This window comes from Balaenoptera musculus, chromosome 19 (assembly GCF_009873245.2).
Source record: "Balaenoptera musculus isolate JJ_BM4_2016_0621 chromosome 19, mBalMus1.pri.v3, whole genome shotgun sequence".
NCBI lineage: Eukaryota > Metazoa > Chordata > Mammalia > Artiodactyla > Balaenopteridae > Balaenoptera > Balaenoptera musculus.
Window position 1 is genome coordinate 2,023,758 of NC_045803.1, and position 205,542 is coordinate 2,229,299.

General features: G+C 45.7%; 4 protein-coding genes and 1 pseudogene across 4 annotated transcripts; 4 read left to right on the plus strand and 1 right to left on the minus strand.

The window, feature by feature from the left end:
- Positions 1-40,742: 40,742 nt before the first annotated feature.
- On the plus strand, positions 40,743-171,051 carry ZIM2 (zinc finger imprinted 2). The gene is given in 14 exon segments (XM_036832241.1): positions 40,743-40,942; positions 44,440-44,510; positions 54,776-54,854; positions 55,464-55,526; positions 57,272-57,751; positions 58,273-58,356; positions 59,039-59,167; positions 59,250-59,359; positions 63,112-63,214; positions 63,934-64,026; positions 166,113-166,214; positions 168,137-168,307; positions 168,503-168,599; positions 170,193-171,051. Coding segments are annotated over 10 exon segments (2,142 nt in total). The 5' UTR covers positions 40,743-40,942; positions 44,440-44,510; positions 54,776-54,854; positions 55,464-55,526; positions 57,272-57,357.
- On the plus strand, positions 118,913-132,544 carry LOC118884578. Its single transcript, XM_036832279.1, has 7 exons — positions 118,913-119,075; positions 121,755-121,844; positions 122,487-122,578; positions 125,590-125,695; positions 128,073-128,162; positions 130,154-130,245; positions 132,343-132,544. Exons 2-7 carry the CDS (start codon positions 121,775-121,777, stop codon positions 132,523-132,525), a joined length of 633 nt encoding a protein of 210 aa, XP_036688174.1. The 5' UTR covers positions 118,913-119,075; positions 121,755-121,774; the 3' UTR covers positions 132,526-132,544.
- On the plus strand, positions 137,162-149,371 carry LOC118884581. Its single transcript, XM_036832284.1, has 7 exons — positions 137,162-137,324; positions 139,766-139,855; positions 140,483-140,574; positions 143,356-143,461; positions 145,821-145,910; positions 147,878-147,969; positions 149,066-149,371. The coding sequence occupies exons 2-7, from the start codon at positions 139,786-139,788 to the stop codon at positions 149,246-149,248; spliced, it is 633 nt and encodes a 210-aa protein (XP_036688179.1). The 5' UTR covers positions 137,162-137,324; positions 139,766-139,785; the 3' UTR covers positions 149,249-149,371.
- Positions 171,052-187,133: 16,082 nt separating the features above from the next.
- On the minus strand, positions 187,134-188,052 carry LOC118885357 (olfactory receptor 12-like). Its single transcript, XM_036833978.1, has 3 exons — positions 188,043-188,052; positions 187,856-188,004; positions 187,134-187,676 (listed from the first exon to the last, which is right to left on the minus strand). The coding sequence occupies exons 1-3, from the start codon at positions 188,050-188,052 to the stop codon at positions 187,134-187,136; spliced, it is 702 nt and encodes a 233-aa protein (XP_036689873.1).
- Positions 188,053-188,749: 697 nt separating this feature from the next.
- LOC118885358 lies at positions 188,750-189,721 on the plus strand (annotated as a pseudogene).
- Positions 189,722-205,542: the final 15,821 nt, after the last annotated feature.

The window sequence follows — 205,542 nt, forward strand, 5'->3', positions numbered from 1 at the left end:
GCGATATGGTTACTGGAGCCAAGAAATTCCCCCCCCCTTTGCCTAAACTAGTTTGAGTTGGGCAGAGGTCTGGTGGGGCTGGTTCAGTGCTGCCTCTTGACTCCGTCGAGAAGGAAGGAGTGATAAACTGTCAGGTGCTTATGGGAGGTGAGACTCAACGGTTGGGTCTGTGAACATGGAGATTGCTGGAGGCCTTTCGGTAGGACAGTAGAGATGAAGGATCGGAATGGGGTGAAGGCGGAGAGGGGGATTTGGAGGCGGAGAGGGACTGCAGAGCTAGCTCAAAGGGAGGGCAGGGCAACAGGGCAGCAGCTGAACAGGGGTGTGGGGTCAAGGTGGGCTTTGTGGGCTGAGGTCTACTATTACAGCGTGTCTGTGGGCTGACGGGAATGGTCCAGGAGAGGAGGAAGTCTCAGTGATGCAGGAGAGGGGGAGAGTGCGAGAAGGATGCCCTTGAACAAAGAGGAGGCTGGGGTCCACGGGGACATGGTGGCCCTGGAGAGGAGCACAGCACCAGTGGAAGGAGGGCTGCCGGGGCCCAGACGCGGGTACAAAGGCAGTGTTGGAAGAGTGTGCAGTCCCCTCTTGACTTAAACAGTGGGTAAGGAGCCGTTGCCACACCTTCAGTGCTGGGCTTCCAGGAACAAGGAAGCAAGCACTGTGCAGGGGCCGGGAACCAGGGCTCTCCCTCCCAGACCACCCGGCCCTGCTGTGTACAAGCTAGTGGACAAACTACCCCCTCCCTTCAGGACTCACTTTCCCTACATGGAAAAAAGGGATCTCTGAAGGCATCCCTCCCAAGGATTATTGTGAAAACACATTGTGAGAATGCTTACTTTGGTACTTATCGTTTTTATTTTTATCTTAAAAACCATTTTTTTTTTCTAGTTTATTTTTTGGCCATGCTGCTCGGCATGTGGGACCTTAGTTCCCCTACCAGGGATCGAACCTGTGCCCCCTGCAGGGGACGCGTGGAGTCCTAACCACTGGACCGCCAGGGAAGCCCCGTTTGGTACCTATCTTTGGTGAATGTTACTTATTGCTAGAATGAAACAGTATTCAATGAAATTCAGGAGGAGAGAGGTATCCGCAAAGTGCAGGGCTTACAAAAGGACTATGTCCCTCACCTATTGTATGATATTATTATTATAATAATCTTATATATAACGTAGAATTAAATATATAATACAATGTTATACATAATAATCATATACATGATTATATATGAATACACTGACCTTAACATATAATTATGTAATAACACTAACGATACATGATGAGCTTATTGTAGACTGCCCATCACCTGCTGTAGAATCCACAACAAGGTCCTCATTTCAGCTGACCCTGTGGAATAGTGCTTGGTAGGAATAAACTGGCGGGGAAATGATTAACAGGGACTTGGATATTTATTTGGAATCTGGGAGATGGGGCTACAATATGCAATCATCTTCCAGCAAAAGCTAACAGAAGGCTTTCTCCTAGACGCCCGGGAAAATGGAAGACACTGCGTTATTTCCAATATATGCCTTTGGCTTGATGCATTAACCTTAATTCTGGCATTTTTACTCCCTCCTGCCTTAAACAGTATTTCTACTGGTCTCTTGGCCTGGGGATCCCAAGGGTTTTCTTAAGCCCCAGGACAAAGCGCCTCGGAGAGATTGGGATGGGGAGCCTTTTATGTGCAAAGTGGTAGAAGAGGCACGGTGAAAGGAGAACCCTGGGGCGCCTCTCTGGGAAACCGCTTCTCTCTCATTTTTTTTTTAATTAATCTTTTATTGGAGTATGGTTGCTTTACAATGTTGTGTTAGCCTCCACTGCACAACAAAATGAATTAGCCAAACACACAGATATCCCCTCCCTTTTGGACTTCCCTCCCATTCAGAAAGAGAAAAGCAACTATCGTATAATATCATTTATATGTGGAATCTAGAAAAGTGGTATAGATGATCTTACTTGCAAAGCAGACATAGAGACACAGACGTAGAGGACAAATGTATGGATACCAAGGGGGAAAGGGGTGGGGTGGGAGGAAATGGGAGACTGGGATTGACACATATACACTACTGATACTATGTATAAAATAGACAACTGATGGGAACATACTGTATAGCACAGGGAGCTCTAACTAATTCACTGTGGAAACCGCTCCTCTTCAACAATCCACCTCTCTTCAGCCTTTCTTCTCCGCTTGGAGGGCGTGCATGCCTCTGGGGTTACAAGTGACCTAATTTGAAGGCCACGGCTCTACTGACCTTAAGGTCCCCAATTCCTCTGGGAGCCTCCAGCCCCGGGCCCCCTCCGTCTTTCCCGGGACACTCCCAGGCAGCTGCGCCAGACTGCGGGGCGCCAGAAGCCTCCTCTCCTTAATCCCTCTGGCTGGGTCTGGAGGCCCTTGGAGGGGCCAGAAGGCTTGTTGTCTTGTCTTTTCCCTCTGCAGAGGGGCGCTGCCTGAGCCCCCAGCCCAACACCTGAGGTACAGACTTTCTTTTTTTCAGATTTCAATTTTTAAAAAAATTTTTATTGGAGTATAGTTGCTTTACAATGTTGTGTTAGTTTCTACTGTACAGCAAAGTGAATCAGTTATACGTACACATATATCCCCTCTTTTTCGGATTTCCTTCCCATTTAGGTCACCACAGAGCATCGAGTAGAATTCCCTCTGCTATACAGTAGGTTCTCATTAGTTATCTATTTTACACATAGTATGAATAGTGTTTATATGTCGATCCCAATCTCCCAATTCATCCCACACCCCACTTCCCCCCTTGCTGTCCATACGTTTGTTCTCTACGTCTGTGTCTCTGTTTCTGCTTTGCAAATAGGTTCATCTGCACCATTTTTCCAGATTCCACATATATGCGTGAATGTACGATGTTTGTTTTTCTCTTTCTGACTTACTTCATTCTGTATGACAGTCTCTAGGGTGCATGTATACAATGCAAATGCATATATACAATGGAATATTACTCAGCCATAAAAAGGGATGGAATTTCTACACCAGTGAGGTCTAGGGAATGCAATCTGGCAAGGAAGGGAAAGAAAGTGTTACTCCTTCCATATCCAGGAGTGGAGGGTGCCTTGACCCTATTAATGTTTCCATATCCAGGAAGGGGGTAAGCACAGGCCCTGTAAATGTTTGCATGACCAGGAATGGTAGACAGAGCCCCTGCCTCTACTCCCATCCCCTTCTGGGGCAGGTGACCCAATAAAGCTTGTCTCCAGAGACCGTTAGAAGGAGTCAGGCAACAATGGAAGCTTCGGCCATCCTCCCTCCCTTGCAGCCCCACTCAGCTTCAGCCTTCCCTAAGCCCCCACGAGGCCTCGGGTTCCTGCAAACCAGAGGAGGGGAGTTGGGGGTGGGGGCAGAAGGGTCTCAGCCCATTCACCCTGCAAACCGAAGGGCAAGAAGGCTTCCAGTTTCCAGCCCTGGTGCAGAGCCCTCTGGGGCCCCAGGAGCTAGGGTCCGTCCCTTAGATGCCAGATATCAGGACAGTGACAGGTGGGTCCCCTCTGGAAGCCCCTGTTCTCCCTCCGTGGTGCCAACCAGAGGAATTCTGAGACCTTGCCTGCGACAGTCAGATGTGAACTATAAATAAAATTCTATCAGACACCAACAATGGAGCATTCACTCATCCAACAAGTATTCTGCATGCCTAAGTCCCAGGCACTGTGCTAAATTCTGGGGAGTCACAGGAGCTCAGGAAGATGTTCCTTTTCCCCTGGAGGGGGTGGAGTAGGGAGTGGGGGCTCCGACAAAGTCAAGGTAATTTTTTAAATGAATGGAGATGGGTGACAATTTCTTGGACACGACGCCAAAACCACAGGCAACAAAGGCAAAAAGTAGACAAAGTAGGACTATAGGTAACTTAAAAACTTTTGTGCATCACAGGAAACCATCAACAAAGCGAAAGGGCGGCCTATGGAATGGGAGAAAATATTTGCAAATGATATATAAGGGGCTAATATTCAAAACATATAAAGAACTCCTAAACTCAACAACAAAAAACAAATAATCGCGATTTTAAAATGGGCAAAGGAAAAGAAAAACACTTTTTATGGCGCACACAGCTTAAAAGTAGCTGTCACTCAAACATGCGCTCACAACTGAGCTGCTTTTGTTTTATTCTAAATAAATCGTTGCTTTTGAGGAACAAAAAAATGGGGGCAAAGGACTTCCATAGACATTTCTTCAAAGATCATAAACAAATGGGCAAAAAGTACATAAAAAGATGCTCAACATCATTAATCATCAGAGAAATGCAACTCAAAGCCACAATGAGATACCATTTCACACTCATTAGGATGGCTGTTACCAAAGGGAAGGAAAGAAAGAAAGAAAGAAAGAAAGAAAGAAAGAAAGAAAGAAAGAAAGAAAGAGAAAGTAACGAATATTGCCAAGGATGTGGAGAAATTGGAAGGCTTATACGCTGTTGGTGGGATTATAAAATGGTGCCACTGCTGTGGAAAACAGTATGGAGATTCCTCAAAAAATTAAAAATAGAACCCCCATATGATCCAGTAATCCCACTTCTGGGTTTATCCAAAAGAATTGAAAGCTGGGTCTCAAAGAGATATTTGCACACCAGTGTTCATAGCAGCACTATTCACAGTAGCCGAGAGGTGGAAGCAACCTAAGTGTCCATCAATGTAGAATGGATAAACAACAAAAACAGATATGGTCTATCCACACAGTGGGGTATTATTCAGCCTTTCTATCCCTTCAACATTGTTCTCTCAGGGGTCTTCACACTTGCTCTTCCTCTTCTGGGTACATTATTCCCACAGGTCTTCACCTGACTTCTCACTGAGGCTTGAGCTTCAATGTCACCTCTTTAGAGGGGCCTTTTCTGAGAATTCCAGCTAGAAGAGCCCCTTACACCCTCCAAAGTTGTCTGTTACCCCATAGGTGGCCCCACCACCACGATTAGCACCCATTCTTTGATGGGATGACTGATGTCTTTTCTAGGTTATTTATAAAATGGTCCACAAACCTGCTTCAAGATCCCTCTTCCCCACCCATCGGAAGCCTGTCCTATGCAGAAATTCCCAAGGAACCAGACGGTTACCCTGTTCTATGATCTCCATTCATTTTGTGTTATTGCGATGAAAAAAAACAGCACACAACATAAAACTTAACCATCTTCACCATTTTGTAACATTAAAAAAAATTGAAGTATAGTTGATTTACAATGTTGTGTTGATCTTAACCATTTTTAAGTGTACAGTTCCATAATGTTAAGTATATTCACATTGTGAAACAGATCTCAAGAACTTTTAAAAATTTTTTATTTTATATTGGAGCACAGTTGATTAACCATATTGTGTTAGTCTCAGGTGTACAGCAAAGTGATTCAATTATACACAGACATGTATCTATTCTTTTTCAAATTCTTTTCACACTTAGGTTATTACAGAGTACTGAGCAGAGTTCCCTGTGCTATACAGTAGGTCCTTGCTGGTTATCCATTTTAAATATAGCAGTGTGTACCTGTCAATCCCAAACTCCCAGGCTATCCCCCACCCCAACCCTTCAGAACTATTTCATCTTGAAAATCTGAAATTCTACACCAGTTAAACAATAACTCCCGTTCCCCCTTCCTCCAGCTCCTGTTAACCACTGTTTTACTTTCTGTCGCTATTCCAGGCACCTCATATAAGTGGAATCGTACAGTCCTTGTCTTTTCGTGACTGCCGTATTTCGCATAGCATCATGTCCTCAAGGTTCATCCGTGTTGCAGCAGGTGTCCAAATTTCCTTCCTTTTTAAGGCTGAATCATTCCTTTGTATGGATGGACCATATTTTTTTTATCTATTCATTCATCAGGGGACATTTGGGTTGCTTCTACCTCCTGGCTATTGTGAATAACGCTTCTAGGAATGTGACTGCACAAATATCTCTTTGAGGGATATCTCTTCCCTGGTGGTGCAGTGGTAAAGAATCCACTTTCCAATGCAGGGGACGCGGGTTCGACCCCTGGTCGGGGAACTAAGATCCCACATGCTGCCGGGGAATGAAGCCCGCGTGCCACAACTGTTGAGTTCGTGTGCCTCAACGAGAGAGGCCGCATACCTCAACAGAAAGATCTCGCATGCCGCAACTAACACCCGACACAGCCAAGAAAATAAGGAAAATAAATAAAAAATTTTTTAAATAAATAAATATTTTAAAAAACCATCTCTTTGAGATCCTGCTTTCAGTTCTTTGGGGTGCAGACCCAGAGGCGGGAATGCTAGATAGACACTCAGTCTGTTTTGCACGTTCCTCTTGCCCCAGCACAGTGTCTGGCACTCAGGAAGGTCTTCGGAGGTAATAGCTGTGCCTAGAAAGGGTCTTGGAAAGAGTCCTGCTTCCTTGGCTCTCCCTGTATACCCAGCACCTGCCAAGAACTCCCAATATATGATCTCTTTTGAGGTAGGAACTGTTATGACACCCATTCCACAGGGGCCCAGAGCAGTGAAACCCCTTGGCTGGGAAGAGCTGCAAGAAAAGCAAGGTTGGTGGGGCATAGGCTGGGTCTACGGGAACTTCCAACAAACGCTAAGGGGTGCGGTCTTCATCCTAAGGGGCGCCAGCTGCTTTTTAGCAGGGAGGGTGCTGTAGTTAGGTTTTTCTCTGGCGAAGACCCCTCTGACTGCAAGCCCGGAGTGCATCCGAAACCATCAGAGCGGGGAAGATGGGTTCGGAGCTCTTTGCAAAATCCAGGGAGACACGGGGAGACCCAGGCCAAAGATGTGGCCAGGGACTCAGGAGGAAGAGGGATGGCTCGAAAGGCATCTAGATGGACCGCTGGACGCGACTTAACTAATGCGCAAGGCATGGGGCTGGAGAAGCCGTTGAAGACACCCAGGTTCCTGCCTGGCACACCGTGTGGCTGACCGGTAGCTCCCCTCCCTAAAAATGGGAGCACGCTTAGGCCGAAAAGGATAGCAGGTGCTGGGCAGGGATCTCCCCAAGGAGGGCCGGCCGCGTGTTTCCCCACTTGCTGGGCCCGCAGGTGTGTCCGTGGATCAGATGACGGCTGTGGGGGTGGAGAGGGCTGAAGGCAGGAAGGGGCAGGGAGAGCTGGGGCCGCGGAGCCCAGACTTCATCGGACACAGCTGTCTGGCGGTGGAAGGGATCGGTCGTCTGGCCTGGCCTGTCCCCTGGTTCTCTCTTTTGGAGAAGATTGTTTAGTTCTTCTCGCGTCGAAAGGGATATTGTGGCTACTTAAGAAATTACATACTCAATACCTTCCAATAATCTATAAGGGAAAGGAATCTGAAAAAGAATATGTATGTATATGTATTTGTATACGTACTACTGAATCACTTTGCTGTACACCTGAAACTAACACAACATTGTAAAGCAACGCTACTTAAGTTAAAAAAAAGAGAGAGAGAGAAAAGACTAATAAAATAAAAATGCAAAGAAAAGAAATTATAGAAAAAATATATTAAAGGGAAAAAAATGAAAATCACCTACAAGCAGACCGACGAGAGATGAACCCCAGAAACATTTTATTGTTTTTACAGATTTTTTTTTTTGGATGTGGACCATTTTTTTAAAGTCTTTTTTGAATGAGTTACAATATTGCTTCTGTTTTATGTTTTGGTTTTTCGGCTGCGAGGCATGTGGTATCTTAGCTCCCCGACCAGGGATCGAACCTGCACCCCCTGCATTGGAAGGCAAAGTCTTAACCACTGGACCGCTAGGGAAGTCCCTGGAAACATTTTAGAGTATTTTCACCCATTTTTTTCAATGCAGATATACTCGTGAAAACTACTTTTAATGAAATTGTGAGGTACCATTCATTCCCTCATCCAACAGTTTTTAGCTGAGTGCCTATTATGTGCAAAACATCGTTGTAGGTGCCAGGGATACAAAAGCAAAAAAAACAAACGAAATTCCCTGCTTTTGTGGAGTTTACGTTCTGCTTTTTTTCATCTAAGATTATCTCACAAGCCCTGTCCCTCCTCTCAGTAAACACTTTTTAGAGACATGACTTGTAATGACAGCTTACATCTTCATCCTATGGATATACTAAAATGCATTTGCCATTCAGAAATAATTGGACTTTCCAGTCATTTCCATTTTTTCATAAATGTAAAAAAAAAAAAAAATAAAGGAGTGAAAATCCTTGTGCATGCATTGTTTTGTGCCCTGCCACTTCCTTTCTTACAGAGAATCCCCAGGAGTAGAATTATAATATTTGGTCAATGGGAAAATAGTTGAAGATTCTTGACAGAAGTTAAAAAAATTCTCCATCATCAGGCAACACAGAGATAATAATGACTCTTAAGGTTTGGGGATATTTATTCCATTAGTTTTTCTATGCATACCTGCCTATGTGTCTGTCTGTCTGTCTGTCTATCTGCCTATCTATCTGCCTATTTATCTACCTATGTACGTAGACTTTGCCATCATCGGAAACTGCATGTCTGAAATCTCCATATTAACTCATCTTTGCTCTTATCGCTGGCCCCGGTCCCTTTAGGTCTTCCCTCCTCCCACCCCCCACACAATTCTGTGACTTATTGGCACATTCAGTTCACTACAGCCGACTTCAGCCCCTCCTGGTCTAACTTAAATTCCACGGTCCATTCTGACAATAACTGTTAGTGTTTTATTGCTCTGTAACAAACTACTGCAAACCTGGTGGCTGGAGAAGGTGCCCATTTATCACCTAACCATTCTGTAGGTCAGAAGTCCAAGCAGGCTCAACTGGGTCTCTGTTTAGGGTCTCACGAGGCTGAAATAAAGCTGTGGGCTGGGCTGAGCTCTCCTCTGGAGGCTCTGGGGAAGAATCCACTTCTACACTCTTCCTTCACCGTTACTGGTCGTGGTAAGCCAGCCTCCACCCTGGAAGTGGCTCTCCACTAGTCAAGCCTTCAGATGACTGAAGCCTTGCCTGACATCTTTTTTTTTTTTTCTTTAAAAAATTGGGACTTCCCTGGCGGTCCAGTGGTTAGGATTCTGCACTTTCACTGCTGAAGGCGCGGGTTCAATCCCTAGTCGGGGAACTAAGATCCCGCAAGCCGCGCAGCACAGCCAAAAAAGAAGAAAATTGTAGTAAAATACACACAACGTAAAACTAACCATGTTAATCATTTTTAAGCATACAGTTCAGCGGTATTGAATACACTCATAACGTTGTGCAACCATCACTACCATCCATCTCCAGAGCTGTTTTCATCTTGCAAAACTGAAACTCTGTCCCCATTAAACACTAACTCCCCATCCTCCTCTCCCCCAGCCCCTGGCAACCCCCATTCTACTTTGTCTCCAAGAATTTGACGACTCTATGGACCTAATATAAGTGGAATCGTGCAGTATCTGTACCCTCTACAAGGGTTCCAATTTCCCCACATCCTTGTCCACATTTGTTATTGCCTTTTCTTTTTCCTTTTCTTTTTCGGAGCGTAGCCATCCCGATGGTGTGAGGTGCTTGGGGCGGTAGTTTGCCGAGGAAGGGTTTTAAGCTAGGAGAGACACGACTTGTGTTTTCACGTTTGTCTGATGGCTGTTCGGAGAACGGTTGTGCGGGAGTGAGAGAGGATGCCATGATAGAAATTTACTGCCCTCGTCGAGAGACAGATGGCAGCCGGCTCCAGAGCAGTACGATGGGGATAGAGAGAAGTGGAGAGATTTGGGATAGATTTTGATGGTGGGGATAGAAAAAAGACGGCAGTGAGGAGGGAAATTTATGCCTGGAAATCTCACTACAACACTCACACAAGGCCCAGTGTGCAGGTGAAAATTTCAGGCCAACAGCTTTGCATGGAATTTCCCCTGATTCGTGAGCTGAAAGCCCACCTAGAGTCCAAGCTACGAAGTTAGCCTAGGTACCCCGCTAACACAATCGGCTCTATAGTACTGTACTGTAATAGGTTTATAATACTTTTCACGCAAATAATACATAAAAAACAAACACAGGACTTCCCTGGTGGCACAGTGGTTAAGAATCCACCTGCCAATGCAGGGGACACAGGTTCAAGTCCTGGTCCAGGAAGATGCCACATGCCACGGAGCAACTAAGCCCGTGCGCCACAACTACTGAGCCTGCGCTCTAGAGCCTGCGAGCCACAACTACTGAGCCCACGTGCCACAACTACTGAAGCCCACGCACCTAGAGCCTGTGCTCTACAACAAGAGAAGCCACCGTGCACCACAATGAAGAGTAGCCCCTGCTCACTGCAACTAGAGAAAGCCCACGCGCAGCAACGAAGACCCAATGCAGCTAAAAATAAATAAATAAATTTTTAAAAAACACAAAAAATAAACATTTTTAATGTACAGTGCCTTGAAAAGTACAGTAGTCCAGTACAATAGCTGGCACACAGGGGCTGGCATCAAGTGAATAGGCAAGAAGAGTTACTGACTGGAGGAGGGAGAGGAGGTGGGAGATGGCAGAGCTGAAGGATCGTCAGCAATAGGAGACAGAGGGCAAGCTGCAATTTCACTCACGCCTGACGTTGATGGCACAGGTTCTGGTTCCTTGCTGGGTTCAGTTCTATCTACCCTCTTGAAAAAACGATCCAGTGATGTTTAGGTAGTAGTTCTTTTTTTCTTGTCATAGATGACATGGAAGCACTGGATTGCATTCTGAACAGCTGCTGCAACCTTCGTGTACTGTTCTACATTTGGGTCCTGTGCCTCAAAAACTAACATTGCCTCCTCAAATAAAGAAAACCCCCTTGCCATTTCCTGCGTTGTGAATCTCTTCTTAGCAGTACCAGCTACATCACCACTGCTTGCTTCGAACAACCTGGGCTTGAAATAAAGATACTGTACTACTGTACTCTATACAGTACTGTACAGTAAAGTACACAAGACCACAACCACTTGTAGAGGATGCATGCACATGACAATGTACGCCAGACACGTGGACTAACTTACGTGATTGGACACGCGAACGCACGTTCGCATCTTTGAAGGTTCGCAACTTGAAGGTTCGTATGCAGGGGACTTACTGTATATGGAGACTGTGGCCGGGAGAGGCTTGTGTTGACATCCATGCTTCTGCCTGTGATAGGTATTTCCCTTCCCCAAGAGATGTGTCGGTGGGGCTTGGATTCCCAGAGACTTTGGAGGTTAATGACCAGCCAAAGGCCTTGCTCCCTGAGAACAAGAGATCAATTCCTTCCAGGGGAGGAATGCCAGCTTGTCTAGGATAAGTCTGGGAGCAGCACGGGGGGCATTTCTGCTTCTCTCATTCTCCTAAGCTCCCCTCTTGAAAAAGGATTGGGGCCCCAGGAGGCAGATTTGGGCAGAAGATCGGAAATGGGCAAGAACAAATCTCTCCTGTATGTGCGGGCTGGGCTGCTGCCCCGTTTGCTGGGTCACAGAGAGGCCAGGGTTCCTGCTGCTGCCCTACCCGGGCCTGAAATGCCTGGGAATCCCAGCGTGAATCGTTCATCATGGATTGTTTTGCAATCTAAAAAACATTGTATTAAAATATTGTATATCTTTAAAATTTTTTTTTCAATTTTTATTGGAGTATATAGTTGCTTTACAATGTTGTGTTAGTTTCTGCTGTACAGCAAAGTGAATCAGTTATACGTGTACATATATCCCCTCCTTTTTAGGTTTCCTTCCCATTTAGGTCACCACAGAGCATTGAGTGGAGTTCCCTGTGCTATACAGCAGGTTCTCATTAGTTATCAATTTTATATATGTCATATTTTATGACATATATATAAAATATATGACATATTTTATATATGTCAATCCCAATCTCCCAGTTTGTCCCATCCACTCCTCCCCTTGGATACTTGGTATCCATAATTTTGTTCTCTACATCTGTGAGTCTATAATATTGCTTATATGTGGAATCTAAAATATTATACATGTTGATTACTGAGTTTTTTTTTTGGTGCCTCCTTAAACTTCGGGAGACTCGCCTAACCCCAGCCTGGGCCCTTAACTGGTGCGAAGTGCAGGGTGCTGGTTCCAGCCCTGTGGAATTCGCCGCATGGGTCTTTACTTTCCAACTGGGAGGACAGGACACGTAGGGAGAAGTGACCCCCAACCCTGTAGGGCTAATTAACACCTAGAGGCAGGGGCTAGAGTGTGATGCATCTATACCTTCACTATTCTCCACTCTACTTTTGCTCAAGGAACATTAGATTCCCCAAGCTGAAGCTGACCCAGGTGGGAGGGGCAGGCAGGCAACCAGTGCGCATTCCAGGAGAGAGAGAGAATTTATGGGAAACGCATTTGGCTCCTATGGAGAACTCATGGCATGCGTCCAAAAACCAGGGATAAGAAGGACTTCGTATCTCCCACTGGAGGAAAGAAACATGTCCCCGGAAAGCACAGAGAGCTTAGAAATGCAGAAATCACCTGTTACCATGTATGTAGTTGTGCGTTTACTCTGTCAAAATACAATGAGACTACGACTCTGTTATGGGCTGAATTCTAATCCCCCCAAATTCATGCACTGAAGTTCTAACCCCCATCACCTCAGAAGGTAACTGAATTTGGATTTAGGGCCTTTAAAGAGATAGTTAAGGTAAAATGAGGTCATTAGGGTGGGCCCTAATCCGTTGATCAGTGTCCTTATAAGAAGAGTGAATAGGGACGCACAGGGGGAAGACCGTGTGAGGACACAGGGAGAAGGCGGCTGTCTACACACCAAGGAGAGAGGCCTCAGGAGAAACCAACCCTGCTGACACCTTGATCTCGGACTTCCAGTCTCCAGAATCATGAGACAATGCACTTCTGTTGTTTAAGCCCCCCTAGTCTGTGCTGCTTTGTTACAGCAGCCCTAGCAGACTAATACGACTTAACATCTGAAATGAAAGGACAGTGCCGAGTTTATTTTTCACCATAATAAGGGAGAGCTGTGATAGTCAGGCAGTCTCTCTGCACAGAATGGACTGATTTCATGTAGGGTTTGGCTTTCGGAGGTTGGCGGGCCTTTGGAGGCATAAACAGCTTCACGTTGTCTGTAGGACTGTGGTCCCTCAAGTGAGACCCATGTTGATTGGTTGGCACCCAGAGGCGTGTTTATCAGAGTCAGTCCGTCCTTGATAGGCTCTTCCCCTGGCTGACTTTCCAGAGCACGGTGGTGACACGTATTGTTTGGCTCGCAAAAGCACGTTCGCTGAGGCAAGTTGCCACGGATCAGTCGAATGGGTTTAAAACGGATTCTGATGGCGGCTTGCTCTTCCCTGGCTGGGGAACCAGTCTGCCTTTTTTTGAAGCTTGTGGGAACTTTCTTACACGCTGCTTGCTTGCTGGATGACGGTGGCCCACAAGGCCGTCAGCTCCCTGAAAACAGGAACGTGATCTGAATTGCTCATCTAAACGCATGCCGGTGGGGCTTCCCTGGTGGCGCAGTGGTTGAGAATCTGCCTGCCAATGCAAGGGACACGGGTTCGAGCCCTGGTCTGGGAAGATCCCACATGCCGCAGAGCGGCTGGGCCCGTGAGCCACAGCTACTGAGCCTGCGCGTCTGGAGCCTGTACTCCGCAACAAGAGAGGCCGCGATAGTGAGAGGCCCGCGCAACGCGATGAAGAGTGGCCCCCACTTGCCGCAATTAGAGAAAGCCCTCGCACAGAAACGAAGACCCAACACAGCCATAAATAATAAAATAAAATAAAATAAAATAAAAATTAAAGAAAAAAACCCAAAAAAAAAAAAAAAAACCTTATAAACGCATGCCGGTGACTGGCAAAGAGTAGGCACTCAGTACATGTTGGAAATTATGATCATTCCCTGGTCAGTGTGTCTTCCGGTGTGCATCTAGGCTCCTTGAGTGAGAGCGGCCTGGTGAAGACGTGCACATCTTGGGAATTCCCTGGCGGTCCAGTGGTTCAATCCCCCATCGGGGAACTAAGATCCCACAAGCCGAGAGGTGTGGCCAAAAAAAAAAAAAAAAAAAAAGTGCACATCTTCAGTTTCTATACCTAAAAGCAGAAGAGGAGGAGCTTGAAGGAGAAGGCAGGGCCAGGAAGCCAGGAGAACAGAGGTTCAAAGAAGGCAAGGGAAGAAAGTGTTTTTAAGGAGGAGGAAGAGGCCGACGGTGTTGACGGCTCTGATGAAGCCACATAACGGAGGACAGACAGTGACAGCTGGATCTGACTACAATGGTGGATTTTGAGCAGAGCAGTTGCAGGGGCGTGGGGGTGGGTGGAAGCCTGTTTAGAAGGAACTGGTGAGAGAGTGTGTCCTAAAATATGGTGTATTAATAGAAAATCTGAGGTATGTGAAGGCCAACGGGTCAGAAGATGACTTGTCATTAATGAGAACCTACTGTAGAGCACAGGGAACTCTACCCGGTGCTCTGTGGTGACCTAAATGGGAAGGAAATCCAAAAAAGAGGGGATATGTGTATACATATAGCTGATTCACTTTGCTGTACAGCAGAAACTAACACAAGATTGTAAAGCAACTATACCCCAATAAAAATTAATTAAAAAAAAAAGATAGTTTGTCAGAAACAGACTCACAGAAATAGAAAACAAACTTATGGTTACCAAAGGGGAAAGGGCGGGGGAAGGGATAAATTAGGAGTTTGGGATTAACAGGTACACACTACTATGTATAAAACAGATAAACAACAAAGTCCTACTGTATAGCAAAGGGGACTATATTCAATACCTTGTAATAAACTATAATGGAAAAGAATCTATAAAAGAATGTATCTATATGTATATCTGAATCACTTTGCTGTACACCAGAAACTAACACAACATTGTAAATCAACTATACTTCAATTACAAAAAAAAAAAAAAAAGATAGTTTGTGACTCACAGATCCCAAGAGGAGGGGGCACACCGGGCCATGGCAGGCCACACAGGGAAGCACCGAGGTCGCCCAGCAGGCGGAGGGAGCGAGGGGAGACCGTGAGCAAGAGCCTTTGCTGTGGTTTCCGAGGGCGGGCGGATGGTGGGGGGGGGGGAGCGGGCGACTAGAGGAAGTCAGCTTAGGAGTGGCTAGTTGGAATGACTTCAGCGGGCTCTGAGCCCCAGGGGACGTCCCCAGTCCTCTGGTACCTGGCTCTGGGGTGATGAGAGCAGAGGAAGGTGGCCCAGGGTGTGAGAGGCGGACAAGGGAGCAGTTAGGGGTGTGTGGACCCTGGATTGACCGGATTGTATTTGAAGAGCATGCCCCCAGGGAGAGGACTTCTCCTGGGGAGGGCGAGGGGGTGCAACGAAAGAGGGAGGAGCCCAGCAAGGGGACCCAGGCATATCACTGGGTCGTCCAGAGCAGTGTGTCTCACTGGTTATCCTTGGATCCTACTTTTCACCAGTTTTATTCCCATTTTCAGGGGCTGATAGTCTTTTCCCTTCATGTTCTAATAAAACAGCTCAGTGTCCTGAAGCTCTTTGACCGTGACCAGCACAGAGGAAGGGCCTGGTTATTGCCGTTTGGAACTAAATTCCAAAATATATCCTGAATGTAACCATAAGAGAATGGGAATATTTCCAGTGTTATTGTTTGTCAGCTCACTGTGTCTATACTCTCTCTCTCTCTCTCTCTGTGTCACACACGCATGCACACACACACACACACACACACACACCCCAAAACATAAGTACGTATTGATGAACATTGTCTATTTTTTGGAATGGTAATAAGATGTAGTCATTCATAAGAGGATGCAAGTGTAGCTTCCAGTAGCATTCAGGCACACCCTGTGTTCACCTATTTTTAAGCCAGTTGCCACCCCATGGATCTTCCAAACAGAACTTGGAGTCTCTGCTCCATGCAAGCCTTGGTGAGGAGTTGAGTTTTCAGTTCAAGAACTATAGGAATCTTTTGGAGGATTTTAGGTAGAAGAAAACACAGTCAGATTTTCATTTTAAAAAGGCTATGGAGAACCTAGGCAAAACATTCTCTGACATAAATTGTAACAATATTTTCTTAGATCAGTCTCCCAAGGCAAAAGAAATAAAAGCAAAAATAAGCAAATGGGACCTAATCAAACTTATAAGCTTTTGCACAGCAAAGGAAACCATAAACAAAACAAAAAATAACCTACAAACTGGGAGAAAATATTTGCAAATGATGCCACTGACAAGGGCTTACTTTCCAAAATATACACTATCAAAAAACAAAAAACCCAATCGAAAAATGGGTGGAAGACTTAAATAGACATTTCTCCAAAGAAGACATACAGATTTCTCCAAAGAACACGTAACAAAAAGCACATGAAAAGATGTTCAACATCACTAATTATTAGAGAAATGCAAATCAAAACTACAGTGAGGTATCACCTCACACCAGTCAGAATGGCCATCATCAAAAAGTCTACAAATAATAAATGCTGGCGAGGATGTGGAGAAAAGGGCCCTCTCCTACACTGATGGTGGGAATGTAACTTGGTGTAGCCACTATGGAGAACAGTATGGAGGTTCCTTAAAAAACTAAAAATAGAATTACCATATGATCCTGCAATCCCACTTCTGGGCATATATCTGGACAAAACTCTAATTCAAAAAGATACATGCACCCCAATGTTCACTGCAGCACTGTTTCCAAGACATGGAAGCAACCTAAATGCCCATCGACAGAGGAGTGGATAAAGAAGATGTGGTACATATATACAATGGAATACTACTCAACCATAAAAAAGAACAAAATAATGCCATTTGCAGCAACATGGGTGAACCTAGAGATTACTATACTGAGTGAAGTAAGTCAGAAAAGACAAATATTATATAACTTATATGTGGAATCTAAACAACAATACAAATGAATTTATTTACAAAACAGAAACAGTCTCACAGACATAGAAAACAAACATATGGTTACCAAAGGGGAAAGGGGAGGGGTAAATGAGGAGTATGGGATTAACAGACACACACTACTATATATTAGTATAAAATAGATAAGCAACAAGGACCTACTATATAGCACAGGGAACTATATTCAATATCTTGTAATAACCTATAATGGAAAAGGACCTGAAAAAATTATAACTGAATCACTTTGCTGTATACCTGAAACTAACACAATATTATAAATCAACTATACTTCGATTTGTTTAAAAAGGCTATGGAGAATGGATTCTAGGGGGTAAAATGCCAGGGAGATAGGATGTGATTTCAGGGACCCAAGCTAATGCAGTGGTGGCCTTTACTGTATTGGAAACAATGAGATCAGGTCTGAGGAAAGAGCTATTTCAGGAGGCAGAACTGGCGGGGCTGTCGGGTGATGGTATATGCCAGGTGTGGAGGGGAGACTGACAAGGACATCACCCACATTCCTGCCTTGGCCCCTGAGGAGAACTGCCGTACAGTGTCTGTGGAGGGCGGGTCCCCTGTAGGACCAAGATCGTGTCTAAATGTGCCTTTCTGGGCAGAGAAATTCTAGAAGGAGGTACAGCCAATTGTGTCCACCCTCTGGGAGGAAAGAGGTTACCTCCTGAAAGCAGGGCTGGCTACACAGTTTGTGGGACCCAGTGTAAAATGAAAATTGTCCGAAAAGCATGAAAAAATGTGCATTGAGGGTATTAAAATATAATGTTTCCTTCCTTCCTTTCATGATCTCGCTCATGACCCGTTCTGCTATTTTCCCTTTGCTAATTGATGCCCTGCCCCCTTGGGTACAGGGATAGTTGTGGGGTGAGTGCAGACCCTCCCAGGCAGCTGGGAGCCCTCTCCGTGATTCAGATGTGTGTGCAGAGCCCACCAGCTGCTACGTTCCTCTTCCCATCTGAGCCAGAGTGAAGCATCGTGCCCTGGTCAGGGCAGGGAAGCCAACCAAGTATTTCCCCTTCTCATCCATAACTGGATGGATGGACCATTTCCAAAGGTCTGAATCAGGGGAGGGTAAGAGTCTTGCCCCGATCTGATTGCCCATTGAGGGCACCCTTCCTCCTCCTCCCCATCGCCTCCCCTTCTGTCTATCTCATCTCTCTCTGTCTCACTCTCATAAGGACCTTTGCCTTTGGATTTAGGGTCCACTCAGGCAATCCAGGATGACCTCGTGTCAACATCTTTAACTTAATTACATCAGCAATGACCCTTTTTCCAAAGAAGGTTAACATTCACAAGTTCCGGGGATTTGGACGAGGATGTATCTTTGGGGGGTAACCATTGGACTCTCTACACTGGCCATGCCTGAGAGAGAAAGTGTTGGGGGTACGTGGGGGTCATATCCTCCCCCCTTCCCCTGCGCCCCCCTCTCAAAGGAGAACTGGGTCCTTGAGAAGGAAGAGCGAGGGGAGGAGAAAGGAGACAGGTAAGAATAAGACTCCAGCAGGCTCCTTTTTATAAAGTTGCTGCATTTTATAAAGTTCATTCTTGCCCAGGTTGGGGAATGAATGGAAGGAAGGGAGACCAGCAGAGGGGCTGGTACATTGGCTGTTATGGGTTGAATTATGTGCCCCCCACTGGCAATTCCTATGTTGAAGTCCTAACCCCCAGCACCTCAAAATAGGACCTTATTGAAAATAGGGTTGTTGCAGATGTAGTAAGTTGAGTCACACTGGAGGAGAGTGGGCCCCTAATCCAATATGACTGATGTCCTTATAAAAAGGAGAAATTTGGACACAGAGACACCCGCACACAGAGAGAATGCCTTGTGAACATGAAGACAGAGATCTGGGTGACGCACGTACAAGCATGCATTGGTGTTCTACAGGGGATGCCAAGAATTTCCAGCAAAGAACCAGAAGTTAGGAGACTGGCACGAACAGTCTCCTTCACAGCCCTCAGAGGAAACCAAATGCCAACATCCTGGTCTCAGACTCCTGGCCTCCAGAACGGAGAGAGAATAAATTTCTATTGTTTAAGCCACTCAGTTTAGGACACATTTTTTAATGGCAGTCCTGGAGAACTAAGACACTTGCCTATGCAAGAGAAATGAGGAATCGACCAGGGAAGTGGGAGTGGATGAAACAGAAGTGGCAGGAAGCAAGGGTGATTTAGGAAGGAGGAGGGGAAGCTGAAGATGCATGTTGGAGACAGGACGGATGGATTTGATGCTGGAGTTGAGGAAGAGAGGAGAGTCAAGGATACCATCCAGATTCCTGGTCTTTACAGCTGGTGGCACCATTTTGTGAGCTTGAGAAAATTGGAAAAAGTGGATTTGGGGAGGGGTGCAGTAGGCGGGATGGGCTTGATGAGATCAATTTTGAATTTTTCTTGAGTCTGAGATATCAGATCCACCTCGGAAGAATGCCCAGGTCATAAGTGGATATACAGTTTAGGAGCCCAGAAGAGAGTTTGTGGTTGAGGATAGAGATGTGAAAGGCAGGTGGCCCTTGAAGCCCTATGGGTACATAAGATTTCCCAGGGAACTAGTGTGGATGGAGAAGAGCCGGTCCAGGATGGAGCTGTGATGAACTCAACATTAAGGTTTTTACCATCTAGTTGGGAGGAGGAATCTCAATGAACAAGACATTATAGAAACCACAGAAGTTATCTAACATCCTGAGACAAAGGTCCTTCTTGAATCATTCATTATTTCATTGTTTTCTCCTTCACTCTTGCCCAGTAATAGTACCTTTTTTTTTTTTTATTCTGCACCACGTGGCATGCGGGATCTTAGTTCCCCGACCAGGGATCTAATCCGTGCCCCCTGCAGTGGAAGCACAGAGTCATAACCACTGGACTGCCAGAGAATTCCCTAATAGTACATTCTTAAGGTCATGAATTTCTCAGGCTGGTGATGCAGACATTCAGCAAGGGGGCACATCCAGAAGGCAGAAACCAACCCAGTAAGACATAAGACTGTGTGTGCTCAAAACTGAGTATTTATAATACTCAGTTTATACACAATGTCTGTCCATCCGTCCATTTATCCCTCCATACAGGAAATACCAGATACTTCATGAAGGGAGTGGTGAACCCAGAAAGGCAAGAGAAATTTGCAACAACGTAATTAATTGATGATTTATTTGTCTGTTAACTGTGTTTCCCATGAGGCCAGCAGGTAGCAAACTAATGGCCTATGGGTCAAATCCAGCCCACTTGCCTGTTTTTGTATGGCCCATGAGTGACGAATGGTTTTAATATTTTTAAATGGTTGAGAACAAATCAAAAGAAGAATATTTTGTGACATGGGAAAATCATGTGGAATTGAAATTTCAGTGTCCCTAATAAAATGGAAAACAGTCACGTTCATTTACATACACATTGTCTGTGGTAGATTTTGCACAAAATGTCAGAGTTGTATAGTTAAAACAGAGACTGTATGGTCCACAAAGCCTAAAATATTTATCTGGGCTTTTTGTATTTGTATTTCTTTTCACTGAAAGTTTGCTGACCACTAGATTATAGGTTCCAATAAGAAAAAGACATCAAGTTAGTTCAAAACAAAATCTCCAGCACCTAGCACAATGCCCGGCATATTACATATGGTAAAAAATATTTCTTATGTAAATAAATGTGCAGATGGGGCTTGCCCCATCTTCCTCCAGCCTTATAAATGGAGGCTGTTGTAGAAGCTCAGAGGACCTGCATTGTTACTGGTTCTTGCCTTCTCTGCTACCCTATTCAGTGTAAAATCTTTAATGGCTGGGATCAAGTCTTATGTATCTTTTCTTCTGTAGAATCTTATCCAGGGAAGACGTCTGCTATGGATTGAATGTTTGTCTCCCACAAAACTCGTATGTTGAAACCCTAACCCCCAAGGTGATGGTATTAGAAGGGACCTTTTGGAGGTGATAGGTCATGAGAGTCAGAGCCCTCATAAATGGGATTAGTGCCCTTACAAAAGAGGCCCCACAGAGATCCCTTAACCCTTTGGCCATGTGAGGAAACAGCTAAAAGATGGGCCCTCAGTAGACACCAAATCTGCTTGCACCGTGATCTTAGACTTCCCAGCCTCCAGAACTGTGAGAAATAAGTGTTTGTTGTTTATAAGCCATCCAGTTTGCGGTATTTTTGTTATAGCAGCCTTGATGGACTAAGACAGTATCAGTCAAAGTTTGAATGGGTTGGTCCAAGCATTTTGCTTCCAGGCACCTGTGCTCTGCAGTGAATCCTGGACGGCTCATAAAACCTCGTCACGGCCTGGAGGAAATATTCCTCTGTACAGTACCTCTACATTTGTTTCATTCTATGCTCTCCAAGAAACCTCCTGATTTACTTTATTTTGAGGTGGTCAACAAACCCACAATCTTCCAGTCCCTACAAAGAATTTCTTCTCATGCTCCCTTTGTAACTCACTCACAACACTGGCTGACATTTATTGAGAGCTTACTTTGCACTAAGTCCATTACAGACATTATCTCCTCTAAGCATCAGAAGAGAGAGTGGGGGGGGGGGAACCCTAACTCTCTTGCTTTTTTCCCTAATAGGCAGACAAGACCAGTTTAGCACCCCAGCAAAGAGAATGTCATTCGTTATAGCCCTCAGGGAAAAGTTCCAGGTGAGTCTCTGAATGGCTCACCTGGAGTCATGTGCTCATCCCTGAGCCAATCACAGTGGTCACAGCAATAGAATAGAGTGACCAGGCCTGGGTCAAACAATAACCAGTTCTCCGTAGAAACAGAGGGCTTCTGTGGCAAGAAGCTGGGGGAGGGAGTATTGGGCAAAAAAAGCATAGAATCTGCAATGATATAAATTATGTTTCTAAATAGATGACACCACCTATACCTCTGGCATTTTCATTTAATTAGGCCAATAAATTCTCCTTTTTATTTAAGTCAATTTGAGTTGAATATCCTGTATGTTGTAACTGAAAGAAAAAGAACACCACTTGATTCATTTACATACATTTCCCTCTTCCTACCATAATGTAAACTCCATGAGAACAGATACCAAGTCTATTTTGTTCATTGCTATAGTCACTTTGCCTAAAACAGTGCCTGGCACCATAGTAGGTACTTAGTAAATATTTGCCATGTTTGTGATTATCTGTTTAATACCTGACCTCAATCCTACCAGGTTTGTTTCCATGCAGCACAGCATCTTGTTTTGCTTTTTAAATTCACTCTGTATCCCCCAGACTCTAATATGTCTCACACATAATGGGCTCTCAGAATATAGTGATGAATGAACAAATAATAAAATAACAAAAGGAACAAATAAATAACAAAAGAACACAAATAACAAAGGTTGGCAAGGATATGGGAAAAAGGGAACCCTGTATACTGTTGGTGGAAATGTAAATTGGTACAGCTACTGTGGAAAACAGTACAGAGGTTTCTCAAAAAACTAAAAGTAGAACTACCATTTGACCCAGGAATTCCACTCCTCAGGTGTACATATCTGAAAAAAATGAAAACACTAATTTGAAAAGATACATGTATCCCAATGTCCACAGCAGCACTATTTAGAATAACCAAGATATGGAAACAACCTAAGTGTCCATCAGCAAATGAATGGATAAAGAAGATGTGGTACATACATACAATAGGATACTCTCAGCCATAAAAAAGAATGAAATTTTGCCATTTGCAACAACATGGATGGAATTGCAGGGTATTATGCTAAGTGAAATAAATCAGACAAAGACAAATACTGTATAATATCACTTATATGTGGTATCTAAAAAATATAACAAACTAGTGAATAGAGCAAATAAGAAGCAGACTCATAGACAACAAACTAGTGGCTACCAGAGGGGACAGGGAAGGGGGAAGGGGCAAATATAGGGGTAGAGGATTAAGAGGTACAGACTATTACACATAAACTAAGCTACCAGGATATACTGTACAACACAGGGAATATAGCCAATGCTTTATAATAACTATAAATGGAGTATAACCTTTTAAAATTGTGAATAACTATATTGTACACTTGTAACATATAATATTGTACATCAACTATACTTCAATTTTTTTTTTTTTTATCACAAGGGCCAAAATTACTATGTGGCCTTATTCTTTTTTTTTTTTTTTTAATTTTATTTTTTTTTGGCTGCATTGTGTCTTCGTTGCTGCGCGCGGGCTTTCTCTAGTTGCAGTGTGAGGGCTTCTCATTGCGGTGGCTTCTCTTGTTGTGGAGCTCAGGCTCTAGACACGTGGGTTTCAGTAGCTGTGGCGTGTGGGCTCAGTAGTCGTGGCACACAGGCTTAGTTGCTCTGCGGCATGTGGGATCTTCCCGGACCAGGGCTCGAACCCGTGTCCCCTGCATTGGCAGGCAGATTCTCAACCACTGCGCCACCAGGGAAGCCCGTAAGTGTTTTGATAGCAATTGTATCTTCAGGATCTAGCACTGTTTGACACATAGAAAACCAGGTCCCTTCTGATCATTATTGGTTGATCAGACTAAATGATCAACCAATAGACTAAATGAACTAATAAGTGTTAAACATGAGAAATGTTAATCTCCCTGTTGCTTGCAGCAGCTTCTGAACTGAAAACCTATGACTCTGTGGAGTCTGCAGAGGTTCGCATAGCCAACTTTTTGTTTTTCTGCAGAGACCCCATCCAAGGACAGATTTTAACACATACATACATATTTCATAAACCACTAAAGGAGGCGGCTTTAGGGCTTCAGGAAGTCCTCCGCAACCCCCAGCCAGGTTAGGTTGACGTCAGTGGTTCCGGCTCGTTCCCCTTCAAGAGCTCTCATCTCCAGTTAGCTATAGAGGCAGGTTCAGTCTGTTACCATGGAAACTGCAGCTGGAGTGGGGAAGCGGGGGAGCCTAAGGAGTGAGCAGAGACTGAAATTTTCAAAGACTGTGTGTGGAATAAAAATACCAGACCAGCACACAAAAATATTCTCAATAACTATTTTTGGGGTGACTGAATGAAAATGTGGGAACTTGGACAAGCAACCTCTTTCTTCATTTGTAAAATAAAAATAATAATTATCCTACTGCATGGGACATTTCAATTAAGATAATGTAAATACAATCTTTAGCACAGGGCTAGGCACTTTTATATCAAAGTTTCTCAAGCACGGTCTTCAGTCGTGCTTCATAATTGTAGGCATTTGTTTATAAATTCCAGATGCGCCTTTTTCCCCCTTCTCCAGTTCTCTAAGAGGAATGAAATCATCTTCTCTCCCCACCTTAACACGTTGCCTTCTCGCTAGGGTGCCAGATAAAATATAGGAAATCCAGTATGGGACATACTAAGGCTAAAAAATTATATGTTGTTTATCTGAAATTCAAATTTAACTGGGTTATCCTGTACTTTTATTTGCTAAATCAAGCAACCCTACTTCTCACACTAGGCTACTTTGTGACGAATGAAAACGTGGTTTTATCAGCCAATCTAGCGGATGGTTCACTTACCCGGAACTCTAACTTTCGGTGCAGCACGCCCTTTTAAAGACTTGTGTGATCTGAGAACTATTCACTGAGCATCCATTCTGTCCCAGGCACCGTTTAGGTGCAGTGGATACTCGTACTGACAAGTGCCTGCCCTCTCAGTTTTCATTCTATCATGCAATTTCTCTTTTCCCCAGAACATAATGAAACTATTCAAAATATGATCTCATGGAATTCTAAAATTGAAATTTATTTTTAAAAGATTAATCCACTGCCTAGATCAAGATATGAAAGTAATGTGTCTGAAAACACATCTCACCAAGCTCTATAACAGACGCTTGAGTATAGCTAACGGATACCCTACATTCGCCCGTTGCTTTTTATCTGCTTCCGCTTCCTCCGTGAGCTCCTTGAGGGCAAGACTCGTCTCGTTTTACTGACGGTTTCCCAGGCGCCCTTGCGTAGGGGGCCCGAACGGCGCGTCTGCGCACAAAGTTCGTACTCATTGACCAAGAAAACGCCCGTTCCTGGGTCCTGGCCCGGTCCTCATCCGTGAGCAGGGCTCGACTTAGAGACCTGCGACTTTAAGACAGTAGTGGCTGGCGGTCATAGTTCTACTGACCGTTCTCTACCGAGGGACTGGGCAACTAGTCCACAGCCATAGGAGAACCCCGGAAACTCCGACGCTCTGGCGTGGGCCCAACAGAAAGGCCGGCCCAGGGCGCAGGCGCAGAGGGCGTCGGGCCCTCGGCACCATCTCGAGCCGCCGTGGGAAGTGATAGGGCCCCGTCCTGGGCGTTCGGGCCTGCGAAGTCGGTGAGCTCGCGTCGTGGGGCCTCTCGGGACGTGGGCTTCCCCTCTTTTGCGGCAACTTTCCTGGCGTCCCCGTCAGGCCTCGTGCTGGACTCAGGCCGTCGGAACTGCGCTCCCCGGTGACCGCACAACCTCGGTTCCCTCACCCTCTCCGTTCTGCGGGGTTGCTTCTCGGCTGGGCCCAACGAAGACCTCTAGCCTCGCCCCCGGGTCTTTTAAACAGCGAGAAACCGTCCACGAGCAGCTGCTTAAGTCCGGGGCCGCCTCCCTAAGTCTGTTACACCGCAGTATTTTCTCTGAATTTGGGATTTCCAGTGATTACCATTGACTTGAATAAGAGGAAGCTTGTGAGACGCGTAGCACTGAGTCTAGGAAATGGCCTTCGATAAGAATCGGTTTTTACATAATATTGAGCATAGTTTCCTGTGGTATACAGTAGGTCCTTGTTGGTTATCCATTTTAAATACAGTAGTGTGTATATGTTAATCCCAAACTCCGTAACAATTCTTCCCTCCCCACCGTAAATTCGTTCTCTAAGTCGGTGAGTCTGTTTCTGTTTTGTAGATAAGTTTGTATCTTTTTTTTTTTTAAGATTCCATTATACACATTTGTCTTTCTCTGACTTACTTCACTCAGTATGACAATCTCTAGGTCCATCCATGTTGCTGCAAATGGCATTTTATTTTTTAATGGCTGAGTCATATTCCATTGTATATATGTACCACATCTTCTTTATCCATTCCTCTGTTGATGGACACTCAGGTTGCTTCCATGTCCTGGCTATTGTAAGTAGTGCTGCAGTGAACATTGGGGAGCATGTATACTTTCGGGCCATGTTTTTCTCCTGATATATGCCCAGAAGTGGGGTTGTAGGATCATACGGTAGCTCTATTTTTAGTTTTTTAAGGAACCTCCATACGTTCTCCACAGCGGCTGTACCAATTTACATTCCCACCAACAGTGTAAGAGGGCTCCCTTCTCTCCACACCCTCAGATCAATTTGTGGCACATAATTATTTGCTCCCTGAGAGTTGGTAGGAAGTTTATATATACCCCCCCAATGGTATTTTGATAGTTTTGGTACTTTATATTTTCTCAGGAAATTGTGCATTTCCTCAATATTTGCAGATTTATTAGGTTAAAATTAAGTGGTGTCTTGTTAAGAGTGTAGTCTCTGAAGGCAGAAGCCAGGGTTAGAGGCCTGAGCTCTTATCAGCTTTAGTTCCTTGGGCAATGTGCTTAACCTCCTGAGGCTCCAGTTCATCCACAGAATTGGATAACAATGGCACCCTACCTTCCCCGGTTGTTGGAGGATTAAATGGAAATCTTTTATTTAGTACAGCACCTGGAATCGTAGGGATAGTTCTATAACTATCAGCTGTTGTTATTTTCATTATGCAAAGTTCTTTCCAATTAAAACAGCTTAGGGATTGTAAACCTCTGTGAACCAGTTAATTCAAAGGAACTGGGAAGCCCTCCACTGTTTTTTAGGCCTTGGAACACGTTATGGAACAGAGAAATTTGTTCCTTGAAAGTTGGAAGTTTCCAATCCTACTCCAGTCACCCTTTAAAGCCATGCTTTTTCTTCCTTTTGGGGAGTACTTTTTACATACTCCCCCTCCATTTCACTAAGAGTTTTAAATTTAATACTAAAGAATGGGTGTCCGTAAACCTTTTCTGTAAAGGGCCAAACAGTAAATACTTAGGCTTTGTGAGATATGTGGTATTTTTCAGAATTACTTAGCGGAGCCACTGTAGCGTGAAAGCAGCCGTAGACAGTATATAAACACGGACGGATGTGGCTGTGTCCAATAAAACTGTATTTATGGACGTTGAAATTTGGATTTCATATAATTTTCATGTGTCACAAAGTATTATTTTGATTTTTTTCCCATCACTTAACCACTTTTTAATTCAACTATTTTGTGTGTGGACTGTACAGAAACAGCGGGGCCAGATCTGGCCTGAAGGCTGTAGTCTGCTGGCCCCACAGAATTTCATGACACAGTGACTAGTGGTATGATACGGAGTGAGAAAGACTTGGTTCTGATATGTATTAATTGGTTGTGTTTGGGCAAGTTAACCGGCATTCTAAGCCTCGTGTTCCTCATCTTGCAGACAGGTATTATGCTAACATACCTACCTCCTCAGGTTGTTAAGTTGATACAATACATGTGAAAGGCCTTGCATAATGTTGGGTGTCTAGTGAATCAAATATTAGCTATCTCACATTCGTTTTTGAGAATCAGTCAAATAGAATAAGTGCTAGAGGGTGGAGCTAGATGACTTGGGTTTAAATCCTGGCCATTTATTAGCCATGTGACTTTGGGCTGGTCACCCAACCTCTATGCCTCCCTTAACTCATCCCTAAAATAGGGATTATAATAGTACCTACTTCACACAATTGTCTTGAAGATTAAGTAAGCTAACACTTCATAAACTGCTTAGAAAAATTTCTGGCACATATAAATTTTCAATTAATATTAGCTGTCACTATTTCACAATAAGACATATTTGGGGTTAAAACTCCTGTGCTATGTTGTTAAAATGAAAGACTTTTGTCTCTCTTCCCTGGAGTGGTACAATTTATAAAGCATAGGATTTGTTTCTTGGAAATGAAAAGAAAGTTGCCGGTAAATGGCAAGGGCTTAGAGCACTTTTTAAAGAAAGCACTCCCTTGATATTTGCCAAGTTTTTATTATCTGCCTTTCTCTCAAGAATGATCCATTTCATTATGGCTTTCAAATTTAATAGCCTAGAAATGTATCCAGTGGTAGTGAGAGCTCAGGCGTCTAACAGATTTGGGTTTGATTCCTGACTCTACCAACTACTAGCATGTAACCTGGGACAAGATACTAACCTCCCAATGCTCACTTCTGATCTATGAGACTTGGATAATAATAGTATCTACCTCATAGAGTTGTTACAAAGATTAAACATACTAACGCACATAAAGTGCCTGGTGCCAGGCCTTGCCCATTGTAAAAGTTTAATAAATGATAGCTATTACTTTTACTGTCCTCCAGGGCACTCTTAAAGTAAAATCCATTTGAGATGGAAAACCATTTGCCAGGTTTTTAAATGGGCAGCCTTCTCTCTTACTGTAGGTTTGGAATGCTTAATAATATAGGAATTTTTTTTGTTCTTAGGAGATTGCCCTTGTGAACCTGTTAGCCATCAGTTTATGTCTTCACAAAAAAGGGGGCCATTTTTTGAAGATTTTCACTGTATTTGCATTAGGATTGTGTTGGGAATAGTAGGCATTGTAGACAGAAAGACCTAGGTGTGAATCTTGGCTTTCTCAACCAGTTAGATTACGACCTTGAGTAAATGACATCCTCTCCGAGATGCAGATTTCTCATCCATAAAACAAGTATATTAGTTCTAGTTTCATTAAGATTATTGGGAGAATTTACCCAGATGCATAATTTTAAATAACAATTTTATCTAGGTGTAATTAATTCACATACCATACAATTCACCCTTTTGAAGTGTATAATTCAGTGGTGTTTAATATATTCACAGAGTTGTGCAACCATAACCACAATCAATTTTTAAACATTTTCATTACCCTAAAAAGAAACCCTCACTCTCCATTCCCTTCTGCCCCAGTCCTAGGCAACCATTAATCTACTTTGTCATTGCCTATTCTGGACATTTCACATAAATGGAATCACACAATATTGTGGGCTTTTATTACTGGCTCCTTTCACTTAGCGTAATGTTTTCAAAGTTCATCAGTGCTGTAGCATGTATCAGTACTTCATTCTTTTTTATTGCCAAATTATCTGTTGTATGGATATACTACATTTTATTTATCCATTTATCAAACAATGGGTCCATCAAATGACGGGCATTTGAGTTGTTTCCACTTTTTGGCTCTTATGATAATGCTGTGAACATTCACGTACAAGTTGTTATGTGGACATACGTTTTCATTTCACCCAGAAAAGGAATTTCTGGGTCTTGTGGTAACTGTTTAACCTTTTAAGGAACCGCCAGACTGTTTTCCAGGCAGCACCCAGATCATTTTTAAACTTTTTTTTTTTTTTTTTTTTACTATTTGAAATGCATCCTCTTTATTTATTTATTTATTTATGGCTGTGTTGGGTCTTCGTTTCTGTGCGAGGGCTTTCTCTAGTTGTGGCAAGCGGGGGCCACTCTTCATCGCGGTGCGCGGGCCTCTCACTATCGAGGCCTCTCTTGTTGCGGAGCACAGGCTCCAGACGCGCAGGCTCAGTAGTTGTGGCTCACGGGCCTAGTTGCTCCGCGGCATGTGGGATCTTCCCAGACCAGGGCTCGAACCCGTGTCCCCTGCATTGGCAGGCAGATTCTCAATCACTGCGCCACCAGGGAAGCCCCAGATCATTTTTAAAGAACTTAACCCAAAGCCTGACATAGAGCAAATGCCTCATACAAGAGAGCTATTTCATTGTAAGAACTTTGTTCTTGAAGGCCACTCCTAATTTAGTTGAATAAACTGGCAAGCCTTCTGTCTTTTTAAATGCTCTGGAACAATCTGTACAGACTAAGAATAATTTGCTCCTTGGGCATCTGAAGGACATTTCCAGTCAAACTGAGATTTCAAGTAATTTCTGCTTCCCTAGAAAGTGATACGTTTCTTTAAGGTTTTTCCAATTTGTTGGCATAAAATTATGTTAGCACAGTGGTTGAAGAGCCTGACTCTGGAGTCGTTTGCTAGGTATGCAGGTTTGAGTGAGACTCCAGGACCTTCAGTTTCCTTACATGTAAAACAGGTCATGAGGTCACGTATCTCAGAGGTATTTTATGAGGAGCTGCAAATACATATAATGCTTGATGCTGTATCTTGCATACAGGAAGTGCTCAGTAAATATTAGTTTTTACTCTCATAGAGCCTGTGGGGTTGAAAATCCCTGTGCTAGGCTATTAAAATGTTCTAGAGAGTCTCAGTACATAGGAATTCTTTGTAAGGTTTTTTCCTACTTTTTTTTTTCCTATTCCTTTGCTAGTCGGTTTTGGTAATTTTTATTTTCCTTGACAGTGTTCATTTTCATTAAAATCTTCATATGCGTTAGTCTAGAACCTTGACTAATATTAATCAAGTTAATATTAATGTGTTTGCTTTAACTTTTAATAGGTAATTCATTTGTGTGGCTCAAAATTCAAAAAGGAGAAAAGGGTATACACTGAAAATTTGCTTCCCATATCCCTTCTCTCAGCCACCAGTTTCCCTCCCTGCAGATAACCAGCATCACTAATTTTGTGAATTATCTTTCCAAAGGTATTTCACGCATATGGAAGCAAATATGTATATACTGCGTTTGCCTTTTTGTTTAACAAATGAAGCATACTGTGTTCAAGGTTCAGCACCTTGGCTTTCACTTAACAATGTATCTTGGAAATCATTCCATAAGATATTTCTCATTCTTTTTTATGGCTATTGAATATATATGTATTCTACATATATGTATATATATATGTAGAATTTATAAAATGTGTCTCTCTTATCTCCAGCTCTTTTTCTGCTTTCTGATTCATGTTTTACTTTAATCTCAATGATTGTCTTTTTTCCTGTTCTCTTTAGATTTATATTTGAGGGGCCTTTGGCAAAACGAACCAGATAAGAGTTCATGTTCTCTCCTGGCCTGATGATCTGCATTGCGGAAACCAGATCACCTCTCCATAACATTCTAATCACGTTCTGAGGTGTTGACATGTGAGTATGTGTGGAAATCATGCCACTTCTCAGGAGGCGTGCGTGAGATTTGAGTGCTGGCTGGTCACCCCTGCGGGGAATTCCTGTGGCATGCCAAAGGTTGCGACTGTCAGGGATCTCCAGTCCTTAAATGGCCTACGGGGCTTTGCAAGGTCTGACTTCTTGCTCCATCCTTTGTCTTAAGCCAGTCTGTATTCTAGCTGCATGGTTCTCCATACTCCTCTCTGCCTCCTAACCTTTGTACGTACTGTTAATGAGGCGTGGAATGTCCTTCTTCAGCACCTGGTCCAGATCAGATTCCCTCATTATACATGCTTATAGCACAGTGTATCTTCATCACATTTACTGCTTGTCACTCATTTGTGTGGCTATTTATAATTGTTTGGTGTCATCCGTGAACCGTATACCCCATGAAAGCAGCGACTGCATCTCCTTTATCATTTTATCCCTAGTGTCTGGATGTATTTGATAATACCTGTTTATTGAATGGTTGAATAAATGAGTGTCTGCCATTTTGCCAGTTCAGGATTAGAGCTTTCTGGTTGGCAAACCAATGTGAGAAAAAAGTGTGTGAATAACCCTGTATTTTTTTAAATAAGTATTTTGATTAGCATGTGATAACTTGACTTCTGAGTGATTTTGCTTCCTGTGAGAGAAGGTGCCTAGTGTCCTCTTGGACAGGGACATGTGAGCAGAATTTTGTGTAGATGAGCCTTCCTGGCATACAGGAACTCTTGTAGTTCTGCACCTTAACCCCATCTGCCAGACTTGACATAGCATTTTTCTTTTCTAACATCAGACTTGTGACAGGGTTCTCCTTTGCCTATCTTTAGTCTTATGTGTAATTAACTGTTTGTTTAATATTTGAATTTAGAAGCAGTTTTTGTGAAATAGTTGGTTGCCTTTAATGTGAATGTTTGGTTTTCTGTTATCTTGAAATTCCTTGAGAGGGTTAACAAATAAAAGTAAGTTTACTCTTAAAAAAATTGGTTAGATTTGCATTACTGAGGAACTGTACAAATTTGTATACTAAGATAATTACCTATCCAGCACTGAATGTGTACGCGAGAGTACTAAATACTGAAGAACTGATTTTTTAATTTATTTTGTAAAGTAGCGTTTATCTTAACCTGACTATTCATGCAACAAAGCAGCTCTGTGCGGAAAACTTCCAGAGTTAGAGCTCTAGCAGACCTCTCCCGAATACCCACTCAACATCTTCACTTGCTTGAACATAAGCATTTCAAATATAACATATCCAAAAGAGAGCTCTGGGTTTTCTGCTCTTCCCCTGCCCAAACCTGAGACTCAGAGACTCACTAAATAACACTTGCATCTACCCAGTCACTCAACCAGAAATGTAGGAATCATTTGCGATACTTTTTTCCTTTGCCACACATACGCAAGTTATCAGCAGTTTTTGTCTCTCTTGTGTCTTGTATTTGTTCACTTCTCCTTGTCTCCACTGCCACCGTGCTAGCTCAGAGCACTGCCATCCTGCCTGGACAGCTGCCTCCTGACTGGTCCTCCTGCTTCCTCTCTTTCCTATCTCTAGTCCTCTAGTTTTCCACACAGCTACGTGAATCATCTCTCAGTGGATTATGTCAGACCTTATTTAAAAGTCTTTAATGGCTCCTTATCACATTTAGGATGAAATTCAAGATCTTTATCTTGGCCTACAGTTCCTAAAGAACTGGTTTTTGCATACCTGTAAAACCTCATTTTATGCCCTTCTACCCCATTCTTGCTATCCTCCAGCCATTCTGGTGTCTTTTCCATTTTTTTCCTTTATGGTCTTTGTATATTGCTATTTTATCTGTCTAGAATGTTCTTCCCCTTGCTCTTCCCAGGGCTGGCTCTTTCTCACAATTTAGTTTTAGCTTCTTGTCCTCAGAGAAGCCTTCCCTGACTGCTCTATCTAACCACCATATATCACCCTCCCCCTCCCCACCTCATTTCAGCATCCTGGTTTTTTCTTCAAAGTCCACACCGCAATTTTTAAAGGTGTATTTTGTCAACTTAATGTATGTATCTTCCCAGCTAGACTGAAGCTCAAAGACATATATATCAAATAAATGAATTAGGGCAAGGGCTATTTCAATTTTATTTGCAATGAGCCAAGAACCTGGCCTAGCACTGGTCCTTATATGTAGTAGGTAGTCAAATATTTGTTGAAAGAATGGATGAATAAGCATTCACTGAGAGACTTACATGTATTAAGCTCTGTGCTAATCCATGGGATCATACCACCCAGATAGTAGCCCAATCTATTACAGATTTATTGTAGACCAGAGGTTCTCAAACTTTTTTGTCTCAAGACCCATTTACACTCTTGAAAATGATTGAGGACTCCAAAGAACTTTTGTTTATGTGGATTATACCTATCAATATACATAGTTTTAGAAATTAAAACAGAATTTAAAATGTATATTAATTAATTTAAATGTAGGTAGTCCATTACATGTTAATAGAAGCAACATTTTTTAAATTAAAAAAAGACATAATTCCCCAAACAAAAGATTACTGAGAAGAGTGGCATAGTTTTACATCTTTGCAAATCTCTTTAACATCTGGCTTAAATGAAAACAGCTAGATTCTCAACTGCTTCAGCATTCACTCTGTCATGATACCACATGTCATATAGCCCCAGGAAAACTCCATTGTACACTTGGGAAAGAAGCGAGAACTACTGCTATAGACAATTTAGAAGATAATATTTTTGATTGAGATGGTGCTGTGAGTTCTGCATTCACACTTCAAACCACCCTCTTTTAAATATAAACTTGTAATGATCTAGATATATCCAACATCTGTATGGATCAAAAACTGAACAGAAAAACAAGGATTTGTGGGGTTAAAGACATGAACCTGCTGGACTTCTGATCTGGATTAATGAGGTCCAGAAGCACCCTGTGCATATTGAGGTCCCAGGCTCATTGTGTCAAACGGGCTGGGGTGATATTCTCCTGACATGAAATGAGACTGCAAAAAGCCAGTAATAGTTACTCAGGGCTCCAGCTTATATTATGAGCAGTGGCAGGAGATAAAAACATGGCCATGCAGAGTGGACCCAGTCTAAGCTTAAATTTTGCTCAGTGACTAATATTACCCCTTTATCACATGGCACAGAGCCCCCAGTTGATGATATAAGACTTGTCTCACGACTAAGTTTCTCAGGGGCAAAGCAGACACTACCAAAAAAAAAAAAAAAAAAGGCTAGATATGGAGGGAAGAGATGGGTGGGGTGGGGGGGAGATATCCCATAGGAGAAACACTTAGAAATTAAAATTGCAAAGCACTCAGTTAAACATAGGAAAACTTATAATAAATAAGACAACAAAGTCAGTCAGGATATGAATTCATTCCTGACAAAATGCCATTCTAACAGTTTTAGTTTGACTTTAAGATTCTTGAAAGATAAAGAACAGTATTCATAAAATGTTCATCCATTTGAGAAAGGTGGATATAAAAAAGTACTGATTAAAAATCTTAGACATGAAAAAAAAATAGCCATTGTAAAACACATCAAGGGAAACAGTACATTGGATGCAGTTAGAAAGAGGAGTTACTCAGAAAACAACCCAGAAAAGAATATGAAAAGTAGAGAAGATAAATGGAGGATAGATTAAGAAGGGCCAATATACTCTAATAGGTTGAGAAGAATAGAATGGAGTTGGAATGACAGAATATATTGGCCAAGAATTCTCCAGAATGGAAGAAAGACCTTCATTGGTCACACAACTCCTGAGCAGGATAAACAAAAATAAATCCATATGTAACACGTTTTGAAAAGCTACAGAGGGAATAACCAATGTTAGGAACATTTAGATTATAGCACACCTCATCAGCAATGTTAAATGTTGAAGACAATAGAATAATATCTTCAAAATAAGGAGAGAAGATAAGGGTCACTTTAGAATTCCATACCTAGGTAAACCGTCATTCAAAAAATATCTTTTAAAGCCATCGTTAGAAATACAAATAGACTGCCTGAAAGGCTTATTTAAGGATTTATTACAATGAGAAAAAAAAGAACCTAGAGGGAAGGAGTAAAATTCAAGAAACAAGAATAAATTATCAAAATATCAATAAATATAATTAATCATTGACTGTAAAAATTGTGCTTTTAGTTGTTTTAAAAATGTATAGCTAAAATTCTAGACAATAACCAGGAAAGTGGGAATAGGAAATTCAATGAATTGCTAAGATAGGCCAGGATCCTTTATTATTTTATACTCTGTTAAAAAATATGTACTTGTATATACATTAGGAATTTAAAGATAGACAATAAAACAACTGAAATATAATTCAAAGCTTGCAAATTAGCAAAGGGAAAAAAGAGAAGTAAAGAAAACTTGATCAACTTAGTAGAAGGCAGGAAAGGAGAAAATAAGAAGCAAAGGAAAAGGCACATTTAACAAGCAAATATATCAGAAATTTTAAATGTGATCGATTAACTCCCCTATTAAAGGCAGACTTCTAGATTAATTTCTTTGATATCTGATTTAGAGGAAATCATGGACTTGTTCCTACCTAAAAACATGGCCTTGAAATATATAAAGCAAAAGCTAAAAGAATTACCAGGAGCAATGGATGAAACCATAGGCATAAAGGGAGATTTTATTATAATTATTTAGAACTGATACATCAAGTAGACAGAAGATTAATAAGAATACTGAAAATGTAAACACAAAGAAAGCTTGCTCCTATGAACATAAATAGAAATTGGTACCTGATAGTTAGAGAATGCTTATTCTTTTCTAATACACTGAATAATTAAAAATTGATTACATCCTAAGATCACAAAGGAAATTTTAACAAATATCCAGTAATAACATATAGGCCATATCATTTGGCTATAATGCAGTTAAGTTAGAAATCTATAATCAAAAGATTTTTAAAGAACTTGAAAACCTAAACATATTCCTTAATGTGACTAAGAGGAGATCTAATTGAAACAATGGAATATAGTACCAAACAACAATGAAATACATGGAATGCAGTTCAAGTGGTACTTGAAGGGAATGTTACAGCCTTAAATGTACCTGTTAAAAATTAAGAAAGGTTAAAGGTAAATGAGTTAAATATGCAACTTAAGTTGCTAGGAAAAGAAACTCAAATAGGTAGAAGGAAGGAAATAATAAAATAACAGAAATTAATTAAATGGAAAAGAAGAAAGAATATGGTCAAAAGACCAAAAGCACTTTAAAAGACATAAAATTGTCAAATCTTTAGTGAAACTGATGATAAAAACAAGAATAGATTAAATGATATTAGTAACAGAAAAGAGGACAAATTATTAATTACCAATGAGGACTAGATTAAAAATCAAAAGAATACTGTGAATAATTATGTGCTAGTAAGTTTAAGTGAGGTGGACAATTTTCTTGGAAAATATAAATGACTAAAATTGACTCAAGACAAAGCAGAAATATAAGTACAAAGCTAAGGAAACTAAGTCAAAAACATTCCATGCAAAAAGACATCAGATTTAGACAACTTTATAGTGAGTTATATTAAACTTTCAAAAATCAGAGAATCTCTATTTTTTATGAACTGTTGTAGAGAATATAAGCAGCAAGGTAATAATCCAAATAATTTTATAAGGCTAGTGTAACCTTGATACCAAAACGAAACAAGTATAATAAAGTAAGAACTTAGGTGCAAAAACAAAAGTAAAATATAACCCAGTAGTATCCTCCTGTATGTGTATATAAATCAGACCCTCATAATCATGATTAAGTAGGGATTAGGAACGCAACATGTTTCAACATCAGAAAATTTACCTTAATTCTCCACATTAACAGATTATATAAAATAAAGTATAATCTTCCCAATAGATAATAAAGTCATTCTATAAAAATTAAACTTATTCATGATAAAATTTTTAGAAAACTAGAACTAAAGGGAATTTCCTTAACCCCCAACAAAGAGGCTCTACAAAAAAGCTTATTGTGAACATTTTTACTTGATACTGAAAGAAAAGTATCCCCTTTCAAGTCTAGAACAAGACTTATTCCATATCACCCCAGAACGCATTATGATAGAAATGAGATATAATTGTCAATAAAAATTAAAAATTGTCATTAATAAACAGTGTTAAACTGTTTATTATTTTATTTATTTAACATTTATTTATTTAACATTTGTTTATTTATTTAACATTTATTTAAATGTTAAATTTAAAAAAATCCAGGAAAATCTGAGAGAAACTATTAGAACTAACAAGGAGAGGTCAGCAAATTCACTGGATTAAAAAAATCAGCATATAAAAGGCAAGAGCAGATAATTCTTCTCAGAAACTCATAACCCAAGACAAATCATGAGAAAATATTAGACAAACTCAAATTGAGAGATTTCGTACAAAAACCTGACTAGTACTCCTCGAAACTGCTAAAGTTATGAAAAACAAGGAAATACTGAGGAGCTGTCACAGCCTGGAGTTGTCTAAGGAGACATAACAACTAAATGTAATGTGGCGTTCTAGATGGGATCCTGGGACAGAAGGAAGACATTTATGGAAAGTTTGTAGTTTAATTACTAGCTTTGTACTAATGGTAATTTCTTCATTTTGACAACGTACCAAAGTTAGGTAAGATGTTAACATCAGGAGAAACTGGGTAAGGAATGTTTACACTATCTTTGCACCTTTTCTGTAAATAAGTTATTTTTAAAAAGCTATACTACTGTTGTAACCCCAAAATAACCAGTTAGGTAAGTAATAGGAAGAAAGACCTCCTAAAGTCAAATAAGATCTTAAAGGGAAAAAAATTACAATGTACTGTTGATGGCTGTAGATGACATGAATAAATGGGTAGCACAGACCATAGGCAAAGATGGGAGGTCTTGATAAAACGTTTTCGGTTCTCTTTAAATTTCTCTATGGATTTAGTAAAATGTCAGTCGAGGGCTAAGAATAGCCAAAGACACTTTTGAAAAACAAGCTAGGGCAATTGTCCTTCCAGATATCAAGATACTGTAAAGCTCCAATAATTAATATGATGTGTAAATGCATACAGATAAACAGATGGGCCAGTGGGACAGACTGGAGAGTTTAGGAACAGGTCCACTTATACAGAAACATGACATTATGTCAGGAGAAAAATTAGATCCATACCACAGAACATACATAAAACTAAACCTAAAAACTAAAACTTAAGGCTATTATAATATCTTTATGACTTCAATGTGGAGAGGGATTTCTTAAGGTATAAAAAGCAGAAATCTGAAGGAAAAGATTATTAAATTTTACAGCACAAATATTTAACATTCTTCCATGACAAAAGATATTGACGCCTTTTAACCTTATATGGATTTTAGACTTATATTGAAGTGTGACTGGGGTAGGGAACAGGAGGTAATTCAAGCTGCAACACGATGTCTTATTCTCAGTTAAAGAAGATCACCCTGGATGCTGTCTAGAGAATATTGGAGGGAAGGGTTTGGAATGGAAGCAGGTAGTCAAATGAGTGGGCTAATATCTAGGGGAAATCATGGTAATTAGGACTATGATGCAGAGGAAAAACGGGACAAATTTGGGATGTATCTTGGATGTAGAGTCAGCAGGACTTGCTGACGAATTGGATGTTGATGGTAAGGGAAAGGGGAATCGAGAACAATTGCGAGATTTTTGGCTACTGCAACTGGTGCTGTTTATGGAAACGGGGAAAAGGGAAATTACTATTTGTTTTCAATGTTTTGAGTTGCCTATTAGGCATCCTGGTAGAACAGTCGGCTGTTAAGCAGATAGTTGGATATATGAGACTGGGCTTCTGTGGAGAGTTCCGGGGCAGAGGGAGCTGTTGGCATGCAGGTGCTATTTAAACCATACGGCTAGGTGAGACTGCTACCTAGGGAGCAGACGTTGATGGAGAAGGCTAGTGACTGAGTTCTGAGCCTTGGGAGGTTGAACAAAGCAGAAGCCAGCTAAGAGGACATGGGGGGAAAACCAGGGCAGTATAGTGTCTCTGAAAATAAGATAGTTTTTGTTATCATTGTTTGTTTTAATGAGGATGTTGAGTGTTACTGAAAGATCAAGTGAGATTAAGAACAAGTTTCCTAGCCACATGGAGAACTGCTGAAATTGCCAAGCAGTTTCAGGGGTGTGGAAAGGATGGAAGCCCGTGTGGCATGCCAGGGGGAGAGAATGTGCGGTAAGGCTGTTGAGTCGGTGACAGAAGACCACTCTGTCAAGAGGGCTTTTTTGGTGGGCAGAGGGAGGGAGTGCTGAGAAAAGGGGTAGTAGCTGGAGAAGCTCTGGGAGCATGTGGTATCTGATGGGAATGAACGACCTGGGATCCAGAGAAAAATCTGTATTGCAGATAGAGGTCTTTGAGAAGGAGAGAGGGGATGGGGTCCCTAGATTGCATTAAAATCACCTCCTAAACCATAACCAGACTTTAGGATCCCCTGAGGAGCTCCAAAACAAACACCTCTCTGGGACCCTGGGCACCTGCAATGTTTGACAGCTCCCCCAGGGGATCCTAATGTGTGGCCAGATTTGAAAACCTCTGACCTAAGTGTAGTACCACATTCACTTCTAGTGGTGCCTCTAGAATTTCTATAGAAGCTCCTGGGGAATACTTTTCAAAGGTACAGAGCAAACACAATGTTTTCATTCAGATTTTATGTTTATGTGGCACTGCTGGGTGAGAAGAGGCTGCTGAAGACTTGGGGAGTTTCAAACATCCCCCACCCCAAAAGCCAGTAGTTCCTAATGTACCCAGCAACCACTGATTTATAAATATTTATACTTATTAAGTATAACATTTTAATTTGGGTATCATGTTCTTTGTGCTTAGGTAACCTGCTTTTTGTAAATAACTGTATCTTATGAATCTTTTCCTTAAAATTAAAATCTTACATTTTAATTGGCCACATAAAATTGCAGTGTATGGCTTTGCCAGAATACAATTTAATTCTTCCACAGAGTACAGTTTTCTAGTAAAAAATGATGCTACGTGAATATGCCTGCATATAATCTTTCGTACCTCTTAGCTTAGTTCGTTTCCCTTAGCTCCTGGAGAGTGGAATGGTTGGATCAAAGGGTGCATCAGTGAGCTTTTTGTAATTCATTGATTCTACTACTGGGAAAGAAATGCATATTTCTGGCCAGGAGATTCCAACAGCATGGACTGGAGACGGGAAAAATCCCTCCTCCATCTTCCTTCCCCTCATCCCTTTTCCCTAGAGGTAACCGGCTAACAGTGTCTTGTACGCTTTCCCAGAGGTTTTACCTGCGTGTGTGTTCATCCTTAACGAACAAATGAAAACACTTACCGGGTCGTGTCTACAAACTTCGGCCACTTGAGTGCTTGACTAACTCTGTTGAGTCCTCGGCCCTCGTTCGTCCCGAGCGGCGCTACCTCGTCGTTTCCCGCCGCACACGGGTTTCCTCACGCGTCTGTGTGCCCCGCACGGCCGACGGTCTGGGTGGACCACGGGGGGAACTGACCCAGCCTGTCCCAGGCGGCGGCGCGCGAGGCCGCCTCAGGAGAGCGTCCGCTAAACTGTGCTGGTCCGGGCTCTCGCTTTTACGTTTCTTTGGGAGTCAGGTCGTGAGTTTTGTCCCGTAGGTCTGTCAGCCATTTGTATTTTCCTGTGAATTGCCAGTTTCCTCCCTTTTTGCCCATTTTTCTGGCTTGGTTTGGTCTTTACCGTATTGGTTTCCAAGAGGTCTTCGTTTATTAGGGAGTTAGCCCCGTGTCTTTCATGTGTCCCAGGCGGAAAAGTCTCGTCTTCCACTTTCTCGTTTGTCTTTAACTTCAACATACATATTTTTGTCCGCCGGATTTTCATTTTCTTAGACAAATGTATGGGTTGTTTTTTTTTTCTTTTTCTTCAGAGGTTTTGCGTTTGGGAGTCGTTAGCGGGCCTTTCTCCGCGTCACCCCCCTTCTTTGTTTGGGGGTCGCACACCCACTCCCCCTCCCCCTTTTCCAGACCCTTCCTCAGGGCCCCTAGCGTTGGCTCCGTTGACGTCAGCCTCCTGCGTTCGCGCCAAGCCGTCGCCACGGCAACCGCGGCCTGATTGGCAGGGCTTGGGGGCGTGGCGAGGGGGCCCAGGGCGCGTAGCGCTGCCGCTGATTTGCCCGCGCCGGGGCCCCGCCTCTGCGGAGAGCCTGACAAGGAGTCGCGGGCCGGGGCTCGGTGCAGACGCCGGGAGCCACGGGAGGACGAGGCCGGAGCGGAAGAGTGGACATGTCCACCGTGGGCTGGTGGCGCCGCCGGGTGCCCGGGGCCGTGTGGGGGCACTAGACTGTGCGCGGGCTGCGCCGTGGCCGACCTGTTGGCCTGGGGCGGGGCGGTGCCTTGAGGTGCGGTGTGGCGAGGTGAGTCCGGCCGCCTCAGCCCGCACCTCCGCATCTGGACGGTGCGCGGGGATGGGACGCCGCAGGTTCGGGACCCTGATCAGCGGGCGGGGGCTGCCGCGCTTGCCGCAGCAGCGCCATTTTGCGCTGCCGGCCGGAGTCTGCGGTGGGGGCTCCCGTGCCACCTTTCCTGGGCGTAGTGGGGGACAGGGATGGCTGGCCGTCCTGGGCAGGGGGCGGGAAGGCCGCGGGCTCCTGTCAGCGCAGTCCGCTGGGGTGGGTGCCGGAGAAGTGGCAGGCCATCCCTAACGAGCGAGGGAAGGCTCAGCGCGCCGCCCCCCCCCGCGCCCCGCCCTCCCGTTTCCTCGGCTTGGTCGGGGGGCTGCAGAGGACACCCCATCCTACAGGGTCCCAGATGGGCCAGGTCCCCTCCGGCCGCCCTGCATCCTTGCCGGTCTTTGGGGGCGGGGCTTGCTTGCCGCAGTGGCGGTGGGAGGAGCTGAGGGGCGGGGCCGAGGGCCGTCGTGCCTGCGGGATGTTTTTCTCTGGGCGGTGACAGACTGCGGGCCCGCCCACCCTGGCGTCACTTTTGATTGTCGGATAAGAGTGGCTGCGCAGGCGTTGTCCTGATTGGTTGGTGCGGGCTGGGGTGGGGCCAAGGGCTGTCTTGACTGCAGGTCTCAGAAGAGATCGACTGGTTGAGCCCCACCTACCTCGGCGCCATCTTTGATGGGGGCGGCTGAAGCTCGCTGCGCATGCGCGGCCTGGTCTCGGCTGGCTGGCCGCAGGGGCGGGGCTGAGGGCAGCGGTGCCTCTGTTCTTTGCCGTGATTGAAGGCTGCGGGGGTCAAGCTACCTCACACTTTCTTTGCTGGTCACGGGCCTGGCTGCCGACGCTTGCTCTGGGCGCTTGCCGCGGACGCTTGCCCCGGACGCTTGCCGCGACGTGCCACCCTGACTAGCGTAGGTTTTGAGGTCTGACGAGATTGGGCGACGGCTGGTGACTGGGGGGCTGTTTCATCGGCTGGGTCCATGTGGCCCAGAGTTTGCCGACACTGTTGTTGCTGGAGAGCTGTCTGTCCTGAGGGACAGGGCTACGGGCTGTCATTGTGCCCGCTGTTTCTCTTTGGTTGGTTTGGGGGTTGCAGAGCATCACCCCTTCCCCTGTCGTTGCCTTCCTGGAGTGCTTTCACCTTGGGATGTTTCTGGCTGCATCTTTTGGCTGGGGGGGTGGGCTGGAGCGGGGGGTGCCGCGCAGCCGTGTTTCGCAGGTGCCCTGTCAACTGGGCTGAGGGGGTGGGGCCGCGGGCCGTCTTTGGGGACTGACAGCGCTGCAGAGCCCTGCCCACTCTGATCCTGTGCTTGTTGGCCGACAGGTGGCGCCGAGGCTTATTGTGCAGGCGCTGTAATGAATGAGGGCGGAGCTGCAGGGGGCGGGCCGGGGGAGGGGCTGCAGAGCCCTGCCCACTCTAGCGCTGTTTGTTGGCCGTCAGGTGGCACCAAGGCTTACTGCGCAGGCGCCATCTTGAACGACTGTGGGGCTGCAGGGGGCGGGCCGAGGGTGGGCTGCAGAGCCCTGTCCGCTCTAGTGCTGTTTGTTGACTGACAGGTGGCGAGCGAGGCTTACTGTGGAGGCGCCGTCTTGAATGACAGCGGGGCTGTCTGCTGGGGTGGGCCCAAGGGAGGGGCTTTTATGCTTTGTGTGACTAATGGGGGACTGCAGACCATTTCCCATGTAGCGCTGTGTACTTTGGCCTAGGGGTGGTAGCTGAAGCTTACTGTGCAGGCGCCATCTTGAATGACAGTGGTACTACAGGGGCAGCACGAGGGAGGGGCTGCAGACCCTTGCCCACCTAGTGCTCTGCCTGCCGACAGGTGGTGGCCGAGGCCTACTGCGCAGGCGCCATCTTGACTGACACTGGGCCGGCTACAGGGGGCGGGCCTGAGGCCGGGGCTGCGGAGCCCTGCGTCCTTTGCTTGCTGCGCATGCACCCTATTGAGTGCCAGTAGGACTGCGGGGCAGGCTGCGTATGGCGTCCTGGGAGACGGAACCCACCCCGCCGTCTCTGCTGCACAGGCTCCAGGTGGACCGCTGCTTGCCGCTGCGGCACATCTTGGCGGCCGCGCGACGGCACCGTGTTCCTTGGAGGGCGTGCAGAGCCTTGTCCCTGGAACTGTGGGATGGGTTTTAACTGCGCATGGCCGGGGGTCACATAGGAAAGTGGGAATTTTAATAGATTTGGGGAAGGGGGGGATCTAAGTGAGAAGGCGGAGGAGAGGGTGGCAGGCTGTGAGGGCGGTGGGAGGTGACGTGAAGGAAAAGGCCCCAAGCCCGTAGACAGCCTGGAGAATGCGGAGCGCAGATGGTTATGAGGGAGGCGTGGCGTGAGAAATGATGGGACGGAGGAGGGTCTGGCAGGTGGGACGGGGCTGGGAGGGGTGGCCCCAACGGGGAGGGGCGGGGCGAGAGGGAGCAGCCCTGGATTCCTTGTTTGTGGGCGGGACCTAGTTATCTATCCGCTCATGACTGATAGCGTTAACATAAACCAGAGCCATAGTCTTGAAGGTGCGTCCCCTAGGGGCCTCTGATTGATTGAACGTATGCTTTGAGGCACAGTGGGACTTGAAACATGTAGTGTTGTCCACGAGGATCATGTTGACAACCTCAACTATTGTGTAAGGTTAAATAATGATACCATTATCTACTGGTAATGTTGATGATAATAGCATTAAGATTGTAATATAAGCTAGTCTTTCATGCTACTTAGGGGTACAGCACAGTAAAATTTCTGGCATTTCATCACTGGCTATCGCATGGCAGAACTGGAGTTTTACTCACCTTTCTAAGGGGTGCCTATATCATTATTCCACAAGGTTTCCATGAAAAATGTCTGTAGATGTACTGTTTTCCAAAATGACGTTAGTTGATCTGTAATTGCCATGAGTTCTGAGGTTGAGTTCTCTGAGCCTCTGCTTTTTTGTGTGTGAAATAAGTAGAAAATAATGTTGTGGTGGGAATTAACAGAGATGCTAAAAGTAAGGTGCTAATAAGCACTGTATGAGGCACGTAATTAGCAGTAAATAATACTACCTTCTTAGCCATTTTTTCTCTCCAATTTGTACTTGCAGTGTGTGTCCCTTGCCTTTAGAGGGATGGCCAGTGCAGCATAGCTAATAAGTGGGAGATTGGGGACTTAAATAGGATTTCTCAATCCCAAGTCTTTACTGTTTTGCTCTGCTTATTAGAGAAGTTTCTAAGACACTCAGAGATTGGCTTGCACACGACTGACATAACCTCACTGGAAAACAGCTATGATTATAGCCAGGGTACAACATACACCCCAGTGAGCAATGCCAAGGGTCCTTCCACCCTGGGAGGAAAAGCTGTTCTTCTTGGTCTCATTTTACCTCTACCACTGTAGGAGGTAAAGATGCAGCTGTGTGGGGTCATTTCCAGCCTGGGAAATTCAGTAATTGGGAAGTAAGTTCAGTGTCTCACATTTTCTTTTCCTTCCTCAGCTTTACCCTCCTCTGAGACGACTTGCAAGAGGAAGAGGGACTAGATCCAAACGCTAGGTGGCGGTGTCCAGGTGAGCTGAATTCCCTCCTCACAGTGCCACACCCATCCTTGGAGTGAGCACATCCTTCCTCAACCTGACACTTTCCTACTGTACACGTGTTCCCATGGCCACACGAGCACCCTGTGTGCTCTGAGAATGCACAGGCTCTTCTGGTAGATCATGTGTTCACCAAATTCTCCTTGGTCTTCGCAACATTCAGCTACTCCTTCAGGCGTGCCCTTTCTTTCTTATTGGGTGAATAAAGAAACATGAGAAATTCATTGATTCATCTATCAAACATGGCCCCAAGTGGAAAAGGAAGTGTTTTCCTGGAGCTCATAGTCTTTTGGGTAATGAAAGACATTGAAAAAATAATTGTGTGATTCATGCCTTTGAAAGAGAACGTTCACTTCAGGCAGTTAACTAAATCTGGGAGAGGCCATGTAGGGTCTCCCTGAGAAAGCGAGGGACATTAAGGCTGAGCCCTGAAGCGTGGTGGATGGTAGTATGTCGTGAGAAGAGCAGTCTTAAGGGAGCTAGGAGTCCAGGATCTAGTCTAGGCTAGAAGCCTAGAACAAAGGAAAGAAAAGAGTGGTGTTTGAGGTGAGAAAAAGGTAAAGTGGGGCTGCACTGTGAAAGGCTTTGCAATCCATGGTAGGTAATTGGGCTTGATCTGAAGCACCATGGGAAGCCACGGAGGTACCTAACCATGGCAGCACCATGATAATCAGATTTGTGTTTTAAAAATATCATCTGGTTGCAGGGTTCAGAAGGGGAGGGTAGAAACAGTGGGTCCAGGAAGACCACCTCGGATCTGGGTGAGAGATGGTGGCTTGGGTTAGGGTCACAGAAGAGGGGTAAATGAATTGGATGGATCTGAGAGAGGTACTGAAGAAAGGGACTCAGTAGGGCTTGTACTCTTTGTTCAAGGTTTGCCGACTGATTCAGACCATACTCAGTGAATCATATCATGGGGGGAAGTGAGCAAAATAGCCAAATATTGCTCATTCCGTCAGCAAGCATTGATACTGTGCCTAATCTGGGACATGATCATGCTGGACTTCGGGTCTCCGAAAGTGAGTGACATAATCCCTGGTCTCAGTGTCTATTGAATGAGAACTCTAATTAAGTGGAGAGTAGGAAAACATGCTTACCAAGATTGGTGGCCATGCTGATGGCATATTACCACCCAGGGAAAGACTAACATGCTGTCCCAATGAGCCCCCGGGGGTGGGTTGGTTTTTTCTGGCCTTGGTGAATGCTCCAGACAGCGGTCCAGTGTCTGGCGCTCAAGTCTTTGGAGACTCAGAGGCCCTACTTCATCTGAGGACTCATGTTACATCAGTAGATCAACGTTAACGAAGCTAAGCCATAATGAATTATTGGTTTATGTCGGAAAATAGTGTGACCAAATACGACGTTCCTGTTTTCTCAATTTTGGTAATAGATTTATGGTGGGAGAGCACTGCCTCCGGAACCCAGATATTCAAAAGTACGCATGACCAGCACATTCTCTCCCTGTAGGCAGACCTACATGGGAAAGGAAGCCATAGTGAGAGCTCACTTGGTGAGTATAGAATCAGAATGAGAGGATGTGGAAAAGCTCTGGGAGCCCTGGCCTGTGAGGTCGCCTGGGGATACCATCTGGTTGCAGTGAAGCTCTTGCTAGGGTCACCAGGACACCAGAAGCCCTTTTCTGCAGCCCCCGCCCTCCCCAGTCTCCATTCACATTAGGTCTGACCAGAGTAGCATGCGCTCTCCTGTAGATGCTTAAATGAACCATGCTTTGTGGTCTGCCTTTTCATGCCCTCACCCCTTTAAAAAAGAAGTCTGATCAGCCAGTCCCTGATGTAAATATTGGTCGGAGATGTCCTACTGGCACAGAAGAGGTTTTATCTCTTTAAAGGGACTCTTTTTCTTGAATCATTTGGGGGCTGACCATAGAACTAAACTCTTAGTTACTGTTTCCTCTTCTTTGAAATTTTTGGGGAAATTCCTCCAGAATGGACAGCAATAAGGAACTTTTGCTGCAGAGTGGTAAGTGCTCAGTTTATATAATGGAGGCAAGCCCAGGGCGGCGTGGCGATTGTCTGCGAGGAGCCACCTGGGAGTCCCGAGGGTGGAGTCACGGCTGGTATGGTAGGGGTAGTGGTGGTTTACTTCATGCTCACATCCCCCTGTGAAATTGTTACCCAAACAGCCTCCGTTGTCCACATGTACCTGTTCATGGTTGACTGGACCAGACTGGACGCATCAGCCTAGAGCAGTGGTTCTCAAAGTACGGCTCCTGGCGTGCTTCCTGGATGGCTGTTTCCTGGGGAGCCACAGACCTCCTAAATACCCACCCCGGAAAGGCTGGTGCATTTCTCCCAGGCACCCCAGGCTTGAGAACCACACCCTAGAAGGCATCGAGCTGTAGTGTGCACTCGTAATGTCGGCATGGGGGGTGAGCAGAGGCACGGGCTGGCCCAGCTGCCAGTGTTGGTACCTGAGCCGGGAGGTGAGGCGGGCCTAGGCTGGGACAGCACTTTCCTCCACATGGTGCTGAAGGAGAGAATGTCGGTCTGCAGAAAGAGGCAGGAGAAAGGAGCAAACAAGAGCAGAGAAGAGACCGCACACCCTGCTGTCCCTGAGAAGCGAAGAAAGTAACTTCCTCGGTTCGTGACTTTAAAGTTCTCAATTCCAGCCCCCTTTAATGAGGTAGGTAGAATGAGAGAGGGGCTGAATCTAGGTGCACCGTGATGAGGCACCAAATTAAGTAAGTAGAAACGGGCTTGGAGAAGAGACCATGAGCTTCTCTCACTCCTGGTGGGATCTGGGGAACCTGAGGTCACACAGGGGGCCACAGAGTTTCTTTACCTCTCCTCACACATCCAGCCACATTTCCAGCCACCACTAGTTGAGTTCCTCCCAGTTCAGTTGAACACTTGACCCACTGATCCTTCGATTGAGGCCAAAGACCCACCCCCCACTTGTGGCAGGGGTGCCTGATGACTTCCATCTTTGTTTCAGATGAATTAATTGTGAGACCGTGCTTTTGTTTTCTATGCATTTTTATGAAATAGAAGTAAAGGGCTGTAAAATACTCAGAATGGCATGAACACCTCCACACGGACCACAGTGGCAGCACTCGTCCAGCAGGCGGGACCACTGCCCTGTGGTTGGAGGCCAGCTCTTGCCCGAAACTAGCTGCATGCAGTGCTTACGATGCACACGTTTCATGCTTAGACGTCCCGTGTATTTAAGAACAGGTCTTTGGAGGTTGAAGAACAGCTGGAACCCCGTAAGCCCCTCTGCCGGGTGTGGAGGGTGAGACCTTTTTCTGACCAGCTGTCCTTGTTTGTCTCCTCTCCTTCCCTCTCCTTGGAGTTGGTGGCCTCCCTTGGCCCCTATGACCAGAGTCAGGCTGGGTCCCTGTGCGTCCCTGTCCTCTGAACGTGGTCAGACCTTTGGCTTTTAAAATCCTGCCCTTGGCTACTACTTGACTCACGCTGGGACTCGTGCTGCAGAGACAGTGTGGAGGGAGATGTGGGAGCTTCAGTAACTAGGGTGTGTGAGAGCCCACCTCCAGGCCTGGACACAAAGCTGATGGGTTTGCCACGTGGCCAGAATTGCGTGTGAACAGTGAGACCGAGAGGACAGCTGGCAGTGAGGTCGGGGTCTAGGTGTGGCGCCCCTGCAGTGGTGCTCTGGCCCAAAGGGTGTGTGGGGAGTGGAGGACTCCACGGGAGCACTGTGAGTGGTCGGAGAGGGAGAGCCACGCAGGGGCGGGGGTGCAGATGCGCGGTGACTGGCGCAGAGAAGAGGACGGACAGACAGCAGCTGAACTTCCAAATTTATATTCAGTTTTTTTTTTTCTGATGGTGAACTTAAAATGACATTCTAAGTTGAAATGCAAAATGAAGTATCTTTTATTAATCATTTATTTTTTCGGTTTTCCCCGCTTTACGCATGGTCTTCATACAAGTTTTTATGGAAGTTTTCTTCCAGTTTGGTTTTGTATGTACTTCCATACATTTAAGTACCTATGTAGTTTTTTGTTTTTTGTGTGTTTTTTTTTACGTAAATGAGATCATGCCCAATTCACTAATACTTCAAACTCAGGCTACCAGAGTGAAGTATGTGGGGTGTTAGGCAGTAATATTTGGTTGTGGGGGAGTGCGCGGTGTGCCATCTGGCGAGCTCATATCACGTGCCCATCACGTTTACAGTCTCCATTATATGCGTGTTTCTGTGCGTGTGAACGTAATACTGTGCAGCTATTTAACAACATCTACAATAACTTCTGTATAAATACATCTCCATCTGCAGCTTTGCTTTCTAAAACTTCATTTTATTCCGTTGTGTGGACTTCCTCATTGTTTTCTGTGTACATATAAATGAGTATATTTGCAGTAAGAATGCCACATATGCTGTATAATTTTATGCCCTTGTATTTTCATTTAATGCTTTAAACATTTTTTACATTGGTCATTTCCATCAAGTGTAAATAAACTGGTATATCCGTAGAATGGAAGACTGTGGCCTTTAGAAAGAATGATATAAATCTATATGTACTGGTTGGAAAGATGTCTATCAAAAATTACTGGGTTTAAAAATACACACAGAACTCCTGGTATGATCTCATTTTGGTAAAAAGATGTTATATGTACAGACTTTAAAAGGTTTAGTGTAGGAACAAATGTGATCAATGGATGTGGCTTGCAGTTTCTACATTGGATAATCTGTAATGTTTGAATGTTGTACTGTTTTGTATGTTTGTAATCAGAAAATAAAGCTACAAAGTTTCTTGGCAACATGACTTAATGTTACATGACATTTTCTTAAAGATTTTATCTGTTTTCATTTCTTCTTGCATGATGAAATTTCGGAGGAATGCTGTCTTTTGAGGGCAATGATTTGTTTTTCTGAGAACAAAGGATGTTTGTCATTGGCCTTAGTGGCCTTTGCCTTCTAGAGGTGAGATACCGAATTTCTTGGAGGAGACGCCAGACACCGGCACTGATGTGACTGGTCTTTCCTAATGTCAGACAGAGGCCTGCTCCAACCTGCTTAGAAATCCGTCCTCGAATAGCTGGTCAGAAATGGAAGTGCTGGCTGTCTCTTCTTGCCACTTTCCTTAAAATGACCCTTTATCATTTACTCCTAAGGAAGTTCCTAGTTAGTATTTAAGCAGTTAATAACTTTTCTTGATTTAAAAGTCTTCCTTTACTATAAACTAAATTCCCACATGTGTATATACTTTCACACGAGTCAGATTCTGGAGTGTATTATGTTCCATCAGTGTATTTGTCATGGCACCCCCATCCTTGTGTTGGAAAGAATACTTAATGTTCTCATATGTTTGGGTCACTTTACAGACAATCCCCCACCCTTGCTGCACACATACCTTCTTGTTCAGAATTGTCTTGATATTTCTGTACATTTAGTCTTCTGGCGAAACTGGATTCTCAGTTTGTCAAAGCTCCCACATTTTGTTGGATTTTAACTTATACTCAAGGGAGAATTGACAACAATTTTCATGGTCCTGTGCAAAAACATATGTCTTCATTTATTTAGGACCTGCTCTGTGTCCTTCTGTACATTAAAAAAATTTTATTTGGAGTTGCAAATACTTCACTGAATTTATTAATGAGAATTGGTTTATTTATTTTGCTATTCCTGGAATTTTTTTTCTTGCTGTATTAACTGACAAGGTTTTGAATTCAAAATAATGCTTTTTCCACATCTATACCTTTCACTTCTTTTTGAATCAGTTGCATTAGCTAGGACTTCCAAAATAGTACTGAATGGTGGGTATGGTGGAGGGCTTCCCTACCTTTAGTGTTTAATGCTTGCTTGCACTTGAGATAAGTCTTTATTGTGTTTGGATGGTCTCCTAGTCTTACTCTTTGCGAGGGACATACAAGGAAAGGTTGAGGTTTGCAGATGATTTGTAACGTGCAACAGTGCTCGAGGAATCCCCTCCCCCTCTAATCCCTTATATAACAGCCTACCCTATTGGGATATCATCCTTGTATTCCTGGAATAGCCTTTCATGGTCAAGGGCTACTATTTAGACTTTTCTAGATTGGATTTAAATGTTTTTGCATCTAAGTAGAAAAAAACCCAAACACACAGTTTATTGGAACACCCTCTACGTGCCAGTCCTGTGAAGGTAACAATACAGTGATGAGAAAGGCGACGTAGTCCTTGCCTCAGGGACTTTGCGGCCTGGCGTAAGTACAGGTGCTCCCTTTCTCTGTTGGGCTGTGCGTCCCCCAGCACATCTTGATTCTGTGATGGCCTTTCTGGGCCGTCCTTGGACAGGCGTCCCCCCTCAGCCTCAACACTGCCTTTGGTCGTGCCAGGCAAGCCCGTGGATGACTCTTCCCTGATGCTTTCTTCCTCTCGGCCACCCCCGACACATATCTTCTGTCCTCTTCAGTGGTAGGCATGGCTGTTGCCATGGAGGCAGAAGCTGGACTGGGGAAGTGGGGGCGAAGTGGGCAGAGCAGTTATGCTTTCGATTGGCCAGAGTCGCTGTCACAGGAGTTCCCCTGGGTCTTCCCAAGGGTGAGGTGAGTATGGGGCCCTGGCAGGTGCTAACTCAGCACCTGGCCTCACTCCTGGGTGCCCTTTGGGCTGCCAGCGGAGGACAGGGTGAGTCGGGGCTGAGGGCTGGGTCACTCGGCTCCTCCTGAGGGGCCACCTGCAGTCAGGTAACCCTGTAGGAGAACGTTGACCAGTGTTTCCTTTCCCTGCTTTGCCTCTGGTTGCTGTGCAGGGATCTGCCCTGTGTTAGGACCGCCATTGCATAATAGCACGTTCCCAGACGTGCTCCTTGGGTGACGTGATGTCACCTGCCATCACTCCTGCAACATATTTGAGAGTAGATGTACGTACAAGGACTTAGTGGTGTTGGGCAGCTGACTTTGTAGCTTTTTTTTTTTTTTTTAACTTACATTTTTATCTACTTGACTGTCTTTGTCCTTAAGTGGAGACTTGCTGTTTCAAAAGGAATAGGCATTGTTAATGTTTTTTAGATATATGCCAAAATGATATCCAGAAATAGGATTCACACTTGTACCAGCCGGCTTCCCACCAACACTGATCTTTATTTTGAAATAGTTTCCCATTTGGTAAGCGTAAAAAGTGTTCACTATGATATTTTACATTTCTTTGATTTCTGATGTAGATATTGGCTCTTATCACTAATTTTATGAACTGTGTATTAATGTTCTTTATTTTCATGTTGAGCCACTTACTTTTTTCTCACTGCTTTCTAAGACCTATTAACTGTCATCTATGTTGCAAAATATTTTTCCCCCTCCTTTTCTGGTTTGCTTTTATTTTGATTGGTTTTTATAGTGTGGGAAATGTGTACCGGTTTTATTTTTGCAGTGCTTCTCTGAACACCCTTGTGAACTGTGTCTCTCTGCTCATGGGCACATAGGTCTGTCAGTTCGAGTTCAGAAGTGGAATCGCCAGGATAGGGAATGGCATTGCATTTATGTACTAATAGTTGCTAGAGTTGTGAGGGCTATTTCAGCTTGGAGCTGCAGTTTCCCTAAGTACTTCTTGGGTCTGAGGAGTTTCAAAGTTGATTCTTCGGGGTTTTCTAAATTGCCTATCATATCGTCTGCAAACGGCCAGTTTAGGGTGTGACCTTGGACTCAGACCAGGGTGGGGGTGGGGTGGGGCGGGGTGGTGGGCAGGGAGCGAGGGAGACCCCTCAGCGTTAAGGTGGTCGTGCTGCCAGCACCCACTCAGTGGGCAGCACAGTCTCGAAAGGCCTCCACTAGTGCTTTTGTTTATTGTTTTGTTTTAACTGTGAATTTATTTTTTTGACTAGGTAATACATGTCATGATAAAAATAAATAAATAAAAACGAAAAACAAAGGGGAATATACAATGAAAAAGTTAAGTCACCCTTCCTTCCCTGGCCCCCAGTTCCCTTCCCCAGGGGCAATCACTATTAATCACTATTAATAGTCTCTTCTGTGTCCTTCCAGAAATCGTCTAAGTAAATGACATCTGTTTTTATAGTTCCTTAGAATGCTATGCACATTGGTGTGTCCCATTTTGCACTTAACTACCTTAGAGGTCGTCTCATACCCATTTATTTACAATTGCCTCATTATTTTAAAAGGTTTCATAATCATAATATAATAAACATACCATATTTTGTCCATTGTCATAACAGTACTTCAATGAATATATTCTTGCACATATGTCATTACATATCTCTGGGATAGATTCATAGAAGTAGAATTAATAGGACAGGATATTACATTTTTTAATTTTGATAAGTAACCGATTTGCCCTTTATAAAATTTGCAGGATATGTATATGCCAGTTTTTTCTTCACACGACATATATGTTATCTATCTTTATGATTATTCTGTTCCCAAGGCCCTTTCTTACTCTCAAATGAATTTCCTCTGCCATTGTGGGAAGGAGTAGGTAAGGTCCAACTGTTTTTCAGGTTTTTCTATTAAAAATCTTTTCTTTTTCAACGCCCTTGATGACCAAGGGCTGTTTCGTTGGCCTGGTCAGAAAATCTTGAGCACGTTTAACAAAGGTCACATTTGTTGACTCTAGTCCTGAATTTCTTGAGAAAAGGAATAGGTGAATTTTCGGCATAGAAGTTGGCATCTACCTTGTGACAGGATATTTATGGGTGTTCACATGGTCATATTATCAATGAGCAGGAAGTCCTCCATCTCTTTTCTGTGCTCTGAAAGGGTTTTTATAACATGGTAAATACTTCGCTCATGGAAATTTTATGGGAAGTTGCTCCTTTGATCATTTCATCTTTTTAAATTTCTTCCCTAGATTTTCCTCTGCTTCCTGAGTCAGGTTTGCCAAATATTTATATTTTCTTAGCAAAATTGTTGCTTCCTTATCAAACTTTTTAAGCCTACAGTTCTTAAGTATAGTTTTTACCTACTGGTGCTTTATGCTTCAAACACATGCCTAGTGGGAAGAAAAATTAATGTGATTAGAGAAGTATGTATACAAAGTCAAAGTTGTCCCTGTTTTCCAATTTTATTGTCAGGTTAGAAGATCCCGTCCCTGCTACAGAATTATAAAAATTAATCTTTTATTTATTTTATTTTGATTTTAGTTTTAGCATTTTCATATATGTTATGACCTTTTTCCGCAAGTGAATGATTGGCTAGATCTCCTATTACCGTTATTATTTATTGAAGTAATCTATATACATTCCTTACTATTTTTTAGTGCCACTTTCATAGAGTTCTACATACTCAGTTGTGTACATACAGTAAACTTATATTACAATTCTTAAGTGAATCCGTCTTTTTGTCTTTTTTGGTGTTTTATTAGGTGGTTAAATTATTGCTTTGGCTTTGGTGGTATAGACAGGAACATCATTTGTTACTTTTATGTCGTCTTTCTGCCTTTAGGCATCATGCTAGAAAAGAACTTTCTTAACCCTGAGATTATATTAAGATACTTCTTTTTTGTGTGTGGTTTGTTGGCCTTTTGGTGTATGAACTTTCAAAATATCGATCCAAGTGAAATTCTTCCAGGTCAACTTTAGAACCATTGTCAAGTTCCCCAACATTTATATTCTTTGAAATTCCACTAGGTAGTATAGGTTAATTTGGGGGGGTATTTAGAGCTTTCATATGCTAGATCCATGTATCTCCCATGATTATCCTGTGTCTCTCTGGTTATTGCCTTTTCTATTACTATATCATGTATAAGTTTGTTCCTATGGGTGCTGTCTTCTTCTATTAAATCTTTTGTATTTTTACAATGGAGTTCTTCCCATTTTCTCAAATTGGTTATTGTCGGTACATATTTAGAGAGTCTGGTATAAATGGGTTTCTTACTAAATTATTATTCCTATTATAAGGTCTGTTTCCACTGATTTGCAGTATTTGAGTTGGACGGTCTTACATAACAGAGTGATAATTTTATATCTTTGTTCATGCCTCAGATTTTCTTGTAATTGGCTGAAACTCTGTAGAATGATGTTCGTTAGTCATAGTGTTGAGACTGTTATGTCTGCTTTTGTAAGTGAGTTTGGTCTGCAGTTTGCTAGTGCTCTCTGTGTCTTAGATGTTTTAATTATTCTGGTTTCATAAAGAAAATTTGAAAGCTTTCTGCTTCCTGTCTCTGGTTGGTTTATGTGACATGGGAATGGGCCTTTTCTTGAATATGGTATATAAGGCCTCACCCCCAATGCTCTCTCAGTCCACAGCCATTTGGAGAGTGAATTCTCTGACACTGTTTACATTTCTTCCACGTTTATTTGTCCATGTATTTCTTTAAAATGTCTGCAGGTCCCTGGCATTTTGACTCTGTTCCTGTGGATAAGAACACTTGTTCTGAAGTTCCAGAAAGGATCCTATTCCCAAACAGGTGATTTACATACCCAAGGGTGTCGTGTGGCCTCTGAGAGGTGGGGCTGCTGTCACCTAGGGGACCGGAGTTCTCTCTGGAAGTGGATGCCCCAGAGCAGGCTTGGGCTCCCTGCCCGCCCCTCTGTCCCGCACAGGCCTGCTGGCTTTTGAGGGCCCTGCTCTTGTCACGGCAGTCCCTCTTCGCCAGTTGCTGGGTGAACTCGACTGTGTTCTCTCGTCCCAGCTGTCTCACCAGCTCTCCAGAGCCCGGACGCTTGCCCTTTCTTTCCCCTGCCCAGCAGGGTGTTACCTAGTGTCCTGTCTGTCATCGAGGAGGGCAGGGCAGGCAGGGCGGGAGTGGCAGGGTCTCCAGGGTCTCCGAATGGAGGTGCATCTGTGTGGTTGGTTCTGAAGCTCCAGAGGACGCTGCAGAGAGAGTGGGAGGGCAGTTTCCACGGGGCGGAGCGGAGCCCACCATTGCCTGGAGAGAGTCCCCTGCATTGAATCATGCCCAAATGATGAAGGCTACTTTGAGACTGAATAATTGAAACAACTTTTGTTTTCTCTTTAGACATTAAAAAAAAAATTTTTTTTTAACTTATTGGTTTTTCCTTTTAAAACAAAAAAGAATTTTTGCTGCATGTGGTTTTGTTCTTCTCTGGAAGTAAAGCCAGAAGTACAAAACTGTCAGGTAAGTTAATTCACCCAAACCTAAATTTCCTTCCTGTATTGCCTACTTTCTTGCTCCAGTTGTGGCTGACCACTAATAACAAGGCTACCTAATAGGAACCACATGCAGCTAAAACCGTTCAGGTGAAGGGAAACGTATAGCCTTAGTTGGTCACGTGAGAACAAAAGGAAGATGGAAAATCAGCTTTTATACTTGGTCTAAAAAGTTTTCTTAAGAAGGGAGGGGGCAGATACTAAAATACAGACAAGTAAGGAAATAAATGATACAGAGGATTATCAGAGTAGAAAGCTGGTTCTGTGGAGGCAAGCTGGATACTTGACAAGATTGATCAAAGCAGGAGGGTGTGCAGGGGTGTGAAGAAGCCTGATGGTCGCTTGATCACGTTCGCGCCATTGGTGTGAATCCTAGGTGTTCATCACCTGTGTAGGGTTTCTGTGGACTCACGGGCACTTCATTTAACCATCCCCCTCTGTGCTAGGCAGCCCTGTAAGAGAGCTCCGCAGATACCTCCCAGCGCTCCCCATGCCTGTTTGTCGGGAATACCGGGAAGGGGCTGGTAGAAGAGTGGGCAGGTGAGGGTAAGTGACATGCCAGGGTGTTCTTTTGGAAACAGTGCCGCAGAGCTTAACCCAGAAACTGCACTGTGCGTCTGCAGGCCTGTAATAAGAATGCATGCCTGTGTCTAAAACCAATTTTAAAATGGGTTTGCGTACATTATTTTCAACCTGCTCTATCAGTGTCGATACCTGACTTTTCCAGTGATGGAAAAGTTCGTCTCTCATCCCTTTACCAGAGTTTACAGTGGGGGCATAGGCAAGTGAGCTCAAATATTTAAGACTAAATGCAGCAAGTGCTTGGAACACTAGTAGAGGAAGTGAGTCTCAGGGAGGCCCCTAGAGGCAGTGGTGTTAGCACGAGCCCAGGGCTGGGCTGTGGGGCAGACACTCCTCAGAAGGGTGGGCACTGCTGCCGCAGGAGTCCTGAGCTTTCCTGCAAACTCAGACGCTGTCCAGCCACTCTGGCCAATAGAACTTTCCCCCACGAGGGAGATGTTCCGTGTTGTGCCGTAGGGTAGCCACTGGCGCTTGGAATGTAGCTGGTGTGACAGAGGAGCTGAACTTTTAATTTCATTGAATTTTAACTTAACAGCAGCGCGGGTTCAGAGAAATTATTAAGAGCACTTGCATTCGCATTACCCAGAGCTGAGCACTTTTAACATTTTTATGTGGTCTTCTACCTTTCACGTGTTGTATGCTGTTTTAACAGCCATGTTAGGGGAAGAAATGCTCAGAAATGGCAGGATTGAGCCCCTCACGACCCCCTTTCCGTTTTTGCTAAGAAAAAATATCGACCTCCCTTTTTAGTAATGGCCAGCACCTTGGGCATCCCCATGTGCCGTGTGCTGGGTGCTTAGGCCTTTTAGGGGTATTGGCTTCTTAAAGCCTCACAGTTGTAGAAGGGGTGTAGGTCTGTTGGTCCCATTTTGGAGATAAGGGGACAGACTGCAGGACAGGGACCGAGTGGCCTGGGGTCAGAGCCGGTTAGTAGCAGAGCTCACGCCTCACACGGGTGTGCGTGGTGCTTGGAACGCCTGCCTGTGCATGTGTCTGTGTGTTGGGGTTTGGTGCCTCTCTTCTGCCCTTGGCCTGTTCACAAAGCGTTGTTGGTGCCCTTGTCGGGCAGCCCCACACTGCTGCCTGGTCCTCGACTTCTGGGACATGTGTATGTCTCCTTACGATCCGCAGGTCCCTGAGTACTGACTGTCCCAGGCTGCCGCGTCTTTCCTGTTGACTCATGTTGGGTTCCTCCAGTGAAAATTTTCCTTAGAGAGATGCTGCCTCCAAAGTACTTGTCTGCCACCAAACCCAAGAGGTCTTGGGCCCCAAATCTGTGTGAGCTAGACAGTGACTTGTCTCAGGAGCCGGATGCCGCCATAGGAGAAGCCGCCACTGACTCTGAATTCTTTCATCAGAGGTTTCGGAACTTCCTCTACGTGGAATTTGTCGGGCCTCGGAAGACCCTGCTCAAACTCCGAAACCTCTGCCTCGATTGGTTGCAGCCGGAGACTCGCACCAAGGAGGAGATTATCGAGCTCTTGGTCCTCGAGCAGTACCTGACCATCCTTCCAGAAAAGATCAAGCCTTGGGTGCGTGCAAAAAAGCCGGAGAACTGCGAGAAGCTCGTTACTCTGCTGGAGGATTACAAGGAGATGTACGAACCGGAAGGTGAGCGGAAGAGGAAGGCGGAGCTCCCTGGGGTGCCCCGCACAGTGCCCCTGATGTCCCAGGCCGACCATCCTCTTCGCGGGGGTGGGGGACTGCCCTGCCGTAGGACGTAGGTGGCCTCCCGGCCTTGCTGCCCACGACGTGCCAGTTGGACCTCCCTCCCCAGCTGTGACAGCCTAACGAGGGCGGTGCCCCGTGTCCCCGGGGAGCAGACTCCCTCCTGGTTAGGATGCCAGAGGGAGGGAGACCGTGGCCTCCGATAGGAAGGGAGCCTGCACACACCGCGACCCGGCCCAGGCTCCCCTCTGTGGAACCGGGGCGGGGGCAGGGGGCACCCCAGCAGGTTGTACTTGGCGCTGCCGTCGGGAGGATCACAGCCTCGTTCCTGCCCAGCAGGGGCGGAAGGGAGGGGCGAGAGGGTCTGACCGCTGCAGCAAGGGGCGGGGGCCGCCTGGGGGGGCTACTTAGAGGGGACCGGCGAGCACGGCTGAGACCCTAAGTCGTGTGTGGTGCCCTCTCAGACGACAGCAGCAGTGACGCCCACAGCGAAGGCAGCATGAGCCGGAAGGCAGCAGAGTCCCCGCCACCCCACGCCGCCTGCTGCGGTGAGTAGCCCGGTCGCCGCGCCGTCCAGGCCGCGCAGGACTGCCCTGGGGCAGGGCTGCTGCTCAGAGGTCAGAGGGGGAAGGAACTCAAGTGAGGATGGAAGGAGTCGTTCTTACGTCAAAGCAGACACGTGTGTGGAGTGAAATACAACTGTTTCTCTTAACGATGAGAGAAAACGTTTAAAGCTGTGTGAAATTTGCAGTAGGCTGTTTCAGGTTGTGTCCACAGCCTCCCAGGGGGGGCAGAGTTCATCACCCCTTTGCCTCCAAAGCTGTTTTGTTTGTTAAAGGTTCTTCGGTGAACTTTTTGAAGGAGCGTTGCTTTTGGGGCAGGTGGGTGTTTCATTTCTTTGGGGTAAAGTTACGTGCACGTTAAGACTGACCGGGGTAAGCGAGGCGGTGGAGGGCCTGCAGTCCGTTCTTCCGAACGTGGACCTGACCACGTGGGAGCTGGGAGACCAGGAGAGCCTGAAGGGGGAGCCAGCCCCTCAGCTCAGCGTTGGCCCTGACTGAGACCAGGCCCACCTAGGCGAGGCCCCCAGAAACAGTGGTCCGGGGCCCGGGTGTCGGGTTGCACTTGGGACCCCGGTTTGGGATCCGTCTCCTAGCATCCCTTCCAAAGGCGTGTGAGCGCCCACGTGTCCGGGCACGTGGTCAGCTCCTGAAATGTCTGCTTCCTCAGGTGGCCGGGACTGGGCCCAGGACTGGGACGGAGACTGGGAGCGAGCCCGGGAGCGGGAGCAGCGCAGGGGCAGAAGCAGGGACCTGGAGTCCCGCGCCCGCTGGCCGTACGCCCGGAGCCCCAGGAGCAGTAGGTCCTCCTCCGACTGCTCCCCCGTGCGCGTGGCGGGTTGACGGTGCCTTGTTCCGGCATGACGCCTCTTGTCTTGCAGGGTTTCAGCAGCGGGATCTTTCCCTTCCTCTGATGGAGAAAGTGGCTTTTGCAAAGGAAAGAGAGCACAAACGTCGGGGCTCTGTGATGGATTACGAGACGAGGTCGCAGGTAGGCTGAGGTCTCCTCTCATTCTGGGAAGGCTGTCTTCATGTCATGGCAGAGAGGCCTTTCTTTCCCGAGAGGCTGAGTTATCTGCCCACTAGAATCCTGCCTGGGTTGGGGAGAGCCCCAGCGACTCCCCAGGAGCCTGGCCTGTTCCCAGGGGTGACTGGTGGCTGGGGAACTGCTGCCTGTTTTCTCGTTCATCCACGGGGTCAGAGGAGCGCTTCTCCGCGCAGCGTTGGTGCCATGTGGTGGGCCGGCCGCAGCGGCTGCTCCTCCTGGGCCAGGGAAGCCCATCGACCCGGCAGGGGTTTCTGGTCCTCAGTAGGGAGCCAGGAAGGTTGCACCTCCACGGAGCAGACTAGGGGGGAGAGCAGAGGGCCCGGGGCCGGGAAGAGCTGGGTCTGGAGCCCGGCCCTGTCACCTGCTAGCTGTGCAGCCTCAGACCATTAGCGAAGCCAAGCCTTGGTTTCCTCGTCTGTGAAGTGGGCGGGCTGTTGTGAGGAATGGGTGAGAGTCACACGTAGGTACAGAGTGCGCAGTGCGATGCCTGGCACGAGGGAGGCGCTGTGGGCATCAATGGCTGTGGGTGCAGGGAAGACAGGCCTTGAGAGAGAGGGTCACGTGTGACGTGGCCGCGTGGAGGAGGGTGCGGGGCCCGCGGCCCTGGGCGCGCGGTGGTGACCAGGCGGGGCCCGTCCTGGGAGCCTCCTGTCTCGTAACAGGAGGGTGTTCAGCAAGCATGCGGGGAGTCTCTGTAGAGAGAGGTGCTGTGCCTGACGCTGGCATCCAGCTCGCTCTTAAGGAGGAGCCAGGGTAGCGGACTGTCACAGGGACAGGAGCAGCTGGCCAGGTGCCGCCTGGGGCGGGGGATCCCAGGTGTTCAGGAGAGCCCGGCGCAAGCCCCGAAGCGGCACCAGATGAAAGCCGGAGTGTGTGGAAGGCAAGGGCAGAGGTGCAGTCTCTCCCCAGTGCCCCGAGGTGCGGTAGCGGTGCTCCCTGTGGTGGGGTTTGAAAGGTGGGGTCAGGCGACAGAGGGCTCTGAATTCTGCCCCGAAAACCCTTGTCGTTTGTCCTGTGTCCTGGAGGCAAGCCAGAACGCGCAGGTGTGTGAGGAGGAGAGGGATGGCATCCCGTGACTGAAAGCAGAGCTTCTGCGGCAGCAGTACCGACGGGGGAGGGGATGTGGAGGGTGGGCAGGGTCGGAGGTGACCCCGGTGCTCCAGATGTGCCTTATGACCTTGTCCCAGGGAGAGGCCCCTGTGTGTGGGACACACTTAGTTTGTCACTAATTTTGGTTTCTTACTTGGAGAAACCAAATTGACCGAATTTTAGGAATCCAGATAAAAACATTAAATTATACAAACTTTGAAGAAGAAACCTTTTTAGTGTTCATTTGCCCCCACGAAGTGATGAACGTCAGTGGTTTCCAGTTAACTGCTCTGTGAGCCTGGGACCAAGCGTTCACTCATCTTCAGGGAAAACAGGAACTGCGGGTGTCCTTATTTGGGGGTGTTAAAGTACTCTTACGAAATGAAGGTGATAGCAGATTGGCAGTGGGATTGTCTTATTTTGCTTTTCAAATGCCCGTCCTCGCTACTGGAAAGCGTTGGTCCCCTGTGTGTGGTCCAGAGGTCTGGGAGCCACTGGTTCCTCCTACCTTGGTGTCATAGAAATAACAAACGACGTTCTCATCTTCCTTCAGCATGCATTGTTCGTGTGTGTAGGTCATGTGAGGATGCAGCAGTGTGGGTGCTGTTCTCCGGACAGCATCTGTCACGGGGAGCGTGGCGGCGGCTTGTGCCACCTTAGATCCGTGGTTGATCACAGATGCAAAGAAAACAACTGCTTAGGGCTACCCACTTGAATAGGTCAACTTAATTTAAGTCAAAGCAGCATTTTTCTTTGCTAGCGACAACGTAGTCCAAAATTTAACATACATTACATTTATGTTACTCAGATTAAGCACACGGAGAGAAAGATATGAAAAATGCCCCTTCCCTTTTGCCATTGCCCTTTGGGGTCTGTTAGCACCAGGGATGGTGTCCTTCTGGCACCCACAGTCCCCCGGGTTCTTGACCTCATCTGCTCTCTGGCAGCCCCCAAGTTAGGAGTTCTGGTTCCCTCCCTCTCCCACCGCAAATACATCTGTGCTCCCAGCGGGCTTTTCCTGCGTTGCAATAATCCAGGGCTGAGGCCTTAGGATGGAGGCACTGTCGCCCCCGAGCACAGCGGGGTGCCCGCTCTGGGGAGCCGCCCTCTGACGGGAGGAGACTGACGGGAGGAGATGGGCTCCCACCAGAAAGGGTGCAGTCTAGCTTTCTGGCCGGTGGTGGGACCAGGCGGTTTTGCAGTGAGTGCTTCCTGATCTTTTGTAGTGTGTTGTCCTAAAAATCCTCAGCCCTGGCCTTGTAAGAGTTTTCATTTTTGAAGTTCTGCTTAGTTTTGGTGGTGGTTTTTTGCTTTCTAATCACTGCACGTTGGCAGTTGTATTACAAATGAGGCTTTCCTCTTAAACCCCAGTGCCTGTGCCTGTTTATCTTTTTCAGTAGGCGATGCACCTGATTGTCTTTTTTTTTTTTTTTTTTTGCTGCATTTGCGCATGGCTGTGATATCTGTGCCACTTCCCAGAACTGTAGCAAATTTAATATCAAAATATCTTTACATAATAGTTCAGTAGTGACAACAATTTACATTTCCTTTACACCATTTTTCTCCATGCTTAAACAACAAATCACATCGCAGCACATCCACTCCCACAGTGCTACAGGGCAGGCTGATGCCCTTCTCTCCGTTTCATAGATGAAGGACCTGAGGTTTGGAAAGACGTCTGCTCCCAGGGTTGCTCGGTCGTAAACGGTGCATAAGCTCCTTTGACCCTGGAATCTTCTCTGGCCCCACAGCCTGAGGGCTTCCCACGGCTCCACCTTGCTCCTTGAGTCTGTCTCCAGGCCCCCTGGGACCACGACTCCCCGAAACTAGTGGCGTTCTAGTGCGGCAGTGAGAAGAGGTCCTGTGAGGTCCTGTGCGGGAGGCTCTCCCGCGTGATGTGGGGACTCCTAAGATGCTTTGCAGGGGAGTGTGCATCGAAGCAGAGGAGGCAGCTGGGAGAGGAAGGTGCTCCGTGCTTAAGGTCACCCCCGGGTTCTTTGGAACTTGTCCATACCTAGAAGGGCCCACGGAGCAGCCACAGTGTACGGCGGAGGTGGACACAGGACACAGCGGGCCTGGGGATGGAGGCTGGTCACTCTGCTGACCAGGTGTCTGGAAACGCTGTGTGCGGTTGACACTGAGCCTGTTGAAGCTTCCCACCCCACCCCCACCACCCCACCCCCATCCGGGCCGGAGTCCCACCACCACTTAGCACCCCACCCACGGCCTCTGCGGTCTTTGCTCACCGTCCCAGCCCACCCTGAGCTGTCCCCCTGCTAAAGCCGCTTAGCACTGACTCTCTGCACCCCACTTTATTGTTTACTGTTCTCTGATTGTTTCTCTCCAAACAAATGATAAGCTGCATGAGGGCAAGGAATATGTGTCCTCCGTCTTTGGGAGCTTCCTCAGAGTGTAGCACCAAGGTAGGTGCCAAGTAGGTCCCTGGTAGAACCTGACTTGGGTCATTCGGAACCCCGAGTGGTGTGGGCACTTGCTGCACACCGTGTGCGCGTGCGTGTGTGGCTGCCATGCCGCCAGCGTCGTCCTGTCCTTGTCGCCCACGGGGGTGAGCTCCCCTGAGGAGAGGTGTGCATTTGCTGTTGCAGGATGCAGTGTCGTACCAGGATGTGGTGGCCCTCACTGAGGACCGGAAGCCCCAGAACCCGGTTCAGGACAACATGGAGAACTACCGGAAGCTGCTCTCTCTGGGTGAGCGCTGCGCCCCCGGCCTGGCCCTGCAGGCTGCCGCAGGGAGTCGGGGTCCGCAGCGTGTGTGGACTCGGGGGGTCGGAGGCCCTTGAGCGGCTGCCAGCAGAGGCGTAAACGATGAGGCTGTGTTTTACCAATCCTCTGGCTTTGGGGGAAGAGTGTGTGGTGTGGGGTCAGGGAGCCCAGGAGACGACTCTTGCCCCCAAGGGTGCTGACCCTGGAAACTTAAATATTTCGAATGGGGTCCCAAGTTCCAGTTTGGATTCCCCTGGAAGACATCTGGCTCAGGTCCTAGTAGGCGGTTGGCTCTGCAGGAGTGTTGTGTGGGCAGTGGAGCCTTGAGGAGCTCCCGTGTTTGGAGAACAGGTGGGGAAAACAGGCACGAGTAGGAGGAGAGCCAGGAAGCCCAGTGAAAGGATGTCAGGACTGAGGAGGTGGTTACGAGAAGGGGAAGACTGAAAAGAACGCACTGAATTTAGAAGGCACTCGGAGGTCTTTGTACAAACTTCTAGGTGGAGTCAGGAGAATTAACTAAAATTCAGACCAGCAGAGGCTAAGGAATGAATACTAAGGAAATGAGACTGCAAGTAGAAGACGTGATAGGGCTTGGATATGGGCCCCTTCACACTTCGTGGCTGAGAGAAAGACAGACATCATTGATAGTGATGAGTCTTGGTCCCCAACTCGAGTGTGAGATGTTGTGTTCTTCCTCTGGACAGGGGTTCAGCTTGCCGAGGACGACGGCCACTCGCACATGACCCAGGGCCACTCGTCAAGGTCCAAGAGAAGTGCCTACCCGAGCACCAGTCGAGGTGAGCGCGTGAGGCCCTGCGGAGTGGCGCTTGCACCAGTGAGATGGGAGCCGTCCGTACACACTGTTACATGATGATACACAATTGATGCACAGAAATACAAGCATTTTACAGTTTTATCTTCACACCACCATCACGGAGGTCCCAGTGTTACTTTGCACAAGTACAGGGACGAGGGAGCACTTACATTTGGGATTTCTTTTCAGGTCTGAAAACTATGCCTGAAACCAAAAAGTCAGCCCATCGGCGGGGGATCTGTGAAGATGAATCTTCCCACGGGGTGATAATGGAAAAGTTCATCAAGGACGTTTCGCGCAACTCCAAATCGGGAAGGGCAAGGGAACCTAGCGATCGGCTGCAGAGGTTCCCCAGGAGGCCAGACAGTGCCTGGAAGGAAGTTCCATTCAACAAGAGGGAGTCGGTGATTCAGGAGAGGGGCCACGAAGGGAATGCCTTTGGGGGAGGAGGCTTTAATCTGAACTCAAACCTTGTTTCCAGAAAGAGAGTTCTTGAGAGAAAAAGGCGCTATCATTTTGACACAGACGGGAAGGGCTCCGCGCACGGTCGGAGAGGTGGTGCAAGGAAGCGGCCCTTTGAGCGCAGCGAGGTGAGGAAGGCCGTGAGTGGGAGCAGCCTTAGCGCGCCGCCCGTCCCCCAGTCGCAGCCCTTCGACTTTGGGGCGACGCCCTATGTGTGTGATGAGTGCGGGAGGTCCTTCAGCGTGATTTCAGGGTTTGTGGAGCATCAGATCACGCACACCAGGGAGAACCTGTACGAGTACGGCGAGTCCTTTCTTCATAGTGTGGCCGTCAGTGAGGTTCAGAAAAGGCAGACCGGAGGGAAACGCTTTGAATGTAAGGAGTGTGGGGAACCCTTCAGTAAGAGCGCCGCCCTGGCCGAGCATCGGAAAGCTCACGCTAGAGATTGCCTTGCGAGGTGTAAGGACGAGGAGTGCGAGGAGCCCTTCATGCCCAGCCCAACCTTCAGTGAGCTCCAGAAGATATACGGGAAAGATAAATTCTACGAGTGCAAGGTGTGCAAGGAGACCTTCCTTCATAGTTCCGCTCTGATTGAGCACCAGAAAACCCATGGCCGAGATGACAAAGATAACGAGCGTGGGGAAGCCTTCAGACCCAGCCCAACGCTTAACGACTTTCAGAAGATGTATGGGAAAGAGAAAATGTACGAGTGCAAGGTGTGCGGGGAGACCTTCCATCACAGCGCATCCCTGAAAGAGCACCACAAGGTCCACACCCGAGGAAACCCATTTGAAAACAAGGGCAAAGTGTGTGAGGAAACCTTCATTCCTGGTCAGTCCCTTAAAAGACGCCAGAAAACCTACCCAGCAGAGAAGCCCTACGACTTCAAAGATGGTGGGGATGCCTTTAGGCAAAACTCAGACCTCATCGAGCATCAGAAAATTCATTCTCGGAAGAACCTCTTTGAAGGCCGGGGGTACGAGAAGTCTGTCATTCACAGTGTGTCCTTCCCCGAATCTCAGAAGAGTCACACTATAACAAGGCCACCGGAGGACGAGGAGGACGAGAAGGCATTCACTGTCAGCTCCAATCCTGATGACAGCCGGGAAGCCCTGTCCTGCGAGAGGAACCCCTATGAGAGGCCTTTCATTCACAGCTCAGCCTTCCCTGGGGCTCAGAAAAGTCACAGCAAACCGAGAGTGATCGCAGAGGCGACCGTACAGAGCTCGGGTGCCACCGAACATCGGAAAGTCCACGCTGGGGAGAGTAGCTCTGAAAGAAAGGGGTATGAGAGGTCCGTCATCCACAGCCTAGCCGCTTTCAAGCCTCCCCGTGGTCGTCGTGGAAGTGAGCTCCTTGGCTGTGACGAGCAGCGGGAGTGCTCCGCTTACCGCTCAGACCCTCGTGGCCAGCCGCAGAAGACCCCCGCCCGAGAGAGCCCCTGCGCAGGGGGCAAGAACAACGCCTTCAAGGGCTCTGTTGTCCACAGCGCGCCCCCCACCGTGCCTCAGGACAGTCTCGCTGGGGAGGGCCCCAGTGGATGGAAGAAGGGTGGTGAACCGTGTGTGCCCAAGTCCGATGTGCGCGAGCATCAGAAGGCCCGTGCTAAGAAGAAGAACATCGAGCGCGGGGTTTACGAGACCTCTGTGATCCACGCCCTGCATTTTGGGGAACCTCAAACGTTTCGCCCGAGAGAGAAGTTTTACAAATGTCCGGAGTGTGGAGAGTCCTTTGTTCATAGCTCCGACCTCACTGAGCATCAGAAGATTCACGATAGAAAGACGCCGTCTGGAAGTGAAAGCTACATGCGATCCGTCATTCGCAGCTTAGCCTCGGCGGATCCTCAGACCAGTTACGCGGGCCAGTCCGCACAGATGAGTCGCGCTGAAGAGCCAGCTCAGAGCAGTTACGCGGACCAGTCAGTGCAGACAGCTTATGCAGGACCACCAGCTGAGACCAGTTACCCTGAAGCACCAGCTCAGACCAGTTACGCTGAAGCACCAGCTCAGACCAGTTACCCTGAAGCACCAGCTCAGACCAGTTACGCTGAAGCACCAGCTCAGACCAGTTGCCCTGAACCACCAGCTCAGACCAGTTACCCTGAAGCACCAGCTCAGACCAGTTACGCTGAAGCACCAGCTCAGACCAGTAACCCTGAAGCACCAGCTCAGACCAGTTACGCTGAAGCACCAGCTCAGACCAGTTGCCCTGAAGCACCAGCTCAGACCAGTTACGCTGAAGCACCAGCTCAGACCAGTTACGCTGAAGCACCAGCTCAGACCAGTTACCCTGAAGCACCAGCTCAGACCAGTTACGCTGAAGCACCAGCTCAGACCAGTTACGCTGAAGCACCAGCTCAGACCAGTTACCCTGAAGCACCAGCTCAGACCAGTTACGCTGAACCACCAGCTCAGACCAGTTACGCTGCACCACCAGCTCAGACCAGTTACGCTGAAGCACCAGCTCAGACCAGTTACCCTGAAGCACCAGCTCAGACCAGTTACGCTGAAGCACCAGCTCAGACCAGTTACGCTGAGCAGCCAATCCGCAGTGAATGTAAGGAGTGTGGGGAGTGTTTTGCCACTGTTGAAGGCCTTGGCATACATCAGAAAATCTATGCCCGAGAGAAATTCCATGGTGGGGAGCTGTTTGGAGACTCTGTGATTCAGGGTGTGGGCCTTGATGGACCTCGACAGGAAGAGCCTCGGCAGGAAGGGCTAGACGAGCCGGATGAGCCTGAAGACACCATCTATGGGTGTAAGGACTGCGGGCTGGGCTTCGTGGATCGCGCAGACCTCAAGGACCACCAGAAGGTTCACGGCAGAGAGTACCTCATCGACAGCCGCGAGTACACGCATTCTGTGATGCACACCCATTCTGTCAGTGAGTATCAGAAAGATTACATTGGAGAGCAGCTTTATGAGTGCCCGGCATGTGGGGAATCTTTCGTTCATAGCTCATTCCTTTTCGAGCATCAGAAAATCCATGAGCAAGACCAGTTTTACGGCCACAGGAGGTATGATGAGCCCTTTATGCAGCCCTTGGTCATTAGCCCACAGCGGCCTCGGGCCCCACAGAAGAGTCCTCCTGCTGGGACGGCCCTGCAATGCCAAGTGTGCGGACGAGACTTCATCCACGGCTCTGTCCTTAACGAACACATGAGAGTCCACGCTGGAGACGACCTGCTAGAGCAGGGCCAGGGAAGCACAGATGCGGTCAGCCCAGGCTCGGCCCCCACAGACCTTCAGAGAGACCAGGCCAAGGACAAGCACTACGAGTGTAAGACCTGTGGAGAATCCTTCCTCAGCCAGGCAGACCTTCGGGAGCACATGAGAATTCACGAGAAGGATGAGCCCTATGACTATGGGGCCACCTTCGTCCACACCTCCTTCCTCACTGAGCCCCCCAAGAGGGATTCACCCTTCTATGAGTGCAAGGACTGTGGGAAGTCCTTCATCCACAACACAGTCCTCACGAAGCATCAGAAGCTGCACCTCGAGGAAGAGGAAGCAGCAGCAGCCGCCCAGGAAGTTGAAGCCAACGTCCTCGTTCCGCGGGAAGTTCTGCGGATCCAGGGATCAAACGTGGAGGCCGCAGAGCCAGAGGTGGAGGCTGCCGAGCCAGAGGTGGAGGCTGCCGAGCCCAGCGGGGAGGCCGAGCAGCCCAGCGGGGAGGCCGAGGGGCCGGAGGGGGAGGCGGCCGAGCCCAGCGGGGAAGCCGAGCAGCCCAGCGGGGAGGCCGATGAACCGGATGGGGCGGGGATCGAAGACCCAGAGGAAAGAGCCGAAGAGCCAGAGGGAGACGCGGATGAGCCGGACGGGGCGGGGGTCGAGGACCCAGAAGAGGAAGGTGACGACCAGGAGATCCAAGTGGAAGAGCCCTACTACGACTGCAGGGAGTGCGGAGAGACCTTCACCTCCAACTCGGCCTACGGTGAGCACCTGAAAACGCACGCCAGGGTGATAATATTCGAGGCCGGAAGCGTCTACGGGGAGAGCTCCCGCTACACCGAGCACGCCAGCACCAGCAGCAGTGACAGCGGCAGGGCTGATGACAAGTACTTCAAGTGTGACGTCTGTGGGCAGGTCTTCACCGACCGCCTGTCCCTGGCCAGGCACCAGAACACCCACACCGGCTGAGGACTCGGGTGTCAAGGCTGGAAAACCTTCACTAGGACTGGACCCTTACTAAACCACAGAGAATTGGAACCAACCCACGATGATGTCGGAAGGAGGCTTCCCTTGGCGTGTACACACCTGACTTTGAACATCAGACAGCTCAGCCTGGAAAGAAACTGAAGGTGGAGACTCCTTCGGACGTAGCTCTTCCCCATCAGACATCGGCGTATGCATGTGGGAAAGCCGTAGCGCACATCTTCCCTTCCACCCGAGTAATTGCGTTGACGGAAAACTGGAGGGGCTTTCAAGGCTACAGAAGTCGCCTCCATCTGTAAATGACACTCCTGGAACCTATATATAATGAGTGTTTCCTGAGATGTATGTAAAATAGCGAATCATAGCAAGCAGTGTTCATATTTGGACTTAATACGGTATCCAGTTACAGTACACTTGCAGCGGTACCTTCCTGACCTGGTACTCTTTGATTTTTTTTCTTTTTTTTTTGGAGGAGGAAGAGAGCAACAAATTAGAATATATTTGTAAGCATCTTAGATCCTTAGAAAGATTTATTGTGCGTTATTTGAATCCCATCCATATTTTTTTGAGTAATTGACTGTGTTGTTCCTTACTCTTAAATATTCCTGTAAAGGTGTAGGCATGAAAGATAAAATGTCTTTTCCGCTTTGCTGTTTGAAAGGGGAAGTACTTGGAGCTTCCTTTTCAGCCATTTCGTCTACACTAACACTTTGGAACCTAATGCTGTGTAAGCCTTTACGATACGTGGATTGGCCTTTTGTAACCCCAAATTGATTGGTTGCCACCTTGTACTTTGCAGTGGTTCTCATGCAAAAAATAGTTACAAGTTTTGTTATTTGTTCGTAAACCAACTTGATGTCTGTTGGATAGCGAATTCACAAAAGCTGAGGCTTCTCCCTGTGCATCTTGCGTCTTTGCCTTTCAAGAGTGGTTGCAGCCATGCCTAGATCGCGCGCGTGCCTGACGAGGTTGAGAACCGCGGGGGCTCTCATGTAAGTTAGGACAGGGCTGCCGCCTCATCACTCCCTTTGCGCGCTCCCTGCCTTAAGCGACAAGTAGCAACGGGGCTTCGTCCGTGTGTGCCGCTACAACTCAGTTTTTGCACCCTGGGCGCCCAGGGGCGAGTATCCTTAGAGCTTTCTAGCGTGAAACTTAATTCTCGTCTTTACCTGTCTGACCCTCAACCCCGTGTCTAACTTGCATTTTAAAAAAAAAGCTTTCTTTACAGTCAACTCAAGCTTAACATGGACTCAGGTTCCCCAGCAGCCTTAATTTGTTTCGTTGCCATCTGTCCCTTCCTCTTAAAGAGTGGCCCCCTAAATAAGCAGTTGTCACCTATCCTTCAGAGTGTCATGTCTGTCTAGGCGCCTCGGTTTCCCGTGTGATCACAAGTCGACCTCACAGCTCGAGGTTTCCTGTGTCCTGTTCTGTGGACCACCTGTGCTCCCTTTGCTTCCCTGCCCCTCGCATAATGACTATTAAGAAATCTTTCTGGCTTTGAGTTGGCTGGAAAAAAAAAAAATTTAAAATTAAAAAAAAATGTTTAAAAGAGGATCTGGTAGATTAAGGGAGCAGAAGATAAGAGCTAGATTATTTGGGCGAGCAAAGTTAAAGTACCTGCTGGGGAAATGTGTCTAAATCTCCCTCTCCTAGGTCCGCACGGTTAGGGCTCGGGGAGAGCGTATCGCAGCTGGAAGGAATTCCAAAGTCGAAGGAGGTTGGTAGGGTGAGAGCAGGAAGCAGAAAGGAGTAAGCCAAAGAAGGGAGTCCTGATACCGTCACCAGACCTAGGAGGATGAGGAAGCAGACGGAAGCAACATCAGGAGCAGGGATGGGAAGGCCAGGATGGGCAGAATGAATGAGCAGGATATCCTGGGCCTCTGAGAAGAAGGGGCCGTTTCGACGGCATGGTGTAGGCGAGGGCCAGCTGCATAAGAAGGCCCGAGGTTGGACACCTGGGAGAGCTGAGGGACAGTGGGGCACGGCCTCAGAGGAGGACCCCTGAGGTGGGGGCCGGCGTCAGCGTGGGTGGGGTGAACCCGCGTTCATCAGTGTTGGCAGTATTAACTGGTAGAACCCTTCAGAAAGCGACTTGCCAAATGTCAGGGTGTCCGTTCTGGCCTTTGGTTAGTAAAACATTAGGAACAACTTAATGCCAAAAATAGGAGGACAATTAAGGGAACTTGTCGGTGGACTCCTAATGCAGCTGTTTAAAGATGATAATCATGGAGAGTTATGTAGCAACATGGAAATATATTTACGGGATGCTAAGTGGAAAAAACAGGACACAGAATTATATTTATACTACAGTTATAACTGTTTAAAAATGTATGCTTATAGTCAAAAGCTGTCGTGGTGGTGGTGGCGTAGGCTTATAGTCGAGCATTATTTTCTTAAATTCCTTGGATGTTCTTCATCATAGTGTTACTAAAAAGTTTATAATCACGTTTCCATTGTGAACATAATTTGAACTCATTATCAGGCACTTGGAAAATACAGAAAAGTGGAGGAAAAAAAAAATCCATATACCCCCCCATCCAAAGACAGATATACTCCTCACTATATTGTTCATCCTTGTTTCTGTGCACAGGTTTATGATTATAACTGTGTCAAAATGTGTACTCAGAATAACTGTTACCTTTGTGGAATTATGGTTAAACACTTTCATCTTAATGTTTTCAGATGTTCCCTATAGTAGTGTCCTGATAACAAAGTTTATTATGTTTGTTTCCATTACAAGCATAATACGTACCCAGAGGAATAATTGGAAAATACAAAATAAATTAGAAAAGTCGCCCATATCCCCATATCTGTTTTCTCCATCTCATGTCAAATAGATATCCCCATATCTATTTTCTCCATCTCATGTCAGTGCACAAGCTTGTGATCATGACAGTGTTGAGTATGTGTGCATAAAGTCTAAAATGAAAAAAATATGGAAAATAATTAAAAGAGTGTTGTCATTGTGGGATTATGGTTAAACATTTTGTCTCAAATTCCTTGAATGATCTTTGGTGTTTTGGTACTAAATCTTACGTATGTATTTTTCCATTACATATATAGTACATACTCATGGCAGACTTCGGGGAGATTCAGCAAAGCAAAAGAAAAGAAATTCACCCATATTCCCGACACCCAACAACCATTGCTGTTGACACCTTGACCTGTGCACAGTCTGATGACTGCGGTGTTTGTGATGAGTATGCAGAGGGTCAAAGATGGGAAGAGACACACAAAGCAGTGAGGAAATGGTGTGTGGTCATTGTGGGATTACAGTTAAGTATTTTGTCTCGGTTTCCTGGGACAGGCTTTCTCACAGTGTTTTGGGAACCTACCTTTATTACGTGTATGTCCATTATAAACACGGTGTGTGTTCATTACAGAGACTTGGAAGTTACAGAAGTGTAGAAGAGAAACTCGCCCATATTATCATCATCCAAAGACTGTGGTTAACATCTTCATATATTTTCTTCATCTTGTTTCTGTGCACAGGTTTTTGGTTTGTTAATATGGTTGTGGTCGTTCTATCTATCTGTAATAGTGTCAACAATAAAAATAAAAGTTAAAAATAAGATACTTCTCAGTCTCTTCTTTTGTCCATTTTGAGTGTTTGGGGTGGTTAAAAATCCAAAAACTTAGCGTCTCCTTAGGCCTTTAGGGTTAGTTTACAAATCTTATTCCAGTTTTAATGATTGCATATTTCAAGAGTTACTTCTAAGGGATCTTTTAGTACTACACGATCGCACATTTTTAACTGCACGAATAAAATTAAAACGTATATTCCAATAGTGTTTTAAACTTGATAATAACCGCAACAAGTATGTTTCAGTTACTTGAGTCTGCGTTTAAAATGTTAATCTCATTTAAATATAATATTCTCTCAAACACAAACAAGAATGACCCCGTAACATGGAAAACATGTTGCTGTTATGGTTTGGAGTCTCTTTAAAGTGTCCGTCCCTCACTCTTCCGTGAGGTTAGATGGTTACCCCTGGTGGTGCCTGACTGACTCAAGGGTGGTCACAGTGTCGGTGATCCTTCTACGGTAAGGGGCACCAGCGTCGGTCAGGGTGCGAGGGTCAATTCTCTTTTAAGACTACGAAAGGAAGTCTAGGAAGGGAAGGAAGTGAGGGTCGTTGGGGTTGCTTGACGGGCACTTAGGGAATTCTTTTCTCCACCCGCACCTCACTTTGCAGGGGTAACTATGCCCCTGCCATGTTTATTTCCTGAGGTTTGACCCTTCCCTGGCCTCAGCTGATTGGTGCCCATGGGTTCCCCGTGTCCAGTCAGACTTGGACTGAGGGCCACCTGGGTGGTCACACAGGCTGGGGCTGGGTGTGCTGGTGAACAAGGCCACGTGCCAGAGGGAAGCTTGGTTCCTGGTGCTTCACCCACCCCAGTGCCTTGGGGATCCTGGCTGAACTGCCTACCTTTGGGTTCCTTAAGAACTCCTGCCTCATTACAATAATCCTCCTTGCGCTTGAGCTGGCTTTGTTATTGGTGTAGTGTTCTGCTGTTTTCAGCAGCCCCAAATCCTTTCCCCTTTCTGGGAACCACCGAGTCTTGTGGGAATGCCACAGTGCCCTGCCCCTTCCCTGTTCAAAGGCTGAGCCCTGTGCCAATCAGGCTCTCTGAGCAGAAGTGCACACACAAGTCATCCCAATGGCAGCCCTGACCATACATGAGTTCCTCCTACAGAGATAGCCAAGAGCTGTTCTGGTAACTGTCCTTCCTGAGGCCTGATTGTTTAGTTCTTCCTTTGATTCTCTGAGTACCCATTATCCTTCCAGGCTATTCCTTACTTGCTTTACTTGGCCATAGTTACTTATTTATAACCCAAAAGAGTCCTAACTGATACAGAAATGGATACAGAGAATGGGTTGGAGATAATAAACCCTGAGGGAAATTGGGATACTTGGAAACATTCAGTATTGGGCCTTGGAATGGGAAACTCAAAGACCAAGGCACGTGGCAGTAAAATATTTAAGTACTGCCCATGGTCGGTCATCTGGAGTCATCTGCTTCCTGGGGTGAAGGGCTTGATAGCAGCTGTCACAGACAAATCCAAAGACTATGAAGGATGTCGTCAGGGAGCTCAGCTCTGTGCTCTGTGGTGACCTAGAGAGGTGGGATTGGGGGGTGGTTAGGGTGGTGGGAGGCTCAAGACAGAGGGGATATATGTATACATATAGCTGATTCACTTTGTTCTACAGCAGAAACTAACAATACTGTAAAGCAATTTTACTCCAATTAAAAAAAAAGAAGACTATGAAGAGTGTCGAGATCAGAGGTACAGGTGGGTTTCTACAAACACCTTTAACCTGCAGGGCTCTGACTTTGGTCAGTTAAACCCATAGCCTTGCCCTATTCCCAATGTGAAAAGGTGGGGCAGCCCTAGGGAAACACGATCCTGGCAATCGGAATGGTGGGTCTAGGAGACTCGGAAACAGCGAGACCACCCTGAAGCTCCAAACCCTTGAAAACTCTCCTCATTCACCACTTCCATCCCACACAGAGGAAGTCGAGGGGGCTGCCCGAGGGAGGGGCAGCCGTTGAAATGCTCTCTGATGTTCTTGGCAATGGGAAGAACCTGAGTATTGAAAAGGGGGCCACTTCTCAGAGGAAGCCTGGCTGGTGTAATCAGATCTTGGGGGGGATGGGAGTCCTGACACAGATTCATGGATGTGATGCCCCTGCAAAGGATTTATATAGCAAAATAAGCCAAAGTCTAAGTCCAAAAGAGGCTGACTAGGGCCACCATACTGGAGTCACAACGTCCTTGAGTCTGTTTATAGACAGACAATGTCACTAGAGTCCAGGGACCCTTGAGGAAAGACTCTGTTAAACATAACACCTGTGCCTTACAGAGATAATCCATTTGTTGATAAACAAACCTTCCAAGGACCAGTGGATGTTGCATCTAAACAAACACTCATCCTTGGGGTTGGGAGCATTGCAAGGTGAACAGCAATTAAGATGTGACATGCTGTCTGCAGGCAAACCAGCTCCTGAGAACTGGGCTCTGCATCTCCTAGTTGTACCTTCCTAATTCTTCACTTGGTTTAACTCACTCCTCCCCTGGGAAGGCACGAGGGAGGATGAAGCCAGGACTGGTACTATGTCCACCCTCCAAACAGCCAGACATCTTGGGGGTAGGTTGACCACACCAAGCCCCTTTCATCGCAGAGAGGGCAATGTTTCATCCTCAATGGAACAGTGATGTGTTCTGGATTTAGATTTTCCTTTCCCTCCCCACCAGCCTCTTCTCAACATCTGTGGGCTTACTGTGTGTTTCATACACCACTTAGGTACCATATGTAGCAGTCATCCATCAGAATGATGCTCAGAACAAGCAACCACAAAACCTCGATGACACACAGTAAATGTTTATTTCTCACACACCTAGGATCAGCTCAGGATCGGTGAGATGGCTCTGCTTACCTTGGCTGGGCTTGTTCACGTGCCTGGGGATGGGCTGGCTGTCAGCTGACGTCGGCTAGTTATAGCTGGGGTTGGGAGACTCAAACAACTCCCATCCTCCTGAGACTAGTGGACCACCTCCTTATGGTGGTGGCAAAATGCAAGAGAACAGGTGAAAATACCCAAGGCCTCTTGAAGCCTAGACTTGGAACTAGTATACTGTCACTTTCACCTCATTCTGTTGGCCAAAGCAAGTCACTTGGGGTGGGGAATATACTCCACCTTTAGGAAAGGAATTAAAGCCACATGACAGAGAGGAGTGAAGAATCGGAGACATTAATGGAACCTCAATACCTTGCTGTTAACCAAGGAATTCTCTTCCCATGATTTATATCCCACACACCTGTATAATCCCTAAAAAACATCCTAGGTATATCCTAAGGAAAACTAAGCCATGGTCTTTGATGAGAGAAACCACCATCTGACTTTGGAAAGCTGTTTTGCCAAATGTGATATATGCCCCAAACCTACTGTCCGTAGTTGGAAGACAAAAGTCCAGGAACAAAGAATTGAAAACAGAGGTGTACTTCCTTCCATTGAATCTCATTACCCACTCTCCAAATTCTTGTTTCAGGGAGTCTGTTGATTTAGAACTCTTACTACCCAAGGGAACTTGTACAGCTGGAGACACAGTAGTTCCATATAACTGGAGCTAGACTGTCCCCTAGCCTTCTGGGGTTCCCTCTCCGACCACTAGACAAATAGGCAAAAAGAAGATTATGATGATAACTGAGGTTGGCCCTAATTAACAAGTAGAAATATGGTCGGTCACTGCTTATTTTGATTATCTCTTATCATGTAACAATTCCAAAACTTAGTGACTTAAAATAACAACCAACAATCATACATTTGCTCACAGTTCTGCAGACTGGATTGGACCCAGCTAGGATCTTCTGCTGTCTTGTCTACGGTCACTCATGCATTATAGTCATATATCTGGAGACTCAACTAGGACTCCCTGAAGGGTTGGCTTCTCTCTTGCCTCAAGTTGAGAATTGCTAGCTGGTGAAGATCTCTCTAAGTCAAATCCAGCCCACAAAGACTGGGAGAGGTAGCTGCTTGTTCAAATGTACAGAACAAAGCAAACCTACAAGGAACATGAATAATCAAGAAAACACAGCACAATCAAAGTAAGAAAACAAATCTCCAGTAGCCAACATGGTAGAAATGGAAATCTGTGAACTGTCTTACAAAGAATTAAAAATAATCATCTTTAAAAAGCTCAGTGAGTTACCAGAGAACGTGGGTAGACAACCAAATGAAACCAAGGAAATTATATGTGAACATAATGAGAATATCAACAAAGAGAAACAAATGAGCAAAAGAACCAAGTAGAAACACTGGAGCTGAAGAATACAATAACTGAACTGAAAAATTAATTAGTGGGGTTCAAAAGCAGACTTAATCAAGGAGAAGAAAGAATTAGCATACTTAGGGGCAAGTGATTCAAAATTTTCAGTAAACAAAGCTACAGTCATCAAAACAGCATGGTACTGGCACAGAAACAGACACAGAGATCAATGGAACAGAACAGAGAATCCAGAAATAAACCCACACACTATGGTCAATTAAACCATGATAAAGGAGGCAAGAATACACAATGGAGCATCAATAAATGCTGCTGGGAAAACGGGACAGCTACATGTAAAAGAATGAAATTAGAACATTCTCTAACACCATATACAAAAATCAACTCAAAGTGGATTAAAGACCTAAATGTAAAACTGGAAACCATAAAACTCCTAGAAGAAAACATAAGAAGAACACTCTTTGACATAAATCATGGCAATATTTTTTTGGATCTGTCTCCGAAGGCAAAGGAAACAAAAGCAAAAATAAACAAATGAGACCTAATTAAACTTCAAATACTTTGCACAGCAAAGAAAACCATTGACAAAATGAAAAGACAACCTACTGAATGGGAGAAAATATTTGCAAATAATATGACTGATAAGAGGTTAATATCCAATGTATATAAACAGCTCATACAACTCAACATCAAACAAAAACAAAAACAAAAAACAAAGAACCCAATTTAAGAATGGGCAAAATACCTGAATAGACATTTTTCCAAAGAAGACATACATACAGATGGCCAACAGGCACATGAAAAAATCCTTAACGTCACTAATCATCAAAGAAATGCAAATCAAAGCCACAAAGAGATATCACCTCACAATTGTCAAAATGGCTATCATCACAAATGTTGGTGAGGATGTGAAGAAAAGGAAACCCTAGTACACTGTTTGTGGGATTGTAAATTGGTGCAGCCACTATGGAAAACAGTATGGAGACTCCTCAAAAAATCAAAAATAGAACAACCATATGATCCAGCAATTCCACTCCTGGGTATACATCTGGAAAAACACGAAGACTCTAATTCAAAAAGATACATGCACCCCAATGTTCATAGCAGCATTATTTACAATAACCAAGATATGGAAGTGACCTGAGTACCCATCAACGGATGAATGGACAAAGAAGATGTGATATATATATATACAGTGGAATACCACTCAACCATAAAAAAAGAATGAAATTCTGCCATTTGCAACAATGTGGATGAACCTAGAGAGTATTATGTTTAGTGAAATAAGTCAGACAGAAAAAGACAGATACTCTATGTTATCACTTACATGTGGAATCTTAAAAATAAAACAAATGAACGTATATAACAAAAGAAACAGATTCACAGATATAGAGAACAAACTAGTGGTTACCAGTGGGGAGGGGGATGGGGGAGGGGGTGAGATGTGGGTATGGGATTAAGAGATAAAAACTACTATGTATAAAATAAGCAATAAGGATATATTGTACAGCATGGGGAAATATAGCCATTATTTTCTTTTTTTATATATAAATTTATTTATTTATTTATTTATTTATTTTTGGCTGTGTTGGGTCTTCGTTACTGAGTTTGGACTTTCTTTAATTGTGGCGAGTCAGGGCTACTCTTCATTGTGGTGCATGGACTTCTCATTGTGGTGGCTTCTCTAGTTGTGGAGCACGGGCCCTAGGCTATTGGTAGGTATTGTGTGCGCTTCAGTAGTTGTGGCACATGAGCTCATTAGTTGTGGCTCATGGGCTTAGTTGCTCCACAGCATGTGGGATCTTCTGGGACCAGCACTGGAGCCAGTGTCCCCTGCATTAGCAGGCGGATTCTTAACCACTGCACCACCAGGGAAGTCCCAGCCATTATTTTCTAATATCTTTAAGTGGAGTATAATCTATAAAAACATTGAATAACTATGTTGTACACCTGAAGCTAATATAATACTGTAAATCAACTATACTTCAGTTTTTAAAAATTATCCAGTCAGAGAAGCAGAAAGAATGAAAAAGAATGAAGAAATCATAAAGGACTTATAGGACTTCATAAAGCAAAGAAATATACACATTATGGGAGTCTCAGAAGGAGAAGAGAGAGAGAGAGAGAGAGAAGAAAGCCTATTTAAAGAAATAATGGCTGAAAATTTCCCAATTCTGGCGAAACAAATGAACATCCAGATTCATGGAGTCAAAGAATCCCAAATAGGTTGATTTTTAAAAGTTCTACATCAAGACACAAAATAATCAAATTCTCAAAAGTCAAAGACAAAGAGAATTTTGAAAGCAGCAAGACTGACCACAAACAAGATAGCCCTGGTAAGACTGTCAGCAGCTTTCTTTGCAGAAACTTTGCAGGCCAGGAGATAATGGGATGATATATTCAAAAGTGCTGAAAGAGGAAAACTGCCAACCAAGAATACTATACCTGGCAAAGTTTTCCTTCAGAGATGAAGGAAGATAAAGGTTTTCCCAGACAAACAAGATCTGAGAGTTCATCACCACTAGACCTACCTTACAAAAAATGCCAAAAAGAGCTCTTCATGCTGAAATGAAAAGACACTAGCAGCATGAAAGCATATGAAAATAAAACTCACTGGTAAAGGTGAGTATATAGTTAAATACAGAATACTCTAATACTGTTATGATGGTGCACAAATAACTTTCAATTCTTGTATAAAAGTTTAAAGACAAAGCATTAAAAATAGCTATAACTACAATAAATTATTAATGGATACACAATATAAAAAGATGTAAATGGTGATATCAATAACAAAGTGTGTGGGGGTGGTGGAGGAAGTGTAAGTATAAAGTTTTTGTGTTCAGTTGAAGTTATCCGTTTAAAATAGATTGTCAAAGCTATAGGATTTCTATGTGAGCCTCAGGATAAACACAAATAAAATTAGTAGATACACAAAATATAAAGAAAAAGGAAATCAAAACAGACCATTCCATAAAATCATCAAATCACAAAGGAAGACAGCAAGAGAAAAACAAAGAAACTACTGAAAAAGTCAAAAAACATTTACCAAAATGGCAATAATATGTCCTAATTTATCAATAATTACTTTAAATGTAAATGGATTAAATTCCTCATTCAAAAGACATAGAGTGACTGAATGGGTAGAAAACAAAACAAAACATGATCCAAATACATATTACCTACAAGAGACTCATTTTAGCTTTAAGGACACATATATGCTGAGAGTGAAGGATTGGAAAATGATATTTCATGTAAATGAAATGGTAACCAAAAGAGAACAGCAGTGGCTATTCCTATATCAGACAAAGTAGACTTTAAGTCAAAAACTGTCACAAGAAAGTCATTATATAATGATAAAGGGGTCAAATCATACAGAGGATATAATAATTATATATGTACCCAACATCAGAGTCCCTAAATACACAAAGCAAATATTAACAGAGCTGAAGGGAGAGATGGGTAGCAATACAATAATAGTAGTGGACTTCAATACCCCATTTTCAATAATGGATAGATCATCCAGATAGAAAATAAACAGCAGATTGGATCAACACTATCCAAATAGGCCTAGAGACATATAGAACATGCCATCCAGCAGTAGCAAAATACACCTTCTTCTCAAGCACACACAAAACATTCTCCAGGATAGATCATATGTTAGGCCACCAAACAGGCTTAACAAATTTAGGAAGATGGAAACCATATCAAGTATCTTTTCCAAACACAATACACAACAATAGAAAAGATCAATGAAACTAAGAGCTTTTTTTTTTTTAAAGATTTTTAAAAGCTGACAAACCTTTAGCTAGACTAAGAATAAAGAGAAAACTCAAATAAATAAAATTATAAATAAAATAGGTGACATTACAACTGATACCACAGAAATGCAAAAAACATATGTATCATAAAACCCACCATGGAACAATTATATGCTAGCAAATTGGACAACCTAGAAAAAACAAATACGTTCAGGGGAACATACAACCTTCCAAGACTGAATTACGATGAAACAGAAAACCTGAAATGGCCAATAATGAATAAGGAGATCAAATCAATAATAAAAAACCTTCCAACAAAGGAAAGCCCAGAATCAGATGGCTTCACTGGTGAATTCTATGGAACATTTAGCAAGGAATTAACATCAATCTTCAAACTCTCCCAAAAATTATAACTGGAAAGAACACTTCCAAACTCATTTTATAAGGTCAGCATTAACCTAATACCAAAGTCAGACAAGGACACTATAAGAAAACTACAGGCCAATATCCCTGATGAATATAGATACAAAAATTCTCAACAAAACGCTAGCACACTGAATTCAATAGCACATTAAAAGGATCATACAAGGAATTCCCTGACCATCCAGTGGTTGAGACTTGGTATTTTCACTGCTGGGGCCCAGGTTCAGTCCCTGGTCTGGGAGCTGAAATCCTGCAAACCATGTGACACAGCCAAAAAAAAAAAAAAAAAGGATCATTCACCATGATCAGGTGGGATTTATTCCTAGGTTGCAAGGATAGTTCAATCTCAACATAATAAAGGCCAAATATGACAAGTCAACAATTAACACCATACTCAACAGTGAAAAGCTGAAAGTTTTTGCTTTAAAATCAGGAACAAGACAAGGATTCCCACTTTCACCACTCTATTCAACATCCTACTGGAAGTCCTAGACAGAGCAATCAGGCAAGAAAAAGAAATAAAGGAATCCAAATTGGAAAGAAGTAAAAGTCCTTTTTGCCATGGAAGGTAACATATTCACAAATTCTGGGGATTAGGATATGGACTTCTTTGGGGAGCTATTATTCTACCTAACCACCCCCTTTCCTTAATTTGGAAAGAGGTAAGGGACAGGATGTTGCCTGCTTTGTTTTCTGGAGTGAGAAGGGGAGGAGCTCTCCTTCTGAATGGGTCTCCTAAGGGCAAATATCACCTAGACCAGGGGTGAAGAGCACCCACACTTGAGCCAGGCTGAGTCTTGGTTCATATCCCAGCTTCGTATTTTCTAGCTGCTCCTTACCAACTCTGTACTTTCATTTCCAGCAAAACAGAAATAATAATAATATCTATCCTGGACCAGCTGCATAATTTGGGGGACCCACTACCAAATTAAAACATGGAATCTCATGTTCAGAAATTATGAAGAATTTCAGACATACACAGCAGAGCATTAAACCTACCTGGGGACACATCTCCAATCACATCCCCCACACCCAGAAAGGGGGTTTTCTGGGCATGGTGGGGGTTAGGGCTGGTGACACAGTGAGCCCAGGTTTTCCTTTCTGTTCACCCTCTCAAACAACCATGGTCAAGGAGTCCCAGTGGCCTGCAACTACCATCCAATCGACCCCTGAGAGAGGAAACAGGAATCGCTCCCCACCCCTACTCTGGGCAGGGTCCTCCTGGGTGAGTGGCACAGACCTCTCTGGGTCTGAGTGACTCTAGCCTGGACCTGAAGGGTTGCCCACCTCCACTGAGCCTGTCAGATCTGGAGAAGTGGTGGAGGAGCCCTCTCAGACCAAACCCCCAAAAGACTTCCTAGGGTCAAATGTTTTCTGCCCTGGGTTCCAGCCACTGTCCTCCTTGCTATTCTTAGACACATTACTCATGTCGTCATCTCATCTCTTTGCATTGGCTGTTCCCTCTGCCTGGAACACGTCTCCTCCAGATATCAATAAGTCTTGTTTCTTGGGATCCTTCAGAGTTTTGCTCAAATGTCATCTTTGGGGGATACCTTCCTTGGCCACCCTGAAATTTCAGCACTTCTCAAACACACCCCCTGTTTGATTTTTCTCCATAGCACTATTTTCCACTATCTGATTCACCACCTACCCTACTTATTTTTCATTGTCTCTCTTTTCCATTAGGAAGGAAATGCCACAAGGTCAGAGACTTATGTCTATTTGATTCGCTGTTTCCTCAGCGCCTAGACTGGTGCCTAGCATAGTATGTACTCAATAAATGTCAGTTAAATGAGCAGTCAGCTACTTAGGCTCTGGATCTAGATTTCCTGGGATCAGATCCCAGCTTTGCCCACTGGCCAAATGTTGCCTTGGGCACATATTTTATACACCCTGACCTCAGTTTTCTCATTTGTAAAATGAGGTTGTTTTCATGATTCAAATGAGAAATGCATTACCCTGGTTACTCTTCCATAAATGACAGTTATTTTTGCTATTATTACCACAGCTACATCCCCAGATACCCACTGAATTAGTTTCTTTTGTTTGTTTGTTTTAATTTTTTCCAGCTTAATAGAGACAATTGACAAATAAACATTGTATATATTTAAGGTTTACAATATGATGTTTTGATAGCCATATACATTGTGAAATGATTATCACAATCAAGATAAATAATATATCCTTCACCACACATGGTTATCCCCCCTTTTTCTTGGTAAGAGATCTACTCTCTTAGCAAATTTCAAGTATATAATACAGTGTTATTAACTAAAGTCACCAAGCTGTACATTAGCACTCCAGAACTTATTCATCCTGCATAACTAAAACTTTATACCGTTTGGCCAACATCCCTTCATTTTCCACACCTCCCAGACACTGCAACCACTATTCTACACTCTGTTTCTAAGAGTTTGACTTTCTTAGATTCCACATATAAGTGAGATCATGTAGTATTTATCCCCATATTATTTTCCATAGTAGCTGTATCAATTTGCATTCCCACCAACAGAATAAGAGTTCCTTTTTCTCATATCCTCACCAGCACTAGTTATCTTTTGTCTTTTTGATAATAGCCATCCTAACAGGTATGCAGTGCTGTCTCATTTTTGTTTTGATTTGTATTTACCTGATATTTAATGATGTTGAGCAGTTTGATATATCTGTTGGCTATTTGTATGTCTTCTTTGGAGAATGTATATTCAGATCCTCTGCTCATTTTTTAATTCGGTTGTTTATTTTTTGCCATTGAGCTGTATGAGTTCCTTATACACTTTTGATATTAACCCCTTATCAGATGTATAGTTTGCAAATATTTTCTCCCATTCCACTCATTCCAAGAGTGAGTTCTCTTCACTCTCCTGATTGTTTCCTTTGCTATACAGCTTTTTAGTTTGATGCAATCCCATTTGTCTACTTTTGCTTTTTTTGCCTGTGCTTTTGGTGTCATATCCAATAAAACAATTGCCAAGACCAATGTCAAGGAGCTTTCCTGTTATGTTTTCCTCTAGTAATTTCATGGTTTCAGGTCTAATGTTTAAGTGTTTAATCCATTTTGAATTGGTTTTTGTATATGGTGTGAAATAAAGGTTCAATTTCATTCTTTTGCATTTGGGTATGCAATTATATCCAAAACTGAGTATTCCAGCACAATTAATTGAAGAGAGTATCTATGCCCCATTGTGTGTTCTTAGCACCTTGGTTGAAAATCAGTTGACTGAAGATGCATGCATTTATTTCTGGCTCTGTATCCTGTTCCATTGCTCTATGTCTGTTCTTATTCCAGTACCATACTGGTTTTATTGCTGTAGATTTGTAATGTATTTTTTAAATCAAGAAATGTGATGCTTCCAGCATTGTTTTTCTTGCTCAAGATTGTACGGGCTAGTCAGATCTTTTGTAGTTCCATCTGAATTTTAGGATTTTTTTTTTCTATTTCTGTTAAAATGCCATGGAATTCTGATAGGGATTGCATTGAATCTGAAGATTGCTTTGGGTAGAATAGACGTGTAAACAATATTAATTCTTCCAATCCATGAACATCGTATATCTTCCCATTTATTTGTGTCTTTGATTCCTTTCATCAATGTTTTATGTTTTTCAGTGTACAGATCTTTCACCTCTTTGGTTAAATTTATTAGTATTTTATTCTTTTTGATGGTATTAGAAAAAGAATTGTTTCATAATTTGTTTTTCAGATAGTTTGCTGTTAGTATATGAAAATGCTATTGATTTTTGGTGTTGATTTTGTATCCTGCAACTTTATTGAATTTGTGTATTAGTTCTGTTTTTTGGTGGAGTCTTTTGGTAGGGGTGGAGTCTTTAGGATTTTTGTTTGAATATCATCTACAAACAGAGAAAATTTTACTTCTTCCTTTCTGATTTGAATGCCTTTTATTTCTTTTTCTAGTCTAATTGCTCTGGCTAGTGCTTCTAGTACTTTGTAGAATAGGATTGATGAGAGTGCGCATCCATGTCTTGTTCCTGATCTTAGAGGAAAAGCTTCCAACCTTTCACCATTGATATGATGTTAGCTGTGGGCTTATCATATATGGCCTGTATTAAGTTGAGGTACATTCCTTCTATAGCCAATTTGTTGGGAATTTTTATTTATCCATCATGAAAGGATGTCGAACTTTGTCCAAGGGTTTTTCTGCATCTATTGAGATGATAATGTGGTTTTTATCTTGTCTATTAGTGTCGTATCATTTATTGATTTGCATATGTTAAACCATCCTTGAATCCCAGTACATATCCACCAAAGATAATGACTCTTTAAAAAAACTAGTCCCAATACCACTATTACACTTAAAATAATTTCTTAATATCTCCAAATACCCCATGTTCAAATTTCTCCATCAGAAACGACAATCTATTTTAAAAGTACTATTTTAAATCTATTTTTTAAATTACTCATATAAAATGAGCATAAACTTGTGATCTTGTTGAATGCAGTTTTTTTGTTTTTTGCTTTTCATTGGATGCACATAGCTCTTGGCTGCACAAGGCTGCCGAGGGGTGCTGGAAGTTTTGAGGCAGGGTCTCCAGGGACCTCTATGCTATTTAATACTTTGCCTCCTGGTAAGGGGATGAGGTGCAGAGCGTGAAGCCCCCTGCCCGCCATGCTCCCTCCATCTGCAGGAACCCAGGGCTGGGATGAAAGGAGTGAGGCATACCACCTCTTGCTCCCACCTCCGCCACTCTGGCGTCCCTGGACCGCCCCCTTCGGTCTCGGGACTACATTTCCCAGAGGTCCTCGAGCGCCACCCGGGCTCGAGCTCCTTAGCAGACACGGAGCGGCTAGCGCGGCGAGGCGCGGTGCCTTCTGGGACAGGTAGTTCGGTGGGCGGTTCTCAGAGCGCTTTGGTCCAGGTTTGAATTCCGCCCACCCGCATTCGGCTCGGAGGGAAGGCAGAGAGTGCGCCGAGCGGTGAGTTTTCGGCAGGAGAGGATGGGAGGTGGCTTGGGAGAGGGACTGTGTGTGTGTGTGTGTGTGTGTGTGTGTGTTGGGGGGAGGGCTCTGTATCTGCCAGTGGAGGAAGCGGGGGTGGCTCGGCTGCGCGCTAATGGGGGTGACAGCGGGAGGGTCCTCGGCCGCCCCTTCCTGACCTGTTGTGCCTCCGAGGGTGAAGGGTCTGGGCGTGGGTGTGAGTGAGTGACTGGCTCGCCAGCAGGTGACTGTGTCAGGGTGGGAGTGTGGCTCTGCGGGGGTCCGGGGAGTGTGTGGCCTTGTCTGTCCGTCCCAGGGCGGGAGATTTTAATGGGATTCCACACAGCACGAATTCTGACTTTGTGAGGCGTCTGTGTGAGTCTGCGTCTGACTCTGCGGAGTTGTGCCCAAGGGTGTGCATTTTTGTCTGACAGGTGGAGTCGATGGGTACTTAGGTGTGTGTGTGTCTCTGTGCGGGTGTGTGATTGCAGCAGAGTCTGATTGTGTGTCTGAATTTGGGGAGCTCATGTCTTCACTATGTGAGGGGCATGCTAATCTGATGGCGGTGGCAGGCGGTTATTCAGGGGCCTCCAGGACCCTGGAGGGGTCAGTTGGGAGTTAAGGGAGCCAGTTACGAACTTGGCCGGCTGGGGGCATGGATGAATGATTTGGAGGGAATACCTGAAGCAGTTTGGGGGGCGTTGGAGCTGCGGAAAGAGGGTTCTCGGAGGACGCGTATGAAGTTTTGGGAATGAGAAGGGCTTTTGGAAAACGGCTTTTGAGACAACAGTGGTTATGCGCGTAAGTGCCCGGCTGTCGGGGGGCGCTGGGAGCATGACTGGCCCGCACGTGTGAAAGGGGGCGGCTTCTGGGCAGCGGGACCTGGGTCTGTCCTGGGTGTCAGCCAGAGGGAATCATGTGTCTGGAGGGTGATTTTGAGTTTTGAGATGTGGCCGCAGGTGTGTTTGTGTCTTTATGCCCCAGTGTCCAACGTGTTTATCTGAAAACTGTGTGTGTGTCTGTGTGGGTGTGTCTGCGTGGGTTACCTGTGGTTTGAAGTTGTGTGGATCTGAATCTGCACATTTGTAAGTGGGGAGCAAGTGGGTTTTATTGTTTTTAAAAGGCTTGCAAGGCTGAGGGGGTGACTCCGATTTTCCAGGTGTGTGTGTGTCTGTGTCTGTGTGTCTGCATGCCTGTATTTCTGTGGATGGATTTCCGCATATTTGTCTGTCTGATCTGCTAGGAGGTCTCAGTGTTTTCAAGCTTACAAGGCTGAAGGAGTGATTCTGAGGTTTAATGTGAGCCATTGTGAGTAGGAGCTGGGGGGCGTCCAAAGCGGAGTAATAGGGGGCGTCTGAGAGGGGGAGGCCTCTGGGGGGATGGGTCCCCAGGTGAGACTGAGGGTGGACCCTGGGGTGTCAGGCAGAGGTGGTCTGAGTATCCCATAGGGTGCCCTTTGAGTTTTAAGTGTGCAGATGTGGGTGTCCTGCGTGTGTGTGTGCCTGGTGTGCCCAGTATTTGAAGCTGTGTGTATCTGCACATTTGTGTGTGTGTGTGTGAATGCACATGCCTGAGTGTTACTGAACCTCAGGATGTGTTACTGCCCATTTGTGTGTATTTGAGGATCTAAAGTGGGTCTTAAATTGTACAAGCAGGACACTGAGGCCAAAGTGGTGTCTCTGAGATTCTGAAAGTATCCCACTGTGAGCAGGAGTGTGAGTCCTGGGCAGGAGGTCACCTCGTGGGAGGGATTCATTGTGTACCTGATGATCCTGCAGGACCCACCATGTCCCCCAACCACCCCCAAGGGGTCCCCAGGCCCCAGTGCCTCTGAAGCATGAGCCTCTGTGCCTTTCCTAGGAAGGCCTGGGCTGGGCAGTGGGGGAGGAGCGCTGGGGGAGGGGACGGATTCTGAGGCCCAGCAGGAGCCCCTCAGTAACAAGGATAGTGATGCTGGCAGGCTGGGGGGCCTTCGTGGAGGAAGAGGCCCCCTGACCCTCCCCCGTAAAAATACAATTGCAGCCAACACTCTGACGCCTGTGCTGGTGTCGGAGACTGTTTTAACCACCTGACTTGTGTTCGGGGTTGGGGGTGGGGGGTTTGTGCGTGTCGCTGAGCAACTCATTCCCATTCATTCGCGCAAGTTTGTCCACCGCCTCCTCGGGCATCTCTGGAGCCAGTGCTGCTCGGGCGCCAAGGACAAGCACTGAGCAAGCCCGCCCGCTCCTGCCCAGCGGCCCAGGCAGAACCGAGGTCGGGAGGTCAGTCCCAAGGCCACAGCTCTGAAGGGTCCCTGTCATCAGGGCGGGGGCAGTTTGGGGCCAGGGCGGCGCGGGATCGCGCTGCAGAGTCTCCTCGGGGATGTGCGGGTGCGTTCGCGGCAATGGGGCGCAGGAGCTGCTGCCTAGGAGCCCCTGAGACCCGATGGTGCGCGCGGTGGGGCCCCTTGAGGAACCCGCGTCTCCCCTGAGGGCGGTCGGGACGCTCAGGTCCTCGTGAGCCGCGGGGCGACTCCAGGTCAGGATTTCTCTGGCCACTGGGAGGAGGGAAGAGTGGAGGGGACAGAGGAGGCTGGGGTGTCAGTAGTAGGGGTGGCGGGGACTCCGTCCAGGACAGGTGGGGGAGGCGCCCGGGTCCTGGTCCTGAGGTGTTAGGGGGCAGGAGGGGCCGACGGGGGACTTTGGAGTTGGATGGAGGAGGCCGGGGTATGGGGGGAGGGGATACTTTGGGAGAGGTGTTTTCGGGATCAGGGGACCAGGTACGGAATTGGCCTAAAAGAACATCCAGAGGGCCATTTGGGGGGCGTGGAGCCCCTCCTGGAGGCTTTGGGGGGGCGCCTGAGGAAGCTTATGAAGATTTACTTAAGAGACGGACACTTGGCAAAGGGCTGTGCAGGCTCCAGTGATTCTGCGCCTGCACTTGCTTGGCTGCGGGTGGGGGCTGGGAGCTTGCCAGGGGCGTGCATCATAGAGGGGCAGCCTCTGGGGGATGGGCCATGGGTGAGACTGGGGGTCGGCCCTTGGTCTCGGCCAGAGGGGAATTGTGTTGGAGAGGGTGACTTGTATTTTCAGGTTGTGCATCTGCCTTTGTGTGTATCCCAAGCGTGTGTGTGTGTGTGTGTGTGTGTGTCTACTGGTGGGTCTCAATTTTTACAAATAGGTCTGTGGGCTCAAAGGGCGTCTCAGAGGTTTTCAAGGAACATCTTGGGGTGTTGGAGTGTGCGTGTGAGTCCCTGATGGGGGATCACCAAGTTCCTGGGGGGTCATCGTGTGTCTGATGGTCCTTCCGGGCCAGCCCTAACTCCCCAGCCACACTTGAACGGGCAGCTAGGCCCTTGTGCCTCAGCTGCTCTGAAGCATGAAGCTCTGTGACCTGGGGATCTTCTTCCATGAGGTTCTGTCTTCCCTGGATGACCTGGCCCAGAACCAGGGCCTGCACGGGTGGGGGAGGGGCGCTGCGGGAGATCAGAGGTCAGAGGCCAGGTTGGAAGGTCCTGGCAGGAAGGACAGTGAGGCAGGGAAGGTGGGGGCGGCAGAGGAGGCGGAGGAAGAGGCCTCCTAACCGCCCTCCCCCCCACCAATAACAAGAGAGTTGGATCCAACACATAAACTGCCTGACTCTGTGTCAGGCTGTGTTCTCAATACCTGACATGTGTTTAATCATATTCAACCCTCAGGTTTAATCATTCATTGTCCTTCTTTTTGCGGAGGGGAAATCTGACAGTACAAGAGGTTAAATACCCGCTGAATCGGGGCTTGTTAGGTAAAATACAGGATGCATACTTAAATTTGAATTTCAGACAAAGAATTACCTTTCAGTGTAACTATGTCCCAGATATTTCTTGCCTATACTTAAACATAACTTGGCAAAATAAATAAAGGGTGATTTTTTATGTAGACACGTCCCATGCAGTGTTTGGGAGCTACTTATCCTAAAAACTGATTTGTGTATCTGAAATTCAAATGTCAGTTTGCTGTGTATTTCTTGTAATCTTGTTGTTGTTAAATCTGGCGAGCTTGATCCTTGAGATCTCTCAGCTAGTGACTGGCAGGTTGGAATACCCCCAGTGCACCCTCCAGACACACAGGCTGAAGTTCTGCCGAGGGTAAAGCGAGGGTGGGGCGGGTCCCAGGACCCCACAGCTGAGCCTGCTGCTAGGCACCGTTGCAGCAGTGCTGGCCGCTCCCCGGGGGCTGTGGTGAGGGGTCTGTGGACCGGCCCCCTCGTCTTCACAGCAGTCCTGAGAGTCAGTCACTTAAGCATCCTGTACCAGAAGAGACCCCCGAGGACAGGGAAGAGAGGTCCTGGTCTGAACCATTTGGTCAAGCTGCAACGTAGCCTTAGGACCGGGCTGAAATACAGCACTGGGAATGCTGGCCATGAGTGTGCTTATTTAGTGCCTGCTGTATGTCAGACACAACAGGCCCTTTTGATATAAAGTTAACTGAGCTGCACCTTCAGACCCCAGCACTTTGTGCCATAATATTTCTATTCTTTTCTTAAAGGGACATGAGACCCAGGCATCATTAGCCGTGGTCTTGTCCTTGGCAGGTGCCATGCCAAATGCTCTCCCCAGATCACGCACTGGGCCTTGGAAGCCACTCTAGGAGGGAGGCATTGCCAACACTCCCCTTGGATGTTGGGGACCTGGAGACTTGGGGAGGGGATGGAGCTGTCTGAGTCCACCTGACATCTGAGAGCGGTGCTGGGGTTCACACCCGGGCCATCTGGGTCCCCAGCCCAGACACTAACTGCTCTGGTCTCCTGTCCATAGGGAGCACCTGTGGTGTCACGATGCTACCTCTCAGCACCATCGAGGGCCAGGAAACGGAGGAGGTGCAGACCAAGCCGCCGGAGAAAGGAGGTGAGACACACATGGGGTGGAAAACTGTGTGCAGGTGGCAGTGGGGAGGGTCTCCAGGGTAGGGCTGATGAGGAAAGGTTGACCCTGAAGACTGATCCCAACCCCAAATATCTCCTAGTTGCTCTTCCTGGGGAGGGAGGGCCCTGAGGGGCACCCAGGATGGAACCTCCCTGACATCCCCTCATGTCAGTAGGTCCTGTCTCTCCCCTGTTCAGAACCTACAGCGGTGTCTCCTGGGAGCTGAATGAATTGGAGCTTCTTTTTGTGGCCTGGACACCCCTGTTGTCTTACCCCAGCCCCTTCACTCACTGACATTCCCAGTCTGTTCCCTGTGAGGCTTCAGGATGCAATTTAATGCATGTCTGCAGGCACTGCTGTTCAACCTCCCTAACCTTTCTGTGCCTCAGTTTCCTCATCTGTAAAATGAGATGATAATAGTAGTTATTTCAGGGAGTTATAATGAACAACCAAACAAGCTAATACTTGTAAAATGCTTAAAATCGTGCCTGGCACATAGCAAGTAGTCCGCACATATTAGCTCTTGTCAAGGGTTCATGATGAAGATTTTATTATTATTGTTTCTCAAGCCTCAGAGGGCAAGATGGCCTCATGCCTCTTTCCTCCTCCCTCAGCCCTGCCTTCTGAGAACCCTGATGATCTGCTGAACAATCCCTCCAAAAAGGAGGGAAGGATGTCAGCCAAACTCCTGCCGATCTGTCCCTTGGTAAGTCTGCTTGTTTCCTCGCTTCACCAGAGTCCCCTGGGTTCTGAGAGGAAAGGCACATCCACCACCCCCTCTGCCCAGCAGAGACCCTTGGGTGGCTTGGTGCCCCTTGCACCCTTGAGGATGTAGCCCCAGCTCTGGGGGATGGTTTTCTTGGAGATGCTGCCCTCTTTCCTGCCTTCTTTTCTTTCCTAATTCCTGCCTCTGCTCCAATGTCACCTCCTCCATGAAGCCTCCCTTGCTCACTTTTGCCTCATTTCTCCCTAACCCCTTGCTTTGCTCAATTTCTTCAGCGTTATTATTGCTACCTGAGAGCGTACCTGTATCTGTGTGTTCATCATCTGTGTTCCCTACTAGAGCGGTTCTTGGGGAGCAGCAACCTCCTCTGTTGTTCAATGGCATATCCCCCTGCCTAGAACAGATGTAACCAGCGTTAGGCACTGTATACACATGGGCTGATTAAGTGAGGGAATGAATTACGTAAGGGTCTCTCCTGCGTAGGCAGCTGTGGCTTTGTCCACCTGGATACCATTCCTCCTTCTCCTACTAACACCCTTGGTTTTTCTTGGGGGACCACCTGTCTCCATGCCCTTCGGATGGATCTGATCCCATCCTCAGACCAGCTCCAGGTATGCCCCTGACCAATCAGAGCCAGCAATGCCAAGGTTCCCTATGATTGGTTCCAGGCTGGGCAGGTGACTCAACCTTAGCCAATGAGGCGTCTGCTCTATCTCTGGGATTCTTAACAGGCAGGAGCGGCGCTTGGGGTGGCCCTGATGGGGAGCCAGGGGTGCCGCGGGGAGAGGTCAGGGGAGGCACAGGGTCAGGATGCTCTCAGGAACACCCTTCCTATTAGTGCCTGCAGCAGTCCCAGGGAGGACTCTCTAGAAATGTTATTAGAAAAGAATGTAAGAGTCACAGATTTTGCAAAGCAGTACAAAGATCATCCAAATTCACCAATTGTTAATATTTTTTATTTTCATGTTCTCTCTAATATATATATTTATATATACGTTCCGCAGTCTATCACCTTAGATATAGAATATACTCTTACATAAGTGTGGGACTGTTGTAACATTCAGGCTTTTACCCTTATGCACACTTTCATCGAATCTATGTCCATATTCCTGTTTTGTGAATTAGCTACATACTACCTTTTTTTTTTTCGTTCGTTTCCCCACAGCACAAGGTCCATTCTGGTCCAGGTATTGTGCTTAGTAATGTATCTTTAGTCCTCTTTAATCTGGAAAATCTCCTCAACTTTTCTTTGCCTATGACAACTTTGAAGACCAGAGTCACCACACCCCATATTGTTTTATTTATTTGTTTGTTTGTTTATTTATTTATTTTTTAACCATTTCCCCGTGAATGAGATTCAGGGTAGCTATGATCTCTGGAATACCACCTAAGTGATACCCTGTCCTTTTCTAGACATCACATCTAGATGCACACGAGGTCTGTCTGCCATCATTGCCGATGTACTCGGAAGAAATGCTCGACCGATTTCTCTACTGAATACTTTCTGATTTTGTTTTCTCCATGCAGCTAGCTAATAAGAGATCAGTTGGGACACATTTTTCATGAAGCAAAAATCTTAGAAGTGGAGAGCGTTCTGTTTGGCCCATTTTGGGTACTTTGCCCACCACTGAACCAATCATCCGCTGAGGGGATGCAGGACCCTAGTTGCCCCAGCCTGGGTCACATGACCATGGGAGCATATGGGGTAGATGGTCCTTGCCTTTCCCCAAACTCAGAGAACAGAAGTATGGATGAGGAAGTGATTCTCAACCAGAGGCGATTTGTCCCCCTGCAGACACCTTCAGTGTCTGGAAACATCTTTAGTTGTCACAGCTGAAGGGGCGATGCTGCTGGTGTACAGCAGGTAGAGACCAGAGATGCCGCTCGACATCCTGCAACGCACAGCACGCGCTGCAAAGGAAGATCCCGCCCCGAAATGTCCGCAGCGTGGATGCTGGGAAACCCACACTAAGGACATTCTGGGGAAGAACTGTTTTGCAAAGATGAGGGCACTGAGTAGAAGAAAAACCCTCTCACGAAGCAGCAAACATTGCTAAAGATCCTTTTCTTGGATTATCCTGTTCAATCCTCACACCTCCCCCCCTTTGAGAAAGCACTTATTTATACTTCATTATACAGAAGTGTAAACTGAGGCCAGGGAAGGTCAGGTCGCTTGCCCCAGGATCCCCAGCTGTTTGTAGCCAAGTTGGAATTCAGCCCCACGTGGGCTGCCCCTGAGTGCACGTGCTCAGCCCTCACACCTGGGAGAGCGGACGCTAGCCCGGGCACTAACGTTCTCCTCTTTCTTCTGTGTTCTCGTTCCTTTAAGCCAACTGTTTGCTTCGCCTATTACTTGGAAACGGATGACTCTGACTCTGATTCCCAATTTCCTCCTGAACCTTCGAAACCTGACTCGAACTGCACCTCCCCTTCCAAGCCTGGTGCAGAGTACGAGGAGATCCAGGCGTGGGAGTGTCCCCTGTGCTGCCTCAGCATCCTCTGCCTTTCCTAATACCCGAGGACCCTCTGCTTCCCGCTCTAGACCCCGCGCTCCCAAAACATGCATGCTGGGCTACTGTGATGTAAAATTCCAAAATACAGCTGCTTAAAGATGCCGAAATTGATTTGTCCTCCATGTTGGTGGTCTGTGTGTTAACCTCTCGGGGCGAAGGTGTAGACACTCCTTGGATTTGGGCAGCCAGGGTCCTTTGACTTTGGTGCTCTGTGCCACGTGGCTGGAGAGGGCTCACCCCCCACATCCCATCCACATTGTGGCTCAGGGGAAGGGGAGGAGGATGAGGGAAGGGGAAGACACACTTTAGTCCTTCAAAGGGCAACTCCTACAAGATGCCCAGATCACTTTTCCTCAAACCTCGTTGGCCAGAGCATAGTCGCATGACCACATCTAGCTGCGAGAGATGCTGGGAAGTGCAGTCCTTAGCTGGGCAATCCTGTGCTCACCTAATTGCTTCTATTATTATAGGAAAGGAGAATGGCTATTGTGTCCCTACTGACTGGCTCTGTTAAGTTAATTTATCCTCAGCACCAGGCTGTGATGAATACATGAGTGAATAAGTGTATTCTTCAGTTCTGTATCTCTCTCCCATTGACTAGGATCTCCTCCACTTTTACACAAATATTTAGAATAAGGAATATTTTGGGACTTCCCTGATTAAGACTCCAAGCTCCCAATATAGGTGCAACGGGTTTGATCCCTGGTCAGGGAACTAAGATCCCCCATGCAGCATGGCATGGCCAAAAAAAAAAAAAAAAAGGAATGTTTCTTGAGCACTGACCATGTGGTAAGCACTGAGCTAATTTCTTTACACTTTTTGATTCCCTTAATCCTCACAACCACGTGACAGGTTCTGTTATCTCTCTTTCCAAGACAAGAGAACAGAGGCACAGAGAGTTCATGTCACTTGCTTCAGGTCACACAGATCATAAGTAGCCAACCCAAGATTCAAACCCAGGCAGGCTGGCTCCAGAGTCTATGCCCTTAACCATCATGGTAATAACCTCACACATGTGGACACTGGAACTTTCCCAGATGGTCACACAACTGTGAGTGGAAGAGCATCTTCCAACATTCATACCTTCCAAGAGTCATAGCATCCATTCACTTACTTCTTCAAATATTGCATAAATACTTGGAATATGCATGTAACACTTATCTTTAGACACAATAATGCCACTTAACTACAACAACAACAAAATCCACAGAAATTGTCGATTGAAGTGAAAATGTACAATGTGAGGGCTGTGAGTTTCCATTTTGTTTGGGGTTTACCGAGGACTATAGCCCAGGAAGCAGCCTCTCAGAGAACTCTGAGGAACTGATCCAAAAGGTAGGTAGGAAGTCAGGTTCTATGTGATTTTGGAGAACGTGTATGTGCAATGAAGCACACAGCTTGGTAGAAGGGTACTGTTAGTCACAAGGAACACATACGTCACTTATGATTTTAGCACTTGTCTAAGTATGAGAAGATACAAGAATAGTGGTTTTTAAAATTTTCTCCTGAAAACATTTAACTATCTGAAAGCCTTTCTGCTGGTTTTCCCAGAGCATAGAGTACCTCAGCCTGATCTTCACTCTTAATTACTTTCCGGATGTATTGTTGGTGTCAAGTGCAGTGGCTAATGACTTCATTTTTGTAGAAGTGGGTGGTGGGGAACCTTCTTTTGTTGGCAGTGCCCTCCTCTTGGCCATAAATTCAACCAAGGTTTGGGAGGCATTTTATAGCCAATTTCTCCCTCGGCGCTAGTAAGGTTTGTTGCTAGCTCAGGCGGGTATCTAACTGATAGGCCATTCAATGTGTTATTGCTGGACTATGCCCTGTTAATGGTAGCGTTACATGTCTGTGGACCACCTATCTTACTAATCCCTTATGGTCCAGGAAATGGTTCCCTCTTGTTGCTTCTTCCCATATCTAGAATTACACTATTACGATCATTGATCTCACGTAGAACTATATATTTGATCAGTTGTTTCAAGTCGCCTAGGCATCATTATATTTATTGGAGGCTCAGTCACACAATTCTTTTTTATTTTTTTAAATATTTATTTATTTATTTTGGCTGCGTCAGGTCTTAGCTGTGGCGCATGGGATCTTTGTTGCAGCATGCAGGCTTCTTAGTTGCAACATGCATGCGGGATCTAGTTCCCCGACGAGGGATCAAACCTGGGCCCCCTGCATTGGGAGCGTGGAGTCTTACCCACTGGACCACCAGGGAAGTCCCAGTCACACAATTCTTAATGCAAGAAATAACAATATTGTAAATAGGCAGAATACAAGCAATATAGCTAGTAGCGTCATAAGTAAGTGTTTAAGACAAGAAATTTCATTAGGTGCAGCCCAGTATATCCCAGGTCGTTTGTCCCTGTCTATTACATACCAATCACTAACTTTAAGAGAAATGATATATTAGCATTGCTCATAAAGCACCCAGCCCAATTCCCTGTAGTCATTAGGCTGATTATCCTTAGTATGATTTAATTTTCCTCCACATAAGGGAAACCCTTAAATTTCAATGACCATACCCTGATATTTGCAATATAAATTCATCCTGTAACTGAGGGACAGTCCCTCCTAAAAACCAGAAAGTTATATTCTTTGACTGAAATTTCCCTCATTGCTCTGATTCAGCTTGAGTAACTTTTAAAGATGATTCATTTAAAAAATTTATTTTATTAAAGTATAGTTGATTTACAATGTTGTGTTAATTTCTGCTGTACAGCAAAGTGATTCAGTTACACATATATATATACACACTTTTTCATATTCTTTTCCATTATGGTTTATCAGAGGATATTTTTATTTATTTATTTATTTTTGGCTGCGTTGGGTCCTCATTACTGCAGGCGGGCTTTCTTTACTTGTGGTGAGGGGGGCTACTCTTCACTGCAGTGCACGACCTTCTCATTTCAGTGGCTTCTCTTGTTGCGGAGCACGGGCTCTAGGCGTGCGGGCTTCAGTAGTTGAGGCATGTGGGCTTAGTTGCTCCGTGGCATGTGGGATCTTCCCCGACCAGGACTCGAACCCATGTCCCCTGCACTGGCAGGAGGATTCTTAACCACTGCACCAGCAGGGAAGCCCTATCAGAGGATATTGAATATAGTTCCCTGTGCTATACAGTAGGACCTTGTTGTTTATTCATCCTATATATAATAACTTGCATCTGCTAATCCAAAACTCCCAATCCATCCCTCCCCCAACCCCCCACCTTTGGCAACCACAAGTCTGTTCTCTATGTCTGTGAGTCTATTTCATAGATAAGTTCATTTGTGTCATATTTTAGACTCCACATATAAGTGATATCATATGGTATTTGTCTTTCTCTTTCTGACTTACTTCACTTACTTTGATAATCTCTAGGTCCACCCATGTTGCTGCAAATGGCATTATGTCGTTCGTTTTCATGGCTGAGTAGTACTCCATTGCATACAAGTACCACATCTTCTTTATCCATTCATCTGTTGATGGACATTTAGATTGTTTCCATGTCTTGGCTATTGTGAATAGTGCTGCTATGAACACTGGGGTGCGTGTATCGTTTTGAATTATAGTTTTGTCCAGCTATATGCCCAGGAGTGGGATTGCAGGATCATATGACAACTCTATTTTTAGTTTTTTAAGGAACCTCCATACTGTTCTCCATAGTGGCTGCACCAATTTACATTCCCACCAACAGTGTAGGAGGGTTCCCTTTTCTCCACACCCTCTCCAGCATTTGTTATTTGTAGACTTTTTAATGATGGTCATTCTGACCAGTTAGAGGTGGTACCTCATTGTAGTTTTTATTTGCATTTCTTTACTAATTAGCGATGTTTAGCATCTTTTCATGTGCCTGTTGGCCATCTGTATGAAATATGATTCATTTTTATGGCTATGGTCAGAGCAAGTAGTTTGATTGGCTAAGTGAGGGGTGTAATATGTAATATGAGTAGTGGCCCAAATAAAGCAAAGACACTACAAAAAAGAAAATTACAGACCAATGAATAAAGGTGTAAAAATCCTCAACAAAATATTAGCAAATTGAATATGATAATATATAAAAAGTATCATACACCAGGATCAAGTGGGTTTTATTCCAGGGATTCAAGGATAGTTCAATATCTGAAAATCAATCAATGTGATACACCACATTAACAAAAGGAAGTCTAAAAGTCACATGATCATCTAATAGACACCGAAAAAGCATTTGGCAAAGTTCAACCTCCGTTCATGATGAAAACTCTGATGAAAGCGGGTATAGAGGGAACATACCTCAACTGAAAAAAGGACATTTATGACAAACCCACAGGGAACATCATACTAGATGGTGAAAGCTGAAAGCATTTCCTGTAAAATCAGGAAGAAGACAAGGATGCCCACCCTCACCACTGCTATTTTACATAGTATTGGAAGTCCTAACCACAGCAGTCAGACAAGAGAAGGAAATAAAAGGCATCCAAATTAGAAGGGAAGAAGTAAAGCTGTCACCGTTTGCAGATGATGTGATACTATATACAGAAAACACTAAAGTCTCCACCAAAGCTATTAGAATTACAACAAGGTCCTACTCTATAGCACAGGGAACTATATTCAATATCCTGGGGTAAACCATAATGGAAAAGAATTTTAAAAGAACATATATATATGTGTGTATAACTGAGTCACTTTACAGCAAAAATTAACACAACATTGTAAATCAACTATACTTCAATAAAAAATGAATTAAAAAAGCTATTAGAACTAATAAATGAATTCAGTGAAGTTGACGGTTACAAGATTAATATACAAAAATCTGTTGATTTTTATACAATAGTAATGAACTATCGCAAAGAGAAACAAGAAAGCAATCCTGTTCAAAATGGCATTAAAAAGAATAAAATACCTTGGAATAAAATTAACCAAGGAGCTTAAAAACCTATACTCTGAAAACTATAAAACATCGATAAAGGAATTGAAGATGATAAAAAGAAATGGGGCTTCCCTGGTGGCACAGTGGTTGAGAATCTGCCTGCCAATGCAGGGGACACGGGTTCGAGCCCTGGTCTGGGAAGATCCCACATTCCGCGGAGCAACTAGGCCCGTGAGCCACAATTACTGAGCCTGCGCGTCTGGAGCCTGTGCTCTGCAACAAGAGAGGCCACGATAGTGAGAGGCCTGCGCACCGCGATGAAGAGTGGCCCCCACTTGCCGCAACTAGAGAAAGCCCTAGCACAGAAACGAAGACCCAACACAGCCATAAGTAAATAAATAAATAAATAAAATTAAAAAAAAAAAAAAGAAATGGAAAGATACCCCATGTTCATCATTGGAAGTATTAATATTGTTAAATGTCCATACTAAACAAAGCAAACTAGAGATTCAATGCAATCCCTATCAAAATACCAAGGACGTTTTTTCACAGAACTAAAACAAATACTAAAATTCATATGGAACCACAAAAGATCTGAATTGCCAAAGCAAGCTTAAGGGAAAAGAATAGAGCTGGAGTAATAATGCTCACTGACTTTAGACTATACTACAAAGCTACAGTAATCAAAACAGCATAATACTGGCACAAAAACATACACATAGATCAATGGAACAGAACAAAGAGCCCACAAATAAACCCGCACACGTATGGTCAATTAATCTATGACCATAAAAGGGCAAGAATATGCAATGGGGGGCTTCCCTGGTGGCACAGTGGTAGGGAGTCTGCCTGCCAATGCAGGGGACATGGGTTCGAGCCCTGGTCTGGGAAGATCCCACATGCCATGGAGCAACTAGGCCCGTGAGCCACAACTACTGAGCCTGCGCGTCTGGAGCCTGTGCCCCGCAACAAGAGAGGCCGCGATAGTGAAAGGCCCGCACACCGCAATGAAGAGTGGCTCCCCCTTGCCTCAACTAGAGAAAGCCCTTGCACGAAACGAAGACCCAACACAGCCAAAAATAAATAAATAATCCTTCCCTCTACTTTAAAAAAAAAAAAAAAGGAATATGCAATGGGGCACAGAAAGTCTCTTCAATAAGTGGTGTGGGAAATTTACACACTACATGTGAAAGAGTAAAATTACAACATTTTCTCACACCATATACAAAAATAAACTCAAAATGGATTAAGGACCCAAGTGTAAGACCCAAAACCATAAACTTCTGAAAGAGGACAAGGCAGAACACTCTTTGACATAAATCAGAGCAATATTTTTTTTGGATCAGTCTCCCAAAGCAGAAGAAATAAAAGCAAAAATAAACAGATGGGACCATATTAAACTTAAAAGCTTTTGCACAGCAAAGGAAACCATCAACAAAATAAGGACACAACCTACTGAATGGGAGAAAATATTTGCGAATGATGTGATGGACAAGGACTTAATTTCTAAAATATACAAAGAGCTCATACAACTCAATATCAAAAACAAACAAACAACCCAATCAAAAAAAGGGCAAAAGACCTAAATAGACATTTCCCCAAAGAAGACATACAGATGGCCAACAGGCACACGAAAAGATGCTCAGTATCGCTAATTATTAGAGAAATGTAAATCAAAACTACAATGAGGTATCACCTCACACCAGTCAGAATGACCATCATCAAAAACTCTATAAATAATAAATGCTTATTATTATAAATAATAATAAGTGTGGAGAAAAGGGAACCCTCCTGTGTTCTTAGTGAGAATGTAAATTGGTGCAGCCACTGTGGAAAACAGTATGGAGATTCCTTAAAAAACTAAAAATAGAGCTACCATATGATCCTGCAATCCCACTCATGGGTATATATATATATATATATATATATATAAACAAAAAAAAAGGAAACACTAATTTGAAAAGATACATGTACACCAGTGTTCATTGCAGCATTATTTACAATTGCCAAGATATGGAAGTGACCTAAGTGTCCAACCCCACATGAATGGATAAAGATGTTATACACATATAACATCTTACACACACACACACACACACACACACACACACACAATGGAATACTACTCAGTCATAAAAAAGAATGAAATTCTGCCATTTGCAACAACGTGGATAGACGTGGAAGATATTAGCCTTAGTGAAATAAGTCAGACAGAGAAAGACAAATACTCCATACTATTACTTATATGTGGCACCTAAACAATAAAACAAACAAATGAACATAACAAAACAGGAACAGACTCACAGATGTAGAAAATAAACTAGTGTTTACCACTGGGGAGGGGAGGAGGGGCAAGATAAGGGTAGGGGGTTAAGAGATACAAATTACTATGTATAAAATAAATAAGCAACAAGGATGTATTGTACAGCACAGGGAAATATAGCCATTACTTTGTAATAACTTTAAATGGAGAATAATCTATAAAAATATCAAATCACTATGTTATTCACCCAAAACTAATATATATCAACTATACTTCAATAAGAAAAAAAATAATGGCCCCAACAGAAGTATAACTTCTTTCTTCTAGAATAAATTTCTTAAGGGCTATCCAATTAGAGTCTTGCAGAGGAGAAATCCACCAAGATAACCCAGTAGTACTGGACGTAGGTAACTGACCATAAACCCAACAACTGGAATAATCTTTAAACTCTGCATAGGATTGTGCTAATGATAGCAAAACATTTCATTCACATGCAAAAGTCCTCACAATCAAAAAACAGTATAAATAATCATACGGGTCAGGTCTGGCATCTTGGGATAACCGTCTACTTCTGATGCCATCTTCTTTTTGTCCTGGTCTGAATATAACTTCTCCTGTGTTTGAGCATCGCTGTGAGATGAGGTTGAGGTCAGCAGTCCTCTCCATAGACGAGTCCTATTCCACCTGCGATATCTACAGATTTGGGTGGTTTCCTCTCTTCTCAAGGTCTCCAACGTGTCTTGAGATCCCTCCATCTACCAGGAAGTATCCTTCCTTATTTACCTGGTAGTGTTGCTGGGAACTCTGAAGCAAGGTGCCAGGTTATTTTTCCAAGGGGCTTTATGGCTCCATGAAGTTCACCTTGGTTCTTTAAAGCTGTCTAGCCATATCTGATTCTGTGTATATTCTTAAATATGACACACCAGTCAAAGCAATGGTAATAAAGCGAGTGTTTCCATTTATGTCCTGTTATAAGGAGAATAGATTCTTATTGAACTTATGCAAATAACTATGTTGTCATAAAAATAAGAATACTGAGAGTTTCCAAATTCTGGAAGGATCAGGTAGAGAGATAATATAAATGTTTCAATTCTGCTTACAAAGGTGTAATTTACCAAATTGCTGTCATAATTAGTTGAAAGTGAAATGCTTCCTTATGTCTAGAAAACAAAGATGAAAAGCCAGTGATATTTCAGACAAAAAGCCATAAAAATTAAAAACATATTCATCCCTTCACTGAGTCCTGTGGAACTAATCCTTGTTGATCTTAGTCTTGTGTTAACAATTGATGAAGTCATCAGGTTTTCCATTTGAATTCTTTAATTTCTTACCCAGTTCAGTGGTATGATTCGAAAGTTATCAGAAATCTGTATCTGTCAAAAAGACATTTCAATGTAAACAAATTAAACATAAAGTTCAAAACAGTTTCTCAGCCCCGCCAGGCACATGTCAGTGGCCAAATGTGGCCAGAGGCTACCGTACTGGACACTGCAGATACAGAACATTGCCATGGTCACAGAAGGGTCTGTCTCAGGACTGCTTTAGATCTCTTACATTATCAGAATTATTACACACCGTAGCCCCCAGAAAGTGAGGATGTGGGCTTCGTGCTGTGAGAGACTGAAGAAGCACAGCCAGATGGAACATCTTATCAATGGCTCTTGGAGACTCTTGGCTCCATGCACGGTCCTCTGAGCAGTTTGAGTCTCAGGGTGGCCAGTGCCCTGCCCGCAGGACAACCCCTCTGCCTGGGGCAGATTAACCAGTCGGTTACTGATAATGTTGGATAAATGCTAACATTTCCTGGGCACTTTCCACCTGTCAGGTATGGTGCTGAGCACTTTACATAGATGATCTCATTTACCCTTCACCAGAGTTCTATGAAATAGGAACTAATATGATCCCCAATTTGTAGGAGAGAAGACCAAGGCTCATGAGAGCTTTTTAAAAAAGATTATTATTTCAGTTTTTGAACATAAATCAAGATTCTATGGCTATTTTTTATATTACACTTTTCCAACTTCATGGGATTCAAATTTTCACAAACTATATCTTTAAAAAATAAAGTATAGCTGTTTTCATTTCTGCTCAAACTGCCCCTTTTCCAGGAGCAGCTTGGCCTTATCTACTGCAGGAGCTGGCACAGAAAATTCTCTTGGTCAAGGGTGGGCAGACTCTGGCCATCCAGCCCACAGCCTGTTGTATAAAGAAGGGCTCACTGGCACAGCCATGTCCATTCCTTGGTTACTGTCTGGGCTGCTTTCATGCAAAGTCTTTTAGCTGCGACAGAGACTTATTGGTTCAGGAAGGCTAAAATATTTGCTATGAGACCTTTGACAGAAAAAGGTAACTGGCTGCTGCTTCTGAATAGCTTCAGGATACATAAATAAGATTGAGCCAAAGGGTGTGCTAGGGATTGGATGTGGAGACCAAGGAGTGGTGGGCGTCCTTTTATTTTCCTTTTGGCCACACTATGCAGCATGCAGGGTCGAATCCATGCCCCCTGCATTGGGAGCGCAGAGGCTTAACCACTGGACCACCAGGGAAGTCCCTGTGGGGGGGCATCTTGAATGACTTCATGAATTCTGGCTTGAGCCACTGGAGGTGCTGGGTTCCAAGTTGAGGATGACTTGGGAGGGACAGAAGTAGGATGATAAGGGTTCATTTAATTTTGGACGTGTTAAGTTGAATTATAGCCAAATAAGCCTTAGCAAGCGCAGGGAGTGTGCATTTAATCTACAAATATTTAATTGACCTTCGTGTCTGTCTGGTTTTTCAAATTACCTTAATATTCACCCATTCCCTCTTGTCCAGGAATCTGGCACTGCCCAGTGCATTCTGATCTGCAGGTCAAGCTTGAAACTTTTTAGTCAATTAAGTTATTCATTCATTTATTCCAAACTCTTTTACTGACACCATAAATAAAGTCAAAATTTGAATAAGAAACGGATCAAAAGTACATTCAGTACACATTACAGAGGAAAGATCAATATCCTTAATAAGTAAAGAACACTTACAAATAGATAAGAAAAAGACCAATGACCCAATCAAAAATTGGTGAGATATATGAAAAGATAATTCATAGTAAAGAAATGAAACTGCTTCTAACCATGTTTTCACCCAGCAGTTGGTAAAGATTAAAAAATGTGTTCAAAAAAATAATAATAAAAAATGTGTTCGTATACTGACTTGGCCTCTCCAAATGCCTTGTTAGTTGGGTTCTCATCTGGCACTCTTTGCGTAGAGCACTTTGGCAATAGCTGTCCCCAAATTTGAAATGCACATATGCTCTGATGCAATTCTTTCAGTTCTAAAACCTGTCCTGAGAAGCTTCCAATTGTGTGCAATGACACATTTTCAAGGAAGGTCATTCCAGTAATGTTAGTAGTAAGAAAAAAACAGAAGCCACCCAACTATCCAGTCTTAGGAGACTTGGTTAAACAAATCATGGTAAAGTCATTCAGGGGAATAGTCTACCACCATCAAAAAGAATGAGGCAGGGCTTCCCTGGTGGCGCAGTGGTTGGGAATCTGCCTGCCAGTGCAGGGGACACGGGTTCGAGCCCTGGTCTGGGAAGATCCCACATGCCGCGGAGCAACTGAGCTCGTGAGCCACAATTACTGAGCCTGCGCGTCTGGAGCTTGTGCTCCGCAACAAGAGAGGCCGCGACAGTGAGAGGCCCGCGCACCGCGATGAAGAGTGGCCCCCGCTTGCCACAACTAGAGAAAGCCCTCGTGCGGAAACAAAGACCCAACACAGCCATAAATAAATAAAAATAAATAAATTTTTAAAAAGTGATTTGGGGTGCTCAATAATTAAAAAAAAAAAAAAAGAATGAGGCAGTTCTGTATGGACTGATATGGCAAGATTTCCAAAATATATTCGTTAGCTAAAAAAAGAAAACAAAAGCAAGAGTGTGTATAGTAGGATGTCGTTTATGTAAAAAAAGAAACAGGTGGCTAGTGGCAGATGAAATATATTTGTTTATATACACACATGCATATATATGTATAATTAAACCTATAAATTAACATATAATTAATTAATTATATAATTAAGCATACAAATAAATGAATAAATATTTATCTCTGAAAGCATAGATAAGAAATCCATTAATGCCAGTGGGGATTAGTCTAAGGAGGGAACACAGTGGGGAGAGCTGGAGGGGAAGGAGACATACTCTTTTCCATATATTTTATCCTGTTGGAAGTTTTCACCACCCTTGCAGAAACCAAAGTTCCCCTACATCCATTTCCCCTTTCTTCCAGGACATTAGAACCCTGAATCTCAGCTGGGATATTGCTACCTGAACGAAGGACAGCATTTCTCACCTGTTGTGCTGGTATTCTGTTTGATTAAGGCCTGGCAAGTGAGGCATAAGGGTAAGGACCATCCTTACCAGACAGCCCAGGTGGGCTGTGTTTCTGCACCTGTGTGCCCATCCGCAAGTGGGTCTCAATTGTTACCAGCAGGCCTGGGAGGCTGAGGCGATATCTCGGGGGTTTTGAAGGTATGCCATTGTGAGTAGCAGTGAGTGTGTGGGCGTCTGGGAGAGGGGTCACCGCTTGCCTGGGGGTCACTGTGCTTCTGATGGTTCTGCAGGACCAGCCCCCAGCCCCCAGTAACCGCTTCCCCCGACCCAAGCATCCAGGCCCTTGCGTCTCTGCTGCTCAGAAGCATAACTTGCGGCTCTTCCCTGTCAACCCGCACCTCCCTTCTCCTGGAAGACCTGGTCCAGGACAGAGGGCTAGACTCGTGGGGGAGGGGCGCTGGGGGGAGGACGGCTATCTGAGGCCCAATTGGAAAGCCCAGCAACAGAGACAGTGATGGAGGGAAGCTGGGGTCAGAGAGGAGGTGCAGGACCGGGATTTCCAGTCCTTAAACCCTGACAACATTGTACTTTGTTTCAGGCACTGTTTCACTCACTGGACCTGAGTATCTATGTGGACAGGGGAGGGGCGGTGGTCGTGAGCGGCTCCTTTCGCGCTTTTGTCTTGCGCGTCCCCGGGCACGTTTTCTGGACCCCCTGCAGGATGCCAGGGACCAGCACTGAGCTAGCCCGCCCCGCCCCTGCCCCCCGGGAAGCCCGCGCCAAGTCACAACCCGGGAGGGGAGGGCAGTCCCGCCGCCGCAGCTCTGAAGGGTCTGCGCCATCAGTGCGAGTGCGCAGTAGGGGGCGCGGGGCGGGGGCCAGCGGGATGGCGCTGCGGGGTCTCCGCGGGGAGGGCGGGGGCGCCCAGCCAGGATGCGCGGGTGCGTTCTGGGCAGTGGGGCGCAGGAGCTGCTGCCTAGGAGCCCCTGAGACCGGATGGTGTGCGCGCTGTGGAGCCCCTTGAGGAACCCGCGTCTCCCCTGAGGGCGGCCAGAGTCCTCAGTCCCTTCTGAGCCTCGGGGCGACTCCTGGTCCGAGGATTTCTCGGGCCACTGAGAGGAGAGAAGACTGGAGGGGACCGAGGAAGACTGGGCTGTCCGGGTTAGGGGATGGCTGGGTCTCCTTCCAGGTCAGGTGGAGGAGGAACGGGGTCCCGGTCCCGAGATTTTAGGAGGTAGGAGGGTCAGATCTGGGGACTTCGTAGTTTGATGGAGGAGGCGGCAGGTATGGGGGTGGGACACTGGAGAGATCAGTTGGGGGTCGGGCGCTAGTTACCGAATAGAACGTAGGAAAATGACTTGGGTGGGGGGAGTCCAGAGGGCATTTGGGGAGTGGGGAGGGTCGTGAAGCCCCTCCGGAGGCTTTTGGGGGAGCCAGAGGAAGCTTGTGAGAAGGGCGCTTGGAAAAGGGTTTTCGAGCCTCCAGCGATTTTGCGCGCCCGTGCCTGCCTGAGGGTGGTGGCCGGGAGCTTGCCGGGGGCGTGCATCTTGGAGGGGCAGCCTCTGGGGGATGGGCCCTGGGTGAGACCTAGGCTCAGTCCTGGGTGTCAGCCAGAGGGGATCATGTGTCTGGAGGGTGATTTTGAGTTTTGAGATGTGTCTGCAGATGTGTTTGTGTCTTTATGCCCTGCTTTCCAAAGTATTTGTTTGAAAATATGTGTTTCTACAAGTTAGTGTGTGTGTGTGTGTCTGTGTGTCTGTATGTCTATGTCTGCCTGGGATGTCTGCTGTTTCGAGCTCTGTGAATCTAAATCTGCACGTTTGTGTGTGTGGATCTGTGAGTGGGTCGTAGTTTCTAAAAGGCCTGCAAGCTGAGGGGGTGTCTCTGATTTTCTAGGAATGTCTGTGACTGCAGTGTGGGTGTGTGTCTGCAGTGTGTGTGTGTGTGTGTGTGTCTGTGTGTGTGCACGACTGGGTGTTGCTGAGCTTTTGGATGGATTTCCGCATATATGTCTGTCTGATCTGCTAGTAGGTCTCAATGTTTTCAAGCTTACAAGGCTGAAGGAGTGATTCTGAGGTTTAATGTGAGCCATTGTGAGTAGGAGCTGGGGGGGCGTCCAAAGCGGAGTGATAGGCGGCATCTGAGAGGGGGAGGCCTCTGGGGGGATGGGTCCCCAGGTGAGAGCAGAGTGATAGGGGGCATCTGAGAGGGGGAGGCCTCTGGGGGGATGGGTCCCCAGGTGAGACTGAGGGTGGACCCTGGGGTGTCAGGCAGAGGTGGTCTGAGTATCCCATAGGGTGCCCTTTGAGTTTTAAGTGTGTCGATGTGGGTGTCCTGCGTGTGTGTGTGCCTGGTGTGCCCAGTATTTGAAGCTGTGTGTATCTGCACATTTGTGTGTGTGTGTGTGCGTGCACATGCCTGAGTGTTACTGAACCTCAGGATGTGTTACTGCCCATTTGTGTGTATTTGAGGATCTAAAGTGGGTCTTAAATTGTACAAGCAGGACATTGAGGCCAAAGTGGTGTCTCTGAGATTCTGAAAGTATCCCACTGTGAGCAGGAGTGTGAGTCCTGGGCAGGAGGTCACCTCGTGGGAGGGATTCATTGTGTACCTGATGATCCTGCAGGACCCACCGTGTCCCCCAAACACCCCCAAGGGGTTCCCAGGCCCCAGTGCCTCTGAAGCATAAGCCTCTGTGCCTTTCCTAGGAAGGCCTGGCCTGGGCAGTGGGGGAGGAGCGCTGGGGGAGGGGACGGATTCTGAGGCCCAGCAGGAGCCCCTCAGTAACAAGGATAGTGATGCTGGCAGGCTGGGGGGCCTTCGTGGAGGAAGAGGCCCCCTGACCCTCCCCCGTAAAAACACAATTGCAGCCAACACTCTGACGCCTGTGCTGGTGTCGGAGACTGTTTTAACCACCCGACTTGTGCTTGGGGGCGGGGGTTGGGGGTTTGTGTGTGTTGCTGAGCAACTCGGCCCCGTTCATTCACGTGAGTTTGTTCACAGATTCCCCGGGCATCTCCGGAGCCAGCCCTGCTCGGGCGCCAAGGACAAGCACTGAGCAAGCCCACCCGCTCCTGCCAAGGGGCGCAGACAGACCCGGGTCCGGAGGTCAGTCCCACGGCCACAGCTCTGAAGGGTCGGCGCCTTCAGTGCGAGTGCGCAGTAGGGGGCGGGGTGTGGCGGCCGGATGGCGCTGCGGGGTCTCCGCGGGGAGGGCGGGGCACCAGGCCAGGATGTGCGGGTGTGTTCAGGGCAATGGGGCGCAGGAGCTGCTTTCTAGGAGCCCCTGAGGCCCGATGGTGCCCACGGTGGGGCCCCTTCAGAACCGGCGTCTCCCCTGAGGGCAACCCGAGTCCTCACCCCCTTTGAGCCTCGGGGGAAGTCAGGGTCCTATGATTTCTCTGGCCACTAGCTGGAGAGGAGACTGGAGGGGACAGAGGAGGCTGGGGTGTCCGAGGTAGGGGATGGCGGGGACTCGTCCAGGACAGGTGGAGGAGGCGCCCGGGTCCTGGTCCTGAGGTGTTAGGAGGCAGGAGGGGCGGACGGGGGACTTCGCAGTTGGATGAAGGAGGCGGGAGGTATGGGGGGGTGCTGTAAGGACACTGGAAAGGTCGGGGGGGTCAGGGGGGCCAGGTACAGAATTGGCCGAAGAGAACATAGGAAAATTATCTGGGGGGAATCCAGAGGGGAGTTTTGGGGACAACTTGGGGCAGGGAGCATTGTGGAGGCGTTTGGGGGTCCGCTGAGGACACATATGATGATTCGCTGATGAATAAGGTGATTGCAGAAGGGTTTTTGAGCCTCCAGTGATTCTGGGGGCTCATGTCTGGCTGCAGGTGGGGGCTGGGAGCGTCCTGGTGGCTTAGAGGGGCATCTGCGTGAGAGTAGCGTGGGCCCAGGGTGTCGGCCAGAGGGGAATTGTGTTGGAGAGGGTGACTTGTATTTTCAGGTTGTGCATCTGCCGTTGTGTGTGTCCCAAGCATGTGTGTGTGTGTGTGTGTGTATCTACTGGTGGGTCTCAATTTTTACAAATAGGTCTGTGGGCTCAAAGGGGGTCTCAGAGGTTTTCAAAGAACATCACGGGGTGTTGGAGTGTGCTTGTGAGTCCCTGATGGGGGATCACCAAGTTCCTGGGGGGTCATCGTGTGTCTGATGGTCCTGCCGGGCCAGCCCTAACTCCCCAGCCACACTTGAATGGGCAGCCAGGCCCTTGTGCCTCAGCTGCTCTGAAGCATGAAGCTCTGTGACCTGGGGATCTTCTTCCATGAGGTTCTGTCTTCCCTGGAAGACCTGGCCCAGAACCAGGGCCTGCACGGGTGGGGGAGGGGCGCTGCAGGAGATCAGAGGTCAGAGGCCAGGTTGGAAGGTCCTGGCAGCAGGGACAGTGAGGCAGGGAAGGTGGGGGCGGCAGAGGAGGCGGAGGAAGAGGTCTCCTAACCGCCCTCCCCACCACCAATAACAAGAGAGTTGGATCCAACACATAAACTGCCTGACTCTGTGTCAGGCTGTGTTCTCAATACCTGATATGTGTTTAATCATATTCAACCCTCAGGTTTAATCATTCATTGTCCTTCTTTTTGCGGAGGGGAAATCTGACAGTACAAGAGGTTAAATACCCGCTGAATCGGAGCTTGTTAGGTAAAATACAGGATGCATACTTAAATTTGAATTTCAGACAAACAAAGAATTACCTTTCAGTGTAACTATGTCCCAGATATTTCTTGCCTATACTTAAACATAACTTGGCAAAATAAATAAAGGGTGATTTTTTATGCAGACATGTCCCATGCAGTGTTTGGGAGCTACTTATACTAAAAAACGATTTGTGTATCTGAAATTCAAATCTCAGTTTGCTGTGTATTTCTTGTAATCTTGTTGTTGTTAAATCTGGCGAGCTTGATCCTTGAGATCTCTCGGCTAGTGACCGGCAGGCTGGAACCCCTCAGTGCACCCTCCAGACACACTGGCCCAAGTCCTGCCCAGGGTAAAGCTGGGGTGGAGGCGGGGCCCCAGGACCCCACAGCTGAGCCTGCTGCTAGGCACCGTTGCAGCAGTGCTGGCCGCTCCCCGGGGGCTGTGGTGAGGGGTCTGTGGACCGGCCCCCTCGTCTTCACAGCAGTCCTGAGAGTCAGTCACTTAAGCATCCTGTACCAGAAGAGACCCCTGAGGACAGGGAAGAGAGGTCCTGGTATGTACTACTTGGTCAAGCTATCTTGTAGCCTTAGGACAGGGCTGAAATATGGCACTGGGAATGCTGAACATGAACGCACTTATTTAGTGCCTGCTGTATATGCCAGACTCCAGAGGCCCTTTTGATACTCAGTTAACTGACATTCACCTCCAGGGTCCCAGCACTTCGTGTCATAATTTTTCTCTTCTTAAAGGGGCATAAACCCCACAACCATGATCCCTGCCCTTGCCCTTGGCAGGTGCCATGACAAATGCTCTCCCCAGATCACACACTGGGCCTTGGAAGCCACTCTAGGAGGAAGGCATTGCCAACACTCCCCTTGGATGTTGGGGACCTGGAGACTTGGGGAGGGGATGGAGCTGCCTGAGTCCATCCGACACCTGAGAGCAGTGCTGGGGTTCACACCCGGGCCATCTGGGTCCCCAGCCCAGACACTGACTGCTCTGGTCTCCTGTCCATAGGGAGCAGCTGTGGTGTCACGATGCTACCTCTCAGCACCATCGAGGGCCAGGAAACGGAGGAGGTGCAGACCAAGCCGCCGGAGAAAGGAGGTGAGACACACATGGGGTGGAAACCTGTGGGCAGGTGGCAGTGGGGAGGGCCTCCGGGGCACGGCTGATGAGGAAGGGTTGACCCTGAAGACTGATCCCAACCCCAAATATCTCCCACTGGCTCCTCTTGGGGAGGGAGGGCCCTGAACTGCCCCCAGTAGTTCTATCTTACATGATGATAGTACAACATCAAAACTAGCCCATGGATATTGGCACAATCCATGTGTATTTTTCCATGTATTTTTTCACATGTGTAGTGGCCTGTAACAATCATACAGGAGACAGAAAATACCTGACTATTTCCTGCAGAGGCATCCCCACAGGCAGCTGCATATCAGCTGTCCCTTCCTCCTGGACACGGGCTCCCCAGGGTGCCACTATCTCCAGAGCCCCCTGTTGTCTTACCCCAGCCCCTTCACTTGCTGACATGCCCTCTCTGTTCCCTGTGGGCCTTCGGGATGCAATTTAATGCATGTCTGCAGGCACTGCTGTGCAACCTCCAGCAAGTGTCCTAACCTCTCTGTGCCTTCGTTTCCTCTCTAATGTTGGATTAATATAGTACCCATCTCAGAGACTTATTATGAAGAACCAAATAAGATAATCCATGTAAAATACTTAAAAACATGCTTCACACATAGCGAGTACGCCACACTTATTAGCTCTTGTCAATGGTTTCACAACGAAGATCTTATTATTACTGCATTTCTCAAGCCACAGAGGGCAAGATGGCCTCATGAGTCTTTCCTCCTCCCTCAGCCCTGCCTTCTGAGAACCCTGGTGAGGCGTCAAGGAAGCCCCCCAGAAAGAATGCAAGAGTGTCAGCCAGACGGGTGCCGATCTGTCCCATGGTAAACCTGCTTGTTTCCTCCCTTTGACCAGAGGCCCTTGGGTCTGAGCTAAGGCACATCTGCCACCCTCTCTGCCCAGCAGAGACCCTTGCATGGCTCGGTGCCCCTTGTACCCTTGAGGATGTAGCCCCAGCTCTGGGGCATGGTTTTCTTGGAGATGCTGCCCTCTTTCCTGCCTTCTTTTCTTTCCTAATTCCTGCCTCTGCTCTAATGTCACCTCCTCCATGAAGCCTCCCTTGCTCACTTTTGCCTCATTTCTCTCTAACCCCTCGCTTTGCTCAATTTCTTCAGCGTTATTATTGCTACCTGAGAGCGTACCTGTATCTGTGTGTTCATCATCTGTGTTCCCTACTAAAGTGGTTCTTGGGGGCAGGAACCTCCTCTGTTGTTCAATGGCATATCCCCCTGCCTAGAACAGATGTAACCAGCCTTAGGCACTGTATACACATGGGCTGATTAAGTGAGGGAATGAATTACGTAAGGGTCCCTCCTGCATAGGCAGCTGTGGCTTTGTCCACCTGGATACCATTCCTCCTTCTCCTACTAACACCCTTGGTTTTTCTTGGGGGACCACCTGTCTCCATGCCCTTCGAATGGATCTGATCCCATCCTCAGACCAGCTCCAGATATGCCCCTGACCAATCAGAGCCAGCAATGCCAAGGTTCCCTATGATTGGTTCCAGGCTGGGCAGGTGACTCAACCTTAGCCAATGAGGCGTCTGCTCTATCTCTGGGATTCTTAACAGGCAGGAGCGGAGCTTGGAGCGGCCCTGAAGGGGAACCAGGGGTGCCGTGGGGAGAGGTCAGGGGAGGCACAGGGTCAGGATGCTCGCAAGAACACGTTTCCTATTAGTGCCTGCAGCAGTGCCAGGGAGGACTCTCTAGAAATGTTATTAGAAAAGAATGTAAGAGTCACAGATTTTGCAAAGCAGTATAAAGATCATCCAAATTCACCAATTTTTAGCACTTTTTCTATTTTCTATTTTCGCGCATTCAACCCTGATACACACTTTCATCTTATCCCTGTGCATATTCCAGTTTTGATAATTTGCTACATGCTGTCTGCTTGGTGTTCTTTTTCCTCCTACACAAGGTCTGGTCTAGGGCCAGGTATTGTGCTTAGTAATGTATCTTTACTTCTCTTTAAGGTAGAAAATCTCCTTAGCCTTTCTTTGCCTCTTATGACACTGAAGATTTTGAAGTCCAGAGTCACACCCAGCTCCATATTCATGGTTTATTGGGTTTATTTTTTACCATTTCCCCATGAATGAGATTCAGGGTAGCTATGATCTCTGGAATACCACCTAAGTGATGCTGCGTCATTCTCATGACATCACATCTAGATGCACCCTAGGTCTGTCTGCCATCACTGGTGATATGAATTTTGATCCATTCAGCCAAGATGCTTGTCCCATTTCTCCACTGAATAATTTCTGATTTTCTTATTTCTCCATGTAACTAACTAATAAGAAATCATTGGAGAGACACTTGTAGATGAACCAAATAACCTAGAAGCAGAGACCATTCTGATTGGTCCTTTCGGGTCCTGTGCTCACCACTGAACCAAGCATCAGCTGAGGAGATGCAGGACCCCAATTGCCCCAGCCTGGGTCACATGCCCATGGGAGTGTGAGGGGTAGAAGGTCCCTACCTTTCGCCAACCCCGAGAACAGAAGTATGGGATGCAGCAGTGATTCTCAAACAGAGGCAATGTGTTCCCCAGGGGACACCTTCAGTGTCTGGAAACATTTTTGTTTGTCACAATTGAAGGGGTGATGCTGATGGCATCTAGTGGGTAGAGACCAGGGATACTGCTCAACATCCTGCAATGTCCAGGAGGTCCCGCCCGACCCCTGCAAGAAGGATCTGGACCCACAGCGTCACTAGTATGGAGGGTAGGTAACCCGGAAATAGGGGGAAGGACAATTCTGCACAGGTGAGGACACTGAGTGGAGGGAAAGCCTTCCTGTGCACCCGAAGCCTCCCAGCTGGGAATGCCAGCCTGGTGAAGCTGAGAGCCCAGACTCCAGAGTCTCAGTGCTGGGTTCAAATCCGGCCTCAGCCACTACCAGCTGTGGGACCCAGGACCAGTTCCTGAACTTCTCTGAGCCTCGGTTTCCTCATCTGTGAAATAGGGCAGTAGGAACACCCCCCTCACAGGGTTACTACGAGGATTAAGTGAGTTCACATTTGTGCTGTGCATACAACAGTGCCTGGGATATAAGTATCTGTCACATAAATGATGGGAGATTTCTGTCCCCTGAGGAGGTTATATACTCACTTATAATCCTGACTGCCTCATATCCCCCACCTCTATGTCTGATCATAAAGAGTGAGAAAACTTACTGGTCCCTCCCCACCTCCGTTACCTCATCTGTAGGATGGAGAAATAAGAACAGAGGCCACCTCATGAGGATTAAATGGGACCTGACATGTCATTCATGCAGCAGAGTAAATACTCAATAACCACTGGGTAGAAATAATAGTCCTCTCAGAAATTACTGCAGCTACATACTGCCAGCACCGTGGGAGATGCTTTATATTGAAAGGAAGTGTTTAATTTTTTTAGCAAAGCAGATGGTTTTAAGAAAGCAGCAAAGCAAACGTTGCACAGCTAACGGGTTTCCAGCTCTCAGTAAGTGGCAAACATTGTTAAATTTAAAGATCCTTTTCTAGGATTACCTTGTTCATACCTCACACTCCCCTATGAGAGAGCAGTTATTTATATTCCATTATACAGAAATGTAAACTGAGGCCAGGGAAGGTCAGGATGCTTGCCCCAGGATCCCCATGGCCAAGTAGGAATTCAACCCCAGGTGGGCTGCCCCTGAGTGCAGGTGCTCAGCCCCCAAACTAAAGGTGACTGGACACTACCTAGGCACTAACATTCTCTTCCTTCGTCTCTGTTCTCTGTCCTTCCAGCCAAGTGTTTGCTTCACCTTTTACATGGAATCGAATGACTCTGACTTTGAATCCCAATCTTCTCCTGAAACTTCGAAACCTGGCTCAAAGTGCACCTCCCCTTCGAAGCCTCGTGCAAAGTATCAGGAGATCCAGGCGTGGGAATGTCCCCTGTGCTGCCTCAGCATTCTCTACCTTTCCTAATACCTGAGGTCCCTCTGCTTCCTGCCCTAGACCCCGTGCTCCCAAAACACACTTCCTGGGCTACTCTGGTGTAAAACTCCAAAATACAGCTGCTTAAATATGCCAACGTTGATTTCTCTCTGTTGGTGATCGTGTGTAAACTTCCAGGGGGAAGTGTTACAAACTGGTGGATTTGGGCAGCCAGGGTCCTTTGACTTTGGTGCTCTGTGCCACCTGGCTGGAGAAGGCTCACCCCCCACACCCAGGCCACATTCTGGCTCAGGGGAAGGGGGAAGGGGAGAGGGAAGGGGAAGACACACTTTAGTCCTTCAAAGGGCAACTCCTACAAGATGCCCAGATCACTTTTCCTCAAACCTCATTGGCCAGAGCATAGTCACATGACCACATCTAGCTGCAAGAGATGCTGGGAAGTGCAGTCCTTAGCTGGGCAATCCTGTGCTCACCTAATAGCTTCTAGTATTATAGCAAAGGGGAATGGCTATTGTGTCCCCACTGACCAGGTCTGTTATGTTAATTTAGCCCCAGAATCAGGCTGTAATGAGTACATGAGTGAATAAATGTATTCTTCAATTCTGTATCTCTCTCCCATTGACTAGGATCGTCTCCATTTTTACACACATATTTAGAATGATGAACCTTCGAGCACTGACCATGTGGTAGGCACTGAGCTAATGTCTTTACACATTTTGATCCACTTAATTCTCACAACCATATGGCTGGTTCTGTTATTATCCATCTTTCCAAGATAAGAGAACAGAGGCACAGAGAGTTCATGTCATTTGCTTCAGGTCACACAGATCATAAGTAGCCAAGCCAAGATTCAAACCCAGGCAGGCTGGCTCCAGAGTCTATGCCCTTAACCATCACGGTAATAACCTCACACATGTGGACACTGGAACTTTCCCAGATGGTCACACAACTGTGAGTGGAAGAGCATCTTCCAACATTCATACCTTCCAAGATTCATAGCATCCATTCACTTACCTCTTCAGATATTGCATAAATACTTGGAATATGCATGACACTTATCTTTAGACACAGTAATGCCACTTAACTACAACAACAACAAAATCCACAGAAATTGTCGATTGAAGTAAAAATGCACAATGTGAGAGCTGTGAGTTTCAGTATTTGGGGACTTACTGAGGACTATAGCCCAGGAAGCAGCCTCTCAGAGAGCTCTGAGGAACTGCTCCAAAAGGTAGGTAGGAGGTCAGTTTCTGTGTGATTTTGGAGAAGGGGTCCTTGCAGTCAAGCACACACCTCAGCACAAGGTTCCTGTTGGTCATGAAGAACAGATGTCTCAGTCAATGATTTTAGTGCTTTTCTAAGTATGGGAAGATGCAAGAATCTTGGTTCATAGTAATTTTTTTTCTGAAAATACCTAATTATCTGAGGGCCATTTCTGCCACTTTCCCCAGAGCATAGAGTGCCTCACCCGGGTCTTAACCCTGACTTCCTTTCAGGGTGAACTGTAGGTGGTACGGAATGGTGGGCAACATCCTTTAGTTGGCAAACTTCAGGAGCAACAGCCACAAGGGGTCGTGGAGGTGGCTCTGCTGAGGTTTCTGGGCTCCTCCAGATGCCTGGTGGACGCTGGTCTTCAGCTCACCTAGGCTGGCTTCTCTTGGGGCACTGGGGAGACCTGGCCCTACTCCAAGTATCTTTCATCCTCCAGCTGGCTTGCTTGGTCATGTTCATCCTCATGGCAGGGGTAAAGACACAAGAGAGAAACAAATGCCAGTTTCATAAGCACTTTTCAAGCTTTTGCTTAAATCACATTTTACCAGCATCCCTTTGGCCAAAGCAAGTTCCATGGCCAAGTACAGATTCAGAAGAAGAGGGCACTGCACACTTAGGACTAAGGGTATGAACATGGGGGAGGGTGGAAAACTGGGGCCATGTTTGCAACCTAACACAAGGCAGGATTATGATCATATCCGCAACATGCATCGACTCTCACCTGTCACAACACAAGAGGATTCACCAGCCAGGCACCTGGGAGGGAAGCCAGGAATGTGGGAGAGCCTCCACCTGCCAGGTGGCCCTTCTCAAGAGTCAGAAAAGTCTCTGGGATGATATGTTATCAGTGTGAGGGATGAGGAAAGACCTTCTGTGTAAGTCAAGTGTTCAGAGACATCAGAGCATGCTTCCCAGATAGAAACCCTACAGGTGTCCTGAGTGTGGGAAAGCTTTCACCGAAGGCCCAACTGTTAATAATCACGGGAAATTCCACACTGCAGGGAAGCCGTGTGCATGCACCAAAGGTGGGGTCCTTCGGGCAGGTCTCCTCCCTGACGCACCACCAGAAAATTCATGTTGGAAAAGACTGTAAACTCTTCCAGTGTGAAAGGGCCTTTAGCTGGAATGCACGCAAAATCCCCCAGTGCAGGTAAAATGAGGGAACCTATGTGAGTGGAGATTTCCTTCAGTTCTGCTCAGAAGTTTTCTGGTAGACCAGACGTTCTCATTTGGGGTGATACTCCACTGCCCCTCCTGAAACTTCTCCACAGTGTAGGGATATTATGGTTGGTCCAACTTGGTGGTGCTACTAGGCTCTAATGGGCAGGGGCCAAGGATCCTCTACACCTCCTCCAATGCACAGGCACACCCCCTGCACAAGGAATGTTCTGGCCCCAAATGTCAATAGCGATACTATGGGAAACTGCATTTGAGAAGGAATTCAGTTTAATTTTCTTGCCCCCAGCAAAGTAACCATGAACTTCATGTGGCTACTTCAACATAAAGGAGTCAAACATAAACAAAATTCAGAACAGAGTTTCTCAGCTGCTCCAGGCAAGTTTCAGGGGCCAAATGTGGCCAGGGGCTACCATACTGGATACTGCAGATACAGAACATTTCCATGGGCACAGAAGGGTCTGTCTTAGGACTGCTTTAGATCTCGTAGGCTAACAGAATTATCACAAAGTGTATCCCCCAGAAAGTGAGGATGTGGGCTTGGTGCTGTGAGAGACTGAAGAAGCACAGCCAGATGGAACATCTTATCAATGGCTCTTGGAGACTCTTGGCTCCATGCACGGTCCTCTGGGCAGTTTGAGTCTCAGGGTGGCCAGTGCCCTGCCCGCAGGTCAACCCCTCTGCCTGGGGCAGATTAACCGGTCGGTTACTGATAATGTAGATAAATGCTAACATTTCCTGGGCACTTTCCTCCTGTCAGGTATGGAGCTGAGCACTTTACATAGATGATCTCACTTACTCTTCACCAGAGTCCTAGGAAATAGGAACTAATATGATCCTCATTTTATAGGAGATAAAAGCGAGGCTCTCATGAGCTTTTTCAAAGCACTATCATTTAAAATTTTCTACCAAATTCAAGACTATGTGCCTATTTGTATACTATGCTCTTTCAATCCACAGGATTCAATATTTTTTCAATATTATTTTCATAAAATATTTCTTTTCTTTAAAGACATGCCCGTTCAGTTTTCTGCCCAAACTGCTCTTTTGCCAGAGAGCAGCTTGGCTTTATCTACTGCAGGGTCTGGTACAGAAAATTCTCTAGGTCAGGGATGGGCAGACTCTGGTCATCCAGCCCACAGCCTGTTGTGTAAATAAGGGCTCGTTGCCACAAGTACACCCATTCCTTACCTAACGTCTGGGCTGCTTTCATGCAAAGCAGAGTAGCTGCTACACAGACCCGATGGCCCAGAATTCTAAAGTATTTGCCATGACATCCTTGACAAGAAAGGTGACTGACCTTGCTTCGAATAGATGCCAAACTGAAATCAATACGGGTGAAGGTGTGAGAATGGTTAGAAAAAGGAGGGAAAATCGTGAACTATTGCAACTGTGATGCACCGTGTAAAAGATATTTTGTGTCTGAGTCCAGGGCACATGCTACATACATGTGTTCCTCCGTGTGTGGCGTGTGTTTGCTCATATTCGAAGAACAAGTTTAGAAATACTACGTACTCTTATTACCTGCACAAGTAATTCTCAACCACTAAAAACCTGCCCAGGGCGACCTCCTAAATTGCTTTCCCTAACGAACGAGGCAAAGAGGCCCCCGACCCTCCCCACTAACAACGGAATCGCAGCGAACACTCTGACGCCTGTGCTGGTGTCAGAGACAGTTTTAACCACCTGACTTGTGTTTGCGGGCGGGGGTTGGGGGGTGTGCGTGTCGCCGAGCAGCTCAGCCCTGTTCATTCGCGCGAGTTTGTCCACCGCGTCCCCGGGCATCTCCGGAGCCAGCGCTGCGCGGGCGCCAAGGACAAGCACTGAGCAAGCCCGCCCGCTCCTGCCCAGCGGCGCAGCCGGAACCCGGGTCCGGAGGTCAGTCCCGCGGCCGCAGCTCCGAAGGGTCTGCGCCATGGGGCGGGGGGCGCAGCGCGGGGCGGGGGCGGCGGGACGGCGCTGCGGGGTCTCCGCGGGGAGGGCGGCGCGCCCAGGGAGGACGCGCGGGTGAATTCTGGGGAGTGGGGCGCAGGAGCTGCTGCCTAGGAGCCCCTGAGACCCGACGGTGCGCGCGGTGGGGCCCCTTGAGGAGCCCGCGTCTCCCCTGAGGGCGGTCGGGACGCTCAGGTCCTCGTGAGCCGCGGGGCGACTCCAGGTCCGAGGATTTCTCTGGCCACTGGGAGGAGGGAAGAGTGGAGGGGACAGAGGAGGCTGGGGTGTCAGTAGTAGGGGTGGCGGGGACTCCGTCCAGGACAGGTGGGGGAGGCGCCCGGGTCCTGGTCCTGAGGTTTAGGGAGCAGGAGGGGCGGACGGGGGACCTTGTAGTTGGATGGAGGAGGCGGGCGGAACAGGTTTGCTCTGCACACCGGAGAGGCCGCTCGGGTATCGGGGGGTCAGGTAGCGAACCGGCCAAGTAGAGAATCGGAAAATGATACTGCAGGGGGTCCAGAGGGTAGTTTGAGGGATGAGGAGCGGGGGGAGCCCCTCCGGTTGTGTTGTGGGGTTCGCTGAGACGCATAAGAGCTTTGCAGATGAGAAGGGCGCTTGGAAAACAGCTTTTGAGCCGCCAGCGCTTCTGTGCGCCTGCGTGCTGCGGGTGGGGGCAGGGAGCCTGTTTGGGGCGCGCATCTTTGAGGGGCAGCCTCGGGGGTATGGGCCCTGGGTGTCAGCCAGAGGGAAATTGTGTTGGAGAGGGTGATGTGTATTTTCAGCTTCTGCGTCTGCAGTTGTGTGTGCCCCGAGTGTGTGTGTGTGTGTGTGTGTGTGTGTATGTCCAGGACTGCCTGTGAGGAGGGCATTCAGTACTGACGAGCACGCCTGCCCACGGGGGAGGCGGGGGTCTCTGAGTTTCCCTGGAGCGTGTCTGCAGGTGTGCTTGCGTGGTCATGCCCTGGTTTCCCCAGTGTTCATCTGAAAATGTGTGTCTCTTACAATTGTGTGTGTGTCTATCTGACCGAGTGCTCCCGCCCTTTGACGCACCTTGTATTTGCACGATTATGTGTGAGAGTCTGTGATGGGTCTTATTCTTTAAAAAGGCTTAGAGGGAGAGGTTTGACTCTAAGTTACCAGACAGTGTGTTCTGAGTGTGGCTGTGTATTTAATCATATTTAATCCTCAGGTTTAGTATTTATAGTCCTCATTTTCATGAGGGGAAAGCTGACAGCACAAGAGGTTAAATAACCCCTGAATCAGGGATTGCAGGTAAAATACAGGACACTTGCTTAAATTTGAATTTCAGATAAATAATGAATTACCTTTTAGTATAAGTATGTCCTGAATATTTCATGGGACTTACCTATACTTAAACATAGTTTATCAAAATAAATAAAAAATGATATTTATGTAGACATGACCCATGCAGTGTTTGAACATACTTATGGTAAAAAATGATTTGTCTATCTCAAATTCAAATCTCAGTTTGCTGTGTATTTCTTGTAATCTTGTTGTTGTTAAATCTGGCAAATTTGATCCTTGAGATCTCTCGGCTAGTGACCGGCAGGCTGGAACCCCTCAGTGCACCCTCCAGGCACACTGGCCAAAGTCCTGCCCAAAGTAAGGCCAGGGTGGAGGCGGGGCCCCAGGACCCCACAGCTGAGCCTGCTGCTAGGCACTGTTGCAGCAGTGCTGGCCCCTCCCCAGGGGCTGTGGTGAGGGGTCTGTGGACCGGCCCCCTCGTCTTCACAGCAGCCCTGAGAGTCAGTCTTAAGACTTAAGACTTAAGCATCTTGTACCAGAATGGGGCCCCTGAGGCCAGGGAAGCAAGGTCCTGGTCTGAACCATTTGGTCAAGCTGCCTTGTAGCCTTAGGACAGGGCTGAAATATCGCACTAGGAATGATGGCCATGAGGTGCACCTATTGAGTGTCTGCTGTATGCCAGACACCAGAGGCCCTTTTGATACTCAGTTAACTGACATTCACCTTCAGGGTCCCAGCTTTTTGTGGCATAATATTTCTTCAGTTTTACTTATCTACAAAACAGAAACAGATTCACAGACTTAGAGAACGAACTTATGGTTACCAGTGGGGAAGGGATAGTTGGTGGGTTTGGAATTGACATGTACACACTGCCATATTTAAAATGGGTAACCAACAAGGACCTACTGTATATCACAGGGAGCTCTGCTCAATGTTATGAGGCAGCCTGGATGGGGGGGAGTTTGGGGGAGAATGGATACATGTATACGTATGGCTGAGTCACTTTGCTGAGCACCTGAAACTATCACATTGTTAATCGGCTATACTCCAATGTAAAATAAAAAGTTTTTTTAAAAAGGTTATATTTCTTCATTGTTTAAATGGTCATAAACCCCAGACCCATGACCCCTGCCCTTGCCAGATGCCATGGCACTCGCTCTCCCCAGATCACGCACTGGGCCTTGGAAGAACACTAGAGGGAGGCATTGCCAACACTCCCCTTGGATGTTGGGGACCTGGAGACTTGGGGAGGGGATGGAGCTGTCTGAGTCCACCTGACATCTGAGAGCGGTGCTGGGGTTCACACCCGGGCCACCTGGGTCCCCAGCCCAGACACTGACTGCTCTGGTCTCCTGTCCATAGGGAGCAGCTGTGGTGTCACGATGCTACCTCTCAGCACCATCGAGGGCCAGGAAACGGAGGAGGTGCAGACCAAGCCGCCTGAGAAAGGAGGTGAGACACACATGGGGTGGAAAACTGTGGGCAGTTGGGAGTGGGGAGGGTCTCCAGGGTAAGGCTAATGGGGAAGTATTGACCCTGAAGACTGATCCCAACCCCAAGTATCTCCCACTGGCTCTTCCTGGGAAGGGAGTGCCCTGAGGGGCTCCCAGGATGGAACTCCCAGACATCACCTCATGTCAGTAGGTCCTGTCACTGCCCTGCTCAGACCCTTCAGAGATCTCCTGAGAGCTGAATGAATTTGAGCTCCTTTTTGTGGCCTGGACACCCCTGTTATCTTACCCCAGCCCCTTCACCCACTGACATTCCCAGTCTGTTCCCTGTGGGTCTTCAGGATGCAATTTAAGGCATGTCTGCAGGTGCTGCTGTGCAACCTCCAGCAAGTGTTCTAACCTCTCTGTGCCTTGGTTTCCTCATCTCTAAAGTAGGATGATGAGAGTAGCCACTTCAGAGAGTTATTATGAAGAACCAAGAAAGATAATACGTGTAAAATACTTAAATGCATCCCTGGCACAAAGCAAGTACTCCACATATATTAGCTCTTGTCAATGGTTTCATGATGAAGATTTTATTATTATTGAGTTTCTCAAGCCTCAGAGGGCAAGATGGCCTCATGCCTCTTTCCTCCTCCCTCAGTCCTGCTTTCAGAGAACCCTGATGATCCACCAAAGAAGCCCATCAGAATGAAGGGAACAATGTTATTCAGAGTCCTGCCGTTCTGTCCTGTGGTAAGCCTGTTTGTTTCCTCCCTTTGGCCAGAGGCCCCTGGGTTCTGAGAAGTCAGGTACATCCACCACCATCTCTGCCCAGCAGAGACCCTTGGGTGGCTGGGTGCCCCTTTGTCCATCTTTCATCCCGGACGTGGCCCCATCTTGTGGGGGATAGTTTTCCTTGAAGATGCTGCCCTCTTTCCTGCCTTCTTTTCTTTCCTACTTCCTGCCTCTGCTCCAATGTCACCTCCTCCATGAAGCTTCCCTTGCTCACTTTTTCTCCATTTCTCTCCAACCCCCTTGCCTTGCTGAAGTTTTTCCAGAGTAATTATTGCTACCTGAGAGCATACCTGTATCTGTGTGTTCATCATCTGTCTCCCCTACTAGAGTAGTTCTTGGGGGCAGGAAACTCCTCTGTTCTTCAATGACATACCCCTGTGTGTAGAACAGATGTAACCAGCGGTAAGCACTGTATACACATGAGCTGATTAAATGGAGGAATGAATTAGGGAACGGTCCCTGCTGAGGCAGGCAGCTGTGGCTTTGTTCACCTGGATACCATTCCTCCTTCTCCTACTAACACCCTTGATTTTTCTTGGGGAACCACCTGTCTCCATGCACTATGGATGGATCTGATCCCATCCTCAGACCAGCTCCAGGTATGCCCCTGACCAATCAGAGGCAGCAATGCCAAGGTTCCCTATGATTGGTTCCAGGCTGGGCAGGTGACTCAACCTTAGCCACTGAGGCATCTGCTCTGTCTCTGGGATTCTTAACAGGTGGGAGGGGAGTTTTTGGAGTGGCCCTGATGGGGAACCAGGGGTGCTGCGGGGAGAGGTCAGGGGAGGCACAGGGTCAGGATGCTCTCAAGAACGCCTTTCCTATTAGAGCCTGCAGCAGTCCCAGGGAGGACTCTCTAGAAATCTTATTAGAAAAAAAATTTAAGAGTCACAGATTTTACAAAGCAGTACAAAGATCATCCAAATTCACCAGTTGTTAACACTTTTTCTATTTGCATGTTTTCTCATATATATATAATATACATTATATATAATATACATATGTATTCCTCAGTATGCATGGCCTTAGAAATAGAATATTCTCTTTGGTAAGTGTGAGACTGCTGTAACCTTTGGGCTTTTAACTCTTACATGCACTTTCATCTAATCTAATGTCCATATTCCTGGTTTGTTAGTTTAATACCTAATGTCTTTTTGACGTTCTTTTTCCTCTTAACACAAGGTCTCCTCTAGGTTTCTTAGTAATGTCTTTAGTCTCTTTAAGCTGGAAAATCCCCTCAGCCCTTCTTTGCCTCTTATAACACTGACGATTTTGAAGACCAGAGTCACACCCCGCCCCATATTGATGGCTTTTTACTTTGTTGTTTCTGTTGTTGTTTTGACCCTTTCCCCCTAATGAGATTCAGGGTAAGCTATGATGTCTTCAATACCACCTAAGTGATGCCCTGTCCTTCTCAGGACATCACATCTAGATGCACATGAGGTTTTGCATGTGAGAAGGAATTCAGGTATAATTTTCTTGCTCTGCAACACAGTAATCACTAACTAACTGCCTGAGGCTACTTCAATGTAAATGAATCAATCTTAAAAAAAATTCAAAACACGGTTTCTCAGCCACTCAGGGCAGGTTTAAGTGGCCAGATGTGGCCAGTGCCTACCGCACTGGACACTGCAGATACAGAACATTGCCATGGTCACAGAAGGTTCTATCTCAGGACTGGGTTAAATCTCTTAGGCTATCAGAATTATCTCAGAGCATAGCCCCCAGAAAGTGAGGTTGTGGGCTTGGTGCTGTGAGACACTGAAGAAGCACAGCCAGATGGAGCATCTTGTCAATGGCTCTTGGAGACTCTTGGCTCCATGCACGGTCCTCTGGGCAGTTTGAGTCTCAGGGTGGCCAGTGCCCTGCCCGCAGAAAAACCCCTCTGCCTGGGGCAGATTAACCAGTCGGTTACTGATAATGTTAGATAAATGCTAACATTTCCTGGGCACTTTGCACCTGTCAGGTATGGAGCTGAACACTTTATACAGATGATCTCGTGTAACCTTCACCAGAGTCCAAGAAATAGGAACTAATATGATCCCCAATGTATAGGAGAGAAACCCAAGGCTCATGAGAGCTTTTATAAGGTTGTTATTTCAAATTTTGTACATAATCAAGACTCAATGGCTATTTTTATATTACACTCTTTTGATTCTCAGGATCCATATCTTCATAAAGTATTTCTTTTTTAAAAGAAAAACAACGAAGTGTATCTGTTCACACTTCTGCCCAAACTGCCCTTTTGCCAGAGAGCAGCTTGGCTTCCTCTGCTGCAGGAGCTGGCACAGAAAATTCTCTAGGTCAGGAGTGGGTAGACTCTGGCCATGCAGCCCACAGCCTGTAGTGTGAATAAGGGCTCATTAGCACAGCCACGTCCATCCTTAGGTAGAGTCTGGGCTGCTTTCCTGCAAAGTCCAGTAGCTGTGACACAGACCTGATGGTGCACAAAGGCTAAACTATTCGCTGTGACATCCTTGACAACAAAGGTGACTGATCTTGCTTTGAATAGATGCCAGACTGAAATCAATACGGGTGAAAGTGTGAGAATGTTTAGAAAAAGGAGGGAAACTCTTGAACTACTGTGAGTGTGATACAGTTTATAAAAGATATTTTGTGTTTGGGTCCAGTGTACATGCTACATACATGTCTTTCTAGGTGTGTGCGGCATATATTTCCTCATATTCAAATAAGAAGTTTAGAAACAGTACTTACCCTTATTACCTGCATAACTGATTCTCATTCTGTTAAAACCTGCCCATGGCGACCTCCTAAATTGGTTCCTCTAATGAATGAGGCCCCCGACCGTCCCCCCTAAAACTAAAATTACAGCCAACACTCAGATACCTGTGCTGGTGTCAGAGACTGTTTTAACCACCTGACTTGTGTTTGGGGCCGGGGATGGCGGGGGCTGCTTTGCGTGACGCTGAGCGACTCAGCTCTGTTCATTCCTGCGAGTTTGTCCACAGATTCCCTGGACATCTTCGGAGCCAGCGCTACCCGGGCGCCAAGGACAAGCACTGAGCAAGCCCGCCCGCTCCTGCCCAGCGGCCCAGCCAGAACCCGGGTCCGGAGGTCAGTCCCGCGGCCGCAGCTCCGAAGGGTGTGCGCCATGGGGCGGGGGGCGCAGCGCGGGGCGGGGGCGCAGCGCGGGGCGCGGGGCGGCGGGACGGCGCTGCGGGGTCTCCGCGGGGAGGGCGGCGCGCCCAGGGAGGACGCGTGGGTGAATTCTGGGGAGTGGGGCGCAGGAGCTGCTGTCTAGGAGCCCCTGAGACCCGATGGTGCCCGCGGTGGGGCCCCTTGAGGAGCCCGCGTCTCCCCTGAGGGCGGTCGGGACGCTCAGGTCCTCGTGAGCCGCGGGGCGACTCCAGGTCCGAGGATTTCTTTGGCCACTGGGAGGAGGGAAGAGTGGAGGGGACAGAGGAGGCTGGGGTGTCAGTAGTAGGGGTGGCGGGGACTCCGTCCAGGACAGGTGGAGGAGGCGCCCGGGTCCTGGTCTCGAGATTTTAGGAAGTAGGAGGGGCAGACGGGGGACTCTGTAGTTGGATGGAGGAGGCGGGAGGTATGGGGGTTGGTCTGCACACCTGAGAGGCCAGTTAGGTGTCAGGGGTTCGGTTATCTCACTGGCCGAATAAAAACATAGGAACATGACTCTGGGGGGAGTCCATAGAGCATGCCTTTTAGGGGTGAGGAGGAGCGGGGAGCCCCTCCGGAAAGGTTTGGGGGTTCACTAAGAACGAATAAGAAGATTTGCAGATGAGAAGGGCGCTTGGAGAAGAGCTTTTGAGCCTCCAGCGCCTCTGTGCGCCTGCGTGCTGCGGGTGGGGGCAGGAAACCTGTTTGGGGCGCGCATCTTTGAGGGGCAGCCTCGGGGGGTTGGGCCCTGATTGTCAGCCAGAGGGAAATTGTGTGGGAGGGTGATGTGTAATTTCAGCTGGTGCATCTGCAGTTTTGTGTCTCCCGAGTGTGTGTGTGTGTGTGTGTGTGTGTGTGTGTGCATGTGCAGGATTGCCTGTGAATGGGGCGTTCAGTACTGACGAGCAGGTCTGCCTGCTTGAGTAGTGAGGGTCTCAGATTTCCCTGGATGTGTCTGCAGATGTCGGTGTGTCGTTATGCCCTGGTTTCCTCAGTGTTCATCTGAAAATGTGCGTTTCTGTGTGTGTGTACCTGGCCGGCTGGTCCCACTATATGATGCACCTTATATTTGCACGATTATGGGTGACAGTCTGTGATGGTTCTTAAGCATCTTAAAAAGGCTTCGAAGAAGAGGTTTGACTCTAAGTTACCAGATAGTGTGTCCTGAGTGTGTGTGTGTGTATTTAATCATATTTAATCCTCATGTTTAATCATTTATTTTCCTCATTTTCATGGACGGGAAAGCTGACAGCACACGAGGTTAAAAAACCCCTGAATCGGGGCTTGCCAGGTAAAATACAGGATGCTTACTTCAATTTGAATTTAAGACAAATAATGAATTACCTTTTAGTATAAGTATGTTCCAAATATTTCATGGGACTTGCCTATACTTAAACATAATTTAGAAAACTAAATAAAAAATGACTTTTTATATAGACATGCCCCAGGCAGTGTTCGGATATGCTTATACTAAAAAATGATTTGTGTATCTGAAATTCAAATCTCAGTTTGCTGTGTATTTGTTGTGAAGTCGTTTTGTTAAATCTGGCAAACTTAATCCCTGAATTCTCTTGACTAGTGACTGGCAGCCTGGAACCCCCCGCAGCCCACCCCTTCCAGACACACTGGTCCAAGTCCTGCCCAGGGTAAAGCTGGGGTGCAGGCGGGGTCCCAGGACCCCACAGCTGAGCCTGCTGCTAGGCACCGTTGCAGCAGTGCTGGCCGCTCCCCGGGGGCTGTGGTGAGGGGTCTGTGGACCGGCCCCCTCGTCTTCACAGCAGTCCTGAGAGTCAGTCACTTGAGCATCCTGTACCAGAATGGGTCCCAAGGCCAGGGAAGTGAGGTCCTGGTCTGAACCACCTGGTCAAGCTGCAATGTAGCCTTAGGACAGCCCTGAAATACAGCACTGGGAATGCTAACCATGAGCGCACTTATTTAGTGCCTGCTGTACATGGCAGACACCACAGGCCCTTTTCATATCCAGTTAACTGTTATTCACCTTCAGGGTCCCAGCTTTTTGTGTCAAGATATTTCTTCTTTTTCTTAAAGGGGCATAAACACCAGACCCATGATCCCTGCCCTTGCCCTTGCCAGGTGCCATGCCAAATGCTCTCCCCAGATCACGCACTAGGCCTTGGAAGCCACTCTAGGAGGGAGGCATTGCCAACACTCCCCTTGGATGTTGGGGACCTGGAGACTTGGGGAGGGGGTGGAGCTGCCTGAGTCCATCCGACACCTGAGAGCGGTGCTGGGGTTCACACCCGGGCCATCTGGGTCCCCAGCCCAGGCACTGACTGCTCTGGTCTCCTGTCCATAGGGAGCAGCTGTGGTGTCACGATGCTACCTCTCAGCACCATCGAGGGCCAGGAAACGGAGGAGGTGCAGACCAAGCCGCCTGAGAAAGGAGGTGAGACACACATGGGGTGGAAAACTGTGTGCAGGTGGCAGTGGGGAGGGTCTGCAGGGCACGGCTGATGAGGAAGGGTTGACCCTGAAGCCTGATCCCAACCCCAAATATCTCCCACTGGCTCTTCCTGGGAAGGGAGGGTCCTGAGGGGCACCCAGGATGGAACATCCCCGACATCCCCTCATGTCAGTGGGTCCTGTCTCTCCCCTGCTCAGAGCCTGCAGGGGTGTCTCCTGGGTCTCTTGGGAGCTGGAATCAATCTGGGCTCCTCTCTGTGATCTGGTCACCTGCCTGGACTGGCCCTGCATCCAGTTGCCAGGTCTAGGGGCTACGAGGTCATTTGTTTGGGATATGATGGAGGCCTGACCCAAGGATTTAGCTGAGGGGCTGGGCAGGAGTGGGGTAGGTTGTGGAGCCTGCTGGTGGCTTGGCCTCATGAGTGAGGGATGCTGGGTCTGTTGTCACGTTTCCTTTCTGAAACATCTTACTTTGCAATAATTTTATATTCACAAGAAGTTGCCATAATAGTACATAGAAGTTCCATGGACACTTCATCCCATTTCCCCCAGTATTTTTATTTTATATGATGATACTACAGCATCAAAACTAGCCCATGGATATTGGCACAATCCATGTGTGTTTTTACTTGTATTTCATCACATCTATAGCTGTGTGTAACCATCATACAAAACAAGATACAGGCCACTTTTTTAGCTACCTACTCCCTTACCAGAGGTGGCTACTTTCCAGCTTCTTGTCCAATCTTTCAGAATGTTCTATGCTCACGCATACAGACAAGGATGTGTATGTACCTGTTACTATGTATTTATGTCTGATGTACTGTGTGTACTGTATACGCCACTGCCAGTTCCCATTTTGTCTTGTTTCATTTAATTCTGACCTGGCACTTAGTATCTTCCAGTCACCATCCCAATGCTTTCCAAGCACCCAATCACTCGTGCTTCACAACTCTGTGAGGTAAGGACAGTGATTGCCCCATTTTGCAGATGGGAAATCTGAGGGGTGACAAGGATGAATGATTAGCTCATGCTGGGATTTGAAGCGTCTGGCCTCGGGGTCTTTGACCTTAAGCCCTGTGTCCCCTGTCCATCTTGGGGACTCTTCCCCACAAGATGACAAGTTTGTGTTCCAGCTGCCTGGCATTCCATGGTCTATCTGTCCTGTACTGTAGTTTATTTAACCTGGTTCCTGCAGGTGGCCGTTCGGGTTATTCCCAGTCTTTGAGGAAAACAATAAATGCAAGTAGAAATAAGATTATAGTTGGGTCATATTGCACACAGGGGAGTATATCCAGGACAATATGTCTAAAAGGGGGAATGGCTGCATCAGAGGAGGATGTGCATTTGTAATTTGGTGACTTTGACTGAATGGTCCTCCATAGAGAGGCGGATTTCCATCCCCAGCAGGAGTGTAGGAGTTTCTAAGAAAATATCTGGATTTGTTGGTAGCTTTGAAATATCAGGAGATTTCACTCTAAATCAAGACATCTGTCTTCTGTGGGGAAACTAGACAACTTTCTGGAGAGGCATCCCCACAGGCAGCGGCATATCAGCTATCCCTTCCTCCTGGACACGGGCTCCCCAGGCTGCCACCATCTCCAGAGCCCCCTGTTGTCTTACCCCAGCCCCTTCACTCACTGACATTCCCTCTCTGTTCCCTGTGGGCCTTCGGGATGCAATTTAATGCATGTCTGCAGGCACTGCTGTGCAACCTCCAGCAAGTGTCCTAACCTCTCTGTGCCTTTGTTTCCTCTCTAATGTTGGATTAATATAGTACCCATCTCAGAGAGTTATTATGAACAATCAATTAAGCTATGATGTGTAAAATACGTAAAAGAGTGCCTGACACATAGCAAGTACTTAACATATGTTAGTTCTTGTCAATGATTTTATGATGAAGATCTTATTATTATTGAGTTTCTCAAGCCTCAGAGGGCAAGATGGCCTCATGACTCTTTCCTCCTCTCTCAGCCCTGCTTTCTGAGAACCCTGATGAGCCACGAAAGAAGTCCACTGGAATGAAGGGAAGACTGTCATTCAGAGTCCTGCCGATCTGTCCCATGGTAAGCCTTCCTGTTTCCTCCCTTCAACCAGAAGCCCCTGGATTCTGAGAGCTCAGGCACATCTGCCAGCCTCTCTGCCCAGCAGAGACGCTTGGGTGGCTGGGTGCCCCTGTTCCCCCAAGGATGTGGCCCCATCCTCTGGGGGATGGTTTTCCTTGAGGATGCTGCCCTCTTTCCTGCCTCCTTCTCTTTCCTAATTCCTGCCTCTGCTCCAATGTCACCTCCTCCATGAAGCCTCCCTTGGACACTTCCTCCCCATCTGGATCTAACCCCCTGCCTTGCTGAATTTTTTTCAGAGTAATTATTGCTACCTGAGAGCATACCTTCTATCTGTGTGTTCATCATCTGTCTTCCCTACTAGAGTAGTTCTGTGGGGGGGGGGGGCAGGAACCTGCTCTGTTGTTCAATGACATATCCCTGTGCATAGAACAGATGTGACCAACGGTAGGCACTGTACGCAGGTGGGCTGGTTAAATGGAGGAATGAATTAGGGAACGGTCCCTGCTGAGGCAGGCAGCTGTGGCTTTGTCCACCTGGATACCATTCCTCCTCCTTCTGCTAACACCCTTGATTTTTCTTGAGGGACCGCCTGTCTCTATGCATCTTGGATGGATTTGATCCCATCCTCAGGCCGGCTCCAGGTACGCCCCTGACCAATCAGAGCCGGCAATGCCAAGGTTCCCCATGATTGGTTCCCGGCTGGGCACGTTGACTCAACCTTGGCCAATAAGGCATGTGCTCTGTCTCTGGGATTCTTAACAGGCAGGAGCGGAGCTTGGAGCGGCCCTGATGCGGAATCAGGGGTGCCGCGGGGAGAGGTCAGGGGAGGCACAGGGTCAGGATGCTCGCAAGAACGCCTTTCCTATTAGAGCCTGCAGCAGTGCCAGGGAGGACTCTTTAAAAAATCTTCTTATTAGAAAATAATATGACAATCAAAGATTTTTTTAAAAAAAACAGTACAAAGATCATCCAAATTCACCGATTGTTATCATGTTTTCTATTTTCATGTTTTCTCATATTATATATATTCATATATATTCCTATAGGAATATATATATATAAAACTATTCTCCCCTGTGTATCACCTTAGAAATAGAATATTCTCTTACCCTACTGTTGGTATGTTTTCACCTCTGGGCTTTTAACCCTGATACACACTTTCGTCACATCTGCTGTCCATATTCCAGGTTTGTTAATTTACTACATACTGTCTGCTTGGTGTTCTTTTTCCTCCTACACAGGGTCCTGTGTAAGAACAGGTATAGTGCTTAGTAACGTATCTTTAGTCTCTTTAAGCTGGAAAATCCCCTCCGTCTTTCTTTGCCTCTTATGACACTGACGAGTCTGAAGATCAGAGTCACACCTCGTACAATGTTGATTGCTTTTTTGGTTCTGTTTCGTTTCATTTCTTTGCTTGTTTGTTTTTTACGCTGTTCCCCCTAATGACATTCAGGATAAGCTATGATCTCTGGAATATCACCTAAGTGATGCCCTGCCCTTCTCAGGACATCACATCTAGATGCACCCTAGGTCTGTCTGCCATCGTTGGTGATACAAATTTTGATCCACTCAGCTGAGATGCTTGTCCCTTTTCTCCACTGAATACTTTCTGATTTTTGTTTTCCCCATGCAACTAACTAATGAGATATCAGTGAGGAGACACTGTAGATGAACCAAATAATCTAGAAACAGAGAGCATTCTGATTGGTTCATTTCGGGTCCTGTGCTCACCAATGAAGCAATCATCAGCTTAGGAGATGAGAACCCTAAAACTCTCAACCTGGGCCACATGCCCATGGGCAGTAGAAGTTCCCTACCTGTCCCCAACCACAAGAACAGAAGTATGGGGTGAAGCAGCTATTCTCAACCACAGGCAGTTTATCCCCCAGGGGACACCTTCAGTGTCTGGAAAATTTTTCTTTGTCACAGCTAAAGGGATGGCGCTGCTGGCACCTGGTGGGTAGAGGCCAGAGAAGATGCTTAACATCGTGCAATGTACAGGATGCCCCCCTTCCCCGAAAGAATGATCTGACCCCAAAATGTCACTAGTGTGACACTAACGTTCTCTTCTTTCTTCTCTGTTCTCTGTCCTTCCAGCCAAGTGTTTGCTTCACCTATTACTTGGAACCGGATGACTCCGACTCTGATTCCCAATTTCCTCCTGAACCTTCGAAACCTGACCCAAATTGCACCTTTGTGCCTCTGCCTGTGTTAGAGTTTCGTGAAATCAAGGTGTGTGAATGTCCCCTGTGCTGTCTCAGCTTTGTCACTGCTTCCTAATACCTGAGCTCCCTCTGCTTCCTGCTCTTAACTCAGCACCCTGGAATCATGCATGCTGAGCTACTGTGATGTAAAATCCCCAAATACAGCTGCTTAAATAAACCGAACTTGATGTCTCTCTCATAGCTGTGGTCTGTGTGTAAAACCCCACCGGCCGGGGTGTTGCATTCCCGTTGAGTTGGGCAGCCAAGGTCCTTTGACTTTGGTGCTCTGTGCCACGTGGCTGGAGAGGGCTCACCCCCCACATCCCGTCCACATTGTGGCTCAGGGGAAGGGGAGGAGGATGAGGGAAGGGGAAGACACACTTTAGTCCTTCAAAGGGCAACTCCTACAAGATGCCCAGATCACTTTTCCTTAAACCTCATTGGCCAGAACATAGTCACATGACCACATCTAGCTGCAAGAGATGCTGGAAAGTGTAGTCCTGTGCTCACCTAATAGCTTCTATTATTACAGCAGAGGAGAATGGATATTGTGTCCACCACTGACCAGGTCTGTTATGTTAATTTAGCCCTGGCACCAGGCTATGAATACATGAGTGAATAAATGTATTCTTTAATTCTGTATCTCTCTCCCATTGACTAGGATCTCCTCCATTTTTACACAAATATTTAGAATGATGAACCTTCGAGCACTGACCATGTGGTAGGCACTGAGCTAATGTCTTTACACATTTTGATCCACTTAATTCTCACAACCATATGGCTGGTTCTGTTATTATCCATCTTTCCAAGATAAGAGAACAGAGGCACAGAGAGTTCATGTCATTTGCTTCAGGTCACACAGATCATAAGTAGCCAAGCCAAGATTCAAACCCAGGCAGGCTGGCTCCAGAGTCTATGCCCTTAATCATCATGGTAATAACCTCACACATGTGGACACTGGGACTTTCCCAGATGGTCACACAAGTGTGAGTGGAAGAGCATTTTCCAACATTCATACCTTCCAAGATTCATAGCATCCATTCACTTACCTCTTCAGATATTGCATAAATACTTGGGATATGCATGTAGCACTTATGTTTAGACACAGTAATGCCACTTAACTACAACAACAACAAAATCCACAGAAATTGTCGATTGAAGTAAAAATGCACAATGTGAGAGCTGTGAGTTTCAGTTTATTTGGGGACTTACTGAGGACTATAGCCCAGGAAGCAGCCTCTCAGAGAGCTCTGAGGAACTGCTCCAAAAGGTAGGTAGGAGGTCAGTTTCTGTGTGATTTTGGAGAAGGGGTCCTTGCAGTCAAGTACACACCTCATTACACGGCTACTGTTGGTTGGGACGAACGGACATATCAGTTAATGTGTTTAGTGCTTTTCTAAGTATGGGAGAATCAAAGAATCTTGGGTTATATTATTTTCTCCTGAACATATCTAATGTCTGAGGTGTAACCAAACCCAGGTTTGGCCACTTGCCGCTCATAAGCTAATAATTAAAGAGGCAAGTGTCAATAGAAAGGAAAGGTGCTTTAATCAGGAAACCCGACAATCTGGGGAGATGGTGGACTCATGTCCAGGGACCAACTCCAAAGATTCTGTTCAGCCTTGACAGTTTTAAAAGGAAAAAATGGAGGAATCTCAGTGAATCATCGAGGCAGGAGGTTGGGTTCTGCATCATTCTCCATTGCATGCAGAACTGGCTGAGTCTCTCTTCAGATGTTATCTTGCCCACGTGATCTGCCTGCAGGATTGCTTAGGGGCACTATTGGGGGTAGAGAGCTAGTCATACTTCTTTTCATCTAGGAAAAGAATCGACAGGTTAGACAAGGCATGATGTGCATTCAGGAGAGCATAAGTCAGGAGTTGGTTTCAATTGCTTAGTGATCTCATTCCTATAGTTAGGTTCTTTTAAGGTTAGAGGGGAACAGAAATGGACAAACAGGAAAGGGCCAAAAAAGCTGCATTCAGAGGGACCTTTCTGCCACTCAGAGTGCCTCACCCAGATCTTCACCCTGAATTCCTTTCAGGGTGAACTGTAGGTGGTACGGAATGGTGGGCAACATCCTTTAGTTGGCAAACTTCAGGAGCAACAGCCACAAGGGGTCATGGAGGTGGCTCTGCTGAGGTTTCTGGGCTCCTCCAGATGCCTGGTGGACGCTGGTCCTCAGCTCACCTAGGCTGGCTTCTCTTGGGGCACTGGGGAGACCTGGCCCTACTCCAAGTATCTTTCATCCTCCAGCAGGCTTGCCTGGGCATGTTCATCTTCATGGCAGTGGTAGAGGCACAAGAGAGAAACAAATACCAGTTTCACAAATACTTTTCAAGCTTCTGCTTGAATCACATTTTGCCAGCATCCCTTTGGCCAAAGCAATTCCATGGCCAAGTGCAAATTCAGAAGAGGAGGGCACTACACACTTAGGGGGCAACAGGTTTGGACATGGGGGAGGGTAAAAAACTGGGGCCATGTTTGCAACCTACCACAAGGCAGGATTGTGATCATATCCGCAAGTTGCATCGACTCCCACCTGTCAGAACACAAGAGGATTCACCAGCCAGGCACCTGGGAAGGAAGCCAGGAATGTGGGAGAGCCTCCACCTGCCAGGTGGCCCTTCTCAAGAGTCAGAAAAGTCTCTGGGAGGATATGTTATCAGTGTGAGGGATGAGGAAAGACCTCCTGTGTAAGTCAAGTGTTCAGAGACATCAGAGCATGCTTCCCAGATAGAAACCCTACAGGTGTCCTGAGTGTGGGAAAGCTTTCACCGAAGGCCCAACTGTTAATAATCACGGGAAATTCCACACTGCAGGGAAGCCGTGTGCATGCACCAAAGGTGGGGTCCTTCGGGCAGGTCTCCTCCCTGACGCACCACCAGAAAATTCATGTTGGAAAAGACTGTAAACTCTTCCAGTGTGAAAGGGCCTTTAGCTGGAATGCACGCAAAATCCCCCAGTGCAGGTAAAATGAGGGAACCTATGTGGGTGGAGATTTCCTTCACTTCTCCTCAGAAGTTTTCTGGTAGACCAGACGTTCTCATTTGGGGTGATACTCCACCGCCCCCTCCTGGAATTTCCCTGCAAGTTTGGGGATATTTCTGGTTGTCCAAAATTGGTGTTGCTACTAGGTTGTAATCGATAGAGACCAAGGATCCTCTAAACATGGTGCAATGCACCAGGAAACCCCCTGCACAGAGAATGTTCCGGCCCCAAATGTCAATGTCAATAGCATCATTACAGAGAACTGCATTTGAGAAGGAATTCAGGTATAATTTTCTTGCTCTCCAACACAGTAATCACTAACTAGCTACATGAGGCTACTTCAGTGTAAACGAATCAATCTTGTATAACATTCAAAACAGAGTTTCTCGGCTGCTCCATGAACACTTCCGTGGCCAAACGTGGCCAGTGGCTACTGCACTGGACAGTGCAGATACAGAAAATTTCCAAAGTCACAGAATGGTCTGTCTCAGGACTGCTTTAAATCTCGTAGGCTAACAGAATTATCACAAAGTGTAGCCCCCAGAAAGTGAGGTTGTGGGCTTGGTGCTGTGAGAGACTGAAGAAGCACAGCCAGATGGAGCATCTTGTCAATGGCTCTTGGAGACTCTTGGCTCCATGCACGGTCCTCTGGGCAGTTTGAGTCTCAGGGTGGCCAGTGCCCTGCCCGCAGGACACCCCCCTCTGCCTGGGGCAGATTAACCAGTCGGTTACTGATAATGTTAGATAAATGCTAACATTTCCTGGGCACTTTCCACCTGTCAGGTATGGTGCTGAGCATAGAAGATCTTATGTAACCTTCACCAGAGTCCTATGAAATAGGAACAAATATGATCCCCAATTTGTAGGAGAGAAACCCGAGGCTTATGAGAGGTGTTTTTAAAGGTTGTTATTTCAAATTTTACACATATATCAAGAATCTATTCTTATTTTTATATTACACTCTTTCAATTCACAGGATTCAAATTTTCATAAAATATTTCGTTTTGTTTTTTTTTTAAGTATATATGTTCGCATTTCTGTCCAAACAACACTTTTTACAGGAACTTCTTGGCTTTATCTACTCCAGGGTCTGGCACAAAAAATTCTCTAGGTCAGGGATGGTCAGACTCTGGTCATCCAGCCCACAGCCTGTTGTGTAAATAAGGGCTCGTTGCCACAAGTACACCCATTCCTTACCTAACGTCTGGGCTGCTTTCATGCAAAGCGGAGTAGCTGCTACACAGACCCGATGGCCCAGAATTCTAAAGTATTTGCCATGACATCCTTGACAAGAAAGGTGACTGACCTTGCTTCGAATAGATGCCAACCTGAAATCAATACGGGTGAAGGTGTGAGAATGGTTAGAAATAGGAGGGAAAACCGTGAACTATTGCAACTGTGATGCACCGCGTAAAAGATATTTTGTGTCTGAGTCCAGGGCACATGCTACATACATGTGTTCCTCCGTGTGTGGCGTGTGTTTGCTCATATTCGAAGAACAAGTTTAGAAATACTACGTACTCTTATTACCTGCACAAGTAATTCTCAACCACTAAAAACCTGCCCAGGGCGACCTCCTAAATTGCTTTCCCTAACGAACGAGGCAAAGAGGCCCCCGACCCTCCCCACTAACAACGGAATCGCAGCGAACACTCTGACGCCTGTGCTGGTGTCAGAGACAGTTTTAACCACCTGACTTGTGTTTGCGGGCGGGGGTTGGGGGGTGTGCGTGTCGCCGAGCAGCTCAGCCCTGTTCATTCGCGCGAGTTTGTCCACCGCGTCCCCGGGCATCTCCGGAGCCAGCGCTGCGCGGGCGCCAAGGACAAGCACTGAGCAAGCCCGCCCGCTCCTGCCCAGCGGCGCAGCCGGAACCCGGGTCCGGAGGTCAGTCCCGCGGCCGCAGCTCCGAAGGGTCTGCGCCATGGGGCGGGGGGCGCAGCGCGGGGCGGGGGCGGCGGGACGGCGCTGCGGGGTCTCCGCGGGGAGGGCGGCGCGCCCAGGGAGGACGCGCGGGTGAATTCTGGGGAGTGGGGCGCAGGAGCTGCTGCCTAGGAGCCCCTGAGACCCGACGGTGCGCGCGGTGGGGCCCCTTGAGGAGCCCGCGTCTCCCCTGAGGGCGGTCGGGACGCTCAGGTCCTCGTGAGCCGCGGGGCGACTCCAGGTCCGAGGATTTCTCTGGCCACTGGGAGGAGGGAAGAGTGGAGGGGACAGAGGAGGCTGGGGTGTCAGTAGTAGGGGTGGCGGGGACTCCGTCCAGGACAGGTGGGGGAGGCGCCCGGGTCCTGGTCCTGAGGTTTAGGGGGCAGGAGGGGCGGACGGGGGACCTTGTAGTTGGATGGAGAAGGCGGGCGGAACAGGTTTGCTCTGCACACCGGAGAGGCCGCTCGGGTATCGGGGGGTCAGGTAGCGAACCGGCCAAGTAGAGAATCGGAAAATGATACTGCAGGGGGTCCAGAGGGTAGTTTGAGGGATGAGGAGCGGGGGGAGCCCCTCCGGTTGTGTTGGGGGGTTCGCTGAGACGCATAAGAGCTTTGCAGATGAGAAGGGCCTTTGGAAAACAGCTTTTGAGCCGCCAGCGCTTCTGTGCGCCTGCGTGCTGCGGGTGGGGGCAGGGAGCCTGTTTGGGGCGCGCATCTTTGAGGGGCAGCCTCGGGGGTATGGGCCCTGGGTGAAACTGGGGGTGGGCCCTGGGTGTCAGCCAGAGGGAAACTGTGTTGGAGAGGGTGACGTGTATTTTCAGCTTCTGCGTCTGCAGTTGTGTGGTGCCCCGAGTGTGTGTGTGTGTGTGTGTGTGTGTGTGTGTGTGTGTGTATGTGTGTGTGTGTGTGTGTATGTCCAGGACTGCCTGTGAGGAGGGCATTCAGTACTGACAAGCACGCCTGCCCACGGGGGAGGCGGGGGTCTCTGAGTTTCCCTGGAGCGTGTCTGCAGGTGTGTTTGTGTCATTATGCCCTGGTTTCCCCAGTGTTCATCTTAAAACGTGTGTTTCCGACAATTATGTGTGTGTCTATCTGACCGAGTGTTCCCGCCCTTTGACGCACCTTGTATTTGCACGATTATGTGTGAGGGTCTGTGATGGGTCTCATGCTTCTTAAAAAGGCTTAGAGGGAGAGGTGTTGACTCTAAGTTACCAGATAATATGTTCTGAGTGTATGTGCGTATTTAATCATATTTAATCCTCATGTTTAATCATTTATAGTCTTCATTTTCATGGAGGGGAAAACTGACAGCACAAGAGGTTAAATAACCCCAGAATCGGGGCTTGCCAGGTAAAATACAGGATGGTTTCTTAAATTTGAACTTTAGACAAATAATGAATTACCTTTGGGTATAAGCATGTCCCAAATATTTCATGGGACTTGCCTATACTTAAACATAATTTAGAAAACTAAATAAAAAATGATTTTTATGTAGACATGACCCATGCAGTGTTTGAACATACTTATACTAAAAAATGTTTTGTGTATCTGAAATTCAAATCTCAGTTTGCTGTGTATTTCTTGTAATCTTGTTGTTGTTAAATCTGGCGAGCTTGATCCTTGAGATCTCTCGGCTAGTGACCGGCAGGCTGGAACCCCTCAGTGCACCCTCCAGACACACTGGCCCAAGTCCTGCCTAGGGTAAAGCTGGGGTGGAGGCGGGGCCCCAGGACCCCACAGCTGAGCCTGCTGCTAGGCACCGTTGCAGCAGTGCTGGCCGCTCCCCGGGGGCTGTGGTGAGGGGTCTGTGGACCGGCCCCCTCGTCTTCACAGCAGTCCTGAGAGTCAGTCACTTGAGCATTCTGTACCAGAAGAGGCCCCTGAGGACAGGGAAGAGAGGTCCTGGTCTGAACCATTTGGTCAAGCTGCAGTGTAGCCTTAGGACCGGGCTGAAATACAGCACTGGGAATGCTGGCCATGAGTGTGCTTATTTAGTGCTTGCTGTATATGCCAGACACCAGAGGCCCAGTGCCTGCTGTATATGCCAGATACCAGAGGCCCTTTTGATATCCAGTTAACTGACATTCACCTTCAGGGTCCTAGCACTTCGTGTCATAATATTTCTTGTTTTTCTTAAAGGATTAGAAACCCCAGACCCGTGGTCTCTGCCCTTGCCCTTGCTAGGCACCGTGGCAATTGCTCTCCCCAAATCACACACTGGGCCTTGGAAGAACACTAGAGGGAGGCATTGCCAACACTTCCCCTTGGATGTTGGGGATCTCAAGACTTGGGGAGGGGGTGGAGCTGCCTGAGTCCACCTGACATCTGAGAGCGGTGCTGGGGTTCACACCCGGGCCATCTGGGTCCCCAGCCCAGACACTGACTGCTCTGGTCTCCTGTCCATAGAGGGCAGCTGTGGTGTCACGATGCTACCTCTCAGCACCATCGAGGGCCAGGAAACGGAGGAGGTGCAGACCAAGCCGCCGGAGAAAGGAGGTGAGACACACATGGGGTGGAAAACCGTGGGCAGTTGGGAGTGGGGAGGGTCTGCATGGTAAGGTTGACCCTGAAGACTGATCCCAACCCCAAATATCCCCCGCAGGCTCTTCCTGGGGAAGGGGTGCCTTGAAGGAAACCCAGGATGGAACTCCCTGACATCACCTGATGTCAGTGCATCCTGTCACTGCCCTACTCAGAGGCTGCAGGGATCTCCTGGGAGCTGAATGAATTTGGGCTCCTTTTTGTGGCCTGGACACCCCTGTTATCTTACCCCAGCCCCTTCACCCACTGGCATTCCCTGTCTGTTCCCTGTGGACCTTTGGCTGCAATTTAATGCATGTCTGCAGGCACTGCTGTGCAACCTCCAGCAAGTGTCCTAACTTCTCTGTGCTTTGGTTTCCTCATCTCTAAAGTGGGATGATGAGAGTAGCCATCTCAGAGAGATATTATGAACAACCAAATAAGCTATGATGTGTAAAATACTTAAATGCGTGCCTGGCAAAAGGAAACTACTCCACACATATTAGTTCTTGCCAATGGTTTCATAATGAAGATTTTATTATTATTGAGTTTCTCAAGCCTCAGAGGGCAAGATGGCCTCATGCCTCTTTCCTCCTCCCTCAGTCCTGCTTTCTGAGAACCCTGATGATCCAACAAAGAAGCCCATCAGAATGAAGGGGACAATGTTATTCAGGGTCCTGCCGTTCTGTCCTGTGGTAAGCCTGTTTGTTTCCTCCCTTTGACCAGACTCCTGGGTTCTGAGAGATCAGGAACTTCCTTTGCCCAGCAGAGACCCTTGAGTGGCTGTGTGCCCCTTGTCCCTCCCTCATGCCAGATGTGGCCCCATCCTGTGGGGGACAGTTTTCCTTGAAGATGCTGCCTGCTTTCCTGCCTTCTTTTCTTTCCTAATTCCTGCCTCTGCTCCAATGTCACCTCCTCCATGAAGCCTCCCTTGCTCACTTTTGCCTCATTTCTCTCTAACCCCTTGCTTTGCTCAATTTCTTCAGCGTTATTATTGCTACCTGAGAGCATACCTGTATCTGTGTGTTCATCATCTGTGTTCCCTACTAGAGCGGTTCTTGGGGAGCGGCATCCTCCTCTGTTGTTCAATGGCATATCCCCCTGCCTAGAACAGATGTAACCAGCCTTAGGCACTATATACACATGGGCTGATTAAGTGAGGGAATGAATTACGTAAGGGTCCCTCCTGCGTAGGCAGCTGTGGCTTTGTCCACCTGGATACCATTCCTCCTTCTCCTACTAACACCCTTGATTTTTCTTGGGGGACCACCTGTCTCCATGCCCTTCGGATGGATCTGATCCCATCCTCAGACCAGCTCCAGGTCAGAGCCAGCAATGCCAGGGTTCCCTGTGATTGTTCCAGGCTGGGCACGTGACTCAACCTTGGCCAATGAGGCGGCTGCTTTGTCTCTGGGATTCTTAACAGGTGGGAGGGGAGTTTGGAGCGGCCCTGATGGGGAACCAGGGGGGCCACGGGGAGAGGTCAGGGGAGGCACAGGGTCAGGATGCTCGCAAGAACGCCTTTCCTATTAGAGCCTGCCGCAGTCCCAGGGAGGACTCTCTAGAAATGTTATTAGAAAAGAATGTAAGAGTCACAGATTTTGCAAAGCAGTACAAAGATCATCCAAATTCACCAATTGTTAATATTTTTCTGTTGGTATGTTTTCTCTTTTAAATATAATATGTATATTATATGTATATAATACATATGTTATATATATATATATATGTATATATTCCTCAGTGTGTATCACCTTAGAAATAGAATATTCTCTTATATAGTGTGGTTTTGAAGACCAGAGTCACATCCTGCCACATACTAATGTTTTTTGTTGTTGTTGTATGTGGTTGTTTTTTACCCTTTCCCCCAATGAGATTCAGGGTAAGCTATGATCTCTTCAATACCACCTAAGTGATGCCCTGTCCTTCTCAGGACATCACATCTGGATGCACATGAGGTTTTGCATGTGAGAAGGAATTCAGGTATAATTTTCTTGCTCTGCAACACAGTAATCACTAACTAACTGCCTGAGGCTACTTCAATGTAAATGAATCAATCTTAAAAAAAATTCAAAACACAGTTTCTCAGCCACTCAGGGCAGGTTTCAGTGGCCAACTATGGCCAGTGGCTACCGTACTGGACACTGCAGATACAGAACATTGCCATGGTCACAGAAGGTTCTGTCTCAGGACTGGGTTAGATATCTTATATTATCAGAATTATCACACAGTGTAGCCACCAGAAAGTGAGGATATGGGCTTGGTGAGAGCTTTTTTTTTTTTTTTTTTTTTTTTTAAGAGAACTGCTTTTAATTTAGAAGAGTGTCTTCAATTATCCACTAATATATATATATATATATATATATATATATTTTTTTTTTTAACAAAGTAACTTTCTCTACCTTATTTCTTTTTTTTTTTTTTTCACACACACACACACTGTATTTTATTTTTACAAGACATAAATAGACTGACACCAAGCATTGTACATGGATGACCACAACAAAAGCAACAATGATTGCAATTACCAAACATGAAACACACTCATACTATGTCATAATATTGACATTCAGTCCAGTAATCCTTGGTGAGAGCTTTTTTATTTTAAGGTTGTTATTTCAAATTTTGTACATAATCAAGACTCAATGGCTATTTTTATATTACACTCTTTTGGTTCTCAGGATCCATATCTTCATAAAGTATTTCTTTTTGAAAAGAAAAGCAACAAAGTGTATCTATTCACATTTCTGCCCAAACTGCTCTTTTGCCAGAGAGCAGCTTGGCTTCATCTGCTGCAGGAGCTGGCACAGAAAATTCTCTAGGTCAGGAGTGGGTAGACTCTGGCCATGCAGCCCACAGCCTGTAGTGTGAATAAGGGCTCATTAGCACAGCCACGTCCATCCTTAGGTAGAGTCTGGGCTGCTTTCCTGCAAAGTCCAGTAGCTGTGACACAGACCTGATGGTGCACAAAGGCTAAACTATTCGCTGTGACATCCTTGACAACAAAGGTGACTGATCTTGCTTTGAATAGATGCCAGACTGAAATCAATACGGGTGAAAGTGTGAGAATAGTTAGAAGAAGGAGGGAAACAAACTGCTGTGACTGTGATGCAGTGTAAAAGTTATTTTGTGTTTGGGTCCAGCACACATGCTACATACATGTGTGTCTATGTGTGTGGCGTGTGTTTCTTCATATTCCAGTAAGAAGTTTAAGAAACACTACTTACCCTTATTACCTGAACAACTGATTCTCTTCCACCTAAAACGTACCATTGGCGACCTTTTATATCGGTTTCTCTAACCAATGAGGATGAGGAGGCCCCCGACTTCCCCCAATAATGAAACTGAAGGGAACACTCTGAAACCTGTGCTGGTGTCAGAGACAGTTTTAACCACCTGACTAGTGTTTGGGGGTTGGGGGGTGTGCGTGACGCTGAGCGACGCAGCTCTGTTCATTCCTCCGAGTTTGTCCACAGATTCCCTGGGCATCTTCGGAGCCAGCGCTGCGCGGGCGCCAAGGACAAGCACTGAGCAAGCCCGCCCGCTCCTGCCCAGCGGCCCAGCCAGAACCCGGGTCCGGAGGTCAGTCCCGCGGCCGCAGCTCCGAAGGGTGTGCGCCATGGGGCGGGGGGCGCAGCGCGGGGCGGGGGCCGGCGGGACGGCGCTGCGGGGTCTCCGCGGGGAGGGCGGCGCGCCCAGGGAGGACGCGCGGGTGAATTCTGGGGAGTGGGGCGCAGGAGCTGCTGCCTAGGAGCCCCTGAGACCCGACGGTGCGCGCGGTGGGGCCCCTTGAGGAACCCGCGTCTCCCCTGAGGGCGGTCGGGACGCTCAGGTCCTCGTGAGCCGCGGGGCGACTCCAAGATTTCTCTGGCCACTGGGAGGAGGGAAGAGTGGAGGGGACAGAGGAGGCTGGGGTGTCAGTAGTAGGGGTGGCGGGGACTCCGTCCAGGACAGGTGGGGGAGGCGCCCGGGTCCTGGTCCTGAGGTTTAGGGGGCAGGAGGGGCGGACAGGGGACTTTGTAGTTGGATGGAGGAGGAGGCGGGCGGAACAGGTTTGCTCTGCACATCGGAGAGGCCGCTCGGGTATCAGGGGGTCAGGTAACGAATTCGCTTAATGGAACATAGGAAAATGATTTGGGGGACAGTCCAGAGGGTAGTTTGGGCGGTCGGGAGGGGCGAGGAGTCCCTCCAGATGGGTTGGGGGTTCACGAAGGACGCATAAGCAGGTTAGCAGATGAAAAGGGCGCTTGGAAAACAGGTTTTGAGCCTGCAGCGCTTCTGTGCGCCTGTGTGCTGCGGGTGGGGGCCGGGGGTGTGCTGGGCGCGCTTATCTTAGAGCGGCGGCCTCTGCGGATGGGCCCTGGGGGAGAATGAGCTTGGACCCCGGGTGTAGGCAGAGGGAAATTATGTTGGAGAGGGTGATGTGTGATTTCAGCCTGTGGGTCTGCGTTTGTGGGTGGCCGGAGGGGGTGTGTGTGTGTGTGTGTGTCTGTGTCTGTGCGCGCGCGCACGTACGTCCAGGACTTTGTGTGAGGAGGGCATTCAGTACTAACTAACAGGCCTGCCCGCCTGAGTGGCGGGGGTCTCAGAGTTTCCCTGGAGCCTGTCTGCAGGTGTGCTTGCATGGTCATGCCCTGGTTTCCTCAGTGTTCATCTGAAAATGTGTGTTTCCAACAATTGTGTGTGCGTCTATCTGGCTAGGTGTTCCCACAAATTGATGCATCTTGTATTTGCATGATTACAAGTGAGAGTCTGTGATTGCATCTTACGCTTCCTAAAAAGGTTTACAGGAAGAGGTGTTGACTCTAATTTTCCAGATAGTGTGTTGTCAGTGTGTATGTATGTGTGTGTGTTTAATCATATTTAATCCTCATGTTTAATAATTAAGTTTACTCATTTTCTGGAGAGGAAAGCTGACGGCACAAGAGGTTAAAGAACCTCTGAAATGGGGCTTGCCAGGTAAAATACAAGATGCTTACTTAAATTTGAATTTCAGACAAATAATGAATTACCTTTGGGTATAATTATGTCCCAAATATTTCATGACACTTGGGTATTCTTAAACATAACTTCGTATATTAAATAAATGATTTTTATGTAGACATTTACCATGAGGTGTTTGGGACCTATCATGCTAAAATATGATTTGCCTGTCTCAAATTCAAATCTCAGTTTGCTGTGTATTTGTTGTAATATTGTTGTTAAATCTGGGAAACTTGATCCTTGAGATCTCTCAGCTAGTGACTGGCAGGTTGGAATACCCCCAGTGCACCCTCCAGACACACAGGCTGAAGTTCTGCCGAGCGTAAAGCGAGGGTGGGGCGGGTCCCAGGACCCCACAGCTGAGCCTGCTGCTAGGCACCGTTGCAGCAGTGCTGGCCGCTCCCCGGAGGCTGTGGTGAGGGGTCTGTGGACCGGCCCCCTCGTCTTCACAGCAGTCCTGAGAGTCAGTCACTTGAGCATCCTGTACCAGAAGAGACCCCCGAGGACAGGGAAATGATGTTCTGGTCTGAATCACTTTGTTAAGCTGCCAAGTTAATCACTTATAGCCTTAGGACAGCCCTGAAATACAGCACTGGGAATGCTGACCATGAGGTGCACTTATTGAGTGCCTGCTGTATGCCAGACTCCAGAGGCCCTTTTGATACCCAGTTAACTGACCTTCACCTATGATTCCCAGCACTCTGTGTCATAATATTTCTTCTTTTCCTTAAAGGGGCACCATGGCAATCGCTCTCCCCAAATCACACACTGGGCCTTGGAAGCAGCTCTAGGAGGCAGGCATTGCCAACACTCCCCTTGGATGTTGGGGACCTGGAGACTTGGGGAGGGGATGGAGCTGTCTGAGTCCATCCAACACCTGAGAGCGGTGCTGGGGTTCACACCCGGGCCATCTGGGTCCCCAGCCCAGGCACTGACTGCTCTGGTCTCCTGTCCATAGGGAGCAGCTGTGGTGTCACGATGCTACCTGTCAGCACCATCGAGGGCCAGGAAACGGAGGAGGTGCAGACCAAGCCGCCGGAGAAAGGAGGTGAGACACACATGGGGTGGAAACCTGTGGGCAGGTGGGAATGGGGAGAGCCTCCAGGGTAAGGCTGATGAGGAAAGGTTGACCCTGAAGACTGATCCCAACCCCAAATATCTCCTAGTTGCTCTTCCTGGGAAGGGAGGGCCCTGAGGGGCTCCCAGGATGGACCTCCCTGACATCCCCTCATGTCAGTGGGTCCTGTCTCTCCCCTGTTCAGAGTCTTCAGCGGTGTCTCTTGGGAGCTGGAATCAATCTGGGCTCCATTTTGTGGCCCAGATACCTGCCTGGACTGGCCCTGCATCCAGTCGCCAAGTCAGGAACTGCAGGGTCATTCAGGTGGAAGATGAAGGAGGCCTGACCCAAGGAGTTGGCAGAGAGGGTTGGCAGGAGTGGGGTGATTCCTGTGAAGCCTGTGGATCCTGCGGGTAGCTTGGACACATGAATGAGGGCTGTTGGTTTTGTTGTGATGCTTCCTTTCTAAAACATCTTACTTTGCAATAATTTTATATTCACAAGAAGTTGCTGTAATAGTACATAGAAGTTCCATGGACACTTCATCCCATTTCCCCCAGTATTTTTATTTTATATGATGATAGTACAACATCAAAACTAGCCCATGGATATTGGCACAATCCATGTGTGCTTTTACTTGTATTTCATCACATCTATAGCTGTGTGTAACCATCATACAAAACAAGATACAGGCCACTTTTTTAGCTACCTACTCCCTTACCAGAGGTGGCTACTTTCCAGCTTCTTGTCCAATCTTCCAGAATGTTCTCTGCTTATGCATACAGACAAGGATGTGTATGTACCTGTTACTATGTATTCATGTCTGATGTACTGTGTGTACTGTATATGCCACTGCCAGTTCCCATTTTGTCTTGTTTCATTTAATTCTGACCTGGCACTTAGTATCTTCCAGTCACCGTCCCAATGCTTTCCAAGCACCCAATCCCTCGTGCTTCACAACTCTGTGAGGGAAGGACAGTGATTACCCCATTTTGCAGATGGGAAATCTGAGGGGTGACAAGGATGAATGATTAGCTCATGCTGGGATTTGAAGCGTCTGGCCTCGGGGTCTTTGACCTTAAGCCCTGTGTCTCCTGTCCATCTTGGGGACTCTTCCCCACAAGATGACAAGTTTGTGTTCCAGCTGCCTGGCATTCCATGGTCTGTCTGTCCTGTACTGTAGTTTATTTAACCTGGTTCCTGCAGGTGGCCGTTTGGGTTATTCCCAATCTTTGAGGATGACAATAAATGCAAGTAGAGGTAGGATTATAGTTGGGCCATATGGCACACGGAGGAGTATAACCATGATAATGTGTTTAAAAATTGAAATGGATGCATCAAAGGGGTGTATTTTGTAATTTTGACAGGTTGACTGAATGGTCCTCCATAGAGAGACCGATTTCTATTCCCAGCAGGAGTGTAGGAGTTTCTAAGAAAATATCTGGATTTGTTGGTAGCTTTGAAATATCAGGAGATTTCACTCTAAATCAAGACATCTGTCTTCTGTGGGGAAACTAGACAACTTTCTGGAGAGGCATCCCCACAGACAGCTGCATATCAGCTATCCCTTCCTCCTGGACACGGGCTCCCCAGGGTGCCACCATGTCCAGAGCCCCCTGTTGTCTTACCCCAGCCCCTTCACTCACTGACATTCCCTCTCTGTTCCCTGTGGGCCTTCGGGATGCAATTTAATGCATGTCTGCAGGCTCTGTGTGCAACCTCCAGCAAGTGTCCTAACCTCTGTGCCTTGGTTTCCTCATCTCTAAAGTGGGAGGATGATAGCAGCCATCTCAATTTAGCTATGATGTGTAAAATACTTAAATGCGTACCTGGCACATAGCAATTACTCAACACATGTTAGTTCTTGTCAATGGTTTCATGATGAAGATCTTATTATTATTGAGTTTCTCAAGCCTCAGAGGGCAAAATGGCCTCATGAGTCTTTCCTCCTCTCTCAGCCCTGCTTCCTGAGAACCCTGGTGAGCCGCGGAAGAAGTCCACTGGAATGAAGGGAAGACTGTCATTCAAAGTCCTGCCATTCTGTCCCATGGTAAGCCTGCTTGTTTCCTCCCTTTGACCAGAGGCTCCTGGGTTCTGAGAGGTCAGGTACTTCCACCACCCTCTCTGCCCAGCAGAGACCCTTGGGTGGCCGGGTGCCCCTTGTCCCCCCGAGGAAGTGGCCCCATCCTGTGAGGGATGGTTTTCCTTGAAGATGCTGCCCTCTTTCCTGCTTCCTTCTCTTTCCTAATTCCTGCCTCTGCTCCAATGTCACCTCCTCCATGAAGCTTCCCTTGCTCACTTTTGCCCCAACCCCCTGCCTTGCTGAATATTTGTCAGATAATTATTGCTACCCGAGAGCATACTTTGTATGTGTTTGTTCATTCTGAAGGGGTAGGAACCTGTTCTGTTGTTCAAGGACATATCCCCCGTGGCTAGAACAGATGTAACCAGTGGTAGGCACTGTACACATGTGGGCTGATTAAATGAAGGAATGAATTAGGGAACGGTTCCTGCTGAGGCAGGCAGCTGTGGCTTTGTCCACCTGGATACCATTCCTCGTTCTTTTGCTAAAACACTTGATTTTGGGGGGGACCATCTGCCTCCATGCACTTTGGATGTGTCTGATCCCATCCTCAGACCAGCTCCAGGTATGCCCCTGACCAATCAGAGCCAGCAATGCCAGGGTTCCCTGTGATTGGTTCCGGGCTGGGCACGTGACTCAACCTTAGCCAATGAGGAGTCTGCTCCGTCTCTGGGATTCTTAACAGGTGGGAGGGGAGTTTGGAGCGGCCCTGATGGGGAATCAGGAGAGGCACAGGGTCAGGATGCTCGCAAGAACACCTTTCCTGTTAGTGCCTGCAACAGTCCCAGGGAGGACTTTTGAAGAGGTTTTCTTATTAGGAAATGTGAGAATCAAAGACATTATAAAAACAGTACAAAGGTCATCCAAATCCACCGATTGTTAACACATTTTCTATTTGCATGTTTTCTCTAATATGAATATATATAATATATGATGTTGCTGGTGCTCAACATCCTGCAATGTACAGGATGCCCCCCTTCCCCGAAAGAATGATCTGACCCCAAAATGTCACTAGTGTGACACTAACGTTCTCTTCTTTCTTCTCTGTTCTCTGTCCTTCCAGCCAAGTGTTTGCTTCACCTATTACTTGGAACCGGATGACTCTGACTCTGATTCCCAATTTCCTCCTGAACCTTCGAAACCTGACCCAAATTGCACCTTTGTGCCTCTGCCTGTGTTAGAGTTTCGTGAAATCAAGGTGTGTGAATGTCCCCTGTGCTGTCTCAGCTTTGTCACTGCTTCCTAATACCTGAGCTCCCTCTGCTTCCTGCTCTTGCCTCAGCACCCTGGAATCATGCATGCTGGGCTACTGTGATGTAAAATCCCCAAATACAGCTGCTTAAATAAACCAAACTTGATGTCTCTCTCATGATTGTGGTCTGTGTGTAAAACTCCCAGGGCTGGGGTGTTGCATCCCCGTGGAGTTGGGTAGCCAAGGTCCTTTGACCTTGGTGCTCTGTGCCACGTGGCTGGAGAGGGCTCACCCCCACATCCCATCCACATTGTGGCTCAGGGGAAGGGGAGGAGGATGAGGGAAGGGGAAGACACACTTTAGTCCTTCAAAGGGCAACTCCTACAAGATGCCCAGATCACTTTTCCTTAAACCTCATTGGCCAGAACATAGTCACATGATGACATCTAGTTGCAAGAGATGCTGGGAAGTGCAGTCCTTAGCTGGGCAATCCTGTGTCACCTAATAGCCTCTATTATTACAGCAAAGGAGAATGGATATTGTGTCCACCACTGACCAGGTCTGTTATGTTAATTTAGCCGTGGCACCAGGCTGTGATGAATACATGAGTGAATAAATGTATTCTTCAATTCTGTATCTCTCTCCCATTGACTGGGATCGCCTCCATTTTTACACAAATATTTAGAATGATGAACCTTCGAGCACTGACCATGTGGTAGGCACTGAGCTAATGTCTTTACACATTTTGATCCACTTAATTCTCACAACCATATGGCTGGTTCTGTTATTATCCATCTTTCCAAGATAAGAGAACAGAGGCACAGAGAGTTCATGTCACTTGCTTCAGGTCACACAGATCATAAGTAGCCAAGCCAAGATTCAAACCCAGAGAGGCTGGCTTCAGAGTCTATGCCAACAACCACAAAGTCAAAGTTGTCGACTGAAGTAAAAATGCACAACATGAGAGGGGTGGATTTCAATTTTATTTGGGGACTTACTGAGGATTAGAACCAGGAGATAGGCTCTCAGAGAACTCTGAGGAACTGTTCCAAAAGGTAGGTAGGAGGTCAGTTTCTGTGTGATTTTGGAGAAGGGGTCCATGCAGTCAAGCACACACCTCAGCACAAGGTTCCTGTGGGTCATGAAGAACAGACATCTCAGTCAATGATTTTAGTGCTTTTCTAAGTATGGGAAGATGCAAGAATCTTGGTTCATAATATTTTCTCCTGAAAATATCTAACTATCTGAGGGCCATTTCCACCACTTTTCCCAGAGCATAGAATGCCTCACCCAGATCTTCACTCTGAATTCCTTTCAGGGTGAACTGTAGGTAGGACTGGAGAGTGGGGAGCATCCTTTAGTTGGTAAATTTTAGAAGCAACAGCCACAAGGGGTCGTGGAGGTGGCTCTGCTGAGGTTTCTGGGCTCCTCCAGATGCCTGGTGGGTGCTGGTCCTCAGCTCGCCTAGGATGGCTTCTCTTGGGGGACTGGGGAGACCTGGCCCTGCTCTAGGTATCTTTCATCCTCCAGCAGGCTTGCCTAGGCATGTTCGTCCCCACGCAGTGTTCAGGGCACAAGAGAGAAACCAATAACAGTTTCTCAAGCACTTTTCAAACTTCTCCTTAAGTCACATTTTGCCAGGATCCTATTGGCCAAAGCAATTTTCATGGCCAAGCACAGATTCAGAACAGGAGGGCACTTCACACTTAAATGTCAAATGGTATGGACATGGGGCAGGGTGGAAAACTCTGGCCATTTTTGCAATCTACCACAATGCAATTCTGAACACATTCCCAACTTCCAGTGGATTTCCATGTCCTCTCCTGGGCCGCGTGGGGGACCAGTCCCTTGGTGAACAAGGATGCTGTCTGGCGGTACAGGAACCAGTGATCTTCAAGGACGTGGCCATGTCCTTCACCCAGGTCCTGCTGGAGCTGGCTCAGAAGGACCTGTACAAGGACGTGTTACTCGACAACTATGGGAACCTGAGCTCCCTGGGTAAGGACAGCCTCCCCCAGTTCAGACAGGGCTCGCCAGAGCTTGGTGGTCTGGTGATTCCAAAAGGCTATAAAGTTTCCAGAAGACACGGATGAGCTCCAGCCCAGAACTGGCCTCTAGCACTGGGGTTTTGATGGTGTTGGCTCTGCTCCTGGTCTCAAGACAGCTTCCAGGAGCCCCAAGAGCACCAGTGTTCTAATTCACTTGCAACAGGAATGGTAGACTATTTTGGTGCCTGTATTCCCCCCAGGAGTCTGACCTGATCTGATTGGACCTGGCTTCATCACATGACCACAGCTAACCAGTTACAGTGGCCAAAGAGACGAGGTATGAGCTGATTGGCTGATGTACTCAATGGGGTGGGCTCTGCTGCCTGGGAACTACTTGGATCTCCATCCTTAGAAATTTGAGCTGGTGGGGTGGAAGGTGGGGGTAGGTCAAGGTGGATGTGGAGGCTGGAGAGGGAGTTTCCCCACGTTCTCTCTGGAGGTCCTTTTTTAATCACATGGTTGGTCTTCTTTCTTTGCAAACATTTGGTCTGGGTTGCATGCTGGGAGGTATCTCACCCTTCTTTCCTTCTTTGGAGCAGGGCATCAGGTTTTCAAACCAAAGTTGACCACCAGGTTGGAGCAAGGAGATGATCCTGGTGTCAGGGAGAGAGATGTCCCTGGAGCCCCCCAGCGAGGTGATGTGGAATCAACGTGAGACACACCTCCACATGTGAGCCAGAGAGATAGCACCGCAATCTCCGTGGGAAACCCTCCCTGTACGCCCCTGGGGAGGTGGGACTAGTCTGCAGGACAAGTTTCCTTCCAGAAATGCTTTTCCATTCCTCCAGCCCGAGAGATTCTTCCACTCTCACGTTCTCATCCCCACCCTTCTTCCTTGTCCTGCATCCTCTGTATCAGACTCCTTGGGTGGCAAGCGACAGAAACCCTGACTCAGGGCCTTGGCACTGGCTGTTTCCTCCATCTGCAGTGCCCCTCCTCCAGGGTTTTTCTGTTGCTGCTTCAGCCAGCATCTTTTCATTTTCCTCCTTGTATGCATGTATTGGTGCCTTCATAGTTTAAAAGATATTTATGGCAGTTCTTTCGTGCTGGCTGGTTTTAAGATTATCACCAGTTTACAGCCCTCTGTTACTTAGGAAAGCATCCACCCATTTCTGAGTAGTAAAATTATCACCCTTCAGCTTCTTCACCTCAAGAATATAGGAGGACATATAGAGAGTTTTCTCTTTCAGATAATACACACATTTCATAAGAATCCCCAATAGTAACAAGGTGTATTCATTATAAAAACAAACAAACAAACAACCTCTTTCTCACTCCAGCTTCTACTTCTGAAGTTCTAATTTTGTTGATATTTATAACCTATCCAGCTTGAGAAATTTCTTTAAATTAAAGTTTTGCTTTCCAAAACCAGATTGCAGTGGTACGAGTACACATCCATCAGAATGACTAGAGGAGAAATATGAGAGTTGGTGCGGCTGTGGAACCCCTGGAACTCTCATGCATTGTTGTGGAAGGGTAAATTGGTGCAGCTCTTCAGAAGAGAAAACTGGTGGCCGGCATCTAGGAGAACTGCACCTATACATGCTCCGATCCCAATAACTCCACAGTGTGGCTGGGGGTCACTGTGTGTCTGATGATTCTGCAGCCCCCCTACCCCCCCCCGCCCCCCCGTGACCCGGGCATCCAGGCTGTTGTGTCTCTGCTGCTCGGAAGCATAACCTGCGGCTCTTCCCTGTCAACTCGCACTTCCCTTCTCCTGGAAGACCTGGTCCAGGGCAGGGTCCAGGTGGGGTGAGGCGGGGAGGGGTGCTGTGGGGAGGATGGCTATTTGAGGTCCAGCTGGAACGCCCAGAAACAGAGACAGTGAGGCAGGGACGCTGGGGTCAAAGAGGAGGTGCAGGACCAAGATTTCCAAACCCTAGTAACAATAAGTTGTAGCCAGCATGACAACTTTGTATACTTTGTTTCAGGCACTGTTTCAGTCACTCGACCTGAGTATCTATGTGGACAGGGGAGGGGCGGTGGTCGTGAGGGGCTCCTTTCGCGCCTTTGTCCTGCGCGGTCCCCGGGCACGTTTTCTGGACCCCCTGCAGGATGCCAGGGACCAGCACTGAGCTAGCCCGCCCCGCCCCTGCCCCCCAGGAAGCCCGCGCCAAGTCACAACCCGGGAGGGGAGGGCAGTCCCGCCGCCGCAGCTCTGAAGGGTCTGCGTGTGCTCGGGGCTGGAGGGCTGATGCGGGTCGGGGCGGCAGTGGGATTGCGCTGAGGGGCTGCAGAGGGAAGGGGAGGAGGCTCCCTGAGAGCGCGCGCCAAGTGCGTTCAGGGTCTGGGGGGGCTCAAGGGGCGCTGCCTAGGAACCCGGGACCCGTGTGGCGGGCGCGCCGGGTAGTCACGTTGAGGACCAGGGAGTCACCCCAGGACGGCCAGCAGTTCTTGGTCCAGTTGAGCGCACAGGCGACTCTGATTCCCGTGGATTCCTCCTGCCACCTAGAGGAGAGAAGACCGGAGGGACAAGGCAGGACGCAGGGTCCAGCGGGGGGGGGGACAGCGAGGGCTCTGTCTTCCTGACTGGTGAGGAGCACGGGTCCAGGGGGTATGGGGACAGCGACAGCGACAGTGATGCAGGGAATCTGAAGCCGCGGCGAGGAGGCGAAGGAAGCCGTCTCCTGATACTCACCCCCTAATAACAATAAAATTGTAGCCAACCCATAAATTGCCTGTACAGGTCTCATACACTATTTCAATCACTTGACATGTGATCTGGTTCAGGATACCCTACCCCCAAATGTGGCACCTGGCATATTGAAGCCGAAGGGGTTTGAGAAAACAGCCAAAGCAGGAAATTAACTCTCAGCTCGCCTTTCCCCTTCTTCCCTGAAACAGGTCATAAATCCCTCATGGGAGACGTTCCCTCCCTATACCAGGAGGAAAGGAGTATCCTTACCTCCAAAGAAAAAGGAACGCTTCCAAGAAGAATCCTAACACACAGGCCTTGCTAAGTTTCCACCAAGTTATTACACTGACCTCCTATTCCTTAACCTATTATAGTCTTCCACAACTGTCCACGCCCTATCAAACCTAGCATAAAATACTCAGGTCTGTTTCTTTGGGTCTTCATTTCCTTAGGAAGGCTCTTGTGTCATGTAAAAGTTATATTAAAACAACTTGTAAGCTTTTCTCCTGTTAATCGTCTTTGTTAGTTAATTTTCAGACCCACCCAGGGACCATAAGAGGGTAGAGGAAAAAATTTTCCTCCACTACGCATGTATTTAATCATATTTGATTCTTATATTTAATAAGTTACTGTCCTTTCACTCTGGAGAGACAAACTGAGGCTCAGAGAGTTTAAATGACCTCTGAATTGTAGATTTCCAGATAAAATACACAGGAGGGCACTTCTGGGGAATCCCCCCACCAGGAGTTTGTGTGTTCCGACTTTGTGAGACTAGGCTTGACTCTGCAAGAGTCTGCACGTGTATACCTAAAAAGTCATCGCCAAATCTCAGGTCATAGGTTTTTCTCTTATGTTTTCTTCCAGGAGTTTTCAAGTTTTGGTTTTACGTTTAGGTGTGTGATCCATTTTGAGTTCATTTTTGTGATGGGTACAAGGTCTGTGTCAAGAAATATTAACCATTATGTCATCATTATCATCACTACCATGAACATCATTATGCATAAAATAATTATTGCACGTTTCAGTATGCTTTTCCCACATACCTTGAGCCCCCGCCCGATAAATATTCTTTAGTTAAATACAAATGGCTCCTAAACACAGGAAAACATGTTCTACCTTGCTCATGAAAAAAGAAACATACACTAGAACTGCCTTGGGTTTCTCAACCTTGGTTTTGGAAAATATGAAAAAGCATCATATAACACTGAGAATGCAGGCTTGCTCACACAGGCTGGTGGGGGAATCTAAGCTGCAACAGTGTCTATGGAACGCAATTTAGAAATCTCTATCAAAATGACACACACATGTGCACTTTGCCTCAGCGATTCCACTCCAGGGGATTTATCTTCCTAGCAGATTTACACACCGCGGAATCGCTGAAGGTCAAAGTTATGCACTGAATACTGGTAGCAAAGGGCTGAAAACAACTCAACCACCCAGTAGTCAGGAATGCGTTAAATAAATCAAGTCACAACTATACAACAGAATCCAAACAGCTGTTCAAGAACAGTGAGCAAATTCTCTTTGTACTGATATGAAAAGCTCTCCAAGGTATACTGGTAAGTAAAAAATGAAGGCACAGAATAGTGTGCAAAGTCTGCCACCTTTTGTATAAAAAAGGGAGGAAATAAGACCATGAGTATTTTTGCAAACATAAAAATATATGTATTATTTTTGGACAAATATATAATTATACGTAATAGTGAATCTATGTATCATAATGATAGATGTATTATATATTACTTAAGTACACATTTTATGTTACAGTATATATCATATTGTGCAAGTGTCATCTTATACATTGTATTATATCTTTACATTTTAAATTTATTTATAAGATATATATTATATTTATATTTTAAAAATATTTTATATTTTAAAATATATTTATTTGTATTACAGATATATATGTACAGAACCTATATTATAGTACAGATACACGTTTATAATATATATCAATGATAACCAGACGCATCTGTGTGTATAATGCACAAATACATACACATATATATCTACTTATATATACATAAAGAAATTGTGGAAGGACGCTGAAAACATGCATGCTTTCATAATTATTCAATATAATTATTCATAAATATTTAAATAATTGCACTGGTTATCTGGGTGTATGTGGTTTATGGCATTAAAGATTTGGTGGGTGAACACCACACACAAAAATAAACTCAAAATGGATTAAAGACCTAAATGTAAGGCCAGACACTATAAAACTCTTAGAGGAAAACATAGGCAGAACACTCTATGAGAGTAATGGAAATAAAAACAAAAATAAACAAATGGGACCTAATGAAACTTAAAAGCTTTTGCACAGCAAAGGAAACCATAAACAAGACGAAAAGACAACCCTCAGAATGGGAGAAAATATTTGCAAATGAAGCAACTGACAAAGGATTAATCTCCAAAATTTACAAGCAGCTCATGCAGCTCAATATCAAAACAACAAACGACTCAATCCAAAAATGGGCAGAAGACCTAAACAGACATTTCTCCAAAGAAGCTATACAGATTGCCAGCAAACACATGAAAGAATGCTCAACATCACTAATCATTAGAGAAATGCAAATCAAAACTACAATGAGGTATCACCTCACACCAGTCAGAATGGCTATCATGAAAAAATCTACAAACAATAAATGCTGCAGAGTGTGTGGAGAAAAGGGAACACTCTTGCACTGTTGGTGGGAATGTAAATTGATACAGCCACTATGGAGAACAGTATGGAGGTTCCTTAAAAAACTAACAATAGAACTACCATAGACCCAGCAATCCCACTACTTGGCATATACCCTGAGAAAACCATAATTCAAAAAGAGTCATGTACTGCAATGTTCATTGAAGGTCTACTTACCACAGCCAGGACATGGAAGCAACCTAAGTGTCCATTGACAGATGAATGGATAAAGAAGATGTGGCACATATATACAATGGACTATTACTCAGCCATAAAAAGAAACGAAATTGAGTTATTTGCAGTGAGGTGGACGGACCTAGAGTCTGTCCTACATAGTGAAGTAAGTCAGAAAGAGAAAAACAAATACCGTATGCTAACACATATATATGGAATCTAAAAAAAAAAAAAAAAAGGTTCTGAAGAACCTAGGGGCAGGACAGGAATAAAGATGCAGACATAGAGAATGGACTTGAGGACACGGGGAGGGAGAAGGGTAAGCTGGGACGAAGTGAGAGAGTGGCACGGACTTATATACAGTACCACATGTAAGAGAGATAGCTAGTGGGAAGCAGCCGCATAGCACAGGGAGATCAGCTCGGTGCTTTGTGACCACCTAGAGGGGTGGGGTAGGGAGGGTGGGAGGAAGACGCAAGAGGGAGGAGATATGGGGATATATGTATATGCATAGCTGATTCACTATGTTATACAGCAGAAACTAACACACCATTGTAAAGCAATTATACTCCAATAAAGATGTTAAAAAAAAATTGGTGGGTGGCACGCGCACACACACACACACAAACGGTGAGCAGACTTTCCACTGCATACTGCTTATTTAATTAAAAAAAATTTAAACCATGTGTTAAGTATTGAAAACATTACTAAAGCATTTACAGGAAGCAGGTCTTCCGTCCCCTCCAATCCAGCCTGGTTCTCGCGCGCCCCCCAGCGGAGCCTGCCGGAAGCGGCCTGCGTTTCCCGCGCAGCCCTCCGGCCGCCCCACAGGGCGCACGCGCAGACCGCACAGAGCGCATGCGCCACGGGTTTGGGCGCCAAGTCCGAGGCGGAGCGATTCAGTCAGGCGGCGGCGGCGTCGGGCGAGTACGGTGAGCGCGTGGTGTCCCGGGCCCGGACACGGCGGGAGGCACGGAGAGGGCTCGCGGGCAATGGAGGCGCGGGCCTACCTGAGGCGAAGCTGGGGCGGCCGGGCCCCTTCACTGGGAAGTCGACGGGAAAGGAGGCGCTAAGTAGCGGCCCTGAGGGGAAGAGGCGGGAGGCCGCGCGGGCGGTTGTCGGCTCTGAGGAGGACGCGGCGGCCTCCCTGCCCCTCATACCTCGGCCTCCTGCTAACGCCCTCCTCAGCCAGAAGGCTTTCCGGGCCGGACGGATCCGCCCGACCCCGCCCTCCCCCACCAAACACCCTCCTTTCCCCCTGAGGACCTTCGCGCATCCCCTCCAGGGCACCCCTCCCCTTCGAGGACCCCCCCCTTTCCCTCAGAACACGCTCCTTCCCCCTTGAGGACCCCCGCCCTCCTCCTCAAGGACCCCACCCCGGTCCTTCCCCCCGGAACACTCTCCTTTCCCCTTGAGGACCTTCGCGCATCCCCTCCAGGACACCCCTCGCCTTCGAGGACCCCCCCCGTCCCCTCAGAACGCGCTCCTTCCCCCTTGAGGACCCCCGCCCTCCTCCTCAAGGACGCCACCCCGAGTCTCCCCCCCAGAACACCCTCCTTCCCCCTTGAGGACCCTCCCCCGCCCTCCCCCCAGAACCCCTCCTTCCCTCTTGAGGACCCCCACCCTCCCCTTCGAGTACCCCCCAGCCCTCCCCCTCCAGGACCCCTGCCTTCCTCCTCAAGGACCCCACCCCGGCCCTTCCCTGGCCAGAACACCCTCCTTCCCCTTGAGGACCCCCCTCCTCAAGGACCGCCTTCCCTTTTGAGGACCCCCCCAGTCACTTTCCCTCCCCCCCGTAGGCCCCCTCCGCTCCGCATCGAGACCCCACGCCCCCTTAAGCCCCCACCTCTCCCCTCAAGGCCCAGCTCTCGTACTTGGCCGTGCCTTGGTCCCGCCCCTCTGCCCTGTCCCTGACTGTCTCCCAGCTCCGCCCGCTTTCTCTACCGCAGCTCAGCTCCTTCATTCTGCGCCCCCCCACTCTGTCCCGCCCTTCCTCTCTGCGTTTCTCCCCCGTGCTCTGGTTCCACCTCTCCTCTCCCAGTCCCTTACCTTCCCTCTGCCTCAGCACTGCCCCACTCCTGCGGCTCTGCCTCAGTCCCACTCTGCGTCTGTCCCCTCTGCCTTGGCCCCGGCCCCCCCCCATCTCAGTCCCACCCCTCCTGTCTGTGTTCCTTCCCCTTGCCCCATGTCTCCGTCTCCCTCAGCCCTGTTCCCCCTTCTCCTCCACTTGTGTCCCAACCCTCCTCTCCGTATCCTTCCCCTCTGTGCTGGCTCTCCGCAGTCCTGCCTCTCTTCTCTGCTGCTCCTTTACCTGAGTCCTGCCCCTTCTTTCTGTGCGCCTGGCCCCTGCCCCGGCACACCCCTCCTTTCCCAGACTGGCAGCTCTCTTCTGCGCTTCCTCCTTAGCCTGCCCCACTCCTGCTCTGCTCTGCTCTGCCCCTGCGCTCTGCCGTGCCTTGCTTTGCTCCCTTTCTCTTGCCTCGCACCTCTCTTCTGTTGGCTCCCTTCAGCCCCTGCTTCCTCCTCGCACCACAGCCTCTGCCCGCCTGGGATCTCTCCGTCTCCGCCCCCTTCTCCCGACACTCTCATCCCCGTTTCTCTGGAAGTTCTTCCCTACTCAGAAATCAAACAACCTACCACCTCTCATACATTTTTTTTAGGAACTCTTGAGCTTTTTTTAGTGTTTAACGTATTAGCTACTTTTGTCACTACTGTCTAGCATGCTTCCCTGGAGAACGGGGTGGGGGGGCGGGGGTGAGATAGAAGGGGCTAATTGGGTAGAAAGGATAGAAAGTATAAATATTACCTTTCTCCTTTCAGGAAATTTACTTGCCCTGTTTCGTTTCAAAATTCATAATATTTTTGCATTAAATTACATAATACATCTATTTTCGTCTTACTATAAAACATGTTTCTTAATAGTAGACTTAAAAATTGATTCTTCAGGGCTTCCCTGGTAGCGCAGTGGTTGAGAATCTGCCTGCCAATGCAGGGGACACGGGTTCGAGCCCTGGTCTGGGAAGATCCCACATGCCGCGGAGCAACTGGGCCCGTGAGCCACAACTACTGAGCCTGTGCGTCTGGAGCCTGTGCTCCGCAACAAGAGAGGCCGCGATAGTGAGAGGCCCGCGCACCGCGATGAAGAGTGGCCCCCGCTCGCCGCAACTGGAGAAAGCCCTCGCACAGAAACGAAGACCCAACACAGCCAAAAATAAATAAATAAAATTTAAAAAAAAAAAAAAAAAAAGCAAAAATTAAAAAAAAAAAAAATTGATTCTTCAGGATGGTATGCCTCGTGATTATCAGCTCCCACCTTATTTAAACCTTACAGCAACATGAGAAAAAAGGTCTTCTTTTTCCTTATTTTCACAGATGAGAGAAGCTAAATTTATTTATTTAGTTATTTATTTATAATTAATTAATTTTTGGCTGCGTTGGGTCTTTTTTGCTGCACGTGGGCTTTCTCTAGTTGTGGCGAGCAGGGGCTACTCTTGGTTGCAGTGTGCGGGCTTCTCATTGCGGTGGCTTCTCTTGTTGCGGAGCATGGGCTCTAGGTGTGCGGGCTTCAGTAGTTGTGGCACACAGGTTCAGCAGTTGTGGCTCGTTGGCTCTAGAGCACAGCCTCAGTAGTTGTGGCGCACAGGCTTAGTTGCTCCGCAGCATGTGGGATCTTCCCGGACCAGGGCTGGAATCCATGTCCCTTGTATTGTCAGGTGGATTTTTAACCACTGCACCACCAGGGAAGTCCCGAGAAAAGCTAAATTTAGAAAGGTGCTATTAATTACCCACGTTTCCACATCATTTTGTGTAGATGGCTAATGTTCCAAAATAAAGAAACCATTTACTTCCCATATGTCAAGTAAATATTTAATAATGAATGTTTAAAGTGGAAATGAAATTATATTCTTCTAAGGAATTTTTGGTGAATGGAGAAATCAGAAGTGCAATTATGAATAATTTTAAAAATAATTGAAATAGGAGTGGTGACATCCCCTAAATTTTGATATATAACCAAAATTAACAGCTTTCAGTAGTCAAGAAAGAATGAAATAAATTAGGCATTTGTTTCAGGAGATTCCCAAAGTCCCACAAACAAACTGATAAAACTCTAAAGGAACCAGGAGTGAGAAAATAATAAAGATAAGTGAAACTAATACATGAGAAAACAAAAATAATGGCATTGGAACTAGCAGCTGGTACTTGGGATGAGTGGCAATAATGAAAAAAACAATAGCAGTAATTAACAAAAAAGACAAACTAGGAATAAAGCAACATTGATTAGAGACAGGATAAAGTTGTGTACTTAGGAGATTTCATATTCTCAATCATGTGTTAATATATTTCAACTTCAAGAAAATGGATGATTTTCCAGGAAAAGTATTTTTTAAAAATTGGATTCAAGAAATAGAAAACCTGAGCAGACCAATGAGCATTACAAAGCACCGAACAAAGTCATTAATTGGTTGACATCAGAGAGCCTTTTGCCCAGATGGTTTTAGTGGTATCAAGAGTTAAAAAATAAAGTTTGAGTAAAAAATTGTTAGGAAGAAAAACAATGTGCCAAGAACTACTGAGGTATGTGGTTAAAAGTTGGATGATAAGGGATGTAGGATTAGGATAAGACTGAGCTCCAAAAGATAAATATTTAAGGGAAGCAGAATCAAGAATTTATGTAAAAGAGAGAAAAGGATGGATGCTGAGGGTGCCCTCTGAGGAGACAGAGCCATGAGCCTGGAGGGCCTTGACTGTTCAAGGTCTTGCTTTCTCTCTTTGGGCCAGGAGAAAGAATTGTGACTCTGTTCTAGCTTTGGACCTGGCTAGTCTTGGGAGGCAGGCTGGCAGGATTTCACAGTCATTTCCACTACTCCTTTCTCAGGATCCTTCCCTGGAGGCTGCAGACCTAGAAATTCAATGCAGGGGGGCCTCACACATCCCAAGAAGGAAGCGATAGCAAATTTAATAATTGGTGGTAGGTGGGAAAGTTTTTAGAAAAAATTATACTCTTCTCATACCTTATCCCAGACTAAATTCCAGCTAAAGAATTAAAATGAAATGTTTAAATAAAGAAATAAGAAAATATATTTAAATATTTAACTGATCTCTGAATGGGTAGTGATAAATTGGACTTTGAAATATTAAAGTTCTGTGAAGACTAAAGAGAAAGTGTGGCATGGTTGGAATTTTTTTTTAAGCAAATAGGTCAAAGAGTGAATATCCTTTATTTATATGGAGCCTTTACCAATTAGCAATAGGAACACCCTGGTGGAAAAAGGGCAAAGGGTAGGAGCAATGTATAATTGGCCAATAAATCTGAAAAAAGTAGTAAGCTCTATTATTAATCAAAGGAAATGCAAAATTAAAGGATAAAATATATCTTTCATTTGTCTTATTGGCAACAGATTTTGAGAAATGATAATGTTCTTGGCTGGCAGAACTAGTTACATAATTTGCAGGGTGGAGTGCAAAATGAAAAAGTGGGGCCCCTTGTTTAAAATATGGAAAGTCTCAAGACAACAACAAGAGAGCATTAAATTAAGCTGGAGCCCTTCTGAGGCTCTGTGTGACTGCACTGGTTACATGCCCATGAAGCTGGCCTATTGACTTGCAAGGTGGGTATGTAATCTTATATATGGAGATTGGAAGAAGAAATTGGTGGAAGCCTTTGGGAGGAAAATTTGGCAGATTGTGTTAAGAACTTTTTAAAAAGTTCATACCCTTTGTCCAGGTAATTTCGCTTTTAGGAATCTGTCCTAGAAGGGAAATATCAGAGATGTGGACAAATACTTAGTTTCAGTGGTGTTCATGCATTATGATTTATAATAATGAAAAACAAAAATGTCTTCAAACAGAAAAACTGCTTGTCATATAAATCACAGATGCATGTTTTTTAGTGGAGAGGAGAAAAGAAAAAAGGAAATGTTTCCCCCAAGTGACAGTTTTGGTCGTGATTTCATAGAGTGCAAATTTTATAGAAGAAAAGTATTTTTTATTTTCCTGATCATAGAAGATAGAAGGTTCATTGTAGGACATTTGAAATTAGGAAGTAGTTTTGAGGGAGAAAGTATAAAATCACCAGTAAAAATAATTTGTAGTCTCACTGCTCATAGATAACCCCCTTGGTGTGGTATTTTGGTTTACTTTCCAGTTTTTTTTCCTGTGCTTTATATGGTTGAGTATACATTCTATATTCAAGTTTGTTTCCTGCTTTTTCACTTAATATTACAACCTAGATATTTCCCCACAACTATAACAAAGCTAAAAATTTTTTAGTCAAATATAATACAGAAAAAGGCACAAACCATTAGTATATAGCTCAGTTTTCACAAAACGAACACACTGTGTCCATGTCATGAGCTCCTGGATTAAGAAAATAGAACATTACCAGCTTTCCGGAAACCTCTTATGTTGTCCCCTCCCAGTCATTACCACTGCCCCCCGAATCTCAGTCCCAACTTTTACCACCATTCTGACTTCTAACACCTTAGATTTGTTTTGCTTCTTCTTGACCTGTGTACAAATGGACTCATATAATGTGGACCTTTTTTTGAGCCTGGTTTCTTTTACTCAACAGCAAGATGCCTCCATATTCTCAGTTCTGTTTAGAATTCCAGTGTTATGAATATACCATTCTACTGTGGCTCTGTCTCCTCTCGAACACTTAACTATCATCTGATTTTTTCATTTTGAATATTCTGGAGGGTGTGTAGTGATATCTCATCGTGGTTTTAATTCAAATTTCTCTGATAACTAATGAAGTTGAGCCCTGTTTCGTATATTTACGGCCATTTAGCTGTCTTCTTTTATGCAGTACCTGCTCAGATCTTTTAACTTTTTTGCTCTTGTTTTGTTTGCCTTTTTCTTACTGATTTGTATGATTTCTTTATATATTTTGCATATGAATCCAGTTCTTTGTAGGACATATGTTTTGTAAGGATCTTTCCTCATTCTGTATTAACTCATTTAAATTCACTTTTTTAAGTGACATTCTTCTGTGATTCATCAGTTAGTTCAGTTCATTGTGGTTTGGGGTTCAAGCCTCTTTTCCCTTCACTGCCATTTCTGAAATTTTACTAGCCTGTGCCTGTGGATCTTCTAGACCTGGTACTGTGACTGAGGCAGCATCCTGTCTGTAGATGTGCAAATCTATGTGAATGTTCATTTAGACATTTGTGTGAAAAGAGCTAACTTCCTTTGCTTCAAATAACCTTTACTGTCCAGTCCTAACTGTGGAAGCCATTTGTGAGTCTCTCTATGTAATTTCTGCAGGTCCTGAGGTTTCTGAATCCTTTCTTCATCTGGTACAACTCTGCACACCATCTTCCACAGCAGTGTCTTCTGAAGCAGCCTGCCTTTTAGAGTATTTTCATCCTTTGAAGGGCCAAGCTGTAAAGATGCTGCATATGGCAGAGGTTTTGGATATCTTGAGGAATCCCCAGCTCATTCATCTACGTGATCAAGAAAAAAATCCAGAAACCATCCGCATAAGAAACCCAGGGGCTCTGAAAGTTTCTCACCAAAAGTTTAGGCATTTTCAATACCTGTCAGTGACTGAGCCTCACCAAGCTGTGAGCCAGATCCAGGAGCTCTGCTGGCAATGGCTGCAGCCAGAGACCCGCACCAAGGAGCAGGTGATGGAGCAACTGGTGCTGAAGCAGTTTCTGAATGCTCTGCCAGAGGAGGTTCAGACATGGGTGAGATCAAAACAGCCCAAGAGCAGCAAGGAAGCAGGAAACCTGGTGGCAAACTTGATCCAAGCGTGTGAGGAGGGAGGTGAGAGAGGAAAGATGCAACTGGCTGTTTGTATTTATTGAACATTTGCTGTATGCCTGGCATGTAATAGGGAGCTTAATAAAGATTTGTTGAATGACTGAACAAATGAATTTTATAATCCAGTCTCATCTGCCTAATCTTGTGTGAAATGGAAGAAATTAGGGGTTTGGCTTTTGCTTATTTATTATTTCTCTAGGAGTACCCCTTCTCTCCAGCTTTGTTCCCCCTCCCTTCCACATTTCTTATTAAGCCTAAACTTTAGTATCAACACAAAAGACCACACAACCAAAAAAAAAGGCATAAAATGTGGGAGATATGAGGCCTGGAAATTTAACTTCTGTTAAAATTTGACTTGTCGCTTAGCAACTCAAGTTACTAGATTGGAACTAAGGGCATTTCAATAATGAGAGAAGAAAGCTGTTCACTCCTAATAGTCCTTTGAATAAAATTGATACTAAAAACAAAGTATTGTTTGGGTGTATATAGAGAAAGACAAGGAGAGAAAGGCAAGGGAACAAGACTTGGGTGTGGACCAGTGGGATGGGTTAATTACATTTAAAAGTATAAACAAATAAATCTGAAATAAACATGAGGGTCATGCATGGCTGAATACTGATGTGTCATGAATTAAGGATTCTGATCAGTCCTGTGCACCTGAATTCCTTAAAAGAATTTTGAAGATGTTAATAGTGAACATGTTGGACACTTAAAATGTACTACATTCTAGGTATTTTATAATATTCACTTACTTCTCTTAATAGCCCTTGAAAGAGGTATTACCCTCCTTCCATAAATGAGGAGACAGAGGCACAAAAACGTTGACTGACTGGCCCCTGGTCCCACGGTTAGTAATTGGCAGTTAGGATTCAGCTGGGAGGCTGGCACCAGCGTCTGTGCTCTTAATCATGGTGTTACACTGCCTCCAGTGGACATGGGGGATATTGTCCCACGTTGGTTTTAAACTTGGCCAAAGGCACAGCCTTTGATGGAGCTGGAATTCAGGGGAAAGGAAAGCGCTCTCTAGGATATGAGAAAGAAATTACAGATTAATGAAAGGTACACTTAGAGACTGCAGGCAAGGAAGGCCTTCAAGGTTCAAGTTTCTTTAGGGAAGGTGGTGGTTGTATTCTAGATCAGTGAGTGAAAAAGATGTAGGGAAAGCTTAGTAATAAGAGTTGCCATTTTTAAAAAATTCATGCTGTGTGCTTTACATATGTAACGTTTAATCCTTACAGGAGCCCTTAGAAGTAGAGGTCTTATCATTTGCATGTTACAACTGGGAAACTGAGGTTCCCTGGTGACTGAATGGACGATGAGGCTAGGACCACTGATATAAATAAAGAGGAACTTCTGCTTTATTTGGACGGCACTGAGAAGGAATGGAAGGGTTTAGAGGTGGGAGATAACCAGAACTCTTTTCTGGAACTTGCCATATTGAGCTGAGAAATGACTTCTGTGGTCTTTTTCTTGTCATAGGAAGTCCAGGACTGCTGCTCCCTCCCTTGGCAGGACAGGGTGGCGTGGGGGTGGCAGGCTACTCTCTGCACCTGTGGGTGCTGCCAGACTGGACTCAAGCCCATGGTCATTTCTGCTCCCTTCTAGGTTTCCCTGCTCGGGACTCTGTCCTTACAGAAAAGAGAAGCACCGAAGAACACCAAAAGAAGGACACAACGATGTTTGACAGTATGCCATCTGCTAGATCTCAGGTGAGTCGAGCTTTCTTCTGATTTAGTTCTCCATTATGGGGACCTCACCTTCCTGATTTCCAGACCTTCCCCGTCTAATTAAACCACATCCTCATTTCCTCAAAGTCGTTATATAAACATTACCTAACTGAGCCTTTGCCTGGCTTTTGTATAAAAAATGTTCTGACTCCTCGTATTCCCCTTCCCTGCTTTATTTTTCTGTGTCACACTTATCACCACCCCACATACTATATCTTCAACGTTGTCACTCTTTTCCTGTCTTTTGAATTAATTTTTCGTTGTTTCGTATTCCATTTTATCTCCACTTTTGGCTTAGTCAAAACCACCCTCATGTGGTTTGTACTATTATTATGCTCCTTTTTATATATGAAATAAATGGCAGCTATTACAGGGACATGATACTGTTGTGAGGTGTTTTTTTTTTTAATTTGCTCCTTAATCTTGTTAAATCACATTTTGAAACCTAGAAGAAATTAATATGCTGCACTTCCTTTAGAAACAGAAAAAAAGTCATGGGAGGGGATGACGATTAGGAAAAAAATTGTCTAAAAATGCTCCTTGAGGGAGAGATGGGGGGAAAAGTTGAGAAACACTGTCCTAGATGATCTGTTCCTGAGAGTAGCCCTCTGTCCTTACCGTGTCCGTGTCAAGGATCCCAAGTGAAGATGCCCACAGGGACTACTGAGGTAATATAAACGAATACCATATGTAAGTGGGTGGATTATGACAAACTGGGGGGGCACCTGCCCCACCTAAGGGGCAGCTATGACTCAGCTTCAGCTGATGGCACCGTGTGAGAATGTGGGTCCAGATCCCCAGATCTTCTGATTTTTTTTAAAGAGAAACTAAAAATCCAGTTAATAATTTGAAATATACAAATTTTTTGGTGTTGGCAGCTAATATGAATTTTGAAGAAAGAATTTAAAAAAACACATGTGAGCCAAATAAATCCCTCTGTAGGAGCTGGGCAGCCAGTATATGCCCTCTAGTTTAAGTCATATGTTCATTGATCTGCATAATGTTTCCATAAAAACACAAAAGATGTATATTAGTAAAATGGGTATCATAGTCTTATGTAGTCTTCTAATATCTGCTTTTTAAATTCGCCCTTCGGTTACCAAAATTGTTGCATGTAACTGTAGTTAATTAGTTTGTATTGCTGGAATACTATTCCATGGTATGACTATACCATAATATATTTATTTCTTCTACTATAAATGAATGTTTGGGTCTTTTCCATATTTTGGATGTTATAAGACAGATGTTATGAACATATCTATCTCCAAGTACACATGAGCAAATATACCTAGGAACAGAATTTCTGAGTCCAAAGTGGTTTACTAATTTACATTTCCCTTAGCATCTTATAAGAGGCGCCAAAGGTCCACATTTTAGACAATATTTCGTATTGTCAGACTTCTTAATTTTTGTCAGTTGAATGGGTATAAAATCATACTTTGTCATTTTGAAATGTATTTTCTTATTTATTAATAAGATCGAATATCTCTTCATATTTATGAGCTCTTTGTGTTTTATGGATGAGTCACTGAGGCTTAACCTATCCATTCTCATAAAGCTTGTTAGAAAGAACCAGACCCAGAACCTAAACCCAACTGTCTCTGATTCCTGAGGTTGAGGTATACTGCTTAGCTTTTAATTATTTGCATTTTTTCTTTCTTTATAAAGTGACTTAAAAGGATTTTTCTCCTGCAACCCAAATCTTTCAAAATTAGCAGCAGGAACTATCTCAGAAATGTTCTCACTTCTCTCAGACTATAAGACAAAAAAAGGTATCTTTCTAAGTCCCTAGAAATAATCTAAGTGGATTAGAACACTTGGATTAGAAGCTTTCTGCTGGTCTGAACATCTGCTTCATGGTCAGTCCCCCTCTCATCAGGCACCTTTCCCCCTCCTTGGGATAATTCCTGGATTTCGATCATTTAGGAGTGTGTCTGGTATTTTAGGAGCTGGTGACTTTCAAGGATGTGGCTGTGGACTTCAGTCCAGAGGAATTAACCTACCTTAGTGCTGCTCAGAGGAAACTCTACCAGGAAGTGATGCTGGAAAATTATAGGAACCTGGTCTCCCTAGGTAAGCTGTGATGCCCAAAATTGTCTCCAGACATTGCCATATGTCCCTGGTGGCAAAATCATTGGAAACAGCCTTTATTTTTCTTCTGTTTAAATTTGCATCTTCCTTATTATCTCACCGTCTTTATAACCCAGGCTAGGAGTTCCTGTGGGTACAGGACAGAACCCCCAAGTTATGAGTCTCCTTCTTCAACAGGGTACCAGTTCCCTAAACCTGACATTATCTCAGGGCTGGAAGCAGAGGAGTCACGTGCAGTGGAGGAAGACAGCAGTACAATGATATGTCAAGGTGAGTAGTGAGACAGGAATCGTGGGAAGACAACCCTGGTCAGCCAGGAGGGGCCTGGGAGCTGTTCCCCAAAGCCGTCTCAGCTCAGGGAGAAGGTTGGTAAGTGCTCTCACCTCAGGGGTTCATGCCGCTTCCCCACATCACGTGCACTCGGTACTTCTTTCATCTCCTCTCTGAAGCTCATCTCTTCCTGCAGCATGAGTTCCTCTCCTGCGCAGCTCCAGGGAGGCCAGTTTCCCTTTTCTCTAGTGTTCCAACTCCTGCATTCATTCATGCCTTTCCCCTGGCAGCTAGAAATCAGAGGTCTTTCCTCTTTAACTGAGACAAGCAAAAAACTTTGGCGTGATACCACTCCTCTTTCCAGCCCCACTCAGAGAGTTGCCTTTATAAAGCACAGACTTTTGACCAGCTTCTTACCACCCTCAAAAGAAAATCCAAACTTTTAGCAAAACATTTAAATCCGTCCCACTCTGGCCTAAAATTCACATCCCAGCCTCCTCTCTCACAGATATTCCAAGTAGAAACCTGTGTTGCTGGCTCCCCAGGACTGTGCACTTTCACAGTTCAGTGTCTTTGCTCAGGATGTTTCATAAGCTTGCCACCCCCTTCACTGCTTACTGAGCCCTGATGCCATCCCCTCCGGTGAGTTTTTCCTGTTCCTAAATGGAATCAACCCCCACCCCCATCTCTTCTCCTGTAGTCATTTATTGCCTGATTGGGGTCCTTTTTACAGACTTATTATGACCATCTGGTTGGATAATGCTTTGCTCAAAATAGGCATTTAATAAATGGTGCATTGAAGGGAATGGGGTAAGATTAGAGATTGGGAGCCAAGAAAAGAGTTAGAATCCTTTTGCTTTATTCTGAGCAAGAGGTTGTTGACCTGTTTACTCCAGCGTTTCCCTAATGGTCCTGTAGAACTATGGTAATAGGCGTTCTTTAAAAAAAAAAAAAAAAAAAAGTGTTCCATGACAAGATCAGTTAGAGAAATGCTGCCTACTATATTTCCCCTCTTTGGAATTTGAGATGCTGATTAAAGGTTCTGAAGAGTCCTACAGGATTGAAAGCTGCTTGACTTGCATCCTATGGTATCTCCCAAATTGACTTGACAGTGGAATCCCTTTATCGCCACAGCTGTTAGTTTCTCAGAATAGTAGTAATTTGCCAAGCATGGTCTGGATGCAGACAAACCCCAGTCCCAGCTCTTTCTCTGGTTTCCTCCTTGTTCTCCTGTCTGTGTCTCTGGCATCTTTGTCAACATTCCGTCCTCCTGGATGGTCTCTTTTCTGCCTCATCCTCACCCTTCCTTGCTTACTGTCCTTTGCATCCTCCCATTCTCTCCTTAGGTTCCCAGAAAACTCTCAAACCTCTTTAAGAACTGTTCTGCTATGTTTGGTCTCTTTTTTCTCTTTCTACTGTAATGATGTGTCTCTCTGAGTAAAAATAGTAGAGGAACTTTTACATTGCTTTTAGATTGGGAGAAAAAACCTGAAACCAAAGATCTAACTCCAGAGCAAAGCCTGCCTATAGAAAAATCATCCTCAGGGGCAGGAAGACAGGATCTGGAGGTAGGTAACTTCTGGTGTGTCTATGTAAGAGAGTCTTCTCCTGATGATGCATTGGGTTTGCACCAGGTCAACCAGGAGAAACTTTTGAGTCCGGTAAAAATGAATGACCCCAAGACCCTTGCTCAGGAAAGAAGCCATGACAGTGATCAATTTGAGAGACGCTCAGATCTTACTAAACAGTCAGAGGGTCTTCTAGGGAAGGATCCCCAGGAACGCACTCCTCCTGGAATTTGCACCAGTCCCCAGCCGGTGGACAGCAGGCCTTTCGTCCAAGAGAACAAACACAACAGAAGTGAATTTTGTGAAAGAAGCTTTAGTACCCAGTTGGCCCGTGAGAGACACGAGCAGATCCATACAGGGAAGAAACCCTTTGAATGTAAACAGTGTGGAGAAGCCTTCTTCTTCATGCCACACCTTACCAGACATCAGAAGACTCATTCATGTGAGAAGTCCCCTGGATGCAATGAAGGTGGAAAGTCTTTCACTCAGCGTGCAAATATCAACGGCTGCGTAAGAATTCATAGTCAGGAGGACTACTATGAATGTTTCCAGTGTGGCAAAGCTTTTATCCAGGATGTGCATCTTTTTCAACATCTCAAGGCCCACGAGTCAGCAAAAGCCCTTCCACCCGCGTTGCCCCGAAACAAGACACATTTAATTCGATATCAGCGGAAACATGACTATGTCGGAGAGAGAGCCTGTCAGTGTTGTGACTGTGGCAGAGTCTTCATTCATACTTCACATCTCATTCAGCACTACAGAATTCATGCTCAAGAGAGGCCTTACCAGTGTCAGCTGTGTGGGAAGTGTTTCAGCCGACCCTCCTACCTCACTCAACATTATCAACTCCATTCTCAAGAGAAACTGGTTGAGCGCAGTTACTGTTGAAAAACCTTCACTCAGAACATTCTCAACACTTTTGACTTTCCCCTGGAGAGAGACCCTTTGAGTGCTCTGAATATGAGAAGGCCTTCGACCAGCCCTCACACCTTGTTAACGACTTGAAAATTCATCGTGGTGTGGTCAGAAACCAGAATGGTTGCAAGAGGTTAGAACAATCTTTTTGCAAAGGAAGAGTCAGCACGTGTGTCAGTCACCCAGGCAAAAAGCCTTACAAAGAATATTTTTGTTGCATACGAAAGAAGCTAATAGATTTTGCCCTTCTTTGGTGTTATCCATAGAATGGAGAACCTTGATTTTGACATCCTGACAAAAAACTTGCGACTGGCAGTTGGGCTCCAGACAGGAACTCTGTTGCCTAAATTTCTACAGAAGTGTTTACATACAGTATCTTTACCACATGGGATGTATCAGCAGAGGGCATGGTAAAAAGATTTTTGAGGTGTACCTATGTTGATTCATCCACAAAGCTGAAGTAATTGGTAATATGCTTACACAGTACTTGGTAATTTACAAAACATTGCCAAATGTATTATTTGATCTTTTAAGGAATGCTGCATTGTACCTAGTATGAGGATATTTATTTCATTTTTACAGGTATAGCAAACTTGAAACTCCAAGTTGTCATTTGATTTGACCTGGGTTGTAAGTGATGGGGCAAGAACTGAACCCCAGTGTGGTTTGGTTAAGTTTGGCTTTTGAGATTCCATGAGATATTTATTTTATATCTTGATGCTCAACCCAGGTTTGTTTTATTCTTGCCATATCCCCTCTGAAGAAAAGGTACAGTGCTATACTGACTGCAGCCGTCTTCCTTTTTAGTAATCCCAACACTATTTCACATTAAATCAGATGGGGACACTTGTAGTATAAGGGGTTCAGAAAGCTTTTTTAAGGTGAAGTTCTGATAGCCATTTCTCTTACAATTTAGGGTTAGATGAATTTTTGAGACACTGATCAAGGAAGGATATTTTTGCTAACCACTTTCTTATAATTGGTCTTGGAGATCGTAAATCTGCTACTAATTAAGTAGAATTTTTGTAGTTTTCTGTAGTTGTTTGAAGGTTTGAGGTTTCGTATTTTTCTTTTTTTCCCCTCTCCTTCCTTTTAAAAAATCCTGTTTGAAAACAGTATTTCTGCTTTTCTTGGGCACTGGCATCATCAGCACGACCAGCTTCACCTAAAATCCTAATTCTTTGCTGGGCACACTTCACTGTTTAAAAGTATGAGCCCTGAATTGCACTAAAAATTTCTTTTATACCATATTGCTATAATGTAAAAGTTTTCCATCACTGACTTGGATGGTGGTCAGATACAAAGACACATGAGAACCAGTTGGATCCGGTGTCTCAGAACTTGACTCCTTGCCTGGAAGGGTGGGTTGTTGCTATTGTCATTCACTGCCCTGCTTTTTCTCATCCTGCCATTTTTGAGGTTGATCTATGATGTGTGGCTCCAAAGTCATGAAATTAAAAACAAACATGAACCTATACCAGCCAAATGAGTGCGAGCTACACATCCCCTCTTCTTCATTTCCCAAGTTCTTGACGAAACAGTCCTCACTGGCTGGTCCTGTTTTCTCACCACAGTCCACCCTCCAACCCACTATAAATTGGTTTCCGATTCTGCCACCACTACTGCAGAGGGACATAATGTCAAGATGTCTTATTGTTGACGATGTTAATTAACCTTTATTTGTTTCTCTTTGTAATTAATAAATATCTTGCAGGAGAAGCTTTGAGATCATGCAAGTATCTAGTTTCTCCTCACACTTTTACCTACTAAATTCTAGCATCTAGCAAGTGGATGTTACCTACAGCCATTTTTACTGTGTAGTATTGTAATGGTGATTTTTAATTTTCCTCATTCCTTCTACATTTAGTAATTAGAATTCTCCTTTGAGGAAGAATTGTCCTCCCTATTTATTTATTCAGTAATTTATATATATCAGTATGGATTCATGGGTGTTTATTTTATTCTATGGGCTGTAATTCAACACTACCATTACTTATTTTGTTCAGATTGTTCCAGCTCTGGCCACTGGGAGTCCTTTCAAGTTGGCTCCTCTCATCCTTTTCTGAACACTTCTTTTGCGCCCTGCTTAATTTCTCTCCCTTCACCTGCAGGAAAACGCCATGCCTTTATGATAGCTTCTACCTCATCACTGTCTTGTGAAATCTGCTGCTTTCCCCGGAGTCATAGGTTTACTCACACCCTTCTCAATATGTCATTTCATTTCTTCCTTCACCATTTTTGCTAAATCTATATTCTACCTGGTTTGTTATTTGCTTAACACTTTCTTTCAATTGTGTCATCTCTGTTTTTTTTAAAAACTTCAATACATCTACCTAAAAAGGAAAATTTTAAATCAACTCAAAGGATTTTACCCAGACCATAATCAGATTTTCCCAATCATTTTCAAGATGTCCTTTAACAGTTGGCTTGTTTGAATCTGGATCCAAACATGCATTTGGTTGTCTGACCTCTTGATTCTCTCTCAATCTAAAGCAATCTCCTCTCACTTTTTTAATGCCTTGTGTGACCCCAAGAATAATGTAGAAATGTATTTCCCTCCTCTCTCCACCCAATTCCTAATATATCTAACAGTCTTGGTACTCCTTATATTCAGGTTTAATTTTTTTTTAATTTAGGAGCACTCATTTTTAAATTCTTAAATTTTTAATTGTGGTAAGAAACACATAACATAAAATTAACCATCTCAAACATTTTAAAGTGTCCAGTTCAGTACTGTTAAGTAGAGTCACATTGTTGTGCAATAGATCCCCAGGACTTTTTCATCTTGCAAAACTCAAACTCTGTATCCATTAAACAGTAACTCCCCCTTTCCCCCTCCTTACAGCCCTGGCAACCATCATTCTAGCACTCTTGTTTTTTTTCCTTTAAAGCATTGTGTGATTATGCAGGTAATACCGGAAGAAACTGGGTCGGTTGTCCTGTGGAATGTCCCCCCTTCTAAATGTGTCTGTTTGCTTCCTGTAGTATCCTTAAGCTTGTTCCTCTCTCTATATTTTCTGTAAATGGAAGTTAGCTCTAAACTCTGGAGGCTTAATTAGATTCATCTTCAACTTCTTTGGCAAGAACACCTCATAGGTGGTTTTGTGTACTTTATATCATATCCCATCAGGCTTTTGGCTCTTCCCAAAGGTCCAGCCTTTTAAAGTCATTCTCCAAGCCACTGCACCATTCACACGCAATGAGGTTCCAAAGTTTTCACCATCACTCATGGTCCAGCTGCTTTAGTTCCTTCTTCATTACCTCTTCTAGACTTTTCTCAATGTGCCTCCCTCCATTACTCCACCCAGGTCTTTAGGTACTTGAATTAAGAGGTGGTGGAGACTCCTTGAGGGGTCTGGTGTGGGCCATTTGTTGAGGACCCTGGGCCAGGGATTCTTTTTTTTTTGATATTTATTCATTCATTCATTCATTCATTTATTCATTTATTTAGCTGCACCAGGTCTTAGTTGCAGCATGCGGGATCTAGTTCAACCAGGGATGGAACCTGGGCCCCCTGCATTGGGAGCGAGGAGTCAACCACTGGACCACCAGGGAAGTCCCTGAGCCAGGGATTCTCAAGAAAGTCAGGGAACATCAGACTTGACTTTGTTCTAATGCTTCTTTCATACCACAAAGGGCAGTGGTGACAATATGGAGAGCTAACTCTGCCTGTCACCCCTGGAGTATTTGGAACATATAGAATATGCACAAGCCACTGCCTCCACATTTTACAAGCTAAACTTGAGCTGACTGCAATGGCAGGTGTCTCAGCCTGTTACTTTGACTTTCACCTTGCTGCTTTTCTTGATGCTGTCCTAGTGGGCCCCCAAGGATAATGCTTTTCTTCTTCCCTGCTTTTCCCAACCAATTTGCAATATATCAGACAATTTGGGCACTGCTCTTATATTCAGGTTAATTTTTTTTAATTAAAAACACTCATGTTTTAAGCTTTGATGATTATGCAAGTAGTACATATCTGTTGAAGAAAATTAGAAAATACATCTCTGGGGTTTTTTTGTTGTTGTTGTTGGAATATTTGTATTTCTGTGTCTCAGCTCAAATAGACTTGCTGCTAAAAGGGGTAGACATTGTCCAGATGTTTTTTCCTATGTATAGGTTTATATAGATTTTTAAATAAAATATATTTTTATGAAATAGAGTCATACCATTAACATTGTTTTTTTTTCACTTGCTTAAGTAATTTTACTCAAATGATTTTATTTTTAACATCTTTATTGGAGTATAATTGCTTTACAATGGTGTGTTAGTTTCTGCTGTATAAAAAAGTGAATCAGTTATACATATACATATATCCCCATATCTCTTCCCTCTTGCGTCTCCCTCCCTAACATTGTTTTAAAGGCTGCAGTTTTCATACTAATATATCATGAACATCTGCCCATATTCATAAATATATCTCTCAGTTTCATCTTTTAGGACTGCCTGGTACTTGGTTGCATAGATGTGGCCTAATTGATTTCACTAGACTTCTAGGGTTGGAAACGGGGGTTACGGTAATTTATCTCTTTTTTTATTCCATTGAAAACCTTTTTTAAATTTATTTATTTTTATTTAGTTATAATTAACATACTATATTATATGAGGAGATGGGGGGACAGACCAAATAGGTGAAGGGAATTAAGAGGTACAAACTTCCAGCTATAAAATAAGTAAGTCAGCATCTTTATTCCTGTCCTGACTTACTTATTTTATAGCTGGAAGTTTGTACCTCTTAATCTCTTTCACCTATTTGGTCTGTGCCCCCATCGCCTCATATAATAAAGATGCAGACATAGAGAATGGATTTGAGGACACGGAGAGGGGGAAGGGTAAGCTGGGACGAAGTGAGAGAGTGGCACTGACATATATACACTACCAAATGTAAAACAGATAGCTAATGGGAAGCAGCCGCATGGCACAGGGAGATCAGCTTTGTGACCACCTAGAGGGATGGGATAGGGAGGGTGGGAGAGAGACGCAAGAGGGAGGAGATATGGGGATATATGTATACATATACCTGATTCACTTTGTTATACAGCAGAAACTAACACAACATTGTAAAGCAATTATACTCCAATAAAGATGTTTTAAAAAAACAAAAAAATAAAATAAGTCAGAGGATTGTAATGTACGAATGGGGAATATAGTCAGTAATATACTGACAACTTTGTATGGTGGCAGATGGTAACTGGGTGTATTGTGATCACTTCATAATGTATAAGAATATTGAATCACTATGTTGTACACCTGTAATTTATCTCTTATGCATGCATTGCTGCTGTAGTTACCCTTTCCCTTTATCTCTTGGGTCTTGGAATTTCCCTTAGCAATTTGCTCTGATGTCTTTGCATATGGTTTTGTTTCCCAACGGGAAATTCCCAGCAGTAGAATTCCTAGGCCAAACGGTATGTGTATCTTGAAGGCTTTGGAAACACTCCTGGCCTCCTCACCTCAAGGTCTAAAAGTTGTGCTGATTTTTTTCTCTTGGGAACAATTAAACTATTCAACTCTCCCTACACTCGTTTTCTCCATGAAGAATTTGCACTCTGAACCCATCTTAGGGAATAACAGGACTGACATCAGGCCTGGAAAGAGCCACAGATGAAATAGTTTGTTCAAACCCTCATTTTAACAGTTCTATTAGGTTTATTTTCCTCATTAAATAAGCAGTATTTAGCATATTAAATAAAATTTCAGAAAGCAAAGAAGGCTAATAAACTTCCCAAGGATGCTCTCAATCACTACAAGCCCAGGATTGTAGTTGTGTTCACTGGTAGAAGAGCCCCTTGGCAGGGAAGGGAGAGGGTGGGCTTTGGAGCCAGGCTGACCTGAAGCCAAATCCAGACCCTTCCTTAGAAGCTGATTAAACCTCATTTTCTTAGGAACTGAGGTAACAGTGCCTCCCCCTGGAACTGTAGAAAGGCTGGGAGCTCACCCGTGTAACAGAGCCTAACACTGCCTGGTACATAGGAGGCGCTCAGCAACCATTGGCTGTTCTAAGAGTTTTCTTAGTGACAATTAGTAAACTACAGGATTGTAAACCACAGCCGCACATCAGACACAACCACATTTTATCATGTTTCAGTAGTCTCTGTACTTACAAGCTTTTCTGTAAGGTTTTTCATATAATTGCAAATTTGAAGTTCTTTTTTTCTCACCTATTTTGTAATGACAATTTTAAAATGACAATTATATAAAGGTTTGATTAACAGAGCATAAAGCATTGTATTTATAGTTGCTTTCTTAAGATAGATTTCCAAAAAGTGATATCACTAGATGAGACGTAAAAAACATCTCTATGATTCTCGAAAGATGGTGCTGAATTTGTGGAGGGGCATTCGCATCCCCCAGCTAAGGGGGGCCCAGGGGTGTGGCAAACGTCTCCCTCCTAAGTCAGTGACAGGTGTTGCTAATCAATCACGCTCTCTCTGGGTCCACTGAACCTGAAGACAGGCTTGTAATGGTTCTCAGCATACCACCCAGGTAAAACAAACTGAGCAGTTTGTACATGCAAAGAAATGTCTTTGCTACGCCTGGTATAAATAAGCATTTGAACAATTTTACCAGCATTGGATATTTATTACTTAAAACAAACCAATGAAAAAGTTTGCCTATTTGATAAGCCAAAAAAGTGCTTCTTGCTTACTAATGAATTCTTCCCCCATATTTTTTTTAATATAAATTTATTTATCTATTTATATTTTATTTTGGCCGCATTGGGTCTTCGTTGCTGCACGCGGGCTTTCTCTAGTTGTGGCGAGCAGGGGCTGCTCTTCATTGCGGTGCGTGGGCTTCTCATTGCAGTGGCTTCTCTTGTTGCAGAGCACGGGCTCTAGGCATGTGGGCTTCAGCAGTTGTGGCACATGGGCTCAGTAGATGTGGGTCGCGGGCTCTAGAGCGCAGCCTCAGTAGTTGTGGCACACAGGCTTAGTTGCACCGCAGCATGTGGGACCTTCCCGGACCAGGGCTCAAACCCGTGTCCCGTGCCTTGGCAGGCGGATTGTTAACCACTGCGCCACCAGGGAAGCCCCCCCCCGCCCGCCCATATGCTTTTAAAGTTCTTTGTGTGTAATCTAGGCCTTTTGCCCATTTTGGCTATTGTGTCTTTGTGCTTGTTCTTTCTGATTTGCCTGAACTCTCTCCTTTTCTTAAAGTATGCATTTCTGAAAGATTCATGTTTTTCATTTTAAAGCAATACTTAGCTCATTAAAAACAATTTCTATTTTACAGAAAGGTAGATCTCCTACTCCTTCTGCCTTGCTGCCACTCGTGCCCCCAATACACCATGAACACCATTAACGTTTTGGTTTGTTTTTTTATAATTTAAAAATAATTGCCAGATTTATGAAAGTGCTTGCCTCTAGGGAGTGGTGGGGAAGAGGTCTAGTTCTCACGGTACCTCTGTTCTTTTTCACCTATTTATGCATGTGGCTGTAAGGTGTTCATAGTTTTCAAATAGATGTGATCATTCCATGTGTGCAGTAGCATATTTTTTCCACCCTGTTGTACACCTTACAGACTGCTCTATCACCCCCTTGTCAGTCGTTTTCACTTTGTTAATAGCTGCACAGTATACCCAGAGCTTTATCTGTGTGGCCCGCCCTCTTGCGAGGGTCCAGCCACCGCAGGGGGTCTTCCAGGTCCCGACAGAGAGAAGTAAGGGACTGAATAGCACCGAGAGTATGGGGTCAGAAGGACCAAGACAACTGATGGTTGCAAGGCGCTTTATTTAGAATCTACTGAATCTTATATAGATAGAAGAGGAACTCATTATTAGACAATGAACCCATAGAATTGCTTATCATCTCAGTTCAGTCACCACCATGGACGTCAACAAGTTTACAAAGACCATCCTTGAACATTATCTTCCCTTAACCAGGCTCACACACAGCCCCCAGCCATAAGGAACAACCAGGACTCTCAGCTCCCTGAGGTCTCCTGGCCTGAGATAGCTTTGCTAACCTCTTTTACATTCCTCAGGCCTGGGACAAAGAGTGCGTTCCAAGTCAAGGGTAAGGGCTTTGCTTTTTGTGAGAGACATACTGTCTCCTCCAGGAGTTACCTCCGGCTAAGACTGCATGCCTCCCACACCCTCTGTTGTTTGAATGTTTAATTTAGTTCTGATTTTCCATAATTGTAAATGATACTGTAATGAACATTTTGGTACTTAAAATATTTTTTCTAAATTTAGGATTCTTTAAGATTTCGCCAATGGGGGATTACTGTGTCAGAAGGGGAATAATTGTTTTAAGGTTCCTGATACACACATCTAAGTTTTCCTTTGAAAGAGCACCAGTTTGCACTGCTGCAATTAACACATGATGGATGGTGCGTGTTCCACACATTCTCGCTAACATTGTGTATTAAGATCACTTTTCACTTTTGCTAATTTAATAAGGGAAAGGGCATCTAATTTTAATTGCATTTATTTAGTTTTTAAGGACGTTGAACATTTTCCTCTAAGCTTGTTAAGCAATTATATTTCTTCTCTTTGCATTGTCTATGTGGCTTTAATATCTTCCTATCAATTTGAAGTCTCTTTATGTAATAAAGATGTTATTTGTCTTCATTTTGGCCATAAATGTTTTCCCCAGTTTGGCCTTTTCTTTGAATTATTTTTTTGACAAGGTTTCAATTTTTATATAGCTCAATTCTGATATCTTTTTTAAACCTAAAAAATCTAACCTTCTCTAAACATTAGTATTTTTTTCTGCAGTTTTTATTATTTGTAAAATATACTTTAACTATTATTGAATTTACTTTGATGTATTATGTGAAGATAAAAATTATCCCCCATTGTTAATTGCCCCAACATCAATTTTAGTAAATGATACATAGTCATAATATTTTATTTTATAATACAGTTCTGTATCTGGATCATCCACTTTGTTTCATTGTTTTGTCACCCTATTATATCATAGATCTGTATTCTTTTTAACTTTTATAGCCTCATATGAGTTTTCTATCACTGTGCCTTTAAGAAGTTTATTTATGTGTGTGATATTTATATGAGAAAAATGAATTTTGTTACTCTTCCAGATGAAAATTTGTTTAACAATTAAAAACAGCCTTTTGATGATTATTGAAGTGAATTTATAAATGAATTAGGAAGAATTAACATTGTTACATTTAAACTTAGCATCCGGGAATATGATATTGTTCTTTTATGTACTCAAGCGTTTTTATCAGCCAGCAAAGTAAGTTCCCCTTAGTTATTCCTACATACTGTTGCAGTTGTAGGTTTCTTTGTGTAGGGTTTTTCTTTTTTGTTATAATTCTCAAAAAGCCAGCATCCCAGAAATGGGGTTACTTCAATGTTGCTCCGCTACATGCATTCAAGCTAGCCAAACCCTACACTCCAGCAGTTGGGGGCCGCAGATGCTCTTGAAGGAAAATGCAGAGAAGCATAGCAGTAAGTATGTGCATGCGCGCGCACACACACACACACGCACACACACACACACACTTATGAATACCACCACCTCAGAAGGGTCAGCCAAATGCCCACCTGGGCCCCAGCTTTGAATCTCCTACCACTCTGGGTCTAGGGCTGGTGCCCAGACCATCTGATAGTCAGGTCTCCTCCAGGTGGGACCCTGAAGGAGGGATGAAGTACAGGTACATTGCCATGGTACCCAACCCACTTCAGCCTTTCAGGTGAAGAGACCCATTTGGATTCATTGACTATAGGTGTGTGGGTTTTGTTTTTTTTGTGTTTTGTTTTGGTTTGCATATTTTTTGTTGGTTTTTTGTGGGGTTTTTTTTTTGGTTGTTGTTTGTTTGTTTTTTGGCTGCACCATGCAGCTTGCAGGATCTTAGTTCCCCGACTAGGGATCGAATCCACTCCCCCTGAAGGATTGCCAGGAAAGTCCCCCCCCCAACCCCAACCCATAATTTCTTTTTTTTTTTTTTTAACATCTTTATTGGAGTATAATTGCTTTACAATGGTGTGTTAGTTTCTGCTTTGTAACAAAGTGAATCAGTTATACATATACATTCTCTTTTTAATATGGTATAAGATGTGTGTTTAATAAACCCAAAATCTTTAGTGTTTCTCTAAAGATGACAAAGTAGGTAAATTTAGACACGTTTAGCAATGAATGTTTCAGTATTTTTATCTTAACTGGAAATGATCTGGATATTCAATGAATTCCCATCATTTAATTTAATTTAGGAAAACTCTAAAGTTTCAAGTTATCAAACATCTGGAGAAACTAATTTTAGGTAGACATACCATAAAACAATCATTTTTAAAGAATTCATGTAAAAATTTTAATCCCATTGATCTCTATTTCATTACCTATGAAAATATCATCATACCAAGTTAATTTTCTTGCCGACAAATTTTGTAACAAAGATAACGTGAACTTACTGACTTTTAGTAAACCTAGGAACAATTAAAGTATTAATGCTGATGACCCTAAAGACATGTCTGTATTAATCAAAGCAACAACTTAGGCTTGTTTTCATTTATTAAAGAGTAATTCTGTATCACATGATCCTTTAAACATTTGGATTACTTTTTTGTTACATTTAAAAATATCTAATTCGTAAGTGCTTACTTTTAAGTCAGTAGAGCTCTTCTACAAATTCATATTGATAATATAATCTGTAGGTAGAAACAGATCACATTTATAACATACACAAACATACATACATCCAGATAGACACAGAGATCTCATAGTTTTCCTGCTTGAGTTTTAAAAGTCCATTTTTTTTTAAGGTTTTAGTTTCTACTAATTGAGCCAAGGCTGTAGTCTCAGGCAGCGTGGGCTGTGTTTGCATTTCAAGGACATGATAAGAGTTACAACTTCAAGCCTTCTCCTAGGAGTACTTTTCTCTCTGAGGGTCAGAATTTTGAAAAGATGTTTTATCAAGCCAGCTGTGTTTAACTGTGCATGCAAAAATCAGTTTTGGAATGTCAAAAAAAATTTCATCTTGGCCAATTTAGGGTTAGGTGAGTATCTAAGTATTGGCCCCATACCAGTTGTAGAAGCCAGCCAGAGCTCCAGTGGGTGGCTGCCTGTCCAGGAGCTGGGAGGCTTCAGAAGCACAATCTCCTGCTTTCTTTTAGTTTCATTTTACTATAAGGTGCACATCTAAATTTAAATTTCCAATTTTAAGCCACATTTTAAAAGTCAGCCAACCCATTTCACTCCAAAATTCCTTCCAGGCCTTCCTGCCTGGAACTTCCCCCAGGTCCTCTGCCTAGGAAACGTACCGGCACCCTCTTAAGACTTCCAAGTCTTAAGATAACAGCTCAAATAAAAGTCGTGGACCATCACTTAATAACAAGGAGATCCAGGTATCAGGAAAAACTCACCAAATCACTTGAAGGGTGCTGTGAAGCCAGAGGGGCTCAAGGGGCCCATGCTTGTTACAAGCGTGGTCTAAAGTAGACTCCAGGTGACCTCAGGTGGGTTCTTCTGATATCCTGCTGACTACGCCAAAGCAATGTTAATGAAAATAAAAATCTATAAAAGAATAGAAAAGTTTTATTTATTATAGAAAAGAGTTATTTTTATAAGCCAAACTGAGGGCTAACCTGAAAGCCATCTTCCCAGATTACTCTTGAGAAGCTGCTCCAGTTTTCAGCACAGTTTTATATATTGTCAGAACAAAGAACATTAAACAAGTCAGGGTTATATTTCTTCAATGTTTCAGGGAAAAAAAAAAAGATCAGCACATACACCGAGTCAGTATGGCCTTGGCACCTGGGAAGGGAGTCTTTTATCATCAAAGGAGGACAAGGAAGAGAGGCACTTAATCTTTATTTTTAACATGGACATTCTTTACTTCTGGTCAGTGTGCCCTTAAATAATTAAAGCAGATGTACAACGTATATATGACAGGCCACAAACAGGCTATTTTAAGTAGCATAACATTCAAGTTAACTCAGGTATAAGCCTGAATGACTTCCCTGTATCTCACTGTGTGAACATTTCTTTTATCAACAGCCACCACAGGGCCCCGCATACTAGTGGACAGCCACCCCGGGATTTCCCCTGCAACATTCGGGATCACCCCTGGAACCTTTGGGCCCCACATGCGAGCGTACAGCCCCCACAACTTTCCATTTCCCATCCTGTATTTCCCGACATCTTGGTGCTCACAGGAGTTTCCTCGGTCTGCTGGCTGGCTCTGCCAGTTGTTGGGCTGCACCCCACAGGCCTACAAGGCCTGGACTTGCCCGGCCTCAAGACCGAAGAAAGCCCGAAGTCAGCAACAGAGACATCAATGGTTTAATGGGTTGGGGCGCTTAACACGTCTGAAGCAACACCCCACCGTCTGTGGCAGACCGCAGGCAGGCTATGACATCTTCACTCCCTGGCGAGGAAGGGGAGATTGCCAGTTATGGGGGAATTAACATCAGGTGGGCTCATTGGTTACCAGGGAAACCAGCAGAGCCGCACGCCCCTCACGGCCCCTTTGATAAGAACAATCACCAGCTGGGGCTTGGGGCAAGTGTAGGAAAGTCAGTCATGTGCGTGAGTGTAGGTGATGCAGGCACTGGTCCAGCAGGGATGTAGAGAGAGCAAGAAAACAGCCACCTTGAGTGGCCTGACCATACAGTATACCTTCTAGGATTCTGTCCTGATTCATGGATGACAATGCCACTAAGTGGGGTGAAAACTGGGGAAGATGCAGGTGTGGAGGATTAATGAAGAGCTCTGTGTAGATGTGTGAAGTCTGAAGTACTTGCTACACGTCCATTCAATGTGATTCAACGACAGTCTACCCATTCACTTACCAATTGTTTATTGAGCTTCTATTATGTACAGGGAGAATCTGGTCTGGGTCAACTGTGTGCTGGAGCATGCTAGTACCAGCTCACAAGAGCTAATTGTTAAACATTCAAGAATGTTGCAAATCAGTCATTAAGCTATCAGTAGCTTGGCATTAGCTGTGGTGAGATTGTTTACACCATGGAAACTGGCAAATGCTATTTTTATTTTCCAGAGAGTTGATTTATCAGCACCACAGTAAACAAGCCAAAGTAATATCTACCTTCATGCAGCTTTCATTCTAGTGTCGGGGACAAATTTTAAACAAATGATTACACAATAATTAAAATTGCAATGCATATTTTGAAGAAATGAGAGTATAGAAGGAAAAATGGTCTAAGTTGGCCAGCAGGGGGTGATAAGGAAGTGATGCTTGAACTGTGATCTGAAGGCTGAACACGTTTTAACACAGGAGATCAGGATGTGTTCTATTGATGAGGTGTCATGGTTTGATTGGCAGTATCTTTTTCTTCCTTAGTGGAACATAAAATAATGGAGTATCTTTCAATGAATGGTGGTTTAGATTCACTAGCAGGTATTAATCTGATTCAGGAAGGGGTGTCTGAACTGGGTTTGTGGAGCCCAAAGATTCCAGGCTGGTGCTGCAGAAATGACCATGGAGATAGGAAACCACCAAGGCTCAGGGATCCCAGCCCCCGGACCCCAGCTCACACCAGAGAAGCTCTGATTTTTGTGTTTTGCTGTTCTGCTTCATATTCGTTCAGAAAAATACACATTGAACACCTAGTGTGTGCCAGACACTACGACACACAGGGGATACAGTACTGAGGAGACCAGAGCGCTGCCCTCATGGGGATTATATCTGAAGGAAGGGGATGGGGATTCGGGGCAGAACAAACAAACTGAATAACTTAGGTAATTTCAGAAGGATGATAAATGCAATGGAGGTAACAAAACAGGATGCAGGCATGGTGAGTCACCCGGAGGGGATCTGCTTTGGATGGCAGGGCCACAGAAGGTCGTTCGGATGAGGTGACCTTGGAGCTGATAGGGAGTTGGCCACTCAAGGGTCTGGGGGTTACACCAAGCGCCTACATGTTTTCTGCCTCACACAGTATATCTCAGGTAATCGTGGGAGTGACACCCATCACCTTTGCTGTATTCTATTTGCTAACGCTAAATCACAGTTTCCTCCCACACAAGGGGAAGGGGTTATACCAGGATGGGACTCACTGGTGTGTGCCTGCCAACCCCAGGAATCACCAAAGACTTGCCTGATGTGGCTGGCTGGTCACATGCCAATTTATGTCTCTCCCAGGGATTATGCATTTGATCAAGAGGTTGATGTTCTCAAGTAAAGGAGAGCTCTTCAACCCTCAAGGATATGTTGGTAGCACTGCAACCCTCTCCTAAAAACTCCCAAAGAAATGTCTCAACAAGGTAAGATTTTTTCAAGTCCTAGAGAAATACAATCCAATCTCTATCATTAAAAAGCAGACCCCCCCCCCCCCAAAAAAAACTAGAACCCCAAATGGTTCTGGAGCAAAAATATTGGATCCTTTCTCAACCCTCTGAACTTTGGGTAGATTGCCTATCCTATCTGAATTTCATCTTCCACATGTAAAATGAAGAGAATTTTATAAAGAGTGATAGAGATAATGTATAAAAGTGACTAGTACAGGTGGCCTGGGAAAAAGGGAAGAATTGGAAGCATGACAATAGGTGGAATAAAAAATAGCGGCTTGGGGACTTCCCTGGTGGCGCAGTGGTTAAGAATCCGCCTGCCAATGCAGGGGACAGGGTTCGAGCCCTGGTCCGGGAAGATCCCACATGCCACGGAGCAACTAAGCCCGTGTGCCACAATGACTGAGCCTGCGCTCTAGAGCCTGCGAGCCACAGCTACTGAAGCCCGTGCACCTAGAGCCCATGCTCCGCAACAAGAGAGGCCACCTCAATGAGAAGCCTGCGCACGGCAACGAAGAGCAGCCCCCGCTCGCCGCAACGAAGACCCAATGCAGCCAAAAATAAAATAAACAAATTTATTTTTTTAAATGGTGGCTCATCAAGAGATCAGATGTGGAGGAGTGATTAAAAAATAGTAAATATTGTTCTCTCCATTTTTTTCTGGAGCTTTATCTGAGCACATGGCAACCCAGCTGGAGACAACATTTCCCAGCGTCCCTTGCAGGTCAGAGTGGCCATGTGACTAAGCACTGGCCAATGGGAAGTCAGCAGAAGTGATGGGTGCAACTTCCAGGTCACATCTGAAAAGCACTCTCCTTGCCCTCTGCTTCCTCTGTCTTCCTTCCTGCAGCTGGACTGTGGATGAGTTGCTAGTGAGCCTTCTCCTACCACATGGATAAGGAGACTGTATGGGATGGTACAGCAATGAGACGGGAGGAACCTGGTCTCAGGATGACTTTGTGGTGTAGAGACACCCATGTTTACAGGAAAGAGAAAAAAAAAACCTTCTGTATTATTTAAGCCACTGTTGTTTGGTCTGTTAAAGCAGCTGAACCCAAAACCCAACCAATACAGTGCTATCAGTTAAACATTACAGAAAGAAAAAAGTATCCCTGATGTTCTCTTAGGAAAGAGCCACATGAAGACCATGTCTCTGCAAGTACGATATGGACTATTTTTCTTCCAGAATAGTTGCTTTTTCTGATGAACTCACTGACTTGCATTTCAGACAAATATTAGATGGAAAATGTGTACCACTAAGCATTAGAATCATTTTGAGCAGGCCAAGGTGTGGTCACTTGTGGGAGGTCCATGGAAATGGATGAGCTGAGCAGAAAGTCCCCTAGTGGACTCATACTCCAGGATACAGGGTCATTGGTGGGCTTTGGGATGAAATGAGCCCTCACTACAGTTGTCGTTCAGTACCCACCAGGATACCAGAATGGATGCTCAAGTCCCATAGTCCACCCTCCATACCCACAGGTTCTGCATTCATGGGTTCGACCAACCAGGGATTGTAAACAGAGTACACGATCCACGGTTGGTTGAATCCGCAAATGTGGAACCCGTGAATACCGAAAGTCAACTGTATTTTAAATTATTCTCTCCCTCTTTCTACCTTCCCCTGTGTATGTACAGTACCATTTGCCTAAATTAAATGCACCTTGGACACGTCTCCATTTTATCCAGCTGCCTATTGGGGCTTCCTGCATGAATCGTCATCAACGTTGTTGTCAACTTTTTGGGCCACCCAGTGTGTTCCTGGTGGTCTCTGGAGACATTAACACCTCCACTATGACCACAAGGAAAATCCTGTGAGGCTGGATTTCTGCGTCACTCCATGTCCTAAGGTGGCACCTGAAGATACAGCTTCCGCAGGGACCCCTTCATGTCCTTGTTCCTCAGGCTGTAGATAAGCAGATTTAGGGTGGGCATGAGGATGCAGCAGAAGACGGCAGCCAGGCGCCCTTGCCACGGGGAATAGCGCACGGTGGGCTGCATGTAGGCAGAGCTGCCAGTACCGTAAAACAGGAGGACGGTGGCCAGGTGGGAGGAACACTTGGAGAAGGCCTTCCAGGGGCTGGCTGCTGAGCGGATCTGAACCACCGTGGCCAAGATGCGCACATAGGACAGGACAGTGAGGCTGAAGCAGCTGATGATGACGCAACCGCTGGCTGCAAATCCCGCAATGTTGTGGACACCTGTGTTGGCACAGGCTAGGCTCATGAGTAGCGGAATGTCACAGAAGTGGTCAATCACGTTGGGGCCGCAGAAGAGCAGGGAGAAGGTGTTGGTTAGGGGAAGGCAGAGAAGAGGAGCCCGCTGCCCCAGGCCGCTGCCACGGAGATGCAGGTCCGGGGCCTCATGGCTGCCCCATACACCAGGGGCCTGTAGGTGGCCAGACAATGGTCATAAGCCATGGAGGTGATGAGAAAACACTCTGTGGACTCCAGGCAGACAAAGGCAAAGAGTTGGGACGTGCACGCATGGAGGGAAATCTGCCCCAAGCCCAGCAGGGTGGCCACCAGGGCCTGGGGCAGGGTGGTGGACACGGATCAGATATCCACCAAGGAGAGGTGTTTGAGGAAGAAGTACATGGGCGTGTGCAGGCGGGCGTCCATCGTCACGGCGGCCACCATGGAGATGTTCCCCAGAAACGCGGCCAGGTAAACCAGAAGGAAGGCAGCAGCGCTGAGCAGCTGTATCTCAGGGACCGCTGAGAAACCCGGAGGAAGAAAACAGGCACTGCCTTGCGATTGGTCATGTTGCGTCTTCGGAAAAGCTCGTGAATGGCAGGGGATGCTCAAAAAGCAGTGCATGGGGCTTCCCTGGTGGCGCAGTGGTTAAGAATCAGCCTGCCAATGCAGGGGACACGGGTTTGAGCCCTGGTCCGGGAAGATCCCACATGCCGCAGAGCAGTGAAGCCCGTGCTCCACAACTACTGAGCCCATGCGCCACAACTACTGAAGCCCACGCACCTACAGCCGGTGCTCCACAACAAGAGAAGCCACTGCAAAGAGAAACCACCGCAAAGAGAAGCCCATGCACTGCAACGAAGACCCAACACAGCCTAAAATAAATAAATTTATTTTAAAAAAAAAGTAAAGGAATACTCATGACTCTCTTTATAAAGCACTTTCTCGTCTGTTGCCATGTTTAATATCCATAAGGACTAAGGACCTCCTGGGGATAGATTTCACCTCCATTTTACAGATAAGATAATGGAGGCTTATAAAGGTTGAGTATCTTGTCAATGATCAGAGATGTAGTAAGTAGTGTTAAATTTTCCGTTTCCAGTTTTGCAATTTCCCAATTGCTCCTTGCTGGCGCTCAGAACAAGAGTCAACCTACAGCAAAGTAGCATTGGCTCTAGGGGCCCTAACTGTATATTCTCTCCCCCTTTGATCAATTTATTTCTGCATGGATCATGGTCTCTACAAACCTGTTTCTTTCTTACATAGATGGAGAGGTCTCTGGACTAGGGCAATATGTCCAGAGTGCAAAAGTTTATCCTACTGGGTTTACCTGCCAGGCAAGGCATAAGCATTGTGCTGTTTGCCGTCTTCCTGACTCTCTACCTGCTGACCCTCCTGGAGAACACGCTCATCATTTCCCTTGTCTGCAGTCCTGGTGAGCTCTGAAAGCCCATGTACTTCTTCCTGGGCAACCTGAGCTGCCTGGAGACGTGCTACATGTCAGTGACCATGCCCAGCTTGCTCGTGGGGCTGAGGTCCAGTGCATGCCATGTGCCCTTCACAGCCTGCATAATACAGCTTTTTTTACTCATCTCTCTCACTGGCACCAAGTGCACCCTCCTGGCCTCCATGACCTACGACCACTATGTGGCCGTCTGCCGCCCACTACACTACCTGCTGCTCCTGAGGCCCCAGATCTGCCTGGGTTTAGCTTTGTCCTCATGGCTTGGTGGGCTGCTGGTCTCGGTGGTCAAGATATCATGCATCGCCAGCCTGTCCTACTGTGGCCCCAATGTCCTCAACCAATTTTTCTGTGATGTCTCCCCTCTGCTCAACCTGTCCTGCACCCACGTGACCCTGACGGAGCTGGTCGACTTCATCTCTGCCATCGTCATCTGCGGGACCCTGCTAGTTGCTCTGGCCTCCTATGCGGCCATCAGGAGGGCTGTGCTCCAAATGCCTTCGGCTGCTGCGGGCAGCAAAACCCTCCACCTGCGCCTCCCACCTGATTGTGGTGGACATCTTCTGCTCAGTGGTTCTCTTCACGTATTACCGCCCCAGCCGTGTCGAACCCACTGACCTCAACAAGTTGCTGTCCGTCATCTACACGGTGGCCACGCCCATGTGCTGCCTGATCTAGTCTACTGCCTGCGGAACAAGGAGGTCCGCGCAGCGCTGCGGAAAACCCTCCCCCAGCGCCGAGTCTCTTCAGCGAGAACTGACATTTCCTGCTCCTGATTTTTAACACTTTCGTGGCCAAAACACGTGCACAGCTTTCAAAGGCAAATAGAAATCCGGAGGAAAATATTTGCAACATAACGTATAAAGACTTCTTTAAATAAAGGAGAAAAATATGAAGACCTCCACCGAGAGAAAAACCAAAAGGAAAATGGTCATGAACAGGAAGGCTATTGAAGGAAACATATAAGTGGCTGATAACCTACAAAAAAGATGTGCACGCCCTCTAGTAATACAAGAAATGGAAATTTGCTCCTTGCCCACTGTAAAAAAATGTATAATAAAAAATTTAAGCACAAGAATTTTTATTGCAACACTGTGAGATTTGGAATAAACAGTATTTTATTGGAAATTTTTGCAAATAACTCAAATGTCCACCAACGTGAAATTATTTAAATGTTACATTATATACATAGTGTGAAATAACAGGCATTCATTAAAGACATTAAACCAGACTTGCAGATACTGCCATGGGGAGACGGTAGGTTGTTTAGTTAAAAATGAAAGAAGCAGTATAAGAGTATGTCAAAGATTTGTAAAACAATAATAATAGACTAATTGCAGTAGTTATTTATGTTAATAACTAATAACCTAGAAAGGAATCTGAAAAGATATATATCAAAGAGTTATTAGCTATGTTTTTAGGCATGAGACCACAGGGGACTCATATTTTCTATTTTATACATTTGAATATTTTGCAATAAGCTTGTATTACCTTTATAATTGAATAAATATGCATTTTATAAGAGAAAACAAATTCAAAGAAAGACCTTCTATAGAATGACTTACTACCATACTAGCATATTTTTCATTTTTATTTTAAGTAATAAAAATTCATGTTGGGGGACTTCCCTGGCAGTTCAGTGGTTAAGACTCCGTGCTTCCGCTACCAATGGCCACATAGGAGCGACTCATAGAAATGACCTGCATAGGAATGCAGGTCAGAGCAGGCAAGCTTGAGCAGGGCCAGGAGCTCACACGAGAAGTGGTTGATTACCTGGCAAGCACAGAACTCCAAGGGCATGGTTATCACAGGGACTACAGTCAACAGGAAGCCTGAAGTCCATGAGGTCCCAGCCAACAGGCTACGAAGTCGGGGCCCCATGCGTACTGAGTAGTGCAGGGGGTCACCAATGGCCACACAGCGATCATAGGCCATGGCAGCCAGCAGGAGACACTCCACAACACCCAGGTACTGTCCTGCAGCCATCTGGGCCAAGCCCTGTCCTAGCAAGATGATAGGGATGGTCGCCAAGCAGTTGACCAGCATCTGGGGCACACTAGATGTGGTGTAACACATGTCCAGGCAGGACAGTTTACTGAGGAAGAAGTACATGGGCATGGAGAGCCGAGGATCGTAGTAGCAGGATAAGGCTGTTCCCAAGAAGAGTGACGACATAGGACATGAGGAGCAGGCAGAAGAACATGGTCTGAACCCGTGGGTACTGGGACAGCCCAAGCAGAATGAAGTAAATCTTCTTTGTGCTATTCTGGATGTCCATGCTCCTTCTGAAACTTAGCTGGGTGGGAAAATATGGGTCATCTTGAGTGAGCTGTTCAGAAACTGACAGCTTCATATAAGTACGGTTTGACTCTTTCAAGGCACAAACTCTAGTGGGTTCCTTGGCACTGCTGCTCAGATCACTACTCCTTTACCCTGCATTGCTATGTCCCTTGGTGGGAATGTTGCTTAATATAATCCACCATTCAGCATCCCTCATTGACTCATCCTATCATATAATCATTCATTGATTCATGGATTGCTGGATTGTTGGATGGATTGGGTCAATCATTCATTGACTCTTTTACATGTTGGCTAGTGGATTATTTCATTCATGCATTTCTACTTGAGTCATTTATTCGTAAATCCATTTATGGTTTGATTCATTCATCATTTCTTTTTTTAAAAAAAAAATACAGGTAATTTTTTTTTTAATGTGAACCATTTTTTTTAAAGTCGTTATTGAATTTGTTACAGTATTGCTTCTGTTTTACGTTTTGGTTTTTTGGCCGCAAGGCATATGGGATCTTAGCTTCCCGACCAGGGATGGAACCAGTGCCCCCTGCATTGGAAGGTGAAGTCTTACAACTGGACTGCCAGGAAGTCCCCATTCATCCTTCCTTTAGTAGATTCATTCACTCATTCAACAAATATTTTTGAGCAGCTACTAACTCAGTCCAGACTCTATCCCAGGCAATGGAACTACAATAGTGAGCAAGGAGAATAGGCTCTGCTCTCAAGGAATTGGCAGCCTAAAGACAAATTTGAAGAGTAGCACTAGTATGTTCAGTCTGGCTCTCATCTATGCTTTAATTGGATCACTTCTTAGCTGTGAAAACATTTAAAATCATGTAGAGATTGGGATGTGGACCTGCCCTCTTCGGATGAGGATTCTCTCTAGCTCACCACAGTCTCCAGGACAGCTGCCATTTATCATCTTCCTAAAGCTGTAGAACTTTTCCTTCCGGACTGATTCACCTATGGATAGATCTCCCTGGAGTCCATATTGGAATTTATGAGTCATCATCTAACAGCAAGTGTGGGATATAGAGATGGCTTTCTTCCCTCCTACTTCACTCATTTAATTCCTTAAATGAACCAACTAAAATTTTTTAGGTTTCAAATTAATATACATAAAACGGATATTCTTGGTCTACACTTCTATGTGTTTTAACATATTTAGATTCCTGTAACCACAACCAGAATGGAGATAATGTTGTATAAGACCTCGGCTGTCACTATAGCCCAGGTTTAAATCCTAGCTCTGTCCTTTAGTAGCTGTGCAAACTTGGAAAAGCTCACTCAGAATACTGAGCTCATCTGTAAAATGGGAATCATTAAAGAATCTTCCTCACAGCAATGTTGGAACGATTACAAGCAATTATGGTTAAGAAGTAACAAGCACAGCCACCAGAAAACTACTAGAGCTAATCAATGAATTTGGTAAAGTTGCAGGATACAAAATTAATGCACAGAAGTCTCTTGCATTCCTATACACTAACAATGAAAGATCAGAAAGAGAAATTAAGCAAAAAGTCCCATTCACCATTGCAACAAAAAGAGTAAAATACCTAGGAATAAACCTACCTAAGGAGGTAAAAGACCTGTACTCAGAAAACTATAAGACACTGATGAAAGAAATCAAAGATGACACAAACAGATGGAGAGATATACCATGTTCTTGGATTGGAAGAATCAATATTGTGGAAATGGCTATATGACCCAAAGCAATCTACAGATTCAATGCAGTCCCTATCAAATTACCAGTGACATTTTTTACAGAACTAGAACAAAAAATCTTAAATTTTGTATGGAGACACAAAAGACCCCGAATAGCCAAAGCAGTCTTGAGGGAAAAAAACAGAGCCGGAGGAATCAGACTCCCTGACTTCATACGATACTACAAAGCTACAGTAATCAAGACAATATGGTACTGGCACAGAAACAGAAATATAGATCAATGGAACAGGACAGAAAGCCCAGAGATAAACCCACACACCTATGGTCAACTAATCTGTGACAAAGGAAACAAGGATATACAATGGAGAAAAGACGGCCTCTTCAATAAGTGGTGCTGGGAAAACTGGACAGCTACATGTAAAAGAATGAAATTAGAACACTCCCTAACACCATATACAAAAATAAACTCAAAATGATTAGAGACCTAAATGTAAGACCAGATACTATAAAACTCTTAGAGGAAAACATAGGAAGAACACTCTTTGACATAAATCACAGCAAGATCTTTTTTGATCCACCTCCTAGAGTAATGGAAATAAAAACAAAAATAAAGAAATGGGACCTAATGAAACTTAAAAGCTTTTGCAAAGCAAAGGAAACTACAAACAAGATGAAAAGACAACCCTCAGAATGGGAGAAAATATTTGCAAACGGATCAACAGACAAAGGATTAATCTCCAAAATATATGAACAGCTCATGCAGCTCAATATTATAAAAACAAACAGCCCAATCCAAAAATGGGCAGAAGACCTAAATAGACATTTGTCCAAAGAAGACATACAGATGGCCAAGAAGCACATGAAAAGCTGCTCAACATCACTAATTATTAGAGAAATGCAAATCAAAACTACAATGAGGTATCACCTCACACCAGTTAGAATGGCCATCATCAGAAAATCTACAAACAACAAATGCTGGAGAGGGTGTGGAGAAATGGGAACCCTCTTGCACTGTTGGTGGGAATGTAAATTGATACAGCCACTATGGAGAACAGTATGGAGGTTCCTTAAAAAACTAAAAATAGAACTACCATATGACCCAGCAATCCCACTACTGGGCATATACCCAGAGAAAACCATAATTCAAAAAGACACATGCACCCGAATGTTCATTGCAGCACCATTTACAATAGCCAGGTCAGGGAAGCAACCTAAATGCCCATCGACAGACGAATGGATAAAGAAGATGTGGCACATATATACAATGGAATATAACTCAGACATAAAAAGGAACAAAATTGGGTCATTTGTAGAGACGTGGATGGACCTAGAGACTCACATACAGAGTGAAGTAAGTCAGAAAGAGAAAAATATTGTATATTAACACATATATGTGGAACCTAGAAAAATGGTACGGATGAACCGGTTTGCAGGGCAGAAATAGAGACACAGATGTAGAGAACAAACGTATGGACACCAAGGGGGGAAAGTGGGAGGGGGGTGGTGGTGGGATGAATTGGGAGATTGGGATTGACATATATACACTAATATGTATAAAATAGATAACTAATAAGAACCTGCTGTATAAAAAAATAAATAAAATTCAAAAACAAAAAAGAAACAAGCACAGAGGCTGAAACATTGTAGATGCAAAATGAAGGCAAATCTGGGCTTCCCTGGTGGTGCAGTGGTTGAGAGTCTGCCTGCCAATGCAAGGGACACCGGTTCAAGCCCTGGTCCGGGAAGATCCCACATGCCTCGGAGCAACTAAGCCCGTGTGCCACAACTACTGAAGCCCTCGTGCCTAGAGCTCGTGCTCTGCAACAGGAGAAGCCATGGCAATGAGAAGCCCGCACACCGCAACGAAGTGTAGCCCCTGCTCTCTGCAACCAGAGAAAAGCCTGCGCGCAGCAACAAAGACCCAACGCAGCCAAAAATAAATAAATAAATAAATAAATAAATAAATTTAAATTTAAAAAAAGAGAGAGAGAATGTGAAATTTTTTCAAGCTCAAACTCTTCTTAAAACTATGTGCCCTCTAAAATATACATATATCAAAACTAACACAACGTTGTAAATCAACTATACTCCAGTAAAATTTTTTTAAAAAGATAAAAGACCAAAAAAAAAATATTATGTTCTAAAGGAAGAAGGAAAAGTAAATTCAAAATCAATAAAACTCTTAGAAGATGGTAGAAGACACATTGCTTTTGGGTCTGTTTAGACTTGGAAACAAGCGCAACTGGTTTAATTATATGAAAACTAAGCACTCTATCACACACACACAGTGAAAGGACTGAAAAGTCAAGCTATAGTGTGGGAAATTCTTTGTAACACATATATTTGAAAAAGAGCGCATATCTTGAACACAGAAATAACGTCTATAAAGCAAAAAGAGGGAATTCCCTGGTTGTCCAGTGGTTAGGAGTCTGTGCTTCCACTGCTGGGAGCCCAGGTTCGATCCCTGTTCAGGGAACTAAGATCCCACAAGCCGCGGGGCGAAGCAAAAAAAAAAAAAAAAAAGCAAAAAGAGGGGAAAATACTTCAGAAGAAAACAGTGGGGAAGAAACTTAAACTAGCCCATCAGAAAGAAGAATATTGAACTGCCATTCAATAGATGAAAAAATACACAAACTCATTAGCAATCAGGAAAATGCAAAAGAAAAACATAATGAGATAGAACTACAAACCTCATATACAGCTAACACCAAACCGTGCTTACTGCCAAGTTTTGGAATGGGAAATAGACGGAAATACTCATTCACTACTGCTGGGGGTGTAAATCGGTCAACTGTGGCAATAAACTTGGCAGTATCTACTAAAGGTTAACACACACAAATTTATGACAAAGCAGTTCCACTCCTACATGTGTATTTAGGGGTAATGCATGGACTTGAGCACCCAGACACGTACGAGAATATTTATAGCAGCATCAAACCAGAAACCACACAAATGTCCATTAACACCAAAATATGAGAAAAATTTAACCAAAAACAAACACAATGAGAAAAAAAAGAAAAGAAAAAATAAAATAAATTAAAAATGTCACATTCTTGAGATAAAATTTCATTGTAAAAAGATGGACCTAAATGATGGGGGGAAAAAAAGCAATGAAAATGACCAAATGACACCTAAATGCAACAACATAGTTAAATCTCACAAATGTGTTGAACGAGATATCCAGAAACATATAGTGTACGAAGCCACGTATATAAAGTTCAACAGCAGCTAAAACAAATTATACTGTTAGACACCGGTATTGTACTCATGTCTGGGGGGAAGCAAGAGGGTAGTGAGGAAAGGAATCAAGAAAAAGTCTTTGAACATAAGAAAATGTATGATTTTACTAGACAGGGGTACGGTTATATGTTAAATATTATTCGTTGCATTGTAAAATCTTGTCCTGTGTACTTTTTCTACATGCGTTATTTTTCACACACACAAACATTTTTTTAATTTAAAAAAAAAAAAAAAAAACCTGTTTACTTTCCTACGATTCAATGGCGCCATCTAGCGACCTCACAGGCACTTCATGAACTCAAAAGCATTCCCTAAAATTGAAACAGAAAATAACCGAGATACTTTTGTTACTTCGTATTTTTAAGGGTTTTTTGTTTAATATGACTTTTCCCCCAAATTATGATAATCATGCACACGGCCTTGGAAGTCTGTAGAGCTTTGGATATACAGCACAATATTCTGTGGGATTCCTGCAGCCCTGGCGTGGACGTGGCTTGGGGATGGAGTTAGGCTGGGTTTCACATCCCCACATCTCCTCGGACGGTGCCTACCGGCAGCGTGAAATATGCACACCGTGCCCAGCAGTCCTGACTGTCAGCGAGGTCCTCGGAGCATCTGCCCCCGACAGATGAGAACGCTGGGCTCAGAGACGGGAGGGTTCCCGGCTGTCTGGTCCTGAGCCCCTGTTCCCCGCGTCAGCCCCCCATCCTGCCCCCGAACATCCAAGGAAAGGTAAACTGGGCCACCTGCAGTAATACCTGCTACACACCTGCTTTTTCTGTCCTCAGACATCGACACTCTCATCTTCATTGTCACTGGATTCCTGTTTCCCTGATAAAAGTAGCAACAAGAAGAGAATATTTTAATAATTTCATAGGAAATCAGGAACAGTTGTTATCTTTTCTCTTTGGATCTTTTCAATTCCCAGTAAGAAATATGCACCATCAGAAACCCAGAAACTTAGCTCCATTCTTTGTGCCATCGTCCTAAGAGTTTACATTCCGATGGGGGAACATGCAGTAATGAAATAAGCAGACAAGAGAAGCATCAGGTTTGTGATGGAAACAAGGCAGAGGTGTGCACGGAGGGCCTCTGGGGATGGTAGTCAGAGTGGACTTCCCTGAGGAGGTGACCTCTGGCCAGAACCCTGAATGGAGACAGGAAAGAACCACATAAGGATTCAGGGGAGGAGGGACGGGAGGAACAGCAGGTGCAGAGGTCCTGAGGTTGGTTCTTTGAAGAGGCAGAGAAGCCGGTGTGGCTGGAGCCCAGTGACCAAGGGGGAGATAAAGTCAGCAGGGCCTGGCTGGCCACAGAAGAATTTGAGTTTTATTCTGAGCAAAGAAAGAAGCCCCTGTAGGGTTTAATCTGACTTGTACCTTAACTTCATTTCCTCTGAACATTTCTTTTGTCTGCTGAGTGGAGACTTGAATGGGACTGAAGGGGATTGGAGCGGACAGGAGACAAGGGAAGGGGGTCTTGGGGATTCAGGTGAGACACCTGAATGAGACACCTGGATGAGGTAATGGGGAAGGTGGAAAACACCAAGAACATTGGCCGCTTCTAATCCTGCCTCAGACGTCTGTGCAGGGAGATTACAGATAGTGTAAAGAGAGCTTGGTCTGTGGGACCTCGGGCAGCAGCAACCACCCCTGGAATCATGGAGTTGGGGTCCCTGGGGAGATGTCTGCTGGGAAGTTCACCTCAAACCTCTCACCCCAGCTGCTGGGGAAGGGTTAGGAATTCCTAACATGAGCTGCAGGGGAGGGGATGGACCTAACTGCCCCCCCCCCCCCGCCAACAAATCACTGTGTATGTTCTTTCTCTCAATTCCTGAATTCCTTTCTCTAAGTCAAGCTTCCTCCTGCAGGTTACCACGGCCACCAGGACATTCCATCCTCTTCAAGATGTCTTTGATACACGTGTACGATATTCTGGAAGATGTGAAATTACAGAGATGACAACCATATTGGTTGTTGACAGGGGTTAGGGGAAGAGACAGGAAGTGACTATAAAAAGGGGAAATGAGGGGGGATTTGGAGGTGGTGGAGTCATTCTGCATCCTGATTGTGGTGGTGCTGGCGGTATTGAATCTATGCATGCGTTAATACTCATAGAACAATACAGCAAGTAAAGTCAACATTTTTAGAAAGTGTTGTTTCAATACTGGCAGCCATTAAAAAAATATGTTGCAGAAAATGTCTTAATGACAAAAAAAAATAGTTCCTGGTATGTGTAGTTAAGTGAAAAAAAAAACGAGATTATCAAATGCTATACACTGTATAATCTCTTTTTTTTTAACATCTTTATTGGAGTATAATTGCTTTACAATGGTGTGTTAGTTTCTGCTTTATAACAAAGTGAATCAGCTATACATATACATATACCCCCATATCTCCTCCCACTTGCGTCTCCTTCCCACCCTCCCTATCCCACCCCTCTAGGTGGTCACAAAGCACCGAGCTGATCTCCCTGTGCTATGCAGCTGCTTCCCACTAGCTATCTATTTTACATTTGGTAGTGTATATATGTCCATGCCACTCTCTCACTTCGTCCCAGCTTACCCTTCCCCCTCCCCGTGTCCTCAAGTCCATTCTCTATGCCTGCGTCTTTATTCCTGTCCTGCCCCTAGGTTCTTCATAACCATTTTTTTCTTTTTAGATTCCATATATATATATGTTAGCATACGGTATTTGTTTTTCTCTTTCTGACTTACTTCACTATGCATGACAGACTCTAGGTCCATCCACCTCACTACAAAAAAACTCAATTTCACTTCTTTTTATGGCTTAGTAATATTCCATTGTATATATGTGCCACATCTTCTTTATCCATTCATCTGTCGATGGACACTTGGGTTGCTTCCATGTCCTGGCTATTGTAAATAGAGCTGCAATGAACATTGTGGTATATGACTCTTTTTGAATTATGGTTTTCTCATGGTATATGCCCAATAGTGGGATTGCTGGGTCGTATGGTAGTTCTATTTTTAGTTTTTTAAGGAACCTCCATACTGTTCTCCATAGTGGCTGTATCAATTTACATTCCCACCAACAGTGCAAGAGGATTCCCTTTTCTCCACACCCTCCCCAGCATTTATTGTTTGTAGATTTTTTGATGATGGCCATTCTGACCGGTGTGAGGTGACACCTCATTTTAGTTTTGATTTGCATTTCTCTAATGATTAGTGATGTTGAGCATCCTTTCATGTATTTGTTGGCAATCTTTATATCTTCTTTGGAGAAATGTCTATTTAGGTCTTCTGCCCATTTTTGTATTGAGTTGTTTGTTTTTTTGATATTGAGCTGCATGAGCTCCTTGTATATTTTGGAGGTTAATCCTTTGTCAGTTGCTTCATTTACAAATATTTTCTACCATTCTGAGGGTTGTCTTTTCATCTTGTTAATGGTTTCCTTTGCTGTGCAAAAGCTTTTAAGTTTCATTAGGTCCCATTTGTTTATTTTTGTTTTTATTTCCATTTCTCTAGGAGGTGGGTCAAAAAGGATGTTGCTGTGATTTATGTCATAGAGTGTTCTGCCTATGTTTTCCTCTAAGAGTTTGATAGTGTCTGGCTTTACATTTAGGTCTTTAAACTATTTTGAGTTTACTTTTGTGTATGGTGTTAGGAAGTGTTCTAATTTCATTCTTTTACATGTAGCTGTCCAGTTTTCCCAGCACCACTTATTGAAGAGGCTGTCTTTTCTCCATTGTATATTCTTGCCTCCTTTATCAAAAATAAGGTGACCATATGTGCATAGGTTTATCTCTGGGCTTTCTATCCTGTTCCATTGATCTCTGTTTCTGTTTTTGTGCCAGTACCATACTTTCTTGATTACTGTAGCTTTGTAGTATAGTCTGAAGTCCAGGAGCCTTATTCCTCCAGCTCCATTTTTCTTTCTCAAGATTGCTTTGGCTATTCGGGGTCTTTTGTGTTTCCATACAAATTGTGAAATTTTTTGTTCTAGTTCTGTGAAAAATGCCAGTGGTTGTTTGATAGGGATTGCACTGAATCTGTAGATTGCTTTGGGTAGTATAGTCATTTTCACAATGTTGATTCTTCCAATCCAAGAACATGGTATATCTCTCCATCTGTTTATATCATCTTTAATTTCTTTCATCAGTGTCTTATAGTTTTCTGCATACAGGTCTTTTGTCTCCTTAGGTAGGTTTATTCCTAGGTATTTTATTCTTTTTGTTGCAGTGGTAAATGAGAGTGTTTCCTTTATTTCTCTTTCAGATTTTTCATCATTAGTGTATAGGAATGCAAGAGATTTCTGTGAATTAATTTTGTATCGTGCTACTTTACCAAATTCATTGTTTAGCTCTAGTAGTTTTCTGGTAGCATCTTTAGGATTCTCTATGTATAGTATCATGTCATCTGCAAACAGTGACATCTTTACTTCTTCTTTTCCAATTTGGATTCCTTTTATTTCTTTTTCTTCTCTGATTGCTGTGGCTAAAACTTCCAAAACTATGTTGGATAATAGTGGTGAGAGTGGACAACCTTGTCTTTTTCCTGATCTTAGTGGAAATGGTTTCAGTTTTTCACCATTGAGAACGATGTTGGCTGTGGGTTTGTCATATATGGCCTTTATTATGCTGAGGTAACTTCCCTCTATGCCTACTTTCTAGAGGGTTTTTTATCATAAATGGGTGTTGAATTTTGTTGAAAGCTTTTTCTGCATCTATTGAGATGATCCTATGGTTTTTATTCCTTAATTTGTTAATATGGTGTATCACATTGATTGATTTGCATATATTGAAGAATTCTTGCATTCCTGGGATAAACTCCACTTGATCATGGTGTATGATCCTTTTAATGTGCTGTTGGATTCTGTTTGCTAGTATTTTGTTGAGGATTTTTGCATCTATGTTCATCAGTGATATTAGCCTGTAATATTCTTTCTTTGTGATATCTTTTTCTGGTTTTGGTATCAGGGTGATAGTGGCCTTGTAGAATGAGTTTGGGAGTGTTCCTCCCTCTGCTATATTTTGGAAGAGTTTGAGAAGGATAGGTGTTAGCTCTTCTCTAAATGTTTGATAGAATTCGCCTGTGAAGCCATCTGGTCCTGGGTTTTTTTTGCTGGAAGATTTTTAATGACAGTCTCAATTTCAGTGCTTGTGATTGATCTGTTTATATTTTTTATTTCTTCCTGGTTGAGTCTCGGAAGTTTGTGCTTTTCTAAGAATTTGTCCATTTCTTCCAGGTTGTCCATTTTATTGGCTTATAGTTGCTTGTAGTAATCTCTCATGATCCTTTGTATTTCTGCAGTGTCAGTTGTTACTTCTCCTTTTTCAGTTCTAATTCTGTTGATTTGAGTCTTCTCCCTTTTTTCTTGATGAATCTGGCTAATGGTTTATCAATTTGGTTTATCTTCTCAAAGAACCAGCCTTTAGTTTTATTGATCTTTACTATTGTTTTCTTCATTTCTTATTCATTTATTTCTGATCTGATCTTTATGATTTCTTTCCTTCTGCTAACTTTGGGGGTTTTTTGTTCTTCTTTCTCTAATTGCTTTAGGTGTAAGGTTAGGTTGTTTATTTGAGATGTTTCTTGTTTCTTGAGGTAGGATTATATTGCTATAAACTTCCCTATTAGAACTGCTTTTGCTGCATCCCATAGTATCACCTATTTTTAAAACTGAGAAAAACCAGATGTTGACAGCAACATCCTTCATCCCAGAGAGAATGTGGAAATCACATAAATGGTCTTCAGTTGAGGATTCACTAAATAAATGTAAGGTGTAATTTAGGTACTTGCCAACTTTGGACTTCTTTAACCAATAAGGGATAGAGAGTTTCAAGCCATACCTGGGAATACATTTTAGCATGGTAATAATTATGCGTGAACGGGGTTGACCCTGAAAGAAGAGGTCTGGAAACAACGTCACCTGAGGAGTAGTTGAAAGATCTTTGCATCTGTTTTTTATAGAGGAGGAGTGTGTGCAATTCCACTAGTGTGTGTGACCCCAGACTATATCCGATTCCTTATATTTATGTGTGTGTGTAATAGATTACCCAAAAAGTGAAGCTAATTTTCCACCCTTTCTTGCATCCACCTGTCTTGCAACATTTCCATTTTCCCACTCCTTGAATCTGGACTGTACCTGTAGTTTGCTTTGGCCAATAGAATGCTGTGAACATGGAAATGCATCCACGTGGAGCCTGGGACTCAAGTGGTTTTGCAGATTCTGCTCACACTCTTGGAGCCCCACCCAGCTGCCATGTGGACAGGCTTGGGCTAGCCTGTTGGAGCAGAAACGAGCTGTCGCAGGTGAGGCCACCTCAAATGAGTCAGTCCCCAGTCAGCCCGCGGCTGACCAGTGATGCATGAGTGGGCCCAGAAAGACCAGAAGAACTGTTCAGCTGAACCCAGCCCACGGCTAACGAACTAAACCACAGCTGTTGTTTATAGCCTCTGTATTAGTTGCTAGGGCTGCCGTAACAAAGTACCATGGACCAGGGGGGCTTAGGAAAGAGAAATGTATTGCCTCACAGTTTTGGAGGCTGGAATTCTGAAACCAAGATATCAGCAATGTTGGTTCTTTCTGAGGGTCTTGAAGGAAGATCAGTTCCAGGCTTCTCTCCTTCCCTTGTGGATGGCCTGTGTCACTTTACATCATCTTCCTTCTATGCCTGCCTGGCTCTGTATCCAAATTTCGCCTTTTTAAAAGGACACCAGTCCTATGGGATTAGGACCCACCCTAATGACCTAATTTTAACTTGATTTCCTCTGTAAAGCCCCTACCCTCAAATAACATTCTGAGATACTGAGGGTTAGGACTTCAAAATATCATTGGTGGTAGGGGATGGGAGGGAGACACAATTCAGCTCATAACAGGTAAATATAACTTTATAAAGAAAACTATTTTAAAACTCACATTTATCACTTATATGTGGAATCTTTTTAAAAAAAATGACACAAATGGGAATTTCCCAGCGGTCCAGTGGTTAGCACTCAGCACTTTCACTGCTGGGGCCCAGGTTCAATCCCTGGTCGGGGGACTAAGATCCCACAAGCCACATGGTGGCACGGCCAAAAAAACCCAAAAAAACAAAAACCACAAATGAACTTATTTACAAAACAGAAACAGACTCACAGACATAGAAAACAAACTTATGGTTACCAAAGGGGAAAGGGGAGGAAGGGATAAATTAGGAATTTGGGATTAGCAGATACAAACTACTATGTATAAAATAGACATACAACAAGGTCCTACTGTATGGCACAGGGAACTATATTCAATACATTGTAATAAACTATAATGGAAAAGAATCTGAAAAAGAATATATATATTCAGTTTTATATATACATATGCAAATATATTTATATATAAATATATGTATATATAACTGAATCACACCAGAGACTAACATAAACTTGTAAATCAACTATACTTCAATAAAAAATAAAAACAAAAATATTTAAAGGAAAAGAACTTTGAGCTGTTTCCATTGTCCATTCTTTGAGAAAAATGTCCCCTCTCATGATTTCAGCAAAGGGTGGAAAAGTATCCATAAACCCTTAAGAGTGAAGATAATATTGGGTTGGCCAAAAAGTTGGTTCGGTTTTAAGTAAAAATAAGACACATTTTTCATTTTTCCCAGGAACTTTACTGAAAAAAATATTCATTAACTGAACAAACTTTTTGGCCAACCCAATTTATATCACTGTAGTAAAATCACCACTATTTTTCATTCAAGAAAAAATATTTTTTCTTGGTATAAATTGAACTATTTCTGCTTTTCTTTGGCAAAATCATACTTGGTGTTGTTGTCTCTCCAAAATGAGGCTAATTTTAGTTAAAAATCACCATGGACTTCTGCTTCTGGCCAAGTTGGAGTAACAGGGACCAGATTTTCCCTCCCTTATGAAACAACCATAAAAGGGGCAAAACATAGAACATAGTGCTTTTTAAGACAGTGCACATCAGGCTACGAAGGACAGTGGGACATGGGAAATGAATGAAGGGAGCCCTACAATTTCCCTGGCTTACTATCTTAAGAGCATTTCTAGGTCACGGTGCAGGGGGAGGAATCCAGGCAGAGCCCTGGGGACCCCCTGAGTTGAAGAGATGGAGCTGAGAATCCAGGAAAACCAACATGGCCTGGGTTCCTAGGAAAGGGTACTGAAGCGAATAGGGCCGCCCAGAGAACCCAGAGATCTGCAGAGGGTCCCCCTTGAGCACTTAGCAGAACCATGGTCCAAGGCCAGGGAAAGAACTTCCCAAAAGGGTTAAGGAAACAGTGTTCAGTACTCACACCAGGCAGGCACACGTAGTATCATAAATGCAGGCTATTCCAGCTTTCTTTTTTTTTTTTTTGCCGCGCTGCATGGCATGCGGGATCTTAGTCCCACCACCAAGGATCAAACCCCGGGGCCCCAGCAGTGAAAGCGCTGAGTCCTAACCACTGGACCACCGGAAATTCCCTCTTCCAGCTTTAAAAGATAAAAAGTGCAGCAGTGATTGCCTCGCATATTCAGGAAGTGTTCTTAGCATGGCCCACAAGAACCTGAATTACCCGGCCTACACTTCAGCCTCATCTCTGGACCCTGCCTCTGTCTCAGTCAGTTTATTGCCAATAAACTGCTATGTAACAAATCGCCCCTCCACTCAGTGGCTTGCTCCTGGCTTACTCCTATTGAAGCCTGGAACCACTGTATGAGAAGTTCTACTACTCTGGGTCCACTGTGCTGTGAGGAGGCCCAAGCGAGCCACATGGAGGTGTCTGGCCGGTCCCAACACCCACTGCATGGAGAAGAGCCAGGCCCCAGATGTATGGACCAACTGAGCCATCCCAGCCATCCCCAGCTCGTCACGCCACCCCGATAAAGTCCCACTGTGGGGCAGAGATGGAGCCCTCCCTCTGTGCCCTGCTTGAACTGCTACTAACAGAACGTTTTTTCCTAATAACCACAGAATAATGAAATGAGCATAATAAAATGTTTTTCTTCATAATACTTCCATATCATATACTTGAATAGAAAGGTCCTTTCCTGTATTTGAGTAATCCCTGCCTTTTTTTTAACAGGGGGAAAAAAAAAAAAGCTTTTTAGTAAAAAAAAAACAAAAAACAAACCTTCAGCCTTCTGAGCTCCCTACATGGTTTATGAGGAAAGTGTAAGAGGTGTTTTTTATTTTTATTTATTTTAATTAATTAATTAATTAATTAATTAAGTTTTGGCTGCACTGGGTCTTCGTTGCTGTGCGCGGGCTTTCTCTAGTTGTGGTGAGTGGGGACTGCTCTTCATTGCAGTGCGTGGGCTTCATTGCGGTGGCTTCTCTTGTTGCACAGCCTGGACTCTAGGCGTGTGGGCTTCAGTAGTTATGGCACGTGGGCTCAGTAGTTGTGGCTCACGGGCTCTAGAGCACAGGCTCAGTAGTTGTGACGCATGGGC

Coding starts and splice junctions, on each gene's coding strand:
- LOC118884578 (XM_036832279.1), top strand. CDS start 121,775: ATGCTACCTCTCAGCACCATCGAGGGCCAGGAAACGGAGGAGGTGCAG. Junction 122,579..125,589: donor TCCTGCCGTTCTGTCCTGTG/GTAAGCCTGTTT, acceptor GTTTGTCCACAG/ATTCCCTGGACATCTTCGGA. Junction 128,163..130,153: donor CAAGCCGCCTGAGAAAGGAG/GTGAGACACACA, acceptor CTCCTCTCTCAG/CCCTGCTTTCTGAGAACCCT.
- LOC118884581 (XM_036832284.1), top strand. CDS start 139,786: ATGCTACCTCTCAGCACCATCGAGGGCCAGGAAACGGAGGAGGTGCAG. Junction 143,462..145,820: donor GCCAGAACCCGGGTCCGGAG/GTCAGTCCCGCG, acceptor TCCTGTCCATAG/GGAGCAGCTGTGGTGTCACG. Junction 145,911..147,877: donor CAAGCCGCCGGAGAAAGGAG/GTGAGACACACA, acceptor CTCCTCTCTCAG/CCCTGCTTCCTGAGAACCCT.
- LOC118885357 (XM_036833978.1), bottom strand. Junction 187,677..187,855: donor TCCTCAAACACCTCTCCTTG/GTGGATATCTGA, acceptor GGCCACCTACAG/GCCCCTGGTGTATGGGGCAG.